The sequence below is a fragment of the Ranitomeya variabilis genome, chromosome 5 (assembly GCF_051348905.1).
Source record: "Ranitomeya variabilis isolate aRanVar5 chromosome 5, aRanVar5.hap1, whole genome shotgun sequence".
Taxonomy (NCBI): domain Eukaryota; kingdom Metazoa; phylum Chordata; class Amphibia; order Anura; family Dendrobatidae; genus Ranitomeya; species Ranitomeya variabilis.
Genome location: NC_135236.1, coordinates 384,810,158 through 385,098,515, shown reverse-complemented (window position 1 = coordinate 385,098,515; position 288,358 = coordinate 384,810,158). Strand labels below are relative to the sequence as shown.

At 45.2% G+C, this 288,358-nt stretch overlaps 2 protein-coding genes across 5 annotated transcripts; both read left to right on the top strand.

The window, feature by feature from the left end:
- The first annotated feature begins 140,726 nt into the window (after positions 1–140,726).
- Positions 140,727–154,308, top strand: CAV2 (caveolin 2). Its single transcript, XM_077265021.1, has 3 exons — positions 140,727–141,082; positions 146,298–146,485; positions 152,980–154,308. The coding sequence occupies exons 1-3, from the start codon at positions 140,939–140,941 to the stop codon at positions 153,131–153,133; spliced, it is 486 nt and encodes a 161-aa protein (XP_077121136.1). The 5' UTR covers positions 140,727–140,938; the 3' UTR covers positions 153,134–154,308.
- Positions 154,309–160,154: 5,846 nt separating this feature from the next.
- Positions 160,155–260,651, top strand: CAV1 (caveolin 1). 4 transcript variants are annotated; one of them, XM_077265018.1, is made up of 4 exons: positions 162,128–162,178; positions 194,806–194,886; positions 213,457–213,618; positions 258,795–260,651. In XM_077265018.1, the coding sequence occupies exons 3-4, from the start codon at positions 213,523–213,525 to the stop codon at positions 259,134–259,136; spliced, it is 438 nt and encodes a 145-aa protein (XP_077121133.1). In that variant the 5' UTR covers positions 162,128–162,178; positions 194,806–194,886; positions 213,457–213,522; the 3' UTR covers positions 259,137–260,651. The 4 variants fall into 4 exon arrangements, with proteins under 4 accessions (XP_077121135.1, XP_077121132.1, XP_077121133.1 ...); XM_077265020.1 differs by lacking the exons at positions 162,128–162,178; positions 194,806–194,886 and adding an exon at positions 160,155–160,221; XM_077265017.1 differs by lacking the exon at positions 194,806–194,886 and having other exon boundaries at positions 162,033–162,178.
- Positions 260,652–288,358: the final 27,707 nt, after the last annotated feature.

Sequence of the window (288,358 nt, the reverse complement as noted above, 5' to 3'; positions counted from 1 at the left end):
AAGCAGAGTTATCTATACACCCTTCAAGGCACCAACTGTAGTACCTCATTCAAATATTAATTGTAGTTGCGGTACTCCTAAACTCATCAAAGCTCTGCACACAGTGCAATTCCTGCCAAAAATTAAAAGCAGGGTCATCCATACACCCTTCAAGGCACCAACTATAGTACCTCATTCAAATATTGTGAGCAAATTGTAACCGTGGTACTGATACACTCATGAAAGCTCTCCACACAGTACAAAGCCTGCCAAAAATTACTAGAAGGGTCATCCATACACCCTCGAAGGCACCAACTGGAGTGCCTCATTCAAATATTAAGAAAGTGTAGTTGTGGCACTTCTACACTCATAAAGGCTCTGCACAATGTAAAGCCAATAAAAAATTATCCATACACCCTTGAAGGAAACAAATGGAAGTCCTCATTGAAATATTGAAGATTAAAAACACCTTATGGGTTGCTGTCATCTGGTGTTGTGGAAAAGTCAGGACTGATGCACCCTTTGTTCATTATTATCAGAGTGAGCCTCTCAACATTTTATGTTGACATGTGAAAACACCTGTCTGTTATGACCTACCCCCCCAGCAGCACTAAAAACCTGCTCTGACAAAATGATAGTGGCAGGGCAGCACAACACCTCCTAGGCATAGAGACAGCTCATGCCAGGCTTCCAGCTTTGAAACCCAATAGATGAAGGTCACAGAGGAATTAGGGAGTATACTGTTTGTCAGCCAAGCATTGCTTGAGCACCTTTAAAAATGTTTCCCTCCTTGTCAAAAAAAGCTGGTCATCAGGGACTGGATGCTGGAGGGGTGTCATAAAATTGGCACAGGCCTTTGACAGTGTACCTCTGCCTCTGCTGTACTTTGTCTCCCTTGCCTCTCCTCCTTGGTTGGGCAAGGAAGCTTGCCGCTTGCTGCAAGCGTTGTCTGATGGGAATTTTTTCAACATATTTTCCACAATGACCTTCTGCTATAGCACCATTTTAGTAGACTTATCCGTCTCAGGAAGGAGAGATGCAAGGTTCTCCTTCTAGCGTGGGTCTAGCAGGGGTATCAATCAGTACTCTGTTTTGACCAAGATGAATATAATGCGAGGGTCACAGGAAAGGCAGCGGTACATAAAGTCAGCCAATGGCAACTCTCCATCTACTTTTCTCTTTTCTTCCTCATTCCCCTCCTCAGCCAATCCACCTAGCAGACACGGGATGAAACTTGTATGGGTACTAGCCTCTGTTGCGCCAGCAACTATCTCCTGTTCCTCCTCCTCATACTCCACTTCCTCATTGTTACCCAATCCATGCTGAGCAGATGAGATGAGGCTGGACTGGGTAACATCTCCCTGTCTCATGTCTTCTTCCATCTTCACCTGGTCCACATGCAAAGCTTCATTTTTAATTGTAAGCAGCAAGTGTTTAAGGAGGCACAGAAGCAGGGTCATTGTCCATTATGGCATTATCGCCGCTCACCATCTTTGTGGAGTCCTCAAGATTTTGGAGAACCAAACAAATGTCAGACATCCATGTCCAGTCTTTAGTTGTTATGTACAGAGGCTGCCTAGAATACTGATGGGCGTCTTGAAGCTGGTATTCAACAACAGTTCACTGATGCTCACAAAGCCTTGTCAGCATGTGCAATGTGGAGTTCCAGTGTGTGGTGATGTCGCAAACCAGTCAGTGTGCTGGCACTTGCAGGTGCTACTGCAGCATTGTCATAGCAGTGGCAGCTGTAGCTGATTTGCAGATATATGGGTGCTGACATGGCATACCTTGACCAGAAGCGCTGGCAAATCTGGGTAGGATTTCAGAAACCGCTGAACTACCAAATTGAGCACGTGGTCCAAGCATGGTACATGTTTGAGCTTGCCAAGCATTACAGTCACCAACAAGTTGCGGCCATTATCACACACGCCCATGCCTGGTTATAGGTTCTGTGGTGAGAGATATGTCTGGTCTGTTATTCCTTCAAATAACTTCCGTGGTATGCGGTTTGTCTCCTGGACAAATTAGCTTCAACAGAGCCTGTTGCTGCCTTGCTGAGGCAGTGCTGCAGCGCTTCCAGCTTCTAGCTGATTTGGATGACGTGCTCTGAGACAACACATCGGAGATGGAGGATGAGGAGGAGCAGTAGGGGGTGCAGTAACTGGTGTGAGAGGTGGAGGAAACCCTAATAGAAATAGGGCCAGCAATTCTTGACGTCGGTAGCACATATGCCGTGCCAGGGTGGGACTCGGTCCCGGCTTCCACAATGTTCACCCATTATGCCATCAGTGAAATTTAGCGTCACAGGCCAAACACGCTTGTCTACGTGTTTGTCATTAAGTGGTGTCATCCCCTGGCACCAACTGTGGACCAAGGCATTTGGCCCACTGAGTCCGGTGCTTAGTTGACATGTGTCTGATCATGCTGGTGGTGGTTAGGCTCTTAGTTGTCAGGCCCATGCTAGTCTTGGCATTGCACAGATTGCAAACCACCATTTTTTTATTCAAACCCTCTTTACAAAAGTCCCTTACTGGGGAACACCGTTTTGACAGATAAATTTATGAGTGTTGGTGCTCTGCAGAACAGTTGCTTGACTTCTCTCTCTGGTTACCCCACTGCCTCTTCCTGCCTGTTTCAGTGATGCTGATCCCTACCCCTCAGCACTGCTGGCTCCACTCTGCTTGACAGCTTCCCAGTTTGGGTCAATGACTTTGTCATCCACCACCTCATCTCCCACTGCCACATCCTGGTCCTCCTGACATAACAATAATGTGACTTATTGGCAAATGTGTCTCATCATAATTTACCTCCTTAGACAAAATTTACTGTTCCCCACCTTCATCTTCTTGAGACTGTGGCTGCTCTAAGTTTTGTGCATCACTAAACAGCATGTCCTCTTGTCCCTCTTGGAACATGCAGGGTGTGAGCTAGAATCAAGAAATGATGATGTAAAGAGCTCTGCGGAGTCTCCTAGTGTGGGATTACTGATTTCCTGTGACTCAAACATAGTGGGAGGAAGGAGTATCAGGGTGAGGATTAAGTGATTCAGATGCTTCGGTGGTGAGATTGGACTGTGTGGAAGACTGGGTGCTGCTGGCAAGAATGCTGCAAGCATTATCTGCTATCCAGCCAACCACCTGTTTCACACTGGTGTGTAGTGTTGAGCGATACCGTCCGATACTTGAAAGTATCGGTATCGGAAAGTATCGGCCGATACCGGCAAAGTATCGGATCCAATCCGATACCGATACCCGATACCAATACAAGTCAATGGGACTCAAGTATCGGACGGTATCCCTGATGGTTCCCAGGGTCTGAAGGAGAGGAAACTCTCCTTCAGGCCCTGGGATCCATATTAATGTGTAAAAGAAAGAATTAAAATAAAAAATATTGCTATACTCACCTCTCCGACGCAGCCTGCACCTCACCGAGGGAACCGGGAGCGTTCTTTGCTTAAAATTTGCGCGTTTACTTCCTTACGTGAAGTCCCGGCTTGTGATTGGTCGCGTGCCGCCCATGTGGTCGCGACGCGACCAATCACAAGCCAGAACGTAATTTTAAAATCCTGAAGGACCTGAAATTACGTCACGGCTTGCTGTGATTGGTCGCGTCGCGGCCACATGGGCGACGCGACCAATCACAAGCCGTGACGTCACGGGAGGCTGGACACGCGCGCATTTTAAAATGCGCGCATGTCCAGCCTCCCGTGACGTCACGGCTTGTGATTGGTCGCGTCGCCCATGTGGCCGCGACGCGACCAATCACAAGCCAGAACGTAATTTTAAAATCCTGAAGGACCTGAAATTACGTCACGGCTTGCTGTGATTGGTCGCGTCACGGCCACATGGGCGGCACGCGACCAATCACAAGCCGGGACTTCACGTAAGGAAGTAAACGCGCGAATTTTAAGCAAAGAACGCTGCCGGTTCCCTCGGTGAGGTCCAGGCTGCGTCAGAGAGGTGAGTATAGCAATATTTTTTATTTTAATTCTCTCTTTTACACATTATATTACATTAATGTTGTTTCGATACCGATACCCGATACCACAAAAGTATCGGATCTCGGTATCGGAATTCCGATACCCGCAAGTATCGGCCGATACCCGATACTTGCGGTATCGGAATGCTCAACACTACTGGTGTGTCTTCAGAAGGGGTGTCCCATGGCTCTGTGCAAAGTGGGAAAGGAAGCTATGTGTCATAGATGGCGTGTTGCTTGTGCTCCAGCAAGAGGCATAGTTGCATGGCCCCACGTCCTTGCCGTCTGCATACACCATCAGCAGCACTTCCACTTCACCATTCCTAACAGCACGCCAAATGCATTTTATATTTGCTAGGTGATTAACAAACTACATTTTTTAAATGTGTTCACCTGTAGCAGGCCAAGCAGTTTTTAAACATTTCAAACCACTTTAATTTCACACAAAGGACATTAAACTATATGGATGACTATAGTAATTTTTTGGAACACAAAAAATTGGTCAACTGTAGCAGGCCAAGTAGTTTTTAAAAATGTCAAACCACCAGAATTTTACACAAAGCAGGTTAAACTGTTTGGATGACAATACAGTCATTTTTTTCACCTCCCCTCCTCCCTCCAAAAAAAATGTGGTCACCTGCAGCAGCTATATGTTAGCCTAGAGGCTGTATTGAATCATTCTCCTTGCTCCAGCTGTCCCTAGGTTAAATTCAGAATGTGTAGCATAGAAACAACAAAGCACAAGATTAGCCCTAAGAAGGACTTCTATTATGATGGTTCAGCAAAGTATTACCACCAGAGGACTCTGATTCCTAAAACAGTGCACACAGGCCAGGACAACTACTCTCTCCCTCCGATAAGAGCTGTCCCTAAGCTGTGCAATGGCATCAGTATGGAGAGTGTGGCGGTGCCAGTCCTTTATAACCTCTGATGAGGTAATGCAGCCAGCCAATCACAGTAATGCCAGTATCAAGATGGCTACCACATTACAGTGATTGGCAGGCAATCCCTGCATGATTATTGTTTGTGTAACAGGTGCCAAACATGCATCACAGGAATTTGAGCATTCAATTTGAGCACCAGCCAATGCTTGACAAGTTCCAAGCATATTCGAGCAACCAAATACGCAAATGACATCTGAGTGTCTGCCAGCACGTTCGCTCACCGCTATTTCTTTATTATTGACTGAGTGAAAATGAAAAATTACATTGGATACAATGATAACTTGATTTAGCTCAAAATGTTTAATTATTACCAATGCGGTGTTTAATGGAGGTGATCAGCCTGTGGCACTGCTGAGGTGTTATGGAAGCCCAGATTGCTTTGATAGCAGCCTTCAGCTCGTCTGCATTGTTGGGTCTCGTGTATCTCATCTTCCTCTTGACAATACCCTATAGAATCTCTTTGGGGTTAAGGTCAGGCGAGTTTGAGGGCCAATCAAGCAGAGTGATACTGCTGTTTTTAAACCAGGTATTGGTACTTTTGGCAGAGTGGACAGGTGCCATGTCCTGCTGGAGAATGAAATTTCCATCTCCAAAAAGCTTGTTGGCAGAGAGAAGCATGAAGTGCTCTAAAATTTCCTGGTAGATGGCTGCGCTGACTTTGGTCTCAATAAAACACAGTGGACCTACACCAGCAGATGACATGGCTCCCCAAACCATCACTGATTGTGGAAACTTCAAACTAGACCTCAAGCAGCTTGGATTGTGTGCCACTCCACTCTTCATCCAGACTATTCCCCAGTTTGCAGCACCACACCGGTCATCTTTGGGTCATGTGATGGCTATTCCAACTTGCGGCTCACACTGGGCTCTATTGCCCATTTTCAACAATGCGAATGCTACAGGATTCTGACTTAAACCACATTGTAAAGTTGCAAAATTTTTGCTCAACATGGATTTTAGCAAAAACGTAGCAACGTTTGTCTTGTTCACATCAGTTTCGCCTATGTCCACCAAAGTGGGCAGAGCTGGAGCAGAAAAGGAGCATAACACCACAGCTTGTCTAATTCATGACGAGTTGTGGCACACCTCATGCCAGAAATCATTAACACAAAAACATTAAAACTCTATTACTCTATGAGGCATAAAGGTAAGGCTATGTGCAAACGTTGCGGATTTTGATGCGCATCTGCAGCATTGTTGGATGCGCAGAAATGCATCAAATCCACAGTGTAGTGCACAAGCAATGTTAGTCAATGTGAAATTGACATTTAGTATGCACATGCTGCGGAAAAAAACACGCGGAATTGCAGCTTTTTTTTTCCGCAGCATGTCAATTCTTTTTGCGGATCTGCAGTGTTTCTGCACCCATTGACTTCCATTGTGTCAGGCCAATCCGAAGCAAAACCGCAGGTTTAAAAAAGATCTGCGGATTTGTTGCGGATGTGCCTGCGAGAAACGCTGCAGATTGGGAGGGGGAAGAGTGTGTGGGAGGAGTGTGGGCGGATACTGTGTATGTGGGCGGAGACTGTGTGTGTGCGCAGAAGATGTGCGGGGCTGCGTGTGGGTGTTTGTAAGTATCTGTGTGTGTGTGTGCGGGGCTGTATGTGTGTGTGTGTGGGGCTGTGTGTGTGCGTGCGGGTCTGTGTGTAGGTAGGCATCATCTGAAGGGACTACTAGTTCCATCCGGCTATGCCTGTGTGGCACTCCAGGAGTTTGGGTACCACAGTGGTATTGCCTTCCTCTAGGGGATGGTGATACCATGCCTGGAAGCGACAAGGATTCCTTTAACAGGTAACATACATGCAACATGTTCTATCTCCAGGCCAGAAGGGGGAGCTCTAGACCCGGATTCATGGGAGCTTCCCTATATATGTTCTGGCTTGGAGGAGGAATTAGTCCAGTCTGTAGGAAAGTGTGAAGGAAAAAGGAGTACAGGAGAAGAGAAGAGCTGGATGGGAGCTGCGACTGAGCTCCCTCCATGCTGAAGCACAGGAACCAGACACTGGGAGTCCGAGGCTGTGTGGGACTGTATGCCCCACAGCAGAAACGGTTGGGCAGGAGATTTCAAGTCGCCTGTCCACAACTACACCTGAAGGCACAGCAGCATATAGAGCCCGGAGTCAACGTAAGTAGGGACACCTGTAAAAAGGCTCGCGTTGCCTGCCATGCGGCTACTGTCCTAGGACAGAGAGAGAGGACCTTGTGAGAAGCCTCAGGTAGCAAGGGACGCACATTACAGCGCAGTAAGGAAGGCTTCCAACCCCACCTGGCTAAGGGGATTCCAAATCACTTCCAGGCTGCCCGGATTCCAAAGACCACCAGTAACCTGTATACTGGAACTTCGTCAGTAAAAGGTAAAGAGACTGCAATCTTGTGTCCTTCAATTCTTTTTGGCACTACACCATCATCTTTGCCAATACACCGGGAGCCCTGGGGACTAAGCTTCACCTGTGGGAATCCATACCATCCCTGCTGCAATAACATCATCCCCAGTGGACCCCTTTAAGCAGCATTGGTCATCCCTGACCGAATACCACAGGTGGCATCATGAACATTCTTTATTTTCTTTCAAAACAACCCCTTTAATTACCTTCTCTTTAACTTGGACATCCAGGGCCATGGCCGGGTTACTACCACCGTGACTACCCCTGTAATGACCACAGGACCCGGGCCGAGTACCCCACAGCCCTAGCAGGCGCTCCACCTGCTACAGTGACAGGTAGCCGAATGATGGGACAGTAGTCCCATCATCCGGCTACTGTGTTCAAGTGTAAAAAATACTAAACACATACACACATATACACATACAGTACAGTACATACATATGACACACAAACCAGGGAATTGGGGTACTCGGAACTGGGTCAAACAGTTCTTTGGGGAAGGCATGGGGCCGTGACCCGACTCCGTGGCCCTGGCTGTGCCGTAAAATGGGAAAATGTGTATGGGATTTAACGTGACGCCACCTGTGGTGTTTGGCAACGGATGGCCGCCACTGCTAAAGGAGACCACTGGGACTGATGGTGGCACAGTTGGGATGGTTCTGCTCCCCACAGGTGGAGCAGGGCCCCAGGGCTACCGGTCCCATTTATGTCAGGATTCGTGTACCTTGTGGTGCAGGAGATCACTGAATGACACAAGGGCTGTAGTTTTCTTTTCCTTTACTTGTTGGTTGATAGTACAGACCGGGGTACTGGTAACAGATCGTAATGGAGACCCGGGCAGCCTGGAAGCAATTTTTGGATACACCCGGCCAGGTAGGTACGGAGGCCTTCGTTTTGTGCTGTCCTCCCTTTTTCCTTGCTGCCTAACAGCTTACCCTCCTGCTGCTAACTATCTCTCTGTTATAAAAACTAACCGTTGCCCGCATGGCAGGCAGCTTGAGCCTATCACAGGTGCCACTCCTTTGTGTCGGCTCCAGGCTCTGGTATGCTATTGTGCAAGCTCGTATTAGATCGGGCCAGGAGACCTGCAGTCCCCTGCCTTTCGGATTTAGCTGCCGGGTGTTGTGAATTCCGTTCTCGGGCTCCCTCCTGTGGTCGTGAATGGTACTTTGGTGAGTTCTGTCCTTGGACACCCTCTGGTGGCTTTGAGTGGAACTGCTGATCTTTGAGGTTGGCTTTCTCAGCTGCCCTCTCTTATTGCTTCTGCTGGCTTCCCTATTTAACTCTGCCCAGGTCGTTAGTTCATGCCAGCTGTCAATGTCTCAGTACTGGTTCAGATCTCTCTTGGATTTCTCAGATGACCTGTCTACTCCAGCAGAAGCTAAGTCCCTGCTAGTTCATTTACTGTTCATTGGTTTTTTGAATTATTTCTCAGTACATGCTATGTTTCTAGTCCAGCTTGCTATTATGATATTTCCTTGCTAGCTGGAAGCTCTGAGGGTGCAGAGCTGCACCTCCACACCGTGAGTCGGTGTGGAGGTCTTTTTGCATACTCTGAATGGTTTTTGTAGTTTTTAATACTGACCGCACAGTTCCCTTTCCTATCCTCTGTCTATCTAGAGAAGATTCGGCCTCCTTTGCTAAAATCTGTTTCATTCCTGTGTTTGTTACTTCCCTCTTAATTCACAGTCAATATTTGTGGGGGGCTACCTTTACTTTGGGGAATTTCTCTGAGGCAAGGTAGGCGGCTATTTCTATCTTTAGGGGTAGTTAGCTCTTAGGCTGTGAAGAGGCGTCTAGGGAGAGTTAGGCACGCTCCACGGCTATTTCTAGTGTGTGTTATAGGATTAGGGATTGCGGTCAGTAGAGTTACCACCTCCTCAGAGCTTGTCCCAGGTTTTCTGTTTTAACCATCAGGTCATTTCGGGTGCTCCTAACCACCAGGGCCATAACAGTACAGCTGGCCCACAAAGTGTTAATGCATCTCAAAAGAGGGATAAGAGAAGTTCTGAGTCAATTTTTTTTCTTTGCAGCTTGTTTTGTCTTTCTTTTCCCCTTAACCTCTGGGTGGTTCAGGACTCAGGTGTAGATATGGATATTCAAGGTTTGTCCTCTTGTGTGTGTCAACTCATTGCAAGGGTACAAAGTATTCAAGATTATGTAGTTCAGAATCCGATGTTAGAGCCTAGAATTCCAATTCTTGATTTGTTTTCTGGGGATAGATCTAAATTTTTGAATTTCAAAAATAATTGCAGACTGTTTCTTGCTCTGAAACCCCGCTCCTCTGGTGACCCCATTCAGCAAGTAAAGATTATTATTTCTTTGTTGCGTGGCGACCCGCAAGACTGGGCATTCTCCCTTGAGCCAGGAAATCCTGCATTGCTTAATGTAGATGCATTTTTTCTAGCGCTTGGATTGCTTTATGACGAACCAAATTCTGTGGATCAGGCAGAAAAGATCTTGCTGACTCTATGTCAGGGTCAGGATGAAGCAGAAGTATATTGCCAGAAGTTTAGAAAGTGGTCTGTGCTTACACAATGGAATGAGTGTGCCCTGGCAGCAATTTTCAGAAAGGGTCTTTCTGAAGCCCTTAAAGATGTTATGGTGGGGTTCCCCACGCCTGCTGGTCTGAATGAATCAATGTCTTTGGCCATTCAGATTGATCGGCGTTTGCGCGAGCGCAAAGTTGTGCACCATTTGGCGGTGTCCTCTGAGCGGAGGCCTGAGCCTATGCAATGTGATAGGACTTTGACCAGAGCTGAACGGCAAGAACACAGATGTCAGAATGGGCTGTGTTTTTACTGTGGTGACTCCTCTCATGCTATCTCTGATTGTCCTAAGCGCACTAAGAGGTTCGCTAGGTCTGTCACCATTAGTACTGTGCAGCCTAAATTTCTCTTGTCTGTTACTCTGATTTGCTCATTGTCGTCCTACTCTGTTATGGCATTTGTGGATTCGGGCGCTGCCCTGAACTTGATGGACTTGGAGTTTGCCAGGCGCTGTGGTTTTTCCTTGGAGCCTTTGCAGAGTCCTATTCCCTTAACCCCTTCACCCCCAAGGGTGGTTTGCACGTTAATGACCGGGCCAATTTTTACAATTCTGACCACTGTCCCTTTATGAGGTTATAACTCTGGAACGCTTTGACGTATCTTGGCGATTCTGACATTGTTTTCTCGTGACATATTGTACTTCATGTTAGTGGTAAAATTTCTTTGATATAACTTGCGTTTATTTGTGAAAAAAACGAATATTTGGCGAAAATTTTGAAAATTTCGCAATTTTCCAACTTTGAATTTTTATGCCCTTAAATCACAGACATATGTCACACAAAATACTTAATAAATAACATTTCCCACATGTCTACTTTACATCAGCACAATTTTGGAACCAAAATTTTTTTTTGTGACGGAGTTATAAGGGTTAAAATTTGACCAGCAATTTCTCATTTTTACAACACCATTTTTTTTTAGGGACCACATCTCATTTGAAGTCATTTTGACGGGTCTATATGATAGAAAATACCCAAGTGTGACACCATTCTAAAAACTGCACCCCTCAAGGTACTCAAAACCACTTTCAAGAAGTTTATTAACCCTTCAGGTGTTTCACAGGAATTTTTGGAATGTTTAAATAAAAATGAACATTTAACTTTTTTTCACACAAAATTTATTTCAGCTCCAATTTGTTTTATTTTATCAAGGGTAACAGGAGAAAATAGACCCCAAAAGTTGTTGTACAATTTGTCCTGAGTACGCTGATACCCCATATGTGGGGGTAAACCACAGTTTGGGCGCATGGCAGAGCTTGGAAGCAAAGGAGCGCCATTTGACTTTTCAATGCAAAATTGACTGGAATTGAGATGGGACGCCATGTTGCATTTGGAGAGCCCCTGATGTGCCTAAACATTGAAACCCCTAACAAGTGACACCATTTTGGAAAGTAGACCCCCTAAGGAACTTATCTAGATGTGTGGTGAGCACTTTGACCCAACAAGTGCTTTACAGAAGTTTATAATGCAGAGCCGTAAAAATGAAAAATCATATTTTTTCACAAAAATGATCTTTTCACCCCCAATTTTTTAATTTTCCCAAGGGTGAGAGAAGAAATTGGACCCCAAAAATTGTTGTGCAATTTGTCCTGAGTACGCTGATACCCCATATGTGGGTGTAAACCATTGTTTGGGCGCAGGGCAGAGCTCGGAAGGGAAGGAGCGCCATTTGACTTTTCAATGCAAAATTGACTGGAATTGAGATGGGACGCCATGTTGCATTTAGAGAGCCCTTGATGTGCCTAAACATTGAAACCCCTAACAAGTGACACCATTTTGGAAAGTAGACCCCCTAAGGAACTTATCTAGATGTGTGGTGAGCACTTTGACCCACCAAGTGCTTCACAGAAGTTTATAATGCAGAGCCGTAAAAATAAAAAATCATATTTTTTCACAAAAATGATCTTTTCACCCCCAATTTTTTATTTTCCCAAGGGTAAGAGAAGAAATTGGACCCCAAAAATTGTTGTGCAATTTGTCCTGAGTACACTGATACCCCATATGTGGGTGTAAACCATTGTTTGGGCGCAGGGCAGAGCTCAGAAGGGAAGGAGCGCCATTTGACTTTTCAATGCAAAATTGACTGGAATTGAGATGGGACGCCATGTTGCGTTTGGAGAGCCCCTAATGTGCCTAAACATTGAAACCCCCCACGAGTGACACCATTTTGGAAAGTAGACCCCTTAAGGAACTTATCTAGATGTGTGTTGAGCACTTTGACCCAACAAGTGCTTCACAGAAGTTTATAATGCAGAGCCGTAAAAATAAAAAATCATATTTTTTCACAAAAATGATCTTTTAACCCCCATTTTTTTATTTCCCCAAGGGTAAGAGAAGAAATTAGACCACAAAAGTTGTTGTGCAATTTGTCCTGAGTACGACGATACCCCATATGTGGGTGTAAACCATTGTTTGGGCGCATAGCAGAGCTCAGAAGGGAAGAAGCGCTATTTTACTTTTCAATGCAAAATTGACTGGAATTAAGATGGGATGCCATGTTGCGTTTGGAGAGCCCCTGATGTGCCTAAACATTAAACCCCCCCACAAGTGACACCATTTTGGAAAGTAGACCCCCTAAGGAACTTATCTAGATGTGTTTTGAGAGCTTTGAACCCCCAAGTGTTTCACTACAGTTTATAACGCAGAGCCGTGAAAATAAAAATTATTTTTTTTTCACAAAAATGATTTTTTAGCCCCCAGTTTTGTATTTTTACAAGGGTATCAGGATAAATTGGACCTCAAAAGTTGTTGTCCAATTTGTCTGGAGTACGCTGATACCCCATTTGTGGGGGGGGACCACTGTTTGGGCACATGACAGAGCTCGGAAGGGAAGGAGCGCCATTTGGAATGCAGACTTAAATGGATTGGTCTGCAGGCATCACGTTGCATTTGCAGAGCCCCTGATGTACCCAAACAGTACAAACCCCCCACAAGTGACCCCATATTGGAAACTAGACCCCCCAAGGAACTTATCTAGATGTGTTGTGAGAACTTTGAACCACCAAGTGTTTCACTACAGTTTATAACGCAGAGCCGTGAAAATAATTTTTTTTTTTTTCACAAAAATGAAATTTAGCCCCCAGTTTTGTATTTTCACAAGGGTATCAGGATAAATTGGACCCTAAAAGTTGTTGTCCAATTTGTCCTGAGTACGCTGATACCCCCTATGTGGGGGGGAACCACTGTTTGGGCGCATGACAGAGCTCGGAAGGGAAGGAGCGCCATTTGGAATGCAGACTTAAATGGATTGGTCTGCAGGCGTCACGTTGCATTTGCAGAGCCCCTGATGTACCCAAACAGTACAAACCCCCCACAAGTGACCCCATATTGGAAACTAGACCCCCCAAGGAACTTATCTAGATGTGTTGTGAGAACTTTGAACCCCCAAGTGTTTCACTACAGTTTATAACGCAGAGCCGTGAAAATAAAAATTATTATTTTTTTTTCACAAAAATGATTTTTTAGCCCCCAGTTTTGTATTTTCACAAGGGTATCAGGATAAATTGGACCCTAAACGTTGTTGTCCAATTTGTCCTGAGTACGCTGATACCCCCTATGTGGGGGGGAACCACTGTTTGGGCGCATGACAGAGCTCGGAAGGGAAGGAGCGCCATTTGGAATGCAGACTTAAATGGATTGGTCTGCAGGCGTCACGTTGCATTTGCAGAGCCCCTGATGTACCCAAATAGTACAAACCCCCCACAAGTGACCCCATATTGGAAACTAGACCTCCCAAGGAACTTATCTAGATGTGTTGTGAGAACTTTGAACCCCCAAGTGTTTCACTACAGTTTACAACGCAGAGCCGTGAAAATAAAACATATTTTTTTTCCCACAAAAATGATTTTTAGCCCCCCAAATTTTTATTTTCCCAAGGATAACAAGAGAACTTGGACCCCAGAAGTTGTTGTTCAATTTGTCCCTAGTACGCTGATACCCCATATGTTGGGGTAAACCCCTTTTTGGACGCACGGGAGAGCTCGGAAGGGAAGGAGCACTGTTTTACTTTTTCAACGCAGAATTGGCTGGAATTGAGATTGGACGCCATGTCGCGTTTGGAGAGCCCCTGATGTGCCTGAACAGTGGAATCTCCCCAATTCTACCTGAAACCCTACCCCTAACCTCACCCCTAACCGTTTACTGAACATTTTCTGACAGTCATAAGTGCCACGTATATAAGTGCCACGTATATAAGTGCCACGTATTTAAGAGCCACGTATTTAAGTGCCACGTATTTCAGTGCCACGATATTTCAGTGCCACGTATTTCAGTGCCACGTATTTCAGGCACTGAAAAATACGTGGCACGTAAATACTTCAGTGCCACGATATTTCAGTGCCACGATATTTCAGTGCCACGTATTTCAGTGCCACGTATTTCAGGCACTGAAAAATACGTGGCACGTAAATACGTGGCACGTAAATACGTGGCACGTAAATACGTGGCACTTAAATACGTGGCACTTAAATACGTGGCCACTGAAATATCGTGGCACTTATATACGTATATACGTATATAAACGTATTTCAGTGCCACGTATTTCAGTGCCACGTATTTCAGGTTAGGGGTAGGGTTAGGGGTAGGGTTAGGGTTTTTTGTTTTTTTCTTGTTTTCTTGTGTTTTTCTATAAAAACGCATGCGTTTTACCGCGTTTACATGCATTTTTTCACACATGTGGGTTTTTTTAAAAACGCATGCAGATAAAAACGCAAGTGTGAAACCAGACTAAAAGACGCTTTTTATAGCAAAAAAGTTTTTGCGTCTCCACATTTTGAGACCTATAATTTTTCCACATTTTGGTCCACAGAGTCATGTGAGGTTTTTTTTTTTTTGCGGGACGAGTTGACGTTTTTATTGGTAACATTTTCAGACACGTGACCATTTTTTATCACTTTTTATTCCGATTTTTGTGAGGCAGAATAACCAAAAACCAGCTATTCATGAATTTCTTTTGGGAGAGGCGTTTATACCGTTCTGCGCTTGGTAAAATTGATAAAGCAGTTTTATTCGTCGGGTCAGTACGATTACAGCGATATCTCATTTATATCATTTTTTTATGTTTTGACGCTTTTATACGATAAAAACTATTTTATAGAAAAAATAATTATTTTGGCATCGCTTTATTCTGAGGACTATAACTTTTTTATTTTTTTGCTGATGATGCTGTATGGCGGCTCGTTTTTTGCGGGACAAGATGACGTTTTCAGCGGTAACATGGTTATTTATATCCGTCTTTTTGATCACGTGTTATTCCACTTTTTGTTCGGCGGTATGGTAATAAAGCGTTGTTTTTTGCCTCGTTTTTTTTTTTTTTTTCTTACGGTGTTTACTGAAGGGGTTAACTAGTGGGCCAGTTTTATAGGTTGGGTCGTTACGGACGCGGCGATACTAAATATGTGTACTTTTATTGTTTTTGTTTGTTTTTTTTAGATAAAGAAATGTATTTATGGGAATAATATTTTTTTTTATTATTATTATTTATTTAGGAATTTTTTTTTTTTTTTTTACACATGTGGAAATTTTTTTTTTTACTTTTTTACTTTGTCCCAGGGGGGGACATCACAGATCGCAGATCTGATAGTGTGCACAGCACTCTATCAGATCCGCGATCATACTTTCATCGGAGCAGGCTGCAGCTTTCATCTGCAGCCTGCTCCGACCCGGAAGTGCTCCCTGCAGGACCCGGATACAGCCCCTCGGCCATTTTGGATCCGGGGCCTGCAGGGAGAAGACGTTCAGTACGAGGTGAGTACATCACCTTGTACCGATCGTCTCAGGGAAGCACGCAGGGAGCCCCCTCCCTGCGCGATGCTTCCCTGTACCGCCGGTACACCGCGATCATGTTTGATCGCGGTGTGCCGGGGGTTAATGTGCCGGGGGCGGTCCGTGACTGCTCCTGGCACATAGTGCCGGATGTCAGCTGCGATATGCAGCCGACACCCGGCCGCGATCGGCCGCGCTCCCCCCGTGAGCGCGGCCGATCGCGTATGACGTACTATCCCGTCGGCGGTCATGGGGGCCCACCCCACCTCGACGGGATAGTACGTCAAATGTCGGGAAGGGGTTAAGGGGAATTGATGCTATGCCATTGGCCAAGAATAAACCTCAGTACTGGACTCAGCTGACCATGTACATGGCTCACGCACATCAGGAAAATATTCGCTTTTTGGTGTTGCATAATTTGCATGATGTTGTCGTGTTGGGTTTGCCATGGTTACAGGTTCATAATCCAGTACTGGATTGGAAATCAATGTCTGTGTCTAGTTGGGGTTGTCAAGGGATACATAGTGATGTTCCTTTGATGTCAATTTCTTCTTCCACTCCTTCTGAAGTCCCTGAGTTTTTGTCGGATTACCAGGATGTATTTGATGAGCCCAAGTCCAGTGCCCTACCTCCTCATAGGGACTATGATTGCGCTATTGATTTGATTCCTGGTAGTAAGTTCCCTAAGGGCCGACTGTTCAATTTATCTGTGCCAGAACATGCCGCTATGCGGAGTTATGTAAAGGAGTCCTTGGAGAAAGGGCATATTCGCCCGTCTTCGTCACCATTGGGAGCAGGCTTCTTTTTTGTGGTCAAGAAGGATGGCTCTCTGAGACCCTGTATAGATTACCGCCTTCTCAATAAAATCACAGTCAAATTTCAGTACCCTTTGCCTCTGTTGTCTGATTTGTTTGCTCGGATTAAGGGGGCTAGTTGGTTTACCAAGATTGACCTTCGAGGGGCGTATAATCTTGTGCGTATTAAACAGGGCGATGAATGGAAAACAGCATTTAATACGCCCGAGGGCCATTTTGAGTACCTGGTGATGCCATTCGGGCTTTCTAATGCTCCATCTGTGTTTCAGTCCTTTATGCATGACATCTTCCGGAAGTATCTGGATAGGTTCATGATTGTATATTTGGATGATATTTTGGTCTTTTTGGATGATTGGGAGTCTCATGTGAGGCAGGTCAGGATGGTGTTCCAGGTCCTTCATGCTAATGCGTTGTTTGTGAAGGGGTCTAAATGCCTCTTTGGAGTTCAGAAGGTTTCCTTTTTGGGCTTCATTGTTTCCCCTTCTACTATCGAGATGGACCCTGTTAAAGTTCAGGCCATTTATGATTGGACTCAACCTACATCTGTGAAGAGTCTTCAGAAGTTCCTGGGCTTTGCTAATTTTTACCATCGCTTCATCGCTAATTTTTCTAGTGTGGCTAGGCCTTTGACTGATTTGACGAAGAAAGGCGCTGATGTGGTGAATTGGTCCCCTGCGGCCGTTGAGGCTTTTCAGGAGCTTAAAAGTCGTTTTACTTCGGCCCCTGTGTTGCGTCAGCCAGATGTTTTGCTCCCTTTTCAGGTTGAGGTTGATGCTTCTGAGATTGGGGCAGGGGCTGTTTTGTCTCAGAGAAGTTCTGATGGCTCTTTGATGAAGCCATGTGCTTTCTTTTCTAGAAAGTTTTCGCCTGCTGAGCGTAATTATGATGTCGGCAATCGGGAGTTGTTGGCTATGAAGTGGGCATTCGAGGAGTGGCGACATTGGCTTGAGGGAGCCAAACATCGCGTGGTGGTCCTGACTGATCACAAGAATCTGACTTACCTCAAGTCCGCCAAGCGGTTGAATCCTAGACAGGCTCGATGGTCACTGTTTTTCTCCTGTTTCGATTTTGTGGTCTCGTACCTTCCGGGATCTAAGAATGTGAAGGCTGATGCCCTTTCTAGGAGTTTTTTGCCTGATTCTCCGGGAGTCCCTGAGCCGGCTGGTATTCTCAAAGAGGGGGTGATTCTGTCTGCCATCTCCCCTGATTTGCGGCGGGTGCTGCAGGAGTTTCAGGCTGATAGACCTGACCGCTGTCCAGTGGAGAAACTGTTTGTCCCTGATAGATGGACTAGTAGGGTTATTTGTGAGGTTCATTGTTCAGTATTGGCTGGTCATCCTGGGATTTTTGGTACCAGAGATTTGGTTGCTAGGTCCTTTTGGTGGCCTTCCTTGTCACGGGATGTGCGTTCTTTTGTGCAGTCCTGTGGGACTTGTGCTCGGGCCAAACCTTGCTGTTCTCGTGCCAGTGGGTTGCTTTTGCCTTTACCTGTCCCGAAGAGGCCCTGGACGCATATTTCCATGGATCTTATTTCTGATCTTCTTGTCTCTCAAAGGATGTCTGTCATCTGGGTGGTTTGTGATCGGTTTTCTAAGATGGTCCATTTGGTACCCTTGCCTAAATTGCCTTCCTCCTCTGATTTGGTTCCATTATTTTTTCAGCATGTGGTTCGTTTGCATGGCATTCCGGAGAACATTGAATCGGACAGAGGTTCCCAGTTTGTTTCTAGGTTTTGGCGGTCCTTTTGTGCTAAGATGGGCATTGATTTGTCTTTTTCTTCAGCGTTCCATCCTCAGACAAATGGCCAAACCGAACGAACCAATCAGACCTTGGAAACCTATCTGAGATGCTTTGTTTCTGCTGATCAGGATGATTGGGTGACCTTCTTGCCATTGGCCGAGTTCGCCCTTAATAATCGGGCTAGTTCTGCTACTTTGGTTTCGCCTTTTTTTTGTAATTCTGGTTTTCATCCTCGTTTTTCTTCAGGGCAGGTTGAGCCTTCTGACTGTCCTGGCATGGATTCTGTGGTGGACAGGTTGCAGCAAATTTGGACTCATGTGGTGGACAATTTGACGTTGTCTCAGGAGAAGGCGCAACGTTTTGCTAACCACCGTCGCTGTGTTGGTCCCCGACTTCGTGTTGGGGATTTGGTTTGGTTGTCTTCTCATTATGTTCCTATGAAGGTTTATTCTCCTAAGTTCAAGCCTCGTTTCACTGGTCCTTATAAGATTTCTGAAATTATCAATCCTGTGTCGTTTCGTTTGGCCCTTCCAGCTTCTTTTGCCATCCATAATGTGTTCCATAGGTCGTTGTTGCGGAGATATGTGGTGCCTATGGTTCCTTCCGTTGATCCTCCTGCTCCGGTGTTGGTTGAGGGGGAGTTGGAGTATGTGGTGGAGAAGATTTTGGATTCTCGTATTTCGAGACGGAAACTTCAGTACCTGGTTAAATGGAAGGGCTATGGTCAGGAGGATAATTCCTGGGTTGTTGCCTCTGATGTCCATGCTGCCGATTTGGTTCGTGCCTTTCATTTGGCTCGTCCTGATCGGCCTGGGGGCTCTGGTGAGGGTTCGGTGACCCCTCCTCAAGGGGGGGGTACTGTTGTGAATTCCATTCTCGGGCTCCCTCCTGTGGTCGTGAATGGTACTTTGGTGAGTTCCGTCCTTGGACACCCTCTGGTGGCTTTGAGTGGAACTTCTGATCTTTGAGGTTGGCTTTCTCAGCTGCCCTCGCTTATTGCTTCTGCTGGCTTCCCTATTTAACTCTGCCCAGGTCGTTAGTTCATGCCAGCTGTCAATGTCTCAGTACTGGTTCAGATCTCTCTTGGATTTCTCAGATGACCTGTCTACTCCAGCAGAAGCTAAGTCCCTGCTAGTTCATTTACTGTTCATTGGTTTTTTGAATTATTTCTCAGTACATGCTATGTTTCTAGTCCAGCTTGCTATTATGATATTTCCTTGCTAGCTGGAAGCTCTGAGGGTGCAGAGCTGCACCTACACACCGTGAGTCGGTGTGGAGGTCTTTTTGCATACTCTGCGTGGTTTTTGTAGTTTTTAATACTGACCGCACAGTTCCCTTTCCTATCCTCTGTCTATCTAGAGAAGATTCGGCCTCCTTTGCTAAAATCTGTTTCATTCCTGTGTTTGTTACTTCCCTCTTAATTTAGAGTCAATATTTGTGGAGGGCTACCTTTACTTTGGGGAATTTCTCTGAGGCAAGGTAGGCGGCTATTTCTATCTTTAGGGGTAGTTAGCTCTTAGGCTGTGAAGAGGCGTCTAGGGAGAGTTAGGCATGCTCCACGGCTATTTCTAGTGTGTGTTATAGGATTAGGGATTGCGGTCAGTAGAGTTACCACCTCCTCAGAGCTTGTCCCAGGTTTTCTGTTTTAACCATCAGGTCATTTCGGGTGCTCCTAACCACCAGGTCCATAACACCGGAACTTCAGTACCCATGCAACCACGGACTCCGTTATCCAGTTCCTAGGGCTCAGCTCTGGGGTGAGTTTAATCACAGCTCCACTCCCCAGGTTCTGCTCTACTTCTCTCCTACTGAAACCTGGTAAGGGGACCCCTCCTTGCTTCCAGGCATGACATTACTCCCTGTGAGGGAGGCAATGCCACTGTGGCAACCGGACTCCTGGGGTGCCACACATATACACATACAGTACATACAGCACATACAACATACAGTACATACTCAGCATACAGCTAATCCTGGAAGCCCTCGATCACCTGTAAAAAATGTAAACATAATAAACCAACACTGTACTCCCTGATCTGATGTAAACAATTTAATAACGACTGTCCCATGACGATCTTCCATGGAGAGCTGTCACATCGGCAGATGCGACCACTTCCCAGGGGCCCCGGAATACAATGCATAAGGTATCCTTCAGCACTGTATCCCTCCATCACTGTGAGTACAGTAGAGTTCATACTGTCACTTGCGGCACCGCTGCATGGAAAAATTCTCATGCAGCAGTGCCGTAAAGTGAGAGGCCATTGAACCCTCTGTGATATCACTGCAGGAGCCATTATCTTGTGTGAGTGTATCACTGGAGGCTTATAGAGCTGTCACATCTCCTGATGTGACAGCTCTATAGGGGAGATCATTGTGGGACTCTCATTATTAAATGGACTGTGTCGGACCAGGGAGTATTTGTGTTGGTTTATTATTTTTTCTTTTTTTCCAGGAGATCGAGGGCTTTCCTTGTTTTGGCAGAAAAATAAAGATGGCAAAACTGTATGGTGTTTTATTTCAATAAAATACTTTATTCTTCATGTGTGTGTGTTTATTTAACCCATTAACAACTATAGAATTAGTAATGGATAGGTGTCTTATTGACGCCTCTCCATTACTAAGCCGGCTTGATGTCACCTTACAATTCAAAGGTGACATTAACCCCCTATTACCCCATATGCCAACGCTACAGGGCAGTGGGAAGAGAGAGGCTAAGTTCCAGAATTGGTGCATCTTACAGATGCACCATTTCTGGGGCAGCTGAGTGCTGGTGTTTGTAGCCGGGGTGGGCCAATATCCACGGTCCCTTCCTAGGCTATGAATATCAGCCTGCAGCTGTCTGCATAGCCTTTTCTGGCTATTAATTATAGGGGGACCCCACGTTGTTTTTTTGGGGGGTCCCCCTATTTTAATAGTCAGTAAAGGCTAAATATACAGCTACGGGCTAATATTCATAGCCTGGGAAGATCCATTGGTATTAACCCCTTCCCAGGCTATAAACATTGCCCCCTAGTCACTGGCTTTCCCTCTCTGGAACAGAAAATTGCTCAGGAGCCTACCCCATTTTTTAATAAATTAAACAGATATTGCGTTTAACGCCGGGGTCACACTTGTGAGAAACTCGCACGAGTCTCTCCCATCAATACCTGGCACTGCCGCCGGCACTCAGGACCGGAGCGTGCGGCTGCATGTATTTCTATGCAGCTGAACACTACGGTCCCGAGTGCCTGCGGCAGTGCCAGGTACTGAGGTGCGAGACTCGTGCGAGTTTCTCGCAAGTGTGACCCTGGCCTAATGCAGATTTTGTGTTTGTCTTTATTTAACTCTTTGTGTACCATGTTATTATGTTTATTACTAAACATCGCGCTTGGGATTATCTATCTATGTATAGATATATCTATAGCTAGATGGATAGATATATCTATAGATAGATAGATAATAAATAGATCTATAGATAGATTTATCTATAGATCTATCTATCTATAGATCTATCTATAGATAGATCTATCTATAGATCTATCTATCTATTATCTATCTATTTTCTATCTATATATCTATCTGTTATCTATCTTTCTGTGTGTGTAAACATTATTCTTCAATGGAGTATGTAAATGAAGAGGTTGGACAACCAATGACATCACAATTCTTTTTTTTTGCCAATAATAATAGATCTTTATTTAGCTTTCAAAAACGCATACAAATCCGCATGAAAATCTGCATCAAACACGCATCAAATCCGTGCAGATTTTTACCTGTGTTTTCTCCCAAGAGATGCAGAATCTGCGCAGAAAATTTCACAGGCAAACCTGCAAGGTGTGCACATACCCTAAGACTGGTTTAACCATTGCATGCCCAAAGTAACAGCTTGAAAGCGTCCTGGGGTTAAAAGATTCCCTTTATCACTGGTGGTGAGCAAATGATGAAACAAATATTTGTCTACAATATTACAGCACTTTAGTGTAAAACAAAGTTTAATGAAGATAGGACACCTATTACCTAAGTTTATATGATTATTGTGAAATTATTTTAAAGTGTAGCTATTAGAGAAGATCGGATCTGACAAGATTTGAGTCTCATGGATTTTTCTAGGAAATTTAATATAAAGCAAGTTTATTCTCCGAAAATTGCATGCCCCTTAGTATAAAAGATTCCAGAACATAGTAGAAATAAAATGTATGATAAAAAAAACACTCACTTCACTCATTGGCCCCCATACGGTCCTTGGCACCTTTTCTTACTGCTACTGCATGCCAAAACCTCGGCATTTTCACACTAGGCCAAAATGTCCCTGTGAGTCCATTGTTCACCACATATGAATGGTTGAAACCTGCACACCTTTTCCAGGCCATGAGAACTACCTTGTTCAAGCAGTTAAATATGCTTAAAATATTTTGCATGATCAAATTCATGACATATGCCACAAGGAACGTGTGTTTCTTTGCCCAAACACAGTGCAAACACGATGCTCTGGCACTGTCGCTTTCTAACACGCTCAGTTTGTCGACGGAGAGCTAGCCAATGTGGCATTTGAAGTCCAATGCAGAGAAGAAGCTATACATCTGTATGACTATAAATTTATGGTGTAAAAATTAATGGGGGTGCTGATGGAAGGAAAAGGTAAGTATAAAACGGACTAAATATGCATAAATTATTTTAAAAAATGGGCACGTGCAGTAAAAATCGAAGCAGTGGATGTGTAATAAAGTGTAGGATGAAAAGAAGAGCTGAATAAAAAATTGAATGTAAAATACATAGAAGAGATATATCCAAAAAATTATGTTAAAAGAAAAATTTTAAACGCAATATAAAAAATATTGGTTCAATAAACAGACTAGCCTGTGAGAATGAGTAAGGATGTAAATGAAAGGCCATATATACCGCCAAAGAATAAGGGATGTATAAAAATATGTACAGCCAAGTTGTATATATGCAACAGTCCTTCTGAAGTTGAAAAAAACATCTTTCAATAGTGATGAAATAAACCCTGCATGACGAAGAAAACAGAAAAGGAGAATTAATAGCAAATGCATAAAAACAGAACGAGAGCACAAAAAAGCACAACTAGAATACCGTATATACTCGAGTATAAGCCGACCTGAGTATAAGCCGACCCCCCTAATTTTGCAACAAAAAACTGGGAAATCTTAATGACTCGAGTATAAGCCTAGGGTGGAAAATGCAGCAGCTAAAGGTAAATTTCAAAAATAAAAATAGATACCAATAAGAGTAAAATTAATTGAGACATCAGTAGTTTAAGTGTTTTTGAATATCCATATTGAATCAGGAGCCCCATATAATGCTCCATAAAGTTCATGATGGCCCCATAAGATGCTCCATACAGAAAATCAGTGTTTCGATGTCCTATACGTAAGTTTAATTTTCATGTTGTTCTGATTCAATGATTTCATGAAGATGTCCAGGTTTACCATATTACCCTGCCATACAAAGATGATATCACGTATATGCAGCGCCCCAGAGTCCTGGTCGTTGCAGTACTGTTGCTCCGCCGCTAAGGGGGGCTATGGTATGTCTGATGGCACTGAAGGAGTTCATCTGACCAGGTATCACAGACACCAATACACTTCACAGTCTGGCCTCCAGGGGGAGCTAAGGGTTCTATGTATTAGGCCACTCCTCACAATCTGGTAAAACTGGGGGTTAGGCAGGAAGTTAGATGAGAAAGCTGACTGGGAATCGAACAGGCAACACCCTGTGGCAGGGGGTGTTGCGGGGAGAGACTCAGAGGGGTCCCTGTCAGGGGCGGGATCCTGACAGAGGCCTAGCAACCAGAGAGAACGTTACGGGACAGCGCCTGCACGATATAGCGGCGGTACCCCAAGAAAGGACAAGAAGCGAGGTTTATTGTGCTGAGTGAGAAACGAGATCAACGCAACAAGGAGAATACCAGTAGGAGTCGTGCTGTAAGACGAGGCAACATCCTACTGAGGCGCATAACCGGTGGCCGGAACGCCGAGGAAGTATAGAGCTCCAGGCCAAACTTCAAACCTACGGCAGGACAGTCAGTTATAGGCGGGCTGTCTCACCCAATTGACCTAGGAAGACACAAGGGGGGTAACAACAGGAGTGGGGCGACGCTAGAGTCCCGGAAGAGCTCCGAGCCTCCCCGTCATACGGGTGCGTCCTAACCATAAGATCTGGGGGACGTGGAAGAACATCAGAATCGAGTTGTGAGTAGTGTTGAGCGATACCGTCCGATACTTGAAAGTATCGGTATCGGAAAGTATCGGCCGATACTGGCAAAGTATCGGATCTAATCCGATACCGATACCTGATACCAATACAAGTCAATGGGACTCAAGTATCGGACGGTACCAATCACAGCAAGCCGTGACGTAATTTCAGGTCCTGAATGCAGAAATAGGCATTCAGGACCTGAAATAACATCATGGCTTGCTGTGATTGGTCGCGTCGCGGCCACATGGGCGGCACGCAACCAATCACAAGCCGTGACGTAATTTTAAAATGTGCACGTGTCCTGCCTCCCGTGACGTCACGGCTTGTGATTGGTCGCGTCGCCCATGTGACCGCGACGCGACCAATCACAAGCCGGAACGTAATTTTAAAATCCTGAATGCCTAGAATTAAGCTTCCAGGACCTCAAAATTACGTCACGGCTTGCTGTGATTGGTCGCGTCGCGGCCACATGGGCGGCACGCGACCAATCAGAAGCCGTGACGTTGCGGGTGGCAGGAAACGCGCGCATTTTAAGCAAACAACGCTGCCGGTTCCCTCGGTGAGGTCCAGGCTGCGTCGGAGAGGTGAGTATAGCAATATTTTTTATTTTAATTCTTTATTTTACACATTAATGTTGTATTTTACATATTAATGTTGTTTCGATACCGATACCCGATACCACAAAAGTATCGGATCTCGGTATCGGAATTCCGATACCCGCAAGTATCGGCCGATACCCGATACTTGCGGTATCGGAATGCTCAACACTAGTTGTGAGGGAACACGAGAAACAGACACAACAGTTGTGAGGACTATCCCGTGGTGCTTAGCAGGGAAGGACTACAACACACAAGCGCTAGAAGGTAGGCACAGATTTCCACCTACAAAGGGAACTCTGGAGGTGCCATCGGACCGGCCGGACTTGCGCAGCCCGGTTAACCGTATTCCGGATTGAGGATCCTGAAGCCTTCAGTAAAGAGGTAAAGAGACTGCAACCTGGTGTCCTCGTTATTTACCGTGACCGGCACTTCACCACACCATAACGACACCACCATCCACACCCTATCATTGTACGCCCCTCAGCAGGGTCACGGACCGGGTCTAGCCACCGTGACAACCCCAGAACAGAGTCTCAGAGGCCCGGTACCGGGTACCCCTTGGCCCTGCGGCAGTGGGGGCGCTACATATACACACTTCACCCAAAAATGGACTTTGTCAACCATGTTTGTCTAGTCAAATAGGAAGACTCCCACAGCCCCAGTAAAAGATTGACGTATGTGTAAGCCGTGTACTGGGACGTGTTCCACAGGATACAGCAAAGTGACAGGTGAGAAAAACTACTCCTACACAGTTCACTCACCATAATTATTTTACTTAGTTATATGGGAGCCTCAACCATAAAATAGAAAACATTCAAAACATTATACAGTCATTCAGCTAGGAGGTTGAGACTCTTGTGCTATACAGCGTGGCACCCAAACAATCTGTACCTACTATACTTTCTATAAATATACCTTTTGGTGTGTACTGTATGTCTAAACCGGTTGCCTGTTACCTGCTAACACTCTGGGAACTGTGACAATTATATGACTGTAATGTATGGGCTCGCCTGCTGTACAGCACAACAGTATACAATCTTACAATCAATTACCCCTATCTGCCAACCAGCTATCCCTATCCCATCCCAATGTGACTTCAATGAATTCAGAGAATTAGTCTGTCCTCAACTATACCCAAAATGCCCGAACAGTTAACCAACTGTGATGGCTATTTAGTCGTTAACAAAGTCTATCAAAGTTGAACCAGTTCTTCCTCAGAAAATCTCTCCTGAAACAAAAAGAAGTTCAAGTTTGGTCTGAAGTCCATTGTGTGCCATGTCGGCACCTAGGCTTGGATTAGGATTCTTAATTACTGATCAAACAGGAAATGTGCAGCAAATAAAGAAGTATAGGACTGATTTTGGTAATAAACGTGGCCTGAAACAGTCAATATGCTTATCTATCTAACTATAGGCTCTATCTCAGTCTTGAGTATTTTGGCACCAGAATATAGTGAGATGCGTATACGGTTATCCAAAGTGGCGGCGGCACAGTGGGCCTTAGTTTTCTTATTGACCCGGGTCTGCCCCGGACAAACAATTGGTGTATATGGATGGATACGGGGTCCCCCCAGCAGGTGAACGGTACAACTGATAACTATGACTAAACTCCTAAGCATCATCCAAAACCTCACAGTAGGTCCCGGCCTTTTCCATCTCTAAGCAGCATTGTCTGGTCACAGACACAATCAGCTCCACTCTGCTGCTGCTCTGGTCTCGATTGGATGCCTCCACGAGAGAATGTCATTGGATTCCCCTCAGGCAAGTCCTCTTCCTTTTCTCAATAACTGCAGACTGCCCTTGAGATGGCCGCACTTCCTCTTCCTGTATTTCATATCACCTCAGATTGTAGCTCCACCTCTGATATTCAATATGTATGTTACAGACTTTCAGTAATGCTTAGGCAGCAGCGCGATATTGTGACAACATTACTGCAGATGATGAAACCTATTTACAACTGGTACAGTATTATACTGATGCAGGTACAGGTATACAGTTATGCCACAGTCTCCTTAAAGAAGAAAAAATTGTGAGTCAGTAGAAATTCCAAAAGATGTGAAACAAATTTCACCAATTTTTTTCTCCAAGCAGTGAATAGCCAGGCTTATTAGGAGCAGTGCCTAGTAAAAGGCTGTAAAGGCACAGATGATTGGCCTCGGGGAGACCAAAACATCCAACAGGCCTGGCTATTCACTGCTTGCGTTGAGAAACACGTGATGGTGTCTCCGCAGCTATCCTCCATGCATTTGCATATTTCCCATAAGGGATGGGGGCAGTGTTCTGGATCACTGCGTTGAGAAACACGTGATCGTGTCTCCGCGGTGTTGGATGTTTTGGTCTCCCCGAGGCCAATCATCTGTGCCTTTACAGCCTTTTACTAGGCACTGCTCCTAATAGCCAGATTCCTACTCCACACTGATGATGGGCAAACACCCCGAAACAGCTGTCTGTGGATGGATACCATGCTTGGCATAGGTGGTTTTCCTATATTGGATGTTTTACTTTATTGGATGCTGCCCTTCCCATGGTTGTTCCTTCCTGAGGAAAGGCCTGGCTATTCACTGCTTGCGTTGAGAAACACGTGATGGTGTCTCCGCAGCTATCCTCCATGCATTTGCATATTTCCCATAAGGGATGGGGGCAGTGTTCTGGATCACTGCGTTGAGAAACACGTGATGGTGTCTCCGCGATGTTGGATGTTTTGGTCTCCCCGAGGCCAATCATCTGTGCCTTTACAGCCTTTTACTAGGCACCAGGGTGGATAAAAATCAATGTTTTTTTAAAAAAATCAAAAAAATCGGATTTTTTTGATTTAAATCGGATTTTTTTGATTTAAATCGGATTTTTTTCAATAAACTGCTTTTTGAGGAAAATATTTTACCATCCAAAGGTTCTTCCATCATGAGATAAAGCTGAGTTGTTTAACTCAGTAGAATAAAGGCTGTATATGTGTAACATTCACAATGCCATGCTCTTCCAGAGGTTTCTGTAGGATGCTGACTATCCAACAAGTTTGGGCATGTCAACTGAATGGAAAAAGAAACTAAACCAAAAGTGAAACCAAGCTAGAAGTGTGGAATTAAAGGGGCAGTATGAACAAAATGTGGAGGCTATTAATAGTTTATACAATTAAGACATGCTGCTTTTAAACACCTACCTATTGCCATATAGTAAAACAAAAAAGATTTTTACTTACTTTGGGGTCCCCCCCTCACCCTGGCGTTAGATCGTTGCCCCTAGTTTCGTCCGTGTAACTATGGGCGCACATGCGCACTGCTCTCACTTCTCATTTTAATCGTGATTTATATTAAAAAAAACCTTTTGATTTAAATCAGTGATTTAAATCATGATTAAAATCATGATTTAAATCGATCCGATTTAAATAGAAAAAAATCTTTTGATTTAAATCGTGATTTAAATCATGATTTAAATCGGCGTGATTTAAATCAATCCACCCTGCTAGGCACTGCTCCTAATAGCCAGATTCCTACTCCACACTGATGAGGGGCAAACACCCTGAAACAGCTGTCTGTGGATGGATACCATGCTTGGCATAGGTGGTTTTCCTGTATTGGATGTTTTCCTTTATTGGATGCTGCCCTTCCCGTGGTTGTTCCTTCCCGGGGACAGGCCTGGCTATTCACTGCTTGCATTGAGAAACACGTGATGGTGTCTCTGCAGCTATCCTCCATGCATTTGCATATTTCCCATAAGGGATGGGGGCAGTGTTCTGGATCACTGCGTTGAGAAACACGTGATGGTGTCTCCGCTGTGTTGGATGTTTTGGTCTCCCCGAGGCCAATCATCTGTGCCTTTACAGCCTTTTACTAGGCACTGCTCCTAATATCCAGATTCCTACTCCACACAGATGAGGGGCAAACACCCCGAAACAGCTGTCTGTGGATGGATACCATGCTTGGCATAGGTGGTTTTCCTGTATTGGATGTTTTCCTTTATTGGATGCTGCCCTTCCCGTGGTTGTTCCTTCCTGGGGAAAGGCCTGGCTATTCACTGCTTGCGTTGAGAAACACGTGATGGTGTCTCCACAGCTATCCTCCATGCATTTGCATGTTTCCCATAAGGGATGGGGGCAGTGTTCTGGATCACTGCGTTGAGAAACACGTGATGGTGTCTCCGCGGTGTTGGATGTTTTGGTCTCCCCGAGGCCAATCATCTGTGCCTTTACAGCCTTTTACTAGGCACTTCTCCTAATAGCCAGATTCCTACTCCACACTGATGAGGAGCAAACACCCCGAAACAGCTGTCTGTGGATGGATACCATGCTTGGCATAGATGGTTTTCCTGTATTGGATGTTTTCCTTTGTTGGATGCTGCCCTTCCCGTGGTTGTTCCTTCCCGGGGAAAGGCCTGGCTATTCACTACTTGCGTTGAGAAACACGTGATGGTGTCTCCGCAGCTATCCTCCATGCATTTGCATATTTCCCAAAAGGGATGTGGGCAGTGTTCTGGATCACTGCATTGAGAAACACGTGATGGTGTCTCCGCGGTGTTGGATGTTTTGGTCCCCCCGAGGCCAATCATCTGTGCCTTTACAGCCTTTTACTAGGCACTGCTCCTAATAGCCAGATTTCTACTCCACACTGATGAGGGGCAAACACCCCGAAACAGCTGTCTGTGGATGGATACCATGCTTGGTATAGGTGGTTTTCCTTTATTGGATGCTGCCCTTCCCGTGGTTGTTCCTTCCCAGGGAAAGGCCTGTCTATTCACTGCTTGCGTTGAGAAACACGTGATGGTATCTCCGCAGCTATCCTCCATGCATTTGCATATTTCCCATAAGGGATGGGGGCAGTGTTCTGGATCACTGCATTGAGAAACACGTGATGGTGTCTCCGCGGTGTTGGATGTTTTGGTCTCCCCGAGGCCAATCATCTGTGCCTTTACATGGACTATTTTGTGGCTACATATCATGCACATTGCAATAGATTGGTCTTCTAGCAACATAGGAAAAAATATTTTCACACCTGAAATGTCAGCCCACATTCACACCACACAACCAGAGCTTTCAGGAGTTTTTGAGCCTACTACTCCAACATAAGTAGTAGCTTTATCTGCTCCTGGGCAGACTTCAGTAGAAGCAAATACGCCCCTGGAATATTTAGATCTTTTGGATGAACATTGGCTCTGCACTTTATTGCCACCACCTTATGCCTCTAATGACATCAACTCAACATCTTTCTGATCTGGATCACAGGTCCTGTCTACTACACAATCATCATCATAGTCATCATAATCACCACCAATGACCCCGCTGACTGTTGCATCTGTGTGGGAAATAGGTAAAGCTAAAATGATTAAGAGTAAAAAAATAATAGGCAAATACTTTTCAAGAAGTCTAAAGACCAATGCGTTTATTACTAGAATGCATAAGCAAACGTGAATCTGAATTAGGAAGAGTCCACATACCAATATAATTGACTAACCCTAGTATATTATTGTGATTATGATTATGGTGTATAAATGTAAGATATCAGTTTTCCTTTGTTTGTGGATAGGTCAGTGAAATAACTTTGTTAATGTGACTTGTACACATTGGAATGGTTGTGGTTCTGCCCTTCCTTTTCCTTAGAAACATGAGTGACATGTAGAACATACAGAGACTCCAGGAAAAAATGAATTGTCTTGTAGTATAATGTAAATTTCCTAAGCCTTCATCGTAACATATGGGAAAACAATAAAAAATATACTTTCTTTATAAGTATCCCTATTTGAACTATCATGATATTGATGGAATTGTGATGGGAATGGGATTATTTAGTGAACTATCTTTATCTGACATTTCTTTTTCAGAAATACTATATAGCATTGTAGCATCTAATATTTTTTAGTTTGAATTACAGCTTTCAGTAGTATAGCTTTTCCTGTTCTCACGCCATGACTTATAATGACAAACATAACACACATCTACTGTATGATAAAAATTAATGTTTATAGCAAAAAGTATACTTAAAATGTCATCTTTATTACAGTTATCCACAAATGATTAATACATGGATTAAAAATGAACAAAATAATATCATATTATATCCATGTAAAAATCAATGAGTGTAAGTGAACACTGAACAGCAAAATGTCCAATTCATGATAGAAAAGTACCAACGTGCAATAAAAAATAAATATCACCAACATATTTAGTTAAAATCATAAACCCATAGTATAGGAAACACCAACCATGACATTTGTTTCTGCTGTGTCTTTTATTATTTTTTGGACAAAACATTCACAGATATACCATTTGTATGTGTAGAAAAAGTACACAATGTACACTTTTATCAAAGAATAAAGTCACATGAAGTACCCTCAGAGCTCGCTAACATGAGCAGAATATAATCTGCTTAGAATTATTAATAGAGCAATTATCTTAAAATCAAACAATTCGATCATAACTCACAACGAGAAAACAATGTCAGACGTGATTACACAGGACAAGAATCGTGCATAAAATGGTTTTGTTACATTGAATAATTGAACGTCCTGTGCTGCGATCAGAATGACAGATAATCTGGAGTATTTTGTGCTCAACTTTCGATGTGAATACTTTTCTGCCCAATGATGACAAAAATATTCACAGGGTGGTACCATTATTGGCTAACCAGAAAATAATGTTTGTAAGCTTTCAGAGCCCAGGGCTCCTTCTTCAGGCAAGATTACAAATAGATTAATAAGAAAAAGGCACAACATCTAAATGAGGTGGGAGGTGTGATGCCTCCTAAAGATAAGCCAAGGAAATCAAATTAGGCATGTTGTTACAAATGGAGAGGTGGTGGGAATTCAAACTGATAAAGATGTTCAAATCTTTGACACTAGGACTCATTTTAAAGGTACCGTCACATTAAGCGACGCTGCAGCGATATCAACAACGATGCTGATCGCTGCAGCGTCGCTGTGTGGTCGCTGGAGAGCTGTCACACAGACAGCTCTCCAGCGACCAACGATGCCGAAGTCCCCGGGTAACCAGGGTAAACATCGGGTTACTAAGCGCAGGGCCGCGCTTAGTAACCCGATGTTTACCCTGGTTACCATTGTAAATGTAAAAAAAAAACAGTTCATACTCACCTTCTGATGTCCGTCAGGTCCCTGGCCGTCTGCTTCCCGCGCTGACTGTGAGCGCCGGCCAGCCGTAAAGTAAAAGCAGAGCACAGAGGTGACGTCACCGCTGTGCTGTGCTTTACGGCCGGCCGGCGCTCACAGTCAGTGCGGGAAGCAGACGGCCAGGGACCTGACGGACATCAGAAGGTGAGTATGTACTGTTTTTTTTTTACATTTACAATGGTAACCAGGGTAAATATCGGGTTACTAATCGCGGCCCTGCGCTTAGTAACCCGATATTTACCCTGGTTACCATTGTAAAACATTGCTGGCATCGTTGCTTTTGCTGTCAAACACGACGATACACGCCGGTCTGATGACCAAATAAAGTTCTGGACTTTCAGCAACGACCAGCGATATCACAGCGGGATCCAGATCGCTGCTGCGTGTCAAACACAACGATATCGCTATCCAGGACGCTGCAACGTCACGGATCGCTATCGTTATCGTTGCAAAGTCATTTAGTGTGAAGGTACCTTAACACCTGGATTTATACATGGATACAATTTACACCTCCACCAGATGGACTCCAGATAACTAAGAACTAATAACTAAGAAGTACATTCCCACCACCTCTCCATTTGTAAGAAAATGCCTAATTTGATTTCCTTGGCTTATCTTTAGGAGGCATCACACCTCCCACCTCATGAACAAATGTCCTACTTTTCTTATTACGGTAATCTATTTGTAATCTTGCCTGAAGAAGGAGCCCTGGGCTCTGAAAGCTTGCAAGCATTATTTTCTGGTTAGCCAATAAAGGTATCACTCTGAGAATACTTTTGTCATCATTGGGCAGAAAAGTATTCACATCGATTTTTCTGGCTAACACGGAACCACAATATCATTTGTTATTGTACATCATGCTCAACGTTCAAATCCCATAAGTGATACAAATTATTTGGCGTACATGAATTTGCAAAGTTTTGTACAAACATTTCTGTTGATACCGTAAAAAGAATATTTAATCAAATTAACAAAGCAAATTCTTTTTAGCTAATTACGAATATGTCTTGGCTCTAGCCGCCATTATGTACTTGTTCTAATGCTCTGACTGTTACTGAACTATTTATTGACTTGGAACATAGTCAAGCATATCTAGGAGTTGATTTTCCGCTCTTTTTTGTTGGTCAAATCGCTGAATGAGCGAAAAATCTCCATTTACATTGCACAATTTGTGAAAATTGAATGAGAATTTATTGGCTCACCTAAATGTTTTCAGGCACGATGAACGAGTGTTAATGTACACATCGATCAGTTGCTCAACACATTTACATTGCACAATTATTGTGAATGATAGGTTATTGTTACCGTTAGAATCTGATGGGATATCAGCCAGTGTAAACAGGCATTTAGTCAGTTTAAAGTGTGTGGGTTTGGACAACTTTTCTCTAATAGACTTTAGCATGGCCTTTAGATTAGTATTCCCATTATGCCCCATACACATTAGAAAAAGTTGATAAACATACTGATTTTGGGTGATTGTAGCTGACCATCTCATGTGTAGGGGGCCTTGCAAATCTTCCATAAATAATGATGTGCAAAGAGATAAGGATTGGTCTTGCTAAATTTCAATGTTCGATCCTTTAATTCTCCAGAAGATAAGCGATCACCAGAAGAGTTTGGCAGTGTTTAGCCCTAACAAGGCACATGGATTTGGGTTGTCTTTGTCATGACTCAGCTGTTGGGTGACCCGGGACCAGGGTCCCTATTCCACGGGATACTTCTGACGGTGAACATGCTGTGGCCTCCACCTTTGCCTTATTTCCTGAATCAGCCCTCTGTCTGTTCCCTTCTCCCACCCAGGGAAGAGGGGAGCTGCCGTGCACCGCAGTACACCAACCCAACGAACAAGGCAACATGAACACCTCTCCTCCAAGCCATGCAGCATAAGCTAGCTGTCACGGGGTTACCGCAACGAAGTGGAGCCAGAAGACCGCAGTGTCTGGTTGCTCCTATTCTGCCGTTGAGAAGAAGCATCTCTCTGGTTTATTAAATGTGTTTATTTCTTGCAGCAGAACAGAGGTTAATCGTCCATGTTGGAAATTCCTCTGTTCAGCTGTGCTTGGTTAGCCACTCCTTTTCCCTATAAAATCTGGGCTCTATTACCTAGTCCTTGTCAGAATTAGAACTTGCTTCATGCTTGGTAATGCCTTATCCTTCCCTGTTTTGCTTTCTTCGCTTTTCTGCACACCCTGGTGGATTACTCTGTTATATGTGAGTGAATATATTGTGTGTGTGGAGTTTTCAGTTTACGCTAGTCTTTGTTGCCCTGTTTGTCAAGTTGGTCTACTGCGGTACACAGTAGCGCCCCTGCTTCCCTGGGTTGGGGAAGGGGACAGATGAAGGGCTAACTTAGGAGTCAAGGCAAGGGCGGAGGCCCCGGCATCTTCATCATCTGAAGTATCCTGAGGAACAGGGAGAGCTAGGGTGCCCCCTAATGTTAGGGCCAGGAAAGGAGACCCTGGTCCCAGGTAACTCGACAGCTGTGTCGTGACACTAGATCTGACAATGTTTCAATCAGGACCCAGATTATATAGGGGATAGGAGTGGCTAACCAAGCTCAGCTGAGAGCTCAGAGTCCCAGAGTGCCCAACATGCCCGATTAACCCCTGCTCTGCCAAAATAAATTAACAACATTTAAAATAAGTGCATCTTTTCAGTTCAGGAGTAAGAGCAATTAAGATGCTGTGGTCTCCTGGCTCCTTTCTGTTGCGGTAACCCCATGATAATCTTTATAACATAACCACCTAAACTTTAATACATATTACAAAGAAGGTGGCAAAAGAAAAAAGGATTGGGTGGCACCAAGAAGTAGACACATATGTAAGCGGAGCCGTTTAAACCCCAATCTGATTTCTGTTAATGGGCAACCCAAACTTGGTAAATCATTCTTAATCGGTCATTTCTGTAGTGAATACGGACATTGCATAGCTTTTAGAACTTGCCATGAACTAAGAAAACATAATAACTAGTGAACTGTGAGATGGCTGTGAGATGTTTTTCCATTCCATTTTTTGTAAACAAAAAAAAACTTTGAAAAAGTCAAGAGCATTCAGATTATAGTTCTCTCTATAATTATAGAATACTTGGATATGATCAGATGACTGGATGAAAACAATGTATATCACTTGAATGTACCTGGGATAAAATAGTATAAAACATTAGGAAACCGAATTAAAGAACCATATCCTGAGCTGATTTTGTAGAGTTTTTGGTTAAGGTGTATGGTGTTCCTAGTCATGATGGAAAGTGTAAGGTCACTAATGTTATTAGCAGTACAGTATATAAGAAGAATTGTTGAAGTCCCTATTTTTATCTGAAGTACCTCCACACTGAAGGTTCACATTTGTGAAGGTATAGCTTTTGGATATCACATGCAGAAGTTTGACGTACTCCCTAAAAGCTCTCTTACTATTATTAATGATATGTTTATTGATTAAGTATCTGCACTGCATTAAGTTCTTATGTGCTGCAGAGGAATGTTCCACTCTGGGCTTTATCTTACATCATCCTAACACAGATTGATATTGTATGTAGCTTCATCTCCAGTGCACACATTTCCATGCAATTTACAAAATATAGCTGTAGCCACATGGCGAATTCGGCCACAACAAGGGTCATGCAGTCAAAAATTGCTCTATGACATTGCTCGATAGCAAGGTACTGCAGGTGAATGGGGTTACATTGTGACCCACAAGGTACTGCAAAATCTACAATAAAAACCATCTCACTAAGCAATCTATTGAATAGGATTCTATACTTTCACTACAGAGTGTGTCTCAACATGATTAGCATATTTTAAAGTAGCCTGAGATATACAAAAAACTGAGAACCACAGGTCTAAGGCCACATACACATTGCCATGGACCTGTGTTGTACATCTATAATATGTGTGCATCTAATTCTATAAGAGATACAAGATGTTAAAGAGAGCCAGATAGGTCCCTAAAGGCTCAAAAACTAGCCCCAGTACAATTTAGAACATGGATCCATCTTCACAATAATGTCTGTGATACCATAGACCAGAGGTGTCAAAATCAAGGCCCGTGGACCGAATCCGGGCATATATGCCATTCTCTGTGGCCTGTGAGGTCAAGACGCAGAAGGACCGCCCCTCCACTTTTGCCAGGACAGAAAACAGGTTGGAGTACTTTTGAAGGCTGAAGGAACTCAACACGTGCCCCCTGTGCAGAGTCCGCCCCCTCTACTAAGAAATAGTTGCCTTCAACATTGACACAGCCAGTGCTTAGCTGAGGGTTCGGAGCCAACACAGGAAGCTGATGCGATCTTTGAATTTGACATGATGCAGCTAACACTTAAAAGAGGGGGCAGTGCCAGCACAAGAAATGGGTGCTATCTTTGTTGGTGAACAATGCATGTAGTGATAGAAGTCAGCCTGCACAAATGATAAAATCAGTGATGGCAGTCAGCCTGCACAATCAGTGAACACAATAACAGCAGTCAGCCTGCACAATTAGTGAACAGAATGATAGCAGTCAGTCTGCACAATAGGTAAATGCAATGATAGCAATCAGCCTGCACAAATGGTGAAAGCAGTCAGCCAGCACATAAGGTGTATGCTGTGAAGGGAGTCAGCCAGCATAAACAGTGAACGCAGTCAGCCAGCACAAAAAGTGAATGTAGTCAGCTTGCAGAAAAGGTGAAATCAGTGAAAACAATCAGCTTGAACAATCGGTGATAGCAATCACCCTGCACAAATGATGAAAGCAGAGAGAGCAGTCAGCCTGCGCAAGCAGTGAACGCAGTGATAGCAGTCAGCCTGCGCAAACAGTGAAAGCAATGCTAGCAGTCAGCCTGTGCAAACAGTCGAGCGCAGTCAGCCAGCACGTAAGGTGAATGCCGTGAATGCAGTCAGCCAGCATAAAACAGTTAATGCACTCAGAGAGCACAAAAAGCAACGATGTGAATGCAGTAAGCCAGCACAACCAGTGAATGCAGGCAGTCAGCAGAAACAGTGGGCACAGTCAACCAGCACATTGAATGCAGCGAACACGTTCAGCCAGGATGTTTGTGTGGTTCCAGCTTTGATTCAGACCAGATGCAGCCAGTACTTAGGGAGCAGTCCATATTGGACTTTATTGTCTGGCACAGCTCTCTTAGCCCCAATACACAGAAACAACCCTCTTAACCCTACCACCTAGGGACAGCTCTCAGCCTTAGTACCAAGGGACAGCTCTCTTAGCCCTACTACGCAGGGTCAGTGCTCTCAGTAATACTACCCAGGAACAAATCTCTTAGCCCTACTACCCAGGAACAGATCTCTTAGCCCTACTCCCCAGGTACAGCTCTCTAAGCCCTACTACCCAGGGTAAGCGCTTAGTTCTAATACAGAGGGACAGCTTTCCTAGCCACTAATCAGGAACACCATTCTTAGAACTACTACCCAAACACAGTTCTCTTAGCCTTACTACCCAAGGACAGCTCTATTATAGCCTTACTACCCAGGGACAGCTCGCTTGTAGCCCTACTGCCCAGGGGCAATTCTTGTAGCTATACTATGTAGTACATCTCTTATAGTCTTACTACCCAGGGACAGCTCTCTTATAGCCCCTGGCCAGTCTGTGCATTGCAGTCTGTGCGCATCGCGTTGCACGGGCATTTGCATGAGGCCTTACAATTACAAGCGGCTCTTTGAAGGCAGCAATAATGTGTTTGACACCTCTGCGTTAGACTATAGCTGTTATTATAGATAAAATACATTTTCGATGCCATCCTTGACATATGCAAATACACTGACAAGCAAAAGGGTAACAATGTTTTGAACTTTTGAATTTCAGGCTGTATATCTCACCATCCACTACTGCTTTGAATGTGAGACTATCATCATTTTATAAACAACTAGATGGTGGCCCGATTCTAACTCATCGGGTATTCTAGAATATGTATGTATGTATGTATGTACGTTGCGCTGTGAGTGGGGATTAAATTCCACGCCAATATCGCTGATTGGTCACGCCTGGCTGGCCAATCTGCGAAGCGTGGTTCAAATCTGGCGCCAATTCGCAGCCGGACTGCGCCTGTCGCTGATTGGTCGTGGCCGGCCAGGCACGACCAATGACCGAAGCAGTGTTTAAATACTGCGCCAATATCGCTGATTGGTTGCGGCCGGCCGGGCACGGCCAATCAGCGAAGCGTGATTTAAATCACGCGTCAATTCACGGCTGGACTGCATCTGTCGCTGATTGGTCGCAAGATGTCGGGGGTCTTGGGCGCTGGATGTCGGGGGTTCGGGGTGCAGGATATAGTACAGCCACATAGTATATAGCACAGCCATGTAGTATGTAGTATATAGCACAGCCACGTAGTATATAGCACAGCCTGTAGTATATAGCACATTCATGTATTATATAACACAGCCACGTAATATATAACACAGCGACGTAGTTTATAGCACACCCCACATACTATAAAACACAGACAGCCACGTAGTATATAGCAGAGCCACGTAGTATGTAGCAGTCATGTAGTATATAGCACAGCCACTTAGTATATAGCACAGCCACGTAGTATATAGCACAGCCACGTAGTATATAGCAGCCACATAGTATGTAGCAGCCACATAGTATATAGCACAGCCACGTGGTATATAGCAGCCACATAGTATATAGCAGCCACGTAGTATATAACACAGCCCACGCAGCAAATAACACAGCCCACACAGTATATAACACTGCCCACGTAGTATATATCAGTCGTGCAGTATATAACATAGCCCACATAGTATACAGCAGTGTGGGCACCATATCGCTGTTAAAAAAAAGAATTAAAATAAAAAATAGTTATATACTCACCCTCCGACGTCCACCAATGCACGCGAGTGGCGAGGCTGCTGCCAGCTTCCATTCCCAGTGATGCATTGCGAAATTACCCAGATGACTTAACGGTCTCGCGAGATGGCTAAGTCATCTGGATAATTTCACAATGCATCTCTGGGAACAGAAGCTGGCAGCAGCCTCGCCACTCGCGCGCATCGGTGGACGGCGGAAGGTGAAAATAGCACAATTATTTATTTTTTTTCATTATTTTTAACATTATATCTTTTTACTATTGATGCTGCATAGGCAGCATCAATAGTAAAAAGTTAATCACACAGGGTTAATAGCAGCATTAACAGACTGCGTTACACCGCGGTGTAACGCAATCGGTTTAACGGACTGCTAAAATGCTATGTGGGCGACGGGCACTGACTGGGGGGGAGGATGGAGGGGGGCACTGACTGCCGGGGAGAAGGGAGCGGCTATTTAGCGGCCGGACTGTGCCCGTCGCTAATTGGTCGCGGCCGCTGGCCGTGACCAATCAGCAACTTGCGATTTCCATGACAGACAGACAAACAGACAGACAGACAGACAAACAGATGGAAGTGCCCCTTAGACAATTATATATATTTGGATAATCTTGAATATTTCATGCATAGCTTTGACTTGCAGCTATTTTGCATATGAATAGTTAAGCAGATTATTTTCATGTCACTGCATTTTCAATGTTTTGCTCCTAAAAATCTAAATTTAAATTTTTGTTAGTATTTTGCAATTTGACCTATGGCTTCCAACACTGCCTGAATTCTTCTAGGTATGCTCTCGATAACATTCAGTCATGTCTCTTTTGGAATCTGATCCCAAGTCTCTTTTAAACGTTCCTAAAGTTGGTGCATACTGGTCCACTCACTTGAGTATTTATACAGCCATTTCTTCAACTCTACCCACAAGTGTTTGATTGTGTTGAGATCTGGAGACTGTGGGGATGAATCCAGCACTTCTACTTCATTATCACTGAACTACAGGGTGGGCCATATATATGGATACACCTAAATAAAATGGGAATGGTTGGTGATATCAACTTCCTGTTTATGGCACATTAGTATATGGGAGAGGGAAAATTTTCAAGATGGGTGGTGACCATGGCGGCCATTTTGAAGTCGGACATTTTGGATCCAACTTTATTTTTTCCAATGGGAAGAGGGTCATGTGACACATCAAACGTCTTGAGAATTTCAAAAGAAAAACAATAGTGTGCTTTGTTGTAACATAACTTTTTTCTCTCATGAGTTATTTACAAGTTTCTTTTTGCTTACAGCCATTGACATGTCGCAGAGGTTAACACGTGAGGAGTGGATAGAAACTGTGCTGATGTCTGGTGAACGCAGTACCCAGGTCATTGCAGATTTCAATGCAAGACACCCTACGCAAGAAAACTGTCACCATTCCCATGTTATTTAGGTGTATCCACATAAATAGGCCACCCAAAAAAGTTTGCCTCATCACTGAACATAATGTTCTGTTTAAACTGAGGGTTCTGTTCCAATTTTTGTTTTGCCCATTCTGCAAATTCAAATTTCTCTTTTCTTGGGAAATCTTCATAGCTGCTCCTCATTTCGAACCAGTGACCTTTCACTTGGGAATCAACCTAATAATACACTGAGCTATTAGGGAATGGGATAACAGGTTGTATTTTGTAGTATAGAGGAAGAAAAATATTTTTCCACCACAAGGAGCAAAACAGTAATAATGCGGTGACATGACAAGAATCTGCATAACTAATTATATGCTAAATAGTTGCAAGTCAAATTTTTGTATGAGATAGCCAAGATAATTGTCTATAAAATGATGGTAGTCTCACATACAAAACAGTAGTGAATGGTGAGATATGGAGCCTGAGAGCCAAAAGCTCAAAACATTGTTACCATTTTGCTTGCCATTGTATACCTGACTAGTCCCTAGGTGTGGGTAGAGCTTTCTTTACTAGGAGCAATTTGGTTTTGCAAGCTGTAATCATGTCCCCTGTGTATCACTTTGATCCACTTTGTTGTCTCTTCGATGTCTAGGAAGCAAACATACAATAAGCATAGGCAAGACTTCAAACACAGAAGAGATGATGCAGTGAGTCAAGAGGATATCGATCATGCCAAGATGGGAGTGATCACAATGTGTGAAACAAGAGTGCTCTATGTAAAGTAACCCTGAACTATCCAGGTACACTTGGATATGACAAAGGTGGCACTAAAAGGAAACTGTCCACAGATTATTGCTACCTAATCAGAGAGCAGCATTATGTAGAGACAGAGACTCTGATTCCAGCAATGTGATTTTATTAAAATGACATGATACATGCAGGGCCAGTTTTAGGCAAAATGGAGCCCAAGGCAAAGTTTAAAATGGGGCCCCAAATGCTTAATGGGAACCTGTCACCCCGTTTTTTCAATATGAGGTAAAAATAGTGTTCAATAGGGCCTGAGCTGTGCTGTACAATAGTGCCTTTATTATCCCCTGATTCCCCACCTTTGCTGCCAAAATACCTTAGTAAAGTCGCCGTTTTCGGCTGTCAATCCATACTGTGCATGCGCAACAGCCGAATGCACTGCGCAACGGCAAAAAAAGAGCGCAATCTGTGCTATTCACAGATCGCGCTCTTTTTTTGCCGTTGCGCAGTGCATTCGGCTGTTGCGCATGCGCAGTATTTATTGCACAGAGGTTACAGTGAAGAGACTGTAATGCGCAGGCGCGAAACACTACGCCAACGCCGGGAAGAAAAGCAAGAGGTGGGGGAGAAACAGCGATTTCACAACGCCCATTTGACCAGACCTGCGTGATTGACAGCCGAAAACGGCGACATTACTAAGGTATTTTGGCAGCAAAGGTGGGGAATCAGGGGATAATAAAGGCACTATTGTACAGCACAGCTCAGGCCCTATTGAACACTATTTTTACCTCATATTGAAAAAACGGGGTGACAGGTTCCCTTTAAATATTGCACATCACACAGAAGCATTTCAGATGTATTTACATGTGCTGATCTCAGGCCGCTAAATGAGTGTGATCGACAATATTGAAATCGCTCAACTCTTGTTTCCTGGCCTCTTTCCACCGTCTGAGAAAGAATGATGGGGACAGACTGATCACTAATAGATCACTAACAGATCACCATATAGTATCATGTTATCAGCAGCATATCTACAGCTTACACCGGCGATGTGCTGCTGAGAACAATGATTTTTGTTCCGGCATAAACAATCCAATCACTCAATGAATATGCAGCATTTTGCTTGTTTTACATAATACACCCCATAGTCCTCCACATAGTATAATGTGCACCACAGTCCTCCATATTGTAAAATGCACACCTCATAGTCCTCCATATAACATAATATGCCCCATAGTCCTCTATATAGTATAATACACTCCTCAATCCTCCATATAGCATTATACACTTCCCATAGTCTTCCATATAGTATAATACACTCCTCATAGTCCTCCATATATTAAAATACACTGCTCGTCCTCCACATAGTATAAAACACTTCTCATTGTGCTCCATATAGTATAATGCACCACCATAGTCATCCATGTAGTACAATTCACTTCCCATAGTATAATGCACCCCATAGTTCTTCATACAGTATAATGTATTCCTTATAGATCTCAATACAATATAATGTTGCCCACATATAGTATAATGCAGCCACCCAATAGAGCATAATGCAGCCACCCCACAGAGTATAATGCAACAACCCCACAGAGTATAATGTAACCCCCCATAGAATATAATGCAGCCCCCTTATCTAATATATAATTGCCTAGAATACTACTTCCTGCAATTTGTGCCAACTTCCGTGGCTTTGTCCGGAGCTATTGTCCGGAGCTATTGTCCAGAGCTATTGTCCGGAGCTAATGTCCGTAGCTAATGTCCGGAGCTAATGTCCGGAGATAAGTGACGTCACCAGTGTCCTACACCCAGGCAGAGCACAGTGGCCCCAGGCAGAGCACAGGGGCCCCAGGCAGAACATGGGGCCCCAGGCAGAGCACAGGGGCCCCAGGCAGAGCACAGGGGCCCCAGGCAGAGCACAGGGGCCCCAGGCAGAGCACAGGGGCCCCAGGCAGCATATGGGGCCCCAGGCAGAGCACAGTGGCCCCAGGCAGAGCACACACCAAATCGGAGGCCGAGGGGCCCCGCCAACCAAATCGGAGGCCGAGGAGCCCTGCCCACCAAATAGAAGGCCGAGCGGCCCCGCCCACCAAAGCGGAGGCCGAGGGGCCCGGCCCCGCCCACCAAAGCGGAGGCCGAGGGGCCCCGACCACCACATCGGAGGCCGAGGGTCCCCACACACCAAATTGGAGGCCGAGGGTCCCCGCCCACCAAATCGGAGGCCGAGGGTCCCCGCCCACCAAATCGGAGGCCGAGGGGCCCCACCAACCAAATCGGAGGCCGAGGGGCCCCGCCCACCAAATCGGAGGCCGAGGGTCCCTGCCCACCAAATCGGAGGCCGAGGGGCCCCGCCAACCAAATCAGAGGCCGAGGGGCCCCGCCCACCAAATCGGAGGCCGAGGGGCCCCGCCCACCAAATCGGAGGCCGAGGGTCCCCGCCCACCAAATCGGAGGCCGAGGGGCCCCGCCAACCAAATCGGAGGCCGAGGGGCCACGCCTACCAAATCGGAGGCCGAGGGTCCCCGCCCACCAAATCGGAGGCCGAGAGTCCCCGCCCACCAAATCGGAGGATAAGGGGCCCCGCCAACCAAATCGGAGGCTGAGGGTCCCCGCCCACCAAATCGGAGGCCGAGGGTCCCCGCCCACCAAATCGGAGGCCGAGGGGCCCCGCCCACCAAATCGGAGGCCAGGGGTCCCCGCCCACCAAATCGGAGGCCGAGGGGCCCCGCCCACCACATCGGAGGCCGATGGGCCCCACCCACCAAATCAGAGGCTGAGGGTCCCCGCCCACCAAATCGGAGGCCGAGGGTCCCCGCCCACCAAATCGGAGGCCGAGGGTCCCCGCCCACCAAATCGGAGGCCGAGGGTCCACACCAACCAAATCGGAGGCCGAGGGGCCCCGCCCACCAAATCGAAGACCGAGGGGCCCCGCCCACCAAAGCGGAGGCCGAGGGTCCCCGCACACCAAATCGGAGGCAGAGGGACCCCGCCCACCAAATCGGAGGCCGAGGGGCCCCGCCCACCTAAGCGGAGGCCGAGGGTCCCCGACCACCAAATCGGAGGCCGAGGGTCCCTGCCCACCAAATCGGAGGCCGAGGGTCCCCGCCCACCAAATCGGAGGCCGAGGGTCCCCGCCCACCAAATCGGAGGCCGAGAGTCCCCGCCCACCAAATTGGAGGCCGAGGGGCCCCACCAACCAAATCGGAGGCCGAGGGGCCCCGCCAACCAAATCGGAGGCCGAGGAGCCCCGCCGACCAAATCGAAGGCCGAGCGGCCCCGCCCACCAAAGCGGAGGCCAAGGGGCCCGGCCCCGCCCACCAAAGCGGAGGCCGAGGGGCCCCGCCCACCACATCGGAGGCCGAGGGGCCCCGCCCACTAAATCGGAGGCCGAGGGTCCCCACCCACCAAATCGGAGGCCGAGGGTCCCCGCCCACCAAATCGAGGGCCGAGGGTCCCCGCCCACCAAATCGGAGGATAAGGGGCCCCGCCCACCAAATCGAAGGCCGAGCGGCCCCGCCCACCAGAGCGGAGGCAGAGGGACCCCGCCCACCAAATCGGAGGCCGTGGAGCCTCGCCAACCAAAGCGGAGGCCGAGGGTCCCCGCCCACCAAATCGGAGGCAGAGGGACCCCGCCCACCAAATCGGAGGCCGAGGGGCCCCGCCCACCAAAGCGGAGGCCGAGGGTCCCCGCCCACCAAATCGGAGGTCGAGGGTCCCCGCCCACCAAATCGGAGGCTGAGGGTCCCCGCCCACCAAATGGGAGGCCGGTCCCCGCCCACCAAATCGGAGGCCGAGGGTCCCCCACCCACCAAATCGGAGGACGAGGGGCCCCACCAACCAAATCGGAGGCCGAGGAGCCCCGCCCACCAAAAGTAAGTGCGGCCCCAAAAGTAAGTGCGCCCCCGGGTGCAAAAGTAAGTGCGCCCCCCGGTGCAAAAGTAAGTGCGCCCCCGGGTGCAAAAGTAAGTGCGCCCCCGGGTGCAAAAGTAAGTGCGCCCCCGGGTGCAAAAGTAAGTGCGCCCCCGGGTGCAAAAGTAAGTGCGCCTCCGGGTGCAAAAGTAAGTGCGCCCCCGGGTGCAAAAGTAAGCGCGCCCCCGGCCCCGGGTGCAAAAGTAAGCGCGCCCCCCAGTCCCGTGTGTGAAAAGTGCTGCTGTAAAGCTGGTAGCGCTGTTCAAGCACCATGTATTTCCTTCAGGAAATGCCCATCTAATATATAATTGCCTAGAATACTACTTCCTGCAATTTGTGCCAACTTCCGTGGCTTTGTCCGGAGCTAATGTCCGGAGATAATGTCCGGAGCTAATGTCCGGAGCTAATGTCCGGAGCTAATGTCCGGAGATAAGTGACGTCACCAGTGTCCTACACCCAGGCAGAGCACAGGGGCCCCAGGCAGCATATGGGGCCCCAGGCAGAGCACAGTGGCCCCAGGCAGAGCACAGGGGCCGCAGGCAGCATATGGGGCCCCAGGCAGAGCACAGTGGTCCCAGGCAGAGCACAGGGGCCCCAGGCAGCCTATGGGGCCCCAGGCAGAGCACAGTGGCCCCAGGCAGAGCACAGGGGCCCCAGGCAGCATATGGGGCCCCAGGCAGAGCACAGGGGCCCCAGGCAGCATATGGGGCCCCAGGCAGAGCACAGTGGCCCCAGGCAGAGCACAGGGGCCCCAGGCAGAACATGGGGCCCCAGGCAGAGCACAGGGGCCCCAGGCAGAGCACAGGGGCCCCAGGCAGCATATGGGGCCCCAGGCAGAGCACAGGGGCCCCAGGCAGAGCACAGGGGCCCCAGGCAGCATATGGGGCCCCAGGCAGAGCACAGGGGCCCCAGGCAGCATATGGGGCCCCAGGCAGAGCACAGTGGCCCCAGGCAGAGCACAGGGGCCCCAGGCAGAACATGGGGCCCCAGGCAGAGCACAGGGGCCCCAGGCAGCATATGGGGCCCCAGGCAGAGCACAGCGGCCCCAGGCAGCATATGGGGCCCCAGGCAGAGCACAGTGGCCCCAGGCAGCATATGGGGCCCCAGGCAGGGCACAGGGGCCCCAGGCAGCATATGGGACCCCAGGCAGAGCACAGTGGTCCCAGGCAGAGCACAGGGGCCCCAGGCAGCTTATGGGGCCCCAGGCAGAGCACAGTGGCCCCAGGCAGAACATGGGGCCCCAGGCAGAGCACAGTGGCCCCAGGCAGAGAACAGGGGCCCCAGGCAGAACATGGGGCCCCAGGCAGAGCACAGGGGCCCCAGGCAGAGCACAGGGGCCCCAGGCAGCATATGGGGCCCCAGGCAGAGCACAGGGGCCCCAGGCAGCATATGGGGCCCCAGGCAGAGCACAGTGGTCCCAGGCAGAGCACAGGGGCCCCAGGCAGCCTATGGGGCCCCAGGCAGAACATGGGGCCCCAGGCAGAGCACAGTGGTCCCAGGTAGAGCACAGGGGCCCCAGGCAGCCTATGGGGCCCCAGGCAGAGCACAGGGGCCCCAGGCAGCATATGGGGCCCCAGGCAGAGCACAGGGGCCCCAGGCAGCATATGGGGCCCCAGGCAGAGCACAGTGGCCCCAGGCAGAGCACAGGGGCCCCAGGCAGAACATGGGGCCCCAGGCAGAGCACAGGGGCCCCAGGCAGCATATGGGGCCCCAGGCAGAGCACAGGGGCCCCAGGCAGAACATGGGGCCCCAGGCAGAGCACAGGGGCCCCAGGCAGCATATGGGGCCCCAGGCAGAGCACAGGGGCCCCAGGCAGCATATGGGGCCCCAGGCAGAGCACAGCAATATTTTGGACCACTGTGCGGTGTTTCAGACCCCCTGTGTGATGTCTGGGGCCCTGTTCTTAAGTATATTAAAGATTAAAGTAACGTATATTAAAGTATATTATAGATCAAATTTGACACGTTTATGAGCACCATTGAGTGATATACTCAAGAATGACATAATTTTTCAACATTTTATGGTTTCAAACTGTAAACACTCAGAGTTTTTTTTACTTCAACCAGAAAACCTTAACGGTTCATAAAAAACTTGACTGTTCAGGATATGATAAAAGTCATAGTATTCTGAATCTTTAACTTATAAAGATACCTTTACATGGGGTGATTATTGGTTCCAGAGAGGCTTTCGGCCGATAATCGTACACATGGCTGGTGACAGGACAATACAATATAAACGTTCAAAGGTAAACACTGATAACATTAAAATCTAATATATAATTGCCTAGAATACTACTTCCGGCAATTTGTGCCAACTTCCGTGGCTTTGTCCGGAGATAATGTCCGGAGATAAGTGACGTCACCAGCGTCCTACACCCGCTCAGGGTGGACAAAGATATATGCCTTCGTGGTGCGCGGCACTTTTCTGATTGGTTGCCGCCTGCCGCGAGCGACCAATCAGAAATGTGCCGTACTGTCAAGAATAGTCAAGAGCTGGTGAGTGCAGCCATTTTTTGTTCTTTCTTACTATTATTTATTAATTGTATTATTCTTACATTTGAATAAATAAAGTATATATGGATTCTAGACTCCCGATTCTTTAGAATCGGGCTGCCATCTAGTATAGTATAATAGAATATAAATATAATACAGCCCCCATAGAATATAATATAGCCATGAATAGAATGTATTACAGCCCACCTCCCCATAGAATATATTGTTGCTCCAAGGAGTATGATGCAATCCTCCCTCATAAAATTTAATACAACCCCCCACAGAATATAATGTAGCCCCCCATAGAATATAATACAGCCCACCTCCCCATAGTATATAATGTAGCCCCCCATAGAATATAATGCAGCCCCCCATAGTATATAACAAAGCCTCCACCATAGAATATAATGTACCCCCCATAGTATATAACACAGCCACATAGTATACAACACAGTCTCCCCCGTAGAATATAATATATCCCCCGTAGAATATAATATATCCCCCATAGAATATAACATTGCCTCCCCAATAGAATATAATGTTCCCCCAATAGTATATAACACAGCCACATAGTATATAACACAGCCTCCCCCATGGAATATAATATACCCCCATAGTATATAACACAGCCCGCATAGTATGTAACACAGCCCGCATAGTATATAGCACAGTCCGCATGGTATATAGCACAACCCACATAGTATATAACACAGCACGCATAGTATATAGCACAGCCCGCATAGCATATAACACAGCCCGCATAGTATATAACACAGCCCGCATAGTATATAGCACAGCCCGCATAGTATATAACACAGCCCGCATAGTATATAACACAGCCCGCATAGTATATAACACAGCCCACATAGTATATAACACAGCCCACATAGTATATAACACAGCCAACATAGTATATAACACAGCCCATAGTATATAATACAGCCCACATAGTATATAACACAGCCAGCATAGTATATAGCACAGCCCGCATAGTATATAACACAGCTGCACATTATATAGCAAAGCCCACATAGTATATAGCACAGTCCCCATAGCATATAACACATAGTATATAGCAGAGCCCACATAGTATATAGCACAGCCCGCATAGTATATAACACAGCCCGCATAGTATATAGCACAGCCCGCATAGTATATAGCACAGCCCACATAGTATATAACACAGCCCGCATAGAAATAACACAGCCCATATCTCCCCCCCGAGAATGGCCCCACAGTTCAGTACTCACTGTTATAGTAAAAAAAAAAACAATCCTCACCTCTCCTCGTGCCCACGCTGCTCCCTGCTCCTGTGTCAGCTGCTGCACTGCCTGGCACACAGTGATTGCGCGATGACGTTATCACGCACCCGCAGTGTCAGAGGCAGAGCGGAGAATGATGGGAGAGGGAGCGTCAGCTGACGCTCTCCTCCATCATTGCTTTGAACTGTACCGGCAGACGGCAGTATAGTTCAATGTGGCGGCGGAGGGGGAGTCGGCGCCGGCGACAGGCAGGCCCCCCTGCCTCACAGGGGCCCCATAGTGGCTGCGTGAAGTGCCGCTAGCTGGGGGCACCTGGGGGAGCAGGGGCCCTAGGCAGCTGCCTGGTTTGCCTGCCCCTAACACCAGCCCTGGATACATGATCTGAATTCGGGTCTCTACCCTTATATCATGCTGCTCTCAGATGCTCTCAGAAAAGCCCGGGGACAGATTACCTTTAAAGGTTTATATTTCTGATAATAACAGCTATAGTCTCAAGTATCAAATATAATTGAGAAGCTGGATTCACAATCTACATTGTACTAGGGCAGGTTCTGAGACTTTAGAAACCTTACAGGTCCCTTTAATCTGCAGGGGAAAAAATGCATTTTCCTTGGTGTGTCATGTTATAATTGGCATTCTGCCCTGGAAGCATTTCCACTGGAGTTAGAGGTTTCCTTTTTTAGTAGAATATCTCCATGGAGTTGCAGTGACAAATAAATCAACACACCTATTACAACCCTGTGGCTGCTATTTTTGTGACATTTAAAGGGGTGTTTTAAGCTCTTAAATAGGTAAGTCTGATCCGCCTCAATCCTCAGGCACTTTTCCCATGCATTTCTTGTGTAGCGCCCCCACTGCCGCAGGGCCGAGGGGTACCCGGTACCGGGCCTCTGAGTCTCTGCTCTGGGGTTGTCACGGTGGCTAGACCCGGTCCGTGACCCTGCTGAGGGGCGCCCAATAATAGGTGTGGAAAGTGGTGGTAGTGCGGTGGAGTGCCGGTCGCAGTAAATAACGAGGACACCAGGCTGCAGTCTCTTTACCTCTTTACTGAAGGCTTCAGGATCCTCAGTCCGGAATACGGTTAACCGGGCTGCGCAAGTCCGGCCGGTCTGATGGCACCTCCAGAGTTCCCTTTGCAGGTGGAAATCTGTGCCTACCTTCTAGCGCTTGTGTGTTGTGGTCCTCCCCTGCTGTGCTTACGGGATAGTCCCCACAACTGTTGTGTCTGTTTCTGAAGTTCCCTCACAACTCGATTATGGTGTTCTTCTTCGTCCCCCAGATGATATGGCTAGGACGCACCCGTATGACGGGTAGGCTCGGAGCTCTTCCTGGACCCTAGTGTCGCCACGCTCCTGTTGTTACCCCCTATGTCTTCTTAGGTGATTTGGGTGAGACAGCCCGCCTATAACTGACTGTCCTGACGTAGGTTTGAAGTTAGGCCTGGAGCTCTATACTTCCTCGGCGTTCCGGCCACCGGCTGCGCGCCTCAGTAGGATGTTGCCTCGTCTTACAGCACGACTCCTATTGGTGTTTCTCCTTGTTGCGTTGATCTCGTTTCTCACTCAGCACAATAAACCTCGCTTCTTGTCCTTTCTTAGGGCACCGCCGCGATCAAGTGCAGGCGCGGTCCCGTAACGTTCTCTCTGTTCGCTAGGTCTCTGTCAGGATCCCACCCCTGACAAGGACCCCCCTGAGTCTCTCCCCGCAACACCCTCTGCCACAGGATGTTGCCTGTTCGATTCCCAGTGAGCTTCTTCCTAACTTCCTGTCTAACCCCCAGTTTTACCAGACTGTGAGGAGTGGCCTAATACATAGCACCCTTAGCTGCCCCTGGAGGCCAGACTGTGAAGTGTATTGGTGTCTGTGATACCTGGTCAGGTGAACTCCTTCAGTGCCATCAGATGTACCATAGCCCCCCCCTTAGCGGCGGAGCATCGGTACTGCAACGACCAGGACTCTGGGGCGCTGCACTCCCCCCCGGTTAAATCCAGTACTCCTGGACTGGGAAGAAAAAACAATACATGTCAGCAAAAAGACATACAATTTTGAAATGCAATAACAATAAGTAAATTTGAACAGAGCTTCCCTTTATGGGAGGTGAGGACACTTGAACGTTACAAACATGGTCAAATACTTTAAATAACGTACTATAAATAACTTTTTCTTACCCAACCGGGTATTCTACTAAGTGCAAATTTTGAACAATAATTTAACGTTGCCTTTAAGGACGTACACACTGAATCCACTAAAGACCTTCTTATAAAACACTATAAGGCTAATCAACTTTTCCTTCATTTTCCATCTTTACATCTGCAGGACCGCCTGTCTATCTGCCCAGGCCTACTGCCTCTCGTTCTGTTGCTGGACCGCCCCTTTCCACCCGGGCCTACTGCCTTTCTGCTACTATACACAGTATAGAACCTATCATCCCTCTCTCAGTTCAGGATCACTGAGCCATCTCTGTATGGCTCCTAAGAGGACTCACCGACTAACCCCATACAGGTTCACTTCCTGTCCTCATTCTCTAACACATTATTAAGCATTTCTTACAATTAACTAGCTTTCTACATACAACTTTACATATAAGCATTATCACTATTTCTCTTAAGGCATCATTATACTTTAAGTGCTATGGGTGAACGTTCCCTTTAAGAGTGGACCAAGTCTTTATGAGGTAGTGCAACTTCTCAAGCTGCAAGTCCAGTTGCAGTAAGGACTCCGGTGCTGTTTCCAGGAACAGTTTCTTCGCAAAGAGTCCTTTCTTTTGTAAAACCAGTAGAGGGCACCTTTAAGAAGGTGCAAACTATTTACAGTGAGTTTGTAATCATGCAGTGTTCATGATCCAGCAGTTCTTTCAACAATGATAAAACAGAAAACAAAAACAAAAGCAGAGGAAGGGATCCCGGGTAAACAAAGGGATCCCTTTAAGAGTTACCCTGATCGGGTTGCAGCAGCAGAACAAAAAGATAAACAATCAACTATATACATTCCCGTGGTATCGAGGTTTATCCCTCTAAGTCTGGGGGTGGCTTCTGTGGGTACTGCCCACCTCCGGCTACCACATAAAGTGCATCCGCACCCTTAATGGGGGTCTGTGTACTCACGGTTCTCCTCGGGGTGATGGTCTGCAGGAATTTGGCACACAAGGAGATTGGAGCAATGACCGCCGGTCCCGGGGAATCATAGGAAGGTGGCACAGTCACTTCTGGCTTGTACTTGCGCACGTGCAAAGCATACCACCCTTTGTCTCCCCAGTGGCGGGTGTACCAAACGCGGTCCCCCGGGTAAAGATCCCGGCCTGGGTGTCCCTCGATGAGGTGCGCCTCCACATCCTGCCGGTTCACGAACACCTCCAAAGCGAGGCCGGGCTCTTTGATGAAGCCCCAACTTCCCTGCATCCGGAAAGTGCTGATGACCCCATAGCGCTGCGGGCCTCAGTCCTCCTCAGCCGCCCGCCTAACCTGGATTTTGGCCTGGAGGTCCTTTTCTCGCTCGGCTCGTCGGCGGAGTTCCTTCTTATGGGCCCACTCCTCCTCTTGTCGGCGTAGCTGCTGGCGATATTCCCGTTGGTGGATAACCTCGATGCTCTCCCCCTCCGGCTGAGCCTCTCCAGGGAACCCGATCAAGTTGGTTGTAGCGCGGGTCCACCTGAAAGTCACCCACTCATCTTGGAGGTTCACGGGCTGTGCAGTGGGCCGTAAGGGGACGTCGGCGGTCTTTAGTGTCTCCCACGGCCTCTCGCATTCAAGGCGGCTACACACCCGTCCGGGTGGTCTGGGTGGAGGGGAGTCTATGTCCACAAGCAGGAGCTCTTCGGCCGCCCTGGCCGGGTTAATGGCGCCATCCGCCTCCGCGGTATCCTCGGCGTCAGCCCCCTTCTCCTCAGATTGCGGTACCAGTGCATGGGGGTGGCGCGGCTCCTCGCTGATAGCGGCTTTTCGCCGACACAGACTCCGAAGCTGACGGCATAGCTCCTCCACTTCCACCCCGAGGATTTCCCGGTCCTCGCAGCCTGGTGAGAGTTTGCTCAGCTCCCATTGGCTGGGAATGGTGCGGGCCTTCTCCCCCTCTTCTGGGCGACCCTCGCTCGTCATCTTGCCAATCTGGCCCTGCCTCGCGTCGTCCAGGGCTCCTGGCCTTCCCCCATCCGGAGGGCGGTTCCTCTTCCCGCCGCCGTCCCAGACAAGGAGGCGGACCTCCCTCGTTGAGGGGCATATCTCCCGAACATAGTAGTACTTGTGGGGGGCTGGCTCAACCTTCGCGCCACTCTTCCAAGCTACTCCCACGACGACACGCCCCGCTCTTCCGGCACGCCACATGATGCCGCGATGGCGGCGGTTTTGGCGGGAACTTTTGGCGGCAGCGGCAATGCACAGTCTTTGCACTAAGTCACAGTCCAAACACAATAAATCACAGTTCCAAGGCACACATGACCTGATTCTTCAGGCTTAAGTAGATCCTGTTCGTGACGCCAAGTTGTAGCTCCCCCACTGCCGCAGGGCCGAGGGGTACCCGGTATCGGGCCTCTGAGTCTCTGCTCTGGGGTTGTCACGGTGGCTAGACCCGGTCCGTGACCCTGCTGAGGGGCGCCCAATAATAGGTGTGGAAAGTGGTGGTAGTGCGGTGGAGTGCCGGTCGCAGTAAATAACGAGGACACCAGGTTGCAGTCTCTTTACCTCTTTACTGAAGGCTTCAGGATCCTCAGTCCGGAATACGGTTAACCGGGCTGCGCAAGTCCGGCCGGTCTGATGGCACCTCCAGAGTTCCCTTTGCAGGCGGAAATCTGTGCCTACCTTCTAGCGCTTGTGTGTTGTGGTCCTCCCCTGCTGTGCTTACGGGATAGTCCCCACAACTGTTGTGTCTGTTTCTGAAGTTCCCTCACAACTCGATTATGATGTTCTTCTTCGTCCCCCAGATGATATGGCTAGGACGCACCCGTATGACAGGTAGGCTCGGAGCTCTTCCTGGACCCTAGTGTCGCCCCTCTCCTGTTGTTGCCCCCTATGTCTTCTTAGGTGATTTGGGTGAGACAGCCCGCCTATAACTGACTGTCCTGCCGTAGGTTTGAAGTTAGGCCTGGAGCTCTATACTTCCTCGGCGTTCCGGCCACCGGCTGCGCGCCTCAGTAGGATGTTGCCTCGTCTTACAGCACGACTCCTACTGGTGTTTCTCCTTGTTGCGTTGATCTCGTTTCTCACTCAGCACAATAAACCTCGCTTCTTGTCCTTTCTTAGGGCACCGCCGCGATCAAGTGCAGGCGCGGTCCCGTAACGTTCTCTCTGTTCGCTAGGTCTCTGTCAGGATCCCACCCCTGACAAGGACCCCCCTGAGTCTCTCCCCGCAACACCCTCTGCCACAGGATGTTGCCTGTTCGATTCCCAGTCAGCTTCTTCGTAACTTCCTGTCTAACTCCCAGTTTTACCAGACTGTGAGGAGTGGCCTAATACATAGCACCCTTAGCTCCCCCTGGAGGCCAGACTGTGAAGTGTATTGGTGTCTGTGATACCTGGTCAGGTGAACTCCTTCAGTGCCATCAGACGTACCATAGCCCCCCCTTAGCGGCGGAGCATCGGTACTGCAACGACCAGGACTCTGGGGCGCTGCACTTGCACCCAGTTAGTACCAGCGACACTACCATGCCACTGGACTGATCTGTCAATCTTCAGCAGGAAACTGGGTGCCATAAATGTTTCACTTCTGAAAATAAAATATTAGAAAAGTCCTTTAAGAATTTACTACTTTGTCTTAAAACGTTTATTAATGCATCCTGCAATGTTTGTGTCACACACGTGGATCGCGGACCCTCTGTGCCATGGGCCGGGCTTACCTAGGAGGGATGTAGCTAAGCGGCTACCTATTTTTCATTAGAGTTCCTGAGTGTGAAGACTTGAGCTACAGGTAGACACTAGGTCCCACTGCTCTGCAGTGCCCGATACTGCAGCTTCTGACCCCAGGGGTCAGGATTGCAGACATGGACATGAGCTCGGAGTCACTGGCAGGACAGGATTTGGACACTGTTCAGACAACACAAGTTCTGGGTCACTGGGCAGAACGGACAGAGACTCACAGTGACTATCAGGACAAGATTGGACACTGTTCAGACAGCATGGGTTCTGGATCACCGAGCAGAACAGAAACAGACTCAGACACTGGCAGGACAAAATTTGGATACTGGAACAGGTTCCAACAGTGCAAACTCTGGAACGCTAACCATGACAGGACACTGGTGATGGCTCAAATACGACCAGAACAGTTACAGGTCCAAGTACCACTGGAGCGCCTTCCGATTCAGGTACCACTGGAGTGGTGTCAGATTCAGATACAGCGGGTGCGCCTACAGGGTTCAGGCACCACAGGAGCGGTGTCAGGCTCAGATACTGCCTGAGCGGCTTCAAGGTTCAGGTACCACCAGAGCGGTGTCAGGCTCAGGCACTACCAGAGCGGCTTCAGGTATCACAGAAGCGTTGTCAAGCTCAGGTACCACAGGAGCAGGTTCAGGTACCGCCGAAGCGGTGTCAGGGTTCAGGTACTGCAGGTGCAGCTTCAAGACTCAGGTACTGACGAAGCAGCTTCTGGGTTCTGGACTACACAACACGGGATATAGAAAAAAGGTTCAGACTCATGCAACACGGGATACATGTGTCAGGCACCTCCCTACTCCCTTATATACTTGATGACTCCCAGTTATTGGCTGGGTGCATTTTCAAAGTGTGCGCGATGCCCCTTTAAGAATCAGGGAGCACGTACTGCTGGGAGACCTGCACAGTGTGAGCAGGCCCAGGGGAACCACGGCAAGGAACAAGGACAGCACTGCATGGACAGGGTGCTGTGTATATCAGCGTCCCTACCGGGTGGAGGAGGAGGGACCACGCAGGGACGCCAGCATTAGTGTTGCAGTTTGTCATGGACTTTAGAAGGAATCTCTCACTCAATTCATTCTGCCCAAGCCATGAGCAGCTTGAACCAGAGTCTGGTTGCATGATTTTAGCCATGTATTTTTTTCTCTGACAGGCATGTGGAGAGAACTGTCAATCACCTAGAGCAGAGAGGAGAAAAGCCAGCCTGGAGTGATGCTAAGCTCATCTTTCTGTGGTCGCTAGCCACTTCTTCATACTAAAAAACATACCGTAATCATACACTCAGGCTCTGACTCATGCCGCCCATGGCTTGGGCAGCATGAATCAAGTGACAGGTTCTCTTGAAAAATAAGAACTGCTCAGTATTAACAACATACATGGTTCTGTGATATTTAGCAAGCCTTTCAATACTTGATTACAGATTATGGCTCCACACCCAGAGATGTTTCCACCCGTACTTACAAATGTGGTCTGGATTCTTCACGCAGGTACAAGAAAAAGGCCTCAATAATTGGAAGCACTGAATTTGGATTATTTACTATAAATACAAAATGGAAATAGATATAAACACTGATATAACTCAATATCCAATTGCTAATCCTAGGCGGCCTCCATAATTACCTGGCAATTTGTCTTCCATGAGAGCATCTGTAATTAGTAACATAACAGAGAGATTGTGTTACAAAATGTGCGAGTGAATAATGCCTTTGTGAAGAAGGTGTATGTGGAGCTCACTCTGGTCTCTTTTATCCACTTATAAGGTGCACCAATTCTTAATAACCTGCCCTATGGTGTGTTCAAGCTTTCACAATTCTTATCACAATTTCAACAGTTTTGAAAATTCTCAAGCACATCAGAAAATATTTAAAAAACATGTTCCTTTAATATTGAGCTACATTTAATCTGTTTAAGTAAGCTACAGTTTCTTTCTGGTTGAGTACGCCACAGTAGTATATATATATATGTATATATATATATACTAGCTGAAGAGCCCGGCGTTGCCTGGGCATAGTAAATATCTGTGGTTAGTTATAGCACCTCACTTCTCTTATTTTCCCATCACGCCTCTCATTTTCCCCATCACATCTCTCATTTTCTCCCTCACACCTCTCATTTTCCACCTCACTCCTCTTATTTTCCCCCTCACTCCTCTCATTCCCCCCTAACACTTGTCATTTCGACCTCACATCTGTCATTTTCCGATCACTCCACTATTTTCCCTCACTCCTCTCATTTTGCACTCACACCTTTTCATTTTCCCCTCACACCTCTCATTTTCACCTCAGTATATACATGTTTGTCATATCCCTTATACATAGTATACACCTGTATGTCATCTCCTGTATATAGTATATACCTGTATGTCATCTCCCCTGTATATAGTATATACCTGCTGTGTGTCATCTCCCCTGTATATAGTATATACCTGTATGTCATCTCCTCCTATATATAGTATATACCTGTATGTAATCTCCTCCTGTATATAGTATATACATGTGTGTCATCTCACCTATATATAGTATATATCTGTGTGTCATCTCCTCCTGTATATAGTATATACCTGTATGTCATCTCCTATACATAGCATATACCTGTATGTCATCTCCTCCTGTATATACTATATACCTGTAGGTAATCTCCTGTATATAGTATATACCTGTGTGTCATCTCCTTCTGTATATAGTAAATACCTGTATGTCATCTCCTGCTGTATGTAGTATGTACCTGTATGTCATCTCCTCCTCTATATAGTATATACCTGTGTGTCATCTCTTCTGTATATAGTATATATTTGTGTGTCATCTCCTCCTGCATATAGTATATACCTGTGTGTCATCTCCCCTGTAAATAGTATATACCTGTGTGTCATCTCCTCCTGTATATAGTATATATCTGTATGTCATCTCCTCCTGTATTAGACCTCGTTCACACGTTATTTGGTCCGTATTTTTACCTCAGTATTTGTAAGCTAAATTGGCAGCCTGATAAATCCCCAGCCAACAGTAAGCCCACCCCCTGGCAGTATATATTAGCTCACACATACACATAATAGACTGGTCATGTGACTGACAGCTGCCGGATTCCTATATGGTACATTTGTTGCTCTTGTAGTTTGTCAGCTTATTAATCAGATTTTTATTTTTGAAGGATAATACCAGACTTGTGTGTGTTTTAGGGCGAGTTTCGTGTGTCAAGTTGTGTGTGTTGAGTTGCGTGTGGTGACATGCACGTAGCGACTTTTGTGAGATGAGTTTTGTGTGGCGACATGCGTGCAGCAACTTTTTGTGTGTCGAGTTGCATGTGACAGGTTAGTGTAGCAAGTTGTGTGCAGCAAGTTTTGCGCATGACGAGTTTTGCGCGTGGCGAGTTTTATGTGTGGTGCCTTTTGAGTATGTGCAAGTTTTGTGTGAGGCAACCTTTGCATGTGTTGCAACTTTTGTGCATGTGGCAATTTTTCCACGTGTGCAAGTTTTGCGTGTGGCGAGTTTTCCATGAGGTGAGTTTTGCACGTGTGGCGAGTTTTGCATGTGGAGAGTTTTGCGCGTGGTGAGTTTTGAGCGGTGACTTTTGTGTTTCAACTTTTATGTGGCGAGGTTGGTGTATGTGTGGTGAAATGTGTGCTGAGGGTGGTATATGTGTTCGAGCACGTGGTAGTGTGTGGTGCATTTTGTGTGTGTGTTTATATCACCGTGGTGGTGTGGTGATTATCCCATGTCGGGGCCCCACCTTAGCAACTGTACAGTATATACTCTTTGGCGCCATCGCTGTCATTCTTTAAGTCCCCCTTGTTCACATCTGGCAGCTGTTAATTTGCCTCCAACACTTTTCCTTTCATTTTTTCCCATTATGTAGATAGGGGCAAAATTGTTTGGTGAATTGGAAAGCGCGGGGTTAAAATTTCACCTCACAACATAGCCTATGACGCTCTCAGGGTCCAGACGTGTGACTGTAGAAAATTTTGTGCCTGTAGCTGCGACGCCTCCAACACTTTTCCTTTCACTTTTTCCCCATTATGTAGATAGGGGCAAAATTGTTTGGTGAATTGGAAAGCGCGGGGTTAAAATTTCACCTCACAACATAGCTTTGACGCTCTTGGGGTCCAGACGTGTGACTGTGCAAAATTTTGTGCCTGTAGCTGCGACACCTCCAACACTTTTCCTTTCAATTTTTCCCCATTATGTAGATAGGGGCAAAATTGTTTGGTGAATTGGAAAGCGCGGGGTTAAAATTTCACCTCACAATATAGCCTATGACGCTCTCGGGGTCCAGACGTGTGACTGTGCAAAATTTTGTGGCTGTAGCTGCGACGGTTCAGATGCCAATCACGGACATACACACACACATACACACATACATACACACATTCAGCTTTATATATTAGATATATATATATATGTATATATATATATATATATATATATATATATATATATATACCGTATTTTCTGGTGTATAAGACAACTGGGCGAATAAGACGACCCACAACTTTTCCATATAAAATATGGAGTTTGGGATATACTCGCCGTATAAGATGGGGGTCATCTTACACGCCCAGTCATCTTATACGGCGTGTGCGGTCCGGATGGTTCCCAGGGTCTGGAGGAGAGGAGACTCTCCTTCAGGCCCTGGGATCCATATTCATGTAAAAAAAAGAATAAAAATAAAAAATATGGATATACTTACCCTACGACGGCCCCCGTCTCTCAGCGGTGCAAGCGGTAGCCTCCGTTCCTAAGGATGCATTGAGTGAAGGACCTGAGATGACATCCATTGAAACAGTTATAGGTGTTTCAGTGGATGCATTCTATGTTCTCTGTTCCTGTCATGTTCCTGTGGAGTATTTGTAAAAATAATAAAGCATAACCTTTTTATACGGACATATTGCATCGCATTTTTGTGTGTGGTTTCCACATTTCCCCCCTTGGTTCGATTGTAAGCTGTCAGTGTGATTTTACTGTACACCGCACCTGAATTGCCGGCTTTTCAATGAACACGGTGTGTATTTCTCGCAAGTCACACTGATGGTCCGTGTGGTGTGCGAGTTTCTCGCACCCATAGACTTGTATTGGCGGTGATGGGAGCTGACCCTTATATTAACATTGGTCCAAGTGCTAGGCAATTTTTTCTCGCATAGCACTCGTCTGTATTCCTCTCTAGTGTGACTCCAGCCTAAAGGAGACTTCTGGTTCAAGCATAAACCGCAGTGTAATCGGAATAGGTTCACATCGAGTTAGTGCTATCCGTTTAACAGATCCGTTAAATGCATGCGCTAATCCTGATGCACAAAATCTCTTTTTTACTACAATCGCACTAATGCATGTGCTAACGCATGGTACCATTGCATTGGCATGCGTTAGTAATAGAGGTCTATGCACAGCGAATGCGTCCGTTCGCTGTTCCTTAGACCTAATGTACCCGAATACGCGGTAAACCACGTTCGAGGGTGCGTCACAAAGTAACGCATCATCGCTAACGCATGCCGATTTTGACATGCGTTAGGATGCGTTACGATAATGGAAGTCTATGGGCGCGTTAATGGATCCGTTACATTGTGATAATGTCGCTAAGTAACGGGTCCGTTAAACGGATTGCTCAAACACAATGTGAACCTAGCCTAAGGGTACCGTCACACATTGAAATTTCCATCGCTACGACGTTACGATTCGTGACGTTCTAGCGATATCGTTACGATATTGCAGTGTCTGACACGCAGCAGCGATCAGGGATCCTGCTGAGAATCGTACGTCGTAGCAGATCGTATGGAACTTTCTTTCGTCGCTTGATCACCCGCTGACATCGCTGGATCGTTGTGTGTGACAGCGATCCAGCGATGTCTTCGCTTGTAACCAGGGTAAACATCGGGTAACTAAGCGCAGGGCCGCGCTTAGTAACCCGATGTTTACCCTGGTTACAAGCGTAAACGTAAAAAAACAAACCGTACATGCTCACCCGTCGGTGTCCTTCAGGTCCCTTGCCGTCTGCTTCCTGCTCTGAGTGCCGGCCGGAAAGTGAGAGCAGATCACAGCGGTGCTGCGATGAACTGAAAATGTATCTTGTGCGTTTATTATGTTGCCAAGCGAGGGACTGCAAATGGATTTGAGAGAACAATAAATTATTACAACAACCGCTGTGTTTATTTCATTAAAATACTTTTCAATCATGTGTGTGTGTGTTTTTTAACCCTTTCCTACAATTGGATTAATAATGGATAGGTGTCATAATTGACGCCTCTCCATCATTAATCTGGCTTAATGTCACCTTCCAATAGCAAGGTGGCATTAACCCTTCATTACCCCATATCCCACCGCTACAGGGAGTGGGAAGAGAGTGGCCAAGTGCCAGAATAGGCGCATCTTCCAGATGTGCCTTTTCTGGGGTGGCTGGGGGCAGATGTTTTTAGCCACGGGGGGGCCAATAACCATGGACCCTCTCCTGGCTATTAATATCTGCCCTCAGTCACTGGCTTTACCATTCTGGCGGAGAAAATTGCGCGGGAGCCCACGCCAATTTTTTCCGCCATTTAACCCTTTATTTTAGCAGCTACAGCGCTGAAATTTTGCACATACACACTACTAACATTAGTAGTGTGGAATATGCAAAAAAAAGGGGGATATGAGATGGTTTACTATATGTAAACCATGTCTCATATCCTGTCGGGTTTGTGCAGGAGAAATGAAAAGCCGGCAATTGAATTACCGACTTTTCACTAACAGCGCTGCGTATTTCTCGCAAGTCACACTGCTGGTCCGTGTGGAATCCGTATTTTTCTCGCCCCCATAGACTTTCATTGGCGATTTTTTTTGCGCAGTACGCTGACAAACGCAGCATGCTGCGATTTTGTACGGCCGTAGAAAGCCGTATAATACTGAACCGTAATATACGGCTAATAGGAGCAGCCCCATTGAGAATAATTGTGCCGTATGTTATGCGAGTTTTACGGACGTAGTTTCTGCGCTCTTACGTCCGTAAAACTCGCCAGTGTGACGCCGGCCTAAGTGGTTTAAAAAAAAACAATACAAATTATTGAAAACCAAATTTATCATGCCATAGGGTCATTTTTCATATATTTTGAGGTCCTTTGAATGCTTGCATCCTAAGGCACTATTGATTTTCCTTATTCTATCTGTATATACGGTAATCTGTATTCCAAGTAATTCAGATGGAAAAAACTGGTGGTTTATTTGGCAATGTGCATGGTGGCAACGTTTTGGCTCATTTATAATTGAGCCCTTGTCAAGCTCTTGAGATTGAGAAGTTGAAGCATTTAAGGGGCACAGCAACTCAGCCATGAAGTGGAGACCATACAAAGTTACATAGCAGGGTGCTGAGGACTCCATTACTAAGACTCCATTACTCTGCTGATCATATATTTGCACAGTTCAAAACCTTCTCTAGCACCAACTTTAGAACAAAAAAAGCCCTCCGGGAGTTTAATGGCATAGGTTTCCATGGCCAAACGGCTGCATGCAAGCTTTGCATCACCAAGCACAATGTCATATGTTGGATGGAGTAGTGTAAAGTGCTCCACAAATAGACTCTGGAGCAGTGAGTACTTGCTCTGTGGAATAATAAATCACGCTTGTCTATTTGGCAGTCTGATGGACAAGTCTGTTATTCAGAGAATTCCAGGATAACGTTCCATACCTGACTACATTGTGCCAACTATAACATTTAGTCTATAAGGGATAATGTTATAGGATTGGTTTCAGAGGTTGTCCTAAGTACCTTAGTTCCAGCAAAGGAAAATCTTACATTGAATACTCCTCAAATTTTACAAAAATTATATTCTTCAGGATAAAGATCTTTTGTAATTCGCTCTAGGCAATCCAACTGCTGCCACCATTTTGATGAACCATACAAGGCCATGGAAACAGTGAAAACAAAATAATCCTCACCTCACTGCTCACCTGTCCCACCATCCCCACATATCCTCCGTGTCTCTTTTTTCCCCCTCCTCTGTCGTGTGCACCCTCTTCAATCCAGGCCGTGGTTTCAAGCTAGATAAGGCCCATGACATCACGGGGCACATTATGGCGTCATGCTATAACAAGGTACATCGCCCAAGCAGAGGTGTATCTAGCCTTTCCTGCACCCGGGGCAAAGGATCAGTTTGGCGCCCACCCCCAACCCCCCCCAAAACCTCCCCCATTTGAACCTTAACTCTATTGAAACTGTATGACCAAGCCAAGGTACATTCCTGAATCCCCATAATGTTAAAATAGATACCAATAAAAGTAAAATTAATTGAGACATCAGTAGGTTAAGTGTTTTTGAATATCCATATTGAATCAGAAGCCCCATATAATCCTGCATAAAGGTTAATAATGGCCCCATAAGATGCTCCATAGACACATTGCCCCATATAATGCTGCAGAAACGTTGATTATGGCCCCATAAGATGCTCCATAAAGATATTTGTGCCATATAGTGCTGCAGAAACGTTGATTATGGCCCCATAAGATGCTCCATTGAGACATTTGCCCTGTATAGTGCTGCAGAAACATTGATTATGGCCCCATAAGATGCTCCATAAGGATATTTGCCCCATATAATGCTGCACAAACCTTATGGCCCCATAAGATGCTCCATACAGACACTTGCCCCATATAGTGCTGCACAAACGTTATGGCCCCATAAGATGCTCCATACAGACACTTGCCCCATATAGTGCTGCACAAACGTTATGGCCCCATAAGATGCTCTATACAGACACTTGCCCCATATAGTGCTGCACAAACGTTATGGCCCCATAAGATGCTCTATACAGACACTTGCCTCATATAGTGCTGCACAAACGTTATGGCCCCATAAGATGCTCCATACAGACACTTGCCCCATATAATGCTGCACAAACGTTATGGCCCCATTAGATGCTCTATACAGACACTTGCCCCATATAGTGCTGCACAAACATTATGGCCCCATAAGATGCTCCATACAGACACTTGCCCCATATAGTGCTGCACAAACGTTATGGCCCCATAAGATGCTCTATACAGGCACTTGCCCCATATAGTGCTGCACAAACGTTATGGCCCCATAAGATGCTCTATACAGACACTTGCCCCATATAGTGCTGCACAAACGTTATGGCCCCATAAGATGCTCTATACAGACACTTGCCCCATTATAGTGCTGCACAAACGTTATGGCCCCATAAGATGCTCTATACAGACACTTGCCCCATTATAGTGCTGCACAAACGTTATGGCCCCATTAGATGCTCTATACAGACACTTGCCCCATTATAGTGCTGCACAAACGTTATGGCCCCATAAGATGCTCTATACAGACACTTGCCCCATATAATGCTGCACAAATGTTATGGCTCCATAAGATGCTCTATACAGACACTTGCCCCATTATAGTGCTGCACAAATGTTATGGCCCCATAAGATGCTCCATACAGACACTTGCCCCATATGGTGCTGCACAAACGTTATGACCCCATAAGATGCTCTATACAGACACTTGCCCCATATAGTGCTGCACAAATGTTATGGCCCCATAAGATGCCCCATATAGACACTTGCGCCACATAGTGCTGCACAAACATTATGGCCCCATAAGATGCTCTATACAGACACTTGCCCCATTATAGTGCTGCACAAATGTTATGGCCCTATAAGATGCCCCATATAGACACTTGCGCCACATAGTGCTGCACAAACATTATGGCCCCATAAGATGCTCTATACAGACACTTGCCCCATTATAGTGCTGCACAAATGTTATGGCCCTATAAGATGCCCCATACAGACACTTGCCCCATTTGCTGTTGCTGCGATAAAAAAAAAAATCACATACTCACCTCTCCGTCGCTCAGGCCCCCGGCACTTTCAATATTCACCTGCTCCTCGATCCAGCCGCCGCTCCATCTTCAGCACTGACGTTCAGGCAGAGGGCGCGCACTAACTATGTCACCGTGCCCTCTGACCTCAGCGTCACTGCTGAAGACGGAGCAGCGCCGGAACGGGGAGCAGGTGAATATCACACAGCGCCGCGCTCCCCTCCTTGTTATACTCACCTGCTCCTGGCGTGGTGCAGTCCCTGCTTCCCCGGCGCCAGCAGCTTCTTCCTGTACTGAGCAGTCACCGTTACCGCTCATTACAGTAATGAATATGCGGCTCCACCCCTATGGGAGGTGGAGCCGCATATTCATTACTGTAATGAGCGGTACCATGTGACCGCTCAGTACAGGACGAGGAGCCTCCTTGAACCGCCGCATCATCAGGCGGCACGCTGGCGCCCCCCTGTCGGCTGCGCCCGGGGCACATGCCCCGGCTGCCCCCCCTGTATACGCCACTGCGCCCAAGTGACAGCATTGCATTCAGGGACATGAGAGGCCTAGTCAAGCTGGAAGCCACGGTCTGGATTGAAAAGACAGATGAGGATGGGGAAAAAAAAAGTTGTGGAGTTATAGATGGTGGGATTTGAGGACGACAGAACAGGTGAGTAGTGAGGTGGACATTTTTTTCTACATGCTACATACGTATATTGTGCTCTGGGGTCTCTATAATAAGGAACATTCAATTCATAGAGAAAAACTTTACAGCAAATCAATTTTCTCTGTATATCTTGTCAGAGTCAAAGATCTCTATTACTAACACATTTTAGAAAAATTTCATGAAGTGAATACTCAATCTGCAATGTAACTTGCTATTATAAGGTACTACTACAAAAAACCTTTTAATCTGATGAAACCTCACATTATTTCATGAAGTGAATGAGCGGCATGTAGGGTACACTGAGTAAAAGCTGTGCTTTACAATAGTGTATTTTGTGTACCCTGATTCCCCACCTATGCTGCCGAAATACCTTACAAAAGTCGCAGTTTTCGCCTGTCAATCACGCTGGTCTGGTCAAAAGGGCGTGGTGAAATGGCTGTTTCTCCCCCACCTCTTGCTTATCTTCCCGGCGTTGGCGTAGTGGTTCTCGCATGCGCAACAGCCGAAAAAGAGCGCAATCTGTGCCATTCCCCTGGTTATCGGTGGCGGCGGCCATCTTCCTGAGGCCGCGCGTGTGCAGATGGAGTGCTCTGCTTCCCGGGGCTTCAGGAAAATGGCCGCGCAGGCGTGTACTCCGGAGGACAGAGAATGAACTTCAATCCAATATTGCGGCCAGCATGCAGCCAGCGGGTAAGGAAAGGGTGAATCAAACACGCGAAAACCCCGCCCATATGACCCAAAACTGGTCCCCCCAAATTCAGGTGACAGGTTCCCTTTAAATAAAAAAATTTACATGCTTGGTATTTACGAACTTACAGTGACCTGGAGAATCATAATGGCAGGTCAGTTTTAGCATTTAGTGAACATGGTAAAAAAGAAACCTAAAAAACAATTGTGGATTTGCACATTTTTTGCAATTTGACCACACTTAGAATTTTTTCCTGTTTTCCAGTACACGATATGGTAAAATCAATGTTGCCGTTCAAAAGAACAAATCGTCCCGCAAAAAAAAATTTATAAAATATATATACTCACCAGCGGGGTGGTCCGGTCCGTGGGATGTCGCTCTTTTGTCCGGCGCCTCCGAACTTCTTGCGATGCTGTCCTCCTGCTTGCTTTGTGTGGATGATGAGTTGCTACATCATCCACAGTCTCCTCGGCACCGCGCTCCTGCGCAGGCGCACTTCTCCGTCCTGTTGAGGGCAGAGCAAAGTACTGCAGTGCGCAGGCTCCGGGGTGCTGTGACCTTATCTGGCTCCTGTGCACTGCAGTACTTTGCGCTGCCCTCAACAGGACAGAGAAGTGCGCCTGCGCAGGAGCGCAGTGCCGAGGAGACTTTGTGGATGATACAGGGATGCGTCATGCACATGAAACAAGCAGGAGATGGGAGGCGCCGGAGCAAGACCAGCAACGCCCATCGGACCAGTCCGTCCCGCAGGTGAGTATTATAAAACTTATTTTTCTTCTCTAAAGGTACCTTCACACGAAGCGACGCTGCAGCGATAGCGACAACGATGCCGATCGCTGCAGCGTCGCTGTTTGGTCGCTGGAGAGCTGTCACACAGACCGCTCTCCAGCGACCAACGATGCCGAGGTCCCCGGGTAACCAGGGTAAACATCGGGTTGCTAAGCGCAGGGCCGCGCTTAGTAACCCGATGTTTACCCTGGTTACCAGCGTAAAAGTAAAAATAACAAACAGTACATGCTCACCTGCGCGTCCCCCGGCGTCCGCTTCCTGTACTGTGTGAGCACCGGTTACCCTGGTTACCAGCGTAAAACATCGCTGGTATCGTTGCTTTTGGTGTCAAACCTGACGATACACGCCGATCTGACGACCAAATAAAGTTCTGAACTTTATTCAACGACCAGCGATATCACAGCAGGATCCAGATCGCTGCTGCGTGTCAAACACAACGATATCGCTAGCCAGGACGCTGCAACGTCACGGATCGTTCTCGTTCTCGTTGTAAAGTCGTTTCGTGTGAAGGTACCTTTACAGGTCGGGCTGGGGGCATATATACAGCATTATAGAATGCTCTATATCAGCCCTGAAAGGTGATGGCTGTGCTGTATCTTATATGGGCCAAACCTGGTAACTGGTTCCCTTTAAGCCTTTTAGAGATCATTTCATCTTCAACTTGCTTAACTGTTCACAATAACAGTAATTTTGACCAGAGCTGCCCAAACTTTTACATGCCACTGTAACTCTGCCTCTCCTGGCTTTCCTTCTTCCTATAGTGGGTTCTGGAGCCATCTCTACCCATGTAAATGATACACACTAGTCAACGACATGATGTAAGACAAATAAACAGGATTCATCAGACCAGTCCATCTTCCTCCACAGCGTCATGGTCCACTTCTGATGCTTATGTGCCAATAATAGACACTTTTGACAGTGGGCTGGGGTCAGCATGGACACTGACCAGTCTGAGCACATTCAGCCCCATTCACAGAAAGATGCACTGTGCTGTGTTTCCTGACATCTTTCTGTTTAACCCCTTAATGACCTCCAATACGTCTTTTTACTGACCTGAGATATAAGAGACTAGCATCCCCATACAGGTGACAATCCAGCAGCTGTCAGCTGTCCACTATAGCTGACAACTTGCTGCATCAGCCACAATTAGTGTTGTCACCGTCCATATCTGCTTAACCCCTTAGATGCTGCTGTCAATAGTGACTAGATCATATAAATGGTTAATAGAGTGTGGGGGCTTCCTCTTTATCCCTATCGGCAACCTTAGATCCTGATAGTGTATTCCTGATGTTTGTCATGGCAATTCACGGCCAAATAACGGTCTTAAAGTCTGCCAGCAATAGCGGCCTGTTCAGGAGTTATTGACATTTTGGTGGTAAAAATACACTTTTTCATTCCTGTTATGCCACTTTGTATTAATTTCTGAAAATCACCAGAAGGGTAAATAATCTACCCGATAGCAGTTTTCAGAATGTCAGGGGGTGCTTTTTTTTTAAACGGTATCACTTTTGGGGTGTCCAATATATAGGACCCCTAAAGTCACTTCAAACCTGGATAGGTCCCTAAACAAATACACTTTGTAAATTTCATTGAAAAAATTAAAAGTTACTTTTACATTTTTAAACCTCCTAAAATGCTAACTAAATTAAATAACATTTTAAAATGGTGAGGATGTAATGCAGACATGAGGGAAATGTTATTTATTATTGTTTTCTATGGTATAACTACACTGTGTTCCAAATTATTATGCAAATTGGATTTAAGTGTCATAAAGTGTCATTGCTTTGTTTTTCAAATAAACTTGTGGATGGTATTGTGTCTCAGGGCTCAATGAATCACTGAAATCAATCTTAAACACATGTGATAATTAGTTTTCCAGGTGATTCTAATTAAAGGAAAACTACTCAAAAATGATGTTCCACATTATTATGCAGGTCACAGGTTTCAAGCAATATGGGAAATAAAAAGGATCTCTCTGCTGCTGAAAAGCGTTAAATAGTGCAATGCCTTGGACAAGGTATGAAAAAATTAGATATTTCACAAAAACTTAAGAGTGATCATCATACTCTGATGAGATTTGTGACTGAAACAGAGCACAGACAGAGTTTATGCAAATAAAGGCATAATGAGGAAGTTTTCTGCCAGACAAATTCATTGGATTAAGAGAGCAGCTGCCAAAATACCATTACAAAGCAGCAAACAGTTATTTGAAGCTGCTGGTGCTTCTGGAGTCCCTCGAACCTCAAGGTGTAGGATCCTTCAAAGGCTTGCTGTGGTGCATAAACCTACTATTCGGCCACTCCTAAACAGTGTTCACAAGCAGAAACGGTTGCAGTGGGCCCAGACATACATGAAGACTAATTTTCAAACAGTCTTGTTTACTGATGAGTGTCGAGCAACCCTGGACGGTCCAGATGGATGGAGTAGTGGATGGTTGGTGGATGGCCACCATGTCCCAACAAGGCTGCGACGTCAGCAAGGAGGAGGAGGAGTCATGTTTTGGGCTGGAATCATTGGGAACTAGCTGGTAGGGCCCTTTAAGGTTCCTGAAGGTGTGAAAATGACCTCAGCAAAGTAAATAGAGTTTCTGACTGACAACTTTCTTCCATGGTCTAAAAAGCAGAAACGTGCCTTCAGGAACAAAATCATCTTCATGCATGACAATGAATACCTCTGAGTAATTGGCTGCTATGGGCATAAAAGGAGATAAACTCATGGTGTGGCCACCATCTTCCCCTGACCACAACCCTATAGAGAACCTTTGGAGTATCATCAAACAAAAGATCTATGAGGGTGGGAGGCAGTTCACATCAAAACAGCAGCTCTGGGAGGCTATTCTGACTTCATGCAAAGAAATACAAGCAGAAACTCCATAAACTCACAAGATCAATGGATGCAAGAATTGTGAAGGTGATATCAAAGAAAAGTTCCTATGTTAACATGTATCTTGGCTTGTTAGGATATTTTGGAGTTAAATAGCTTTTTTGTTCAGTGAATGTGACCTCCTAATGCTGCAAATTCCACAAATGAGCATTTTCAGTTCATTAAAACATATCAAATGTTTAGAAATACTACTGTGCCTAATAATTTGGAACAGTGCATTTTGAGTTTTTATTCATTTTGGAGATTATACTGTTATCATTGGGAGGTTTCTTCAATAAAATTCGATGTATAATCTAGCGGCACCCCCTTACATCTCCTCCCTCATTTCTGTCTATCGGCCTAGCCGACCACTACGCTCTGCAAACGACTTTCGACCAACCTCTGCACTAATCCGTACCTCCCACTCCCAACTCCAAGACTTCTCCCATGCTGCGCCAATCCTCTGGAATGCTCTACCACAAGATATTAGGACCATCCACAACTTGCATAGTTTTAGGCGCTCGCTCAAAACTCATTTGTTCAGAGCGGCCTATCACGTTCCCTAATCAGTCGTTTTATGTTTGTGTGTGTGTAGCCCATTCACTATCTCCATCTACCCCCCACCCCCTGATGATGGCTGGACCATCATTGTAAATACATCATTGTAAATACACACCTGTACTTTGTATCTCCCTCACCTCATTGTAGATTGTAAGCTCTCACCAGCAGGGTCGTCTTATTTTGTCTTATTTTGCTTTATTACTGTATTGTTAACATTGTTACCTATGACTGTTGTGTTTGAAACTGTTAAACTGTAAAGCGCTGCGGAATATGTTGGCGCTATATAAATAAAGATTATTATTATTATTATTATTATTATTATCTAAAGGGTGATGACTTTTATTAGACTGACTGTCATTTGCACTGACCATTTAGGTAAATCCGAGAAAAATGTAATTTGCATAATAATTTGGAACACAGTGTATGTGGATTAAAGGGATAATCATTCAAAGTTTGAAAATTGCCAATTTTTTTACATTTTTGTCAAATTTCTGATATTTTTTATAAATAAACGCAAAACATATCGACCTAAATTTACCATTATCACAAATTATACTGTACCACGAAAAAACAGTCTCAGAGTCACTGGAATTTGTTGAAGAGTTCCAGAGTTATTACCACATAAAGTGACACTGGTCAGATTTAAAAAGGGGTTGTTAAGCAATATTTGCCACATATGCACTCTTGTGGGAAGCTTCCTGTTTTTCCAAAAGCTTCAATGATCCTTGAGTGCCCACGAGCCATTACCAGTTCACGGTTATACTTCATTAGACCACTTTTGGCAGGTAATAACCAATGTCTGTTAGGATCACCCCACAAGACCTGCTATTTTGGGGATACATGGACTATTCATTAGTTATTGCACTGTGGCCCTTTTCATGTTATGGCTGAACCAAATGTACCTTCCAAGTTATTTCCAAAGTACCCTCAATTGTCTTCCCTTCTTTTGAGGTCCATGCTGTCAGACTCTACATCCCCTTCTCCATGCGAGTGGTGGTGGTGTATCTGCAGCGCCCCAGAGTGCTGGTCGTTGCAGTACTGACGCTTCGCCACTAAGGGGAGTGATGGTACGTCTGATGGCACTAAAGGAGTTCACCTGACCAGGTATCACAGTCACACATTACACTTCACACTCTGACCACCAGGGGGAGCAAAGGGTTCTATGTATTAGGCCACTCCTCACAATCTGGTAAAACTGGGGGTTGGATAGGAAGTTAGGGAGAAGCTGACTGGGTTTTGCCCAGGCAACATCCTGTGGCAGAGGGTGTTGCGGGGAAGATTCAGGGGGATCTCTGTCAGGGGTGGGATCCTGACAGCGGCCTAGCGAAAAGGACAGAACGTTACGTAGCCGCGCCTGCACCCGTTGCGGTGGCATCCTAAGAAAGGACACGAAGCGAGGTTTATTGTGGAGAAGTGAGAAACGAGATCCCCGCACAAAGGAGAATAGAACCAGTAGGAGTCGTGCCTTAAGATCGTGGCAACATCCTACTGAGGCGCGTAGCCGGTGGCCGGAACGCCGAGGAAGTATTGGGCTACAAGCATTACTTCAAACAGCGGCAGGACAGTTAATTATAGGTTGGCTGTCTCACCTAAATCACCTCTGCAGACATAGGAGGCAATTGTGGGAGAGGGGCGTCTCTAGGGTCCCAGAATAACTCCAGGCCTACCCATCATATTTGTGCGTCCTAGCCATATCATCTGGGGGACGGAGAAGAACATCAGAACAGATACGAGAGTTGTGAGAAAGAACATCAGAAACAGACACAACAGTTGTGAGGACTATCCCGTGGTGCTCAGCAGGGAGGTACTACAACACACAGGCGCTAGAAGGTAGGCACTGATTTCCACCTGCAAAGGGAGCTCTGGATGTGCCTTCGGACCGGCCGGTCTCAGCCAGCCCTGTTAGCAGTGCTCTGGATTGCGGATCCCGAAGCCTTCAGTAAAGAGGTAAAGAGACTGCAACCCTGTGTCCTCGTTATTCATCGCACCTTGCACCACGCACCATCATCACACCTTTCATTGGACGCCCCTTAGCAGGGTCACGGACCGGGTCTAGCCACCGTGACAACCCCAGGACCGAGACAGAGAGGCCCGGTACCGAGTACCCCGCGGCCCTGCGTCTGGGGGTGCTCCATATCGTTCTCCCGGCCCCTCACATCAGTTCCTGGATCACTTTGCCACCTGGCTTCCACACTTTCTCTCCTGACATCCCCGCCCTCATCATGGGTGATCAACATCCCCATTGCTTTTCCCCTCTCCCCATCTGCTTCTCACCTTTTATCTCTAACCTCCTCTTTCGGCCTCTCGCAGCTTACTAACTCTCCAACGCATGAAGACGGAAACTCCCTCGACTTGGCATTCTCCCGGCTTTGCTCAGTGGACGATTTCACAAACTCCCCTCTCCTGCTCTCTGACCACAAACTTCTTTCATTCTCTATCAAGAACTGCCATCCCGCTCAGGTCACCCCCACTTTCCACACTTATAGAAACATACAGGCCATTAACACCCAGAAACTTATGAAGAACTTGCAGTCCTCATTGGCTCCTATCTCCTCCATCTCATGTCCTGATTCTGCACTGAAGCATTACAATGAAACCCTGCAAAGTGCCCTGAATGAAATTGCACCTCCTATACATAGAACAACTTGGCAAAGATGGCGACAACCGTGGCACACGCTGCAAACACGTTTCCTGCAGCGGTGCTCCAGGTGTGCCGAAGGTCTGTGGAGAAAATCTAACCTACCCGAAGATTTCATCCATTATAAATTCATGCTTAAAACATACAACTCTGCCCTTCACCTCTCCAAACAAACATATTTTAATACCCTCATCACCTCACTGTCCAATTACCCTAAACGTCTCTTTGACACTTTTCATTCCCTACTCAACACAAGAGTGCAGGCCCCAACCACGGATCTCTGTGCTGACGATCTGGCCAATTACTTAAAAGAAAAAATTGACCACATCCAACAGGAAATTATCTCCCAATCCCTTCATACCATGCACTGTCCTCCCTCCCCCATTGCATCTAGTTCACTCTCTGATTTTGAATCAGTTACAAAAGAAGAAGTAATCAGGCTCCTTCCATCTTCACGCTCGACCACTTGCGCCAGTGACCCCATTCCATCACATCTCCTCCAGTCCCTTTCCCCTGCTGTCACCTCTCACCTAACAAAAATATTCAACCTTTCTCTCTCTTCCGGTATCTTTCCCTCCTCATTTAAGCATGCCATCATACATCCATTACTTTAAAAAAATAATTCAACCAAAACTGTGCCGCTAATTATAGACCTGTCTCTAATCTTCCCTTCATCTCTAAACTCCTCGAACGCCTGGTCCACTCCCGTCTTATCCACTATCTCTCAGATAACTCTCTTCTCGACCCTCTTCAATCTGGTTTCCGTTCTTCACACTCTACTGAAACTGCCCTCACTAAAGTCTCTAATGATCTACTAACAGCTAAATCTAATGGTCACTACTCCATGCTAATTCTCTTGGATCTCTCCGCAGCATTAGATACTGTGGATAATCAGTTTCTCCTCACTATGCTACACTCCATCGGCCTCAAGGACACCATTCTCTCCCGTTCTCCTCCTATCTCTCTGACCGCTCTATCACTGTATCTTTTGCTGGTTCCTCTTCCTCTCATCTTCCCCTTACTGTTGGGGTTCCTCAAGGATCAGTCATAGGCCCCCTCCTCTTCTCTTTGTATACTGCCCCTATTGGACAATCAGTAGATTTGGGTTCCAGTACCATCTCTTTGCTGATGACACCCAATTATACACTTCTTCTCCTGATATCACGCCTGCCTTTTTAGAAAACACCAGTGATTGTCTTACCGCTGTCTCTAACATCATGTCCTCCCTCTACCTGAAACTGAACCTGTCAAAAACTGAACTCCTTGTGTTCTCTCCCTCTACTAACCTACCTTTGCCTGACATTGGCATCTCCGTATGTGGTTCCACCATTACTCTCAAGCAACATGCCTGCTGCCTTGGGGTCATACTTGATTCCGAGCTTTCATTCACCCCCCACATCCGATCACTAGATCGCTCTTCTTATCTGCATCTCAAAAACATTTCTAGAATTCACCCTTTTCTTACTTTCGACTCTGGAAAAACTCTTACTGTTTCACTTATTCATTCTCGTCTGGACTATTATAACTCTATACTAATTGGTCTCCCTCTTACCAAACTCTCCCCACTCCAATCTGCCCTAAATGCGGCAGCCAGGATCATATTCCTCACCAATCGTTATACCGATTCCTCTACCTTGTGCCAGTCATTATAGTGCTTTGGAACAAAGCACTATACTGTTATTCCACCGTGGTAAACTTCTTATTATAGTGCTTTGGAACAAAGCACTATACTGTTATTCCACCGTGGATAACTTCTTCTTATTATTATTATAGTGCTTTGGAACAAAGCACTATACTGTTATTCCACCGTGGTAAACTTCTTCTTATTCTTATTATTCAGTCCGCACGTAATGCGGCCCGAACCGCTTCACTCACAGACTCCAGTGAGGTGTCATTTCGAAGCCAGCGTTCCTGAGAGGTGTGCTAAGTATTTTTCGTGTCGATCGGATTTGTAGTTTTGGCGCAATTTGCGTTTGAAAAAAGTGTTTCAATGCATTTCAATACGGAAATTTTACCATACGTTTATAATGGGCCTGATTTCTGAGGCAATTTCTAAAAATAACTGCCAACTGCCACCTGGCTGATTGGCTCATTGATATGCGCAGTCAGACTCAGTTACTATGCCAACGCCTACGAACTCTACCATGACAGTTTTGCCAGATAATATCAACTCTTAAAGTGACCCACCCACCAATCGGATCCCGAGGTGCGCAGCCCACCAAATTGGACCCCGAGTGGCCTCGCCCAACAAATCGGACCCAGAGTGGCCTCGCCCACCAAATCGGACCCGGAGTGGCGCCGCCCGCCAAATCGGACCCGGAGTGACTCCGCCCGCCAAATCAGACCCGGAGTGACTCCGCCCGCCAAATCGGACCCGGAGTGGCGCCGCCCGCCAAATCGGACCCGGAGTGGCGCCGCCCGCCAAATCGGACCCGGAGTGGCGCCGCCCGCCAAATCGGACCCGGAGTGGCGCCGCCCGCCAAATCGGACCCGGAGTGGCGCCGCCCGCCAAATCGGACCCGGAGTGGCGCCGCTCGCCAAATCGGACCCGGAGTGGCGCCGCCCGCCAAATCGGACCCGGAGTGGCGCCGCCCGCCAAATCGGACCCGGAGTGGCCCGCCCACCAAATCGGACCCGGAGTGGCGCCGCCCGCCAAATCGGACCCGGAGTAACTCCACCCGCCAAATCGGACCCGGAGTGGCGCCGCCCGCCAAATCGGACCCGGAGTGACGCCGCCCGCCAAATCGGATCCGGGGTGGCGCCGCCCGCCAAATCGGACCCGGGGTGGCGCCGCCCGCCAAATCGGACCCGGGGTGGCGCCGCCCGCCAAATCGGACCCGGGGTGGCGCCGCCCGCCAAATCGGACCCGGGGTGGCGCCGCCCGCCAAATCGGACCCGGAGTGGCGCCGCCCGCCAAATCGGACCCGGAGTGGCGCCGCCCGCCAAATCGGACCCGGAGTGGCGCCGCTCGCCAAATCGGACCCGGAGTGGCGCCGCCCGCCAAATCGGACCCGGAGTGGCGCCGCCCGCCAAATCGGACCCGGAGTGGCGCCGCCCGCCAAATCGGACCCGGAGTGGCGCCACCCGCCAAATCGGACCCAGAGTAACTCCGCCCGCCAAATCGGACCCGGAGTGGCGCCGCCCGCCAAATCGGACCCGGAATGACGCCGCCCACCAAATCGGACCCGGGGTGGCGCCGCCCGCCAAATCGGACCCGGGGTGGCGCCGCCCGCCAAATCGGACCCGGGATGGCGCCGCCCGCCAAATCGGACCCGGAATGGCGCCGCCCACCAAATCGGACCCGGAGTGGCACCGCCCGCCAAATCGGACCCGGAGTGGCGCCGCCCGCCAAATCGGACCCGGAGTGGCGCCGCCCGCCAAATCGCACTTGGAGTGGCGCCGCCCGCCAAATCGGACCCGGAGTGGCGCCGCCCGCTAAATCGGACCCGGAGTGGCGCCGCCCGCCAAATCGGACCCGGAGTGGCGCCGCCCGCCAAATCGGACCCGGAGTGGCGCCGCCCGCCAAATCGGACCCGGAGTGGCGCCGCCCGCCAAATCGGACCCGGAGTGGCGCCGCCCGCCAAATCGGACCCGGAGTGGCGCCGCCCGCCAAATCGGACCCAGAGTGGCCCCACCCACCAAATCGGTTCCAGAGTGGCCCCACCCACCAAATCGGACCCAGAGTGGCCCCACCCACCAAATCGGTTCCAGAGTGGCCCCACCCACCAAATCGGACCCAGAGTGGCCCCACCCACCAAATCGGTTCCAGAGTGGCCCCACCCACCAAATCGGTTCCAGAGTGGCCCCACCCACCAAATCAGCACCTGAGTAATGCAAACACCTCAGAATATCTCAAAACCTGAGGTAAAATACTGAGTGATGCGAACACTTCAGAATATCTCACGCCCTGAGTTGTCTACTTGTCCATAGGATTTTTGAGAATCGTGAAGTAAACCTCTGGGAGAGGTGAGCACCTCATAACTGGTTATGTTATGTTATGTACAGTAGATCTTTGGATGAGGCAAATGCCTCAGAGTGGGCCATATTGTGAGGTAACGCTCTGGGAGAGGAAAACGCCTCAGAGCTGCTAGTACCGTGAGGTAATTGTCTAGTTATTATAGTGCTTTGAAAAGCACTATCTTGTAATCTGAACGCTGCTAATTTATTATAGTGCTTTGAAAAAAACACTATTTTGATAATTCCTTGCTCTCAGTTCTACTGTATCTAATTGAGGGGGAAAAGCCTATTGTGTATGTTTTGGCTTTCTAATAGTTATGGATTCGAGCTGAAGGCACATCTTCAAACAGAAAACTTAAATTACACAAAAAATTGATAATATGCTTATTTTTTTGTCAATCAGCTGTGTGGTCAGCTGAAGTTGATTGCTGTGATGCAACCTAGGATTTTTACTTTCACTTTACCTCAGCCTGTGTGAGAGAGCACTTCAACATCTATTCAATTGTCATATTACACTGAACAGGTTAGAAAAATTATATGTAATTAATATATTAGTGATCATACATTTACTTATTGGCTCTTGTTATTGTCTGGTGCATTTTTTTTAACATTTGTTGGTAACTTATGGGACAGACACATTTTGGAGTCGCCAGTTGTTTTATGACAGGATTTTTCCATTACTCTGTTATTTGGTAGGATTGTTCTGAGAGGATTTTTCTATTTTGCTATATTCCCACTACTGTTATAGGTTTCCTATCACAGAAAAAGCTGAACGGGAGCATTTTTACCTTCAACTTTGCTACAGCCTGTGTAACCGAACACATCATCATCAATTCAATTAGCATATTACAGTGAACAGGTTAGAGACATTTTATGTAATTAATATATTGGAGATGATACATTTACTTACTGGCTTTTGTTATTGTCTGGTGCATTCTTTTTGGGGTTTTTTCTGTTAACCTATGGTGACAGATCCATTTCTGACCCACCATCTGTTTTATAGAATTTTTAGATTAGGTCTTATTCACACAGGAAATTAGTGCTAGCAAAATTGCTTTGAACAGAGGTGATTTTTTTTCTATGGGCTCCTATGGTAGAATAATTGCTAGCAATTTAAAATTTAAAAATTTAGGGCAGTGCTTTCCTGTCATAGGACACCATAGTAAAAATATAGTCTCTGTTCAAAGTGATTGTTCACTAGAAAAATCGCTAGCAATAATTGCTAGGGAAAATCGCCTGAGTGAATAAGGTCTTAGGCTTCATGCACATGGCCACTTTTGCCCAGTGCTGCTGGTAATTATCATTTTGATTTTCTCCACCATTACCATTATAGGTCAGTGACCTACTGTATAATCAGCAATTACCACTGGTCTTTTTGCTGGCCCCATTGAAATAATTAGGGCGCAGTCCTACTATGAATTTTCGGTGGTGATAATCGCAGCCAGAAAAAGCACTTGTGTGAATAGGCTCTTAAGGCCCCATCACACAGTACGAGATTTGTCATAACGATTTGACAATCTGTGATGTAGCAGGCTTGTAACTCTGACTTCATACTGTGTGAAATACTGTACATGGTTGGGCCCCTGCTCTTCTTTGTATAAGGTGAAAGTTCAGCCCTTTCTTTGCTCCTAGGAATCCTGCTGTGACCGCGCTATCGCTACATGTGACAGCGGGATATGACATTGTATACATATGTCGCAGAATCACAATTGCAGAGGTTATCTGCCAGTGTGACAGGGCCCTTACTCTGTTATTTTAGAGGATTTTTCTATTAAGCTACATTTTCAGTATTGTTTAAACAAAAATGTCCAAAAACATAATAATAACGCTCAGAGGGTCCCTTCTCAAGATAGAAAATCCCACATAGAGCATATATAGGGGGTGGAAAACTAGCATTCACCAAAAGGATACCAAAGTATCAAGACACACCACTCAGAACAAGTATATAAAAAATTAACAAATTTTATTGAACATGTAAACATTTTTTAAAAAATACAATAATAATGAACAAGGAATTAGTAATATGAGGAAGGATAGTATCCGAGTAAGTTGCACAAAGAAACAGAGAGCCAGAGAAAGAAAGTAACGCGGACTATGGGGGTGAGATAAAAAGTCACCAGTCTCCGTGGTAGTCAATATACATAATCAACCTGTTGCTCACCACCATCTAAAGTGCAAATGCATAGAAAAAATATATAATAATCATCACATACCCATAGAGTCCGCTACCCCTGCTCTCCGAAGAAGTCCCGACGCGCGTTTCGCGTTCCCGCTTTATCAAGAGAAAGAAAATGTGCATGCTGTGTCCATGGTAAGCCCCCAACTTATAAGGGGCATCACTTCCCGCCACCGCCAATGCAGCATCGCGCACGGCACCGCCGCCCCCGGGTCTCAGCTGCAATCGTTTCCGGCACTCATGATCGGTGTGCGGGGAGGAAATCCTCCGTGACGTCATATCCGCATCACCGATAATATAGAGGCCTTCAACAAAATGGTGATTCCCGGGCGCAGTGCGCATGCGCGTCGCCATGTTATTGGAGTCAGATTCCACAATCCCTTACACACCGCTAGACCAATCGGTAAGTGGTACTAACAGAAATAACTTAAGTTCCATGCAGTGAAGACCTAAGAAGAATGGAAATATAGAGAATGCCGCCACCGTGTATCAGGGCATATAAATATTAAAGGTACAGTTACATATATATAACACATCATTTAAATATAAGAGATCACGAAGCAAAGTACCAGAGGAGTGCCATCTTAACCATATGCCTTCGAAGTTAGTATATATAAAAAGTTTCAAAAGAAGCTCTCCATATCTCAGCTCATGATCACTGTGCAGCATTCCCAATTAGTTCATAAGGAGGGAGATGTTCTTGGGATATTTTCAGTATATAGAAATAGGTCAGTAAGGGCATCAGATCTTGCAGAACAGCGGAGGTTCAGAACCAAGGTGTATATTTCTGGGAAGATTTGTCCAGATATTACTATGACAAAAAAGTATACAGAGTGTAAATAAAAACAAACATGAACACAAATTTAAAAAGCAGAGATTTATAAAAATGGAGCGAAACTAAGTTTCTCGTTAAGTCCCACAGGGGACATATTACCAAGTTCTACAGTCCATCTAGTTTCAGTTTGTGCCAATAGTTGTTTTAAATTTCCCCCTCTTATCCCCCCATGAATCCTGTCAATGCCCCTAACTTTGAGGCCGCGAGGGTCAGAATTATGATATTGTAAGAAATGTTTAGGTAGTGTTTTTAATAAGCTAACATCTTCTACCTCCTTTGCAGCTGAAATATCCCTTGCATGCTCTCTCACCCTTATGCGCAGCTCCCTGGTTGTCAAACCAACATACATTTTGGAACAGGGACACTGCGCAAGATATATAACGTAAGAAGTAGTGCACGAAATATAATGTACAATATTGTACTCATGGGTCCCAGTAGCATTTGTAAAGGTCTTAGCTCTGACAATATTGGAGAGATTACACGCCATACAGTTTCCACATGGGAAACAACCCCACCTTTGTTTGGAATTACCAAAAAAACTTTTATGTGGGGCCACATAGTGACTTCTCACCAATTGATCTTTTAAATTTTTACTCCTCCGTGCAGTAATAAGAGGTCTTATAGAAATTTCTTTGTTCAGTATGGGGTCCGTTTGGAGAACAGGCCAGTGCCTAGTTAAAATTTGGCGCATAACATCCCACTGACAATTATATGTAGATATAAATCTGGTGTGGGACTCACCTTTGTCAACCTTAGTGCCAGAATTACAAAGTAATTTCTGACGTGGAGTATATTTGGCACGATGGTAGCCATATTTGATGTTTCTCTGGCTATATCCCCTTTCCAGGAAACGTTTTCTAAGATCTTTGGCCTGCTCCTCAAACCTATCCACAGTAGAACAGGTACGTTTTGCACGGAGGAATTGACCGGTAGGGATGGCTTTAATCGTTGAGTAAGCATGTCCTGAGGAGGCATGAAGAAAGGAATTTACGGAGGTCTCTTTCCTGAAGATGTCAGTCTGGACGGACCCCGAATCGTCAACCGACAATGCAATGTCCAGAAAGTCAATCTTACGCTCGTGCCATTTATATGTCAGTCGAATATTGTACGGATTAATGTTTAAAGTTGACATAAATCTCTCCAGATCAGGGACCGGTCCCTGCCAGATAATTAAAAGATCATCAATATATCGAAGCCAGCACTGCACATGGTCAGCGGCGCATGCGCCATCCCCACGGAAAACCTCCCTCTCCCAGTATCCAAGGAAGAGGTTAGCGTAGGCGGGCGCACACGCCGCCCCCATGGCAGTGCCGCGTTTCTGCAGGTAAAACCGGTCCCTAAAAGTAAAGAAATTATGGTACAATACATACTGTAATAATTCCAAAAGGAGATCGATAAAGGGTCTGCCCAGACTGCTCATCTCCAAAAAATATCGTACAGCCTCAATACCCTGTTGGTGGTCAATACAGGTGTATAGGGACTCGACGTCCGCGGTGACAAAGAGCATGTCAGAGTCCAAACAAAGGCCGTCAACCCTGACCAGGACGTCCAAAGAGTCCCTGACATAGGAGGGCAGCGTTTCGACCAGAGGTTTGAGATAGTAATCAATGAACTTACATACCGGGTCGCACAGCCCTCCAATGCCAGAGACTATGGGACGCCCAGGTGGGTCAACTGGATCCTTGTGGACCTTGGGAAGGAGGTAGAAGGTGGGGACTTTGGGACATTTTGTCATTAACCCATCCAGGATTTTCTTGGGAATAAGTCCTTTTTCCCATGCCTGGATAAGAATAAAATCAAGCAGTTGTGAAAATGCAGTCAATGGACTCTGAGGAAGTAACTCGTAATATTTTTTATCTTTAAGTTGTTTAAATGCTTCTTTCTCATATTTGTCTGTTGGCCAGATCACAACATTTCCCCCCTTGTCCGCCGGTTTAATGACTACATCATCCAAAGATTTAAGTTGTTTTAAAGCGCGTCTATGACCAGGACTAAGATTATCCCGTCTTATTTTGGTTGGAATTTTTTTAAAATCTTCCGTAACTAGACGTGCAAAAATATCAATCTGTGGACAAGTGGACAAGGGGGGAAAGGTCCTAGATCTGGGCACAACAGTACCTGGAAATCCAACCGCATTATCAGAGTCCTGCTCGCGTAGTAGACCCTCCAATACCTCCAAAGCCTCCAACTCAGGGTCACCGCGGACGTCAGAATCCCCACTGGGCTGATGATGTAGCCTCCTCAGGACAAGCTTACGGCAAAAAAGGTTGAGATCTTTCACTGCTGTGAAATAATGAAAATTATTAGTGGGGGAAAAAGATAGACCATAGCCAAGAACCTCCTGTTGTGCTACAGATAGTATATGTGAGGAAAGATTAATTACCTCCAGATTATTGTGGGCGCTACGAGTTTTCTTATAATATTGTTGTGGAGGGGTAATTCTCCCTTTATTAAACTTATTATTCCTTCTGGAGTTTCTGGTACTTGATGGACCCGATAGAGTTTCAACAGATGAGGCACTAGCACCTGATCTTGATTCATCTACAGACGCGACAGATGACATCGACCCAGATCTTGACCTAAAACGTACCTGTTCTACTGTGGATAGGTTTGAGGAGCAGGCCAAAGATCTTAGAAAACGTTTCCTGGAAAGGGGATATAGCCAGAGAAACATCAAATATGGCTACCATCGTGCCAAATATACTCCACGTCAGAAATTACTTTGTAATTCTGGCACTAAGGTTGACAAAGGTGAGTCCCACACCAGATTTATATCTACATATAACTGTCAGTGGGATGTTATGCGCCAAATTTTAACTAGGCACTGGCCTGTTCTCCAAACGGACCCCATACTGAACAAAGAAATTTCTATAAGACCTCTTATTACTGCACGGAGGAGTAAAAATTTAAAAGATCAATTGGTGAGAAGTCACTATGTGGCCCCACATAAAAGTTTTTTTGGTAATTCCAAACAAAGGTGGGGTTGTTTCCCATGTGGAAACTGTATGGCGTGTAATCTCTCCAATATTGTCAGAGCTAAGACCTTTACAAATGCTACTGGGACCCATGAGTACAATATTGTACATTATATTTCGTGCACTACTTCTTACGTTATATATCTTGCGCAGTGTCCCTGTTCCAAAATGTATGTTGGTTTGACAACCAGGGAGCTGCGCATAAGGGTGAGAGAGCATGCAAGGGATATTTCAGCTGCAAAGGAGGTAGAAGATGTTAGCTTATTAAAAACACTACCTAAACATTTCTTACAATATCATAATTCTGACCCTCGCGGCCTCAAAGTTAGGGGCATTGACAGGATTCATGGGGGGATAAGAGGGGGAAATTTAAAACAACTATTGGCACAAACTGAAACTAGATGGACTGTAGAACTTGGTACTATGTCCCCTGTGGGACTTAACGAGAAACTTAGTTTCGCTCCATTTTTATAAATCTCTGCTTTTTAAATTTGTGTTCATGTTTGTTTTTATTTACACTCTGTATACTTTTTTGTCATAGTAATATCTGGACAAATCTTCCCAGAAATATACACCTTGGTTCTGAACCTCCGCTGTTCTGCAAGATCTGATGCCCTTACTGACCTATTTCTATATACTGAAAATATCCCAAGAACATCTCCCTCCTTATGAACTAATTGGGAATGCTGCACAGTGATCATGAGCTGAGATATGGAGAGCTTCTTTTGAAACTTTTTATATATACTAACTTCGAAGGCATATGGTTAAGATGGCACTCCTCTGGTACTTTGCTTCGTGATCTCTTATATTTAAATGATGTGTTATATATATGTAACTGTACCTTTAATATTTATATGCCCTGATACACGGTGGCGGCATTCTCTATATTTCCATTCTTCTTAGGTCTTCACTGCATGGAACTTAAGTTATTTCTGTTAGTACCACTTACCGATTGGTCTAGCGGTGTGTAAGGGATTGTGGAATCTGACTCCAATAACATGGCGACGCGCATGCGCACTGCGCCCGGGAATCACCATTTTGTTGAAGGCCTCTATATTATCGGTGATGCGGATATGACGTCACGGAGGATTTCCTCCCCGCACACCGATCATGAGTGCCGGAAACGATTGCAGCTGAGACCCGGGGGCGGCGGTGCCGTGCGCGATGCTGCATTGGCGGTGGCGGGAAGTGATGCCCCTTATAAGTTGGGGGCTTACTATGGACACAGCATGCACATTTTCTTTCTCTTGATAAAGCGGGAACGCGAAACGCGCGTCGGGACTTCTTCGGAGAGCAGGGGTAGCGGACTCTATGGGTATGTGATGATTATTATATATTTTTTCTATGCATTTGCACTTTAGATGGTGGTGAGCAACAGGTTGATTATGTATATTGACTACCACGGAGACTGGTGACTTTTTATCTCACCCCCATAGTCCGCGTTACATTCTTTCTCTGGCTCTCTGTTTCTTTGTGCAACTTACTCGGATACTATCCTTCCTCATATTACTAATTCCTTGTTCATTATTATTGTATTTTTTAAAAAATGTTTACATGTTCAATAAAATTTGTTAATTTTTTATATACTTGTTCTGAGTGGTGTGTCTTGATACTTTGGTATCCTTTTGGTGAATTTTCAGTATTGTTACAGGTTTTTGGTCACCTGCTCTGTCATAGAAACAACTGAACGAAAGGCAAGAGGAGAAAAATGTATTAATTTTTGTTCTTTTTGATAGTGGGAATGGAATGGATTCATTTGGCCTCTGTGGTATGCTTTCCGTTTTTAAAAATACAAAAGCAAAGGTTGCAACCCTTTTGTTTCTGTTTAAAAAAACTGAAAAGAATACAAATGAATATAAAATGAATCATATAATTTCCCATTGCCTTCAATGAGAACAAAAACGAATCAATTTTTCTCCATTTTCTTCAATTCATGGATGGAGTAACTTGTAGAGAAAGGGAGTCAGAACAGTAGAAGTCAGCATTTAGGGCTAAAACACACGGCCAAAAAAAGCATCTGAATTCAGATGCTTTTTTTGGGCGTGTGTGAAGCTCTGGCCGCGAGTAAGCAGTGCAGAACTCTGAGGCTCAGGTGAGCCTCCGAGTACAGGCCAGACCGACCATGGCACTCAGAGACTGAACTCTGAGCACTGAGCAATTGTCGGGTGCTCAGAGTTCAGTCCCTGAGTGCCGTGTTCAGGCCGGGCTGTGCTCTGGGGCTCACCTGAGCTGCAGAGTTCAGTTCTGCAGACCAGGCATCCAGGGTGGATATCCCTGTCCAAATTTAGATGGGAATATTCACCCGTGTGTCTTTGCCCTTACTTTGACAGGATTTTTCAGACAGAATTTATCTATTAGGTTGTGTTCACACATTCATTTTTTTCAGTTATGCTGATCAGTTTTTTTTTCATTTGGCTGCACCAAAAAAAAAAAACATCTGTTTGCTTCAGATCCATTTTTATTTCAGTTTTTGAGTAACACAACAGCACAGGCTGCAGCAGAGATGTTTAAGTGTATAAAGCTAAAACAAAATGGATCTAAAGCAAACTGAAGCCATTCCGTTTTTTCAAGCTTCATTGAAATCAATAGCAGAAAAATGATTTTGTTACATGCTAAAACATATGTACGAGCACAATTATTGCGTGACTATATAGTGTGGCATCACACAACCCTGTTGCACAAAAATGCTATTTATATTTGCTATTCTGAGGTGATTCTTACTGTTGAAAACAATGCGTTCAGACTTTTGCCATGATTCTCTGGTGCAAGATTTCTGGCAAACACTTGCCCGTGTTTTTTAGCCGCTATACATCTGTCTTTTAGTTTAGTTGCTCCAAAAAACAGATCAGTATGAGAACCCCTTTACACTCTTCAATCATTGTTCATCAATTGTTCGGCAGATCTGTGGTTGCAGTGAAATTGTGGACAATCAAGGCCAGATTTGTGGCCATGTGCAAATGGAATATGTCCCCAATTTAACAGCAAGCACTGATGTGATGAACCATCAATAAACAATCATTGAAGTGTATAAATGGGTCCTCAGGGTTCATTGACATCTACATTTTGACAGATCCACCCTACTCTGCTTTTCAGCAGCAAGATGAATTGGTAACACACATAGAAACTATTACTAAAGGGGGTCTAATACTGTGATGTTGCTATAAGCGATTGTTGACAAGCATCGCTCATGGCTATATGCTGGTATGTTGGTCGCTTTGGTTAGACCCAGTGATACTCACTAGTAATCATAGCAACTTATTGAACAATTAGCCATGGTTGCAATTCTTCTAAAATATGGCAATATAAATACATTGCTGTGGTTTTAGCAGTATTGCTAGAATTGCATTTAAATGCAGTATTTGCCTGTCGCTAGTGACAGGTGAATGACTTGCCATCTCCCAGGCATAAGCAGTTAAGTATGATTTATTGCTCAGTACCCAGTTTGTGGCTGCATTCAAAGCTAGTAATATTGCTTGTTAGATGGCTGATGCCAGCCAATATCATTGATACTGATGTTCATTGTGTAAACCTCCCCTAACACTGACTAGAGGAGACCATGTACTAAAATTGCGTTAATTTGCTTGTGCTTTTTATAAGTGGAAAGACAACTCATGTATGCAGTATTTTTATCCTTGTTTATAAAAAGTGCTAGCAGATTAACATTATTTTAGTCTATGGTTCCTCTTTTTAGTGTTATGGGGGGTCACATGCACAGATATCTCTAGAAATATTGTTTGTTAGAGGCTGGCACCAGCGATCTAACGAACAATATCACTATATTAGAAGTGGGCTGCAATTCTGGCATCCAGTTATGAATTAATTGCTTGATGTGTAGCAGATTGTGGTCCATTCTGATGTTCACTATAGCTAATTGATAGTGCCATTTGAAAGCAGCTCTAGTAATATCACTAGACCTGAGCAATGTATTTTTATTGCCGTGGGTGTAGTGGAATCACAAACTATGATTTCTCTCTCTGATTAGCAGCCTTGACTGTTTGTGGCTGCCAGGGATCATTCACAGTGATATTCTCATGTGTAAACCTCCACTTAGTGCATGATGTTACAATGCGTTTTACTGAACTATGCAATAATGTAGATGTAAATGTAGCCATAGGACTAAAACACACGGGCAAGACTTTCGCATAACTGTTGTGTGATAAAATCTTCCTAGCAGTTGCAGCTCATAGTTTTTAATGGGCTTAAACAGATGGATGTTTTTCTTGCCACAATGGCGGCAAGTAAAAAAAGTGCTAATGTGTTATTCTGCTGTGGGTATCGCAGCACAGTAGAACAATGTAATATAATAGTCAAGCGACAAGGTCGTGTGATGTTACAACAGTGCCGCATGACTATCACACAAGCCCATGGGGGTTCACTCTTAGGGGAGCTTTACACACTATAATATATTTGGTAGTGATTGCTAGTAATTGTCGCTAGTGTGATTGCATGACCCAACATTTGTTGCATTCAATCTTAGAGATGATCACTAGCGTTAAAAACAGCTTGTCTGGTTGGTCGTTTCAACTGCTGCAATGCAAAATCAATTCTATTACATTCCAATACAATTCACTCCATTTGAGATAATGAAAGTTACTGCGATCTAAAATCTGCTGAGCATCTGCAATCAATTAGTGATGGATTGCTCTGTCAGGTTTGTGGCTGCATTCAAATGGAAAAATATCGGCCACATACAGCTGGCACTAGCGATCACCTGCACAATATCATGAGCAATACATTGTGTAAAGCTCTCCTTTGGGTGTGTTTACACGATACAATCATTGTATGTCTGGTTGTTGACGGAAGCAAATTTGTGCAGATACAATATAATATCTTTCCTTTTGTACACAGCCACATATCTGGCAGTGCGCAATTAATTGCTCAAAAGTCATAGGTCATTTGCAGTCTGCTTTTCAGTGATATTTGCACAACTGTTGCAATGAATTTGTAGTGTAGCCAATGAGGCAAATTTTCACTGACGCAAATGTTTTAGTGAACGACTATTAGAAGTAGGATACACTGTCCTATTTGAGATTGGACATCCAATGTCAGATCCTATTGAGCTCTATGGGTCCATTGCTTACTAAGGCCAGTTTCACACGTCAGTGGCTCTGGTACGTGAGGTGACAGTTTCCTCACGTACCGGAGACACTGACACACGTAGACTCATAAAAATCAATGCATCTGTTCAGATGTCATTGATTTTTTGCGGACCGTGTCTCCGTGTGCCAAACACGGAGACATGTCAGTGTTCGTGGGAGCGCACGTATTACACGGACCCATTAAAGTCAATGGGTCCGTGTAAAACACGGACCTCATACGGACATTCTCCGTCTGGGGTCCGTGTGCGTGCAGGAGACAGTGCTACAGTAAGCGCTGTCCCCCCACATGGTGCTGAAGCCGCGATTCATATGTTCCCTGCAGCAGCGTTTGCTGCAGAGAAAATATGAATAATAGTGTTCAAAATAAAGATCTATGTGTCCGCCGCCCTCCCACCCCCTGTGCGCCCCCCCCGCTGTTCAGAAAATACTCACCCGCTCCCACGTTGGCTGTCACTCCTTCCTCTCTGCCCCGCGCCTTCTACTGTATGCGGTCACGTGGGGCCACTCATTTACAATCATGAATAGTCGGCTCCGCCCCTATGGGAGGTGGAGCCACATATTCATGACTGTAAATGATCAGCCCCACGTGACCGCATACAGGAGAAGATGGGGCCAGACCAGGAAGGAGCGACAGCCAACGAGGGAGTGGGTGAGTATTTTCTGAACAGCGGGGGGGGGGGCGCACAGGGGGTGGGGGGGCGGCAGACACATAGATCTTTATTTTAAACACTATTATTCATATTTTCTCTGCAGCAAACGCTGCTGCAGGGAACATATGAATCGCGGCTTCAGCACGATGCAGGGTACCACACGCGTGGGTACCACACATTCCGTGTGGTACCCACTCGCCATACGGGCAGCACACGTGTGCCGCACGTATGGCCTACGTGAGTTCCCAGGCACACGGACACGGATAACTCCGGTAACGATTTATTCCGGTACCGGAATTATCTGGACGTGTGGGACAGCCCTAAATTAGCATCCAATTCAACTATCTGACAGTCTGATCTGATTTTTAAAGATCAGACCTGTCGGACTTTAATGTGAGATTGAATGTTGATCCATAGGAATCAATGGCTCCAACATCAAAATTGGATAGGGTACAATTAGATGCCATCAGTAGCATCTGACATTGGATCTGACTTTGGATGTTGGATCTCATGTCAGACAGTGTGTGCTAGGTCTTATTTGGCTGCTAGTGATTGTCGCAGCGCTAAAACTGAACTATTGGTTGTGTAGTCACAACAGCCACTATAGCTAGTGATGGATTTGTCTAAGGTCATGTTCACACTTGTCGGATTACAGACTGATTCTTCTGTCAGAATTTTCAGTAGGATTTTTCAGTTCCGTAGGCTTAATCTGAATTAACCCATAGGCAGCAATGTAAAACAGTCAAATCCTTGTGCACACTTGCTAGGGGAATTTTCTGACCGGATTCGTCCGGATTTTTCACTCCGCTGCATGTTGTTGTTCTCGTCGGATCCATGTCGGAGCTCCGATGGGGGCAATGCATTGTAAAAAAACCCGCTCCTAAATTCCGCCGGTAAATCCGATGCCAAAAGCAGTGGATCGGATTTATCGGCAGAATTTCAGCGCCCAATCCGACGGAAGAATCAGTCTGTAATCCGACAAGTGTGAACATAGCCTAATATCATAGTGTCTAAACCCATCTAATCTGTAGGCTGGGCTTACATGCCTAAATAATTGTGCTATCATTATAATGATTAAATAATTATTAATTCAGAGCTATGATTGCAGTGAAATCTTGTACATATTGTTCAATTTGTACATGGCCACAAACCTGGCACTGAACAATTTTTCACTGAAAATCGTGTGTTGTCCTGCAGTCTATGCATGACTAACAACTTTTGGAGATAAATCGTTCAATGCCAGGTTTGTGGCCATGTACAAATGGAACAATATGTCCCCGATCTAATGAACAATGATTGCACAATCATTGAAGAGTGTAAACCTTATGTCTGTTATTTGACAGCATTTTGTTTCTGAAAACATGTTGCTAAAGGGATGCATTATCATTATTACTGTACAGAATGCCACGCAAAGGGAAACGATCTGAAGCTCAAAAAAAACGCTTGCAAAGAATCAATATTTCTGCTTGTGAAAAGTCTGGTAAGCTGCCACTTGGTCATAGCATAGAAGAGAAGAAGCAGTTAGAAATTGTGTGTGATGCTGCTGAATTACAAAAAGAACAGGTCAAAAGCGTTACTTCTGTACAAGCGTCTCATAGTCAGGGCGATTACAGGTATACAGAATTTTCCAGAAACAAACAGTGCACATGTAATTCCCTAATTTTTCTCATTGCCCTTAATGAGAACTCAAAGTTATCAAGTAATGATCTTGATTATATTTTGAAAGAGGGTGACTTGTTGTATACAAGCACAAAGCAAAAGCTAATTACTGAAGGCAAGTTTGTGCATGACTTTTTAGCTCATGATGAGCTTCCAGACACTGTTGTGTACAATATGCATACATACAGTGTTATTAAATTTCCCTCACAGTATGGATATTTAAGGAAGCGGGGACCTGATGGTGCGCCAGACTTTTTGGAACTTTCTGAAAGATTACAGTGTCTGTCTTCAGATATAAAATATGCACTACTCACAATGAGCAGTCTGACTATTGCTGTGTTCTGCAATAGTTTAGGCCACTTTGGTTTTTTCGATCCTCACTGTAGGTCTCCTGAAGGATTGTTCTCTGACACAGGTACTGCTGTAATGGTGACTTTTGAATATCTGAATGACATGATTGAAAGACTGCTTTTATTTCATGCATTGCTACCAACACCTGATGACTGCATTTATGAGTTTATGCCAGTTATGTTTATCTGTACAATGGACAGTCAGCAGGCAAACAGTTCTTCTAATATACAATCTGCAGTGAGCGAAAAGAATGCACCAGTCGACGAATGTGGTACTTCAAATTTAAACACATTAAACATGCTAAAGCGTAACAAAAATAGAAGACGCAGAATAGTAATAGCAAATAAACAAAAGAAAATGTACCATAAAGAGGTCATCAAATTGAGAAATCATATTTATTATGAAAAAATAAGACAAACATGTTAAAGAACCAAAAAGACAAGTATTTAAATTATTCTCATTTTAGAATGAAACAAAAAGCATTTATTACAGATCGATATTCCCGTGATGCGCACTACAGGATGAAGCAACAATTATATGTCAAGTTGCATTATTCTAGGGATGCAGATTACAGACTGAGGAAAAAATCATGTGCAAATGTACGTTATGCTCATGATCCAGAGTACAGACTGAGGCAAAAATCATATGTAAATGTACGTTATGCCCATGATCCAGATTACAGACTGAGGAAAAAATCATATGTAAATGTACGTTATGCCTGTGATGCAGACTACAGATTTAAACGGATAGCATACATGAAGAAACGTTATCTCAATTACCCTGAATTTCAAAGAAAACGGAAAAACTACATGCGACAGTATGCATCAGACCTTCAAAACAAACAGAATAGGAAGCAACGTTTTGTAGAAAAATACAAAAATGAAACTTATTTCAGAATGTTTCATAAAATGTTATGTGCTTTCAGGATACAACAAAAATATAAGCAGTCTAAACTTCAACTAATTCGACAAAAAATGAAAGCAGTTAAATCAAATTCTGATGACAGGGTTAGTGCTATAATGCAACAAGCCATTGACGCCTTTCATATGGAAATACAGAGTGGACCAACTCACATCTGCACAAGCTGTCACAGAGCCCTGTTCCCCAAACAGGTGAAAGTGTGTAAACGTGAGAAATATAAAAAAAACACAGCCATGGTATCACATTGTCTTACAGGGAAATATGTTCATGTTTGTAGTGATGGCTGTCAACATGTAGAACTATGTGCAGTACCTGAAAGGATGACAGAGTGGATTTGCCACAGCTGCCACGAAAACCTAATGACAGGAAATGTTCCTCCAATTGCAGTTTTTAATAAGTTAGAACTGGCGCCAATTCCAGCTGAACTTGCTGACTTAAACATACTCGAAAGACACATAATAGCACTATATATACCATTTGCAAAAATAATCACTCTCCCTAAAGGGCAACAGAGAGCGATCCATGGTTCTGTTGTGTGTGTTCCATCAGAAGTGGAGACAACAGTCAATGCTTTACCGAGACCCATTAGTCAGTCTCAGTTGTTAAAAGTAAAACTAAAAAGACGACTTAATTACAAAGGACACTACCAATTCCAAACGTTAAATATGTGCAAAATACTAACTGCACTGCTTAAACTGAAAGAAGTACATTCAGAATACAAAAATATAGATATCATTCATGATAGCTGTCACTTTGATCAGCTATGTCATGACTTAACAAATGAAGATGATATAATAGAAAACATATCTGAAATTAGAGATGATATTCAACAAGCAATTGATTTAATGGAAACAGACAATTGGGATAACATTACAGTAAACGAAGAAGCAAGACCCAATAGCCAACTCCCAGAACCCTCAGAAGAAAACATTGATCAGGAGGACTTGCATGCTTCGGATCAAGAAACTAATGAACAGAATGGCGCTTGCTACTTTGATAGTTGTTTACAGCCATCTGATATTGCCCAAGAGCTTATAGCATTTGGTGAGGGTATCTTTTGTGTTGCACCATCAGAAGGAAAAAAGCCAGTGAGTTTTTTTAGAGTACCAAAACTAGAGGCTATGGCTTTTCCAGTTCAGTTCCCGACTGGTATTAACACCTTAGATCAAATGAACAGAATTAGGAATTTGACTCCGAGCAGGTACTTTAATGTACGTCTCCTTTCTGTCGACAATCGTTTTGCTATTGATTCAAATTATATTTTCTTTGCACAGTTTGTCACTGAAATGCATTTAGCAACATCCAGTATGTCCATTCAGCTCCGGAAAGGAAAACCTGTGACCAGAGATGGACGTAAAATCACAGTTCAAATGCTGAAAGATAAGAATGAAGTTGAAAGACTAGTAAGGAATAAAGATGCAACTAGATTTATGCAGCCATTGAGAGGCACTCCAGCTTATTGGGAGAAAACCTTGAGAGATCTTTTTGCTATGCTTCGTCAGTTGGGAACTCCAACTTTCTTCTGCACATTTAGTGCTGCAGAAATGAGATGGCCAGAAGTCATTCAAATAATAAAGGCGCAGCAAAATGAGCAAGTTAATTTTTCTGAGATGGACTGGGCCTCAAAATGTGAAGTTTTACATAGTAACCCTGTAACAACTATGCGTATTTTTGAAAAAAGAGTAGAAGCACTACTAAGACATCTACTCTTGTCACCTGCACAGCCTATTGGAGAGGTCATTGACTACTTTTATCGAGTGGAATACCAAGCTAGAGGATCTCCACATATACATCTTTTGGCTTGGTGTAAAGATGCACCTGAATTTGAGAAAGATCCCGATAAAAAAGTGTGTGAGTTCGTGGATAGATATATAACATGTCAGCTACCGGATCCTAATGCAGACCCAGATCTTTACAAAATTGTAACTGAAGTACAAACTCACAGCAAAACACATTCAAAGTCATGTAAGAAAGGAAAAAAACATTGTAGATTCGGATTTCCAAAGCCACCAGTAGAACATACTTATATAACGAGACCTGTTCCAGCACAGACCAGTGAAGAACAAGCAGCTGATTCAGACAGTGATCCATCTGTCATGTCCCTTGAAAAAGCAAAAAGGAGACTTAAACCCCTTTGGGATTTACTGCATAAACCTGAGGCTTCATCTGCAAGCATATCCCAACTACTTGCACAATGCAAATTAAGTCATGAGGAATACAAGTGTTGTATAAGTTTCCTAAACAGTTCTAGTGCGCTAATGATGAAACGACAGCCAAAGGATGCCTGGGTAAATAATTATAACAAGCATTTGTTAAGAGCATGGAATGCAAATATCGATATTCAGTATATATTAAATCCACACTCTTGTATAATGTATATTTTATCATACATTTCAAAAGGTGAACATGAGATGAGTCATTACCTTAAAAGAATTGTTGCCGACACAAGACAAGCTAACATATCTGATCGTGATGAAATGAAACAGATTATGCAGGCCTATTCTAAAAATCGAGAGGTCAGTATTCAAGAAGCCGTTGCCCGTGTATGCAGTCTGAAACTTAAATCCTGTTCTCGTCTTGTTGTATTCATACCCACTGATGACAATGCCTTAAAAATGAGTTTGCCTTTGAGGTCCTTAAATGATAAAAGTCCAGAATCAGAAAATGTTTGGATGTCAGGAATAACAGAAAAATATCAAAACAGGCCAGACACACCAGAGTTTGAAAACATGTGCATGGCAGAATTCGCTTCCACTTATAGAGTAGTCTATGGTAGGCAGAGAAAAAGCAGAAATGTCCTGTCCCTTCTAAATGGTATTGGATCCATTCAAAAACGAACACAAGGAAAACCTGCTGTCATTAGATATGCTCGATTTTCCCAGAAAAATTCTCCTGAGAAATTCTATGCCACAGTACTAAAACTATACCTACCCTACCGCTCACCTACACAGCTCAAACCAAAAGATTTCCCATCATACGAATCTTTCTTAGCTTGTGGAACTGTACAGCTTCCTGGAAGTAACTGTGTTCAGACCGTGTTTTCAATTGTCAAAAAAAATAGGGCACCGTACGAAAAATACAGTAAAACAGTCGAAAAGGCCATTGAAGAGCTTGAAAAAAATGGACCGATGGAGGATGCATGGGCGACACTTGCTCCAGAGTCTGAGCTTATTAGACTGGAGTGTATTTCAGAGCGTGAGGAGATAAACCCTGAGGAACTGAACGAATTAGATGATGTTCCTGAATACAGTAAAAGTCCCAAAAAGAAATGTACCACAGCAGCAACATTTGAAGGACCTGTTGCAAACCCTGCTGTGATGAAACAGATGTATCAGAATCTGAATCAAAGTCAGGCATCCATTTTCTATACAATACGTAAATGGTGCGTAAGACGTGTGTGCGGAGAAAATCCAGAACAGTTTTTTCTATTTGTGACTGGTGGAGCTGGTACTGGTAAATCACACCTCATTAAATGTATCTATTTAGAGGCATCAAAGATACTTCAGAGGCTTCCCAGGATTTCTGAGGAAACTGATATTTCCATGCCTACTGTCCTACTCTCAGCCTTCACTGGCACAGCAGCCTTTAACATTTCAGGCAAAACTTTACATTCCATTTTGAAATTACCAAGAAGTCTTAAACCACCATACCAGGGGTTGGGAAATTGTCTTGATGAACTGAGAGTAGCGCTGTCAAATGCTGAAATTATTATTATTGATGAGGTGTCCATGGTCTCCAAACCACTGTTTGCTTACATCAATTGGAGGCTACAAGACATTAAAGGTATCAAAAAACCTTTTGGAGGCATGTCTGTTCTAGCAGTGGGAGACTTCTACCAGTTGCCACCTCCAGGTAAAGCGAAACCTCTCTGTGTTTTTGAAGACCACATGCTTGATTTCTGGCAGGACCTCTTTCAGGTAGTTACCCTCACGGAAATAATGCGCCAAAAAGAGGATGTAGCGTTTGCCGAACTATTAAACAGAATTAGATTAAAAGGCAAGGAAGAGGCAATATCTGAAGTAGATAGAGCCTTACTTTCTCAGCAGTTTGTGACTCAAATTGAAGATTGTCCAAAGGACGTCCTTCATGTGTTTGCCAGAAATAAAGATGTAGATGAGCATAACGCAGCCATTATATCTGCTTTGCATTCTGTAGTGATAAACATCGATGCACATGACTATAAAAAAGATCTTAAAACAGGGCGGATGGAAAAGCAGAAAATACCTTTTGCAAGTCAAAAAGGGGATCTGCCAGACAGGCTACAAGTTGCTGAGGGTGCACGTGTGATGCTGATTAGAAACATAGATGTGGAGGATGGACTAGTAAATGGTTCATTTGGAAAAATTGCTGCTATTGTTTCCCAATTAGAAGATGATAAAATAGTTGTAATGAAGCTTGGTGTTGAATTAGATAATCCAAATGCCGGACAGAAGAATCACAACAGGACATGCACACCAACAGGTAACTTGGTGTATATAGAGAGAATAGAAGAGCCCCTGAGCAAAAAAGGAGTTGTTCGTCACCAGTTTCCTATTAAACTTGCTTTTGCCTGCACAGTACATAAGGTGCAAGGCATGACTACAACTTCTGCAGTAGTTTCATTAAAGCATATTTTTGAACCAGGCATGGCATATGTTGCTCTCAGTAGAACAACTTCCCTTTCTGGACTACACATTTTTGACTTCAATGAAAATCAAATCTATGCTGATCCACAAATCACAAGATCTTTGGAAAACATGAAAATAGCAACAGTCAATAATGCTATGCCTTTACTCAATAGTCTTCAATGGCCAAGTTCTCCTTTTCTAACATTTATTCACCACAACGTGGAAGGACTGTCAGTCCACATTGATGATGTGAGAAGTCATCATGAAATGTGTCGTGCAGACATTTTATGTTTCACCGAAACTCATCTTTCAGGCCAATTTGTCAGTAATGACATAGAATTACAAAACTATCAAATGTTTAAAAGAAACAGGCAGGTTTCATATTCAACCTATTCTAATCTGTCTAATAAGAATGGCGGTGGAGTAGCCATCTATGTGAAAAATGACATTCAAGCAAGTCCAATGCAATATATGCAGAGCGTGACTGACCTTGAGTTCCTGGTTTTGAGAGTTGAGGCACCAATTCCATCTCTAATTTCAGTAATTTACAGGCCTCCAGATTACAGCACTAATCTGTTTTTGCCACAACTCTCTAACTTGTTGAATTCTTTAGAAATTATTCAACATGGTCCACTAATTATTTGTGGTGACTTCAATGAGGATCTATTGTCAGATAGAAAGAAGCCCATATTTGAAATGCTGCAGTCCAGAGGCTACAAACAGCTAATTACAGCAGCTACTACAGAGAAGAATACACTTCTAGATCATTTGTATATTTTCAGCCAGGAGTATTGTGCCGAATCTGGTGTACTCCAGACATATTACAGTTATCATAATCCTGTTTATTGTATTTTAACCTAATTTGCACTCCTGTAATCAATTGATCTCCTGCAGTACTGCTAGACATGTGGTTCTCCTCCCATTCCTTTCCCTGTGGAGGGTTAAATGGCAGGAGCTAAACTCAGGACAGGATGCAGGCAAGCACCTGATGTGTTGTGGATCTTTTCTCTTTTATGAGGGAAGCGCAGAGACTGGGAGTAAAAGTATGATTACAGTTTACTAACTAGTTGGCTGGGTTTTGACTTAATCTCCTCTCTATTCCACATGCACTCTAGCAATGTTATCTTTACTGAACTCAGGGCCAGGATGCAGACAAACACCTGTGCTGTGGATCTTTTCTCTTTTATGAGGGAATAGCAGAGACTGGGAGTGCAAGTATGATTACAGTTTACTAACTAGTTGGCTGGGTTTTGCCTTAAGGTACCGTCACACTAGGCGATATCACCAGCGATCTGTGACGTTGCAGCGTCCTGTATAGCGATATCGCTATGTTTGGCACGCAGCAGCGATCTGGATCCTGCTGGGATATCGCTGGTTGCAGGGAGAGTGGACGAACTTTCTTTCGTCGCAACTCTCCCGCTGACACCGCTGGATCGCCGTGTGTGACGCCGATCCAGCGATGTCTTCACTGGTATCCATGGTAAACATCGGGTTACTAAGCGCAGGGCCGCGCTTAGAAACCCGATATTTACCATGGATACCATGGTAAAAGTAAAAAAAAAAAACACTACATACTCACCGTCTGTTGTCCGTCACGTCCCCTGGAGCTTGCCGTACTGACTGTCTCAGCGCCGTCTGGCCGTAAAGCAGAGCCCAGCGGTGAACCTGCAGTAACAGCGGTTCACCGCTGGGCACCGCTGTTACGGCCGGCGCTGAGACACAGTCAGTGCGGCAAGCGCCGAGGGACATGAAGGACGACAGAAGGTGCGTATGTAGTGTTTTTTTTTTTTTTACATGGGGACTTCGGCATCGCTGAAGACAGTTTCAGCGATGCCGAAGTCGCTTGGTCGCTGGAGAGAGCTGTCTGTGTGACAGCTCCCCAGCGACCACACAGCAACTTACCAGCGATCACGTCGCTGGTCGCGATCGCTGGTAAGTTGCTCAGTGTAACGGCACCTTTAATCTCCTCTCTATTCCACATGCCCTCTAGCAATCTTATCTGTACTGAACTCAGGGCCAGGATGCAGACAAACACCTGTGCTGTGGATCTTTTCTTTTATGAGGGAAGAGCAGAGACTGGGAGTACAAGTATGATTACAGCTTACTAACTAGTTGACTGGGTTTTGGCTTAATCTCCTCTCTATTCCACATGCCCTCTAGCAATCTTATCTTTACTGAACTCAGGGCCAGGATGCAGACAAACACCTGTTCTGTGGATCTTTTCTCTTTTATGAGGGAAGAGCAGAGACTGGGAGTACAAGTATGATTACAGTTTACTAACTAGTTGGCTGGATTTTGGCTTAATCTCCTCTCTATTCCACATGCCCTCTAGCAATCTTATCTGTACTGAACTCAGGGCCAGGATGCAGACAAACACCTGTGTTGTGGATCTTTTCTCTTTTATGAGGGAAGCACAGAGACTGGGAGTAAAGCCCCCATTACACATAATGAGATCGTTAGCAAGATCGCTGCTAAGTCACCAGTTTTGTGATGCTACAGCGACCTCGGCAGCGATCTTGCTGTGTTTGACACCTAGTAGCGACCAGACCCCCGCTGTGAGATCGCTGATCGTGACGTAACGGCCTGGACCATTTTCTGATCATTCCTCTCCCGCAGGGCGGCATGCATCAGCGTGTTTGACGCCTAAGCAACGACCTCCACAGCGATTTCCTGGTGCGTGGCTCGTCTAACAGGTCGGCGTATGGGTCGTTACAACGACCCATATCGTTGCTGTGTCGCTGTGGACGTAGTTGTTTTTGACATCTCACCAGTGATCGTTGTTGGGATCGCTGGAGAGTCGCTTAGTGTGATGGGACCTTTTAAAGTATGATTACAGCTTACTAACTAGTTGGCTGGGTTTTGGCTTAATCTCCTCTCTATTCCACATGCCCTCTAGCAATCTTATCTTTGCTGAACTCAGGGCCAGGATGTAGACAAACACCTGATGTGTTGTGATCCATGTCATGTCAAATCCATCACGGATCACCTTCTGATGGAGAGGGGCGCAAGTGGAAACGAAGCCTAACCCTGTACTGCTGAGTGGGGTATCTTGCCTCAGCAGTCCTTTTACGTTTACTTATACTGTTGTAGTTTATTTTGTCTTTACTAGTTCTGTATTTACCTGAGACTATATCAGGTATACAGCAGTCCTTTTAAGTTTATTTATACTGCTGTAGTTTATTTTGTCTTTAATAGTTCTCTATTTACCTGAGACTATATCAGGTATACAGAAGTCCTTTTAAGTTTACTTATACTGCTGTAGTTTATTTTGTCTTTACTAGTTCTCTATTTACCTGAGACTATATCAGGTATACAGCAGTCCTTTTAAGTTTACTTATACTGCTGTAGTTTATTTTGTCTTTACTAGTTCTCTATTTACCTGAGACTATATCAGGTATACAGCAGTCCTTTTTTCGTGTATTTGACTCAGGACCCAGTGGAATATGGGTTTTATTATTATTTTTTTTAGTTTTACAAGTAAGGTATGGATTCTTTTCTGTGAGTAACAATATTATGTTATAAATAACTACATTTTACAGAATAGTTGTTGATCCAGGGATTTAATCTGACTGCCATATTTGGAGTCGGGAAGGAATTTTTTCCCTATGTGGAAAATTGGCTGCTACCTCATGGGGTTTTTTGCCTTCCTTTGGATCAACACTGCAGGATAGGTACACTAAAATAGGCTGAACTGGATGGACACAGGGCGTTCTTCAGCATAAGGGGTCAAAATAAGAGTGTGTGCAAATTTGTAGGTAAAAATCGAATGCGGGGAGGCAATCTGTGGGGACCTAGCCAAGATTGGGAGAAGATTTATCCCCGGTATGTGACATCTAGGGAGACGCGGTATCCCTGGTATGGAACATATAATATACATATGTATGAAGCTGAGTTATGGCTCCTACACACGTGTTTTATTAGTGCGAATTTGCACTAAAAAAATGCACCCCATTGATTTCAATGGGTTTACACACACTAGAGATGGGGGGGGGGGCTAGAGAGGAAACAGAGCAGACATATTTTGGTCAGTCAAGTGGGGAACATGTTAACAATCTTTCACCCATCTCTATTACACGTCTATCACCCAAATTTATTATACATGTCATTGCCCACCTGTCACACATATCTCTCAAGTCTTCTCGTGTCAATTGTTTGCATGCCTGAAGAAATGCTTCACACTTCTATCAGACACATATCGCAAGCACGCATCGCAGGCGTGCATCACAAGCATGCACACGATATATGCAGCGCAAGCATGCTCAGGATATATGCAGAGCAAACATGTACTGAAGGCATGGGGTGCAAGTGTTTGGACAGAAGGCAGGAAAGTCCGAGCACCCTCACATTAAGTGTATACCGCGACATGCACAGAATCTCCCCTGTATAGCCATTATTATTCCCTTCCTTGCACTTGGTTTTATTGTTATCAATAAAGTATATATTTTTGTATCATACTTTGTTAGACCATGTATCATCCTTTGTTCGGCGTTAGTGACATGCACAGAAGGCAGGAAAGTGCAAGTTGCGTGCACCCCATACACCTTATGTGTGAAGCACAAACATGCACTTGCATGCAAGCACAAGCATGTATCTAATGCATGTAATCGTGGCACCTATATCGTGCATATATCACACTGTACTTCTATGATGTAGTGGCATTTACTGAAGGCATGCATGCCACTTGCATGAGATAGTTTTATTGCAAGCGGACGGCTTGCATCTCCACTAGTTGGGTTCTCTGGCTAGCATGGGGAACTGACTCTTCTTTCAAAGAACCTGCACCTATCATCACCACACTTGGGGAAGGGGTTATAACTGATTTGCTTTGCAGGATCACGTGTGGCATATGTGGGCATGCATCACCACTAGTCGTGTTCTCTGGCTAGCATGGGCTACTACTGACGCTTCTTTCATAAAGTTTTCGATTCTGTCGGCTCCATTTCGGGGTCCGTCTCTTTGCAGTTTTCTGTATAGAAGACGGACACCCAAGAGGACAACCGAGATGGCGCCTACACATGGCGGAAGACAAAACGTGTAAGAACCTGAACTGATCATCACTTTAGATTGTAAGCTTTTAGGAGCGGGGTTAGCGCTAGGTAGGAGGATAGATATGATGCAGGGTGATGAAGGCTCCATTATGCTTCGTTTTTCTGTTAGCTTCGTCTCAATATTCGCCTCTTTGTAGTTTCCTGTAGCTGGACACCCACAGGGCAGAAAAACGAAACATGACAGACCCTGAACCGACCGCCATATTTGGGGTCAGGAAGGAATTTTCTTTCCCCCCTGAGACTCGGATCTCCGGGGGTTTTCTTCGCCTTTCTCTGTATCATCGAGTTGTGTCTCTTCTGTCTTACAATAGGAGGACGATTTGTCTCCCGGAGCTCAGGCTCCACAGGGGTCCTGATACTAGAGACGCAGCTCCTGTCCTATAATACACGCCATTATTAATGGCTCCTCTGCTAAATGCAAATAAAAGGAGTAAAATGTAAAAAAAAAAAAAAAAAAGAATTTTTTGCAATCAAACTTTTTTTTTTATTCGCAAAGCCAAATGTACATTGGCTACTCTAAATTTTGACCACCCTAGCTTAGATAGTCTCCCCTTTTATTTTTTTTAGTTAGTTAGGACTCGCAAGAAGATGAGGAGCCTTGACGTGGCTTGCGAGCTTACGTATTGCTGCACAAATTTTCAGCTACTTTTTTTTTTTTAAGAGTTGCATTTTGCATAAATTACGTTTTTAAAAACTGAAATTTGGGCAGAATACTAACCAAGACCTCATATACAATCATTGTGGTACAAAAAAGTAGACAAACAAATGAATGTGAGAATTTTGCATGGTGGGCTTTACACAATACAATATTGGTTGCAATATCATCTGCTAGCAGATAGAGATGAGCAAATGATTGCTTGGTGCCCGGTTCTCGACCAAGTTTAAGCTTAGAGAAATCTGATTGCTAGATCTTTGGTAGCCGCTTTTGGCAGACGATATTGCTAGTGATCTTGACTAGGGATGAGCCGAAACCGTCTTTTTGCCGTTAGTTGGAACCATTTCCAAATACTAACTTTTTTTTGTACGAATCTGAATACTAATACACACGAATACAAACATACGCAATAGGGGAAAAAGTGCGTATATACTGTACGTATGCATATTCGCTAATATGCGTACATATATTCGCTAATATGCGTACACATATTCTCTCATATACGTACGCATATTGTCTTATGTGTACGCATATGCATATGCATAGCGGCATAGGCGGTGGAGTCAATGGGTTACGAGCAGGGACTCCAGAGCTCCGGAAGAGTCCCTGCTCTTAACCCATTGACTCCACTGATGCCGGGACCTGCTCTTTCGCTGTCATCTCACATGCTGCTGATGCCGGGACCTGCTACTCCGATGCTGTGGGACCTGCCGATGATGATGATGCTGTGACCTGCCGATGGTGATGATGCTGTGACCTGCCGATGGTGCTGATGCCGGGACCTGCCGATGGTGCTGATGCCGAGACCTTCCCGATGGTGCTGATGTTGGGACATGCCGATGATGCTGGGACCTGCCGATGGTGATGAGGCCAGGACCTGCCGATGGTGATGATGCCGGGAGCTGCTGATGGTGCTGATGCCGGGACCTGTGAATGGTGCTGATCCTGGAAACCTGCTCTGCTGACCCCACGCCGCCGACAGGTAAGATGACAGAAAAAAAAAAAATTTGGGGGAACGAACTTTCAGCGTGTGTTCGTATGCACCAAAAGTGAATACAAACACACAAGATTCGCTACTAATAACGAACCTCAGGGAACGGTTCAGCTCAACCCTAATCTTGACACATTTAAACTTCACCTTATATGTTCTGGGGATCTTCCACATGTTGGCCGATGTCAGATCTGCAATTTCCATTTTTAATTTGCTCTTACATTTTCTGAAGATCAAAAAATGGGCCCTAGGAGGCGCAAGTGGCCTCAGCAGGTCCCCAGGGGTTAAGCTCAACCCTGAGGGGCTACAACTACCAAACCAGCGCCTGAGGGGCACCCAAGTGTGAAAGTCTTGCAGGGGCAGCCCGGGCACCATTCCAAAGCACTATCTGTAGTTCCTTCAGGAAATACCCATCTAGTTATAGTGCTTTGGAACAAAGCACTATACTGTTATTCCACCGTGGTAAACTTCTTCTTATTCTTATTATTCAGTCCGCACGTAATGCGGCCCGAACCGCTAAACTCACAGACTCCAGTGAGGTGTCATTTCGAAGCCAGCGTTCCTGAGAGGTGTGCTAAGTATTTTTCGTGTCGATCGGATTTGTAGTTTTTGCGCAATTTGTGTTTGAAAAAAGTCTTTCAATGCGTTTCAATGGAGAAATTTTCCTATACGTTTATAATGGGCTGGTTTCTGAGGCAATTTCTAAAAATAACTGCCACCTGGCTGATTAGCTCATTGATATGCGCAGTCAGACACAGTTACTATGCCAACTCCTATGAAATCTACATCAGCTCACCAGGTCACAAGTTTTGTCAGATAATATCAGCTCTTAAAGTGACAGTACAGCACAATTCCAAACCACTATCCGTAGTCTTATGATTATTAGACTGTGGCCCGATTCTAACTCATCGGGTATTCTAGAATATGCATGTCCACGTAGTATATTGCACAGCCACGCAGTATACAGTGCAGAGCCGTGCAGTACACAGCGCAGAGCCGCGCAGTACACAGCGCAGAGCCGCGCAGTACACAGCGCAGAGCCGCGCAGTATAAAGCGCAGAGCCGCGCAGTACACAGCGCAGAGCCGCGCAGTACACAGCGCAGAGCCGTGCAGTACACAGCGCAGAGCCGCGCAGTATAAAGCGCAGAGCCGTGCAGTACACAGCGCAGAGCCGCGCAGTACACAGCGCAGAGCCGTGCAGTACACAGCGCAGAGCCGCGCAGTATAAAGCGCAGAGCCGTGCAGTACACAGCGCAGAGCCGCGCAGTACACAGCGCAGAGCCGCGCAGTACACAGCGCAGAGCCGCGCAGTATAAAGCGCAGAGCCGCGCAGTACACAGCGCAGAGCCGCGCAGTACACAGCGCAGAGCCGTGCAGTACACAGCGCAGAGCCGCGCAGTTTAAAGCGCAGAGCCGTGCAGTACACAGCGCAGAGCCGCGCAGTACACAGCGCAGAGCCGTGCAGTACACAGCGCAGAGCCGCGCAGTATAAAGCGCAGAGCCGTGCAGTACACAGCGCAGAGCCGCGCAGTACACAGCGCAGAGCCGCGCAGTACACAGCGCAGAGCCGCGCAGTATAAAGCGCAGAGCCGCGCAGTATAAAGCGCAGAGCCACGCAGTACACAGCGCAGAGCCGCGCAGTACACAGCGCAGAGCCGTGCAGTACACAGCGCAGAGCCGCGCAGTATAAAGCGCAGAGCCGTGCAGTACACAGCGCAGAGCCGCGCAGTACACAGCGCAGAGCCGTGCAGTACACAGCGCAGAGCCGCGCAGTATAGAGCGCAAAGCCGTGCAGTACACAGCGCAGAGCCGTGCAGTACACAGCGCAGAGCCGCGCAGTACACAGCGCAGAGCCATGCAGTACACAGCGCAAAGCCGCGCAGTATAAAGCGCAGAGCCGCGCAGTATAAAGCGGAGAGCCGCGCAGTACACAGCGCAGAGCCGAGCAGTACACAGCGCAGAGCCGCGCAGTAGACAGCGCAGAGCCGTGCAGTACAGAGCGCAGAGCCGCACAGTATAAAGCGCAGAGCCGCGCAGTATACCGCGCAGAGCCGTGCAGTACACAGCGCAGAGCCGCGCAGTACACAGCGCAGAGCCGCGCAGTACACAGCGCAGAGCCGCGCAGTACACAGCGCAGAGCCGCGCAGTACACAGCGCAGAGCCGTGCAGTACACAGCGCAGAGCCGCGCAGTACACAGCGCAGAGCCGCGCAGTATACAGCGCAGAGCTGCGCAGTACACAGCGCAGAGCCGCGCAGTACAGAGCGCAGAGCCGCACAGTATAAAGCGCAGAGCCGCGCAGTACACAGCGCAGAGCCGCGCAGTACACAGCGCAGAGCCGCGCAGTACACAGTGCAGAGCCGCACAGTACACAGCACAGAGCCGCGCAGTACACAGCGCAGAGCCACCCAGTATACAGCGCAGAGCCGCGCAGTACGCAGCGTAGAGCCACGCAGTATGCAGCGCAGAGCCGCGCAGTATACAGCGCTGAGCCGCGTAGTATACAGCGCAGAGCCCCGCAGTATACAGTGCAGAGCCCCGCAGTATACAGCGCAGACACGCGCAGTACACAGCACGGACACGCGCAGTACACAGTGCAGAGCCGCGCAGTACACAGCGCAGAGCCGCGTAGTATACAGCGAAGAGCCACGCAGTATATAGCGCAGAGCCGCGCAGTACAAAGCGCAGAGCTGCGCAGAGCTGCGCAGTATACAGCGCAGAGCCGCGCAGTATACAGCGCAGAACGCGCAGTACACAGTGCAGAGCCGCGCAGTACACAGCGCAGAGCCGTGCAGTACACAGCGCAGAGCCGCGCAGTACACAGCGCAGAGCCACGCAGTATACAGCGCAGAGCCGCGTAGTATACAGCGCAGAGCCGCGTAGTATACAGCGCAGAGCCACGCAGTATACAGCACAGAGCCACGCAGTATACAGCGCAGAGCCACGTAGTTATACTGCCCAGTCACGTAGTATATTGTCCAGTCACATAGTATACTGCATATCCCTGTTAAAAAAAAAAAGAATTAAAATAAAAAAGTTACATACTCACCTCCTGGAGCGGCCGGTATCTGATGGTTGTTGCACCTCCTAGAGCGGCCGGTACACGATGCTTGTTGCACCTGGAGTGGCCGGTACCCGATGCTTGTTGCGCGCTCCGGTCCCAAGAGTGCATTGCGGTCTCACGAGATGATGACGTAGCGGTGTTGTGAGACAGAAAGACGGAAGTGCCCTTAGATAATTAGATAGTAGATTACCCCGCTCACCAATTCGGAACCCGAGAGGCCCGGCCCACCAAATCGGACCCTGAGGGGCCCGGCCCACCAAATCGGACCCAGAGTGACCCCGCCCCCTAAATCAGACCCAGAGTGACCCCGCCCACCAAATCGGACCCAGAGTGGCTCCGCCCACCAAATCGGACCCAGAGTGACCCCTTCCACCAAATCAGACCCAGAGTGACCCCTTCCACCAAATCGGACCCAGAGTGACCCCTTCCACCAAATCGGGCCCAGAGTGACCCCGCCCACCAAATCGGACCCAGAGTGACCCCACCCACCAAATCGGACCCTGAGGTGCCCAGCCCACCAAATCAGACCCTGAGGTGCCCAGCCCACCAAATCGGACCGAGTGACCCCACCCACCAAATTGGTCCCTAAGGTGCCCCGCCCACCAAATCGGACCCAGAGTGGCTCCGCCCACCGAATCGGACCCAGAGTGGCCGCGCCCACAGAATCGGACCAAAAGTGACCCCGCCCACCGAATCGGACCTAGATTTACCCCGCCCACAAAATCAGACCCAGATTGACCCAACCCACCAAATCGGACCGCCTGAGGGGCACCCAAGTGTGAAAGTCTTGCAGGGGCAGCCCGGGCACCATTCCAAAGCACTATCTGTAGTTCCTTCAGGAAATACCCATCTAGTTATAGTGCTTTGGAACAAAGCACTATACTGTTATTCCACCGTGGTAAACTTCTTCTTATTCTTATTATTCAGTCCGCACGTAATGCGGCCCGAACCGCTAAACTCACAGACTCCAGTGAGGTGTCATTTCGAAGCCAGCGTCCCCAAGAGGTGTGCTAAGTATTTTTCGTGCCGATCGGATTTGTAGTTTTTGCGCAATTTGTGTTTGAAAAAAGTCTTTCAATGCGTTTCAATAGGGAAATTGTCCCATACGTTTATAATGGGCTGGTTTCTGAGGCAATTTCTAAAAATAACTGCCACCTGGCTGATTAGCTCATTGATATGCGCAGTCAGACACAGTTACTATGCCAACGCCTATGAAGTCTACATCAGCTCACCAGGTCACAAGTTTTGTCAGATAATATCAGCTCTTAAAGTGACAGTACAACACAATTCCAAACCACTATCCTTAGTCTTATGATTATTAGACTGTGGCCCGATTTTAACTCATCGGGTATTCTAGAATATGCATGTCCACGTAGTATATTGCACAGCCACGCAGTATACAGTGCAGAGCCGCGCAGTACACAGCGCAGAGCCGCGCAGTACACAGCGCAGAGCCGCGCAGTACACAGCGCAGAGCCGCGCAGTACAAAAGCGCAGAGTCGCGCAGTATAAAGCGCAGAGCCGCGCAGTACACAGCGCAGAGCCGCGCAGTACACAGCGCAGAGCCACGCAGTACACAGCGCAGAGCCACGCAGTATAAAGCGCAGAGCCGCGCAGTACAAAGCGCAGAGTCGCGCAGTATAAAGCGCAGAGCCGCGCAGTACACAGCGCAGAGCCGCGCAGTACACAGCGCAGAGCCGCGCAGTACACAGCGCAGAGCCGCGCAGTACAAAGCGCAGAGTCGCGCAGTATAAAGCGCAGAGCCACGCAGTACACAGCGCAGAGCCGCGCAGTACACAGCGCAGAGCCACGCAGTATACAGTGCAGAGCCGCGCAGTACACAGCGCAGAGCCGCGCAGTACAAAGCGCAGAGTCGCGCAGTATAAAGCGCAGAGCCGCGCAGTACACAGCGCAGAGCCGCGCAGTACACAGCGCAGAGCCACGCAGTATACAGTGCAGAGCCGCGCAGTACACAGCGCAGAGCCGCGCAGTACAAAGCGCAGAGTCGCGCAGTATAAAGCGCAGAGCCACGCAGTACACAGCGCAGAGCCGCGCAGTACACAGCGCAGAGCCACGCAGTATACAGTGCAGAGCCGCGCAGTACAAAGCGCAGAGTCGCGCAGTATAAAGCGCAGAGCCGCGCAGTACACAGCGCAGAGCCGCGCAGTACACAGCGCAGAGCCGCGCAGTACACAGCGCAGAGCCGCGCAGTACACAGCGCAGAGCCGCGCAGTACACAGCGCAGAGCCGCGCAGTACAAAGCGCAGAGTCGCGCAGTATAAAGCGCAGAGCCCCGCAGTACACAGCGCAGAGCCACGCAGTATACAGTGCAGAGCCGCGCAGTACACAGCGCAGAGCCGCGCAGTACACAGTGCAGAGCCGCGCAGTACACAGCGCAGAGCCGCGCAGTACAAAGCGCAGAGTCGCGCAGTATAAAGCGCAGAGCCGCGCAGTACACAGCGCAGAGCCGCGCAGTACACAGCGCAGAGCCGCGCAGTACACAGCGCAGAGCCGCGCAGTACAAAGCGCAGAGTCGCGCAGTATAAAGCGCAGAGCCACGCAGTACACAGCGCAGAGCCGCGCAGTACCCAGCGCAGAGCCACGCAGTATACAGTGCAGAGCCGCGCAGTACACAGCGCAGAGCCGCGCAGTACACAGCGCAGAGCCGCGCAGTACACAGCGCAGAGCCGCGCAGTACACAGCGCAGAGCCGCGCAGTACACAGCGCAGAGCCACGCAGTACACAGTGCAGAGCCGCGCAGTACACAGCGCAGAGCCGCGCAGTACACAGCGCAGAGCCGCGCAGTACACAGCGCAGAGCCGCACAGTACACAGCGCAGAGCCGCGCAGTACAAAGCGTAGAGTCGCGCAGTATAAAGCGCAGAGCCGCGCAGTACACAGCGCAGAGCCGCGCAGTACACAGCGCAGAGCCGCGCAGTACACAGCGCAGAGCCGCGCAGTACACAGCGCAGAGTCGCGCAGTATAAAGCGCAGAGCCACGCAGTACACAGCGCAGAGCCGCGCAGTACACAGCGCAGAGCCACGCAGTATACAGCGCAGAGCCGCGCAGTACACAGCGCAGAGCCACGCAGTACACAGCGCAGAGCCGCGCAGTACAAAGCGCAGAGCCACGCAGTATACAGCGCAGAGCCGCGCAGTACACAGCGCAGAGCCGCGCAGTATAAAGCGCAGAGCCGCGCAGTATACCGCGCAGAGCCGCGCAGTGCACAGCGCAGAGCCGCGCAGTACACAGCGCAGAGCCGCGCAGTATAAAGCGCAGAGCCGCGCAGTACACAGCGCAGAGCCGCGCAGTACACAGCGCAGAGCCGCGCAGTACACAGCGCAGAGCCGCGCAGTACACAGCGCAGAGCCGCGCAGTACACAGCGCAGAGCCGTGCAGTATACAGCGCAGAGCCGCGCAGTATACAGCGCAGAGCCGCGCAGTACACAGCGCAGAGCCGCCCAGTATACAGCGCAGAGCCGCGCAGTATACAGCGCAGAGCCGCGCAGTACACAGCGTAGAGCCACGCAGTATACAGCGCAGAGCCGCGCAGTATACAGCGCAGAGCCGCGTAGTATACAGCGCAGAGCCCCGCAGTATACAGTGCAGAGCCCCACAGTATACAGCGCAGAGCCGTGCAGTACACAGTGCAGAGCCGCGCAGTACACAGCGCAGAGCCGCGCAGTATACAGCGCAGACACACGCAGTACACAGCACGGACACGCGCAGTACATAGCGCAGAGCCGCGCAGTACACAGCGCAGAGCCGCGTAGTATACAGCGAAGAGCCACGCAGTATACAGTGCAGAGCCCCGCAGTATACAGCGCAGAGCCGTGCAGTACACAGCGCAGAGCCGCGTAGTATACAGCGCAGAGCCCCGCAGTATACAGTGCAGAGCCCCGCAGTATACAGCGCAGAGCCGTGCAGTACACAGTGCAGAGCCGCGCAGTACACAGCGCAGAGCCGCGCAGTATACAGCGCAGACACACGCAGTACACAGCACGGACACGCGCAGTACACAGCGCAGAGCCGCGCAGTACACAGCGCAGAGCCGCGTAGTATACAGCGAAGAGCCACGCAGTATATAGCGCAGAGCCGCGCAGTACAAAGCGCAGAGCCGCGCAGTATACAGCGCAGAGCCGCGTAGTATACAGCGCAGAGCCGCGTAGTATACAGCGCAGAGCCACGCAGTATACAGCGCAGAGCCACGCAGTATACAGCGCAGAGCCACGTAGTTATACTGCCCAGTCACGTAGTATATTGTCCAGTCACATAGTATACTGCATATCCCTGTTAAAAAAAAAAAAAAGAATTAAAATAAAAAAGTTACATACTCACCTCCTGGAGCGGCCGGTATCTGATGGTTGTTGCACCTCCTAGAGCGGCCGGTACACGATGCTTGTTGCACCTGGAGTGGCCGGTACCCGATGCTTGTTGCGCGCTCCGGTCCCAAGAGTGCATTGCGGTCTCATGAGATGATGACGTAGCGGTGTTGTGAGACAGAAAGACGGAAGTGCCCTTAGACAATTATATAGTAGATTACCCCGCTCACCAAATCGGACCCCGAGGGGCCCGGCTCACCAAATCGGACCCAGAGTGACCCCGCCCACCAAATCGGACCCAGAGTGACCCCGCCCACCAAATCGGACCCAGAGTGGCTCCGCCCACCAAATCGAACCCAGAGTGACCCCTTCCACCAAATCAAACCCAGAGTGACCCCTTCCACCAAATCGGACCCAGAGTGACCCCACCCACCAAATCGGACCCTGAGGTGCCCAGCCCACCAAATGAGACCCTGAGGTGCCCAGCCCACCAAATCGGACCGAGTGACCCCACCCACCAAATTGGTCCCTAAGGTGCCCCGCCCACCAAATCGGACCCAGAGTGGCTCCGCCCACCGAATCGGACCCAGAGTGGCCGCGCCCACAGAATCGGACCAAAAGTGACCCCGCCCACCGAATCGGACCTAGATTTACCCCGCCCACAAAATCAGACCCAGATTGACCCAACCCACCAAATCGGACCGCCTGAGGGGCACCCAAGTGTGAAAGTCTTGCAGGGGCAGCCCGGGCACCATTCCAAAGCACTATCTGTAGTTCCTTCAGGAAATACCCATCTAGTTCTTATTATAGTGCTTTGGAACAAATTCTTATTATTATTCAGTCCGCACGTAATGCGGCCCGAACCGCTTCACTCACAGACTCCAGTGAGGTGTCATTTCGAAGCCAGCGTCCCCAAGAGGTGTGCTAAGTATTTTTCGTGTCGATCGGATTTGTAGTTTTGGCGCAATTTGCGTTTGAAAATGTTTTTTCCCCTCATTGTAATGCTTTTCAATAGGGAAATTTTCACATAGGTTATAATGGCCGGGTTTCTGAGGCAATTTGAAATGTACCTGCCACCTGGCTGATTAGCTCATTGATATGCTCAGTCAGGCCCAGTTACTATGCCAACGCCTGCGAACTGTACATGACCCTAGCAGGACAGTTTTGGCAGATAATATCAGCTCTTAAAGTGATAGCACAGCACAATTTCAAAGCACTATCTATAGTCTTATTATAATTATTGCCCCGCTCACCAAATCGGACCCAGCCCGCCAAATCGGACCCAGAGTGGCGCCGCCCGCCAAATCGGACCCAGAGTGGCGCCGCCGGCCAAATCGGACCCAGAGTGGCGCCGCCGGCCAAATCGGACCCAGAGTGGCGCCGCCCGCCAAATCGGACCCAGAGTGGCGCCGCCCGCCAAATCGGACCCAGAGTGGCGCCGCCCGCCAAATCGGACCCAGAGTGGCGCCGCCCGCCAAATCGGACCCAGAGTGGCGCCGCCCGCCAAATCGGACCCAGAGTGGCGCCGCCCGCCAAATCGGACCCAGAGTGGCGCCGCCCGCCAAATCGGACCCAGAGTGGCGCCGCCCGCCAAATCGGACCCAGAGTGGCGCCGCCCGCCAAATCGGACCCAGAGTGGCGCCGCCCGCCAAATCGGACCCAGAGTGGCGCCGCCCGCCAAATCGGACCCAGAGTGGCGCCGCCCGCCAAATCGGACCCAGAGTGGCGCCGCCCGCCAAATCGGACCCAGAGTGGCGCCGCCCGCCAAATCAGACCCAGAGTGGCGCCGCCCGCCAAATCGGACCCAGAGTGGCGCCGCCCGCCAAATCGGACCCAGAGTGGCGCCGCCCGCCAAATCGGACCCAGAGTGGCGCCGCCCGCCAAATCGGACCCAGAGTGGCGCCGCCCTCCAAATCGGACCCAGAGTGGCGCCGCCCTCCAAATCGGACCCAGAGTGGCGCCGCCCGCCAAATCGGACCCAGAGTGGCGCCGCCCGCCAAATCGGACCCGGAGTGGCGCCGCCCGCCAAATCGGACCCGGAGTGGCGCCGCTCGCCAAATCGGACCCGGAGTGACCCAGGCCACCAACTCGGACCCAGAGTGACGCCGCCCGCCAAATCGGACCCAGAGTGACCCGGGCCACCAACTCGGACCCAGAGTGACCCGGGCCACCAAATCGGACCCAGAGTGACCCGGGCCACCAAATCGGACCCAGAGTGACCCGGGCCACCAAATCGGACCCAGAGTGACCCGGGCCACCAAATCGGACCCAGAGTGACCCGGGCCACCAAATCGGACCCAGAGTGACCCGGGCCACCAAATCGGACCCAGAGTGACCCGGGCCACCAAATCGGACCCAGAGTGACCCGGGCCACCAAATCGGACCCAGAGTGACCCGGGCCACCAAATCGGACCCAGAGTGACCCGGGCCACCAAATCGGACCCAGAGTGACCCGGGCCACCAAATCGGACCCAGAGTGACCCGGCCCACCAAATCGGACCCAGAGTGACCCGGCCCACCAAATTGGACCCAGAGTGGCCTCAACCCTGAGGGGCTACAACTACCAAACCAGCGCCTGAGGGGCACCCAAGTGTGAAAGTCTTGCAGGGGCAGCCCGGGCACCATTCCAAAGCACTATCTGTAGTTCCTTCAGGAAATACCCATCTAGTTCTTATTATTATTATTCAGTCCGCACGTAATGCGGCCCGAACCGCTAAACTCACAGACTCCAGTGAGGTGTCATTTCGAAGCCAGCGCTCCTGAGAGGTGTGCTAAGTATTTTTCGTGTCGATCGGATTTGTAGTTTTGGCGCAATTTGCGTTTGAAAAAAGTGTCTCAATGCATTTCAATAGGGAAATTTTCCAATACGTTTATAATGGGCCTGATTTCTGAGGCAATTTCTAAAAATAACTGCCACCTGGCTGATTACCTCATTGATATGCGCAGTGAGACCCAGTTACTATGCCAACGCCTATAAACTCTACCAGCCCACCAGGTCACAAGTTTTGTCAGATAATATCAGCTCTTAAAGTGACAGTACAGCACAATTACAAAGCACTATCTGTAGTCTTATCATTATTGCCCCGCTCACCAAATCGGACCCAGCCCACCAAATCGGACGAGAGTGCCCCCGCTTGCCAAATCGGACCCAGAGTGCACCCGCCCGCCAAATCGGACCCAGAGTGGCGCCGCCCGTCAAGTCGGACCCAGAGTGGCGCCGCCCGCCAAATCGGACCCAGAGTGGCGCCGCCCGCCAAATCGGACCCAGAGTGGCGCCGCCCGCCAAATCGGACCCAGAGTGGCGCCGCCCGCCAAATCGGACCCAGAGTGGCGCCGCCCGCCAAATCGGACCCAGAGTGGCGCCGCCCGCCAAATCGGACCCAGAGTGGCGCCGCCCGCCAAATCGGACCCAGAGTGACCCGGGCCACCAAATCGGACCCAGAGTGACCCGGGCCATCAAATCGGACCCAGAGTGACCCGGGCCACCAAATCGGACACAGAGTGACCCGGGCCACCAAATCGGACACAGAGTGACCCGGGCCACCAAATCGGACCCAGAGTGACCCGGGCCACCAAATCGGACCCAGAGTGACCCGGGCCACCAAATCGGACCCAGAGTGACCCGGGCCACCAAATCGGACCCAGAGTGACCCGGGCCACCAAATCGGACCCAGGGTGACCCGGGCCACCAAATCGGACCCAGAGTGACCCGGGCCACCAAATCGGACCCAGAATGACCCGGGCCACCAAATCGGACCCAGAGTGACCCGGGCCACCAAATCGGACCCAGAGTGACCCGGGCCACCAAATCGGGCCCAGAGTGACCCGGGTTGACCAAATCGGGCCCAGAGTGACCCGGGCCACCAAATCGGGCCCAGAGTGACCCGGGCCACCAAATCGGACCAAGAGTGACCCTGGCCACCAAATGGTACCCAGAGTGACCCGGGCCACCAAATCGGACCCAGAGTGACCCGGGCCACCAAATCGGCCCCAGAGTGACCCGGGCCACCAAATCGGGCCCAGAGTGACCCGGGCCACCAAATCGGGCCCAGAGTGACCCGGGTTGACCAAATCGGGCCCAGAGTGACCCGGGCCACCAAATCGGGCCCAGAGTGACCCGGGCCACCAAATCGGACCAAGAGTGACCCGGGCCACCAAATGGGACCCAGAGTGACCCGGGCCACCAAATGGGACCCAGAGTGACCCGGGCCACCAAATGGGACCCAGAGTGACCCGGGCCACCAAATGGGACCCAGAGTGACCCGGGCCACCAAATGGGACCCAGAGTGACCCGGCCCACCAAATGGGACCCAGAGTGACCCGGCCCACCAAATGGGACCCAGAGTGACCCGGCCCACCAAATGGGACCCAGAGTGACCCGGCCCACCAAATCGGACCCAGAGTGACCCGGCCCACCAAATCGGACCCAGAGTGACCCGGGCCACCAAATCGGACCCAGAGTGACCCGGGCCACCAAATCGGACCCAGAGTGACCCGGGCCACCAAATCGGACCCAGAGTGACCCGGGCCACCAAATCGGACCCAGAGTGACCCGGGCCACCAAATCGGACCCAGAGTGACCCGGGCCACCAAATCGGACCCAGAGTGACCCGGGCCACCAAATCGGACCCAGAGTGACCCGGGCCATCAAATCGGACCCAGAGTGACCCGGGCCACCAAATCGGACACAGAGTGACCCGGGCCACCAAATCGGACACAGAGTGACCCGGGCCACCAAATCGGACCCAGAGTGACCCGGGCCACCAAATCGGACCCAGAGTGACCCGGGCCACCAAATCGGACCCAGAGTGACCCGGGCCACCAAATCGGACCCAGAGTGACCCGGGCCACCAAATCGGACCCAGAGTGACCCGGGCCACCAAATCGGACCCAGAGTGACCCGGGCCACCAAATCGGACCCAGAGTGACCCGGGCCACCAAATCGGACCCAGAGTGACCCGGGCCACCAAATCGGACCCAGAGTGACCCGGGCCACCAAATCGGACCCAGAGTGACCCGGGCCACCAAATCGGACCCAGAGTGACCCGGGCCACCAAATCGGGCCCAGAGTGACCCGGGTTGACCAAATCGGGCCCAGAGTGACCCGGGCCACCAAATCGGGCCCAGAGTGACCCGGGCCACCAAATCGGACCAAGAGTGACCCTGGCCACCAAATGGTACCCAGAGTGACCCGGGCCACCAAATCGGCCCCAGAGTGACCCGGGCCACCAAATCGGCCCCAGAGTGACCCGGGCCACCAAATCGGGCCCAGAGTGACCCGGGCCACCAAATCGGGCCCAGAGTGACCCGGGTTGACCAAATCGGGCCCAGAGTGACCCGGGCCACCAAATCGGGCCCAGAGTGACCCGGGCCACCAAATCGGACCAAGAGTGACCCGGGCCACCAAATGGGACCCAGAGTGACCCGGGCCACCAAATGGGACCCAGAGTGACCCGGGCCACCAAATGGGACCCAGAGTGACCCGGCCCACCAAATGGGACCCAGAGTGACCCGGCCCACCAAATGGGACCCAGAGTGACCCGGCCCACCAAATGGGACCCAGAGTGACCCGGCCCACCAAATCGGACCCAGAGTGACCCGGCCCACCAAATCGGACCCAGAGTGACCCGGCCCACCAAATCGGACCCAGAGTGACCCGGCCCACCAAATCGGACCCAGAGTGACCCGGCCCACCAAGCCTCAACCCTGAGGGGCTACAACTACCAAACCAGCGCCTGAGGGGCACCCAAATGTGAAAGTCTTGCAGGGGCAGCCCGGGCACCATTCCAAAGCACTATCTGTAGTTCCTTCAGGAAATACCCATCTAGTTCTTATTATTATTCAGTCCGCACGTAATGCGGCCCGAACCACTAAACTCAGACTCCAGTGAGGTGTCATTTCGAAGCCAGCGTTCCTGAGAGGTGTGCTAAGTATTTTTCGTGTCGATCGGATTTGTAGTTTTGGCGCAATTTGCGTTTGAAAAAAGTGTCTCAATGCGTTTCAATAGGGAAATTTTCCAATACGTTTATAATGGGCCTGATTTCTGAGGCAATTTCTAAAAATAACTGCCACCTGGCTGATTAGCTCATTGATATGCGCAGTGAGACCCAGTTACTATGCCAACGCCTATAAACTCTACCAGCCCACCAGGTCACAAGTTTTGTCAGATAATGTCCGCTCTTAAAGTGACAGTAGAGCACAATTCCAAAACACTATCTGTAGTCTTATAATTATTGCCCCACTCACCAAATCGGACCCAGCCCACCAAATCGGACCAGAGTGCCCCCTCTTGCCAAATCGGACCCAGAGTGGCGCCGCCCGCCAAATCGGACCCAGAGTGGCGGCGCCCGCCAAATCGGACCCAGAGTGGCGCCGCCCGCCAAATCGGACCTAGAGTGGCGCCGCCCGCCAAATCGGACCCAGAGTGGCGGCGCCCGCCAAATCGGACCCAGAGTGGCGCCGCCCGCCAAATCGGACCTAGAGTGGCGCCGCCCGCCAAATCGGACCCAGAGTGGCGCCGCCCTCCAAATCGGACCCAGAGTGGCGCCGCCCGCCAAATCGGACCCAGAGTGGCGCCGCCTGCCAAATCGAACCCAGAGTGGCACCGCCCGCCAAATCGGACCCAGAGTGGCGCCGCCCGCCAAATCGGACCCAGAGTGGCGCCGAACGCCAAATCGGACCCAGAGTGGCGCCGCCCGCCAAATCGGACCCAGAGTGGCGCCGCCCGCCAAATCGGACCCAGAGTGGCGCCGCCCGCCAAATCGGACCCAGAGTGGCGCCGCCCGCCAAATCGGACCCAGAGTGGCGCCGCCCGCCAAATCGGACCCAGAGTGGCACCGCCCGCCAAATCGGACCCAGAGTGGCGCCGCCCGCCAAATCGGACCCAGAGTGGCGCCGCCCGCCAAATCGGACCCAGAGTGGCGCCGCCCGCCAAATCGGACCCAGAGTGGCGCCGCCCACCAAATCCTCAACCCTGAGGGGCTACAACTACCAAACCAGCATCTGAGGGGCACCCAAGTGTGAAAGTCTTGCAGGGGCAGCCCGGGCACCATTCCAAAGCACTATCTGTAGTTCCTTCAGGAAATACACATCTAGTTACACTTGTTACCCATCCACTCCAGAATCCAGTACAAAACTATTACCCTCATCCACAAAGCACTCCATAGCTCAGCACTACCCTACATCTCCTCCCTGGTCTCAGCCTACCACCCTACCCGTGCTCTCCGTTCTGCTAATGACCTGAAGTTAACATCCTCAATAATCAGAACCTCCCACTCCCGTCTCCAAGACTTTTCATGTGCTGCGCCAATTCTTTGGAATGCACTACCCAGGTTAATACGATTATTCCCCAATCACCACAGATTTAAGCGTGCCCTAAAAACGCATCTGTTCAGACTGGTCTAATGCCTCGACGCATTAACCTAGCTATCCCTGGGTGGCCCATTCAAAAAACTTAAACCATAATCAGGTTCCTCGCATCATGTTCTCATACGCTTTATGCATTTAATAGCCCTCTGTGTCTGTACTGTTACATATTTAGGCTGTTAACTGGTTCATGCAGCTTTACATGAACACCCGATCCTTACACTATGGCTGGTCTGAATAACGAAAGCAATTGTTGTTACCATCCACCTCTCGTGTATCCCCTTTTTCCTCATAGTTTGTAAGCTTGCGAGCAGGGCCCTCATTCCTCTTGGCATCTGTTTTGAACTGTGATTATTGTTATGCTGTAATGTCTATTGTCTGTACAAATCCCCTCTATAAGTGTAAAGCACTGCGGAATGTTGGCGCTATATAAATAAAATTATTATTATTATCACTAGTTAGCGGTGTCTGCTGTTGTTCATCATAAAATACATTATTATGTCTGCCCCATAGTAGTCTGTATACAGTGGTTTGCAAAAATATTCACCACCCTTGGCATTTTTTTATGTTATGCTACCTTACAGCCTGGAATTTCAGATTTCATGTAAAGAGCATGTCTTGAACATTTAGGTTTTTTTTTATTATAAAGCAAACAACAAATAGGACAAAATAACTGAAAACTTCAGTGTGCATAACTATTCACCCCCCAAAGTCAGTACTTTGTGGAGCTTCCTTTTACGTCAATTACAGCTGCAAGTCGCTTTGGATAAATCTCTATGAGCTTTCTATACCTTGCCTCTGGAATTTTTGCCCATTACTCAAGGCAAAACTGCTCCAGTTTCTTCAAGTTAGATGGTTTCCTCCGGTGAACAACAATCTTCAAGTCTGACCACAGATGACTAGGCCATGCTTTGGGTCATTGTCTTGTTGGAAGGTGAACATCCGTCCCAGTCTCAAATCAGACATACTGAAACAGATTTTTCTCAAGAATATACCTTCATTTCACATGCACCATTCATCTTCCCTTTAACTCGGACCATTTTCCCTGTCTCTGTTGCTGAAAAACATCCCCAAATGATGCTGCCTCTACCATGTTTCACTGTGGGGGAGGTGTTCTTGAGGTGATGAGCTGTGTTGGTTTTGTATCAGACAATGTGTTTACCTTGGTAGCCAAAAGGTTACATTTTGATGTCATCTGAACACAACACAGCATGGTGCTGCCTCCACCATGTTTCACTGTGGGAGAAGTGTTCTTGAGGTGTTGAGCTGTGTTGGTTTGGTGTCAGACAAAGCATTTACCTTTGTGGCCAAAAAGTTAAATTTTGATCTCATTTGACCACAGCATTTGGGGAATCTCTGAGATGTCTTTTGGCAAACTAAAAACAAGCCTTACAATTTTTGTTTGTAAGTAAAGGCTTTTTTTTTACCACTCTAAAGGTACCTTCACACTGAACAACTTTCCAACGAGAACGACAACGATCCGTGACGTTGCAGTGTCCTGGATAGCGATATCGTTGTGTTTGACACGCAGCAGCGATCTGGATCCCGCTGTGATATCGTTGGTCGGAGCTAGAAGGCCAGCACCTTATTTCGTCGCTGCTCACCCGCTGTCATCGCTGGATCAGTGTGTGCGACACCGATCCAGCGATGTGTTCATGTGTAACCAGGGTAAACATCGGGTTACTAAGCGCAGGGCCGTGCTTAGTAACCCGATATTTACCCTGGTTATGTCCCCCGACGTCCACGCGCAGCTGCAGGGAGCTTTCCCTGCACTGACTGTGTGAGCGCCGGCCGGCCGTAAAGCAGAGCACAGCGGTGACGTCACCGCTGTTACTGCCGGCGCCGCTGACACATTCAGTGCAGGGAAAGCTCTCTGCAGCAGCGCGTGGACGCCGGGGGACGTGACAGACTTCAGAAGGTGAGTATGTAGTGTTTTTTTTTTACTTTTACAATGGTAACCAGGGTAAATATCGGCCCTGCACTTAGTAACCCGATGTTTACCCTGGTTACCCGGGTGCTGCAGGGGGACTTCGGCATCGTTAAAGACAGTTTCAACGATGCCGAAGTCTTTCCCCTGATCGTTGGTCGCTGGAGAGAGCTGTCTGTGTGACAGCTCCCCAGCGACCACACAATGACTTACCAACGATCACGATCGCTGGTCGTGATCGTTGGTAAGTCGCTTAGTGTAACGGTACCTTTAGAGAAAAACCACCTCTATGGAGTGAACGGCTTATTGTAGTTGTATGGACAGATACTCCAGTCTCTGCTTGGGAACTCTGCAGTCCCTTCAGTGTTATCTTTGGTCTCAGTGCTGATTAATGATTAATGCCCTCCTTGCCCAGGCTGAGAATTTTGGTGGGAGGCCATCTCTTGGCGGGTTTGTTGTGGTACTATGTTCCTTCTATTTGATTAAAATGGATTTTACAGTGCTCCGGGGCATCGAGAGATTGGGATATTTTATTATAACCCACCCCTGACGTACTTCCCAACAACTTTGTCCCTGACTTATTTGGATATCTCCTTGGACTTCATGGTGTTGTTTGGTTAGTGGTGCCTCTTGATTAAATGGTATTGCAGCCTCTGTGGCCTTTCAATGTATATACTGACAGACCATGTGACACTTAAATTATTATTTATTATTATAGCGCCATTTATTCCATAGCGCTTTACATGTGAGAAGGGGTATACAGAATAAAAAACAATACAGTAATCTTACACAATTCAAGTCACGACTGGTACATGAGGAGAGAGGACCCTGCCCGCTAAGGCTCACATTCTACATTACACACTTGTGGACTTCCTTTCACTAAGCATGTGACTTATAAAGGTAGTTGCTTGCACCAGAAATTGTTTAGGGGCTTCATAGCAAAAGGGGTAAATACATACGCACATGACAATTGTTAGTTATTTGCATAAATTTAATTTATGCCTATATTTTTCTCACTTCACCAACAGACTATTTAGTGCTGATGCATCACACACAATTCGGATTACAAAAATATTTAAATGCAGGTTGTAATGTAACAAAATATGTAAAACGCCAAAGGGGAGGAATACACTGCCACATTTTTTACACAATACGGAAATGTACTGAATACCCAAATCATATAAAACTAAAGGAACATTACCTCAATATAAAATTGTATCTGAACAAAAAACAGGAGGGTTTCATAGAGACCAGTATGGATATACAGTGATGTAAGTGAGCCTAAGGGTATGTGTCCACGTTCAGGCTTGCTTCAGGCTTTGGTCAGTATTTTATGCAGGTAAAATCCTGACCAAAAATGCACCTGAGGTCACTGGCAGGTCACCTGCGGTGTTCCTGCGTGTTTTGCTCATTGTAGCAACATGCTGCGTTCTGTAAAAACGCAACGCATGTGCGTTTTTGCAGGAAAAACGCATGCGTTTTTTAATGCACAGTGGAGACGGGATTTCATTAAATCCCCTCCACTATGCTGTAACATCTGGACGCTGCGTTTTTGACGCTGCGGCTCAGCGCTGCGTCAAAAACGCAGCGTTTCCTGAACGTGGACACATACCCTTATGGTGCATTTACACCAGCAAATTATCTGTAAACTTTTGTGTGTAGGAAATCTCCTTCCCGATTATCCAACGTTGCAAACATGCCGACAATCACCTGACAAATGGAACAAAATGCTTGCTTGTCAGACTGGCGAAAAAAATGAATCATCAGCACATTACTGTTTGTGAACATAGGATGTGCTGCCGACTACATGATACTGCATGGGGACAGGACTAACATATTAAGCATCGTTCTGTCCCGATCATTGGCCAACGGCCTTGGTAATGAAATATGCGGTACCCCCAGTGCAGTCACTCCATTGACCTCTGTTAACACCTGAAGCGATGACCCCTTATCTATTCAGAAACATGACCCCCCTCTAAGGTCAATAACTGGCTGCAGGGTCTGCAGACTATATGGACAGGGCATCATCATTTCCATTTCTGGTGGAGTCGAGACCCTCCCTGGAGCTAACACTGGAGGGCATTCAGGTGGAAAGTACCACTTGTTTTTATAACGATCCAATACCTTTTACAAATTTCAAAAAATAGTCCTGGCAATTGCTTTCAATTTCAAATTTTGCATTTTCATTTTTTTCCTCCTCTTTTCAAATAGCCAAAAAAAGTCTTCGTTTTCCTCCCACATAGCAATTTGCGAACTTGTTCTTTGACGAGTTCTTGTTTTGAATGCCACCCTTGATTTCACCATATAGTGTGGCAGCAAATGAAAAACAGCAATTGTGATTTTTCCCTCTTCACAGCATTTACCGATTTGGGTTCATTTTTATATTTTGACTAGCTGTACTACCCGGCTTCGCCCGGGTTAATGACTGCTGTTAGCAAAATAGAATGTGTTAACCCCTTAGTGACAGAGCCAATTTGGTACTTAATGACCGAACCAATTTTTACAATTCTGACCAGTGTCACTTTAAGGCTGGGGTCACACATGCGTGTTTTACGTACGTAAGAGCGCAAAAACTACGTACGTAAAACTCGCATTACATACGGCACAATGCTTCTCAATGGGGCTGCTCCTATTAGCCGTATATTACGGTTCAGTATTATACGGCGTTCTACGGCCGTACAAAATCGCAGCATGCTGCGTTTGTCAGCGTATTGCGCAAATAATACGCCAATGAAAGTCTATGGGGGCGAGAAAAATACGGATTCCACACGGACCAGCAGTGTGACTTGCGAGAAATACGCAGCGCTGTTAGTGAAAAGTCGGTAATTCAATTGCCGGCTTTTCATTTCTCCTGCACAAACCCGACAGGATATGAGACGTGGTTTACATACAGTAAACCATCTCATATCCCCTTTTTTTTTGCATATTCCACACTACTAATGTTAGTAGTGTGTATGTGCAAAATTTCAGCGCTGTAGCTGCTGAAATAAAGGGTTAAATGGCGGAAAAAATTGGCGTGGGCTCCCGCGCAATTTTCTCCGCCAGAGCGGTAAAGCCAGTGACTGAGGGCAGATATTAATAGCCAGGAGAGGGTCCATGGTTATTGGCCCCCCCGTGGCTACAAACATCTGCCCCCAGCCACCCCAGAAAAGGCACATCTGGAAGATGCGCCTATTCTGGCACTTGGCCACTCTCTTCCCACTCCCTGTAGCGGTGGGATATGGGGTAATGAAGGGTTAATGCCACCTTGCTATTGGAAGGTGACATTAAGCCAGATTAATAATGGAGAGGCGTCAATTATGACACCTATCCATTATTAATCCAATTGTAGGAAAGGGTTAAAAAACACACACACACATGATTGAAAAGTATTTTAATGAAATAAACACAGCGGTTGTTGTAATAATTTATTGTTCTCTCAAATCCATTTGCAGTCCCTCGCTTGGCAACATAATAAACGCACAAGATACATACCTTCTGATGTACTGTCAGGTCCAACGATGTAATCCATCTGAAGGGGTTAACTAATATTACAGGCAGGAGCCCTGCTAAATGCAGCGGTGCTCCGTGCCTGTAATCCCCGGCGAATGAATGAAATGTAGGTCATTGACCTACATTTCATTCATTCGCGGTGATGCGCCCCCTGGTGGATGTCCTCATATGACCTGGAGCGTGGGAAAAAGTTCCCAGGCTGCAGTTCATGAGAACATCCACCAGAGGGCGCCTCACCGCGAATGAATGAAATGTAGGTCAATGACCTACATTTCATTCATTCGCCGGGGATTACAGGCACGGAGCACCGCTGCATTTAGCAGGGCTCCTGCCTGTAATATTAGTTAACCCCTTCAGATGGATTACATCGTTGGACCTGACAGTACATCAGAAGGTATGTATCTTGTGCGTTTATTATGTTGCCAAGCGAGGGACTGCAAATGGATTTGAGAGAACAATAAATTATTACAACAACCGCTGTGTTTATTTCATTAAAATACTTTTCAATCATGTGTGTGTGTGTGTTTTTTAACCCTTTCCTACAATTGGATTAATAATGGATAGGTGTCATAATTGACGCCTCTCCATTATTAATCTGGCTTAATGTCACCTTCCAATAGCAAGGTGGCATTAACCCTTCATTACCCCATATCCCACCGCTACAGGGAGTGGGAAGAGAGTGGCCAAGTGCCAGAATAGGCGCATCTTCCAGATGTGCCTTTTCTGGGGTGGCTGGGGGCAGATGTTTGTAGCCACGGGGGGGCCAATAACCATGGACCCTCTCCTGGCTATTAATATCTGCCCTCAGTCACTGGCTTTACCGCTCTGGCGGAGAAAATTGCGCGGGAGCCCACGCCAATTTTTTCCGCCATTTAACCCTTTATTTTAGCAGCTACAGCGCTGAAATTTTGCACATACACACTACTAACATTAGTAGTGTGGAATATGCAAAAAAAAGGGGGATATGAGATGGTTTACTGTATGTAATCATGTCTCATATCCTGTCGGGTTTGTGCAGGAGAAATGAAAAGCCGGCAATTGAATTACCGGCTGTTCACAGATATCGCGCTGATTGAAATCTAAATACAGAATATATATATATGTGTCACAATGACATATATATATATATATATACTGTATATATGTTTTCCCGAACATTTGAGCACATAAATCCATTAGATGTCGGTTTTGCAAGCCTGCGCGAAAATCTCGCAGTACGGATGCCATACGGATTACATACGGAGGATGCCATGCGCAAAATACGCTGACACACCCTGACTACGGATCACTATTTTGGGAACATTTCTCCGTATTACGGCCGTAGTACGGACGTATAATACGTGGCGTATTGTCTTACGCCATGTGTGACCCCAGCCTAAGAGGTTATAACTCTGGAACGCTTTATCGGATCCCATTGATTCTGAGATTGTTTTTTCGTGACATATTGTACTTCAAGTTAGTGGTAACATTTCTTCGATATTACTTGCGATTATTTATGAAAAAAATGGAAATATGGCGAAAATTTTTAAAATGTTGCAATTTTTAAACTTTGTATTTTTATGCCCTTAAATCAGAGAGATATGTCACAAAAAATAGTTAATAAATAACATTTCCCACATGTCTACTTTACATCAGCACAATTTTGGAAACAATTTTTTTTTTTTGTTAGGGAGTTATAAGGGTTAAAAGTTGACCAGCAATTTCTCATTTTAACAACACCATGTTTTTTTTAGGGACCACATCACCTTTGAAGTCATTTTGAGGGGTATATATGATAGAAAATAACCAAGTGTGACACCATTCTAAAAACTGCACCCCTCAAGCTGCTCAAAACCACATTCAAAAAGTTTATTAACCCTTTACGTACTTCACAGGAACTGAAACAATGTGGAAGAAAAAAATGAACATTTAACTTTTTTTTGCAAACATTTTACTTCAGAACCATTTTTTTAATTTTCACAAGTGTAAAAACAGAAATTTAACCACAAATTTTGTTGTGCAATTTTTCCTGAGTACGCCGATACCCCATATGTGGAGGTAAACCACTGGTTGGGCGCACCGCAGAGCTTGGAAGTGAAGGAGCACCGTTTGACTGTTTCAATGCAGAATTGGCTGGAATTGAGATCAGACGCCATGTCGTGTTTGGAGAGCCCCTAATGTGCCTAAACAGTGGAAACCCCCCACAAGTGATACCATTTTGGAAACTAGACCCCTTAAGGAACTTATCTAGATGTGTGGTGAGCACTTTGAACCCCCAAGTGCTTCACAGAAGTTTATATCGTAGAGCCGTGAAAATAAAAAATCGCATGTTTTCACAAAAATGATTTTTTCGCCCACAAATTCTTATTTTCACAAGGGTAACAGGAGAAATTAGACCACAAAAGTTGTTGTGCAATTTCTCCTGAGTACGTCGATACCCCATATGTGGAGGTAAACCACTGTTTGGGCGCACCGCAGAGCTTGGAAGTGTAGGAGCACCGTTTGACTTTTTCAATGCAGAATTGGCTGGAATTGAGATCGGATGCCATGTCGCGTTTGGAGAGCCCCTGATGTGCCTAAACAGTGGAAACCCCCCACAAGTGATACCATTTTGGAAACTAGACCCCTTAAGGAACTTATCTAGATGTGTGGTGAGCACTTTGAACCCCCAAGTGCTTCACAGAAGTTTATAACGTAGAGCCATGAAAATAAAAAATCGCATTTTTTCTACAAAAATGATCTTTTTGCCCCAAAATTTTTATTTTTACAAGGGTAACAGGAGAAAATGGACCCCAGAAGTTGTTGTACAATTTGTCTTGAGTACGCCGACACCCCATATGTGGGGGTAAACCACTGTTTGGGCGCATGGCTGAGATCGGAAGCAAAGGAGCGCCATTTGACTTTTCAATGCAAAATTGACTGGAATTGAGATCGGACGCCATGTCGCGTTTGGAGAGCCCCTGATGTGCCTAAACAGTAGAAACCCCCCCAAAAGTGACCCCATTTTGGAAACTAGACCCCCCCAAGGAACTTATCTAGATGTGTAGTGAGAACTTTGAATGCCCAAGTGCATCACAGAAGTTTATAATGCAGAGTCGTGAAAATAAAAAATATTTTTTTTTAACAATAAAGATTTTTTAGCCCCCAAGTTTTTATTTTCACAAGGGTAACAAGAGAAATTGGACCCCAAAAGTTGTTGTCCAATTTGTCCTGAGTATGCTGGTACCCCATATGTGGGGGTAAACCACTGTTTGGGTGCACGGCAGAGCTCGGAAGGGAAGGAGCGCCATTTTGGAATGCAGACTTTGATAGAATTGTCTGCGGGCGTTATGTTGCGTTTGCAGACCCCTATTGTACCTAAACAGTAGAAACCCCCAACAAGTGACCCCATTTTGGAAAATAGACCCCCCCAAGGAACTTATCTAGATATGTGGTGAGAACTTTGAATGCCCAAGTGCTTCACAGAAGTTTATAATGCAGAGTAGTGAAAATAAAAAATATTTTTTTTTCCCACAAAAAAGATTATTTTAGCCCCCAAATTTTTATTTTCACAAGGGTAACAAGAGAAATTGGACCCAAAAAGTTGTTGTCCAATTTGTCCTGAGTATGCTGGTACCCAATATGTGGGGGTAAACCACTGTTTAGGCGCACGGCAGAGCTCGGAAGGGAAGGAGCGCCATTTTGAAATGCAGGCTTTGATAGAATGGTCTGCGGGCGTTATGTTGCGTTTGCAGAGCCACTGATGTACCTGAACAGTAGAAACCCCCCACAAGTGACCCCATTTTGAAAACTAGACCCCCCAAGGAACTTATCTAGATATGTGGTGAGAACTTTGAATGCCCAAGTGCTTCACAGAAGTTTATAATGCAGAGTAGTGAAAATAGAAAATATTTTTTTTTCCACAAAAAAGATTTTTTAGCCCCCAAGTTTTTATTTTCACAAGGGTAACAAGAGAAATTGGATACCAATATTTGTTCTCCAATTTGTCCTGAGTATGCTGGTACCCAATATGTGGGGGTAAACCACTGTTTTGGCACACGGCAGAGCTCGGAAGAGAAGGAGCGCCATTTTGGAATTCAGACTTTGATAGAATTGTCTGTGGGTGTTATCTTGCGTTTGCAGAGCCCCTGATGTACCTAAACAGTAGAAACCCCCCACAAGTGACCCCATTTTGAAAACTAGACCCCCCAAGGAACTTATCTAGATATGTGGTGAGAACTTTGAATGCTCAAGTGCTTCACAGAAGTTTATAATGCAGAGTAGTGAAAATAAAAAAATATTTTTTTTCCCACAAAAAAGATTTTTAGCCCCCAAGTTTTTATTTTCACAAGGGTAACAAGAGAAATTGGACCCCAAAAGTTGTTGTCCAATTTATCCCGAGTACGCTGATGCCCCATATGTGGGGGTAAACCACTGTTTGGGCGCACGGCAGAGCTCAGAAGGGAGGGAGCACCATTTGACTTTTTTAGCGCAAAATTGGCTGTCGTGTTTGGAGACCCCCTGATGTATCTAAACAGTGGAAACCCCCAAATTATAACTCCAACCCTAACTCCAACACACCCCTAACCCTAATCTTAACCCGATCCATAATCCTAATCACAACCCTAACGATAATCACAACCCTAACCCCAAAACAGCCCTAATCTCAACCCTAACCATAACCCTAATCAAAACCCTAAATCCAACACACCCCTAACCCTAATCCCAAACGTAACCCTAATCCCAACCCTAATCCCAAACGTAACCCTAATCCCAACCCTAATCCAAACCCTAATCCCAACTCTAAACCTAACTTTAGCCCCAACCCTAACCCTAACTTTAGCCCCAACCCTAACCATAACTTTAGCCCCGTCGTCAGAAAAAAAGTTCAATGTAACCTTTTTTTTGTACGTCGCGTCCGCCATTTCCGCGCATGCGTGGCCGTAACTCTGCCCCCTCCTCCCCAGGACATAGACTGGGCAGCGGATGCGTTGAAAAACTGCATCCGCTGCCCACGTTGTGCACAATTTTCACAACGTGCGTCGGTACGTCGGGCCGACGCATTGCGACCGCCCCGTACCGACGCAAGTGTGAAAGAAGCCTAAGGCTACTTTCACACTAGCATCGTACTCGGCCCATCGCAGTGTGTCGGGCCGACCTACCGACGCTAGCGTTGTAAGCGCCACACAACGGGTGCAGCGGATGCTGTTTTTTCAACGCATCCGCTGCCCCATTGTGAGGTGCGGGGAGGCAGGGGCGGAGTTCCGGCCGCGCATGCGCAGTCGGAAATGGTGGACACGTCGCACAAAAAAGTTACATGTAGCTTTTTTTGTGCCGACGGTCCGCCAAAGCACGACGCATCCGTCGCACGATGGATGCGACATGTGGCAATCCGTCGCAATGCGTCGCTAATGCAAGCCAATGGAGAAAAAACGCATCCTGCAAGCACTTTTGCAGGATGCGTTTTTTCTCCAACGACGCATTGCGACGGAAGCCAAAAAACGCTAGTGTGAAAGTAGCCTAACCCTAACCCTAGCCCTAACCCTAAATTTAGCCCCAACCCTAACCCTAACTCTAGCCCTAACCCTAACTCTAACCCTAACCCTAACTCTAACCCTAACTCTAACCCTAACCCTAACTCTAACCCTAACCCTAACCCTAACCCTAACTCTAACCCTAACCCTAGCCCTAACCCTAACTCTAACCCTAACCCTAACCATAATTTTAGCCCCAACTCGTCTCTCCTGCCGGCCGGCAGATGGCAGCAGATGGCGGGCGCACTGCGCATGCGCCCGCCATTTTCTTTCCCGACGAAGAAGCCGGCCGGCAAGAGGAGACACAGGAGGACCCAGGGACACCGGGTGAGTATTATAGGGTCCCCGAATCCCCCTATTTCTCTGTCCTCTGATGTGCGATCACATCAGAGGACAGAGAATTACAGATCGCTTTTTTTTTTTTTTTTTTTTGCGGTCGCCGGTAAACTGTTAATTACCGGCGATCGCAAAACAGGGGCCGGTGCAAACCGACCCCGATCATGTTCTTTGGGGTCTCGGCTACCCCCGGCAGCCGAGACCCCAAAGATCTTCCGGGTGCCGGGCGGCGGGCGCACTGCGCCCGCCATTTTTTCCCGGAAAAAAGATGGCGGCGCCCATCGGGAGCCACGAGGAGCACCGGGGGAGATAGGTGAGTATTGGGGGGCTATCGGGGGCCATCGGGGACCCTATTTCTCTGTCCTCCGATGTGCGATCACATCGGAGGACAGAGAAATTAAAAGGCAAATCGCGTTTGTTTTTTTTTGTTGCGACCGCCGGTAAACGGTTAATTACCGGCGATCGCAACTCGGGGGTCGGTAAAAAACCCCCGAATCATGTTCTCTGGGGTCTCGGCTACCCTCGGCAACCGAGACCCCAGAGAAAATCCGACTCTGGGGGGCGCTATTCACTTTTTCCACAGCGCCGTTAATTAACGGCGCTGTGGTTTAAGTACCCTTAGCGGCCGCCGTTAAAAGGCGTATCGGCGGTCGTTAAGGGGTTAACAAAAATTTATTCTGCACGCAAAAACCACAAAACAAATACATAGAAATGTAATTATTAAAAGGCAAAAACTAAGCTAATAGAAGCATTTCACAACATATATTAGCTTTGTTATACTGAGAATGTCTTTGTTGCCTATATTAACCAATCAGAGCTCAGATTAATTAACTGTAGCAAAATAGAAGCTGAGCTGTGATTGGTTGCTATTGGCAGCCTGATAAATCCCCAGCCAACAGGAAGCCCACCCCCTGGCAGTATATATTAGCTCACACATACACATAATAGACAGGTCATGTGACTGACAGCTGCCGTATTTCCTATATGATACATTTGTTGCTCTTGTAGTTTGTCAGCTTATTAAATCAGATTTTTATTTTTGAAGGATAATACCAGACTTGTGTGTGTTTTAGGGCGAGTTTCATGTGTCAAGTTGTGTGTGTTGAGTTGCGTGTGGCGACACGCATGTAGCGACTTTTGTGAGATGAGTTTTGTGTGGTGACATGCGTGTAGCAACATTTTGTTTGTCGAGTTGCATGTGACAGGTTAGTGTAGCAAGTTGTGTGCAGCAAGATTTGTGCATGGCGAGTTTTGCGCGTGGCGAGTTTTATGTGTGGTGCGTTTTGAGTATGTGCAAGTTTTGTGTGAGGCAACTTTAGCATGTGTTGCAACTTTGGTACATGTGGCAATTTTTCTGTGTGTGCAAGTTTTGCATGAGGTGAGTTTTCCATGAGGTGAGTTTTGCACGTGTGGCGAGTTTTGCGTGAGCCTAGTTTTGCATATGGCGAGTTTTGCATGTAGCGAGTTTTGCGCGTGGCGAGTTTTGAGTGGTGACTTTTGTGTTTCGACTTTTATGTGGCGAGGTTGGTGTGTGTGTGGTGAAATGTGTGCTGAGGGTCGTATATGTGTTCAAGCACGTGGTAGTGTGTGGCGCATTTTGTGTTTGTGTTCATATCCCCGTGTGTGGTGAGTATCCCATGTCGGGGCCCCACCTTAGCAACTGTACGGTATATACTCTTTGGCGCCATCGCTCTCATTCTTTAAGTCCCCATTGTTCACATCTGGCAGCTGTCAATTTTCCTCCAACACTTTTCCCTTCACTTTTTCCCCATTATGTAGATAGGGGCAAAATTGTTTGGTGAATTGGAACGCGCGGGGTTAAAATTTCACCTCACAACATAGCCTATGACGCTCTCGGGGTCCAGACGTGTGACTGTGCCAAATTTTGTGGCTGTAGCTGCGACGGTGCAGATGCCAATCCCGGACATACACACATACATACATACACACATTCAGCTTTATATATTAGATATACCTGTATGTAATCTCCTGTATATAGTATATACCTGTGTGTCATCTCACCTATATATAGTATATATCTGTGTGTCATCTCCTCCTGTATATAGTATATACCTGTATGTCATCTCCTCCTATACATAGCATATACCTGTATGTCATCTCCTCCTGTATATACTATATACCTGTAGGTAATCTGCTCCTGTATATAGTATATACCTGTGTGTCATCTCCTCCTGTATATAGTATATACCTGTATGTCATCTCCTCCTGTATGTAGTATGTACCTGTATGTCATCTCCTCCTCTATATAGTATATACTTGTGTGTCATCTCTCCTGTATATAGTATATATCTGTGTGTCATCTCCTCCTGTATATAGTATATACCTGTAGGTAATCTGCTCCTGTATATAGTATATACCTGTGTGTCATCTCCTCCTGTATATAGTATATACCTGTATGTCATCTCCTCCTGTATGTAGTATGTACCTGTATGTCATCTCCTCCTCTATATAGTATATACTTGTGTGTCATCTCTCCTGTATATAGTATATATCTGTGTGTCATCTCTGTTGTGAATTTGGATTCTGGGCTCCCCCGGTGGCTACTGGTGGAATTGAACTGGTGTCTTCATCTTCTCTGTTCACCTGTTCCCATCAAGATGTGGGAGTCGCTATATAACCTTGCTGCTCTGTTAGTTGCTTGCCGGTCAACAATGTTATCAGAAGCCTCTCTGTGCTTGTTCCTGCTCCTAGACAACTACTAGATAAGTTGGACTTTTGTCCATGTTTGTTTTTGCATTTTGGTTCCAGTTCACAGCTGTAGTTTCGTTACTGTGTCTGGAAAGCTCTTGTGAACAGGAATTGCCACTCTGGTGTTATGAGTTAATGACAGAGTTTTAAAGTAATTTCTGGATGGTGTTTTTGATTAGGGTTTTCAGCTGACCATGAAAGTGTCCTTTCTGTCTTCTGCTATGTAGTAAGTGGACCTCAAATTTGCTAAACCTATTTTCATCCTACGTTTGTTATTTCATCTTAATTCACCGCCAATACATGTGGGGGGCCTCTGTCTCCTTTTGGGGTATTTCTCTAGAGGTGAGCTAGGACTAATATTTTCCTCTGCTAGCATTATTTAGTCCTCCGGCTGGTGCTGGGCATCTAGAATCAACGTAGGCATGCTACCCGGCCACTGCTAGTTGTGTGTTAGGTTTAGTTCATGGTCAGCTCAGTTCCCATCTTCCAAGAGCTAGTTCCTATATATGCTTATGCTATGATCTCTTGCCATTGAGATCATGACAGTTTGACCGGCCCACTAAAGGGTTAAAATCCTTGGCTGAGAAAGGAGAGAAATAAGTAGTCTGCTGATATTTTTTTTTTATTTTTTTTCTCTCCTTTGAATGGCTCTGTGTCCACCTGTTTGTAATGGATCTTCAGAGTGTAACTGCAGGTTTGAATAATCTCGCCACGAAGGTACAAAATTTGCAAGATTTTGTTTGTCATGCACCTGTATCTGAGCCGAGAATTCCTTTGCCGGAATTTTTCTCGGGGAATAGATCTGGGTTTCAGAATTTTCGAAATAATTGCAAATTATTTTTGTCCCTGAAATCTCGCTCTGCCGGAGACCCTGCACAGCAGGTCAGGATTGTGATTTCCTTGCTCCGGGGCGACCCTCAAGACTGGGCTTTTTCATTGACACCAGGGGATCCTGCGTTGCTCAATGTGGATGCGTTTTTTCTGGCCTTGGGGTTGCTTTATGACGAACCTCATTTGGAGCTTCAGGCAGAAAAAACTTTGATGTCCCTATCTCAGGGGCAAGATGAAGCGGAAATTTACTGCCAAAGATTCCGTAAATGGTCTGTGCTTACTCAGTGGAATGAGTGCGCCCTGGCGGCGACTTTCAGAGAGGGTCTCTCTGATGCCATTAAGGATGTTATGGTGGGGTTCCCTGTGCCTGCGGGTCTGAATGAGTCCATGACAATGGCTATTCAGATCGATAGGCGTTTGCGGGAGCGCAAACCAGTGCACCATCTGGCGGTGTCCACTGAGAAATCGCCAGAGAGTATGCAGTGTGATAGAATTCTGTCCCGAAGCGAGCGGCAGAATTTTAGACGGAAAAATGGGTTGTGTTTCTATTGTGGTGATTCTACTCATGTTATATCAGCATGCTCTAAGCGCACTAAAAAACTTGGTAAATCTGTTTCCATTTGCACCTTACCGTCTAAGTTTATTCTATCTGTGACCCTGATTTGCTCTTTGTCATCTATTACCACGGACGCCTATGTCGACTCTGGCGCCGCTTTGAGTCTTATGGATTGGTCCTTTGCCAATCGCTGTGGGTATGATTTAGAGCCTTTGGAGACTCCTATTCCTCTGAAGGGGATTGACTCCACCCCATTGGCTAATAATAAACCACAATACTGGACACAAGTAACTATGCGTATTAATCCGGGTCACCAGGAGATTATTCGCTTTCTGGTGCTGTATAATCTACATGATGATTTGGTGCTAGGATTGCCTTGGCTGCAATCTCACAACCCAGTCCTCGACTGGAGAGCTATGTCTGTGTTGAGCTGGGGATGTAAGGGGGCTCATGGGGATGTACCTGTGGTTTCCATTTCATCATCTATTCCCTCTGAAATTCCTGAGTTCCTGTCTGACTATCGTGACGTCTTTGAAGAATCCAAGCTTGGTTCGTTACCTCCGCACCGAGAGTGCGATTGTGCCATAGATTTAATCCCGGGTAGTAAATACCCAAAGGGTCGTTTATTTAATCTGTCTGTGCCTGAACATGCTGCTATGCGAGAATATATAAAGGAGTCCTTGGAAAAGGGACATATTCGTCCATCGTCATCTCCCTTAGGAGCCGGTTTTTTCTTTGTGTCAAAAAAAGACGGCTCTTTGAGACCATGTATTGATTATCGGCTTTTGAATAAAATCACTGTTAAATATCAATACCCATTGCCGTTGCTGACTGATTTGTTTGCTCGCATAAAGGGGGCCAAGTGGTTCTCTAAGATTGACCTTCGTGGGGCGTATAATTTGGTGCGAATCAGGCAGGGGGATGAGTGGAAAACCGCATTTAATACGCCCGAGGGCCACTTTGAGTATTTAGTGATGCCTTTTGGTCTTTCTAATGCTCCGTCAGTTTTCCAGTCCTTTATGCATGATATTTTTCGCGATTATTTGGATAAATTTATGATTGTGTATCTGGATGATATTCTGATTTTTTCGGATGACTGGGACTCTCATGTCCAGCAAGTCAGGAGGGTTTTTCAGGTTTTGCGGTCTAATTCTTTGTGTGTGAAGGGTTCTAAGTGTGTTTTTGGGGTACAGAGGATTTCCTTTTTGGGATATATTTTTTCCCCCTCTTCCATTGAAATGGATCCTGTCAAGCTTCAAGCTATTTGTGATTGGACGCAGCCCTCTTCTCTTAAGAGTCTTCAGAAATTTTTGGGCTTTGCTAACTTTTATCGTCGATTTATTGCTGGTTTTTCGGATATTGCTAAACCATTGACCGATTTGACTAGGAAGGGTGCTGATGTTGCTGATTGGTCCCCTGATGCTGTGGAGGCCTTTCGGGAGCTTAAGCGCCGTTTTTCCTCTGCCCCTGTGTTGCGTCAGCCTGATGTTGCTCTACCTTTTCAGGTTGAGGTCGACGCTTCTGAGATCGGAGCTGGGGCAGTGTTGTCGCAGAAAAGTTCTGACTGCTCCGTGATGAGGCCTTGTGCCTTCTTTTCCCGTAAATTTTCGCCCGCTGAGCGGAATTATGATGTTGGGAATCGGGAGCTTTTGGCCATGAAGTGGGCTTTTGAGGAGTGGCGCCATTGGCTTGAGGGGGCCAGACATCAGGTGGTGGTATTGACTGACCACAAAAATTTGATTTATCTTGAGACCGCCAGGCGCCTGAATCCTAGACAGGCGCGCTGGTCATTATTTTTCTCTCGGTTTAATTTTGTGGTGTCATACCTACCGGGTTCTAAGAATGTTAAGGCGGATGCCCTTTCTAGGAGTTTTGAGCCTGACTCACCTGGTAACTCTGAGCCCACAGGTATCCTTAAGGATGGAGTGGTATTGTCAGCCGTTTCTCCAGACCTGCGGCGGGCCTTGCAGGAGTTTCAGGCGGATAGACCTGATCGTTGCCCACCTGATAAACTGTTTGTTCCTGATGATTGGACCAGTAGAGTCATCTCTGAGGTTCATTCTTCTGCGTTGGCAGGTCATCCTGGCATTTTTGGTACCAGGGATTTGGTGGCAAGGTCCTTCTGGTGGCCTTCCCTGTCACGAGATGTGCGAGGCTTTGTGCAGTCTTGTGACGTTTGTGCTCGGGCCAAGCCTTGTTGTTCTCGGGCTAGTGGATTGTTGTTGCCCTTGCCTATTCCTAAGAGGCCTTGGACGCACATCTCGATGGATTTTATTTCAGATCTGCCTGTTTCTCAGAAGATGTCTGTCATCTGGGTGGTGTGTGACCGTTTCTCTAAGATGGTCCATTTGGTTCCTCTGCCCAAGTTGCCTTCTTCTTCCGAGTTGGTTCCTCTGTTTTTTCAAAATGTTGTTCGTTTGCATGGTATTCCTGAGAATATCGTTTCTGACAGAGGGACCCAATTCGTGTCTAGATTTTGGCGGGCATTCTGTGCTAGGATGGGCATAGATTTATCTTTTTCGTCCGCTTTCCATCCTCAGACGAATGGCCAGACCGAGCGGATTAATCAGACCCTGGAGACATATCTGAGGTGTTTTGTGTCTGCTGACCAGGATGATTGGGTTGCTTTTTTGCCATTGGCGGAGTTCGCTCTCAATAATCGGGCCAGCTCTGCCACTTTGGTGTCCCCGTTTTTCTGTAATTCGGGGTTTCATCCTCGATTTTCCTCTGGTCAGGTGGAATCTTCGGATTGTCCTGGAGTGGATGCTGTGGTGGAGAGATTGCATCAGATCTGGGGGCAGGTGGTGGACAATTTGAGGTTGTCCCAGGAGAAGACTCAGCTTTTTGCCAACCGCCACCGTCGTGTTGGTCCTCGGCTTTGTGTTGGGGATTTGGTGTGGTTGTCTTCTCGTTTTGTCCCTATGAGGGTCTCTTCTCCTAAGTTTAAGCCTCGGTTCATTGGCCCGTATAAGATATTGGAGATTCTTAACCCTGTTTCCTTCCGTTTGGACCTCCCTGCATCCTTTTCTATTCATAACGTTTTTCATCGGTCATTGTTGCGCAGGTATGAGGTACCGGTTGTGCCTTCCGTTGAGCCTCCTGCTCCAGTGTTGGTTGAGGGTGAGTTGGAGTACGTTGTGGAGAAAATCTTAGACTCTCGTGTTTCCAGACGGAGACTCCAGTATCTGGTCAAGTGGAAGGGATACGGCCAGGAGGATAATTCTTGGGTGAATGCATCTGATGTTCATGCCTCTGATCTGGTTCGTGCCTTTCATAGGGCCCATCCTGATCGCCCTGGTGGTTCTGGTGAGGGTTCGGTGCCCCCTCCTTGAGGGGGGGGTACTGTTGTGAATTTGGATTCTGGGCTCCCCCGGTGGCTACTGGTGGAATTGAACTGGTGTCTTCATCTTCTCTGTTCACCTGTTCCCATCAAGATGTGGGAGTCGCTATATAACCTTGCTGCTCTGTTAGTTGCTTTCCGGTCAACAATGTTATCAGAAGCCTCTCTGTGCTTGTTCCTGCTCCTAGACAACTACTAGATAAGTTGGACTTTTGTCCATGTTTGTTTTTGCATTTTGGTTCCAGTTCACAGCTGTAGTTTCGTTACTGTGTCTGGAAAGCTCTTGTGAACAGGAATTGCCACTCTGGTGTTATGAGTTAATGACAGAGTTTTAAAGTAATTTCTGGATGGTGTTTTTGATTAGGGTTTTCAGCTGACCATGAAAGTGTCCTTTCTGTCTTCTGCTATGTAGTAAGTGGACCTCAAATTTGCTAAACCTATTTTCATCCTACGTTTGTTATTTCATCTTAATTCACCGCCAATACATGTGGGGGGCCTCTGTCTCCTTTTGGGGTATTTCTCTAGAGGTGAGCTAGGACTAATATTTTCCTCTGCTAGCATTATTTAGTCCTCCGGCTGGTGCTGGGCATCTAGAATCAACGTAGGCATGCTACCCGGCCACTGCTAGTTGTGTGTTAGGTTTAGTTCATGGTCAGCTCAGTTCCCATCTTCCAAGAGCTAGTTCCTATATATGCTTATGCTATGATCTCTTGCCATTGAGATCATGACACATCTCCTCCTGTATATAGTATATACCTGTGTGTCATCTTCTCCTGTATATAGTATATACCTGTGTGTCATCTCCCCTGTATATAGTATGTACCTGTATGTCATCTCCTGTATTAGACCTCGTTCACACGTTATTTGGTCAGTATTTTTACCACAGTATTTGTAAGCTAAATTGGCAGCCTGATAAATCCCCAGCCAACAGTAAGCCCACCCCCTGGCAGTATATATTAGCTCACACATACACATAATAGACTGGTCATGTGACTGACAGCTGCCGGATTCCTATATGGTACATTTGTTGCTCTTGTAGTTTGTCAGCTTATTAATCAGATTTTTATTTTTGAAGGATAATACCAGACTTGTGTGTGTTTTAGGGCGAGTTTCGTGTGTCAAGTTGTGTGTTGAGTTGCGTGTGGCGACATGCATGTAGCGACTTTTGTGAGATGAGTTTTGTGTGGCGACATGCATGTAGCAACTTTTTGTGTGTCGAGTTGCATGTGACAGGTTAGTGTAGCAAGTTGTGTGCAGCAAGTTTTGCGCATGGCGAGTTTTGCGCGTGGCGAGTTTTATGTGTGGTGCCTTTTGAGTATGTGCAAGTTTTGTGTGAGGCAACTTTTGCATGTGTTGCAACTTTTGTGCATGTGGCAATTTTTCTGCGTGTGCAAGTTTTGCGTGTGGCGAGTTTTCCATGAAGTGAGTTTTGCACGTGTGGCGAGTTTTGCATGTGGAGAGTTTTGCGCGTGGCGAGTTTTGAGCGGCGACTTTTGTGTTTCGACTTTTATGTGGCGAGGTTGGTGTATGTGTGGTGAAATGTGTGCTGAGGGTGATATATGTGTTCGAGCACGTGGTAGTGTGTGGCGCATTTTGTGTGTGTGTTCATATCCCCGTGGTGGTGTGATTATCCCATGTTGGGGCCCCACCTTAGCAACTGTACAGTATATACTCTTTGGCGCCATCGCTTTCATTCTTTAAGTCCCCCTTGTTCACATCTGGCAGCTGTTAATTTGCCTCCAACACTTTTCCTTTCATTTTTTCCCCATTATGTAGATAGGGGCAAAATTGTTTGGTGAATTGGAACGCGCGGGGTTAAAATTTCGCCTCACAACATAGCCTATGACGCTCTCGGGGTCCAGACGTGTGACTGTGCAAAATTTTGTGGCTGTAGCTGCGACGGTTCAGATGCCAATCCCGGACATACACACACACATACATACACACATTCAGCTTTACATATTAGATAGATGGGGCATTTATGAATGCAGCAATACCAAATCTGTGCATTTTTTATTTTTAACTAGGATAAAGAGAGTGATTCCAGTTTTTATTGCTTTTATACTTTTCACCCTATATTTTAGTCCCCTTAGGGAACTTGATCCTGCAATCGTTCGCTGGCTCTTACTATAGATTGTAGCACAGTATCGCTGCTTATAGCAGAAATCACAGTCTCCTATGGAGCCCAGCCACAGGACATCTCAGGAACATTAACATGACAGGCATGGAAGACTTCAGCCTAGCCCAAGCAGTCATAAGAAAGACTGACACCGAAGAGGTTATCAGCAGTGATTGGTGGCAGCGCGGATCACTGCAATTAGAGGCAATATAATATGGCTAGCATCTGCTCCAAACACCCTAAACGTACGTCATGGAGCATTAAGGGGGCTTTCCTCTTTTGGAAAATCCCGTCACCTGACTGCAGTTTGTTTAACTCCTTCACGACTTTTTGATTTTCCATTTTTTACGATTTCGTTTTTTGCTCAGTCTTCCCAGAGGCATAACTTTATTTTTCCGTCAATAACGCCATGTGAGGGCTTGTTTTTTGCGGGACAAGTTGTACTTTTGAGCTACACCATTGGTAACATATCGTGTACTAGAAAATTGGATAAAAATTCCAAGTGTGGTAAAATTGCAAAAATAGAGTGAAATTTCACACATTTTTTTTTACCATGTTCACTAAATGCTAAAACTGACCTAGTAATATGATTCTCCAGGTCAGCATGAATACACAGATACCAAACGTGTATGTCCTTTTTTATGTAAGTGGCTACAAAAATCCAAAGTAAAAAAAGGCACCATTTTACAAGACTTGTAGCGTTTCCATTTTTCGATATCTGGAGCCGGGTGAGGGCTTATTTTTGCGCGTCGAACTGACTTTTTAGTGATACAATTTTGGGATAGATATGATGTTTTGATCGATTGTTATTGCATTTTATTGCAATGTTGTGGTGACCAAAAACAGTAAGTCTGTTGTTTCGATTTTTTCTCTCGTTACACCGTTTATCGTCAGAATTAATTAACTTTATATATTGATAGACCAGGCGATTCTGAACACGGCGACACCAAATATATGCACTTTTTATTGTTTTATTTTGAATGGCGCAAAGGGGGGTGATTTGAATCTTTATATTTTTTTAAAACTTTTTTTTTTTTTACTTTTTACCTGCTTCAACAGTGTCCTTAGGAGATTTGAAGCTGCGATTATACGATTGTTGTGCTACAATGCAATGTGTATCATGAACACTGGCAATGGGGTGATGCTCTTAGCAGATCAGCGATGACAAGCGCAGGGGTTTTCTGCAGACCCTCGGTTGTCATGCCAATTCATCTGCACCCCATGATGATGTGAAGGGCACCAAAGAGGCACAGACCCTGATTACAGGCACGAGCACTGGTGGTATCAATTAGGACACCGCACATACAGCCCCACTGGTTCCTGCAGGAACCATAAGCACAGGCGCTAGCAATGGTGGTACCCACTAGGACACCGCACATACAGCCCCACTCTGTGGTCCCTGCAGGAACCCTAAGTACAGGCGCTAGCAATGGTGGCACCCACTAGGACACCGCACATACAGCCCCACTCTGTGGTCCATGCATGGACCCTAAGTACAGGCGCTAGCTCTGGTGGTACCCACCAGGACACCGCACATACAACCCCACTCTGTGGTCCCTGCATGGACCCTAAGTACAGGCGCTAGCTCTGGTGGTACCCACCAGGACACCGCACATACAGCCCCACTCTGTGGTCCCTGCATGGACCCTAAGTACAGGCGCTAGCTCTGGTGGTACCTACCAGGACACCGCACATACAGCCCCACTCTGTGGTCCCTGCATGGACCCTAAGTACAGGCAATAGCTATGGTGGTACCCACTAGGACACCGCACATACAGCCCCACTCTGTGATCCCTGCATGGACCCTAAGTACAGGCGCTAGCTCTGGTGGTACCCACCAGGACACCGCACATACAGCCCCACTCTGTGGTCCCTGCATGGACCCTAAGTACAGGCGCTAGCTCTGGTGGTACCTACCAGGACACCGCACATACAGCCCCACTCTGTGGTCCCTGCATGGACCCTAAGTACAGGCGCTAGCTCTGGTGGTACCTACCAGGACACCGCACATACAGCCCCACTCTGTGGTCCCTGCATGGACCCTAAGTACAGGCAATAGCTATGGTGGTACCCACTAGGACACCGCACATACAGCCCCACTCTGTGGTCCCTGCATGGACCCTAAGTACAGGCAATAGCTATGGTGGTACCCACCAGGACACCGCACATACAGCCCCACTCTGTGGTCCCTGCATGGACCCTAAGTACAGGCAATAGCTATGGTGGTACCCACCAGGACACTGCACATACAGCCCCACTCTGTGGTCCCTGCATGAACCCTAAGTACAGGCAATAGCTATGGTGGTACCCACCAGGACACCGCACATACAGCCCCACTCTGGGTCCCTGCATGAACCCTAAGTACAGGCAATAGCTATGGTGGTACCTACCAGGACACCGCACATACAGCCCCACTCTGTGGTCCCTGCATGGACCCTAAGTACCGGCAATAGCTATGGTGGTACCCACCAGGACACTGCACATACAGCCCCACTCTGTGGTCCCTGCATGGACCCTAAAAACAGGCGATAGCTATGGTGGTACCCACTAGGACACCGCACATACAGCCCCACTCTGTGGTCCCTGCATGGACCCTAAGTAATGGCACTAGCAATGGTGGCACCCACTAGGACACCGCACATACAGCCCCACTCTGTGGTCCCTGCATGGACCCTAAGTACAGGCACTAGCAATGGTGGCACCCACTAGGACACCGCACATACAGCCCAACTCTGGGAACACAGGCGCTCACAGCCCGGACTCCCCTCTCCGCGGTCGTCTCTCCCGGCTGCTGAGGGTGTGGAGAGCGGGGCGTGCCCTGCATCCAGCGCCCGAATATTGAGTCCGCACCAACTCACACCGGGTAGGAGGGGGGCGCGGAGAGCAGCTGCACCATCCAGGAAGTGTCTTCTCGCACCGCAGCCCGGAGCAGTCGCGGGGTCTCCCCCTACGGAGGAAGCATGGGGCTAGAGAAGGAGAAAGCCGACGCTCGCATCTTCATGGACGAGGACGAGTTCAACCGCTCCTCTGCCCCGATGCTGACGGAGAAATCGTATGACAGTCAGCCGGACCGGGACCCGCACGACCTGAACGGGCACCTGAAGGTGAGTGCTGCGCAGATATAGCAGAGCCGAGCGGGTTACTGGCAAACTCCCTGCACGCCCTCCAAGTCCTGCTCTGCCACCCCTGTGTATGCCAGGGCACGGTATATACCTGGTCCTGTCTTTGTGGGCATAACACATGGGTCTGAACTACAAGCAACAGCAAGTCCACATATAATAATCTTTAATAATAATAATCTTTATTTTTGTATAGCGCTAACATATTCCGCAGTGCACATTATCATCACTGTCCCCGATGTGGCTCACAATGTAAATTTCCTATCAGTATGTCTTTGGGATGTGGGAGGAAACCGGACGAAACCCACGCAAACACGGGGAGAACATGCAAACTCCTTGCAGATGTCCTTGGTGGGATTAGAGCCCAGGACTCCAGTGCTGCAAGGCTGCAGTGCTAACCACTGAGCCACCATGCTGCCCACATACACGTCTTATCTGTTTTTCCATTTATGTAGAGTAATTAAAAAATCTAAAAAAGCCCCTAAGGCTGCGTGTCCACGTTCAGGATGGCCGGCGGTATCGCTCGGCGCTAAGCCCCGCCCCCTTCTGGGACGCGATGATGCCGGATGTGTTAGTCTACGTTCACATTAGCGGCGGGCGCCGCAGCGGCGCCGCATGCGTCATGTGCCCCTATATTTAACATGGGGGCGCATGGACATGCGTCGCACTTGCGTTTTGCGCCGCATGCGTCGCTGCGGCGCCCGCGTCCGGGCGCAGAGGACGCAGCAAGTTGCATTTTTGCTGCGTCCAAAATCAATTTAAAAAAGGACGCATGCGGCGCAAAACGCAGCGTTGTGCATGCGTTTTGCTGCGTTTTTGTTTGCGTTGTGCGCTGCGGCGCACAACGCAAATGTGAACGTAGCCTTAACTGTACACATCCGGGATGATCGCTCGCTCCCATAGGGCCCTGTGTTATGCCTTGCGGGGACGCTGCGTCCCCGCAAGGTGTACGGGCATGCTGCGATCTGAAAAGACGCGCAGCATGTCCAGAGTCGCAGGGCCGCCGCGTGCGGGTTTCCACGCATAGTGGACACGGGATTTCAAAAAATCCCCTCCACTATGCTGGAACATCTGGACGCTGCGTGTTTGACGCTGCAGCTCTGCGCAGCGTCAAACAAGCAGCGTTTACTGACCGTGGACACACACCCTAATTGTGACCCGACTAGCAGCTCAGTGTCACTCACCCTGCAGGGACTGGGCATAGCCTGGGTGATACGGTGCGTCCGTGTACCATCAGACCTGCTGTCCATGACTGCCATGTTCAGGCGGTCAAACTGGGGACATGGCTGACACCGTGTGCCCACTATAGCGGTGGTGCAGAGCGTAAATTGGATCAAACTAGAGTATGGTGGGATTTCAGTTTGTCCCCTCAGATCTGGAGTAGCCAGTGTGAACGAGCACCTAGACTAACATTGCACCCTGACACTTATGACGAGGCCTCGGAGAGGGTGCGCAGCCCCTGTAATAGAGGGGAGTAGCCAGTGTGAACGAGCACCTAGACTAACATTGCACCCTGACACTGATGAGCGAGGCCTCGGGGAGGGTGCGCGGCCCCTGTAATAGAGAGGAGTAGCCAGTGTGAACGAGCACCTAGACTAACATTGCACCCTGACACTTATGACGAGGCCTCGGAGAGGGTGCGCAGCCCCTGTAATAGAGGGGAGTAGCCAGTGTGAACGAGCACCTAGACTAACATTGCACCCTGACACTGATGAGCGAGGCCTCGGGGAGGGTGCGCAGCCCCTGTAATAGAGGGGAGTAGCCAGTGTGAATGAGCACCTAGACTAACATTGCACCCTGACACTGATGAGCGAGGCCTCGGGGAGGGTGCGCAGCCCCTGTAATAGAGGGGAGTAGCCAGTGTGAACGAGCACCTAGACTAACATTGCACCCTGACACTGATGAGCGAGGCCTCGGGGAGGGTGCGCGACCCTGTAATAGAGAGGAGTAGCCAGTGTGAACGAGCACCTAGACTAGCATTGCACCCTGACACTGATGAGCGAGGCCTCGGGGAGGGTGCGCGGCCCTGTAATAGAGAGGAGTAGCCAGTGTGAACGAGCACCTAGACTAACATTGCACCCTGACACTGATGAGCGAGGCCTCGGGGAGGGTGCGCGGCCCCTGTAATAGAGAGGAGTAGCCAGTGTGAACGAGCACCTAGACTAACATTGCACCCTGACACTGATGAGCGAGGCCTCGGGGAGGGTGCGCGGCCCTGTAATAGAGAGGAGTAGCCAGTGTGAACGAGCACCTAGACTAACATTGCACCGTGACACTGATGAGCGAGGCCTTGGGGAGGGTGCGCGGCCCCTGTAATAGAGAGGAGTAGCCAGTGTGAACGAGCACCTAGACTAACATTGCACCCTGACACTGATGAGCGAGGCCTCGGGGAGGGTGCGCGGCCCCTGTAATAGAGAGGAGTAGCCAGTGTGAACGAGCACCTAGACTAACATTGCACCCTGACACTGATGAGCGAGGCCTCGGGGAGGGTGCGCGGCCCCTGTAATAGAGAGGAGTAGCCAGTGTGAACGAGCACCTAGACTAACATTGCACCCTGACACTGATGAGCGAGGCCTCGGGGAGGGTGCGCGGCCCTGTAATAGAGAGGAGTAGCCAGTGTGAACGAGCACCTAGACTAGCATTGCACCCTGACACTGATGAGCGAGGCCTTGGGGAGGGTGCGCGGCCCTGTAATAGAGAGGAGTAGCCAGTGTGAACGAGCACCTAGACTAACATTGCACCCTGACACTGATGAGCGAGGCCTCGGGGAGGGTGCGCAGCCCCTGTAATAGAGGGGAGTAGCCAGTGTGAATGAGCACCTAGACTAACATTGCACCCTGACACTGATGAGCGAGGCCTCGGGGAGGGTGCGCAGCCCCTGTAATAGAGGGGAGTAGCCAGTGTGAACGAGCACCTAGACTAACATTGCACCCTGACACTGATGAGCGAGGCCTCGGGGAGGGTGCGCGACCCTGTAATAGAGAGGAGTAGCCAGTGTGAACGAGCACCTAGACTAGCATTGCACCCTGACACTGATGAGCGAGGCCTCGGGGAGGGTGCGCGGCCCTGTAATAGAGAGGAGTAGCCAGTGTGAACGAGCACCTAGACTAACATTGCACCCTGACACTGATGAGCGAGGCCTCGGGGAGGGTGCGCGGCCCCTGTAATAGAGAGGAGTAGCCAGTGTGAACGAGCACCTGGACTAACATTGCACCCTGACACTGATGAGCGAGGCCTCGGGGAGGGTGCGCGGCCCTGTAATAGAGAGGAGTAGCCAGTGTGAACGAGCACCTAGACTAACATTGCACCGTGACACTGATGAGCGAGGCCTTGGGGAGGGTGCGCGGCCCCTGTAATAGAGAGGAGTAGCCAGTGTGAACGAGCACCTAGACTAACATTGCACCCTGACACTGATGAGCGAGGCCTCGGGGAGGGTGCGCGGCCCCTGTAATAGAGAGGAGTAGCCAGTGTGAACGAGCACCTAGACTAACATTGCACCCTGACACTGATGAGCGAGGCCTCGGGGAGGGTGCGCGGCCCCTGTAATAGAGAGGAGTAGCCAGTGTGAACGAGCACCTAGACTAACATTGCACCCTGACACTGATGAGCGAGGCCTCGGGGAGGGTGCGCGGCCCTGTAATAGAGAGGAGTAGCCAGTGTGAACGAGCACCTAGACTAGCATTGCACCCTGACACTGATGAGCGAGGCCTTGGGGAGGGTGCGCGGCCCTGTAATAGAGAGGAGTAGCCAGTGTGAACGAGCACCTAGACTAACATTGCACCCTGACACTGATGAGCGAGGCCTCGGGGAGGGTGCGCGGCCCCTGTAATAGAGAGGAGTAGCCAGTGTGAACGAGCACCTAGACTAACATTGCACCCTGACACTGATGAGCGAGGCCTTGGGGAGGGTGCGCTGCCCCTGTAATAGAGAGGAGTAGCCAGTGTGAACGAGCACCTAGACTAGCATTGCACCCTGACACTGATGAGCGAGGCCTCGGGGAGGGTGCGCGGCCCTGTAATAGAGAGGAGTAGCCAGTGTAAACGAGCACCTAGACTAACATTGCACCCTGACACTGATGAGCGAGGCCTCGGGGAGGGTGCGCGGCCCCTGTAATAGAGAGGAGTAGCCAGTGTGAACGAGCACCTAGACTAACATTGCACCCTGACACTGATGAGCGAGGCCTCGGGGAGGGTGCGCGGCCCCTGTAATAGAGAGGAGTAGCCAGTGTGAACGAGCACCTAGACTAACATTGCACCCTGACACTGATGAGCGAGGCCTTGGGGAGGGTGCGCTGCCCCTGTAATAGAGAGGAGTAGCCAGTGTGAACGAGCACCTAGACTAGCATTGCACCCTGACACTGATGAGCGAGGCCTCGGGGAGGGTGCGCGGCCCCTGTAATAGAGAGGAGTAGCCAGTGTAAACGAGCACCTAGACTAACATTGCACCCTGACACTGATGAGCGAGGCCTCGGGGAGGGTGCGCGGCCCCTGTAATAGAGAGGAGTAGCCAGTGTGAACGAGCACCTAGACTAACATTGCACCCTGACACTGATGAGCGAGGCCTCGGGGAGGGTGCGCGGCCCCTGTAATAGAGAGGAGTAGCCAGTGTGAACGAGCACCTAGACTAACATTGCACCCTGACACTGATGAGCGAGGCCTCGGGGAGGGTGCGCGGCCCCTGTAATAGAGAGGAGTAGCCAGTGTGAACGAGCACCTAGACTAGCATTGCACCCTGACACTGATGAGCGAGGCCTCGGGGAGGGTGCGCAGCCCCTATAATAGAGGGGAGTAGCCAGTGTGAACGAGCACCTAGACTAACATTGCACCCTGACACTGATGAGCGAGGCCTCGGGGAGGGTGCGCGGCCCTGTAATAGAGAGGAGTAGCCAGTGTGAACGAGCACCTAGACTAACATTGCACCCTGACACTGATGAGCGAGGCCTCGGGGAGGGTGCGCGGCCCCTGTAATAGAGGGGAGTAGCCAGTGTGAACGAGCACCTAGACTAACATTGCACCCTGACACTGATGAGCGAGGCCTCGGGGAGGGTGCGCAGCCCCTGTAATAGAGGGGAGTAGCCAGTGTGAACGAGCACCTAGACTAACATTGCACCCTGACACTGATGAGCGAGGCCTCGGGGAGGGTGCGCGGCCCCTGTAATAGAGCTGCTGTCAGCCTGTTGTGTTCCCCATTTCTGTTGCAGCTCTCCTTCGAGGATGTGATAGCCGAGCCGGACTCCACGCACAGCTTTGATAAAGTGTGGATCTGCAGCACCGCCCTGTTTGAGATCAGTAAATACCTCATCTACAAGGTGCTGACCGTGCTCCTCGCCATCCCGCTGGCCTTCGTCCTAGGACTACTCTTCGCCATCCTCAGCTGCCTGCACATCTGGTAAACTATTTACTATGGAAATGGAAATTCCACATAGAGATAAGAAATTCCAGCGGCCGTATAGAAAGCCTGTGGCCATGGTGTGTGATGGCGGACAGCGGGTCTGTATTCTCACTGCCTGTTATGTCTGGAATGGAACATCTCGCCATCATGGCACTTAAAGGGGTTTTCCTGTTTCAGAAAAACTCTGTTCCTCTCATGCAGTTAGCCTTAAAACAAAGCGAGCTTTACTCTCCCCCAGTCCAGCACTGAGTCCCTATGTCTGTTATCGTCTGCAGTGCTGCTATCTCGTCATCAACACTGCAGACAATCAGTGAGGTCTGCGGCTCATAACGTCAAATCAGGCAAAATCACGGCACTCAGTGTTCTAACAACGGGAGTAGCGGCAAAGACTCATCTCTGGACCTGGGGAGGTTGAGAATAGCCGTCTGTTTTTTACCACAAACTGTTTCAGAGGGCGAGGGCTTTTCTAAAACCAGAAAACCCCTTTAAGACAGGTTACATTACAGTAATGTGAACATTACCCCCCAACTAATGCTAGGCCCAGAGTGCCACTTGTAGCAGGTCTGCTATACAATCCGGATTGGCACAATGAGTAACATTAGGAGCAATCTTTGCCTGTGATCCCAGGAATGTAACAGCTCAGTGAGGAGCCGTCACCACCAGTGACTTGTCTCTGATAGCACGTGTCGTCCATTTTCTCTAGCATAGCCATCCTGTACCGTGTCTTTTTACGCAGTGTGCCCACGTTGCGTTTTTTATGCGTTGCTGCCGCGTTTTTTGCCGCAGCGAAAATGTTTAAAAACGCATTCCCATGAAATCCTACGGGATTTCGCAGTTGTTGTGCCCATGCTGCGGATTTTCCCTCTGCGGTAATATCTGCAGCATGTTCATTATTTCTGCGGAATCACAGCAATTCCGTCGCCATAAGATTGTATTGGAACGCTCACTTTACGTATGCGGCTATGCCCACCATGCGTAAAGTGAGCGCTTCATGTGCAGATGGCACCCGGGTCTGGAAGAGAGGAGACTCTCCTCCAGGCCCTTGGGAACCATACCCCTGTAAAAAAAAAAAAAAAAAAAAAAATACTGATATACTTACCTTCTGATGGCCCCCGGAGTCCTCCTGGCCCTCAGCGGTGCACGCCGCGGCTTCCGTTCCCAGAGATGCATTGCACGAAGGACCTGGGATGACGTCGTGGTCACGTGACCGTGACGTCACAAAGGTCCTTCGCTGAAAGCATCCCTGGGAACGGAACGTACCGGGAGCACCGCTGAGGAGATCGGGGGCCGTCCGAAGGTGAGAATAACCATATTTTATTTTTAACATTCTATCTTTTACTATTGATGCTGCATAGGCAGCATCAATAGTAAAAAGCTGGTCACACTTGTCAAGCACTATGCTAAGTGTGACCAACCTGTCAATCAAGCGCAAGCATTTTGCAAGCTAAAAACGTTTGTGTTTTGCAGAAAACGCATTCGGAATTCGTTTTACCCGCAGCAGGGAGTTGCGGAAATGCTGCGGACATTTCTGCAACGTGGGCACATAGCCTTACAGTTGTCCATTGTGCTGTTCCTGTTACTCCCCTAGACAATGTAGAGGTAAATTACAAGCTGGGTGTCACCAGTCCGCCTGTCAGTGGTGTGTCTGTACACTGTCACTGGCATCGTGTATGTGCTGATGTAGGAATACAGCCAATTAATAAAGGAGATCAGTAACTCCCATTTTTTAATTTATTTATAAAATTGCACGAGGAATAACAGACGAAGGGAAAAAAAACACTAAAAATAATTATTCAGAATTATTATTTCATGAGGAATATAAGGATTTAGATGTCAGGAGTAGTGATTGGTCCTATTTAAAGGGAATGTGTCAGCATGTTTTTGCAATGTAATCTGAGAGCAGCATGTTGTAGGGGCAGAGACCCTGTTTCCAGCCATGTATCACGTACTAGGCTGTAGTACTTTGCAGTTTCAATATAATAAGTGTTTTCCCCGCATAAGATTACTAGAGGACTAGGTGCCTTGTGTCTACTAGTCAACTGCTCTATGTAACCAGACTCCTTTCCTGGTCTAGCTGCTTTCTGTCAATGCGCAGTGTACAGGGAAAGCTGCCAATCGGGTGTGGGCTGGGATATACAGAGCTCAGCATTCTGAGCACCGCTACATCTACAGCAGAGAAAACAGGGATTGTATCAAATGACAGCAAGCAGATCAGCAAGTGACACATTGCTGGAATTGGGGTCTCAGCCTCTACATTATGCTGCAAAAACCTGGTGCCAGATTCCATTTAAGAAAGGCAGGTAAGTCATCCATTAGAGACAACTGTGTCCGGTGCCAGTTATGTTCCAGGTTCTATTGTGACCAGAGTTTGGAGGGTGTCAGCTGCCATGCTGCTTCACCAGAGGGATTAAAGACCCTGGTCACTGGCCTGTCCCAAAATGTTAGAAAGGAATGGATGTCATTAACTTCTCATGGGTCCACTGGGTTTTCATTTCTTGCAGAAGAGGATATAGCAGCAGACGCAAAAGGGAAAAATGGAGCCTCGTAGTAGTGTGACACATATGTAGTCTCAGCTCACACAGCGCTTGTCAGCTGCATACATTGGGAGGATTTCCAGACATGCCCTCAAGTTAAGGCCCTGACGTAACTGTGTGTACAGTGGTATATGGCACCAATAGACATTTTCTGTAGGTAAAAATAAAGGCATTCTGGAGTATACCAACCCAACAGACCGGATGTTAAAGGGACAGTCTGTGCGCCTGTGTCTGGTTACCGGGCCCATGGAGAGCTTATATGTGTGCACTGCAGGAGCAAATACAAATTGTGCAAAGGGGATTTATCAATATATTACACAGAAGGGAATTCATTACTGTGTCTGAAAGGGTTACTCCAGAATCAAAAATTACAATGATGGCAAAATGCTCTAAAAGATGTCTTTTGAGCTTTATCAGTAACTGGTACTGTAAAATATAGAGCGTCTTCCAAAACACATTACTTTTTTTAACCTCTTGGGGGTTTCAGTTCTTCAAGCTGTTCAAAAGGCATTCATTAATTGTATCATTTTCTGGTGGGTGAACATGCCCAATGGCTAAAGGGAGTCAGTCTGTTCAAACCAAGTACAGGCACCCAGTGCAGCATGGTGGAGCCACCTTCCCACATGCTTCATTTCCATTTCTCTCCACCGTTCTCTGTCTCTATGAAGCCAGAGCTGTCAATCTAAGCAGAGGGGCTGGAGAATAAGCAGGTGGGAAGGTGCACAGAACTGTGTGGCCACGCCATGATGCACCGAGCGCCTGTACTTGGCTTAGACAGTCATTCTGTGCTGACAGTCCTATTCCTCGGCAAACAATATGCAGAGGCACTTTGAACTATATTTGAACCTAAAAGAGATCACATTCCAGTTAAGAAGCAATTGATTTATACAGTTTGCTTTTTGGCATACAGCAGCAGTCGTTTTATTGTCAGCCCTCATTACAAGAAGCAGGTAACTGAATAGGCCGTTCTGTATTTAGTAGGGACACTTACTTAATCCAGAGGGTGAAAGTCTACACGTCATGCTATCACTCTCAGAGAACTATCCAAAAAATAACTACTTCAGCTTCAGTTCATGATATTAGGCTACGTTCACATTTGCGGTCAGCGCCGCAGCGTCGGGCGCCGCAGCGGCGCCGCATGCGTCATGCGCCCCTATATTTAACATGGGGGCGCATGGACATGCGTTGTGCTGCGTTTTGCGCCGCATGGCCGCAAGCGTTGGACGCAAGAAACGCTTCAAGTTGCATTTTTTTTGCGTCCAACTTTCGGCCAAAAAGGACGCATGCGGCGCAAAACGCAGCGTTTTAGCGTGCGTTTTGCCGCGTTTTTGTTTGCGTTGTGCGCTGCGGCGCCGACGCTGCGGCGCACAACGCAAATGTGAACGTAGCCTTAAGGCTACTTTCACACTAGCGTTAACTGCATTACGTCTCAAAACGTCTTTTTTCAGAAAAAACGCATCCAGCAAAAGTTTTTGCTGGATGCGTTTTTTCCCCATAGACTTGTATTGGCGACGGATTGCGACGGATTGGCATACGTCGTGTCCGTTTTACGACGGATGCGTCGAAATTTGGCCACACGTCGTCGGCAAAAAACGTTGCTTGTAACGTTTTTTGTCTCCGTCTAAAAAACGTGTCGCGACGCATCCTGCGGCATACGTCGTTGGCTACAATGGAAGCCTATGAGCGACGGATGCGTCGGGACACGTCGTACGACGCAATGCAGCGCTGCAATACGTTTTTTTACACTGAGCATGCTCAGAAGCTGGATTTTGTTGCCAATTGGCCAGACACCCCCAAATCTATATAAACCTGGCCTGGGCCTTCAACCCCACATATGCCAGCAAGACCCAGAGAGAAGACTGCCAGCCACAAGACCCCAGCCAGCCACGTATTTAAGTGCCACGTATTTAAGTGCCACGTATTTAAGTGCCACGTATTTAAGTGCCACGTATTTAAGTGCCACGTACTATAAATACTATAACTACGTGGTTATACGTGGCACTTAAATACGTGGCACTTAAATACGTGGCACTTAAATACGTGGCACTGAAATACGTGGCACTGAAATACGTGGCACTGAAATACGTGGCACTGAAATACGTGGCACTATGACTGTCAGAAAATGTTCATTAAACGGTTAGGGGTGAGGTTAGGGGTAGGGTTAGGGTTTGGATCCCTTTATCATCATCCGTAGTTCATTAATCGGATGTATCCAGAGTCGCCTCCGTCTCCGTTGCTGCAGAAGCATCCTCCGTTTTTCCGCTGCCGCCTCCTTCTCCCGCACTATGATATCCAGGCGATTTGTCTCAAAGATAATGTCGGTAACCAAACTAGCAATGCTCACAAGAACACCTTCCATCGCTGCCACAAAACTAAAACCCTCAAAGATGGGCTGTAAAAACAGTAACTATATAGTTTTCCATATTTTCCAGTAGCCAATCAAATTTGGGAGCCTCCCATTTTAAAAACGGATCAGTCGTAAAAACGGATGCAACGGATGGTAAAAACGTATGCAACGTATGCAACGCATCCAGTATTTTCGACGGAAACGTTTAACGGATTTGCGACGGATCCGTCGAAATGCTGTATGCGTTGCATACGTTTTTCACTTTTTTGACGCATCCGTTTTTTCGGCAAAAAAACGGATTTGCGACGTAATGCAGGTAACGCTAGTGTGAAAGTAGCCTAAGAGGCTCCAATGTTACGTAACTTTGTTTAGCCGTAGAAACTTTATCTATTACACTGCAGGACTTTTTTTCTTAATTCGTCCTGTCACTAGTCCCCCAACATATATGATTCAACCAGTATCACCTTAGGCCATATGATCACGTAGTGGCCATGTTGTGATTCCGTTCCACATCTTTATGATTTCCAAAGGGCCTCTCGGTCAATAGAAGTTTTTGTATGATGAAGATGCATTTACTACATCATTGGGTGAGTGGTTTAACAGAAGCTTATATCAAGTATAATGATGATGACTGCACAGTGCCTGTCAGGCAGTTATCGTGTAGAAGGTCACACTTCAGGCTCCTGACTGTATACTGATAATCTATTAGCTAATATAGAAGAATTTAGAGGGAAGGATACTCACATTGTTGCCACAGCATGCAGACATGTTACTGGCTCCAGCTGGTCATGTGATTCTGTGCAGATGTAACATGGGATTTATAGCAGAGCACAGAAGAATAGCACATGTAAGATGAAAGTTAGGAATCAAGATGGAGGCTGAAGGGATAAAAACAGGAGGTTGATGGACCTGCATGGCAGTAAGTATGCTGTATTTAAGAGATGTGCAGAGTGTGATAGACAATTAGTTAGAGGTGTGGTCATAGAAGAAAGAAAACCTAGGAGTGATTAAGGCTGGTTTCACACTTGCGTAGCGGAGGGCTGCATCGTTCCTCCATTAAGCCCCGTCCACTGCCGTGCCTCTTCCATTAAGCTCCGCCTATGTCTGCATGCGTCCTGCGTACTTACCTTTAACAATGGGTACGCAGGCCATGCGGATGCCTCTGCATGCGTCATTTTAACGCTGCATCAAACGTAACATGTTGCATTTTGTTGCGGTCGGCGCAGCGTCAATTAGACGCATGCAGAGGCATCCGCATACATCCGCATGGCCTGCGTACCCAATGTTAAAGATAGGTACGCAGGACGCATGCTGACGTAGGCGGAGCTGAATGGAAGAGGTGCGGCAGTGGGCGGGGCTTAACGGAGGAAATACGCAGCCCTCCACAGCTCTACCCTACACAAATGTGATCCTAGCCTAAGAGAAGTGCAGCGTGTGATAGACAATTAGTTAGAGGTGTGGTTATAGAAGGAAAAAACCTAGGAGTGGAAAGTGAAACTCCTATTTAATTTACCTGGACAATTCTGTATTACTCATATCTGCTCTATATCTGATTTATTTCATAAAATAATTTGTTTTCCATGTGTAATTTGTTAATTTTTGGTTTTCAGGGTCGTGATGCCTTTTGTGAGAACCAGTCTAATGTTGCTGCCATCTGTACAAGCGGTATGGAGGGGACTGACAGACAGCTTTGTGGCCCCGCTGTTTGCAAGTATGGGACGCTGCTTTTCAACAGTCAGCGTTCGAGTGGATCAGCCTTTTTAACCCAGTGATGATATGCAAGAATATATGAAAGCCCGTAGTGATAAATGTAGTTTAATAGACTCAGTTCACAGAAATTGCCTTTACCATCTACATGTGGACATTCCAGATGTTCTCCAACTGCAGTGTAACGCGTATCTGTCTATCTACTGTATAAGTGCTGGACACCGGCAGCACCCTACTAAAACGACGGCAGATCATTGCCATGTCAAAAAGGATAGTACTAATCACACAGGCTGGGGCTTTTTTGTATAGAAAATGGGGCTAAAAAAACCAATGGGGTGCCTCCTAGAGAATGAAACCCTCATCCATCAGCTTCTTAATCCCAATGTTCTCTTAATTAATGGCATACCCATAAACATCCAGTCTTGTCCCTACTTTGGCTTTATGTAATTAAGGTTCCTTAGCAGGGGAGCTTTCTAAAAGATTGCTTTTCTCCCCCAAACTATAGAACTTCTAAGTAATTTACAAGTCTCTGGTTAATAGTTATCACCTGGAATTGGTTTGAAGTTTTCCTGATTACTAAGCCCATCGTCACTGGTTATTCCATAAAAAAAGTTGTTGGATATACATTTTTTCTTTCTGTATTAGTAGACTTATCGAGTTAGATACTCTGAATACTTTCTGCATTATGGAAAGATTAGATAAGGATTCCAGCCAAAAATATTTCATACTTCTTGCGATGGTTCAACAGTCACCATTCTAAGGATTGCTTGGCACCTTGTGGTCAGATCCCACAAATCTTGCATTTATCACATATCCAGTGCTTAAAATGCATAAAATATTATGATAAATAAATGTTTTTGCCCTGACTACCCACTATAGTTTTTTTATATATATAGATATCTTGGAAGGGGAGTGTTGACACAAGGACAATCCTTAACAATAGAGAACTTGTAAATTGTCTCTGGATTCTCATAAATAATCATTTTACTTTTATGTTGCATTTTTGTATAAAGAAGCAGCAGATTTATATGACGTATTTTATGGCCATTTTGTCAGCACAGCTTTACATGACAGAATCACTTATTCCTGTATGCTTTACTTATTGATTCTCCAAGATCACAATGTTTCCATGTACATTAATAAGGACATCATATTTTCATGTATATTAACTGAACGCACTGAAATATTTGCTTGTATATTTGAAATAAATATAATGGAAGATTGTCCTAGTATAGAGTGTGTTATTTGTTTGCTTTTTATGTCAGGCGGTGTACTATCAGTCTAAATTTCCCAGTGTTTGTTCTATAACCCCCACACTGTGCCTAAAGGACACTATTTTGCTGACATAACCCAGATATAATGGCAATAAGTGCCAGCTTACGTGTATAGAAGACGCATTACTTTATGTCCTCCCCATTCTTGCATTCATCTTCGGTTAACTATGTACCTCAATGTAAGTGGATGCTGCTATGTGTGTGTTAGGTTTCCAGTTCTGAAGAGCATCTTGGTCTCTCCCCAATTATCCCATTGTACTCAGTGTTAGAACATGTGCATACCAACACATCGAGTGACATGCAAGAGCATGCTATTATAATAAATCTGCCGTAATTACACGTAAACATTTGAATCTCTTCTCTGAGGGCAAAAAAACATACATTCATCTAAAACCCTACATCTAGAAGAGTACGTAGCCGTAATTTAGCGTACAGTTGAAATCAAAATTATTCAACCTCCATAGCGCATAAGGCTTATTAACAAAATTGTCACTTTTTTTTGCTGTTTGAAGTAAACCAATCAAGAACAATTTATATTGCTCAACATGATTAGTAAAACGTTTCTCATTTCTCCAAATTCAACACAAAATGCCACTTATTGGATGTGTTCGGACATTATGTTTTTTTCTGCCTTGTTTAAAGCCACTGTGTTTTTGCAGCGGCTTTTGGATTTTGATTGCAGCAAAAAAACGTATGTGAACACAGCTTTAATGGTTACCGTAGTCTCAGACTAAGGGCTCATACTCACATGCTAGAAACTCGGATGAGTCTCGTACGTCAATACCCGGCACTCAGGAGCGGAGCGTGCAGCTGCATGTATTGCTATGCGGCAGCATGATCCGATCTGAGTGTCCGGTGCAGTGCCGGGTATTGACGTGCGAGACTCATCCGAGTTTCTCGCATGTGAGTATGAGCCCTTAGTCTGTGTTCACACTTTTGACTGATTGTGGGATTATTAACTCAAACTTGACAGCCTCGTTTATGAGGCTGTTGAGTTCGACTTGAGACACCTGTTCCCAGTCCGTGAAGCGTAGACCATGACACCCACAATGCGGCCTTATTAGTCCTCCTGAATAGAATCCCTCATAAGAGTATACACTTGAAAATCAGGTGTTGTTTTCAGCATTCATTAGTTGTATCAGGTGTGCTTGAGATAAAACACATCAAATACCTGGATGGGCTTGGGGCTTGGTGATTGTGACGTTTGATTTCATGTTGGAAATATGGGAATGTCAAGAGTGGTCCAAAAAGTTAGGTGTAAGTCTGACCTGTAGAAACAAGGAAAAGGATTTAAAAATTAGCACATTTATTGAATTTTCCTAAAGATAAAGATGGAAACAAAGTTCACATGTTCAAGGATAAAGGAACTTTGGCTACACAACCTGGACGTGGCAAAAAAAGGAAGCAGTCACCATCTTCCACCAGATCCTGAGGATGTAGATGGTGAAAAACCTGCCTTCTGTGAGAAAGCTGAAGCTTGGGCATCATTGGTGGGGATGTTCAGGAAGGAAATGGAGGCGGCGCCCGCCACACGGAGGCCCTGAGTGACGGCTGGGAGGTGTTTGTGTCAGGGGGAAAAAGACATGCCCCCCTGACAAACTGCAGGTATGAGTGGCACATTCTAAAAAATATTATTTCAGCGTTGGCAAGGACCCGAACTAAAAGAGCCACCTTGGCAGAATGCTGAATTAGTGCTGCACAAGTGGCTCTTTTAGTTAAAAACGCCTGGGGGGGTGACAGGTTCCCTTTAAAGAATTTTCCCACTAGAAGATGTTGATCACTAGGGTCACAGAGCTAGGACCTAAACTGATCCAATTAACTAAACAGATGTGATCTATTTCAGAGAGACTAAATCCAGCCCACTCTTGATACCTTTTGGGATTCTCAAAGGTAGACCTTCAAGGAGCAATGTCTTATGACTTGTCAATTACAAACTCCCTGGTTTCCTGACGAATAATTGCTATAGGAAATTGTAAAATTATACAAATAATTTAAGTAAATATGTTTCAACTTAATTTGTTTTTCCAGTTTTAGTACTCCAAACAGTTTCCCTCACTATATTACAAAACTATACTTAAAGTCAACAGAATTATGAGCCAAAAAGGTAAAACCTTAACTGATTCACAGATGCAAAAATCATTTTCCAACTTATCTAGGTCATTGCCGCACCTAAGCATTTTTATAATAAGAAAACGGAGAAGGCAAATAAAGTAAAATGCTAAGAGATCCGAGGTGTGGAAAATCCATGGAAATATAGTTTTATGATATACTTTCTCCTTATGGGCTTGAACACAGTTCACATTAAAATATACATTTATCCAATGTATCTATATTAAAAATGGCAACTACTAGTGTTCCAGAAGTCCTGGAGTCCAGTTATACAAGGAGAAAACGGCTAAGGGGATTTGGGTGATGAGACCAGAACAAGAACATTTGGAAAGATGAGATCATGGAAAACCCTAACACCCTGGACACCTAAGATGGAAATACTATTTTAACCTCTTAAAAGGAACCTGTTAGTGGTATGAGTGCATAAACCCCAATAAAAATATCTTTTTGAGAGAGATCCCCAACCCAACCCAATTATCTTGCGACTTGAACAGTAGATCTCTCATAAGTGGTTGAATAGAACTTTTTTTTTAAAGCTATTTTTATGGGGGGGGGGGGGGGGACATTTGCCAATACATCCATACCACTACTTCCCTTTGTAAAACCAGGTTTACTTAAAGGAAATCTGTCAACCCCCTAAGACGTCTATATGGGCATGCAGGTCATAGGAATCTGAATAAAGTTATAACTTCAAATCTGTAATATGACAACTTATTCTAAAGAAATCTATGCTTTTCTTAACATGTAAATGAGCTGTTAAGATATGTGGGCCGTAAACAGATCTTCCTGAGAATCTGCCTCCAGAGCTTATTTTAAATAAAAGGGGGCATTACCCGTGTGAGACATGTAATGACTGACAGTCTGCTCTTCTGATCTCACTGCAGAGCTGTGTGTGATAGCTAGCACAGTACAGCAGAACTGAGTTTGTCTCATTACAAACAGCTGCAGCTGTAGCTCTTCTTGCAGTGCTGTCAGATCAGATGTGCTCCCCTTCTCCAACACTGACTGCCAGTGACGTGGAAGCTGATGGAGTGTTAAGGTACCTTCACACGAAGCGACGCAGCGATAGCGACAACGATGCTGATCGCTGCAGCGTCGCTGTTTGATCGCTGGGGAGCTGTCACACAGACAGCTCTCCAGCGACCAACGATGCCGAGGTCCCCGGGTAACCAGGGTAAACATCGGGTTGCTAAGCGCAGGGCCGCGCTTAGTAACCCGATGTTTACCCTGGTTACCAGCGTAAAAGTAAAAAAAAACAAACAGTACATGCTCACCTGCGCGTCCCCCGGCGTCTGCTTCCTGACACTGACTGAGCTCCGGCCCTAACAGCAGAGCGGTGACGTCACCGCTGTGCTTTCACTTTCACTTTAGGGCCGGCGCTCAGTAAGTGTCAGGAAGCAGACGCTGGGGGACGCGCAGGTGAGTATGTACTGTTTGTTTTTTTTACTTTTACGCTGGTAACCAGGGTAAACATCGGGTTACTAAGCACGGCCCTGCGCTTGGTAACCCGATGTTTACCCTGGTTACCAGTGTAAAACATCGCTGGTATCGTTGCTTTTGCTTTCAAACACAACGATACACGGCGATCGGACGACCAAATAAAGTTCTGGACTTTATTCAGCGACCAGCGACATCACAGCAGGATCCTGATCGCTGTTGTGTGTCAAACTAAACGATATCGCTAGCGAGGACGCTGCAACGTCACGGATCGCTAGCGATATCGTTACAAAGTCGTTTCGTGTGAAGGTACCTTTAGTTGCAACCAGGCACAGTTCTGCAGCAGAGCTGACAGCACTATGAGAGCAGAGCTGAAACTGCAGCTTTTCCCATAATGTGGAGGCAAAGCTGCCGTTGCTTGCAACCTGGGACAGGTCTCCGTTCAGACCAGTGGTGTGAACTTTCAATATTCAGGAGTGCACCGCTTCCCGGCAAACAGGAGGAGGAGACTGAGAGGCAAGGAAGCAGTGCGCTCCTTATAGTTACCATTAGAACAGCCCTGTAACCACATCATCCTATTCGCTTACCAAAAACTTGAATTAGATTGAATGCTTTGCAGCCATTTTGACTTGGAAATATAAAGAGTTAATTACAATGTTATATTTTATGCTTTAGTTCAAAGAGAACCAGATTTTTTATATTGTGGTATATATAGACTATATTAGCATCCAATAATGTGTTCCTGTTGTGTTTTACATTTTGTAATGATGCCATGGCAACAAACATAAGTAAATCATTCAAAGCATGTGGGTGAATACTTTAGTGAAACATATGGAAGACAGATAATGTGGCTCATTATATAGCCAACAACCATTATAGCTGAGATGCCTCATGTTTTACAGAACGGAATAGTTGTAGCAAATTCTACGGAAAAGAAAACAGACTGCTCTCAAAACATGTCCTATCATGGTCATTGCTGAAAAAGAAAAATGAGTAGAATCTAACAAAAGTCACAAATAATGTCTCAGTCCACTCAAAGTTCACAAAAAAATTCACATTTGCCAGAATCTATTTTTTTTTTTCACAAATCCATTGGACAGTCGCTTGGTTATAAAGGACCAGGAAGGGGATTGGAAAAAATGTAAAAAAAATATATATTTTACCTAGCCTTCATGTGATGGCGTGATGTGGTATGTGTCACGTGACATCATGATATCATGGCCTAGTCAGAGCAGTAGATGCTGAAGTTGCTAGGTTTTGGTAGATGCCAAATTGGTCCAGTGAACACTGCAGTGGGGCTGCACGACGGGACAGGTGAGGGCCGGGTGAGTGTAACTTTTTTATATTATTTATGTATGTTACGATTTGAGATCTATAGAGGCATGAGATCATAATAACGTACATTCAATCTGTATCAAATAGATCCAATAAAAATCAAATTTTCTGCTAAATCGATTGAACTGCTGATTTGAACCTCAAATAGTGGAAAAAAAAGTTAATGATATGCACTGCTGGTTCTTTATCCACAATAAACAGCAGATGCGGCATCAGAGTGTCTTTGCGGTTTTATTCTCAACGTGTTTCCAAGTTAGGAAACTTCTTCAGGAGAACCACCAGTCCCTTTAGGAGAAACACCAGTGTTTCCTGGCCTGGAGAACCATCAGCCCCTTCAGGAGATCCACCAGTGTTACCTGGAGAATCACCAGTCTCTTCAGGAGAACCACCAGTCTTTCCTGGAGAATCACCAGTCTCCTCAGGAGAACCACCAGTCTCTACTGGAGAACCACTAGTTTCTCCAGGAGAACAACCAGTCTCTACCGGAGAACCACTAGTCTTTCCAGGAGAGCCACCATTCTCTCCAGAACTTGAACCTCAGCAGATTTGCTCATCATCTATTCACAAGTTTTTTTCCCAACGCAAAAATATGCCACAAGTAGGCCCTAATGGTTCCATTAAATAACAGGTGAATAAATTCCCTGTAACGCCAATGTTCCCTACTTCATCTCTATCCGCAGTCAGCTAGCAGTACAGAAATATTAAGCTTTACAGGCCACAATCATAATAAATCTCTTTCTGTTTTACAATCTTTTTATCCCTCTGCCTTTTTTGGTAAGAATCAATTCAACATCTGTACTTAGTGAAAAGTGACTATTTTTAGTGCACATTATCAAACTGTTCTAAAAAAAAAAAGGCCAAATATTGAAGGGCTGCCAAGATTTCTCTGGATCCATCCTTTCCCTTGTAATATAGGCAGTGTGTTATTATTTCACATGGTCGGTTAAACCACAGTAATATTCTAAGAAGCCACTTCATTCACATATTCTGGTAAGTAGCATCAAGCCTTTTGTACAGAGCAATGCTTTTATATCTCATGCTACTTTCATAGATCTATGTGCAAGGAAGGTAAAGGGTTCCTAGCCAGCGCCGCACCGTGTAATTTACACTCCGGGACAATCCTTGAAAAAGAATGGAATACTGGAAAATGTTTTCATGGAAACTTTTTCTGTTTATAGGAATGCTTAGCAGTAGTTGCCATGATTTCAAGAATTTTCCATATGTGGATTTAAAATGATATTAGAATTGCTATGAATGCATGTTATAGAATAAGCTAACCCTTACTTTTCCACAGTGGTTATAAGAGTTATAAGTTGTTCTCTACGCTTTCGGTCACTTTGCTTGCCAAGGATAATTTTATCTGATAAGTTCTACATGCCTCTGCAACTCTCACACACAAGCCTGTGCAAAGTTATTGCTGCATTGTATGAATATAATTATTCTAGGGGAGTGCTCTGTCCAAAATACAGTGCATTGCTGTTCTTCTGCATCCGTTTACCACAATGTCATGTTTAGTCTCATTAAACTGCAGTGATATCGTATTAGGGATCAGTCAGATATGGATCCCAAGTAGGCTTGGAACCATGCAGCCTGATAAGGAATGTCCTGTATTCGACTGGCTTCACAAACGTGGGTTTTGGTTCTTTTTGCTTTAAAATAATTGATGAAAAAATGGCAATGGTTTACTTAAGCTTGAGCAAGTATGGCATGTTTTCTGTGGCACGATAGCTGTACGGCAGTGTATTGATGGGTACAGTGATTATACTATGGAGCCACATGAGCATTGCGCGACAGTATTCCATGGCCACTGGGCAGGAGCCCTGAAAACTGCTCCTCACCTTACAGCATCCCCGGCCTTCTATTGATTAGGTGGCTTGGCGTGTCATCAGTGTGTGCCTTGACAAATATGTTGCTGCCAGGTCAGCTAACTTAAAGAAAGGTAAGGAACAGTTTTTAGGACGCACATCCAGTGACCACATACATCTAATTCGATTTGCACATACTCTACCCCTTATGTTCAGAGGCAATGCTTTCAAAAGGCAACACCCTGATAAATACAACTTCCTGCAATGCCACCCTTTTTTCTGATGAAATGACCTCCATGCAAAATTGGAGGTGTACAAAGGAGCAGTCGAGGCCTCATGCACTACTATGATGGTGCAATTATAGCCTTGTACAACACAAAGATCGCATGAGCTCTTATTGTAAGATAACCAGCCACTTACCCTGTGATCGTTTGCCCAGTTCTAAGATAGAAAGCCTCTAAATTGGATGCAGAAAGGCAAAAGGAAAATTAGGCAGTGTTAATGCAAAATATTAGAATAAAATTAAGATTTATGAGATAGTTGGTTCAGGTCAGAAGACCCTCCGGTTAGGCAATGTATTGCAATTTGTGCATAGGCCTCACATCACGGACGGGTGTACCCGGCCTTAGTTGTGAGTTGTTGTTTTTCCCCACTTATTTCCATTGTAACTCTTTCCTTCCATATGATAATAGTTATGTTTTTACCTCCTCTTTATAAAACACATTTCTACATATTCAGCACTCCCCAAAATTCATCATTCACAAGAACTATTCTGTTGAGGTGACAAAGCATGTAATATGTCAGCCAGATGAGCCAATGAGTGCATGCATATCACTGTTTTGTTGAGGATAAAAAATTGAGTGGCTCACGGCACCTTATTTCTTTTTCCTGGTGTTTCATGAGCCCTAGGGATGTGTCTGAGTTCAACACGGCTGTCATCTAAGCCAAAACCAAGCAGAACAAACATTGGAAGCGGGCCAGCAATAATCATGCTCTCAGCCACCTCCTTCCCCTCCTTTCGTAGCTGTGCCTTTACACAATGCAGGATCTTCCTCCCTTAAATCATACCTCACTGAAATCTCAATCAGAGCTCCTGGCAACTGACGGACAGCATGTCTGGTGGCAAATACATAGATGAAGAGGTAGGACTACTCCGTGCATGTGCAAATACTGTGGCTTGGGAATTTTGAGGAGTTACTCTGATAGACACCTTCTGTGTAAATCTCTGGGAATCTTTACGTTTACATATACCTGTCAAATAATAAAATCAAAATGATCTACGAGCCAGATGGCATGAAAGCATGCAGATTATCAGGGCTTCGTGGTGAAAGTTGGAGGCTTTCTAGGTGGTACTGCCCTGGGATGGATCATTTTTAGCTGATATGCCTGACACTGGGTTATTTCCTCCTCAAAAATATATTTAAGCAATAATAACCTTTGCTTGGGGGAGTAGAGAATGGAATGCAACGTTGGCTCTCTATGATGAGTATGCTGCTCTGCATGAATCCTTGGCATTCTTGTACCGATTGGTGTATTGAAAAGGCGTCTGGGAAAAATACGCACAGGTGTACTGATATCCTCATAGTGAAATCAGATACATTTCACCGAGTATGTACAGAGAGTAGCTGCTAACTGTGTGAGCGCAAAAACCAAACGGAATTGTCTAAGAAAACCAAATTATAGGGTTTCGCTGGCAATACTGCAAGCCATCAAAGTCCATTTTATAGAAGGAACATAGTAGTTTGCCTCTCCCTTTTCACTCAGGATTGAGGTGGTTCAAGTTCATTGGTATTAGTAGGTTCAGTCTGGAAATGTTAATTAAAGACTCTTCGGTGTAACGGCGTAAATAGTATTGGTTTAGTTTTTGCTCTTGAACAGTGACAGTAGCTGGAATGCTCTCATGCCATAGGAATTAATCCCTCACCTACTATTTATGGGCGAGGTTTGCCTCCGGTTAGTCTTTTTTTTTTTTTTTTGCTTAACTTAGAGAGGACCTTTCAGTGGATTTTTTGTATTAAACTGAGTACCTCCTCTAATTACCACTGCTCCCCTGATTCTGTAATATTTTTTCTTTTTTTTCTGTATCCCTCTGTTGCAAAGTTTTACCCCCCCACCCTAGAAAAAAGAAGCAAATTTTCTTTTCAACCAACTGGGTGTATACCAGAGAACATCTCTGTCGGTATTTGCTTTTTCACCTCTATGACAGAAGTTCTATGATACAGCCCAGTGGATGGAAAGGAAAATTTGCTTTTTTATTCCTGGAACAGAGGGGCAGAGAAAAAAAATAAGAAAAACTGTTCCAGAATCAGGGTGCAGCATTATGTGGAGGAGGTGAGCAGTTTAAATAAAAAAAATTCCAGATCATCTTTAAAGAGGCATGGTTACACTTGTACACCATTGGGTCATATAAAAGCATATGACATACACATTTATTGAACAAAGGAAATGCTAAGCTAAAAAAAACTTTAACCCCTTTCTGCCAGCTGACGGAATAGTACATCAGCTGGCAGATCCCCCGCTTTGAGGTGGGATCCGGCGGTGAGCCCACCTTAAAGCCGCGACATGTCAGCTGTTTTGTACTAGTTAAATGCCGCCGTCAAGCGCTGACAGCGGCATTTAACTAGCGCTCCCGGCCACGCGGCCGGAAGTGCTCGCACTGCTGACCCCCGTCACATGATCGGGGGTCAGCAGTGCATCGCCATAACAACCAGAGGTCTCCTTGAGACCTCTATGGTTGTTGATGGCCGATTGCTTTGAGCGCCACCCAGTGGTCGGCGCTCAAAGTACACCTGCCTTTCTGCTACATAGAGGTGATCTGTACTTCACCTCTATGTAGCAGAGCCGATCAAGTTGTGCATGCTTCTAGCCTCCTATGGAGGCTATTGAAGCATGCCAAAATTAAAAAAAAGTAGTTAAAAATATAAAAAAAATATATAAAAGTTCATATTACCCCCCTTTCGCCCCAATCAAAATAAAACTATAAAAAAAAAATCAAACCTACACATATTTGGTATCGCCGCGTTCAGAATCGCTTGATCTATCAATAAAAACAAAGGATTAACCTGACCGCTAAATGGTGTAGCGAGAAAAAAAATCAAAACGCCAAAATTACTTTTTTTTGGTCGCCGCGACATTGCATTAAAATGCAATAACGGGCGATTAAAAGAACGTATCTACACCAAAATGGTATCATTAAAAACGCCAGCTTGGCACACAAAAAATAAGCCCTCACCCAACCCCAGATCATGAAAATTGGAGACGCTACGGGTATCGGAAAATCGCGCAATTTTTTTTTTTTTTTTTTTTTAGCAAACTTTGGAATTTTTTTTCACCACTTAGATAAAAAATAACCTAGACATGTTAGATGTCTAAGAACTCGTAATGACCTGGAGAATCATAATGGCAGGTCAGTTTTAGCATTTGGTGAACCTAGCAAAAAAGCCAAACAAAAAACAAGTGTGAGATTGCACTTTTTTTGCAATTTCATCACACGTGGAATTTTTTTCCTATTTTCTGTTACACGGCATGGTAAAACCAATGGTATCGTTCAAAAGTACATCTCGTCCCGCAAAAAATAAGCCCTCACATGGCCATATGGACAGAAAAATAGAAAAGTTATGGCTCTGGGAAGGAGGGGAGCGAAAAACAAAAATGAAAAAACGGAAAAAGCTCCGGGGGGTGAAGGGGTTTGGAAAAATCCATTAAAGATAAGACAATAGTTTACTAAAAAGCATTGTCTGGTATGTTTTAAATAAAGTTTTATGAAAAAAACATCATGTGTATAGTGGTCTCCAAGAACTGATTTGAGGCCTACATTTCAGTCAAGGACTACAAATTTTGACACTTCCTGTTTTCAGTAAAAAAAACTTTTAATGTTCTGCTTTCTTCAGCGTAACCTTGTGATCATAATAGTCTTTAAGAGACGCAAGAACATCTTATCTTATAAGTTATCTTATATTAATGCTCACTTTCATGGTGCGTGTAAGTTACGAGACTTGTTCTCAGGACTGATGAGAGTCTTGTTAGTCTGACTACCATCAATCAAACATTTAAAGGCTATAGACACCTTTGATATACAAAATAATGAGTTTTATATATGTTCATTTTGTAAATTTAATTCTTTCATTCAAGTTCTGAGCTCCTGACACGCAGTTTGCAACATGACCTAACTGTCAGATTCTTGTCTCATGGGAGTGCCTTTCCCTGTAATATAGGCTGCAGTCCCTGTAATATAGGTTGGATTTGAGGTTTATGTATCCAGGGTTCCACTGTTTTCACTACTAATATGTCATCGCTGCCCTAGTATTGTACTTATTTCCTCTACGTGACATTTCTGCTTTATCTGTATCTTGTTTTCTGTACCCCCTAGGATACTCTCTCCCCTGTCCACTTCAGATTTATGTAGAACCTCCCCCCTCCTGCTATCACTAAACACTGAGAGAAGGGAGATGGAGAGCAGAGAGAAAAGAGCTTTTTGAAGCAGCACTGATGGATTTGTAACATTTCTGCAAAGGACTCAGCTATATAAAGGGCTAACAGACACTATGTCACCATTTTGAGAGTTGCTAGGAAGCAAAGAAACAATAAAAAAACAATCTGTGTGAAAGTATACATAGCCTTTAAGTCAGAAAACGAATGCATATTCCATAAAATTAAAGTCAAGTCAGAACTTGAAAATGAAAATGTGGAATTCTGGGATGTGAAGATGATATAGTATAATATAATGTCTTCTCACATCTCAATAAGGATTGTCTGATACCTTGTCTCACTATGCACTGTACAGATGAATGGGAGGTAAAATGTAACAATGATAGTAAAGTAGTAGGTACAGCATGTATATGATATACTTATTCATCTTTTATACATGGAAAAGGTATACCAACAAAATAACAAAGAAAAAGACATGCAAAACATGGTCACACCTCCAATATAAATCTTTATTATAGCATTACGAAAAACAACACAATTAAAAGCACTTAAAATGAGCAAACAGAGCCAGAATCCGGACCGTAACCAGCAATATGATTGAGGATCATCCCACAGGACTGATAAAGTATCCACATGAGCCATGGAAATAATAAATCAAATACAATGCACCAAATAAATGAACGCTACCCCTAATTTAGAATAAGGCAATAATGTGTGAAAGAGAATAGGTGCAATATGCAGTGACATTTGTAAGTTTGTGAACTCTTCAGAATTGTCCATATTTTTGCATAAGTTTGAACTAAAATTACATCAAATTTTCACACAAGTCTTAAAAGTAGATTAAGAAAAGCATACCAAAGAAATGAGTCAAATATATTAGATTTCGTCATTTTTTATCAAGGAAAGTGACCCAATATCACATGCTGGTGAGTGGCAAAAGTATGTGAACCTTTGGTTTAAAGGGAATCTGTCATCCCAAAATTTGCCTATAAGCTGCGGCCAATGGCATCAGGGGCTTATCTACAGCATTCTGTAATGCTGTAGATAAGCCCCCCGATGTCACCTGAAAGATAAGATAAACAGGTTATATTATACTCACCCAGGGGCGGTCCTGACGCGGTCCAGTCCGATGGGGGTCGCGGTCCGGTTCCAGCGCCTCTCATCTTCATACAGTCCTCCTCTTTTCTTCCTGCTGTGGCTCCTGCGCAGGTGTACTTTGTCTGCCCTGTTGAGGGCAGAGCACAGTACTGCAGTGCGCAGGCGCCGGGCCTCTCTGACCTTTCCCGATGCCCGCGCACTGCAGTACTTTTCGGGTGACAGATCCCCTTTAAGTTTCTGGTCTGACTTCTCTTGTGCAACAAGAAACAAACAAAGGCCTGGAAGCTTTTTACACAAGGAATATCATTGTGGTTTTAAATAATCTAGCGGTAGGTAATGTAGAGAAAGATCGGACTTGATGGACCTGAGTCTTTTTGCAACCTAAATACAGTGCCTTGCGAAAGTATTCAGGTCCCTGGAACTTTTCAACCTTTTCCCACATATCATGCTTCAAACATAAAGATACCAAATGTAAATTTTTGGTGAAGAATCAACAACAAGTGGAACACAATTATTTTAAATTTTTGTGGAAATTCAAAAACTGAAAAGTGGGGTGAGTAATATTATTCGGCCCCTTTACTTTCAGTGCAGCAAACTCACTCCAGAAGTTCATTGTGGATCTCGGAATGATCCAATGTTGTCCTAAATGCCTAATGAAGATAAATATAATCCACCTGTGTGTAATCAAGTCTCCGTATAAATGCACCTGCTCTGTGGTAGTCTCAAGGTTCTGTTTAAAGCACAGAAAGCATCATGAAGTCCAAGGAACACAACAGGCAGGTCCGTGATACTGTTGTGGAGAAGTTTAAAGCCGGATTTGGATACAAAATGATTTCCAAAACTTTAAACATCCCAAGGAGCACTGTGCAAGCGATCATATTGAAATGGAAGAAGTATCACACCACTGCAAATCTACCAAGACCCAGATGTCCCTCTAATTTTCATCTCAAGCAAGAAGAATACTGATCAGAGATGCAGCCAAGAGGCCCATGATCACTCTGGATGAACTGCAGAGATCTACAGCTGAGCTGTCAAACTGCATTCCTCGAGGGCCGCCAACAGGTCATGTTTTCAGGATTTCCTTAGCATTCCACAAGGTGCTGGAATCTTTCTGTGCAGGTGATTAAATTATCACCTGTGCAATACAAGGAAATCCTGAAAACATGACCTGTTGGCGGCCCTCGACGAATGCAGTTTGACACCTCTGATCTACAGCTGAGGTGGGACAGTCTATCCATAAGACAAGAATCAGTCGTACACTGCACAAATCTGGCCTTTATGGAACAGTGGCAAGAAGAAAGCCATTTCTCAAAGATATCCATAAAAAGTGTCGTTTAAAGTTTGCATCAAGCCACCTGGGAGACACACCAAACATGTGGAAGAAGGTGCTCTGGTCAGATGAAACCAAAATCTAACTTTTTGGGAACAATGCCAAACGATATGTTTGTCGTAAAGGCAACACAGCTCATCACCCTGAACTCACCATCCTCACTGTCAAACATGGTGGTGGCAGCATCATGGTTGGGCCTGCTTTTCTTCAGCAGGGACAGGAAAGATGGTTAAAATTGATGGGAAGATGGATGGAGCCAAATACAGGACCATTCTTGAAGAAAACCTGTTGGAGTCTGCAAAAGACCTGAGACTGGGATGGAGGTTTGTCTTCCAACAAGACAATGATCCCAAATATAAAGCAAAATCTACAATGGAATGGTTCACAAATAAATGTATGCAGGTGTTAGAATGGCCCAGTCAAAGTCCAAAGCTCAATCCAATCGAGAATCTGTGGAAAGAGCTGAAAACTGCTGTTCACAAATGATCTGAGCTCGAGCTGCTGTTTGCCACGGAAGAATGGGCAAGAAATTCAGTCTCTCGATGTACAAAACTGATAGAGACATACCCCAAGAGACTTGCAGCTGTAATCACAGCAAAAGGTGGCGCAACAAAGTATTAAGTTAAAGGGGCCGAATAATATTGCACGCCCCACTTTTCAGTTTTTGAATTTTCATAAAAATTTTAAATTACCAATACATTTCGTTCAACTTCACAATTGTGTTACACGTGTTGTTGATTCTTCACCCAAAATTTGCATTTGGTATCTTTATGTTTGAAGCATGATATGTGGGAAAAGGTTGAAAAGTTCCAGGGAGCCGAATACTTTCACAAGGCAATGTAACTATGTAATACCAACACCTGATCACACAAAAGGCAAGCCCGAGCAAGGCCTGTCAACTTGACTACATCAACTCACACTTTTTCTACAAGCAGGTTCACCAAACAGACCAGGGTGATGCTTGACCCTCACCATCTGTAGGGCAGGTCCATGATAACATAAAAAATATGTCTCAATTTGCTTTTCCTATGTCTCCTAAATTCTATATAACAATAGAATAAATACTAAATAAGAGTAAAGTAAGTTTCTAAATAAGAAGTTGCAACTATCACTGTTGTGAAAATTGACTTCTAAATGCATCTCATCAAAAACTAGGGAGAACCAAGGTCACTGTTAGACTTGTGCCTACTGGAGAAAATGTTTCTTAGTGTGAAATGTCTAACTGTACAATAAGTATGGTATAATAATTTCTGAATCGGTGTGCAATTGTAGATATAGCTCACTTCATCTATAAAAGCTTGAATGTTAGATGAAATGAATATAAGTCGAATCCTCTGTCCCTCTCCGCAGTTAAAGCTAGGATTTGTCTCTGAGCTACTTAATGGACCTTATGGTCACTTTTCTTATTTCTTTTATTCGTACGTGCTCCCATTGGAGATTTCTAGTCCCCTGAATGATATGGCTGACCTTGATACTGGTACAGGTTCTCTTCCTTAGTAGTAAAAAATAAAAGCTTTTTTCCACACATGACAAGTTATTGTAAATCATTTTCTTAATTCTTTTAACATAAAAATAAGGAGTTAACATAAAAATGACTGACATCTCGCTGTTGTGGAAACTCACTTCTGCAACTATTGTTTCTTGTATTTCCTTTCTCACTTTACCAATGGGACTAGTTTTCCTGTGGGCGAGGATATGGGTATTATGACTTTTTTTTCTCATCTTTATGATGAATTTTTGTGTTCCTGTGTAAAGGCTGGAATTCTAATTTTCCAGTTTGGCCAAGTGTTACCTTAAAAGCGACACTGTAGGTTATAGAAAGAATGTGTTGATTTTTTTTTTTCAGTGGTGTAAGTCAGCCATATGTAGCATGTAAAATGGCTGCACTGTTTCAAGTAAACTGTCAAGACCTTTGCACTTTAATGCCAATTTTTCCACTGGACAAATGGAATTATTGTACAAAGCTTAGCTTTGTTACTTTAGAGAAAACACAGCTGTCAGTGGAATTTACATAATTTTTTTTACGAAAATCAGTGCAAGTATCACGCAACACTACAGAAAGAATAGTTTAACAGGGAAATGTAGCTAAAATGAGTTTGTGAGCTTTCATAAATACTATATATGTGAAAAGATCATATTTGTGGAGTAGGTTAGAAAATCACTAATTTCCAGCCCAAAAGGTCTCTAAAGGCCTGGAAATTAGCCCATGAATTTCCAGAAAAAGCTTACAAGATTTTCTTGTTCCTGGCCTGTCCCTGTTTACAGGACATGGCGTGTACACATGTGACTGCTGCAACCACTAGATGTAATAGTGTAACATCACCGTCGCAGCCAGTGATTGTCAACAGTGGTCATAAGTTGCTTTGACACAACAGCACTGCAGCTGTGTGAACAGTGACCTACGAGAGACCAGGAGCAACAGGGAATAGTAAGGGGAGTATTATTCCTTTTTTTATTTGTAAAACTAATAAATAAAAAGAAACATGTAAGGACCAAAGTATTTTCCAAAAAGGTTAAAAAAAAGTTAAAAGTTTACATCTGTATATAAATCTGTTACTACATAAAGTTAAACAGTTTATAAGATAAGATATATACGTATATACGTATGTATATTGTAGGGGTTGTACTCACTTGGGTGCGTCAGGAGGAAGACAGGAGGCTTGTTCCATAAAATGTTCATGTAGGTTTATTACTTCATAAACACAGAAACAAAAGAGAAAACAAACAGCCCTCAGATCAGGCAAACAAAATACACATGTCTATAGCAGGGCTTTGCTCCCCCAGGCCTGTGGGCACACGGGCTGGGGTAGCGTCCAGTATTCCGGCTCGGTCTGGAGCCAAACACACACAGGAGGCCTTCTCCATCCAAACACACAGACCATGTGCCAAACAACAGCCTCCATTATATAGCCTGTTAACTACACCCAGAGGTGAGGTATGTGGGTAGCCAGATCTGCCCATCTCTCACAGCTACCCGCAACCCGCTCCCAGCTGCAACAAACAAACCTCTTAGTGCTTTCATGCACTAGAGAAAATACTCCGGATTACATCACAGAGGCAAGCCATCTCTGCGACACAAACCTCCCATCGACTATGCGACCCTTAGCCACGCTACAATGTATATAAGTATATACAGAGGGTACGGAAAGTATTCAGACCCCTTTAAATTTTTCACTCTTTGTTTTATTGCAGCCATTTGGTAAATTAAAAAAAGTTCTTTTTTTCTCATTAATATACACTCTGCACCCCATCTTGACTGGAAAAAAAAAACAGAAATGTAGAAGTTTTTGCAAATTTATTAAAAAAGAAAAACTGAAATATCACATGGTCATAAGTATTCAGACCCTTTGCTCAGACACTTATATTTACGTCACATGCTGTCCATTTCCTTGTAATCTTCCTTGAGATGATTCTACTCCTTCATTGGAGTCCAGCTGTGTTTAATTAAACTAATAGGACTTGATTTGGAAAGGCACACACCTGTCTATATAAGACCTCACAGCTCACAGTGCATGTCAGACCAAATGAGAATCATGAGGTCAAAGGAACTGGCCAAGGAGCTCAGAGACAGAATTGTGGCAAGGCACAGATCTGGCCAAGGTTACAATAGAATTTCTCCAGTACTCAAGGTTCCTAAAAGCACAGTGGCCTCCATAATCCTTAACCCCTTCCCGACCTTTGACGCCACGTAGGCGTCATGAAAGTTGGTGCCAATCCAACCTGTGACGCCTATGTGGCGTCATGGAATGATCGCTGTCATGATTCTCAATGGCGAGAGAACATAGCCCAGCATATATGAGAACTAGCTCTTGGAAGATGGAAACTATACTGACCATGAACTAAACCTGCCGCACAACTAGAAGTGGCCGGGTAGCATGCCTACGTTTTTTATCCCTAGATGCCCAGCACCAGCCGGAGAACTACCTAATCCTAGCAGAGGAAAAGACAGTCCTGGCTCACCTCTAGAGAAATTTCCCCAAAAGGCAGACAGAGGCCCCCACATATATTGGCGGTGATTTTAGATGAAATGACAAACGTAGTATGAAAATAGGTTTAGCAAAATCGAGGTCCGCTTACTAGATAGCAGGAAGACAGAAAGGGCACTTTCATGGTCAGCAGAAAACCCTATCAAAACACCATCCAGAAATTACTTTAAGACTCTAGCATTAACTCATAACACCAGAGTGGCAATTTCCGATCACAAGAGCTTTCCAGACACAGTAACGAAACAGCAGCTGTGAACAGGAACAAAATGCAAAAACACACAAGGACAAAAGTCCAACTTAGCTGGGAGTTGTCTGGTAGCAGGAACATGCACAGAAAGGCTTCTGATTACATTGTTGACCGGCATGAAACTGACAGAGGAGCAAGGTTATATAGCGACTCCCACATCCTGATAGGAGCAGGTGAACAGAGGGGATGATGCACACAAGTTCAATTCCACAAGTGGCCACCGGGGGAGCCCAGAATCCAATTTCACAACAGTACCCCCCCCTCAAGGAGGGGGCACCGAACCCTCACCAGAACCACCAGGGCGATCAGGATGAGCCCTATGAAAGGCACGGACAAGATCGGAGGCATGAACATCAGAGGCAGTGACCCAAGAATTATCCTCCTGACCGTATCCCTTCCATTTGACCAGATACTGGAGTTTCCGTCTGGAAACACGAGAGTCTAAGATCTTTTCCACAACGTACTCCAACTCACCCTCAACCAACACCGGAGCAGGAGGCTCAATGGAAGGCACAACCGGTACCTCATACCTGCGCAACAATGACCGATGAAAAACATTATGAATCGAAAAGGATGCAGGGAGGTCCAAACGGAAGGACACAGGGTTAAGAATCTCCAATATCTTGTACGGGCCGATGAACCGAGGCTTAAACTTAGGAGAAGAAACCCTCATAGGGACAAAACGAGAAGACAACCACACCAAGTCCCCAACACAAAGCCGAGGACCAACACGACGACGGCGGTTGGCAAAAAGCTGAGTCTTCTCCTGGGACAACTTCAAATTGTCCACCACCTGCCCCCAAATCTGATGCAACCTCTCCACCACAGCATCCACTCCAGGACAATCCGAAGATTCCACTTGACCGGAGGAAAATCGAGGATGAAACCCCGAATTACAGAAAAACGGGGACACCAAGGTGGCAGAGCTGGCCCGATTATTGAGGGCGAACTCCGCCAAAGGCAAAAAAGCAACCCAATCATCCTGATCCGCAGACACAAAACACCTCAAATATGTCTCCAAGGTCTGATTAGTCCGCTCGGTCTGGCCATTAGTCTGAGGATGGAAAGCAGACGAAAAAGACAAATCTATGCCCATCCTAGCACAGAATGCCCGCCAAAATCTAGACACGAATTGGGTCCCTCTGTCAGAAACGATATTCTCCGGAATACCATGCAAGCGAACAACATTTTGAAAAAACAGAGGAACCAACTCGGAAGAAGAAGGCAACTTAGGCAAGGGAACCAGATGGACCATCTTAGAGAAACGGTCACACACCACCCAGATGACAGACATCTTCTGAGAAACAGGCAGATCCGAAATAAAATCCATCGAGATGTGCGTCCAAGGCCTCTTCGGGATAGGCAAGGGTAACAACAATCCACTAGCCCGAGAACAACAAGGCTTGGCCCGAGCACAAACGTCACAAGACTGCACAAAGCCTCGCACATCTCGTGACAGGGAAGGCCACCAGAAGGACCTTGCCACCAAATCCCTGGTACCAAAGATTCCAGGATGACCTGCCAACGCAGAAGAATGAACCTCAGAGATGACTCTACTGGTCCAATCATCAGGAACAAACAGTCTACCAGGTGGGCAACGATCAGGTCTATCCGCCTGAAACTCCTGCAAGGCCCGCCGCAGGTCTGGAGAAACGGCAGACAATATCACTCCATCTTTAAGGATACCTGTGGGCTCAGAATTACCAGGGGAGTCAGGCTCAAAACTCCTAGAAAGGGCATCCGCCTTAACATTCTTAGAACCCGGTAGGTACGACACCACAAAATTAAACCGAGAGAAAAACAACGACCAGTGCGCCTGTCTAGGATTCAGGCGCCTGGCAGACTCAAGGTAAATTAAATTTTTGTGGTCAGTCAATACCACCACCTGATGTCTGGCCCCCTCAAGCCAGTGACGCCACTCCTCAAAAGCCCACTTCATGGCCAAAAGCTCCCGATTCCCAATATCATAATTCCGCTCGGCGGGCGAAAATTTACGGGAAAAAAAAGCACAAGGTCTCATCACGGAGCAGTCGGAACTTCTCTGCGACAACACCGCCCCAGCTCCGATTTCAGAAGCGTCGACCTCAACCTGAAAAGGAAGAGCAACATCAGGCTGACGCAACACTGGGGCGGAAGAAAAGCGGCGCTTGAGCTCCCGAAAGGCCTCCACAGCATCAGGGGACCAATCAGCAACATCAGCACCCTTCTTAGTCAAATCAGTCAATGGTTTTACAACATCAGAAAAACCAGCAATAAATCGACGATAAAAGTTAGCAAAGACCAAAAATTTCTGAAGACTCTTAAGAGAAGAGGGTTGCGTCCAATCACCAATAGCCTGAACCTTGACAGGATCCATCTCGATGGAAGAGGGGGAAAAAATGTATCCCAAGAAGGAAATCTTTTGAACCCCAAAAACACACTTAGAACCCTTCACACACAAGGAATTAGACCGCAAAACCTGAAAAACCCTCCTGACCTGCTGGACATGAGAGTCCCAGTCATCCGAAAAAATCAGAATATCATCCAGATACACAATCATAAATTTATCCAAATAATCGCGGAAAATGTCATGCATAAAGGACTGGAAGACTGAAGGGGCATTTGAAAGACCAAAAGGCATCACCAAATACTCAAAATGGCCCTCGGGCGTATTAAATGCGGTTTTCCACTCATCCCCCTGCTTGATTCGCACCAAATTATACGCCCCACGGAGTTCAATCTTAGAGAACCACTTGGCCCCCTTTATACGAGCAAACAAATCAGTAAGCAGTGGTAACGGATATTGATATTTAACCGTGATTTTATTCAAAAGTCGATAATCAATACACGGCCTCAAAGAGCCGTCTTTCTTAGACACAAAGAAAAAACCGGCTCCTAAGGGAGATGACGAAGGACGAATATGTCCCTTTTCCAAGGACTCCTTTATATATTCTCGCATAGCAGCGTGTTCAGGCACAGACAGATTAAATAAACGACCCTTAGGGTATTTACTACCCGGGATCAAGTCTATGGCACAATCGCACTCCCGGTGCGGAGGTAGTGAACCAACCTTGGGTTCTTCAAAAACGTCACGAAAGTCAGACAAGAATTCAGGAATCTCAGAGGGAATAGATGATGAAATGGAAACCAAAGGTACGTCCCCATGAGTTCCTTTACATCCCCAGCTTAACACAGACATAGCTCTCCAGTCGAGGACTGGGTTATGAGATTGCAGCCATGGCAATCCCAGCACCAAAACATCATGTAGATTATACAGCACCAGAAAGCGAATAACCTCCTGGTGATCCGGATTAACACGCATAGTCACTTGTGTCCAGTATTGTGGTTTATTACTAGCCAATGGGGTGGAGTCAATCCCTTTCAGAGGTATCGGAGCCTCCAATGGCTCCAAATCATACCCACAGCGTTTGGCAAAGGACCAATCCATAAGACTCAAAGCAGCGCCAGAGTCGACATAGGCGTCCGCGGTAATAGATGACAAAGAACAAATCAGGGTCACAGATAGAATAAACTTAGACTGTAAAGTGCTAATTGAAACAGACTTGTCAGGCTTCTTAGTACGCTTAAAGCATGCTGATATAACATGAGTTGAATCACCACAATAGAAGCACAACCCATTTTTTCGTCTAAAATTCTGCCTCTCGCTTCTGGACAGAATTCTATCACATTGCATGTTTTCTGGCGTTTTCTCAGTAGACACCGCCAAATGGTGCACAGGTTTGCGCTCCCGCAGACGCCTATCGATCTGAATAGCCATCGTCATGGACTCATTCAGACTCGCAGGCACAGGGAACCCCACCATAACATCCTTAATGGCATCAGAGAGACCTTCTCTGAAAATCGCCGCCAGGGCGCACTCATTCCACTGAGTAAGCACAGACCATTTGCGGAATTTTTGGCAGTATATTTCAGCTTCATCTTGCCCCTGAGACAAGGACATCAAGGCCTTTTCCGCCTGAAGCTCTAAATGAGGTTCCTCATAAAGCAACCCCAAGGCCAGAAAAAACGCATCCACATTGAGCAACGCAGGATCCCCTGGTGCCAATGCAAAAGCCCAGTCTTGAGGGTCGCCCCGGAGCAAGGAAATTACAATCCTGACCTGCTGTGCAGGGTCTCCGGCAGAGCGAGACTTCAGGGACAAAAACAATTTGCAATTATTTTTAAAATTTTGAAAGTGAGATCTATTCCCCGAGAAGAATTCAGGCAAAGGAATTCTAGGCTCAGACATAGGTGCATGAACAACAAAATCTTGCAAATTTTGTACCTTTGTGGCGAGATTATTCAAACCTGTAGCTACACTCTGAAGATCCATTTGAAACAGGTGAACACAGAGCCATTCAAGGATTAGAAGGAGAGAAATAGAGGAAGGCTGCAGCATAGGCAAACTAGCAAGTGATTCAATTAAGAGCACACTCAGAACTAGAGGAAAAAAAAAAAAAAAAAATTGTAGCAGACTTCTTTTTTCTCTCCTTTCTCAGCCAGAAATTTAACCCTTTTTTGGGCCGGTCAAACTATCATGATTCTCAATGGCGAGAGAACATAGCCCAGCATATATGAGAACTAGCTCTTGGAAGATGGAAACTATACTGACCATGAACTAAACCTGCCGCACAACTAGAAGTGGCCGGGTAGCATGCCTACGTTTTTTTATCCCTAGATGCCCAGCGCCAGCCGGAGAACTACCTAATCCTAGCAGAGGAAAAGACAGTCCTGGCTCACCTCTAGAGAAATTTCCCCAAAAGGCAGACAGAGGCCCCCACATATATTGGCGGTGATTTTAGATGAAATGACAAACGTAGTATGAAAATAGGTTTAGCAAAATCGAGGTCCGCTTACTAGATAGCAGGAAGACAGAAAGGGCACTTTCATGGTCAGCAGAAAACCCTATCAAAACACCATCCAGAAATTACTTTAAGACTCTAGCATTAACTCATAACACCAGAGTGGCAATTTCCGATCACAAGAGCTTTCCAGACACAGTAACGAAACAGCAGCTGTGAACAGGAACAAAATGCAAAAACACACAAGGACAAAAGTCCAACTTAGCTGGGAGTTGTCTGGTAGCAGGAACATGCACAGAAAGGCTTCTGATTACATTGTTGACCGGCATGAAACTGACAGAGGAGCAAGGTTATATAGCGACTCCCACATCCTGATAGGAGCAGGTGAACAGAGGGGATGATGCACACAAGTTCAATTCCACAAGTGGCCACCGGGGGAGCCCAGAATCCAATTTCACAACAGATCGCGTCCCTGCAGATCGGGTGAAAGGATTAACTCCAATTTCACCCGTTCTGCAGGGACAGAGGGAGTGGTACTTCAGCCCAGGGGGGGTGGCTTCACCCCCTCGTGGCTACGATCGCTCTGATTGGCTGTTGAAAGTGCAACAGCCAATCAGAGCAATTCGTAATATTTCACCTATAAAAAGTGGTGAAATATTACAATCCAGCCATGGCCGATGCTGCAATATCATCGGCCATGGCTGGAAACCCTGATGTGCCCCCCCCCACAGCCACCGATCGCCTCCCCAGTCCTCCGATCTGTCCCGTAGTCCCATCCGTCCGACTGTCTGCTCCCCCGTCCTCCTGCCCGCTCCCCCCGTGCTGCGATCAACCCCCGTGCTCCGATCCCCCCTCATACTTACCGAGCCTCCCGGAGTCCGTCCGTCTTCTCCATGGGTGCCACCATCTTCGAAAATGGTGGGCGCATGCGCAGTGCGCCGGCCGAATCTGCCGGCTGGCAGATTCGTTCCAGGTATATTTTGATCACTGTGATAAACTTATCACAGTGATCAAAATAAAAAAAATAGTAAATGAACCCCCCCCCTTTATCACCCCCATAGGTAGGGACAATAATAAAATAAAGAAAATATATTTTTTTTTCTGCACTAGGGTTAGGGTTAGGGCTAGGGTTAGCATTAGGGTTAGGGTTAGGGCTAGGGTTAGGGTTAGGGCTAGGGTTAGGGCTAGGGTTAGGGTTAGGGCTAGGGTTAGAACTAGGGTTAGGGTTAGAATTAGGCTATGTGCACATGGTGCGGAGTTGGCTGCGGATCCGCAGCGGATTGGCCGCTGTGGATTCGTAGCAGTTTTTCATCAGGTTTTCAGTACCATGTAAACCTATGGATAACCAAATCCGCTGTGCCCATGGTGCGGAAAATACTGCGCGGAAACACTGTGTTGTATTTTCCGCAGCATGTCAATTCTTTGTGCGGATTCCGTAGCGTTTTACACCTGTTCTTCAATAGGAATCCGCAGCTGAAATCTGCACAAAAAACACTGGAAATCCGCGGTAAATCCGCAGGTAAAACGCAGTGCCTTTTACCTGCGGATTTTTCAAAAATGGTGCAGAAAAATCTCACACGAATCCGCAACGTGGGCACATAGCCTTAGGGTTAACGTTGGAATTAGAGTTAGGGTTGGAATTAGGGCTAGGATTGGAAATAGGGTTAAGATTAGGCCTGTGGTTAGGGTTATGGTTAGGGTTAGGGGTGTGTTGGGGTTAGGGTTGTGGTTAGGGTTGGGATTAGGGTTAGGGTTGGGATTAGGGTTAGGGTTGGGATTAGGGTTAGGGTTGGGATTAGGGTTATGGGTGTGTCGGGGTTAGGGTTGTGGTTAGGGGTGTGTTGGGGTTAGGGTTGTGATTAGGGTCATGGCTAGAGTTGGGATTAGGGTTAGGGGTGTGTTGGGGTGAGTGTTAGAGTTAGAATTGAGGGGCTTCCACTTTTTAGGCACATCAGGGGTCTCCAAACGCAACATGGCGCCACCATTGATTCCAGCCAATCTTGCGTTCAAAAAGTCAAATGGTGCTCCCTCCCTTCCGAGCCCCGACATGCGCCCAATCAGTGGTTTACCCCCACATATGGGGTAACAGCATACTCAGGACAAACTGGGCAACAATTATTTGGGTCCAATTTCTCCTGTTACCCTTGCAAAAATAAAAAATTGCTTGCTAAAACATAATTTTAGAGGAATGAAAAATTATTTTTTATTTTCACGGCTCTGCGTCATAAACTTCTGTGAAGCACTTGGGGGTTCAAAGTGCTCACCACACATCTAGATAAGCTCCTTGGGGGGGTCTAGTTTCCAAAATGGGGTCACTTGTGGGGAGTTTCTACTGTTTAGGCACATCAGGGGCTCTGCAAATGCAACGTGACGCCCGCAGACTGTCATGGTTCCCAATGGCAGGGGAACGTCAGGACACATAAATAACGGACTAGCTCTTGGGTGATGGAATCTCGAGCTGACCGTGAGCTAAACCTACCACACAACTAATAGTGGCCGGGGGGCGTGCCTACGTTTTATCCCTAGACGTCTCTCGCCAGCCGGAGAACTAACTTACCCTAGTAGAGGAAAAAACAGACCTGGCTTACCTCTAGGGAAATTCCCCCAAAAAGGAGACAGAAGCCCCCCACATATATTGACGGTGAGTTCAGAGGAAAAGACATACGCAGTATGAAGGTAGGTTCAGCAAAGCGAGGTCCGCTTACTAGATAGTAGAAAGATACAAAAGGGAACTGCACGGTCAGCTGAAAACCCTTTTAAAATACCATCCTGAAATTACTTTAAAACTCATGTGTCAACTCATGACACCGGAGTGGTAATTTCAGCCCACAAGAGCTTCCAGCTACAGAGAAAGACTTAACTGTAAACTGGAACAAAAATGCAAACAAACTTAGGACTAAGAGTCCAACTTAGCTGATCAGTAGTCTAGGAGCAGGAACATGCAACAGAAAGGCTCTGGTTACATTGATGGCCGGCAAGGCAATGACTGAAGAGCAGGAATAAATAGAAACTCCCCACTACTGATGAAAACAGGTGAACTGAGAAAGAAAACACACCCGAGTCACCAGTACCACTAGCCACCACCAGAAGGAGCCCAAAAGCAGATTCACAACAGTACCCCCTCCTCAAGGAGGGGGCACCGAACCCTCACAAGAACCACCAGGGTGATTCGGATGAGCCCTATGAAAGGCACGAACCAAATCAGAGGCGTGAACATCAGAAGCAGTTACCCAAGAATTATCTTCTTGACCATAACCCTTCCACTTAACCAGATATTGTAGTCTCCGTCTGGAAATACGGGAGTCCAAAATTTTCTCCACAACATACTCCAATTCACCCTCAACCAGCACAGGAGCAGGAGGCTCGGTAGAAGGAACAACCGGCACCTCATACCTCCGCAACAACGACCGATGGAAGACATTATGGATAGCGAAAGATGCCGGAAGGTCTAAACGAAAGGATACAGGGTTAAGAATCTCCAAAATCCTATAAGGACTGATGAACCGAGGCTTAAAAACAAAACAGGAAGACAACCACACCAAGTCCCCAACACGAAGACGAGGCCCAACACGACGACGGCGGTTGGCAAAATGCTGAGTCTTCTCCTGGGACAACTTCAAATTGTCCACCACCTGTCCCCAAATCCGATGCAACCTATCCACCATAGTATCCACTCCAGGACAATCCGAAGACTCCAACTGACCGGAAGAAAAACGAGGGTGAAACCCCGAATTGCAAAAGAAAGGAGAAACCAAAGTGGCAGAACTAGCCCGATTATTGAGGGCAAACTCTGCCAACGGCAAAAAGGCAACCCAGTCATCCTGATCCGCAGACACAAAACACCTCAAATAAGTCTCCAAGGTCTGATTAGTTCGCTCCGTCTGGCCATTAGTCTGAGGATGGAATGCAGACGAAAAAGACAAATCAATGCCCATCCTAGCACAGAATGCCCGCCAAAATCTAGACACGAACTGGGTCCCCCTGTCAGAAACGATATTTTCCGGAATACCATGCAAGCGAACCACATTTTGAAAAAACAGAGGAACCAATTCGGATGAGGAAGGCAACTTAGGCAAAGGTACCAAATGAACCATCTTTGAAAAACGGTCACACACCACCCAGATGACAGACATTTTCTGAGAAGCAGGGAGATCAGAAATAAAATCCATAGAGATGTGAGTCCAAGGCCTCTTCGGAATAGGCAAAGATAACAACAATCCGCTAGCCCGAGAACAACAAGGCTTGGCCCGAGCACAAACATCACAAGACTGCACAAAAACTCGTACGTCTCGAGACAGGGAAGGCCACCAGAAGGACCTAGCCACCAAATCCCTAGTACCAAAGATTCCAGGATGACCTGCCAACGCAGAAGAATGAACCTCCGAGATGACTCTACTGGTCCAATCATCAGGAACAAACAGTCTACCAGGCGGGCAACGATCAGGTCTATCCGCCTGAAACTCCTGCAAAGCCCGTCGCAGGTCTGGGGAAACAGCAGATAATATCACCCCATCCTTAAGGATACCTGTAGGTTCAGAATCACCAGGGGAATCAGGCTCAAAACTCCTAGAAAGGGCATCTGCCTTCACATTTTTAGAACCTGGTAGGTATGAGACCACAAAATTAAACCGAGAGAAAAACAACGACCAGCGCGCCTGTCTAGGATTCAGGCGCTTGGCAGACTCAAGATAAATCAGATTCTTGTGATCGGTCAATACCACCACCTGATGTCTAGCCCCCTCAAGCCAATGACGCCACTCCTCAAAAGCCCACTTCATAGCCAAAAGCTCCCGATTACCAATATCATAGTTTCGCTCGGCGGGCGAAAATTTTCGAGAAAAGAACGCACAAGGTCTCATCACGGAGCAGTCGGAACTTTTCTGCGACAAAACCGCCCCAGCTCCGATCTCGGAAGCGTCGACCTCAACCTGAAAAGGAAGAGCAACATCAGGCTGACGCAACACAGGGGCAGAAGAAAAGAGGCGCTTAAGCTCCCGAAAGGCCTCCACAGCAGCAGGGGACCAATCAGCAACATCAGCACCCTTTTTAGTCAAATCAGTCAAAGGTTTAGCAACATCCGAAAAACCAGTTATAAATCGACAATAAAAATTAGCAAAGCCCAAGAATTTCTGAAGGCTCTTAAGAGAAGTAGGTTGCGTCCAATCACAAATAGCCCGAACCTTGACAGGATCCATCTCAATGGAAGAAGGGGAAAAAATGTACCCCAAAAAAGAAATCTTTTGAACCCCAAAAATACACTTAGAACCCTTCACACACAAGGAATTAGCCCGCAAAACCTGAAAAACCCTCCTGACTTGTTGGACATGAGAGTTCCAGTCATCCGAAAAAATCAAAATATCATCAAGATACACAATCATAAATTTATCCAAATATTCACGGAAAATGTTATGCATAAAGGACTGAAAGACTGAAGGGGCATTTGAAAGACCAAAAGGCATTACTAAATACTCAAAATGGCCCTCGGGCGTATTAAATGCGGTTTTCCACTCATCCCCCTGCTTAATTCGCACCAAATTATACGCCCCACGAAGATCAATCTTAGAGAACCACTTAGCCCCCTCTATTCAAGCAAACAAATCAGTCAGCAGTGGCAAAGGATACTGATATTTGACTGTAATTTTACTCAAGAGTCGATAATCAATACACGGCCTCAAAGAGCCATCTTTTTTAGACACAAAGAAAAAACCGGCTCCTAAGGGAGATGAAGAAGGACGAATATGTCCCTTTTCCAGGGACTCCTTAATATACTCTCGCATAGCAACATGTTCAGGTACGGATAAATTAAACAAACGACCCTTTGGAAATTTACTGCCTGGAATCAGATCTATGGTACAATCGCAATCTCTGTGAGGAGGGAGTGAACCAAGCTTAGGCTCCTCAAAAACATCACGATAATCAGACAAAAATGCCGGAATCTCAGAGGGAATAGATGATGAAATGGAAACCAAAGGTACGTCCCCATGAGCCCCCTGATATCCCCAGCTTAACACAGACATTGCTTTCCAGTCAAGGACTGGATTATGAGATTGTAACCATGGCAATCCGAGCACCAAAACATCATGTAGATTGTACAACACAAGGAAGCGAATCACCTCCTGATGGTCTGGAGTCATACGCATAGTCACTTGTGTCCAGTATTGTGGTTTATTACTAGCCAATGGCGTAGAATCAATACCCTTCAGAGGTGTAGGGACTTCCAGAGGCTCTAGATTAAACCCACTGCGCCTGGCAAAGGACCAATCCATAAGACTCAAAGCGGCGCCAGAGTCGACATAGGCGTCCGCGGTAATTGACGATAATGAACAAATCAAGGTCACAGATAGAATAAACTTAGACTGTAAAGTGCCAATTGAAACAGACTTATCAACCTTCTTTGTGCGTCTAGAGCATGCTGATATAACATGAGTTGAATCACCACAATAGAAGCACAACCCATTTTTTCGCCTAAAATTCTGCCGTTCGCTTCTGGACAGAATTCTATCACATTGCATATTCTCTGGCGCCTTCTCAGAAGACACCGCCAAATGGTGCACAGGTTTACGCTCCCGCAAACGCCGATCAATCTGAATAGCCATTGTCATGGACTCATTCAGACCTGTAGGCGCAGGGAACCCCACCATAACATCCTTAATGGCATCAGAGAGACCCTCTCTGAAATTCGCCGCCAAAGCGCACTCATTCCACTGAGTAAGCACAGACCATTTACAAAATTTTTGGCAGTATATTTCAGCTTCATCTTGCCCTTGAGACAGGGCCATCAAGGCTTTTTCAGCCTGAATCTCTAAATTAGGTTCCTCATAAAGCAACCCCAAAGCCAGAAAAAACGCATCCACATTGAGCAACGCAGGATCCCCTGGTGCCAATGCAAATGCCCAATCTTGAGGGTCACCTCGCAGCAAGGAAATTACAATCTTAACCTGCTGCGCGGGATCTCCAGCGGAGCGAGGTCTCAGAGAAAAAAATAATTTACAATTATATTTGAAATTCAAAAAACGAGATCTATCTCCGGAGAAAAATTCTGGTATAGGAATTCTAGGTTCAGATATAGGAGCATGTATAACAAAATCCTGTAAATTTTGAACTTTAGTGGCAAGATTATTCAAACCTGTAGCCAAACTCTGAGGATCCATTTTAAGCAGGTGAGATCAGAGCCATTCAAGGGTTAGAAGGAGAGGGAGACAAAGACTGCAATTAGAGCTGAAATGCAACTGATTCAACTATAGAGCAAGCACCAAGGAAAAAAAAAAATTTGCAGACTTCTTTTTCTCTCCTTTCTTCTGCCAACAGTTTTAACATTTGGCCGGCCATACTGTCATGGTTCCCAATGGCAGGGGAACGTCAGGACACATAAATAACGGACTAGCTCTTGGGTGATGGAATCTCGAGCTGACCGTGAGCTAAACCTACCACACAACTAATAGTGGCCGGGGGGCGTGCCTACGTTTTATCCCTAGACGTCTCTCGCCAGCCGGAGAACTAACTTACCCTAGTAGAGGAAAAAACAGACCTGGCTTACCTCTAGGGAAATTCCCCCAAAAAGGAGACAGAAGCCCCCCACATATATTGACGGTGAGTTCAGAGGAAAAGACATACGCAGTATGAAGGTAGGTTCAGCAAAGCGAGGTCCGCTTACTAGATAGTAGAAAGATACAAAAGGGAACTGCACGGTCAGCTGAAAACCCTTTTAAAATACCATCCTGAAATTACTTTAAAACTCATGTGTCAACTCATGACACCGGAGTGGTAATTTCAGCCCACAAGAGCTTCCAGCTACAGAGAAAGACTTAACTGTAAACTGGAACAAAAATGCAAACAAACTTAGGACTAAGAGTCCAACTTAGCTGATCAGTAGTCTAGGAGCAGGAACATGCAACAGAAAGGCTCTGGTTACATTGATGGCCGGCGAGGCAATGACTGAAGAGCAGGAATAAATAGAAACTCCCCACTACTGATGAAAACAGGTGAACTGAGAAAGAAAACACACCCGAGTCACCAGTACCACTAGCCACCACCAGAAGGAGCCCAAAAGCAGATTCACAACAGCAGACCATTCCATCAAAGTCTGCATTTCAAAAGTCACTACTTCCCTTCCGAGCCCCAACGTGTGCCCAAACAGTGGTTTACCCCCACATATTGGGAATCAGCGTACTCAGGACAAGCTGGGCAACAACTATTGGGGTCCAATTTCTCCTGTAACACTTGTGAAAATAAAAAATTGCTTGCTAAAACATCATTTTTGAGGAAAGAAAAATAATTTTTTATTTTCACGGCTCTGCGTTGTAAACTTCAGTGAAGCACTTGGGGGTTCAAAGTGCTCACCACATATCTAGATAAGTTCCGCGGAGGGTCTAGTTTCCAAAATGGCATCCCTTGTGGGGAGTTTCTACTGTTTAGGCACATCAGGGGCTCTGCAAACGCAACGTGACGCCCGCAGACCATTCCATCAAAGTCTGCATTTCAAAAGTCACTACTTCCCTTCCGAGCCCCAACGTGTGCCCAAACAGTGGTTTACCCCCACATATGGGGTATCAGTGTACTCAGGACAAACTGGGCAACAACTTTTGGGGTCCAATTTCTCCTGTTACCCTTGAGAAAAAAAAATTGCTTGCTAAACATCATTTTTGAGGAAAGAAAAATTATTTTTTATTTTGACGGCTCTGCGTTGTAAACTTCTGTGAAGCACTTGGGGGTTCAAAGTGCTCACCACATATCTAGATAAGTTCCTTGGGGGGTCTAGTTTCCAAAAGATGGTCAATTGTGGGGGGTTTCTACTGTTTAGGCACATCAGGGGCTCTGCAAACGCAATGTGACGCCCGCAGACCATTCCATCAAAGTCTGCATTCCAAAACGTCACTACTTCCGAGCCCCGACGTGTGCCCAAACAGTGGTTCCCCCCCACATATGGGGTATCAGTGTACTCACGACAAACTGTACAACAACTTTTGGGGTCCAATTTCTCCTGCTACCCTTGTGAAACTAAAAAAATGCTTGCTAAAACATAATTTTAGAGGAAAGAAAAATGATTTTTTATTTTCACGGCTCTGCGTTGTAAACTTTTGCGAAGCACTTTGGGGGTCAAAGTGCTCACCACATATCTAGATAAGTTTCTTGGGGGATCTAGTTTGCAAAATGGGGTCACTTGTGGGGGGGGTTTCTACTGTTTAGGCACATCAGGGGCTCTGCAAACGCAACGTGACGCAGCCGGCCCATTCCATCAAAGTCTGCATTTCAAAAGTCACTACTTCTCTTCCGAGCCTCGACGTGTGCCCAAGCAGTGGTTTACCCCCACATATGGGGTATTAGTGTACTCAGGACAAACTGGACAACAACTTTTGGGGTCCAATTTCTCCTGTTACTCTTGTGAAGATAAAAAATTGCGGGGTAAAAAATAATATTTGAGGAAAGAAAAATTATTTTTTATTTTCACAGCTCTGCGTTATAAACTTCTGTGAAGCACTTGGGGTTTAAACTGGTCACCGCACATCTAGATTAGTTCCATGGGAGGTAAACGCCAATAGTCACCCTAAGGAGTAACCACCATGAAGAGATCCAGAGTAACAATAATTAAGGCTTTTATTGGAAAAACTTCATATAAAATGCATAAAATGCCCAAGCACCCTAACATAAGGTGGAGGCTAGGTGCAGTAGATCATTGGATAATACCAGTTGCAAGGTAGTAATGTCATAATGATATAAAGATTTCAGTACATATTAGCTGCCCAAGCATGCCGACAATATACAAACAGTGCCAATGTACATGATCAATTATCACAGTAGTACCTACCTGCAGGCAGCACCGCGCTCCACCTCACCCCAACGCGCGTTTCGCACCGAGCTTCTTCCGGGGTAGATACTACTGTGATAATTGATTCCAAGAAGTTCCAAGAAGATATATTACCTGTAAGACAAGTCAAATAAAGTACAAGTGATAGATCAAATAATGTTATCAAAGGAGAAACACCAACCAAATGCCCAAAGCAAGTTTCACAAATGCTTTATAAGACGAGGTTTTTTTTTGTTAATTTAGACCATTGTACACTCAACTACAAGTTTTTTTGGGTTTGGACAACGCAACTAAATATCTCCAAGCAAAGTGCACAATCGGCCTGAGGCCCTTTGTTTAGGATATTGCTGGAAATGTAGGACCAATACCGCGCGGCTTGTCAGGTTCCAAAGAAAACATATTGAAATGAAAATGGGGGCTGTAGGTAAATATGTTCTAGCAGGAGCATTACTATATACAGTGAGGAAAATAAGTATTTGATTTTGCAAGTTTCCCACCTACAAAGAACTGAGAGGTCTATAACATTTATCATAGGTACACTTCAACCGTGAGAGACAGAATCTTAAAAAAAAATCCAGAAAATCACATTGTAGGATTTTGACATAATTAATTTGCATTTTATTGCATGAAATAAGTATTTGATACAATAAAAAAACAGAACTTAATAATTGGTACAGAAACCTTTGTTTGTAATTACAGAGGTCAGACATTTCCTGTAGTTCTTGACCAAGTTTGCACACACTCCAGCAGGGATTTTGGCCCACTCCTCCATACAGATCTTCTCCAGATCTTTCAGGTTTCAGTCTGTCGCTGGGCAACATTGAGTTTTAACTCTCTCCAAAGTTTTTCTATTGGGTTCAGGTCTGGAGACTGGCTAGGTCACTCCAGGACCCTTAAATTCTTCTTATGGAGCCACTTCTTAGTTGCCTTGGCTGTGTGTTGTTTCGGGTCATTGTCATGCTGGAAGACCATGCCACGACCCATCTTCAATGCTCTTACTGAGGGATGAAGGTTTCCAACATTATAAAATAAATAAATTTAACACAAAAACTTAGGTAACTTTCTGATGATAGCTTCCCTTTAAAATATAAAGCTAAGCACACAATGGGACCTAGTATCATGGCTATGGGGGCTTGTTGGCACCCTTCGGGACACAGCACCTGGGTATCATGCATTGACTACTAAAACTCACACGTTCATACTAAATGTGTCCAGTTGTGAACCATGTAAACTCTGATGACATTATTGCGTTAGTTAATAAGAGGCCCCTTGTATTTTCTATAATGCCCTCTTTGTGATATTTCAATTTTTTGCCTATAGCTATGTTAGAAATTACTGACAAGGGTGGCTGCCAATGGTGGATAGTTTAATCTGCCAAGAATTTCTTACTTGTGAAAACATGAAAAGAGGATCTAAGGCCTGCAAAATAATAAAACATTTACAGAGAAATGACATATCCTGTAAACACTGTGTTATTAGGAAACATAAAAGAGATAGGTATTAAATCACACACATTTTAAAATAGTGAAGAAAGTAATTTAAAATATCCACAACACAGTTGTCTCTGATCCTTTGTATATTAAAGGGGCTGTCTGGGATGTAACTATTAAAAACCTGTCCGGAAGATAGGTCAGCAATATGAGATCAGTGGGGTCCCGGAACCCGGTATCCTCACTGATTGGCTAAAATCTGCTCTGGCAGCATCCAGATATAAATGATGTATGGGGTCGAGCGCACCAGCCCCTTGCTTTGCAGCAAGTTATAAACTTGAACGGGAGAGTCACTTGAGGGCGAGATACATAACCGTTCTTGGCAGCAATAAGCAATGCACGAGACTGTTGGGCTTCACTAAGTCACTTATGTCCTGCTACAGCCAAAACACTACACTATTTTTCTCTGGTGAGATGACTGACACCATGATGGCAACCTTACTGAGTCTAAAAAGTGAGGTTGGCATCTGTCATGTTAGGGATCCAGCCGTTCTGTTATTTTTTTTTTGTTCTGTTCCTATGATGAAGCAGAACAATGGAAACAACTAACACACATGAACACGGCACTACCTTGTGTATCTGTCAGCACAAAGCAAAAAGCTGTTACTGGCAGACTGCCATAATAGACGGACTGCACATAATATGTCCTGTGTCTACAGACATCACTTTATATCACATATATCAATCCCATATAACAATTCCCCATTCATTACAAATCTGATACATGCAGAACGCCACCCAAAATGTGGGTCATTGCAGTTTTATTGTACTGTGGAAACTCAGGAATTGCACAATTGACAGAAGAACGTGATGACCTGAGTAGGCATGTGTCATTTCAAATGCTTATGGTGGAGTTCTACAAGAATGTTGGGTCCCAATGTTGGAGCCATTGAGATTTTAGTAACTGGAATTAAATTGGCTTATTACACCAAATAAAATAACCACAACTACAAATCTATATTTATGACCTTAGCAGTCTGTTAACATGGATTTTTTTGAGGCAGACAAATTGGATGTGGTTTTCAAGAGAAACCCATGTCAGGAATCCATGTGGTTTTTGATGAGGTTTTCAGATACTTCATGTTTTTTTAAGAGTTTTTTTTACTCAGTTTCAAAATTATTTTGAAGAGGTTTTTGAAGTGTTTATTACACATTCTTTTTGCACTCTTTTGACTTGACATTGTGAAGCATAGAGCAGATTCAATGAGGAATCTGCATCAAAGAAGTGACATGACTTCTGTTTCTGTTGCAAAGTTTCAAAACTTTGTAGGGAAAAAACCTCAGAAAAACGCTGGCAGTATGAACAATACTTTGGAATTCCCTTTGAAATCAATAGGTAGAGCATTCAAAGAATAGTTGAAGTGGTTTTAGATGTGCATTTTGAAGAAAGTCCTCTTCAAGATCCACATAAAGAAAATTAAGTGTGACCATACCCAAATGATGAAATATCCACTTTGTCAAGTTCACTAACATTTTGAACAATCATTTGGCTCCAAATTACCCCATGACACTCTGAATTATTATTTCTTCAGCTGCTATGTAATATTGAAAAACATATCAAAAATAATAAATGACTTTTTTGTATTAAAAGACTAAAGTAATTTTTGGTTTCTAATACTATATAGTACTTTGTTGAGACTACTCTTTAGAATAAGAATAAGAAACATTCAAGCCATTGAATGCCTTTGCAAGTGATTAGAACTAGATCTAATTTGTGGTTATAGGCTTTACTGCAGCTAAACTTTGAGAATGTTGGATGGTAAGCATGTGTCATCTACCAACTATGTTCGGCATGCTGGATGATTAATTTGCCACCGAATCCCTTCAATGTTAGTCCTTTGCACCTCAAGAACCTACTTCTCCACGATAAAGGCTATGGATACCTTTGTAAAATATTGTTGATTTTTTTTGTTTCCGAAATCCAAACTGCAAACTTAACCAACTAAATAGTCTTCAACTCTACAATACAAATAGATAGATGTTGGCCGAACGATCGTTCATCTGGCAGCCATCTCTCGCGACTCCTATGAGTTCTCAATGTGTTTTCTATGAGAGAATCATTGCCAGATGGGGAGCCATAACTTGCAATGGATAAAAGGATTGTTGGTCCAAAATAGGACATGCTTGATCCTTCTCTCCCCTGATATTATGTGCTGGGGGGAAGTCAGGAGGCCCTCATAAGCATTAAACTGATGGCTAAACCCACCAATATCGAGAACAGAACAACGAGTTAACTGAAAATCTGTAAGTCACCCTGTCATGACAGTCTGACAGGGAGTTTGCAAGTCTTTAATCTGTCTTTGGCTGATCTCCTCTCATTTGATGCACAGAGGCTTGAACAAGACTTCACCCACCTTGGCATTTTAGGTGTTTTGCTACCTCAGAACCTGGCATTTCACTGTGTTTTTGAGGGTTTCCGTTAGTTCATGTAAAGAAAATGCCTACAATTGTGAACATTTGGTTTTCTTTTTTATTGTGAAGCAAACAACATATAGGACAATATAATTCAAAACTTCAGTGTGCATAACTATTCACTCAGGTAAAGTCAGTACTTTGTAGGACCTCCTTTTGTGGCAATAACAGCTGCAAGTCGCTTTGGATAAGTCTCTATGAGCTTTCCACATCTTACAAATAGGACTTTTTCCCACTCCTCAAAGCAAAACTGCTACGGTTGCTTCAAGTTAGATGGTTGTTTCCTCTGGTGAACTGCAATCTTCAAGTCTGACCACAGATTCTCAATTTAATTAAGGTCTGGGCTTTGACTAGGCCATTCCAAAAAAATTACACGTTTCCCCTTAAACCACTTGAGTGTTACTTTAGCAATATGCTTTGGGTCATTGTTTTGTTGTGTAAGTTTTGTACCGGGGGTGTGTTCCTCAGAATACAGCGAAGTCCCGGGCAAGAAAACTGACTCCTAAACAGTTCACTCTCTGTAATTAGCCTACTTAGTTTTGTGGGTGACTAAACCATAAAATAAAAAACATTCAAAACATTATACAGACATTCAACTGGGAGGCTTAGAGCCTTGTGCTGTAGAGCATTGCACGCAAGCAATCTGTACCTACTATACTATCTATAACTATACCTATTGGTGAGCCTGTCTAAATCGATCACCTGTTACCTGTTAACACTCTGAGAACTGGAACAATTATATGAGTGTAATGTATGGGCTCACCTGTGGCACAGCACAACAGTTTACAATCTTACAATCAATTACCTCTATCTCCCAACCAAATATCCCCCTCTCATACCGATGTGACTTCAATGATCTCAGAGGAATAGTCCATCCTCTGTTGCTCTCTTTCTCTTTCCCTGCAGAGTGTAAGCGCTTAAAGTCATGTCCTCTCTGTCTGTCTCTCCTGTTAAGTGTAAGGAATTATGGTCAGCGAGATACTCCCTATTTCCTCTTCCCAGCGTGTATTTTCTGAGCAGCTACAAGCTTTCCAGTATTTAAAATCACAAAAATGTATTTGCTACCAATCAAATATATGGGAAAAAGTTGTTGAAGTCCATAAATTAAAATTTGAAAAAATAAGCTCACCTCAACTGGCAATAAAACAAAAGGATTTTGGTTATCTCCTATTAGCACCTTGAAACAATAGACATTGAAAAGCAAGAGTTAAAGCACCACTTTTTTGCTTTTTTTCACCACTGGAGTGGTACTTTAAATGTAAGGCCCCCCTGTTTTTATACTCACCTTCTGGCGACTTCACATTTTACCGATGTCGCTCCCCCATCCAAGGAGCCATCTTGTGCTGGTAACTTCTGACTGGCTGGAAGAAGCTACATCACAAGCTCGCAATGCCAGACTATAAGATCCAGAAAGAGGCTCTCAAAGAGATGTATTGAAAAGTGACCTCTAGAGCGCTCCATGAAACACGGCACGTCACTTTTCGCTGGAAACCGATGTTAGCAACACTGGAAAAGGATGAAGGCAGTGGCAGAGGAGTATGAGGCAGGGGGCAGGGGAACTAAATTTCAACCACCACTCCCCAAAAAAAAGAAGAGTGGTGCTTTAAGTTGCATCTACAGCAGTGGTCCCCAACCTTTCTGACCTTGAGAGTCGTATTCAACTATGAGAAAGGATCACAAGCCACATCCAGCTCCCACCCCCTTCACCATAGGGGCAACCAAAGCCCCCATTATGGGTATAATGATAACCAAAGCTTTTCCTCATAAATCACCCCGAAAGCAGTTTACCAAGATTCAGATGCAATACCCTCATTCTGTATTCTCCTGTCAAGCACTCCCAACACACTGTCGCATCCAGCTTCAATCACCTCTTCTGACAGGTTGTATCATAATTATCTCATCTAGATCTGCTCTTCTGTGCAATTCACTATTTCGAGATGTGCTCTTCATACCTCTTTGCTAGTCCTAGGGGTAATTCACCAAGCTTGCGGACAGCCACAAGTCACACTTCAAGGGACTACAAGCCACATGTGGCTCCCGAGCTACAGATTGGGAATAGACTTAGTGGATTCGGACTTTCTAATGTGAATGGAAATAGGACACAGAACCCAAAAGAGATCCCCTACATACTGGAAAAAAAGTTTTTTGTTGTTTTTTTTTTTATAATAAAAACAGTTTCATGCCGAATAAAGTCCCCGTTCTCTTTAAATGTTGAATATATTTTTACCTTTTGTGGTCACAATGTTTGTTTTTATATCTCCAAAAAGGCAGAAAATTGCCGTACAAGGAGACGATTACTGCAGTTTTTTTCACTCTACCATTCGAAGTATCTCAATAAAAATTGTATGTTTTTGTACTCTTCTGAGCCCTTCAGGCAAATGAACTGTGCACTTTTGTACAGTCTTTTGAGCAATTGGTGGGGTTCTCAAAATATACTGTAGTTATGTACCCAAAGTAAGCAGTAATCTTCACCAGAACGCTGCCTTCTTACAGTGGGAATAGTGTCTCCTAATGAGAATACCAGAGGCACTGTTTCCTTCCTCAGCCTGTTGTATTGCACCTTTGTTACATTTCTGGCTTGAAGTGGTCTTTCCATATTCTGCATTTCTACATCATTTAGTGTAGTTTGTCTCAGAATGGGAATAATTACGGTATGTTGGCTTTCCATACTCTGTTTAATTGACATTTCAAGAATATGTTGGTGGGAGGTGATATTGTTTTCAGATAATAAACTGGTCGTAATCCTGACATCAAACTGTCAAGATATATTGATGATCTGTTCATTTCACAATTGGGGTGCAGTTGGACATTTCTCACTTTGTGGAAGTTTTTCCAATCAAGTGCAGATCATGGTTTACATTTCTATATGTACAATTGCAAAACAAGAAGAAGGGTAACTTTAATGAGTTCGCTCTCCCACAAACTTTTAATATTGTTGTAATCAGGCTGTCATCCTCCTATCAGAATACAAATATAACCCTTTAGGCACATTACTTAAAGCACTAAAGTATCTATTTAGGCATGCAGGTGGAGTGCTTATTGTTTAAAGAAGTGATGGTCACCCTAAATAAAATTTATCAAGCCTGGAGCAGGTGTCTACATAGTACCTGTCATGGATAAGAGTAAGAACTCTGATTGTTTTTGCTAGTGTTGAGTTCTGCAGCTGTCATTGTTGGGGTGACCACGTGGCTGGCAATGGCTGGTGGAGGGCATTTTATTGGTACATTTTTACAGTCTCTTCCATAAAATTGCGCCGGAAATCACAGTATGTGCACGCACTGACTCCTGCGACATTTTATTGAAGTAATGTACAACAACGTCAACATAGCAGGGAGCACGTGCCAGCCATAAGGATAATGTTGATGGCCGGCGTATGCGCACTGCGTTGTTGACGTTGTAGAATTGTTCAGTAAAATGGCGCCGGAGTCAGCGCATGTGAATATCGTGCTATCCGGCACCATTTTTTTAAGACACTGTGTCGGCAAACTGGCACATAGAGTGTCTTCAATAAAATGGCGCCAGAGATCACGGTATGCTAACGCACTGACTCTGACACCATTTTATTGAAGTAATGTACTACAACATCAACATAGCAGTGCGTATGCACCAGCCATAAGCATAATGGTGCACTGCTATGTTGACGTTGTGGAATAAAATGGAGCCGGAGTCAGTGCGTGTGCATAGCGCGGTATCCGATGCCATTTTTGTGAAGACACTGTGTCTGTGAATTTGCATATAAAGTGTCTTCAAGAAGATGGCCTCAAGGTCGCGGTATGCACACATGTTGACTCCTGCTCCATGTTATTGTAGACACTCTATATACGAATTTGCAGAGATAGTCTTCAACAAAATGGCGGCATATCGAGGAATACGCATGCACTGACTCCGGCACCATTTTATTCAAGATTGCTTCAATGTCATGTCGACATAGCAGTGCGCACGTGCCGACCATCATTTTTTTTAGGGACTACATCACATTTGAAGTGACTTGAGAGGGGGTGCAATATGACAGAAAATTCCCAAAAGTGACACCATTCTAAAAACTGCACCCCTCAATGTCCTCAAACCACATTCAAGAAGCTTTACCCTTAAGGTGCTTCACAGGAATTAGTGCAATCTGAAAGGAAAAAATTAACATTTTATTTTTTTTTGCAAAAATTTTAATTTAGCCCCAATTTTTTTATTTTCACAGGGGTAACAGAAGTTGAACCTCACAATTTGATGTGCAATTTCTCCTGAGTACACCGATACTCCATATGAAACCCCCCAAAAGGTACTCCATTTTGGAAACTAGACCACTCAAGGAATGTGTGGTGAGCACCTTGAATCCCATGAAAGAGCCATGAAAATAAAAAATCACATTTTTCCCACAAAAGTGTTCTTTTAGGTCCAAATTTTTTATTTTCTCAATGATAGCAGGAGAAAAGGGACCCCAAAATTTGTTGTGCACTTTCTCCTGAGTTCGGCGATACCCCATATGTGGGGTGAAACTACTGTTCGGGCACACGGCAGGGCTCAGAAGGGAAGGAGCACCGTTTAACTTTTTGAACACAAAAATGTCTGGAATCGAGAGTGGATGCCATGCTGCATTTGGAGAGCCCCTGATGTGCCTAAACAGTGGAAATGCCCTACAAATGACCCCATTTTGGAAACTAGAGCTCTCAAGCAGAGAGAGATAGGGTTTTGGTTCAGGGGAGGCAAAACTTCTGAGGGGGCCCCTAACCTGGCAACCCTGATTACAACTATGGTATCGCATCCTAATAGTGGATGTAGGAGAACCTCAGCAGATGACTGCACTGTTACAGACAAAAATCTCTATACAAAGGCACAGATTGATATTATTGCCATAGAGTAACCATAGAGCAGTAGATCCTGCAGAACATTTAAGAGATTGCAGTACAGTTATATATGGTAACTTTGAGCTGATGTTCTTTCTGATGGAGTCATTCAATTCTCCCACCATTTCCAACTGTCCCAGACTGACATAACAACTTCTTCTAGCTAGGACTCGGCTGCAGAGATTACAGCAAAGACACATTTGTCTTCACATTTCACATCTCCTGCATAAACCTCTATAGTATAATGTACCTCCATAGGCCTCTATAGTATAATGCACTCCCCATAGGCTTCTATAGTATAAATCACTCCCCATAACCAGACTCTATGTAGTATAATGCACCCCCATGGGACTCTATAGTATAAAGCACTCCCCATAACCAGACTCTATATAGTATAATGCACCCCCATAGGCGTCTATAGTATAATCCCCTCCCCATAGGCTCATTATACAGTACAGACCAAAAGTTTGGATACATCTTCTCATTTAAAGATTTTTCTGCATTTTCATGACTATGAAAATTGTACATTCACACTGAAGGCATCAAAACTATGAATTAACACATGTGGAATTATATACTTAACAAAAAAGTGTGAAACAACTGAAATTATGTCTTATATTCTAGGTTCTTCAAAGTAGCCACCTTTTGCTTTGATGACTGCTTTGCACACTATTGGCATTCTCTTGATGAGCTTCAAGAGGTAGTCACCGGGAATGGTCTTCCAACAATCTTGAAGGAGTTCCCAGAGATGCTTAGCACTTGTTGGCCCTTTTGCCTTCACTCTGCGGTCCAGCTCACCCCAAACCATCTCGATTGGGTTCAGGTCTGGTGACTGTGGAGGCCAGGTCATCTGGCGTAGCACCCCAGCACCCCATCACTCTCCTTCTTGGTCAAATAGCCCTTACACAGCCTGGAGGTGTGTTTGGGGTCATTGTCCTGTTGAAAAATAAATGATGGTCCAACTAAACGCAAACCTGATGGAAGAGCATGCCGCTGCAAGATGCTGGGGTAGTGATGCTGGTTCAGTATGCCTTCAATTTTGAATAAATCCCCAACAGTGTCACCAGCAAAGCACCCCCACACCATCACACCTCCTCCTCCATGCTTCATGGTGGGAGCCAGGCATGTAGAGTCCATCCGTTCACCTTTTCTGCGTCGCACAAAGACACGGTGGTTGGAACCAAAGATCTCAAATTTGGACTCATCAGACCAAAGCACAGATTTCCACTGGTCTAATGTCCATTCCTTGTGTTCTTTAGCCCAAACAAGTCTCTTCTGCTTGTTGCCTGTCCTTAGCAGTGGTTTCCTAGCAGCTATTTTGCCATGAAGTCCTGCTGCACTAAGTCTCCTCTTAACAGTTGTTATAGAGATGTGTCTGTTGCTAGAACTCTGTGTGGCATTGGCCTGGTCTCTAATCTGAGCTGCTGTTAACCTGCGATTTCTGAGGCTGGTGACTCGGATAAACTTGTCCTCAGAAGCAGAGGTGACTCTTGGCCTTCCTTTCCTGGACCGGTCCTCATGCAAGCCAGTTTCTTTATAGCACGTGATGATTTTTGCCACTGCACTTGGGGACACTTTCAAAGTTTTCCCAATTTTTCAGACTGACTGACCTTCATTTCTTAAAGTAATGATGGCCACTCGTTTTTCTTTACATAGCTGCTTTTTTCTTGCCATAATACAAATTCTTACAGTCTATTCAGTAGGACTATCAGCTGTGTATCCACCAGACTTCAAGGATACCTTAGCGGCTGGGTGGCAGTGGAGGGAGTTTGAGTCTCCCTGTATTACTGTATGTGTGCACTGAGCAAGCCCATACACTTAACAGTAGCATAGCTTCAGGTGTACTCCTCAGAGTGCGGTGCCCATCTGTTCCCCGGGAAGCTATGCTACTGCCATCAAGGAATGTATCTAGATGTGTAGTGAGCACCTTGAAACCCCAGGTGCTTCACCAAAGTTTATAATGTAGAGCCATGAAAATGAAAAATCCCATATTTCCCACAAAATGTTTTTTTTTTTAGCCCCAATTGTTTTATTTTCACAAGGGTAACAGGAGAAAATGGACCTGAAAATTTGTTTTGCAATTTCTTATGAGTACGTTGATACCCCATATGAGAGGCATGGCAGGGCTCGGAAGGGAAGGAGCACCGTTTGACTTTTTCAACACAAAAATGGCTGGAATCCAGAGTGAATGCTATGTCGTGTTTGGAAAGCACCCGATGTGCCTAAAAAGTGGAAACTCCCCACAAGTGACACCATTTTGGAAACTAAACCCTTCAAGGAATGTATCTAGATGTGTGGTGAGCAGCTTGAACCCCCAGGTGCTTAACAGAAGCACAATGAGGCAGCAAAGTTACTTTGGACTCCATCTGGCCTCTGCTCAGCTATGTCCTTCTTTTCAGAAGTGCACAAAACTGTGGCGGACCGTGCTTTTATGCACACCTAAAAAGTCAGACACCGCCGGATCAAAGGCCAGACGTTTTCCACAGCACCTTTATCTGCCTCATTGTAGGGAATCTTCCGTCGGGGGTTCAGCCTGAATCACATATTTCAGTGATTTGTGTAAGCACTCAGTGCAGAGTGCTGTACAAATGTGAACTGAGCCTTACTGCGATCTTTGGGAGGCAGAATGAACAAATCAACATGAGGTGAAGAATTGGTTGTATTTATTTTTTATGCCATTCCTTGTGCAGTGTAAGTGAATAGATGACTTTATTCTTTGGGTCGGTGTGATTACAGTGATACCAGATTTATATCTGTTTTTTCTGTTTGGCTGTTATTACACACTTAAAGACACTTAAAAAAATGTTTTCATATTTCAGCCAACAGAGTCATGTGAGGGCTTGATTTTTGTGGGACGAGTTGACGTTTTTATTGGTACCATTTTCGGGCGCACAGCATTTTTTGATTGCTTTATATTTTGATTTTTGGGAGGCAGAATCAACAAAAATCAGCAGTTCAGGAATTGTTTTTTTTTAATCCCATTTCGCATGCTGTAAAATTGATAAGGCAAGTTTATTTTTCGGGTCAGTACGATTACAGCAATACCCCATTTATGTCATTTTTTATGTTTTGCCGCTTTTACACAATAAAAACTTTTATTGAAAAAAAGAATTATTTTTGTACTGCTATATTCTCAGAGCTATAACTTTTTAAATTTTCCACTGATGGGGCTCTATGGTGGCTTGTTTTTTTGTGGGATGAAATGTTCGCTCTGTCTTTTTGATCGTGTTTTATTTCACTTTTTTCCAGCGGTATAATGAAAAGGCATAGTTTGCCACATTTTTTTTACTGCTTTCCACTGAAAGGGTTAACTAGTGTGACTCTTAGGCTACTTTCACACTTCTGTTTTTTTGAATTCGTCACAATGCGTTGGCGCGACATATCGACGGATGCGTCAAAAATAGTGAAAAACGGATGCAACGCATCCAATATTTTGACGGATCCGCTAGACGGTTCCATCCAAAAGCTGGATCCGTTGCATCCGTTTTGTCCGTTTTTACCATCTGTTTCATCCGTTTTTTTGACGGATCCGTTTTCCATGCATAAAAATAGGAGTCTCCCAAATGTGATTGGCTACTGGAAAATAGGGAAACCAATATATTGACTGGCTGGCTGTCTTCAGGCTGGCAGGAGTCTTGCTGGCACATTTAGGGGTGACGCCCCAAGCCAGGTTTATATAGATTTGGAGCCTGTCTGGCCAATTGGCTACAAATTTCTGATTCTGAGCATGCTCAGTGTAAAAAAACAGATTCCACCGCTGGATTCCGTCACATGACGTGTCACGACGGATTCTGCGCCCATAGGCTTCCATTCTAGTCAACGACGTATGCCGCAGGATCCGTTGCGATGCGTTTTCCCGACGCAGACAAAAAAACGTTACATTGAACATTTTTTCCAGACGACAGTCCGCCAAAACACGACGGATCCGTCGCACGACAGATGCGACGTGTGGCCATCCGTCGCGATCTGTCGCTAATACAAGTCTATGGGAAAAAACGAATCCTGCGGGCACATTTGCAGGATCCGTTTTTTTCCCAAAACGACGCATTGCAACGGATCTGAAAAGACGGAAGTGTGAAAGAGGCCTTAGGCCATGTTCACACTTTGTGGGTTTTACCACGGATCCGCGGCGATTTTGATGCTGCGGGTCCGCAGCAGTTTCCATAGCGTTTACATTTACATGTAAACCCTATGGAAACAGCAATCCGCTGTGCACATGCTGCGGGAAAAACCGCGCAGAAACGCAGCGGTTTACATTTCGCAGCATGTCACTTCTTTGTGCAGAATCGCTGCGATTCTGCACCCATAGGAATGCATTGATCCGCTAACTTCCCACATGGGGATGTGCCCACGATGCGGGAAGTAAGCAGATAATGTGCAGATGGTACCCGGGGTGGAGGAGAGGAGACTCTCCTCCGGGTCCTGGGAACCATATTTGTGTAAAAAAAAAAGAATTAAAATAAAAAATAATGATATACTCACCTCTTAGCGCTGCACGCGGCCGTCCGGTATCAGGGTTGGTGTGCGAGCAGGGCCTGCGGTGACGTCGCGGTCACATGACCGTGACGTCGCGGTCACATGACCGTGACGTCACGAAGGTCCTTCTCGCACAGCATCTTTGGAACCGGACCGCCGCGTGCAGCGCCGAGGAGATCGGGACATCAGAGGGTGAGTATATAGCCATGTTTTATTATTTTTAACATTACTATTGATGCTGCATATTGCTGCATATGCAGCATCAATAGTATAGGAGTAAACCCGCAGTGGAAACCGCAAAACAAACCGCGATAAATCTGCAGGGATAACTGCAGCGGTTTTGCCCTGCAGATTTATCAAATCCGCTGCGGGAGAACCCGCAGAGGACGCCGCAAAGTGTGCACATAGCCTTAGGCTGCGGTCACACTAGCAGTATTTGGTCAGTATTTTACATCAGTATTTGTAAGCCAAAACCAGGAGCCGGTGATAAATGCAGGTGGTTCATATGTTTCTATTATACTTTTCCTCTAATTGTTCCATTCCTGGTTTTGGCTTACAAATACTGATGTAAAATACTGACCAAATACTGCTAGTGTGACTGCAGCCTAATATAGATCGGGTTGTTCCAGATGCAGCGATATCAAATATATGTTTTTTTACATAAAAATGTGTATTTATTAGTTTAATATTTTTCATTTTTGAATTATTGTGTAATTTTTTAAAAATATATATTTGCAATTTTATTACTTTTTTAAAACTCTGTATGGGACTTTCACTTTTTTACTTTGATCTCGAGTATAATGCATTGCAATGCATCAGTATTGCAATGCATTATACCTATACAAAAGCTTCTTAGACCATAGTTTGAGCATGGTCTACAAAGCTTTCCCTAGCTTGTTGACACGAGGGCAATGATCGGGCCCCAATGATGACATCGCGAGGTCGCCGATCTGAAGGAAGAGGGAGCTCCCTCCCTCTGCTTTTTCTTCTAAATGTTGTGAACGCTCTCCATTGTAGCACTTAGGGTGTTAACAGGGGGGCAGTGCTGGCATTGTCTCTGGCTGTTAGTGCTGGAGCTTGGCCACTGATATCATTAGAAATATTGGTCTTGTAGAAAATCTTGCTTTCCTCTATCCAGGGTAATATTAGTAATATATTCCATCTGGTGCTTGCTGATGGGGACAGCATGGGCCTATGTGATTTCAAATGCCAGGGCTGAATTTCAGCCCCAGTCTGTACCTGGGGAAGTGACACCCGCTCATAACGTGCTATGTCCATCATTGGTCGTAAAGGGATTAATAGGACCTGACCTGCAGTACCTACGTGCTTGAAATGCGTAAGAATCCCTTCCATGTTCCATGCCCTGGATTTTTTTATATTTTTCTTGGAAAATAAAGAAATTATTTTCTTCATCAAGTGAATATGCATGACTGGTGGATTTCTCCTGAATTTTCTGTACCCTGTAGTGATTGTACAAAATATGTATGGAGCTTTGGTGTTCTGCTCTATTCACTGTTGATATCTGGCCATTGCCAAATGCGATAACATTTGATCGGTGGGAGTGAATGGGCTCGGATCCCGACCAATGTAATATCACCTTAATGATCTTCATGTAAGTCACTCTGACTATGCTCTGAACCCTTGCAAGGAAACATCTTCTAATTTAGATTGATTAGAAAATCAATAGTAGCCCACCACTTCACTTGTTAAAGGAAATCTGTCACGTTAAAAAATACTAGTAACTTGCAAATATGGGGTTAATCTGCAGGTCAATACTGTTCTAAACCAGCCCAGAGCCCGCGCTTGGAGTCACGCTGCTGGGAGGAAATTAACTTTATTCCCCCTGGGAGCATTCGGCGTTAAGTCACAGGGGTGGTGCCAGCACTGAGTATGTAGAGCGGTCGCTGTAACTGCACTCCTGGCACTAACTGACAGCAACCCATCATTAGAACTGGCTGTCATTCGGTGCAGGCTGCATGGTTACAGCCGCCACTCTACAGTGGGTACGGAAAGTATTCAGACCCAGAGGCGTAGCTAGGGATTTGGATCAGGGGGGGCCAAACTTCTGAGTGGGCCCCTAACCAGGTAACCTTGATTACAACTCGGTGACGCGCCCTAATACTGGAAGAGAACCTCAGCAGATGACCGCGCTGTTACTGAAGATAATCTCTACATAAAGACCAATATGGATATTACCGCCATATGGTCAGTGGTATATACCAGCCCTACAGAACATATAACAGATCACTGCACAGTTACAAATAATGTCTTACCGCTGACGTTCTTTCTGATAGAATCGTTCATTTTTCCCGTCTTTTCCATCTGGCCCAGACCGACATGACAACTTCTTCCAGCAATGACTCGTCTGCAGAGAATACAACAGACACGTTTCACTTCTCACATTCCAGCCCCATCACCATCTATTCCCAACCTGCACAAACTCCTCATCCTGCTGATACCCCAATACTGAGCCGCTGCTGCCGTATGTGTCCCTACTACTGCCCCTGATACCCCAATACTGAGCCGCCGCTGCCATATGTGTCCATATTACTGCCCCTGATACCCCAATACTGAGCCGCTGCTGCCGTATATGTCCCTATTACTGCCCCTGATACCTCAATACTGAGCCGCTGCTGCCGTATGTGTCCATATTACTGCCCCTGATACCCCAATACTGAGCCGCTGCTGCCGTATGTGTCCCTATTTCTGCCCCTGATACCCCAATACTGAGCCGCTGCTGCCGTATGTGTCCATATTACTCCCCCTGATACCCCAATACTGAGCCGCTGCTGCCGTATGTGTCCTTATTACTGCTGTTGTGAATTAGACTTTTTTGGCTCCCTCTAGTGGTTACTAGTGATATTACTCTGGGATTTCCTTCCCTCTGTCTGCACCCAGCTGGGTCGTTACTTCAGGGGTGTTGCTATTTAAACCTCCTGGAACCTTAGTCCAGTGCCTGGCATCGGTGTTATCAGACACATTCTGTTTGCTCCTGTTTGCTGGTCCTGGTTCGTGTTAAATTAAGCTAAGTCTTGCTTCTTTGTTTTTTGGGTTATTTGTTTGCTATCATTTTTGTCCAGCTTGTACTAAATGTGATTCCTGACCTTGCTGGAAGCTCTAGGGGGCTGGTGTTCTCCCCCCGGGCCGTTAGATGGTTCGGGGGTTCTTGAATTTCCAGTGTGGATATTTTTGATAGGAATTTTTGCTGACCATATAAGTTATCTTTCTATATTCTGCTATTAGCTAGTGGGCCTCTCTTTGCTAAATTCCTAGCTCATTCTTATGTTTGTCTTTTCCTCTTACCTCACCGTTATTATTTGTGGGGGGCTTCTATCCAACTTTTTGGGGTATTTCCTCTGGAGGCAAGAAAGGTCTTTCTTTTCCCTTCTAGGGGTAGTTAGCTCTCCGGCTGGCGCGAGACGTCTAGGATCAACGTAGGAACGTTCCCCGGCTGCTGGTATTTGTGGTGCTAGGATTAGTTATATGGTTAGCCCAGTTACCACTGCCCTATGAGCTGGTTTTCTGTATTTACTGACTTAGCATTATTCCTGAGACCCTCTGCCATTGGGGTCATAACAGTATGCCAGGCCAATATTGAATATTTAAAGCATTGCAGAAGTGGGATAAATAGAAAGAAAATTCTGAGTTTTTTTTTTTTTCCTTCCTTCTCTTCCTCCCCTTTACCTTTGAGTGGCGTGTGCTTGCTGCAGACATGAATGTGCAGACCTTGATTACAAGTGTTGACCAGCTGGCAGCTCGTGTGCAGGGTATACAAGATTTTGTTACCAGTAGTCCTATGTCTGAACCTAAAATACCTATTCCGGAATTGTTTTCTGGAGATCGATTTAGGTTTAGGAATTTCAAGAATAATTGTAAATTGTTTCTTTCTCTGAGACCCCGTTCATCTGGAGATTCTGTTCAGCAAGTTAAAATTGTTATTTCTTTTTTACGGGGCGACCCTCAGGATTGGGCTTTCTCGCTAGCGCCAGGAGATCCGGCATTGGCGAATATTGATGCGTTTTTTCTGGCGCTCGGATTGCTTTATGAGGAACCCAATCTTGAAATTCAGGCAGAAAAAGCCTTGCTGGCTATTTCTCAGGGTCAGGATGAAGCTGAAGTGTATTGCCAAAAATTTCGGAAATGGTCCGTGCTTACTCAGTGGAATGAGTGTGCTCTGGCCGCAAATTTCAGAAATGGCCTTTCTGAAGCCATTAAGAATGTGATGGTGGGTTTCCCCATTCCTACAAGTCTGAATGATTCTATGGCGCTTGCTATTCAAATTGACCGGCGTTTGCGGGAGCGCAAAACCGCTAATCCTCTGGTGGTGTTGTCTGAACAAACACCTGATTTAATGCAATGTGATAGAATTCAGACTAGAAATGAACGGAAAAATCATAGACGTCAGAATGGGTTGTGTTTTTACTGTGGTGATTCTACACATGTTATATCAGCATGCTCTAAACGCCTAACAAGGGTTGTTAGTCCTGTCGCCATTGGTAATTTGCAACCTAAATTTATTTTGTCTGTGACTTTAATTTGCTCTTTGTCTTCTTACCCTGTTATGGCGTTTGTGGATTCAGGTGCCGCCCTGAGTCTTATGGATCTGTCATTTGCCAAGCGCTGTGGTTTTGTTCTTGAACCGTTAGTAAATCCTATTCCTCTTAGAGGTATTGATGCTACACCATTGGCGGAAAATAAACCGCAGTTTTGGACGCAGGTGACCATGTGCATGACTCCTGAACATCGGGAGGTGATTCGTTTTCTTGTTCTGCATAAAATGCATGATTTGGTCGTTTTGGGTCTGCCATGGTTACAGACCCACAATCCAGTCCTGGATTGGAAGGCAATGTCTGTGTCAAGTTGGGGCTGTCAGGGAATTCATGCTGATTCCCCGCCGGTGTCTATTGCTTCCTCTACTCCTTCGGAAGTTCCTGAGTATTTGTCTGATTATCAGGATGTATTCAGTGAGTCCAGATCCAGTGCTCTGCCTCCTCATAGGGACTGTGACTGCGCCATAGATTTGATTCCAGGTAGTAAATTTCCTAAGGGAAGATTATTTAATCTGTCAGTACCTGAGCATGCCGCAATGCGTTCATATATCAAGGAGTCTCTGGAGAAGGGGCATATCCGTCCATCCTCTTCCCCTCTTGGTGCGGGATTCTTTTTTGTGGCTAAGAAGGACGGATCTTTGAGACCTTGTATTGACTATCGGCTACTGAATAAAATCACTGTAAAATTTCAGTATCCTTTGCCTCTCTTGTCGGACTTGTTTGCCCGGATTAAGGGTGCCAAGTGGTTCACCAAGATAGATCTTCGTGGTGCATACAACCTTGTGCGCATTAAGCAAGGTGATGAATGGAAGACTGCATTTAATACGCCCGAAGGTCATTTTGAGTACTTGGTGATGCCTTTTGGGCTTTCTAATGCTCCCTCAGTATTTCAGTCCTTTATGCATGATATTTTCCGGAAGTATCTGGATAAATTTATGATTGTTTATCTGGACGATATTCTGGTTTTCTCTGAAGATTGGGACTCACATGTGGAGCAGGTCAGGATGGTGTTTCAGGTTTTGCGTGAGAATGCCTTGTTTGTTAAAGGCTCAAAGTGTCTCTTTGGAGTACAGAAAGTTCCCTTTTTGGGGTTTATTTTTTCCCCTTCTGCTGTGGAGATGGACCCAGTAAAGGTCCGAGCTATTCATGAGTGGACTCAACCCACGTCAGTTAAGAGTCTTCAGAAGTTCTTGGGTTTTGCTAACTTCTACCGTCGTTTTATCGCTAATTTTTCTAGCGTTGTTAAACCTTTGACGGATATGACCAAGAAAGGTTCTGATGTTGCTAACTGGGCTCCTGCAGCCGTGGAGGCGTTCCAGGAGTTGAAGCGCCGGTTTACTTCGGCGCCTGTTTTGTGCCAGCCTGATGTCTCACTTCCCTTTCAGGTCGAGGTGGATGCTTCTGAGATTGGGGCAGGGGCCGTTTTGTCACAGAGAGGCCCTGGTTGCTCGGTAATGAGACCATGTGCTTTCTTCTCTAGGAAGTTTTTGCCTGCTGAGCGGAATTATGATGTGGGCAATCGGGAATTACTGGCCATGAAGTGGGCATTTGAGGAGTGGCGTCATTGGCTCGAGGGTGCTAAGCATCGTGTGGTGGTCTTGACTGATCACAAAAATTTGATGTATCTCGAGTCTGCTAAACGCTTGAATCCTAGACAGGCCCGCTGGTCATTGTTTTTCTCCCGTTTTGACTTTGTGGTCTCGTATTTACCAGGTTCAAAGAATGTGAAAGCTGATGCTCTTTTAAGGAGCTTTGTGCCTGACTCTCCTGGAGTCACAGAACCTGTTGGTATTCTTAAAGAAGGAGTTATTTTGTCAGCCATTTCTCCTGATTTGCGACGTGTGTTGCAGAGATTTCAAGCTGGTAGACCTGACTCTTGTCCACCTGACAGACTGTTTGTTCCTGATAAGTGGACCAGCAGAGTCATTTCCGAGGTTCATTCCTCGGTGTTGGCAGGTCATCCGGGAATTTTTGGCACCAGAGATCTGGTGGCTAGGTCATTTTGGTGGCCTTCCTTGTCACGGGATGTACGGTCATTTGTGCAGTCCTGTGGGACTTGTGCTCGAGCTAAGCCTTGCTGTTCCCGTGCCCGCGGGTTGCTCTTGCCCTTGCCTGTCCCGAAGAGGCCTTGGACACATATTTCCATGGATTTCATTTCTGATCTCCCGGTGTCTCGGGGTATGTCTGTCATCTGGGTGGTATGTGATCGCTTTTCAAAAATGGTCCATTTGGTGCCTTTGCCTAAGCTGCCTTCCTCTTCCGATCTGGTTCCTGTGTTCCTTCAGAATGTGGTTCGTTTACACGGCATTCCTGAGAATATTGTGTCTGACAGAGGATCCCAGTTTGTTTCCAGGTTCTGGCGATCCTTTTGTGCTAGGATGGGCATTGATTTATAGTTCTCGTCTGCCTTTCATCCTCAGACTAATGGACAAACTGAGCAAACTAATCAGACTCTGGAAGCTTACTTGAGGTGTTTTGTTTCGGCAGATCAGGATGATTGGGTGACCTTCTTGCCGTTGGCTGAGTTTGCCCTAAATAATCAGGCTAGTTCCGCTACTTTGGTTTCGCCATTTTTCTGCAACTCTGGTTTCCATCCTCGTTTTTCCTCGGGACATGTGGAGCCTTCTGACTGTCCTGGAGTAGATTCTGTGGTGGATAGGTTGCAGCAGATCTGGAATCATGTGGTGGACAACTTGAAGTTGTCACAGGAGAAGGCTCAGCGTTTTGCCAACCGCCGCCGCGGTGTGGGTCCCCGACTTCGTGTTGGGGATTTGGTGTGGCTGTCTTCTCGATTTGTTCCTATGAAGGTCTCCTCTCCTAAATTTAAGCCTCGCTTCATCGGTCCTTACAAGATATTGGAAATCCTTAATTCTGTGTCCTTTCGCTTGGATCTTCCGGTTTCGTTTGCCATTCACAACGTGTTCCATAGGTCTTTGTTACGACGCTACGTTGTGCCTGTGGTTCCTTCTGCTGAGCCTCCTGCTCCGGTGTTGGTTGAGGGCGAGTTGGAGTACGTGGTGGAGAAGATCTTGGATTCTCGTCTCTCCAGGCGGAGGCTTCAGTATTTGGTCAAGTGGAAGGGTTATGGTCAGGAGGATAATTCCTGGGTGGTTGCCTCTGATGTGCATGCGGCCGATTTGGTTCGTGCCTTTCACGCTGCTCATCCTGATCGCCCTGGTGATCTTGGTGAGGGTTCGGTGACCCCTCCTTAAGGGGGGGGTACTGTTGTGAATTAGACGTTTTTGGCTCCCTCTAGTGGTTACTAGTGATATTACTCTGGGATTTCCTTCCCTCTGTCTGCACCCAGCTGGGTCGTTACTTCAGGGGTGTTGCTATTTAAACCTCCTGGAACCTTAGTCCAGTGCCTGGCATCGGTGTTATCAGACACATTCTGTTTGCTCCTGTTTGCTGGTCCTGGTTCGTGTTAAATTAAGCTAAGTCTTGCTTCTTTGTTTTTTGGGTTATTTGTTTGCTATCATTTTTGTCCAGCTTGTACTAAATGTGATTCCTGACCTTGCTGGAAGCTCTAGGGGGCTGGTGTTCTCCCCCCGGGCCGTTAGACGGTTCGGGGGTTCTTGAATTTCCAGTGTGGATATTTTTGATAGGATTTTTTGCTGACCATATAAGTTATCTTTCTATATTCTGCTATTAGCTAGTGGGCCTCTCTTTGCTAAATTCCTAGCTCATTCTTATGTTTGTCTTTTCCTCTTACCTCACCGTTATTATTTGTGGGGGGCTTCTATCCAACTTTTTGGGGTATTTCCTCTGGAGGCAAGAAAGGTCTTTCTTTTACCTTCTAGGGGTAGTTAGCTCTCCGGCTCTCCGGCAGGATCAACGTAGGAACGTTCCCCGGCTGCTGGTATTTGTGGTGCTAGGATTAGTTATATGGTCAGCCCAGTTACCACTGCCCTATGAGCTGGTTTTCTGTATTTACTGACTTAGCATTATTCCTGAGACCCTCTACCATTGGGGTCGTAACATACTGCCCCTGGTACCCCAAATACTGAGCCGCTGCTGCCTTATGTGTCCCTATTACTGCCCCTGATACCCCAATACTGAGCCGCTGCTGCCGTATGTATCCCTATTACTGCCGCTGATACCCCAATACTGATCCGCTGCTGCCGTATGTGTCCATATTACTGCCCCTGATACCCCAATACTGAGCTGCTGCTGCCGTATGTGTCCCTATTACTGCCCCTGATACCCCAATACTGAGCCGCTGCTGTCGTATGTGTCCATATCACTGCACCTGATACCCCAATACTGAGCCGCTGCTGCCGTGTGTGACCCTATTACTGCACCTGATACTCCAATACTGAGCCGCTGCTGCAGTATGTGTCCCTATTACTGCACCTGCTGTGTGGTTCTCTGTGCCCGCTAAATTCTAAAGCACCCCTCTAGAATATAATAATGTCTGGTGCAAGTGTCCTAGAAAACAGTGCCCATATTTTGCCCCCTAGAAAGTAATATTGCCCTGTGTGCCCCTTTGATAGTCACAGTAACCTGAGTTCCCCTATAACAATAAGTGCCCACTTTACATTTAATAATGTCCCGAGTCTGCCCCCTGTACAGCTCCCCTAAACAATATAATGCCCCCTCACTATATAGTACCATCCACACAGTATACTGACCCCTTAGTAGCCTCCAAACTGTTTGATGGCTGCAACAAAGTATAATGACCCCACATTGTAATCTCCATACTGTATGATGGCCCCCTAGATAGCCTCCATATGCAGTATCATAATGCACCAAATAGTCCACAATATAGTATAATGCACTCCCCATAGGCAGACTCTATAGCATAAGGCAGCCCTATAGGCAGACACTGTAATAAGGCAGCACCCCCATGTAGGCAGACCCTGTAATAAGGCAGTACCCCCATAGGCAGACTCTGTAGTGTAAGGCAGCACCCCCATAGGCAGACCCTGTAATAAGGCGGCACCCCCATAGTCAGACCCTGTAATAAGGCAGCCCCCATAGTCAGACCCTGTAATAAAGCAGCACCCCCATAGTCAGACCCTGTAATAAGCAGCCCCATAGTCAGACCCTGTAATAAGGCAGCACCCCCATAGTCAGACCCGGTAATAAGGCAGCACCCCCTTAGTCAGACCCTGTAATAAGGCAGCACCCCTATAGGCAGACCCTGTAATAAGGCGGCACCCCTATAGTCAGACCCTATAATAAGGCAGCACCCCTATAGGCAGACCCTGTAATAAGGCGGCACCCCTATAGGCAGACCCTGTAATAAGGCAGCACCCCTATAGTCAGACCCTGTAATAAGGCAGCCCCCATAGTCAGACCCTGTAATAAAGGTGGCAGATTCCCTTAGGCCGGTTTCACACGTCCAGATAATTCCGGTACCGGAGAAATCGGTACCGGAGTTATCCGTGTCCGTGTGTCCGTGTGCTCACGTGGCACATCTGTGTGGCACACGTGCGGCAGCCGTGTGCCACCCGTGTGCCGCCTGAGGACCACACAGACCATGCAGGAGAGACAGTGTTACAGTAAGCGCTGTCCCCCCCGCGTGTGGTGCTGAAGGCGGCATTCATCTCTTCTCCCCTGCAGGAGAGAAGAGATGAAAGATCAAGTTTTTGTTCTTTTTTGTTAAAAATAAAGTTTTCAGGTGACTTCTCGCCTCCCATCCCCAGTGCGCCGCCCGGCCCCTTGCAGAGAAATACTCACCCAGGTCCCGCGATGTCTCCTCTCAGCGCTGGCAGCTTGTCCTGTTTGAGTGGTCACGTGGGACCGCTCATTACAGTGGTGAATATGCGCATATTCACCACTGTAATGAGCAGCACAACGTGACCGCTCACACAGGACAAGCTGCCAGCGCTGAGAGGAGAGTGTAGACATTGCAGGAGCTGGGTGAGTATTTCTCTGCAAAGGGCCGGGCGGCGCACTGGGGATGGGAGGCGGGAGGTCACCTGCAAACTTTATTTTTAACAAAAAAGAACAAAAACTTGATCTTTCATCTCTTCTCTCCTGCAGGGGAGAAGAGATGAATGCCGCCTTCAGCACCACACGCGGGGGGACATCGCTTACTGTAGCGCAGTCTCTCCTGCGGGCGGTACGTGCACACGGAGGAGAGTGCACACTGTTCTCCGTGTGCACATGTGCAGGACATATTGCTGTACGTGCTGCTGGAGAAAAATGGACATGTCTCCGTGTTTTCAACACGGACACACGGTCTGTGAAAACACAGAGACATGTGCATAGACCCATTCATTTGAATGGGTCTACGTGTGTCAGTGTTTCCGGTACGTGAGAAAACTGTCACTACACGTACCGGAGACACTGACGTGTGAAAGAGGCCTTAGGCAGACCCTATAATAAGGCAGCAGCACCCATAAAAAATAAAATAAACACTCACCTCTCTTCTTCCTGCTTCCTGCGCTGTTCCCGCTGATCTCCTGACAGCGGGCGCCGGGCAGTGACGTCATTGCGCCCGCTGTCAGTGTCGGCGATGTCAGACGCCGACACTGACAGGGGGATGATGGGAGAAGGAGCGCAGCGCTCCTTCTCCCATCATTGCGGTCAGCTGTATCAGCTAAATGATGGCGGGGGGCCCACTGCTGGCACCGAGCCCCCCCGCCTGCTCATAGGCCCCATAGCGGCAGAGCAGGGAGATCGATTCTCCCTGCTCTGCCGCAGAATGTAACGGTATTGGCGCGCTGCTCGCGCCGATACAGTTACAGTAGCGTAGCTCCGGGTGGGCCCCCTCAGAGCACCGGGCCTGGGGCGCTCACACCCTCTGCCCCCCCGGTAGCTACACTACTGTTCAAACCCCTTTAAATTTTTCATTGCAGCCATTTGGTAAATTCAAAAAAGTTCATTTTTTCTCATTAATGTACACTCTGCACCCCATCTTGACTGAAAAAAACCCCAGAAATATAGTAATTTTTGCAAATTTATTAAAAAAGAAAAACGGAAATATCACATGGTCATAAGTATTCAGACCCTTTGCTCAGCACTGAGTAGAAGCACCCCTTTTGAGCTAGTACAGCCATGAGTCTTCTTGGGAATGATGCAACAAGTTTTTCACACCAGGATTTGGGGATCCTCTGCCATTCTTCCTTGCAGATCCTCTCCACTTCCGTCAGGTTGGATGGTGAACGTTGGTGGACAGTCATTTTCAGGTCTCTCCAGAGGTTTAAGTCAGGGCTCTGGCTGGGCCTGTCAAGAATGGTCACAGAGTTGTTCTGAAGCCACTCCTTTGTTATTTTAGCTGTGTGCTTAGTGTCATTGTCTTGTTGGAAGGTGAACCTTCGGCCAAGTCTGAGGTCCAGGGCACTCTGGAAGAGGTTTTCATCCAGGATATCTCTGTACTTGTCCAAATCCATGTTTCGTTCAATGGCAACCAGTCATCCTGTCCCTGCAGCTGAAAACACCCCTCTAGCATGATGCTGCCACCACCATGTTTCACTGTTGGGATTGTATTGGGCAGGTGATGAGCAGTGCTTGGTTTTCTCCACACATACCGCTTAGAATCATCACCAAAAAGGTCTATCTTCATCTCAACAGACCAGAGAAACTTATTTCTCATAGTCTGGGAGTCCTTCATGCGGTGTTTAGCAAACTCTAAGTTGGCTTTCACATGTCTTGCACTGAGGAGAGGCTTCCGTCGGGCCACTCTGCCATAAAAGCCCGACTAGTGGAGGGCTGCAGTGATAGTTGACTTTGTGGAACTTTCTCCCATCTCCCTACTGCATCTCTGGAGCTCAGCCACAGTGATCTTGGGGTTCTTCTTTACCTCTCTCACTAAGGCTCTTCTCCCATGATTGCTCGGATCATACGGGTCTCTGCACTGCAATACACTTTAGCTGAATATGTGTCTGAGGACGCACATCCAGTTGAAGTTTGCGTTGGCATCAACGCGTCCCTCACCCGCACGGGCCCAGTCGCAACAACTGCGACCGTTATGCCCTTCATGGATAATAAAGACAAATGGTGGACCCCACTGATTTACAATGGGGCTCCTGGCATGAAGTACTGGTGTCCATCATTTTTATGGCAGAGAAGCCTGGGGCAGACATTTCATTGGTGCAGCTGCACAGGGGCCAAGAGGCAAGGGGGACATTTAGGGTATGTGCACACGTCAGGATTTCTTGCAGAAAATTCCTGAAGAAAACCGGACATTTTCTGCAAGAAATCCGCATGCGTTTTTCACACCTCTGGTGTGCATTTTTTGTGCGTTTTTTTTGCTTTTTTTTCCGGAGCTTCCCAATGCATTAAATAGCGGGAAAAACGCGAAAAACCCGCAAAATTAATGAACATGATGTGTTTTTTACCGCGATGCGTTTTTTTTGGCGGAAAAAAACGCATCATGTGCACAAAAATTGCAGAATGCATTCTAAATGATAGCATGCATATGTATGCGTTTTTTATGCGTTTTTATAGCAAAAAACGCGAACAAACCGCAACGTGTGCACATAGCCTTATACTTCCAAATCAGCAGGAATTGTGCATTATGATGATCTATTGGACTCCAAAGGGCCCCCATACTGTTCTTACACAGGGGCCCTCCCCTGTCTGTGAGGAAAGCGAGGCATGCCTGGGGTCTGAGCTATCAGAAGTGAATGGCTCATAACTATGGGAAACCTTTCCGTGGTAATGTCTTAGTAACTCACAAGCTGCACACTGGGGGGACACAAGGGTTAATAGCTGGAGAACTGTGAATTCCTACTTCACATGGAAACTGTGAGGGTGTGACAGCAGGGATTGCCTCTCTGGGAGGGGTGAGGGGGCTCGGAATCCCCGAGGAATGAGGAGGACTATTCCCGGTGTGACGACCCCTGCTGGAGAGTCGCGCGGCGGTGCGGAGGGTGTGGTGAGCCGGGCTCTTATAGACCCGCAGCCCTGCCGGTGGGGACAGTGCGGAGAAGCTCCCCAGCTCTGCTGCTGCTGCTGCTGCTGCTCCTCATTGGCTAAAAGTCTCTCCTTGTCCCCTTCTTGTCTCCCATCACTGCTGCGACCCACCAGGGTGTGCTGTACACGACCCCCATCATCCGAGACCAAGGCAACATCTACAAGCCCAACAACAAGGTCATGGCAGATGACAGCGTCAACGAGAAGGATGTCCACACCAAGGAGATCAACCTGGTCAACAGGGACCCCAAGCACCTGAACGACGAGGTGGTCAAGGTGGGTGGAGACCGCTTATGTCCTCTGTGCTGCTGGCTGTACCTAGGGTTAGGGTGGGCTAATGTGGAGATGCTTAGATACTCACATATACATAGACCGATACTGTACTGGCAGTGTATCTCAGCAGTCTGCTTAGATACTCACATATACATAGACTGATACAGTACTAGCAGTGTGCATCTCAGCAGTCTGCTTAGATACTCATGTATACATAGACTGATACAGTACTAGCAGTGTGCATCTCAGCAGTCTGCTTAGATACTCATGTATACATAGACTGATACAGTACTAGCAGTGTGCATCTCAGCAGTCTGCTTAGATACTCATGTATACATAGACTGATACAGTACTAGCAGTGTGCATCTCAGCAGTCTGCTTAGATACTCATGTATACATAGACTGATACAGTACTAGCAGTGTGCATCTCAGCAGTCTGCTTAGATACTCATGTATACATAGACTGATACAGTACTAGCAGTGTGCATCTCAGCAGTCTGCTTAGATACTCATGTATACATAGACTGATACAGTACTAGCAGTGTGCATCTCAGCAGTCTGCGTAGATACTCATGTATACATACACTGATACTGTACTAGCAGTGGGCATCTCAGCAGTCTGCTTAGATACTCATGTATACATAGACTGATACAGTACTAGCAGTGTGCATCTCAGCAGTCTGCTTAGATACTCATGTATACATAGACTGATACAGTACTAGCAGTGTGCATCTCAGCAGTCTGCTTAGATACTCATGTATACATAGACTGATACAGTACTAGCAGTGTGCATCTCAGCAGTCTGCGTAGATACTCATGTATACATACACTGATACAGTACTAGCAGTGTGCATCTCAGCAGTCTGCTTAGATACTCATATATACATAGACTGATACTGTACTAGCAGTGTGCATCTCAGCAGTCTGCTTAGATACTCATATATACATAGACTTATACTGTACTGGCAGTGTGTATCTCAGCAGTCTGCTTAGATACTCATATATACATAGACTTATACTGTACTGGCAGTGTGTATCTCAGCAGTCTGCTTAGATACTCGTACCTACATAGACTTGTACTAGTAGTGTGTACCTCAGCAGTCTGCTTGGATACTCATATATACATAGAATTATACTGTACTAGCAGTGTGCATCTCAGCAGTGTACTTGGATACTCATATACATAGACATTTACAGTTCTAGCAGTGTGTATGTCAGCAGTCTGCTTAGATACTCATACCTACATAGACTTATATTGAACTAGCAGTGTGTATCTCAGCAGTCTGCTTATATACTCATGTATACATGGACTTGTATTGTACTAGCAGTGTGTATCTCAGCAGTCTGCTTAGATACTCATGTATACATAGACTTATACTGTACTAGCAGTGTGTATCTCAGCAGTCTGCTCAGATACTCATATATACATAGACTTATATTGCACTAGCAGTGTGCAACTCAGCAGTCTGCTTAGATACTCATGTATACATAGACTTATATTCTACTAGCAGTGTGTATCTCAGCAGTCTTGCTTAGATACTCATATATACATAGACTTATACTGTACTGGCAGTGTGTATCTCAGCAGCCTGCTTAGATACTCATATATACATAGACTTATATTGCACTAGGAGTGTGTATCTCAGCAGTCTGCTTAGGTACTCATGTATACATAGACTTATGTTGTACTAGCAGTGTGCATCTCAGCAGTCTTGCTTAGATACTCATATATACATAGACTTATACTGTACTGGCAGTGTGTATCTCAGCAGTCTGCTTAGATACTCATGTATACATAGACGTATATTGTACTAGCAGTGTGCATCTCAGCAGTCTGCTTAGATACTCATGTATACATAGACTTATACTGTACTAGCAGTGTGCATCTCAGCAGTCTGCTTAGATACTCATATATACATAGACTTACACTGTACTAGCAGTGTGCATCTCAGCAGTCTGCTTAGATACTCATATATACATAGAAAAATATTTAGAATTGAGAGTCCTCAGTGGTTGATACCTTGCAATTTGTTACCATCTTTTCAGTTAGCCATTAAAAGGTATCAACCACTGAGGACTCTCAATTCTAAATATTTTTCTATCTACTGGCTAACACGGTACCAAGATATATATCTTTCCTGTATCATATATACATAGACTTATATTGTATTAGCAGTGTGCAACTCAGCAGTGTGCTTAGATACTCATACCTTACATAGACTTATACTGTACTAGCAGTGTGTATCTCAGCAGTGTGCTTAGATACTCCTAATACGCACTGCTAGAACAGTAAGTCTGTATATCTCAGTAGTCTGCTTATATACTCATATATATAGACTTGTAATGTCCTAGCAGTGTGTATCACAGCAGTGTGCTTAGATACTCGTACATATATAGACTTATACTGTACTGCAGTGTGTATCTCAGCGATGAGCTTAGATACTCATATATACATAGACTTATACTGTACTAGCCGTGTGTATCTCAGCAGTCTGCTTAGATACTCAAATATATACAGTATATAGACTTGTAATGTACTAGCAGTGTGCTTAGATATTCATATTTACATAGAGTACTAGCAGTGTGTATCACAGCAGTGTGCTTAGATACTTGTACATATATAGACTTATGCTGTACTGCAGTGTGTATCTCAGCAGTGAGGTTAGATACTCATATATACAGACTTATACTGTACTAGCAGTGTGTATCTCAGCAGTCTGCTTAGATTCTCAAATATATACATTGACTTATTCTGTACTAGCAGTGTGTATGTCAGCAGTCTGCTTAGATACTCATATATACATAGACTTGTACATAGTAGTGTTGAGCTGAGGACATGTGTGACTTGTTTCTCTGTGTCCCATTCTCCTTATTGCTGGGGATGGGACACTCAGGTCTGTGCACTCGCCCCATCACAGCTGGACTCGGCCTACTTCCACAGAGATGCCTATGGTTCATCTCTGGGCTCGGCCTACTTCCACAGAGATGCCTATGGTTCATCTCTGAGCTCGGCCTACTTACCACAGAGATGACTGGTTCATCTCTGGGCTCGGCCTACTTGCCACAGAGAGGCCTATGGTTCACCTCTGGGCGCAGCCTATTTACCACAGAGATGCCTATGGTTCATCTCTGGGCTCAGCCTACTTACCACAGAGATGACTATGGTTCATCTCTGGGCTCGGCCTACTTACCACAGAGAGGCCTATGGTTCACCTCTGGGCGCAGCCTACTTACCACAGAGATGCCTATGGTTCATCTCTGAGCTCAGCCTACGTACCACAGAGATGCCTATGGTTCATCTCTGGGCCCAGCCTACTTACCACAGAGATGACTATGGTTCATCTCTGGGCTCAGCCTACTTACCACAGAGATGACTATGGTTCATCTCTGGGCTCGGCCTACTTACCACAGAGAGGCCTATGGTTCACCTCTGGGCGCAGCCTATTTACCACAGAGATGACTATGGTTCATCTCTGGGCTCAGCCTACTTACCACAGAGATGACTATGGTTCATCTCTGGGCTCGGCCTACTTACCACAGAGAGGCCTATGGTTCACCTCTGGGCGCAGCCTACTTACCACAGAGATGACTATGGTTCATCTCTGAGCACAGCCTACTTACCACAGAGATGCCTATGGTTCATCTCTGGGCTCAGCCTACTTACCACAGAGATGCCTATGGTTCATCTCTGGGCTCAGCCTACTTACCACAGAGATGACTATGGTTCATCTCTGGGCTCAGCCTACTTACCACAGAGATGCCTATGGTTCATCTCTGGGCTCGGCCTACTTACCACAGAGATGCCTATGGTTCATCTCTGAGCTCAGCCTACTTACCACAGAGATGACTATGGTTCATCTCTGAGCACAGCCTACTTACCACAGAGATGCCTATTGTTCATCTCTGGGCTCGGCCTACTTACCACAGAGATGCCTATGGTTCATCTCTGGGCTCAGCCTACTTACCACAGAGATGCCTATGGTTCATCTCTGGGCTCGGCCTACTTACCACAGAGATGCCTATGGTTCATCTCTGGGCTCAGCCTACTTACCACAGAGATGCCTATGGTTCATCTCTGGGCTCAGCCTACTTACCACAGAGATGCCTATGGTTCATCTCTGGGCTCGGCCTACTTACCACAGAGATGCCTATGGTTCATCTCTGAGCTCAGCCTACTTACCACAGAGATGACTATGGTTCATCTCTAAGCACAGCCTACTTACCACAGAGATGCCTATTGTTCATCTCTGGGCTCGGCCTACTTACCACAGAGATGCCTATTGTTCATCTCTGGGCTCGGCCTACTTACCACAGAGATGCCTATTGTTCATCTCTGGGCTCGGCCTACTTACCACAGAGATGCCTATTGTTCATCTCTGGGCTCGGCCTACTTACAAAGAGATGCCTATTGTTCATCTCTGGGCTCGGCCCCCTTGGGTCAGTGTGATTGGATGCACAAGTTTAGTCTCAATATTTCTCTTGAAGTTTGCCAATATCCAAGAGTTCAGTGTGACGGTGAAATATAAAGGAAGGCGATGCTGTTTTGGCTCCACGTTAGGGGAGGAATGTGCTAATAATGCCTTTCCCTTTTTTTCCTATTTTTGGTGATTTCCTCACATTTTTGGGAAGCCTGCCATTCTAGAGATTGGCCACCAGGGGCATTTTAGGCAAATATAAACTCTGCTGTTAATAGCAGCGCCACATGAAGAACCCATGTCACTTGTAGTACATCCCATGTTGTGAATTGGATTGTTTCAGTATGTCAGGATACGAAATATTACATTTATCTCAAGAAGTGTAAACAGAAGGCACTCAGGCTATTAGTCCTATCCATTTGGAGCCATTTTTTTATTTGTACACTCTACTTTTTTTCTTCCTTTATTCCAAGAGCTACAACTTTTTTAGTTGTTTTTTTTGCCATTGTTCTTTGAGTTTTAATTTTAGGGAGTTTATTGTTAAAAAAAATATATATTTTTATTTTTTTTTCTACTTTATACTGTGTTTATTAATCCCCCTTGGGGACTTAAACCTGCGATCACTTATATACTGTATACTACAATACTTAGTTATTGTCACATATAGTTAAAATCATGGTCTCCTACGAAGACCAGAGATTGACAGCAGCATTTAAGTGTTTATACAGCAGTGATCGGAGCTAGCTCCAGTTGCTGCTATTAGAGCCAGGTGCAAGCAGAATAACACAGCTGACACCTGCCCTGTAAGGAAGTGCTCTTGAGACTTCTCCATACATACATGATACATGACATAACAATACGTCTTGAGGTGAGAAGGGGTTAATATGGAGGATGGCTGCATCTCTAGTCCATCATAGGACAATGCACATTTTTCTTATATCAATCCTTGTTGAACAGTGAGATGGACACAAAAGTACATGAACTTTAAAAGGGTGGTCCATGAGCATGGTGGTACAAGTCTGCAGTCACTCTGTGTGACAGCAGACCTGTGAATCCTCACAACATGCACAGTGCACACTGTGAGGATTCTCTGGTGTGTTGGAGCCAGGAGCAGCGAGCATGTGGCCGCAAGTATATGATTTGCACATACAGGTGCTTCTCACAAAATTAGAATATCATCAAAAAGTTAATTTATTTCAGTTCTTCAATACAAAAAGTGAAACTCATATTATATAGTCATTACAACCAGAGTGATCTGTTTCAAGTGTTTATTTTTGTTAATGTTGATGATTATGGCTTACAGCCAATGAAAACCCAAAAGTCATTATCTCAGTAAATTAGAATACTTTATAACACCAGCTTGAAAAATTATTTTAAAATCCGAAATGTTGGCCTACTGAAATGTTTGTTCAGTAAATGCTCAGTAACTGCACTCAATACTTGGTCGGGGCTCCTTTTGCATCAATTACTGCATCAATGCGGCGTGGCATGGAGATGATCAGCCTGGCGCACTGCTGAGATATTATGGAAGCTCAGGTTGCTTTGATAGCAGCCTTCAGCTTGTCTACATTGTTGGGTCTGGGGTCTCTCATCTTCCTCTTGACACTACCCCATAGATTCTCTATTGGGTTAAGATCAGGCGAGTTTGCTGGCCAATCAAGCACAGTGATACTGTTGTTTTTAAACCAGGTATTGGTACTTTTGGCAGTGTGGACAGGTGCCAAGTCCTGCTGGAGAATTAAATTTCCATCTCCAAAAAGCTTGTCAGCAGAGGGAAGCATGAAGTGCTCTAAAATTTCCTGGGAGACGGCTGCGCTGACTTTGGTCTTGATAAAACAGAGTGGACCTACACCAGCAGATGACATGGCTCCCCAAACCATCACTGATTGTGGAAACTTCACACTAGACCTCAAGCAGCTTGGATTGTGTGCCTCTCCCCTCTTCCTCCAGACTCTGGGACCTTGATTTCCAAATGAAATGCAAAATTTACTTTCATCTGAAAATAACACCTTGGACCACTGAACAAAAGTCCAGTTTTATTTCTCCTTGGCCCAGGTAAGACTCTTCTGGCGCTATCTATTGGTCATGAATGGCTTGACACAAGGAATGCGAAACTTGTAGCCCATATCTTGGATACGTCTGTGTGGTGGCTATTGAAACAATGACTACAGCAGCAGTCCACTCCCTGCAAATCTCCCCCCAAAAATTTTAACCCCTTCCCAACCTTTGACGCAGCGTATGCGTCATGAAAACCTGTGCCAATCCGACCTATGACGCAGCATATGCGTCATGGTCGGATCGCACTCCTGCAGGCCGGGTGAAAGGGTTAACTGTAATTTGACCCGACCTGCAGGGACAGAGGGAGTGGTACTTGAGCCCGGGGAAGTGGCTTCACCCCCCCGTGGCTACGATCGCTCTGATTGGCTGTTGAAAGTGACATTTCACTTTCAATCGGAGCGATAATAATATTTCACCAATGAAAATAGGTGAAATATTACAATCCAGCCATGGCCGATGCTGCAATAGCATCAGCCATGGCTGGAGATCGCGATCTGCCCCCCGCCACCACCACCGATCTCCTCCCCACTGTCCTCCGTCCTGTCATCTGCTGTGCTCCGCTCCCCCCGCAGTCCAATCTCCCCCCCCCCCCCGCTGTCCGATCCACCCCCCTCATACTTACCGACCTCCGGTGTCTCTCCCGGTGTCCGTCCGTCTGCTCCATGGGTGCCGCCATCTTCCAAAATGGCGGGCGCATGCGCAGTGCGCCCGCAGAATCGGCCGGCAGATTCGTTCCAGGTACATTTTGATCGCTGTGATAGGTTCTATCACAGCGATCAAAATAGAAAAAAATAGTAAATACCCCCCCCCCCTTTATCACCCCCATAGTTAGGGACAATAATAAAATAAAGAAAAAATATTTACTTTTATTTTTCCACTAGGGTTAGGGTTAGAACTAGGGCTAGGGTTAGAGTTAGGGTTAGGGCTAGGGTTAGGGTTAGAATTAGGGTTAGAATTAGGCTATGTGCACACGGTGCGGATTTTGCTGCGGATCCGCAGCGGATTGGCCGCTGCGGATTCGTAGCAGTTTTCCATCAGGTTTACAGTACCATTTTAACCTATGGAAAACCAAATCCGCTGTGCCCATGGTGCAGAAAATACAGCGCGGAAACGCTGCATTGTATTTTCCGCAGCATGTCAATTCTTTGGGCGGATTCCGCAGCGTTTTACACCTGTTCCTCAATAGGAATCCGCAGGTGAAATCCACACAAAAAACACTGGAAATCCGCGGTAAATCCGCAGGTAAAACGCAGTGCATTTTACCTGTGGATTTTTCAAAAATGGTGCGGAAAAATCTCACACGAATCCGCAACGTGGGCACATAGACTTAGGGTTAGGGTTGGAATTAGAGTTAGGGTTGGAATTAGGGCTAGGGTTGGAAATAGGGTTAAGATGAGGCTTGTGGTTAGGTTAGGGGTGTGTTGGGGTTAGGGTTGTGGTTAGGGTTGGGATCAGGGTTAGGGTTGGTATTAGGGTTAGGGGTGTGTCGGGGTTAGGGTTGTTGTTAGGGGTGTGTTGGGGTTAGGGTTGTGATTAGGGTTATGGCTAGAGTTGGGATTAGGGTTAGGGGTGTGTTGGGGTTAGTGTTGGAGTTAGAATTGAGGGGTTTCCACTGTTTAGGCACCATTGATTTTCAGCCAATCTTGCGTTCAAAAAGTCAAATGGTGCTCCCTCCCTTCCGAGCCCCAACGTGCGCCCAAACAGTGGTTTACCCAAACATATGGGTTATCACCGGAAAAATTGCACAACAACTTTGGGCGTCTAATTTCTCCTGTTACCCTTGGGAAAATAAAAAAATTGGGGGCTAAAAACTTATTTTTGTGGAAAAAAAAAAGATTTTTTTATTTTCACGGCTCTGCGTTATAAATTTCTGTGAAGCACTTGGGGGATCAAAGTGCTCACCACACATCTAGATAAGTTCCTTGGGGGGTCTAGTTTCCAAAATGGGGTCACTTGTGGGGGTTTCTACTGTTTAGGCACATCAGGGGCTCTGCAAACGTAACATGATGCCCGCAGACCATTTTATCAAAGTTTGCATTCCAAAATGTCACTACTTCCCTTCTGAGCCCCGACGTGTGCCCAAACAGTGGTTCCCCCCCACATATGGGGTATCAGCGTACTCAGGACAAACTGGACAATAACTTTTGGGGTCCAAATTCTCCTGTTCCTCTTGTGAAAATAAAAAATTGCTTGCTAAAAAAATAATTTGAGGAAAGAAAAATGATTTTTTATTTTCACAGCTCTGCGTTATAAACGTCTGTGAAGCACTTGGGGGTTCAACGTGCTCACCACACATCTAGATTAGTTCCATGGGAGGTCTAGTTTCAAAAATGGGGTCACTTGTGGGAGAGCTCAAATGTTTAGGCACACAGGGGCTCTCCAAACGCGACATGGTGTCCGCTAACGATTAGAGCTAATTTTTCATTCAAAAAGTCAAATGGCGCTCCCTCCCTTCCGAGCCCTGCCGTGTGCCCAAACAGTGGTTTACCCCCACATGTGAGGTATCATTGTACTCAGGAGAAATTGCCCAATACATTTCAGGATCCCTTTTATCCTGTTGCCCATGTGGAAATGAACAAATTGAGGCTAAAAGAAATTTTTTGTGAAAAAAAGAAATAATTTTTCATTTTTACGGATCAATTTGTGAAGCACCTGGGGGTTCAAAGTGCTCACTATGCATCTAGATAAGTTCCTTGGGGAGTCTAGTTTCTAAAATGGGGTCACTTGTGAGGGATCTCCATTGTTTAGGCACACAGGGGCTCTCCAAACGCGACATGGTGTCCGCTCACGATTGGAGCTAATTTTTCATTCAAAAGTCAAATAGCGCTCCTTCCCTTCCGAGCCTTGCCGTGAGCACAAACAGTGGTTTGTTACCACATATGAGGTATCGGTGTACTCAGGAGAAGTTGCCCAACACATTTTAGGATCCATTTTATCCTGTTGCCCATGTGAAAATGAAAAAATTGAGGCTAAAAGAATTTTTTTGTGAAAAAAAAGTACTTTTTCATTTTTATGGATCAATTTGGGAAGCACCTGGGGGTTCAAAGTGCTCACTATGCATCTAGATAAGCTCCTTGAGGGGTTTAGTTTCCAAAATGGGGTCACTTGTGGGGGAGCTCCAATGTTTAGGCACACAGGGGCTCTCCAAACGCGACATGGTATCCACTAAAGATTGGAGCCAATTTTTCATTGAAAAATTCAAATGGCGCTCCTTCCCTTCTGAGCCCTGTCGTGCACCCAAACAGTGGTTTCCCCCCACATATGGGGTATCGGCGTACTCAGGACAAATTGTACAATAACTTTTGGGGTCCAGTTTCTCCTTTTACCCTTGGGAAAATAAAAAAATTGTTGCTAAAAGATCATTTTTGTGAAGTTAAATGTTCATTTTTTTCCTTCCATGTTGCTTCTGCTGCTGTGAAGCACCTGAAGGGTTAATAAACTTCTTGAATGTGGTTTTGAGCACATTGAGGGGTGCAGTGTTTAGAATGGTGTCACTTTTTGGTATTTTCAGCCATATAGACCCCTCAAACTGAATTCAAATGTGAGGTGGTCCCTAAAAAAAATGGTTTTGTAAATTTCGATGTAAAAATGAGAAATCGCTGGTCAACTTTTAACCCTTATAACTTCCTAGCAAAAAAAAATTTTGTTTACAAAATTGTGCTGATGTAAAGTAAACATGTGGGAAATGTTATTTATTAACTATTTTGTGTCACATATCTGTCGTTTAACAGAATAAAAATTCAAAATTTGAAAATTGTGAAATTTTCATGAAGGGGTTAATGGCCTTTTCTTAACAATCCTTTTAGGGCTGCGGTTATCCCGGTTGCTTGTGCACCTTTTCCTTCAACAGTTTTTCATTCCGCTCAACTTTTCATTAATATGCTTGGATACAGCATTCTGTAAACAGCCAGCTTCTTTAGTTACAACCTTTTATGGCTTACCCTCCTTGTGGAGTGTGTCAATGACTGCCTTCTGGACATCTGTCAACTCAGCAGTCTTCCCCATGATTGTGGAATCTACTGAAGCAGACTAAGGGACCCTTTTAAACGCTTGGGAGGCCTTTACATGTGTTTTTTTTTAATTATTCTAATTTACTGAGATAATGACTTTTGGGTTTTCATTGGCTTTAAGCCATAATCATCAATATTAACAGAAATAAACACTTGAAATAGATCACTCTATTTCTAAGGCTAGGTTCACATTAGCGTTTCTGTGCGCAACATATCATCTGCATGTGCAAGCGCATGCCAAAACGCTTGCAAACGCATGGTTACACTGCGTTTCTTATCCGCATGATCTTACGAATGATGGCAAAAAAACGCGGCGTGTGCATGCATTTGTATGCGTTTTCGCATGCGTTTGCGTTTATGCGCATGCGTTCAATAGGACAATGCTTTTACAGGAGAATTTCCTTGACACAAGACACTCACAATGGGCGTGTCTCATGGGTTTTCTATACTGTATATAGACCCTGCACAGATGAAATCCTCATCTTTTGATGCTGTATTCAGCTGTAGGATGGATATTAGCATGGAGAGCTTCAATATGAATTTGGATTTGTCATTGAAATTGGTTTTTGCTGTGGCTTGTGAGGATGAAAGGAGAAGAGAAAGACGGAGAAGATGTCATCGTCAACACCTAGCTTCGTGAAAACCCGCAAAAGTTTTTTAAGTACACGACACCCAGACTTTCAAAAATGGTATTGATTTTAATTTTCACCACCACAACCTCTTCCGAACACTGAAGGACCGCCAATGCCATTTGTTGTGGTTGTGGATGAGGCATTTCATATGTGTGCCAACCTCATAAAACTCTACTCGAGTAGGGACTTGAGTCACACAAAAAGGATTTTCAACTACCGACTGACAAAGGCACAAAGAACTGTGGAGTGTGCCTTTGGTTTGCTGGCATCTAAATGGCACATTTTGGGTACAGCTATCAATCTTAAAATTGAGACAATTGATCAGGTTGTGAAAGCATGTGTTGTTCTCCATAATTACATCCTGGCAAAAGAGCAACCCCACTTAGAACTTGAGGAACCTGTTACTACCACATTGCCGGTTTATCATGCTCACCCTCTGAGGACTACAGTGGAAGTAGCCCAAATGAGGCATAAATTGGCTGCCTACTTTGTTTTCGGATATTGAACGCGTGGCATGGCAAGACGAAATGTTTTAAGCCGCTAAGTAAAATGTACCTGTAATGTTATGTACCTGTACTGTTTCCTGACTGTAATACTAACACCTTGACTGTAACTTTAATAATAAACACCTTGACCTTAACACCCGTTAATACTTCACTCAACAATACACACATGTTTAAATAAAGGGATAAAGAAAACACAGGGAGACAGGTATTGTGAAGCAAAATAATTTTTACTAAAAAAAATAAAAACAATTGGAAGTTTAACAAACAAATAAATAAAAAAGGAAAATAACGTTACTTACTTTTGGGGCTGCGGCAGGGAGTTACATTATGGACCTGGGGGGTGTCGGGCTGTGAAGGTAGGCTAAGAGTTGTTGGGGAAGTTGTTACAGAGGAAGGGGCAGTTAATTGGAGGATTGTGTCAGACACATTGGGGGGAAGAGGACACATTAGGAGTGGAAAACAAGTAGGAAGGGATTGACACGTTACAAGGGAGAGAACTAAGGAAAGGTGTGGACAAACTTGAAAATAAAGACACATTTAGAGGTGAGGGTATGAGGGTGGGTAACATCTCTTTCCTTTTCGTTTCCTGGCCTTTGTTTTGCTGCTTCCTCAGGACTAAGGTTTTCCGTCACGCCCCATTCTATAGCGGAAAAATAATGCTACACTGGTCTATTAAGGTTGGCTTCCAGGCGGTCAAGGCATCTATGGACTTCCTGGAAAAGTGTGTTCACCTGAGTGAACCCACTATCCAGACTTTCTACAACCGTCTTCATCCCAGCCTGGAAGACCGAGCTTAAGTGAATAAACTCGGGCATGACGACCTCTCCCAGGCCCTCTGCCGCTGGCGAGCAGACCCAAGTAAAGTAGTCACAGAGGCTAGGAGTGGGGAAAACCAGATGGACCGGCTTCCTGTTCCCCAGCCTGTGAAACCTGCCTGGTTGCTCCATTGCTGGTGGATGATAGGGATTGGGCCTGGTCGTTGGCTGGTTGATGAGGGGCGTCTCCAACAGAGCACGATACAGGTTCTACAGTGCTGCTCCAGGTTCTTTGTGGAAAATAAATGAAAAACATTAGTAAAAAAAAAAAGTTGAAATAATAGTAAGACAACACAAAAGATCGCTGAGCAACTGCAGGCTTCAGAAAAGAAAGCCGATGATGGTACTTATATTTTCAGATTTTTCAAGCATCTCCACTTCGAACGCAAGGACATGTGCAAGGATCTATATACAGAAATCTCATGAGCCACACCCATTGGGCGTGGCTTGTGTCAAGGAAATTCTCCTTGAAAATTTTTTTCATAACAAATGCATGCACATGAACAACTCGAATGCATGCAAAAACGCATGCAAATGTTGTGTTTTTTATCCATTATGCGTAAGCTGATGCGGATAAAAAAACGCAGAGTTATCATGCGTTTGCATGCGTTTACGAAACCGCAAATGTGAACCTAGCCTTAGTGAAGCGATCCTTCATCGAACTCCAACAGACTTTAATTCTCTTCACTGTGAAGGGGGGAAAAAAAGGAAAAATTTAATTATAAAACAATGCACCTACATTAACAGGTTCACTGCCGTGTCAGACCACATTGCAATACTTACGAAAATCCTTTGTGGCATGTGGCCTTGCATGGTCCCAATCAGCCAGCAGTGATGTTGCCACTTCTTCCCTGAGTCGTCGGATCAAGGCTGAGTCGGAATGATTCCGATCACGGGGTCCCAGAACACTGCTCGCTCTTGCACAGCTTGAATAAGGACGTCATTATCGATATCACGTCCTTCCTCACGTTGTGGAACCTATAGATGAAATACAAAAAAAGAATTTGTAAGTAAAAAGTGAAAACAAATTCAACTAGATGGGCATTTCCTGAAGGAAATACATGGTGCTTGAACAGCGCTGCCAGCTTTACAGCAGCACTTTTCACACACGGGACCAGGGGGGCCACTTACTTTTCCACACCCGGGACCAGGGGAGCACTTACTTTTCCACACCTGGGACCGGGGCGCACTTACTTTTCCACACCCGGGACCGGGGCGCACTTACTTTTGCACACGGGGCCGGGGGCGCACTTTTGCACACGGGGCTGGGGCGCACTTACTTTTGCACACGGGACCGGGGCGCACTTACTATTGCGCACGGGGCCGGGGGCGCACTTACTTTTGCGCACGGGGCCGGGGGCGCATTTACTTTTGCACACGGGGCCGGGGGCGCACTTACTTTTGCACACGGGCGCACTTACTTTTGCACACGGGGCCGGGGGCGCACTTACCTTTGCACACGGGGCCGGGGGCGCACTTACTTTTGCACACGGGGCCGGGGGCGCATTTACTTTTGCACACGGGGCCGGGGGCGCACTTACTTTTGCACACGGGGCGCACTTACTTTTGCACACGGGACCGGGGGCGCACTTACTTTTGCACACGGGGCCGGGGGCGCACTTACTTTTGCACACGGGGCGCACTTACTTTTGCACACGGGGCCGGGGGCGCATTTACTTTTGCACACGGGGCCGGGGGCGCACTTACTTTTGCACACGGGGCGCACTTACTATTGCGCACGGGGCCGGGGGCGCACTTTTGCGCACGGGGCCGGGGGCACACTTACTTTTGCACACGGGGCCGGGGGCGCATTTACTTTTGCACACGGGGCCGGGGGCGCACTTACTTTTGCACACGGGGCGCACTTACTTTTGCACACGGGGCCGGGGGCGCACTTACTTTTGCACACGGGGCCAGGGGCGCACTTACTTTTGCACACGGAGCCGGGGGCGCACTTACTTTTGCACACGGGGCCGGGGGCGCACTTACTTTTGCACACGGGGCCGGGGGCGCACTTACTTTTGCACACGGGGCCGGGGGCGCACTTACTTTTGCACACGGGGCCGGGGGCGCACTTACTTTTGCACACGGGGCCGGGGGCGCACTTACTTTTGCACATGGGGCCGGGGGCGCACTTACTTTTGCACACGGGGCCGGGGGCGCACTTACTTTTGCACACGGGACCGGGGGCGCACTTACTTTTGCACACGGGGCCGGGGGCGCACTTACTTTTGCACACGGGGCCGGGGGCGCACTTACTTTTGCACACGGGGCCGGGGGCGCACTTATGCACACGGGGCCGGGGGCGCACTTACTTATGCACACGGGGCCGGGGGGGCAGTTACTTTTCACACACGGGGCCGGGGGGCACTTACTTTTCACACACGGGGCCGGGGGGGCACTTACTTTTCACACACGGGGTCGGGGGGGGCACTTACTTTTCACACACGGGGCCGGGGGGGCACTTACTTTTCACACACGGGACGAGAGGGTGTCATAGTCACTTTATTCTGATGTTTGACTTTGATAAATGATCATGTCCTAAAATGGACACCGTACATTTGCATAGCTGCCATCTTTGGAAGGTCAAGTTGGGGGTAATGGAAAGTTCGCCATTATTTCCTATGGGAAATTTTTTTTTTTAAATGCGATTTTAAAAAAAACTACATATCGGATCGACTATAAAAGTCATAGCACACCTGTCCCCACCGAGGGCTTCGAAACGCCACCTGAATGGGGTCTCTGCGCCGAGCGGTTCGGGCCGCATTAATTGCGGAAAACGCGGAGAAGAATAATAAGACTAGATGGGTATTTCCTGAAGGAACTACAGATAGTGCTTTGGAATGGTGCCCGGGTTGCCCCAGCAAGACTTTCACACTTGGGTGCCCCTCAGGCGCTGTTTTGGTAGTTGTAGCCACTCTGGGTCCGATTTGGCGGGCGGCGCCACTCTGGGTCCGATTTGGCAGGCGGCGCCACTCCGGGTCCGATTTGGCGGGCGGTGCCACTCTGGGTCCGATTTGGCAGGCGGCGCCACTCCGGGTCCGATTTGGTGAGCGGCGCCACTCCCGGTCCGATTTGGCGGGCGGCGCCACTCCAGGTCCGATTTGGCGGGCGGCGCCACTCCAGGTCCGATTTGGGGGCAGCGCCACTCTGGCGGGCGGCGCCACTCCGGGTCCGATTTGGCGGGCGGCGCCACTCCGGGTCTGATTTGGCGGGCGGAGCCACTCCGGGTCCGATTTGGCGGGCGGCGCCACTCCGGGTCCGATTTGGCGTGCGGCGCCACTCTGGGTCCGATTTGGCAGGCGGCGCCACTCTGGGTCCGATTTGGCGGGCGGTGCCACTCCGGGTCCGATTTGGCGGGCGGCGCCACTCTGGCGGGCGGCGCCACTCCGGGTCCGATTTGGCGGGTGGCGCCACTTCGGGTCTGATTTGGCGGGCGGCGCCACTCTGGGTCCGATTTGGCGGGCGGCGCCACTCTGGGTCCGATTTGGCGGGCGGCGCCACTCTGGGTCCGATTTGGCGGGCGGCGCCACTCTGGGTCCGATTTGGCGGGCGGCGCCACTCTGGGTCTGATTTGGCGGGCGGCGCCACTCTGGGTCCGATTTGGCGGGCCGGGTCACTCTGGGTCCCATTTGGTGGCCCGGGTCACTCTTGGTCCGATTTGGTGGCCCGGGTCACTCTGGGCCCGATTTGGTGGCCCGGGTCACTCTGGGCCCGATTTGGTCAACCCGGGTCACTCTGGGCCCGATTTGGTGGCCCGGGTCACTCTGGGCCCGATTTGGTGGCCCGGGTCACTCTGGGGCCGATTTGGTGGCCCGGGTCACTCTGGGGCCGATTTGGTGGCCCGGGTCACTCTGGGGCCGATTTGGTGGCCCGGGTCACTCTGGGGCCGATTTGGCGGCCCGGGTCACTCTGGGGCCGATTTGGCGGCCCGGGTCACTCTGGGTCCGATTTGGCGGCCCGGGTCACTCTGGGTCCGATTTGGCGGCCCGGGTCACTCTGGGTCCGATTTGGCGGGCGGCGCCACTCTGGGTCCGATTTGGCGGGCGGCGCCACTCTGGGTCCGATTTGGCGGGCGGCGCCACTCTGGGTCCGATTTGGCGGGCGGCGCCACTCTGGGTCCGATTTGGCGGGCGGCGCCACTCTGGGTCTGACTTGACGGGCGGCGCCACTCTGGGTCCGATTTGGCGGGCGGGGGCACTCTGGGTCCGATTTGGCAAGCGGGGGCACTCTCGTCCGATTTGGTGGGCTGGGTCCGATTTGGTGAGCGGGGCAATAATGATAAGACTACAGATAGTGCTTTGTAATTGTGCTGTACTGTCACTTTAAGAGCTGATATTATCTGACAAAACTTGTGACCTGGTGGGCTGGTAGAGTTTATAGGCGTTGGCATAGTAACTGGGTCTCACTGCGCATATCAATGAGGTAATCAGCCAGGTGGCAGTTATTTTTAGAAATTGCGTGCGGACTGAATAATAATAAGAAGAATAAGAAGTTTACCACGGTGGAATAACAGTATAGTGCTTTGTTCCAAAGCACTATAATAATAAGAATAAGAAGAAGTTATCCACGATGGAATAACAGTATAGTGCTTTGTTCCAAAGCACTATAAAAATATAAGAAATCGGATTACAATATGTTGCTTGAGGGTTCAAGCACCATAATTACAACTCTGATAAAGGCTACTTACACCCCGTCTTTCCTCCTCAGCAACTTGAGGCCAACCACCCTGGGAAGAATCATTTCCACTCGACTGCTCCTGCTCTTCCGCACTGGAAGGTATCTGTTAAGAAAATACATGATTTAACACATGTATAGTATTGACAGTCAATACATACCAATCAGTAAATCAAATGTGATTACATAATCAGTGTCATGTCTACTTTTGGAAGCTTCAGTGGAGGACATGTTGGAATAGCAGGCAGCAGTCAAGTGAAACACTAGAGAAAAGAACAGATAAGAAAAATTTAACTTGTTAAGAGCCAAACACAATGTAGCACAAAAAAAAGAACAATGGACACTAATACTTACATTACAGGCAGTGGTCCAACAGTACAGCAGTCAGGCAGCACCAGGACGGCAGCAGCAACAGGACCGGAGCAGCAAACACTCTACAAGGAACAAAAAAATTACAGTACAGACTGCAAAGAGAAACAGACATTTTCAACGCTTCTATACTTACATCCAAAGTCTTGTGCTTGCATCCAGAGTCTTGAGAGTAATGAAATTGCTGTATTCTCACCCCCTTTTATACCCCTTTGTTTTAGGAGTGTCTGAAACCAGTTCGTGGACATGTTCAGTCTGTAGTACGCATGCTTATCGAACGCATGCATACACATGTCCTTGCTTACCAATGCGTTCCCATAGACAGTAATGCGGTTTTTTGACACACTCATCCACAATCATCTGCATGCGCATGATTGCGCAATATTTGACCCCTCAAAAAATGCAACATGTTGCATTCGCCGGACACCGCCGCGCACCGCCGAAATGACGCATGCGTACGCATCCGCATGCGAATGCATGTCCCTGCATACACCATGTTAAAGATATGTACGCATGACGTATGTGGATCATACGCTGCGCACAGAAACGCTATTGTGATCCCGGCCTAAAGACTCTATATAATATAACAGTTTCACTTTTTGTATTGAAGAACTGAAATAAATTACGGTATTTTTCCGACCATAAGACACACTTTTTTTCCTCAAAATTTGGGAGGGAAGTGTGGGTGCGTCTTATGGTCGGAATGTAGCATGTGGGGAGGGGGCAGCAGCGAGTGGGATCCACTGTGATCCCACTTGCAGGAGGCAGAAAAATGTCCCAGCTGCCTGGAATCCAGCTGGGGAAACCACTGGTCCCCATGATTAAAGTGCAGTGAATATTCATTAGCCACTTCCCCGCCCACCTGTCAGCTGAGCTGTGAGTGGAGAGCAGCACATGAATACTCCTTCACTGAAACAGGGACACACATGGTTTCCCCAGCGCTGGATTCCTGTGTGTCTGGTGGAGGAGGGGGCAGCAGCAGGGGGCAGAGGGGACAAGATCGCCGTGCTGGATGCTGAGGCATAAGGACCTGTGTGATGTCATGAAGAGGGTGGGCTGGAGCATCACATGGCAGCACAGAGCCTTCCCTCTTCTGATGTCATCACAGGTCCTTCAGACTCCCCACTAGAATCTGCATTGCAAGCTTCCTCCTATGACCTTTGCTGTCAAAAGGCAACAAGAGGGAGGGCTCTGTGGTGTCTTGGGATACTCCAGCTTTTCACCTCACCCCAGTGGCTGGCTGGCTGCCACAATTAAAAGGTTAGTCTTTACAACACACAATAAAGCACTCTGCCACTCCTGTGGTGAACTATAACTCCCAGCATGCCATAGGATCTGCAGGACATGCTGGAAGTTATAGTTCTCCCAATGGAATCTTAAAGCAGCCCTCCAGTGTTATTTTCAGTGCTGGAGTGATGCTTTCAATATAAGCCCTGTGCCCCCATTCTTATACTCACCCTCCAGCATCTTCATATAGTACTTCACAGACACCACACTGTTCCCGCAGCTTCCAACATAATAACATACTATTATATATAATAACACCACATATAATAGAATGTTATTAAATTTTACCAAATTTTTTTTTTTTTTGCTTCAAATATTTTTTTCCCTATTTTCCACCTTTAAAACCTGGGTGCGTCTTATAGTCTTGTGTGTCTTATAGTCCGAAAAATACGGTAACTTTTTGATGATATTCAACTGGGGGAGTTGCAGCAGTCGTGTAGCAGCGGAACCAACGGCGGCAGATGTGTGGTGATGCTGCAGCGGTGGGCGGTGCGGAGTGCACCTGAGCGGGGCCCCTTCCTTAGGATGCCGGTGGCAGAAATGTGGCGATGACACAGCCGTGTCTTTGGTGAAACGCGCGTAAGGGCATCAGGCTAGGATCTACTCCTCCATTAATATGTGAGTTACAGCTGGGCACAGGCACTTTTTGTTTACTGCTTATTTTGCACAGTATGCACTGCAGCACTTTGTAGAATAAGATTACTGCATTAAGGTTCCAACTCATTTGAGCATGATACCTACACAGGGCTATTGGATTACTTATGCATATGTGACCTCTCTACTTATTATTCATAATCTTGCAAAGTGCTATATGTATATATGCTTTATGCCATGATAAACTTTACCATTAGCTCCTTTTCTGCATAACAGCTATTTGGATTTAATACTACACCCCAGCCTAAGGCTAGGTTCCCATTGCGTTAATGGGTGAGCGCTAACGGACAGCGTTGCACGGCGAAATTAACGCCGTGCAACGCGTCCGTTAGCGCTCCCATTGCCAGCAATGTTAAAGCGCATTGCTAGCGTGTGTCATTTTCGGCACGCGCCAGCGATGTGCCGTTCTTTTGTAGCGCGCCTCGGACGCTGCTTGCAGCGTCCGCGGCGCGCCCGAGGTCCGTTCCCCGCTCTCGCAGATTGGGAATCTGCGCTAGCGGAGACGTTCAACGCGACCCCTTAAAAGACATTGCATTAGCACAATCTGCTAGCGCTTAGCGCTAAACGGATTGCCCTAACGCAATGGGAACCTAGCCTTACTCTGGTTCATTATTTCCCATTGTTCCTTCATTGGTAGTGCTACTCTGAATTGATACAGGTTTTTATGTGATAAATTAATAAACTTTATATGGTTGTTTTAAAATACTCTTCGACCTCTTCTGTGTTTTTACACTCAGTGAGGTATTTTGCGCTATGGGATATATACCGTATGGCACTAGGATGCGTGATGTATACTTCTTGTGAAGGCTGCAGTGTATCCCACCGTATATCCACACTGTGTCCCTCCTCTATGGGTCTACAGCGATTAGTAATGCTTAGTCATGGCCTCCATAGTACTGTGGCCCTTGGCTCTCCATGCGTAATGATAGAGGGACGAGCTGGCATCCCCAGCATAGCATAGCCGCTAAAGCCATATGAAGTTGGTTGCCGTTCACTGCTGGCATTCGTTAGCAGGAAGCCAATACTGGTGCCACGTGTGGATCATGGCTGAATGTCAGTCTGTGTATTGCAGTTGTCTATGTGTGGACAGTTATGTCGCTGGAGTTTCGTATAGGCGCCTCAGGGACGTAATGGTCCATACACGGATAGTCATGCCACTCGGGTGTCACTAGATGAGCTCCAGGCCTGCTGCGATACATGGAGGTTTGGACCGGGTTTTTGCTTCCTCTTCTTGCTTGTTACCCCTCTTGCCTAGAAACACCACAGAGCCTTTCTCCCCAATTTCCGATGTCTAGCCTCAAGAGTAAACGTTAAAGAGTAAGCACTTGTATAATTTTTATATCATAAATCAATACCATACGTGAAAATAAGGAACTTTATAATATTCCTAATCAGAGAAATTTGCTTCTTTCTCTGTCAGGACTGATCAGTCATTCTCAAAATTCTCAATTCTGAGGTAAAATCTGCATTTGGTGAAGACAGGAGATGGCAGTCACTACTGATAAGCCTATATGTAAAAAGAGGGATAGGAGGAAGGAGGTCTCTGCCTGTAGCTCCTCTCTTCTACTTCTCCTCCCTATACATAGAATCTTATCAGTAGGAACCGCCATCTCTGATCTCAGTAATGAAACAATCTGTCTTCACTGAATACAGATTTTTGCACATAAATTGAGAATTTTTTAAATGAATGATCAGTCCTGGAGGAGAAAGAAGCAGATTTCTCTGATCAAATATATTACAAAGTGTCTTACTTTCATGTCTACTATTAATTTATGAAATAAAATTAGAACAACAGTTACTCTTAAAGGATCGAATGGGGTAAGAATAGTCAAATAATAGATGACATTCCAGCAATTTGTTCACTGTCCGTAGTGCAGTATGGTAACTGCAGGGTAACACTACGTCGCTTGGTGAGAGAAGAGGCGCTGTAGGGATGGGGGCCTGCCGCTACCTTCGCCTTTTTGTGTCATCCTGTCCTTAGGCTCCAGAGCGGTGGCCAGTATGGTATTGGAAGATGGCTGTCTGCTAGTTGGCCTGGTAGAAACTTCCGCTATAATTATCAGAAAATAGCATCATGGTGGCTCAGTGGTTAACACTGTAGACTTGCAGCACTGGGGTCCTGGGTTCAAATCCCACCAAAGACAACATCTGCAAGGAGCTCGTATGTTCTCCCCGTGTTCATGTGGGTTTCCTCCAGTTTCTCCCACACTGCAGAGTCAAACTGATCGGGAGGTTAGATTGTGAGCCCCAATGGGGACAGGAACGATAATGTCTGTAAAGTGCTGTGGAATTAATGGCACAAGTGAATAAAATAAATAAGCTGCTGTGTGTGCATTGGTCTTACAGACCACCAGTATCTGAGAGAGAACTCCTCGAGTCATTAACAAGTATTGCACCTCCATGCAGACAGCAGTGGAGGTAAAGTCACTTAGCACACTGGTATCTAGCAGGGAACTGATACATCTGTTCTAATTTACAGGCAAATAGTAGCAGCTATACAGATTGTCTTGTTCATTAGCTGCATTCTTTCCAAGTGAGCTGTTACACAAGTGTGACATTGAGGGGAAATATTTGCCAAATAAGTAAACATGCCTGTGCCCCGGACAATGGGCCCGGATTCTGTATTGTCAGCTTCCCACTCGGCCGTTCTCTTGTCAAATTCCACATCTGCCAACTGCCCCAAGCTGAAATTCATTGGCACAAAAAACAAGTGTAATCAATGGTCTGTATCAAAAAAAATATATATAAATGCATTAGAGCTGGCTGTCAGTCAGTGCCAGAGGCACGGTTACTGCCACCGCTTGCTGACAGCCTGAGGTTACCGGGAGGAATAAAGTTCATTCCTCTCGGCAGCGGGGCTCTCAGTGCCGACGCCGGGCAGCTTCAGAATGGTATTAGCCTGCAGATTAACTCCGTACCTGCAGGTTTATAGCGTTTAGTTTTGCATGACAGGTTCCTTTAAAGAGTGGGATAAGTGCAATGTAACAAGTGTCATTTGGTCACTATTTCTCTCCGGTAAATTGTATCATTATTAGCATTTATCTCATTGTTCCTTCCCCTTAGAATATCCAAGCATCCAGTGTCCAAAGACATACTGATAGGGAATTTAGGTTGTGGGCCCATTGCAATGGGGACAGGGATGATGGTGTCTGTAAAGCGTTACGGAATTAATGGCAACATATAAGCAAATGTATTGTCGGATTGCACTCGGACAGCAAATATGCACCTGCCCTGATAGTCACATATGAGGGTTCTTAGGAACTCTCCTTCCCTTAACATCAGCCTAATTAAGACATATATATATATATATATATATATATATATATATATATATATATATATATATATATATATATACATACATACACTCACCGGCCACTTTATTAGGTACACCATGCTAGTAACGGGTTGGACCCCCTTTTGCCTTCAGAACTGCCTCAATTAGGTACACCTGTCCAACTTCTTGTTAACACTTAATTTCTAATCAGCCAATCACATGGCGGCAACTCAGTGCATTTAGGCATGTAGACATGGTCAAGACAATCTCCTGCAGTTCAAACCGAGCATCAGTATGGGGAAGAAAGGTGATTTGAGTGCCTTTGAACGTGGCATGGTTGTTGGTGCCAGAAGGGCTGGTCTGAGTATTTCAGAAACTGCTGATCTACTGGGATTTTCACGCACAACCATCTCTAGGGTTTACAGAGAATGGTCCGAAAAAGAAAAAAAATCCAGTGAGCGGCAGTTCTGTGGGCGGAAATGCCTTGTTGATGCCAGAGGTCAGAGGAGAATGGGCAGACTGGTTCGAGCTGATAGAAAGGCAACAGTGACTCAAATCGCCACCCGTTACAACCAAGGTAGGCCTAAGAGCATCTCTGAACGCACAGTGCGTCGAACTTTGAGGCAGATGGGCTACAGCAGCAGAAGACCACACCGGGTACCACTCCTTTCAGCTAAGAACATGAAACTGAGGCTACAATTTGTACAAGCTCATCGAAATTGGACAGTAGAAGATTGGAAAAACGTTGCTTGGTCTGATGAGTCTCGATTTCTGCTGCGACATTCGGATGGTAGGGTCAGAATTTGGCGTAAACAACATGAAAGCATGGATCCATCCTGCCTTGTATGGAGCATCTTTGGGATGTGCAGCCGACAAATCTGCGGCAACTGTGTGATGCCATCATGTCAATATGGACCAAAATCTCTGAGGAATGCTTCCAGCACCTTGTTGAATCTATGCCACGAAGAATTGAGGCAGTTCTGAAGGCAAAAGGGGGTCCAACCCGTTACTAGCATGGTGTACCTAATAAAGTGGCCGGTGAGTGTATATGTATATATATATAAAGCCTGTTGAATGCTGATCAATGTTTAACTTGTATAACTTTAACTGCCTATTTGGAAATGTTGCAGAAGATGCTCTTGGAGATGTGTGCGCGAATGGAGCCATCAACCAATCCCATTGATTCTATCCAGTGGCAGAATGCTTATTGCTTTCTTTCTATGCTTAGCTTAACAACATGCCTGCATGATGATATCACAGAGGGGATAACATAGGAAATAAATGCATTTAGAAAGCTCCCAATTAAACAACTCATGCCATGAATCAGGTTTTCCACAATACTGAAGAAAGCTTTCCCAAAAGTTTCAAATTGCTCACAGCTACGTGGCACTGAGATCCTCAGCGTGAGAAATGATTATGCTTCCAGACAATTCTATAGATCTTTCTTTGTTTTTTTATGATCTGATACATATCATTACTTTTGAAATAAGTATGCGTAATATAAAGAAAGTATCATGAGCTAATGCAATCATTCTGCAGAATATTGACATATTTCTAACAACATATTTCTTTATCTGTACTTAGCATTTGATTTATGCTCCCTATACCCTCTGTTATTGTAGGATTTCTACATTGGCAGGCTGTGTCAGTTTCCACAACATTTAGCCACACATCTTAAGCTCCCCATACACATTGGATATCTGCCATCTTGGCCAACTTTCCCTTACACAAGAGCACTGGCTCAGTCATGAGTGCCTGTGATACCTATGATAAAGCTGCTGTCAGACTTCTCTGGCGGTGTCTTATGTCAGGAAAAACATGGATTGGCAGCCACGAAATCATACAGAATCCTTCACTCCCCCAACAATCAGTTGCCCAGTGCGAAAATACACATTAGATGGTTAGCTGATCCCGCCATTATCGACATAACATATATGGAGGGCTTTAAATAACTATCTGTTAAACTATTTTTTCCATGGCCATGTACTCCTCCTGCTCCCATACACATTCTGGCTCAGCTTTTCAGAGCAATCTTGTGTTCTCAATAGGGAGAGAGAAATAAGCTGCTGTCAATTCCTTGTAATCGCAGCTTATCTTCCAGAACAAAAGGATCTGTCATGTTGAAGTGCTATCATTTTTTACCTTTCTTTCCCCCAATATATGTATATAGGAAAGAGTTGGGATAATCATATACACCTAAACTAATAATTCATGTAACTGGGGGCTAATATGCATTATAATTAGCAGAAACCCCAAGAAAAGAAACAATGCAAGCCATATAAAATCATTCTACAATTTTTATGACCCCTGAACAAAGCATTGCCTGCGAAACGCGTGTGGACCCTGCTAACACTTCGCCATAACAACTGGAATTTTTCTGGGTATTGTTTATATGAATTGTTTATTATATTTTACTAATGCGTGATTTATTATATATATATATACTAACTGAAGAGCCCGGCGATGCCTGGGCATAGTAAATATCTGTGGTTAGTTATAGCTCCTCACTTCTCTTATTTTCCCCTCACGCCTCTCATTTTCCCCCTCACATCTTTCATTTTCCCCCTCACATCTCTCATTTTCTCCCTCACACCTCTCATTTTCCCCCTCACTCCTCTTATTTTCCCCCTCACTCCTTTTATTTTCCCCCTCACTCCTCTCATTCCCCCCTAACACTTGTCATTTCGATCTCACATTTGTCATTTTCTGATCACTCCACTATTTTCCCTCACTCCTCTCATTTTGCACTCACAGCTTTTCATTTTCACCTCACACCTCTCATTTTCCCCTCAGTATATACATGTTTGTCATCTCCCTTATATATAGTATACACCTGTATGTCATCTCCTGTATATAGTATATACCTGTATGTCATCTCCCCTGTATATAGTATATACCTGTATGTCATCTCCCCTGTAAATAGTATATACCTGCTGTATGTCATCTCCTACTGTATATTGTATAAACCTATGTGTCATCTCCTGTATATAGTATATACCTGTATGTCATCTCTTCTGTATATAGTTATATACCTGTATGTCATCTCTTCTGTATATAGTATATACCTGTATATCATCTCCTGCTATATATAGTATATACCTGTATGTCATCTCCTGTATATAGTATATACTTGTATGTCATCTCCCCTGTATATAATATATACCTGCTGTATGTCATCTCCTCCTCTATATACCTATGTGTCATCTCCTCTTTTATATAGTATATACCTGTATGTCATCTCCTCCTGTATATATTATATACCTGTATGTCATCTCCTCCTATACATAGCATATACCTGTATGTCATCTCCTCCTGTATATACTATATACCTGTGTGTCATCTGCTCCTGTATATAGTATATACCTGTGTGTCATCTCCCCTGTATATAGTATGTTTCTGTATGTCATCTCCCCTGTGTTAGACCTTGTTCACACGTTATTTGGACAGTATTTTTACCTCAGTATTTGTAAGCTAAATTGCCAGCCTGATAAATCCCCAGCCAACAGGAAGCCCTCCCCCCTGGCAGTATATATTAGCTCACACATACACATAATAGACAGGTCATGTGACTGACAGCTGCCATATTTCTTATATGGTACATTTGTTGCTCTTGTAGTTTGTCTGCTTATTAATCAGACTAGATGGTGGCCCGATTCTAACGCATTGGGTATTCTAGAATATGTATGTCCACGTAGTATATTGCCCAGTCACGTAGTGTATTGCCCAGCCACGTAGTATATTGCCCAGTGACGTAGTATATTGCCCAGCGACGTATATTGCCCAGCCACGTAGTATATTCCCCAGCCACGTAGTATATTGCCCAGTCACGTAGTATATTGCACAGCCCACGTAGTATATTGCCCAGTCACGTAGTATATTGCACAGCCACGTAGTATATTGGCGTTTTGCCACGACCAATCAGCGACTTGTATTTCCATGACAGACAGAGGCCGCGACCAATGAATATCCGTGACAGACAGACAGACAGACGGAAGTGACCCTTAGACAATTATATAGTAGATTTTTATTTTTGAAGGATAATACCAGACTTGTGTGTGTTTTAGGGCGAGTTTCATGTGTCAAGTTGTGTGTGTTGAGTTGCGTGTGGTGACATGCATGTAGCGACTTTTGTGAGATGAGTTTTGTGTGGCGATATGCGTGTAGCAACTTTTTGTGTGTCGAGTTGGTGTCAGCAAGTTTTGCGCATGGCGAGTTTTGCGCGTGGCGAGTTTTGTGTGTGGTGCGTTTTGAGTAGGTGCAAGTTTTGTGTGTGGCAACTTTTGCATGTGTTGCAACTTTTGTGCATGTGGCAATTTTTCTGCGTGTGCAAGCTTTGCGTGTGGCGAGTTTTCCATGACGTGAGTTTTGCACGTGTGGCGAGTTTTGCGTGAGCCTAGTTTTGCATGTGGCGAGTTTTGCATGTGGCGAGTTTTGCGCGTGGCGAGTTTTGAGCGGTGACTTTTGTGTTTTGACTTTTATGTGGCGAGGTTGCTGTATGTGTGGTGAAATGTGTGCTGAGGGTGATATATGTGTTCAAGCACGTGGTAGTGTGTGGCGCATTTTGTGTGTGTGTTCATATCCCTGTGTGTGGTGAGTATCCCATGTCGGGGCCCCACCTTAGCAACTGTACGGTATATACTCTTTGGCGCCATCCCTTTCATTCTTTAAAGGGACTCTGTCACCTGAATTTGGAGGGAACAATAAGATTGCCTTGTGCAGGCATGTACTACGGAGGACAGAGAATGAACTTCAATCCAATATTGCAGCCAGCAAGTAAGGAAAGGGTGAATCAAACACCCGAAAACCCCGCCCCTATGGCTGAAAATTGTTCCCTCCAAATTCAGGTGACAGAGTCCCTTTAAGTCCCCCTTGTTCACATCTGGCAGCTGTCAATTCGCCTCCAACACTTTTCCTTTCACTTTTTTCCCATTATGTAGATAGGGGCAAAATTGTTTGGTGAATTGGAACGCGCGGGGTTAAAATTTCGCCTCACAACATAGCCTATGACACTCTCGGGGTCCAGACGTGTGACTGTGCAAAATTTTGTGGCTGTAGCAGATGCCAATCCCGGACATACACATACACACACACACACACACATTCAGCTTTATATATATATATATATATATATATATATATATATATATATATATATATATATATATATATATATATATATATATATCACTACAGAGCACTTTATCTGTTACCACGATTATATTTCACTTGTTTGTTACTCAGTATACCTACTCTTAGATTAATCTTTATGTTTTCCTTACTATTCTGAAAAACCACTGGTTTCAGTTACCCATATCCTGTCTAGTACACAAAGACTATTTCATAATTGGCAAGATACTTATTATGATTTTTGGCAGTTATCCCCTATTTTTCTCATTACCTGTGGTGTTTCCTTCTTTTATATGGTCTTAAATTGTGTTGCCTGTATGTACTAAATAAAAATTATAGAATAAATTTATATGGCTTGCATCATAATCGTACACATAGTAGATTGGTTGCCCGGTCTTGACGGACGAAATCATTGTGTTCGGCCACAATTCATTTAATTCTTATGGCCGCCTTAAGACTTAAACCTTCCCAGTCAGAACAATTAAATGAAATAAGTGAAGTGTTTTGTTAGCTAAAGACCATCTTTGTATAAGGGTATTATAACTAGAAGGTAAAAGATAATCTGCTGATCGCTATGAGTCTCCCTAATGGAAACCCCACCAATCCTGAGAACGATGCTATGAAGTCCACCATTGAGCAATTCACACCACTCCTTTTATTGATTATGGGATTGCCCAGATAGCTGAGTACAGTATCAAAGCTATATCTTGCAATCCCATAGTCAATGAATGGGGAGGATCAAATAATAGAAGAAAATAAGATGGAAATAACCCTTAAATTCTTGCATAATGTAATCGCACCACTTTCAAGCATGGATATGGCTAGTGTTACACGTTCTATTCATACAATCTTGCTTAGACTGCTTTGAAGGAATTTTTCTTGTGTGCTTGTAGAAGTTCTTTCATATATGTCAAGCTATATTTCAGCCATAGTTTTCTTTTAAAATGACTCAGTTTCCATTTTTTTGCTGTGATCACTTACACCTACTTGTTCCAACTCTCGGCAGAGCTTCATCTATATGAGTCGAGTTTTCCCAAACAGTTGTTAGGCAGCTGCAGGCAAGTGTACTGGAGTTTTCAGTTGGAACTTGAATCAATAGGAAAGAAACTATGCGAAAAAAATGAAAGTAGCATAATGTGTTTATGGAAATTTAGTAATGAAAAACAGTTCGGTGGAAAAAGTTTTACATGAAACAGAGCTAACATTGCAGCTTTTAACTTCATGCAAAAATATGAAACCCTTTAAGGCATAGTGAAACTTATCAAAAAAAATAATCAGATAGTAAGTTAACATGTTTGGGTATGTAAAGGGAGTTATGTATTGTAGTAAAAAGTATCAAATACTAAAGATCATCCCCTGCTACAACTTACTAAAGAAAGATCAGTGTAAGGCTGCCGTCACACTAGCAGTATTTGGTCAGTATTTTACATCAGTATTTGTAAGCCAAAACCAGGAGTGGAACAATTAGAGGAAAAGTATAATAGAAACATGTGCACCACTTCTGCATTTATCACCCACTCCTGGTTTTGGCTTACAGATACTGATGTAAAATACTGACCAAATACTGCTAGTGTGCCGGCAGCCTTAGACATACTTCATGTGCTGAGATACTTCTTATACGTGAATTTATCCATAAAGTTGTATGGGCCCATCATATTGTTTGCCTAGGGAGGACCTTTTAGCATACATTTAGGTAATATACCCCATCGTTGACTACACTGAAATGCATAGATCCACTTCCTATGAAGTGTGACCCATTTTAATTAATCCATTACTGAAATTAATCTATGGTTTAATAAAGGTATTAAAAACAAAATTGTGAAACAAGGGGCTAGAGAAGGGATAGTTTGTATATTAGGTGAACCAGTAACACAGTTTGTATATTGTATAAAGGGAACCTGTCAGCAGGATTGTGCACAGTAACCTACTGACATTGTGAGGTCGGCGCTGTTATACTGATTACAATGATACCCTGGTTGATGAAATCCGTCTTGTAGTTGTTGTGTAATCTTTATTTTCAGTTTTGAGTTAATGATATGCTCGTGCTATGGCTTCTGATAGGTCACTGATCCCTTAGTGACCTGCCCCCTAGTTTGCATAATGAATATTGTACATATAAATTTTCAAAAAAAATCCCCTTCTGCAGACAGATGCCAGCGGTGGCACCTTAACTGTAGCATGATCGCAGATATAAAGTATATGTAATCCTTTTCTTTCATGTTATCCATAAATTTAAAAACAATCAGTTCGAAAATTGCGCTGTCCACGCCTGCGCAGTAGCAGCTATCGGCGATCCCACACCTGCTACTGCGCAGGCGGCGCCATCTTGCTAGAGAAAAAAGAGTCTTCCTCAGTGCAGTAGCAGGTGTCGGCGATAGTTGCTACTGTGTAAGCACCACTAGTGCCATCTTGGAGGAGGCAATTATTTTTTCTCTAGCAGGATGGCACTGCTGGCGCCTGCGCAGTAGCAGCTGTGGGATCGCCGATAGCAGCTACTGCGCAGACGCCGGCAGCACCATCTTAGTGGAGAAAAGATGGCACCACCGGCGCCTGTGTAGTATCAGCTATCAGACTTTTTTTTTGAAGATTCATTATGTAAACTAGGGGGCAGATTACCAAGGTATCAGTGATCTGTCAGAAGCCATGCAGATGAATACCTACTCAGAGCACCACATGAAGCCCCCCCACAGGCCGCCTCGGAGCATGAGCATATCATTAACTCAAAACTGAAAATAAAGATTAAGCAACAACAACAAGACGGATTTCATCAACCATTTTAATTATCATTATCATATGATCATTCAGTATCATTTTAATTATAACGGCGCCGACCTGACATTGACTGTGGTTACTGTGCACAATCCTGCTGACGGGTTCCCTTTAAAAGGTTTTACAGTAGGGAAACATTTTTTAACAATAGGCTCAATGTGGTTTAAAAAGTAAAAAAACAACATTCACTTCATTAAAGGGGTTATCCAGGACTATATAATTTTTTTTACGAACAGCCAGGTACTTGCTAACTCTGCCTGTTGTGACTGGCGCTAATCTATGCTGGCTCAGAGCAGTTATGGACCAGAAGGATTCAGCGGCTTTTGCAGTTGTCAACAGAACAGTGGCTTGTCTTCCGCTCTGCTTTGTTGCCAGGACGTGACTGCCGACATCGTGCTCATTGACAGCTGGCTCCCTGCAGTTAGGCAGCGGGGAGCCGTCTGTGAATCAAAATTACATTGGCAGTCACGCTCCATTGACCGAGAAGTCCAGAAGAAGAGCTGGTCTCTTGACATGGAGAGGCTGACTCGCCTGCATTAGAGGTTGGTGACCGCCGGGTAGGACAGGCAGGTAGTTGCCTCTCTTAGCAGCTGCCTGCCTGTTAGTTTTTAGGCTCATAGTAGAAAAAATATAATAGCCCTGGATAACTCCTTTGCCCCCTCATGACTCCTGTTCTAATTCTTACCGGAGTCTTATATCTCCCATTTTGACAGACAGCAAATCACAGAAAATCTCTCAGCCAATCACTGACAGAGGTCGTTCACCAATGTGGCTAGTAATTGGCTGGGTGGATGTTTCCGGACACTTCCTGTTAGTAAACATGGAGCTAAAAAGTAACCAGTAAGCACTGGAACAGGAGGGATAGGATCGGTGAGGTAAGTATAGCTTCTTTTCACCACTTTTAGACCCTTGCCGCTAGACAGTTAACTATTTTAAGAGTACAGAGGCTAAAATGGGCATCCATGTTTGAGGTCCCCATTGGTCTAAATAGTGAACATATGGTTCTGTTACATACGTTTGGAAATCTGCGAATCATCAAACTGACATATTTACAGAATTTTCCTATTCTTTTATTTCTGTGGCTCATTTTGAAGGCCATACTTGTGACCCAGAAATCTCTTGTACTGGTTATTTCCAGACGGCTTACCTGTTAAACTCGGCTCTGCTATTTTACGGATCCATCTCAGTAAACCTTCTTCATTATGAAATAGTTTATATCGTTTCACATTGTTGCTAAGAAAAATATTATTTATGAAAACATTGAAAGAATTTTTCTTCTGCGCTTGTCTACTGATAAACTTCTAATCTACAACAGAAAGGAGGAACATTCCAATCACAGCTTAAGGTGAAAGTGTTTCATTCTGTATGGAAGATGATAAGGAGTGAATTTGGCACTTACAGGTCATGGGCAATGTTTCAACAGCAGAAGGTAACCTGACAGTAAATTGTTTAATCTGGAAGAACAGTAAATACCCAATTATGTAAACTCTCAATTGCTTGGAAAAATGCAGCCCTATTTAGATTGCTAGATTATGTTACCTGTATGTTAAAAATGTATCAACAACTTTACAGATACATACACCGTGTTCCAAATTATTATGCACAAAGAGTTTAGGAGTGATAAGGTTAGAATTTTTTTGTTTGTCATTTAAACTCATTGATGGTGATGTGTGTCAGGGCTCTTTGTATCACTGAAAGCAATTGCAGATACCTGTGCAAATTAGTTTGGCAGGTGTGTCCAAATAAAGGCAAGACTTCCACATTATTAAGCAGCCTACATTTTTTGCCAAAATGGGAAAGAAAAAGGATGTGTCGGCTGCTGAGAAGCAACAAATTGTGGAGTATTTAGGTCAAGGCATGACTACAATCATCATTGCCAAGACACTTCATCGTGATCATCGCACAATTAAGAAGTATGTAGCTGATTCCCAGCACACACGTGTGCGTGCTAATAAGGAAAAATTGAGGACTCTTTCCAACAGGCAATTGTGTAAGGTTAAAAGAGCAGCTGCAAAAATGCCTTGTCATAGCAGCAGACAAGTTTTTGAAGCTGCTGGTGCCTCCAATGTCCCCAGAACAACAAGATGCAGGGTCCTTCAGAGGTTTGCAGCTGTGCGTAAGCCATCCTGTCGACCACCTCTATCCACTGCACACAAGCAGAAACAGCTCCAGTGGGACAAACGATAAATGAAGACTGACTTCCAAACTGTTTTGTTCACTGATGAGTGCCGGGCAATGCTCGATGGCTGGTTGATGGACACCCCATGAAAACACGGCTAAGGCGCCAACAAGGAGGAGGTGGAGTAATGTTTTGGGCTGGAATCATGGGGAGAGAGATTGACGGCCCCTTTATGATCCCTGAAGGGGTAAAGATGAACTCCATAATCTATGTGGAGTTTCTAAAACAACACTTCCTGCCATGGTTCAAGAGGAAGAACCGTGCTTTCTGCAGCAAGATCATTTTCATGCATGATAATGCACCGTCTCATGCTGCAAAAAACACATCTGCATCTCTGGCTGCTATGGGCATAAAAGGACAAACTTATGGTGTGGCCACCATCTTCCCCTGACCTCAACCCCATTGAGAACCTCTGGAGCATCATCAAAAGGAGTGTCTATGATGGCGGGAGGCAGTTCACATCTATGCAACAGCTCTGGGAGGGTATTCTGTCCACATGCAAAACAATTGAAGCAGAAACCATCCAAAAACTGACAAATTCAATGGACGAGAGAGTTCAGAAGCTTCTTTCGAACAAGGGGTCCTATGTGCAAATGTAACATCACCTAGAATAAAGTTTTCACTTGAAAACTGTTTGATTTCATTTTGTAATAAGCTGATAATGCTTATAACTTCACAATGGACCATTTTTTTGTTCAAAAAAGAAAAGGTTGAAAACTCTGCTGTGCATAATAATTTGGAACATGCATTTTGAGTGTTTATTTTTTTTAAAAAGATACTGCTTTCATAGGCAGTTTGTTCCAAAACATTGCAATTATACTAGAATAGTAGATGACTGGAAAATAACAATGACTGCAATTCAGATAGGTAATTTAGAGAAAATATGAGGAAATATTATTTGCATAATAATTTGGAACACAGTGTATTTAATATTTGGTTGATACTGGAAAATTGTACTTCACCTCCCATCAATTGTTACAAATAGGAACAATGGGTAACCATCTACTCAAAAGTGACTGCTGTTCTAATTTTTATTCCAGAAATCAGGAGTGCATATGAAAATAAGCATCTTTGTAATATATCATCTGTTCATTTCTCCTCCCACTCTCAATTCAAAGTTAATATGTGGAATCCATATTCAGTGAAGACAGATTTCCCCATTTTTCAGACAGGAGATGGCAGTTGGTGCCCATAAGATTTTATGGAAAGGGATAAGGAGGGAGGAGCTGAAGACAGATGTGGACATTATGCTTCAAGTTCTCCTGAAATTACAGTTATAGTTCTCCGTAGAATTTTATGACCACCGATTGTCATCTCCGATCTCAGTAATGGGAAAATCTGTATTCACTGAATACCTATGAATTGAGAATTTTAAGAATAAAAGATCAGTTCTGGAGGAGAAAGAAGCAGATTTAATATATGTTACAAAGTTGCTTATTTTCATGTGTATTATTGATTTATACATCAATCTTTAAGTGCTACTTCCAAGTAAAACCTTTGCTTTTGACCGGTATTCATAAAATCCATGAGTTGATTTTTATGTAATGAGAAAAAGATCATTTATAATCAGCTATTGCCTAATTGAGGATAATTTTTAAAAAGTCAAGAAATAAAATGTAATCACCACTGCAGGCAGAACAACTGTGATTCCGGAACATTTTAGGCACTGCCTAGCAAATCTCGAACTCTAATGGATAACTTTCTTTTCTTTTTCTCAGTAGACCTTGCTGTCTTTTTTTTCTCCTAAATCCACAGCCAAGCTTAAATGTATTTGATGGGAGAGGGTTCTCTCAGATGTCCGTACTCCAAGGAAAATGGATTGTTCATGGTGGATTTTTCCGTTAATTCTTTTTCCCCTTCCTAAATCAGCCAAGACGAAAATCACCAGAAATAACAGCTTGGAATATTTCCAATTTCACACATTTTTTACATAAATGTCTCCCTCCATTCAAAATGGCATGAGGTAGGCCCCCAGAGGTGGGACCCCGTTCATCATACAGTCATGGAATATTCTGTAGATGGGCGTCATGTTGGCTCAGTGATTAGCACTGGTGCCTTGCTGGAGTCCTTGGTTCAAGTCCCACCAAGGTCCACATCTGCAAGGAGTTTTTATGTTCTCCACATGTTTGTGTCGATTTCCTCCAGTTTCCTTCCAAATTCCAAGGACATAAGTGTAGATTGTGAGCCCCAATGGGGACAGTCTGTTTTAGCCAAAATATAAAAAATGAATACAAGAACACTGGCTGCAGTATAATGGCTGATTTTCATTACCACGTACAGTTGGGGGCATGCCTACATAACATCAGCCATGTAGATTATGTTTATGATTATCGTTATTTTCATTATTTCCTGAGACTTGTATGACAGTAATGAATTGCGGAGGACAAACGCACGCGAGTTGAGGGACTTGACGTACAATAAACTAGTGGCCATCTACATCCTAATATTTAGTTGTCATAAGCAAGAGCTCTGCTTTATGTACACCGGATGGCAGCGCTGTGGATGGATGGCATAAACTTTGTCCTAGTTTGGAGTGAAAGATTTTGTTCCATATTAATTCTGATCCAGTTCCTATTTGAATGTTTGTGTAATATGACATCTACATCAAACCTTGAAATCTACGAGAAGACTTCAGATGGCTTTTAATCTGCCACGTACTGAGCTGTAAGACTAAACTAAGATAGAACAGATGAGAAATAATATAAACATGCATATATCATTTCATCTGCTCTTGTAAAACAATATTTATGATGTACGGGACTGAATACATTTGAACGTGATGCTAAGGTGTTTTGACAGTTTTCCCAGGCCCCGGCATTTATTTTAAGCATTCAGGCCAGATCTGTGAGTGGGAAGTAATATTGGATGGAAGAGTCCTTTCTGAGCTGTGACTATGGGAAGGGTAGAGCTATACTGGTGTTCTGTGCTGCTTACACACCAGATGGAGTCACATTAAGACAAAGAGATAATCTGTCACTTGTCATTAGCTCCTGTGAAGGAATGCACATGAAAGGATGTGGCACTGACTGTAACGCATGTTTGGAAACAGATCCACGGCCAGATGAAAAAGTATAAAACACACACAAGAAATATTTCACTAGAGCACAGCTTCAGGATTTCATCACTAGAAGTCTTCACTTATTATTAATATTTCCATAATATGCAATATTGTTGAATCAAATACAGAATACATTGTCAGAATTTTGCCATGAATACCCTTTATAAGGAATCCTGTCAGTAGAATCAGCCCTCCTGAACCATCTAAATGGGGATGTAGGTCATAGGATGCTGATTAAAATTATACTTTGACATCTGCAATCCGATGTCTTATTTCAGAGAAATCCACTTTTTTATATGTACTGTATGAGTTGTAAATATGTCCCTGAGAATCTGCCTCCAGAGCTTATTTTAAGGTGATAGTGTGAGACATGTAATGACTGACAGTCTGCTCTCCTGATCTACATGTCTCACATTTATATTGAAAGTTGAGCAGCTGTTCACTTTTGTGTGTCTGAGCAATTGTCCAGTTGGCCATAATGTGCTACCAGAAAAATGGTGGCTACCTCTCAGTTTGTTCCAGATGAAAAGATGTTTTTTATCTTCACATAAATAATAATAAACAATAATAATCCAAATAAAGTTAGTAATTGAAAGTCTATTAAAAGGTAAAGAAAAATTGAATTTAGCAAAAAAAAAAATCATGTATAAAGGGCTGTTGCCCTTTTCTGCACTTAAGCATCTTTTTTAACTCAACCTGCGACTTATTTAATAAATGTTCTCATTACAGTAAACAATGGCAAAAGTCATTTTCTGTAGCTTGGGTTATAGTCCCCATCATGTGCCATGCTGGGAAATACTTTCCACACTCTGAAACCAGTGTAGCACCATAAACTGTACAAAATAATGAAAAATATAAATATTGATGCGTTGCTATGCCCATTAATAGTATCTCTATATCTCTCCCCACCACCACGCACACATACAAACACTTTTGATGCTGTGTACACCATGTATTTCAAATGAGAAAATGCCATGAAAACAGCATTCAAGAACTGTGTCTTATGCATGCACTGCGGCAGTCACAATTTTTCACAGAATCATGTCCAACAAATACTTGTGTAAAAAAAGACAAGGCTAATGATCTCACCAAACCAACATGTATCAGCATGTTGCATTTTTGGGTCATTGTAGTTCTTCTCCAAATGTAAATATAACCTTAGTTCAACATATTTCTACTCATATTTACTCAGAGGAAAGCAGAGCAGAACCATCATCAAATGAGGGTAACCGTTGTACAGTGAATAGTAAAAAGGGTAACAATGTTTTGAACTTTTGACTTCCAGACTCCATATCTCACCATCCACTATTGCTTTGATCGTGAGACTACCATCATTTTTAATAGACAGTCATCTTGGCTATCTCATACATAAATTTGACTTGCAGTTATTTAGCATATGATTAGTTATGCAGATTCTTGTCATGTCGCTGCATTGTTTATTGTTTTGCTCCTGGTGGTGGAAAAATATTTTTCTTCCTCTATACTACAAAATACAACCTGTTCTCACATTCCCTAATAGCTCATTGTATTATTAGGTTGATTTCCAAGTGAAAGGTCATTGGTGTGAATCGAGGCCATGAAGAACATTTCCCAAGAAAAGAGAAACAGCATCATCCAGCTCATCAATAGAGGTCTATTGGCCCAAAAAATTGCCAAACTGCATTATGTGATCGCCATGAGATTTGGAAGAATATGAAATGAAGTCTGTCCTTCCATTCAGAAGCCAAAAGGTGGACATTCAGGCAAAATATCGGAGTCAACAAGTCGGCTCATCCCAAGGTCTATCAGTTCTTTCATGACAAATATGGCCATGGAGGTGGTTCATATGCTTCATAATAGTGAGATCATAGAGGACTATGCAAGCACTGTGCGGTGCATGTTACACAAGTGTGGCATGGTGGCCGAAAAAAGGAAGCCTGAACTTCAATATTGTCATAAGAAGCATTGATTTAAGTTTGCAAACAAGTATGAAAAGTTGACATTTAAAGATTTGAAGAGGGTGATTTGGAGCGATGACACAAAAGACAAAAGATTAGGCTGTCATAGGTGAAAATGGGTCTAAAAAAACAAGGGAATAAGGGGCTAGAGGATTGAGAAATTGAAGGAAATGTCAAGTTTGGTGGAGGAAGTCTGATGATATGGGGTTGTTTCACAGCCAAAGGTTTTGGATGAAAAGGGCGATATAGTGTTCCAACAGCAGAACAACATGAAGCATGCATTGATACTGGCAAAGAAATGGGTCAATGACAATGAATTAGAGGTGCTGGAATAGCCCCCACAGTCCCTAGACCTAAACCCAATCAAACACTTGTGAGGGAAATTGAAGAAAAAACTGTATACATACCCAAGTGCGTCAACCAGTATGCACCAACTTTGGTAAGGTGTAGAAGAGACCCGAGATCAAATTTTGGTTGACACATGTTTGAATCTGATTGAGAACATACACAGACGGATACAGGCAGTGTTGAAAGCCAAAGGTGGCTTTACTAACAAAATAATACAATTAAAAATGTAGATCTTTAGGAGCAAAACAGTAACAATGCAGCGACATAATAAGAATCTGCATAACTAATCATATGCTAAATAGTTGCAAGTCAAATTTATGTATGAGATAGCCAAGATAATTGTTTATAAAATGATGGCTGTCTCAAGTTCAAAGCAGAAGTGGATGGTGAGATATGGAGCCTGGAAGTGAAAAGTTCAAATCATTGTTACCCTTTTGCTCTTCGCTGTAAGCTCTTGAAGACTAGAAATTGATAAAATCTTAAAACACTTAAAAAGGATTGTATATCACATTGTATGCATGTGATAGCCGATACATATACATATATGTGTGTGTATATATATGTATATACACTGCTCAAAAAAATAAAGGGAACACTAAAATCTCACATCCTAGATATCACTGAATGAAATATTCCAGTTGTAAATCTTTATTCATTACATAGAGGAATGTGTTGAGAACAATATAACCTAAAAATGATCAACGTAAATCACAACTAATATCCCACAGAGGTCTGTAGTTGGAATGATGCTCAAAATCAAAGTGGAAAATGAAGTTACAGGTTGATCCAACTTCAGTGGAAATGCCTCAAGACAAGGAAATTATGCTCAGAAGTGTGTGTGGCCTCCACGTGCCTGTATGACCTCCCTAAAACGCCTGGACATGCTCCTGATGAGGCGGCGGATGGTCTGCTGAGGGATCTCCTCCCAGATCTGAACTAAAGCATCTGCCAACTCCTGGACAGTCTGTAGTGCAGTGTGACAGTGAATGGTGCGAGACATGATGTCCCAGATTGTTCAATCGGATTCAGGTCTGGGGAACGGGCGGGCCAGTCCATAGCTTCAATGCCTTCATTTTGCAGGAACTGCTGACACACTCCAGCACATGTGACAGACGTGACAAGAGTCTGGGGACGCCGTGGAGAGCGATCTGCTGCCTGCAAGATCCTTCAACATGACCGCTTTGGCAGTGGGTCAGTAATGGTGTGGGGTGACATTTTTTGGAGAGTAGCACAGCCCTCCATGTGCTCGCCAGAGGTAGCCTGACTGACCATTAGTTGCTGAGAGGAGATCCTTAGACCTTGTGAGACCATAGGCTGGTGCGGTTGGCCCTGGGTTCCTCCTAATGCAGGACAATGCCAGACCTCAGGTAGCTGGAGTGTGTCAGCAGTTCCTGCAAGATGAAGGCATTGAAGCTATAGACTGGCCTGCCCGTTCCCCAGACCTGAATCCGATTGAACACATCTGGGACATCATGTCTCGCACCAGCCACCAACGTCACGTTGCGCCACAGATTGTCCAGCAGTTGGCGGATGGTTTAGTCCAGGTCTGGTTGGAGATCCCTCAGGAGACCATCTGCCGCCTCATCAGGAGCATGCCCAGGCATTGTAGGGAGGTCTTACAGGCACATGGAGGCAACACACACACACCTGAACATCATTTCCTTGTCTTGAGGCATTTCCACTGAAGTTGGATTAGCATATAATTTGATTTACTACTTTGATTTGCAGTGTCATTCCAAATCCAGACCTCCATGGGATATTCATTTTGATTTACATTGATCATTTTTATGTTTTATTGTTCTCAACACATTCCACTACGTAATGAATAAAGATTTGCAACTGAAATATTTCATTCAGTGATATCTAGGATGTGGTATTTTAGTGTTCCCTGTATGTTTTTGAGCAGTGTACTTATGGAGAATTATTGCTGTCAATGGCTTATATGAGGAGAAACATCTCTGAGAAGTTACTTGGTATTTTCTAATAAACTATGCTTCCAGCTGAGTGATTTATGTGAAGGAAGGATGGTCATTGCCAATTCTTTTTAATGTCTGCTTACAATAAAATGAAAATGAGATATGGAGGAAACAACAAAGCTCTCATTTGCGCACATCTAAACAAAAAACCTAGGAAGTCATTGGTTACAGGGGCCATAGCTTTACAGTTTCTTTCATCATCAGCCAACAATTGTTTAAAAAAGACAAACAAACAGCTCCCGTTATGACTTTGTCTAAGTCTTCTACTGTTTGCTGCACAGATTCAGACAATTCCTGGGTATGGGTCGTCATGTTCGGTAATATGTATAATCACAGGGACAGAAATGTTTAGTTTACACAGTTGTGTAACGTATCAGGACTGTAACAAAAAATTCCTGGGGTCTATGGTTTGTTATCCCAGTCCTTAAAGGAACCTCTCACAGCATGTTATAGGATAGGAGTAGCTGGGTACATTAATGTATAGTTTTGAGGGAAAGGATTTAATATTTGTAATTTGTAATATGTAATTTGTACATTTATATCCATACTTTCTATGGTTAGGGGTCCAGTGTGTGCTATAACTTAGCGATTGACTTCTGTCTGTATGGACAGTTATAAATAAGAGGCTATTAGGCACAGACTAGGACCTCCCGTTGGACTCCTAAACATAGAAATAGCATGGATTTGAATTAATAATTTACAGGTGATATTAAATCTTTTTTTTACAAAACTATATGTCAATCTGGTAAGATCCTCCTGCTCTATACAGTGTATTAAGTCTGTGTTAGTTCTTTGTAAAAGTCTTTATTCTAGAAAACAGTGGTGGTCTGAGATCATAGACTTCACAAATCTCATCTTCATAGCAATCTATGACATCTGAAGAATATTTTGACTAGATTTCCCCTGTAATGACAGATCAGCGTTCCCAGTGTCCCAGTGATAATGGATGTGAACATATATAGACAGGCACACCCCAGCACTATTGTGCACTGCTAGTTATTGGCTAGAAATGGAGTAAGCTTTGGGATGTGTATCTGCTGAAGGTAAATGTCAGTGTCCCATGTGTATGCATGTAGTACCATAGCTATTATCTCAGTCATGTGTGTACTAAGGAACATTGAATTGAGCTATAACAGCAGAATGTCAATGAAAAATAAACATCTTATGTATTAATTTTCTGTTAAGCAGACATATTTCTTGTCACTCTTTCCAGAAGGGATTTAAGGCAAAACATAAGTTCTAGAGTGCTGTACAACACTTCAAAGGGTATTCCAAAATCATAAATTAGTTTGGCTAAATGCAAAAGAACCAATACTTGCCTACTTATCCCCTCTATACCAGTGCCACCACTCTGCTTCTCCTCTCCAATAATCCTTTTTTACTTGGTTGCGGTGCTGGTGTTCTGTAACAACTACAACAATTTCCTCCCCTAAATGCTTTATGCCACTAGCCAGCTGAGGCCGGTGATTGGCGACAGTCGTTACATGTTTAAATGGTACATCTTCACTGCAACCAAATAAAGAAAAACCAGGGGGGAATCACTGGGTGTCAGATATAATGACTGAAAACAGGTTCTTACCTTGTCACATTGCCTTCTTTTGGCCTATTAAGGTCTTTAAAACCTCTTTATATATAGCCTTGAAAATATTAAGTTTTACCTTTCTAGTTAAAGTTCAATAGGAATCCAGAGAAGAGAAATCTAAATCAAATCAATATTTGGTGTGATGGCCCTATTCTTTCAAAAGAGCATCAAAAGTATCACCTTTTCCAGTTACATTTGTACACAGTTTTTGAAGGAACTCGGCAGGGAGGTTGCTCCCAACATCTTGGAGAACTGACCACAGATCTTTTGTGGATGTAGGCTAGCGCCTTCTGTCTCCTCATGTAATCCCACACAGACTTATTAATGTTGAGGTCATGGCCCTGTGGAGTCCATTTCATCACTTCCGGGACTCATTGTTCTTTACCCTGAATATAGTTCTCAGTTATGTTGGCTGTATGCATGTGGTTGTTGTTCTTCTGCAGAATAAATTTGGAGCTAATCCAATGCTACCCTGAAGGTATTGCATAATGGAAAAGTATCTGCCTGGCTGTTTAGCACTACCTCCATGCCAAGTTCCTTCAAATCCTATGTGCAAGTGTATTTAGAAGAATTGATGCTACTTTGAAGGTAGAGTGCAGACACACCAAATATTTATGTGTTTTAGGTTTCTGAATTGTTCTTTCAATTTGCATTTTGTTGATTGGTAAAGATAACTATTGGAAATTCTACTTTTGACAGCATTCTTGCTTAACACATCTGCATAAATTTTTGCACAGTGCTGTATATCTAAAAATCGAATATTTAAACTAAGCTTTCAGCATAGGGTGTCTTTACAGAGAATCCCCAATGTCATCTCAAATGCGATCAGTGTAGGCATCATTCATTAAAGGTGTTAACAACTACTTTTATATTGACTTATTTTTAGGGTAGGACATCAATATAAGGTCAATTGGGGTCCAACACTTAGCACCCCCATTGATTGAGTGGAATAGCACTGCTTAGTACACTGCTAAGTAACTATTACTGGGTACTGCAGACTAGCTCTTATTCTTTTCTATGAATATAGTAAATAATCACTCATAAGATGAGGTTTCAAGTGGTCTTTTGAGTAACTGTATTTGATTGCCAACCTGACATAATCCCCCAAAAATTGCCTTACCTTCAACCTTAACTCATTTTTACAACTGGCATATAGTGATTAAATATTCAGCACAGATGGGCTGACTGAATAATTTGTAAATTACTACTAAAGTAAATATAAATTTTTAATTTATTTATTTTTGGAATTGACTTACTCCACTCCACTAAGTGGATATTAAAATGCAGATGACATTTTCGGATGGCCCGACATGTCTGAATGTTATTAGGATTTTTTTTTTAATAAATTGAAAAATGTAAAACTTTCATACTAATAAAACATCAGTAGCAATTCTGAGAAATAATTCATCTAAGATTCCCTTTGATGTCATTCCGAGGAAACGACAGCTTCCTTAACCATTATAGCAGCTTGTTTTATACTGTTCCATTTCTCCATCAAACTTAAATAATTTTACTAAGATCCCTTGCATTGCTGATGGGCAAAATGTGTCGTCTTATTCTGATTACATATGACTTACTACCTCCGCTGATTGAGGTGAGGCCCTTAGACCATCTTCGTTAACTAACTGAGGGATACTCATTTCTGTAATTCATCATGAAAAATATTATCAAACTAAGGATTTGATGGGAGGAAAATATATATGTAAATTCTGGAGCGGTCCATCAGAGATGTAGCTAAAAAATTGGATGGAAAGTCATTTGCTGGAAAAAGTAGTTCCCATGTGTAGCAGCGGCTTATTTGCAATTTTATTTGCGATATAGATTTACTTATTTAATATCAGATGAAGCTAACTTTGCAGATTATTATGGCAATACGAATTTAATGATTTTTCTAGCTGTATAATTTGATAGGCAATTCTGTAACCTTTGAAATAGTTCTCACTAGAGAAAAAATGTGAACTCAGTCTGACCAGTTTGTATGTGTTAACTTTATCAACGGATATAGTATTTACTCATCTGTCAAGATAAAAGAAAATGTTACTTTGTGTTTCTGGTGCTGGGACCAAACTTTCACATTAACATATTTTCTAGAGAAATTAAAATTACATAACTATAAGACATTATAGCTGATGTTGAAGACTAAATATATTTGCTCCTTCATTACCACTCTCATCGGAACAAAATAAGTTATTTTTGCAGGATGGCCCCAAATCCTTTCATCAGATATTGACTATCATGGAAGAATTGAGGCTCTTACTTCTATAAGTCTATGTCATCTAAGCCAGTGTCATTGTAATCTTACCTTAGAATCAAGTTGGATAGCAGAAAAGGTGAAGTTAGGAGACATGATAACATAAATATTGGAAGCTTATTTCGGTATGTCCACACCTTGTACTAAGAGTTCTGATGGAAAATGGAAATTTTCTGATTACTATAGGGTAGTTTATAAATCAACCGGGAATATTTTTTTTATAAATTTGTGGACTTAAAGCAAAGTAATAACGATGTGCAACAGCTGTTTAACTCAATAGGGATATTGTTGTTTAGATTTTTTCCATCATGTTGGTTACACTGGTCCTGGACAGGTCTTTGTGACTCTGCAATAAAGACTAAAGACAAATTGTGTAGTCCGATCCTACAGTCATGCGTTACTTCCTTCCATCTGCCCTCTATTCTACTATATATTGGAAAGAGGCAGACGAAGCTCGGTAAAATGGAGCCATCAAGACACATGGGGCCAAACTCATTATTGCATAGGCACATTTTTTTCATCAGGCTTTTGGTGTTTTGTACCTTTCTTTGTTTTTACCATTTGCGCCTTTTTTTTTTTTTTTTTTTCCATTTGTGTCTTTTTGGACTTTATATCTGTTTGCCTGGTTTGTTTGTTTTTAGTCCAACATTGTAGGTGGGCTTAGGGTTTCCAGATGTTTTTGCCTGATTGATCATTTATGAGTTTTTGAAAAGTTGCAACATTTGTCAAAAATGTACTCCTGTCTTCTCCTGGAGTGATTTTATGTAAAGCTGGAATTTTTCAATCATTTTACAAAGTATGCAAATGTTTGCTCAAATGGTTAAAGACAGCTGAAAGAACATTTTATGACATTTCACAAAAATTTTTAAATTGTGCCATTTTTATAAAGCTGGAGCCCAAAATATGAGAGAATAGCACAGGATAAAATAAAGTAAAGCAATAGCAAAAAAGGCAACAAATGTAAATAGCTATATTTTGTTATTGATGTCATTATACTCTATTTTTTATGACTTCTGTGACTTGCAAATGATAATTTGGGCCTTAGCCCTTTATGAGAGCTGTAGACACAAAATGGTGGCAAACGTTTGGGTAATGCTATTTGCAAAGTTGCTTTATTTTTGGAATGCATGGAAAGCATTGGAGAAATCCAACGTGCAGAACACATAAATTAAAGTATTATTTGTTGGAAAGCCATAATACTGTGATTATTTATTGTATTCAGTATTTAACACTTTATTTTTTCATTATTTAGATTGATTTTGAAGATGTGATTGCTGAACCTGAGGGAACACACAGCTTTGATGGCATCTGGAAGGCAAGCTTCACCACCTTCACTGTGACGAAATACTGGTTTTACCGCTTGCTGTCTGCAATCTTGGGCATTCCATTGGCGCTAATCTGGGGCATTTACTTTGCAATTCTGTCATTCCTGCATATCTGGGCTGTTGTGCCATGCATAAAAAGTTACATGATCGAAATTCAATGCATCAGCCGAATCTACTCCATCTGCATCCACACGTTCTTTGACCCACTGTTTGAAGCCATAGGCAAGATGTTCAGCTTTATTCAAATTTCTCTACGCAAAGAAATATAAGTGACACTCAACAAAGTGCAGATAGTCAGAATTTATGTGTAAGTTTTAAAATCAATATTTTATGAGCACTGTCATAAAATCAAAAAGTCACTAAAATGTGTCCTCTTGGGCAAGTTTCTACCCATATAGAAGAATTTTGTCTAAAGAAGGTGTTATCGTCCATGAGTTTTTTTGTTTTCTTTTATACACATATTATATGATATGCTTACATGTTAAATCATGATAATGTTACAAAAGAGTTTGTCTGATGGTAAAAGTATTATTTGGTAACAATATTCTGCAGCGTTGATGAGTAACACTAGTAGATTTTTCATTGAGGCGATTTTGGAAAAAGTAAAGCAAACTAAGCCAACACATGTAAATAACTATATTTTGTTATTGATTTCAGTATACTCAATTTTTATGATTTCTGTGCTTAGTTTAGAGTTGCAATTTTGTAAAGAAGATCTGGCTCAAAGCCATTTTTACTAAATGAAATATTCTTCCATGGTTTTATGTGACCGATCTATCAGTGCCACCGAAAAAATGGATAACTGACATGTTAATAAGAATGATTAACAGCACTCCTGTGATGCCTATGTGAAACAAAGCTAACAAACACTATTCTTGCTTCATAATAAAAATTCTATATGAGATATCTAACATATTGTAAAACATACGTGTGCTATGTAGTGAATGACAATGATTTTGGTCGTCTATGACATCACCTGATAATATGTAGTATATGCTTTAAAAACAAAATATATGAAAAAGTTTTCCTTCTTCAATCCATGCACTGCCCGACCGGTCTTTTCCTGGGATATCTACTTATTATGTACTTTGTATTGTGAGATTCTATGCCACTTCTAATAATGTATATTTTGCTATGACCATCATACACTGTAAAATCTAACCTGAAAAATGATTTCATGGTGCAGAATATTTATGCAATAACTGCTGCAAATTAAAGCCTCCATCTGCCTTATATATAGTAGTACTAACCATAATATGCCATCTACTGGGTTTGATTTATCAACCCAAGGGTGGACCCTCCTGACGTGTCATTTGTGTTAATTCATTGATACATTCAATACAGTAACATGTCCTACTAATTTAACACATATTTGGAATTATAAAGTGAAATTAACATTAAATAATATAATATACGTAAAACAAATGTATTCACATAACTGGGTAAAATACATCTGTAAGTGTAGATATATGTAAAAAAGAGCAAGTCCAAGCGCTTCCTTTATTAATACACCGAAAGTGGAATATTGCGCCTTATCTGTCTACTGAAGACTTACTACTAGGAACAGTTATGTGTGTGTTGTACTGCTCTTATACTATATATATTACAGATAAAGTGAATTAAAGTGAATTAAAGTGCCTTTTCCATGGTGTATGCTGCTTCTATTTCAGCTGACTCTAAAGACTATGTGAACTTTACACATTAAAAGAAATTCTTGTTATCTTTTCATTTTGTTGGCTATCAGTTTCTACAAAATCAAACTTATAAACAACATTTCAAGGACAGCCCCGTTGACCCCGATTCAAGATTTTCAGTTTCTTTTTTAGTCATGTTTCTTTTTTTATCTTGTGGAATTCGTTCCAATGATTTTGCCCCAAATTCTTGAAAATAGCTGTTCATCAATCTTGCGCAAAGTAAAAACTCATCTTCACTTTTGTCTTTACCCTTCTTTGTACCTCTTTGGCTTAAAAAGTTAAACATTTTGCAAAATTTAGCAAAAATTATGTAATCATTTTCTGGGGAAAGAGAGGATAGAGGGGAAGGGGAGGATAGAAGAGAGAGTACATTTGTGCCTAATTTTATCACTTTTCGAAAAGTTGCAAATGCAGTAAAAAAAATGCGAAAACATTTTGAAACCCATCTGTGAACATAGAAGAAAATAGGCGTAAAATAGACTTTAAAAAGGCATACATTGAAAGAAAAATTAGGTGTAAATGAAAAACGTAAGAAAAAAGTTGAGGATGCAATAATAAAACAGAATGAATATAAAAAATATGGAATTGCCAATTACAAAAACATTTTTAAACATCATGTGTATGATTGTGAATAGTATAGGTACTTTAGTAATCCATTGTGCTTAGATAATGGATGGCTGCAAAGCCCAATTGATTATATCACCAAGACTGTCTACGATGAGGGTAGACATTAACTGCAGGAGTAGTGTTTGGAAATGTGAACTGCCTTCAATATTTGCTTCTCACACAAACATCATCAATACAGAATACAAGGAGCACCAGTTCTAGATGACCTATGTGGCAGTGAATGCCAGGTTTGTACCTTTGTGGAGCTAGCAAAGACAAGTAATAATCAGAATTCACAAAATCTGATGCACATAAGAGGCAGGAGCGTTTTCCACATCAACCAATCAGATTAAGACGAGCATAATATGATAACAGCAAAATCAAGGCCCAACATGGGTCTGATCAACCAAACACCAGCATCATAGGGTTTTATGTTCTCTTTATGAGTCATCTGACCAAAGTCAAGGGGACTTTGGTCATTATACAGTATAAGCACAGAAATATGCATGCACTACTTTAGTATGAAATTAGCGTTAGGTTGCTTTTACACGTTTTTAGTATTAAGATGGTGAATCCTGAGTGAATTGTGAGTCAAATGAACTGAACTAGCAGAATCATAGAGATTTATACGGATCATTTTATACTCAGGTAGATTAGGGTAGAATAGCTTAGAATACAGACATCTGATTGGCCGCTAAGAGCTGTAGTTTACCTGCGCTAGTTATCATAAGCGTAGACAGTACTTATGTACTATATATTTACACCATTAGTTGGCATGTTCACACTAGAAAGAATGAATTTATTTAGGCTTGGACAGTCTTGCAAAGAATTGTCACATCATTTTTAATCTTATAAAATGCTTCTCGTTGCCTGATTATAGGGGCATAGCTTAACCCCCAAATAAAAAATATGTAGAAGTGCACCCACCTTATTCCTTCTATAATGTTTGTGCGTTCTTAGGTTTTAGATGGCCCTTCAGGTCCCGGTTAGGCATCAAGGCACAGATGGATGTGCTATATATATAGCTTTGATAACTATGTGTCTGGCTTCTTAACAGCTGACAAAAGGTTATCTTTATAAGTAACAGTGAAAAATGAAAAAGGACGCTTTGTGTTCTGTTAGGATGGAACAACTTTTGGAATTTTTAAATAGCATAAAACGAATCTCAGCAAGAATTAATGTAGTTTTTAAAGGGAACCGATCACCTCCAAAAACGCAGTTTACCCTCAGACATAGTAGTCATCTGCCGGTAAGTAATGTGTAAACCCAGTCCAGTGGAAATAAAAAAAAAACCTCCTCTCGATCCTAAGGATTCTTCATTACATCAGTGCAGCCTGATATCGTGTTATCGTCCAAATTGATCAATTATCCTGGAGATCACCCCCATCCACGAGGCAGCAGCAGCTGATATCTTCAGGTGTTCCTAGGAGTTGTGCCTGCACAGAACCAGCTCAGGTAAGCACCTTCCATTTACTTTCCTTACACCCAAAAGGGTATTACCCGATGGTCTTGTGAGCTTTTGTTCCCCTACAGCTTTCCTATCTAAACATCCAGTCTGGCAGATTTACTGGAGCAATGACCACAGGGAGAAAAGGAAGCTATAGCCTTCCATCAGCCATTCACTTCCAGCCATCGGTAAGGTGCATGGAGCGATTACCGTTACTGCTCACTGCACAGTAATCACTCCCCTAGCACTTTGATTGACAGCTTGCTCTGCAGTATGTGTGTATGCAGAGCTCACTGTCAATCAGTTTTCCAGGGAGTGATCACCGTATAGTAAGCAGTGACTTGTCAATCAGTTTTCCAGAGAGTGATCACCGTATAGTAAGCAGTGACTATTACAGCCCCCTGCACTGCCCTGATGACTGGAAACAATGGCTGATGGAAGAGTATAATTTCATTTTCTGCCTGCAGCCACTGTTCCAGTAAGGTAGACACCCATTATCTGCAAATTACCACTATATCTGAGTTAAATAGCTTTTTTTTCTTTTTAGGCAGCAGGATCTCCTTTTAAGTATAATATTTAATGCATTTTGTAGATCTTTGGTTTTCTTGTATAAGCCAGCTAATTAAAACTAGTAATGTTAAAAATATCTGAATAATATTATGTATCTTCCACCAAAACAGCTCTAACCAATTGAGGCATAGGCTCTACAAGACCTTTAAGGTGTCCAGCATTAACTCTTATTTTTAGCAACTTGTGCTACTGACAGTGGCCTTTCTATCGGACTGGCCCAGACATGCTAGCCTTCGCTCCGCACTCTCATCATTGCTAATTCACTAGTTGCTCTTCTTTGGACTACTTTTTGTAGGCACTAGCTACTGTTAACACCCTACAAGGCCTACCATTTTGGTAATGCTCTGACGCAGTCTTGCCTTCACTATTTGGCCCAGGTAAAAGTTGGTCTCTTTGTGTGCCTATTCTTCCTGCCTCCAACGAATCAGCTTCAGGAACTGAGTATCCGATGACAGCTTGTATGGTCACAAAATAACGTTATTCGTTACACCTGTGAATGGTTATATAGCTAAAGCTGATATGTGTTTACTGTAAGAATCAAATCATATATTTTGATTACAATAAAGGCTCATTTTTTTTGGTTTGAAAAGTAATAAAACTTCTTTTGTGCACTATTTGTTGCCTTTTTGTCTTCAAGTCAAGATCAGACAAGTTGTATGGATTTGTGTGTTTTTATACGAATATCCATACCACTAATTTGTGCCATGTAGACTTCAGAAAGGGCAGCATTACCATATATATAAATTGTGGACTACAGGCAGTATCATAGCTCTGGGGAACCCATTAAGATGTTGCGTGATTTCCTGCATCTGGTTTCCACTACATGCTGTATGTGATGTCATCTTTTATGCTCTTCTATTTATATAATTGCCTTGTAATGTTTTCATTTCCTGTTCTGTCCAGATGTCACCGTATCCCAGAATTCCAAGCGGAGGAAGTTCACCGACCGCCATATTGGGACACCCAAGTAATGGGTGTCTCAATATGGAAACTGCTGCTGGTACCAACCTATTGCTCGGTACCACCAGCGGAACATTGTCACACCAAACACACACACACCCACACACACTATATGCCGTACGCACCGCATACACACACATTCACACACACACTAACACGCAGCCTCTTGCGTGGTACCACCAGCGGAACACCATCACAAACACACCGCCAACAGGATCAGCCGAATTATTCACTTTGTACAGGAGGAGCGCATGCTCAGTTTTAATGTGACCGCCGCTATCTGTTTGCACAAAGATTGCGGCGGTCTGATTTACTGCGCCTGCGCTGGTGCAGTGAATCATTCGGCTGATCCAGGTGGCAGATGTGCGATGTGTCTACAGGCAGGGGAAGTCGGTCACATTAAATGGGTTTTCCCACGAACGAAAGTTCATTTTAAAAATTCACTGTGTCTGACCGTGTACAGAGCATACCACATCTCCTGGGCAGGGGAGGAAGTAGGGGATCACAGAGGATTTATTTTGTGAGGTAAAATATTTCACTGACTTTTTAAAAAATATTTTACCTCACTAAATGTATCCTCTGCGATCTCCTGCTGTAATATCAGTATTGTCTTTTGCTTCCTCCCCTGCCCAGGAGCTGTGGTATGCTCTGTACACGGTCAGACACAGGGGTGAGTGTGTCTGACCTTGTATGGAGCATACCACATCTCCTGGGCAGGGGAGGAAGCAAAAGACAATACTGACATTACAGCAGGGGATCACAGTGGATTCATTTTGTGAGGTAAAATATTTCACTGACTTTTTAAAAAATATTTTACCTCACAAAGTCTATCCTCTGCGATCTCCTGCTGTAATGTCAGTATTGTCTTTTGCTTCCACCCCTGCCCAGGAGCTGTGGTATGTTCTGTATATGGTCAGACACAGACAATTTTTAAAATTAACTTTCGTTCATGGGAAAACCTCTTTAAAAAGCAAATATCAACACCAACATGGCTCCTTCTAAAAAGTACACCAATGACAATGAAAGGAAAGCAGCAAAGGCACAACGTCAAAGACAACAAAGGGCAAATGAGACTCTTGAGGAGCAACAGCATCACTGGGACAAAAACAATGCATATAAGTGTAGCCGTCAAGCACATGAGTCCCCTGATGCAAAAGTCATTAGATTATGACAGGATGCCATTAGGCAACAACAGCGCCGCATGCCTGCCCCCATTGTGACATTACCTCCCTCCTGATGCGATAGCATTGGGCCTCCATCTAATTTTAGACATAATAGGTATAAAGCATCAGTACAAATGTAGACAATAAGGGATTTGTGGAAGACTATTTGCACAGTACTCTAATGTCATATAGGCTTGATACTTTCAGTGTAAAACCATTTCTGATTGAAACATGGTGATATTTACAATGTAATACATACGGCATGTATTCGGTGTACGGGAGAGATGCACAATACAAGGTTTAACATGGTTAGCGTAAGTTATTTGACAAATGTATGGAAAAATGCTGTCATGAAAAATGTCAGTACCATTTGTTCCATGGGACGTGAGCTGCTCTTCAATAATTCACAGAGTACACAGAGGGCTACCTGATGGTCATGTTGGGATTGGTTGATGAATTATGTTAACAAAAGCTTTAGTTTTAATAACCTTCCAAGTGTTAAGCACAGGAGAAAATGCTGCGCTAAACCTACATATATGGCAATGTTGTACAGGACTTTCCTTCACTTTGTGAAAGGAACATTTTTTTTTAATGCTCCTTTTAAATAGGCTTTTAAATCTATAAATATCTATTATAACACTTAGAGATTTATGCGTAATTTCATCCTAAATCAAATATCCTAAATCCAGTACCAAAAAACTCCTAAAACCATAAATCACATTACTGGTATAATATGTTGCTGCACATAAACATACAGTACAGACGAAAAGTTTGGACAAACCTTATTTAAAGATTTTTCTGTATTTTCATGACTATGAAAATTGTACATTCACACTGAAGGCATCAAAACTATGAATTAACACGTGGAATTATATACTTAACAAAAAAGTGTGAAACAACTGAATATTCTAGGTTCTTCAAAGTAGCCACCTTCTGCTTTGATGACTGCTTTGCACACTCTTGGCATTCTCTTGATGAGCTTCAAGAGGTAGTAACCGGGAATGGTTTTCACTTTACAGGTGTGCCCTGTCAGGTTTAATAAGTGGGATTTCTTGCCTTATAAATGGGGTTGGGACCATCAGTTGTGTTACTTTGTTCAGAAGTCTGGTGGATACACAGCTGATAGTCCTACTAAATAGACTGTTAGCTGCTTTTTTCTTGCCATAATATAAATTCTATGTAAAGAAAAACGAGTGTCCATCATTACTTTAAGAAATGAAGGTCAGCCAGTCTGAAAAATTGGGAAAACTTTGAAAGTGTCCCCAAGTGCAGTTGCAAAAACCATCAAGCGCTACAAAGAAACTGTCTCACATGAGGACTGCCCCCGGAAAGGAAGACCAAGAGTCACCTCTGCTTCTGAGGATAAGTTTATCCGAGTCACCTGCCTCAGAAATCGCAGGTTAACAGCAGCTCAGATTAGAGACCAGGTCAATGCCACACAGTTCTAGCAGCAGACACATCTCTACAACAACTGTTAAGAGGAGACTTTGTGCAGCAGGCCTTCATGGTAAAACAGCTGCTAGGAAACCACTGCCAAGGACAGGCAACAAGCAGAAGAGACTTGTTTGGGGCTAAAGAACACAAGGAATGGACATTATACCAGTGGAAATCTGTGCTTTGGTCTGATGAGTCCAAATTCTTAGATCTTTGGTTCCAACACCGTGTCTTTGTGCGATGCAGAAAAGGTGAACGGATGGACTCTACATGCCTGGTTCCCACCGTGAAGCATGAAGGAGGAGGTGTAATGGTGTGGGGGTGCTTTGCTGGTGACACTGTTGGGGATTTATTCAAAATTGAAGGCATACTGAACCAGCATGGCTACCACAGCATCTTGCAGCGGCATGCTATTCCATACGGTTTGCGTTTAGTTGGACCATCATTTATTTTTCAACAGGACAATGACCCCAAACACACCTCCAGGCTGTGTAAGGGCTATTTGACCAAGAAGGAGAGTGATGGGGTGCTACGCCAGATGACCTGACCTCCACAGTCACCAGACCTGAACCCAATCAAGATGGTTTGGGGTGAGCTGAACCGCAGAGTGAAGGCAAAAGGGCCAACAAGTGCTAAGCATCTCTGAGAACTCCTTCAAGATTGTTGGAAGGCCATTCCCGGCGACTACCTCTTGAAGCTCATCAAGAGAATGCCAAGAGTGTGCAAAGCAGTCATCAAATCAAAAGGTGGTTACTTTGAAGAACCTAGAATAAAATAAATAATTTCAGTTGTTTCACACTTTTTTGTTAAGTATATAATTCCACATGTGTTAATTCATAGTTTTGATGCCTTCAGTGTGAATGCACAATTTTCATAGTCATGAAAATATAGAAAAATCTTTAAATGAGAAGGTGTCCAAACTTTTGGTCTGTACTGTATATTGAAGTTTTATGAGCATATCTGTATCGTGGATATCATATAATATAAGGCTCCATCAATTTACATTTAGTCTTCTTTTGACTGTATCGTAAATGATCCCAAAAGGTATACCTACGCAAATTGTGCTCAAAGCAGGATTGACTAAACCATCTCAGTGATGAACCAAGAAGCAGCTTTAGAGGTAGAACAAAAAAAAGTGCACACAATAGGATGACCCTATTAGAGAAGAAAAAATATATTAAAAAATGGATTGCTGACCTAGCAAGATATGGGATACCATCTTAAAATAACAGTTGCTGCTGCCTTGTGGCTGGATGATAACGCCCAGGTAAAATTCACCAGTAGGAACAAAATACTTTAAAGATAGACTGCATGACAGCATAAACAGTTCCTGCTGCTATAGTAGTAGAAAATAACTATTTTTATTTAACAACGCGTTTCAACGCTGAATTGGAGACGTTTTTAAAAAAAATTACTGAACTTGAAAAAGACACCAGTTCGGCATTGAAACACATTGTTAAGTAAAAAACCTGTTTTCTACTACTACAGCACTAGGAACTGTTTATCCATCTGTGCAGTCTATCTTCAAAGAGTTTTTTTCCTACTGGTGAAAAGGCAAATCTTGACTTTGTGTTAGTCATAGAGGTAGAGTCGCAAAATAAATCTTTGCCTCAGTTAAAGAGGTTTTTCCAGATTTGGAAGTTATCTCTTCTCAGTGGGACAAGGGGTAATGTCTAATTGCTAGGGGGCCCAACCGCTGGGACCCCACTGATCATGAGGATTCTGATTCTGAAGAGACTTGTGTGAATGGAATGGTGATGATCAATAATGAGCACCTCCACTCCATTTGTTTTTTTATAGATAACCAAGCGCAATGTTCAGTGGTGTTTAAGAGTAAATGGAGTGAGGTGTGCATGATCGATCACTGCTCCCCTCACACTGGGATTTTCAGAATCACAGTTCTCAGGATGGTTGGGGTCCCATGGATAGGGGTAATGGCTAAGGTTCTGATAAAAGCAACTACAAAAATATTCTGACTACCAGAATGATACTGTATATTATGGGGACAAAATATTATTATGGGGGGCCCAAACATCCATTGTTTGCCACGCTGTCATGTGTATGACAGTGTGAGAAACACCGGCAGCTTTGATCGACGATAAGATTATTATCGCCAGTCACTGAGCTGTGGTTCCCACACTGTCACCAGCGGAAAAAAGGTTACTTCCATTCACCGGCGTCGGTTGATGAGATGCCGTCACTGAGAACATCGAGAGTAGGTGCCGTTGATGGGAATAATCATCAGCCGGCACATGTGCTCTATAAATAAATTTTAAAAAAAATGATGTGGGGTTTCTTCGCAGGGAAAAATGACAGCTGAGGGCTGCAACTCTCAGCTGTCAGTGTTATCTTGGCTGGTTATCAAGAATAGAGGGGTTACATACCCTTTTTTAAATTATTAAAAAAAAGGCATGGAATCCCCTACATTTTTGACATCCAGCCAAGCTAAAGCAAAACAGCGGGGGGCTGGTATTCCCAGACTGGTAAGAGGCCATGGATATTGCCCCCAGCCTAAAAATAGCCCACAGCCACCCCAGAAAAGGCGCATTTATAAGATGTGCCAATTCTGACACTTTGCCCGGATCTTCCCACTTGCCCTGGGGCAGTGTCAAGTAGGGTAATACTTGTGGGGTTGATGTCAGTTGTTTTATGGCCGCTGACATCAAGCCCACAGATCAGTAATGAAGAGGCATCTATAAAATGCCCCTATTACTAACCCCATAGTTAGATTGTAAAAATCCCAGCATGAATGAAGTCCTTTAATTGAAATAATGACTCCTTTATCTATCTATCTGAGTGTGTGTGTGTGTGTGTGGGTGGGTGTGTGTGTGTGTATCGGCAACCAATCAATAAGCATCTTTCAAGAAGCTGAGCTGTAATTGGTTGCTATGAGCAACAGTTTTCCTTGTAGACAGTTGTGATAACTGAGGCCTATTATTCTTATCTTTTCTATGGTGTTATTGTCCTTCTGTAAAGTTGGAAATAACATATTTTATTACCGTGCCGACACAGACCACCCTCTGCCACAGACTGCAGGGGTAGCCCAGGGGGAGCACAGTATCACACAAGATAGGATTGGATACATTGCTCAGCAGACTGTATCGCACAAGATAGGATTAGATACACAGCCCAGTATCACACAGGATAGGATTAGATACACGGCTCAGCAGACAGTATCACACAGGATAGGATTTGATACTTAGGTCAGCAGACTATCACACAGGACAGGATTAGATACATGGCTTAGCTCACAGTATCACACAGGAGAGGATTAGATACACAGCTTAGCAGACAGTATCACACAGAATAAGATTATATACACTGCTCAGCAGTCAGTATCACACGAGATAGGATTAGATACACAGCCCTGTATCACACAGGATAGGATTAGATACATGGCTCAGTAGACAATAACACAGGAGAGGATTAGATACATGGCTCAGCAGACAGTATCACACAGGAGAGGATTAGATACACGGTTCAGCAGTCAGTATCACACAGGATAGGATTAGATACATGGCTCAGCAGTCAGTATCACAGGATAAGATTAGATACAAGGCTCAGCAGACAGTAACACACAGGATTGGATTAGCTACCCGGCTCAGCAGACAGTATCGCACAGGATAGGATTAGATACACGGCTCAGCAGACTGTATCGCTCAGGATAGGATTATATACATGGCTCAGCAGTCAGTATCACACATGATAAGATTAGATACATGGCTCAGCAGACTGTATCACACAGGATAGGATTAGATACACGGCTCAGCAGACAGTATCACACAGGATAGGATTAGATACATGGCTCAGCAGACAGTGTCACACAGGATAGGATTAGATACACAGCTCAGCAGACTATCACACAGGAGAGGATTAGATACACGGCTCAGCATACAGTATCACGTAGGATAGGATTAGATACATGGCTCAGCAGACTGTATCACACAGGATAGGATTAGATACACGGCTCAGCAAACAGTATCACACAGGATAGGATTAGATACACAGCTCAGCAGACTATCACACAGGAGAGGATTAGATGCACGGCTCAGCATACAGTATCACGTAGGATAGGATTAGATACATGGCTCAGCAGACTATCACACAGGATAGGATTAGATACACGGCTCAGCAAACAGTATCACACAGGATAGGATTAGATACACAGCTCAGCACATAGTATCACACAGGATATGATTAGAGACAGCTCAGCAGACAGTATCACACAGGATAGGACTTGATACACAGCTCAGGAGACAGTATCACACAGGATAGGATTAGATACACAGCTCAGCACACAGTATCACACAGGATATGATTAGAGACACAGCTCAGCAGACAGTATCACACAGGATAGGATTTGATACACAGCTCAGGAGACAGTATCACACAGGATAGGATTAGATACACAGCTCAGCACACAGTATCACACAGGATATGATTAGAGACACAGCTCAGCAGACAGTATCACACAGGATAGGATTTGATACACAGCTCAGGAGACAGTATCACACAGGATAGGATTAGGTACACAGCTCAGCAGACAGCATCACACAGGATATGATTAGAGACACAGCTCAGCAGACAGTATCACACAGGATAGGATTTGATACACAGCTCATCAGACAGTAACACACAGGATAGGATTAAATACACAGCTCAGGAGACAGTATCACACAGGATAGGATTAGGTACACAGCTCAGCAGACAGCATCACACAGGACAGAATTAGATACACAGCTCAGCAGATGGTATCACACAGGATAGGATTAGGGATTAGATACACAGCTCAGCAACAGGATGTGCCAAAGGAGAGGACCTTTTCATTCCAAGAATTCCACTCATTCCATCTGATTTGCCTTTTGATTTAAAATGCCTCCAGTTTCCACTTTGACTGGCATTTGCAATGTCCATTAACGAGGCTCAGGGACAGTCCTTAAATGTAGTAGGGATCGATTTGCAATATCCATGTTTTTCTCATGGTCAACTTTACGTGGCCTGTTCAAGAGTTGGAACTGCCAAAAATCTGTTCATCTTTGGAAGGAAAAACCAAAAATGTTGTTTATCAAATGAATCTTGAATGAGTTGAAAATAAAATACTTTCAATACTTTGGTAATCGATTAGTTAATATGTGATGCAAATCTGTAGTGTTGAGTATATGATGTGAAATGTTTTTATGTGCAATATAATCATTATAATTTGTTATAACTAACCACAGTTAGTTACTATGCCCGGGCAACGCTGGGCTCTTCAGCTAGTTTGAAATAAAAATTAAAAAACACAGTTATATCCTCCTTTACGCCTAATCCACAAATATTACCCAACATGCCACTGCACTGGAGCAAGTGGTAAGAGTCGGGCAAAGTGCCAGAATTGGTTCATCTAATATATACTCCTTTTCTGGGGTCACTGTGGGTTGCTATTTTTAGACTGGGGAAGGGCAATATCCATGGCTTATTACCAGTGTGAGGATACCAGCCCCCAGCTGTTTGCTTTAGCTTGGCTGGTTGTCAAAAATGGGGGGCCCCACATCGTTTTTCAAATTATTTATTTAAATAATTTAAAAAAACCACATGGGACCCCTCTATTCTATTCTCTATAACCAGCCATGATACAGCTGACAGCTGTGGATTGCAGCACTCAGCTGTCAGTTTTGCCTGTGCTGGTTATCAAAAATAAAAGAGACCCCAAGTCATTTAAAAAAAAATACTCCCATCAGCGGCATCTGCTCTCATTGTTATCAGCGAAAGCAGGCGTAGGCTGATGAGAGAAGTACTCTTTCATCAGCTGACGTCTGTGACCAGAGGTAACCTTTTTACCACCCTTCACAGCTGCTGGCTCAGGCTGTTATCTGACAGTGTGGGAATCGCAGCTCTCTGACCGGCGGTAATGATCTTATTGTCAATCAGCAATGGACGTTTCTCGCACTGTCATACACATGACAGCGTGGAAACCACCTGATGTTTGGGGTGCCGAACCCAAACAGTAATAAGGACTTCTTGGGAAGTCTGTTCAGGGTCCATGCACAAACATTATGTGTTCGGTACGGACCCCGAATTTTACTGTTCGGGTTTGCCAATCTCTAATCATTAGTTTACTGTGGGACTACTAAATCCTAGAAGAAAAGATAACATGAAGAAGTAAGTAGAACTGGCATGCAGAAAATGAAGAAATTGCAATATGTATAGAAATACCAGGAGAAGAAACAAGGTATATAGGAAAGCTGAATAGAAATATGTTTGGAGGAGTCCAACCTTTAATGGGTGGCAGAAAGCTTTGTAGTGCTGGGGAGATCGGCGAGGAGTAGAAGCGAATGGTGGGAGAGGCTCTGCAGTTATCTTCTGCCTACTATGGCCCAGATACTTCAAGCTTTGCCTTCAGTAATGTTCTGCATATTGTTGTTATAACATAGAATGTTTTACGTTACGGTCGGCTTTATCCAGGCTGGCACATTTCCTCTAACCACTCTAATTAACTAGACATTTTTGATCCAGCATTTGGGTCGATGGATTTTTTTTCTGTTATGTTTTTTTTTTTTTTAAACCCACAGATTGTTGTAGATGAAAATTATGAGTGAAAGGGAATTTCTGGAATACTCAAACAAACCTGTCTGGTACCAACAATTATTCCATGGCTACAGTCACAGAATTCACATCTGCTTCTTATTCTAGTTTTTTATTTGAGCAACAACTAAGTCTCCTGGTAATGCCTGTGTGTTTTTATACACGGATTTGTTGCCACATGAGTGGCTGATTATGAAGGCATCACTTGAAACCCCTGGGCCTCAATCAAAAATTTGTAGCAGGGCTCCCACCTTCAAAATGTGATGTAAGATATGATGGTCTTTTTCTAATGAAAAGTGTCTATGGGTCCCTCTTTAGGAACAAGGACCAGGTGTGACTGCTACCTGTGCACCCCAACTGAAAACTACGCTAATTAGACATTTTCATTAATGGGTTTGTGCAGAGTTATAAAACATGGCTGTTTCTTTCATGAACATCACCATATTTGTCCATAGGCTGATTCTGGTATTGCTGCTCATCTCTATGGAAGTGAATGGGGCTGAAGCTGAGCTGTACACAACCTGTGGACAAGTATGGCATTGGTGTTAGAAGACAGCAGTGTTGTTTATCCTATGTAACCATACTGATGTTTGGCTGTAATAAAGTAGTGAGTAGTAAAGTATGAACCGATGAAACAGTTATTTTAGTTTAATTGTAACTTTTTAAATAATTTTACCTAACAAATTGCCATTCATTACTTAGGTCCCACCCCAAGGAGTAGAGAAACTCCATTCTATTTAATAGGAATTGCTATTATTTCCTCTATAATTCAAAGGGAACCTGTCATGTTGAAAATTATATCTGATCTGTAGGCAGGATGGTATGGAGCTGGTCAGATTGATAGACATTTTTGTGTGAAAAGTTTCAGTAAAACTTGCATTTTATTTATTAAAATGCCTGGTATTTGCATGTATGAGTCCAGTGGGTGGTCCTACTAGTGATTGCAGTTGTCCCTGTATGACTGTACATGCAGAGATTGCTGTCAATCACTAGTTGGACCGCCCACTGAACTCATCCCTACAAACACCAGGGATTTCAATAAACATAATACAAGTTATACTGAATCTTTTCCCACAAACCTATATATCATTCTGCTCATCTTCTCCTTCTCTATATCATGTTCATATATTAATATGTATATAATTAAATTATAGCATGTGCTTTAAATAGTCTGTGTCTACAAATCATAAAAACTGGAGAAAGTAAGACTCAGGCATTTGATGGGTTGGGGATGGAGTAGATTAGATCAGTGACACACAGTATGTCACTGTCATGAACCAACACTAGACCTCACATATGGGACAGCCCCACACCATATCCTAGCTGGGCATGTTCTAACACCTCGGTGCACCACTGTAACAGCTCACCGATACAGAGTGCGTTGCTGCAGCAGAGAGGAAGCTTACAGGAGCAGTAGCTGGAACTAAGGCTGGCTGGAGATTTTGTAGTCAGAAGGAAAGCCAGAAGTTGGTACTGTGGTGCCCCTGAGGTCCGGTCGCCACAGAGATACTGCACCTCAGCCAGAGGTGTGGTATCCCACTTTCAGGTAAGGAGGGGGCACTACCCAGGACTCTAACACCAGCATCCAACACCTCACCACTCCAGTCAGGGCACCTGGGCGTACCCTGTGGGAGGATGGCCTCATCCCAGTCTGGAGTGGGTTACTAGGTAGATGGTGTGGGTGGAGAGAGTAGAGATGTCATGGAAATAGTAGGAGGAGTCAGGAAAGGTCTAGAAAGTTAGTCAGTCTGTGGGGAAGAGAAGAGCAGAGCAGACGTGAGAGACAGTTGGAGCTGGAGACTTGAGCAGTGAGGAGCTCATCCCAGCATCAGAAGATACAGAGAGAGAGAGAAGTTGCAGAAAGTGAGAGAGGAAGAAGGGGACCTAGGGGCATGGGTAGTGAGAAATCCACCCGTGGGGCCCCTATCCATGCCGACTATAGTTGGGTGGAGGGACCAGGTCACAGTGGGGGAACCGCCCCCGCATAGACTAGTGGAGGACTACAAGACTCAGCTAGCAAGCCGGAGTCTGTGTCAGCTGTAGGTGCCACATCCATGCACATTTGCTAAAAAGTCAGCCATATAGGAGCAAGGGGACACAGAGGACGTTGCCTGACAATGTCCGAGGCTGCTGGCTTGGGAAACTGTGAAGGCGCAGGGCAAGAGCGACGGAAACCAGCGCAGTGAGATGGCCAGGAAAGGAACATAAGAGAGGAGTCCTGGAAAAGTGTACCCCAAATTGTCTGGGGGCTGGCTGGTGGATCGCCCCCCAAGGGCCGTGGGGTACTCGGTACCGGGTCCTGCAGTTCACAGGGGAATATCACGGTGGATGACCCGGTTCATGGCCCTGGGACGTCCGTGTAAAAGGGAAAGGTCTTTAAAGGGATAGAGTTTATGCTTGTGACGCCACCTGTGGTATTCGGTCAGGGTGACTGACGCTGCTTTAAGGGGTCCGCTGGGGTGATGTTATGGCAGCTAGATGGTATACCTTCCCACTGGTGAAGTATGTCCCCAGAGCTTCCCGGTGTGTATGGTGAGAGGCGCAGAGAAGAACGAGGACACAAGGTTGCAGTCTCTTTACCTTTACTGAAGACTTCAGCATCCACAGTCCAGGGCACCAGATCACAGGGCAGGCAGAGTCTGGCCGGTTTGGAGGCAAGTCCAGAGTTCCCTTATCCAGGTGGAAATCAGTAGCCTTCCCTTGCGCTGCGGTGGTGTAGTCCCTTACTGCCTATGGCTTCACATAAGGATCTCACAGATGTGGTGTTTCATTCTCTCTGTCCCCCATATAGGATAGGACAAAACCCGTATGACTGGTGACTTGAGCCTGTTTATAGGGTCTCTTAGATAACCCGGCTCTGTAGGTGTCACCGTGCCTCCAGGGTGTAGGTGCGGACAGGTAACCTGCAATTAGCTGTCCTGCCAGTCTCTGAAATAAGGCGTAGAGATCCTTACTCCCTCGGTGTTCCGGCTACCGGGATGTTGCGCCTCAGAAGGAGACAGCTTGGGCGGGGCTGGTCCCCTTCTGGTATCCTCTCCTTTGCTTCCACTTCCTTCACGCTCGCTGCAATACAATTCTGCCTTTCAATGTCTCTTTCCGGGAGCTGCAGCTCTGAGGGCATGCACAGCTCCGTTAACCTTCTATCCTCCTCAGACTCTGGTCTGGAACTGTCTGAGCTGAGCCCAGTCAGCAACTGACCAACTTTCCATACAGACTACCAGTTATATCTATATGGGGAGTGACCTAATAAATAGGAGCAGAAGCTCCCCCTGGTGGTCTGGAGTGTGAAATGTGTTGCATGTTTGTGATACCTGGATGCAGTTATCCTTCCTTGCCTCCAAATGAAGCATCACTCTCCCCGAGAGGAAAGCAATACCACTCTGACGACCAGGACCCTGGAGCGCCTCACTGGACCACAGACCTGGAGGACACAGCACCCAGCTGCAGACAGTAATCTGCAGAACTGTGAGTAAAGCATTGAAAACTGCACCCAGCTGTGTCCTCTGAATTATTCCTGCACCACTTGCCCTGCACTACAACTATCACAACCACCATCATCACAATTAACACCTATATCTGCCCTTGGGACCAGCTCTGCCTGTGGAGAGCTAAAACATCTTTGATGCATCACCAACTGCACTGCTATGATTGAACTGGTGGTTAGGAGCACTAGAAATGACCAGATGAGCAAACTAGCAATACAGGACGAGCTCTGGGAAGTGGGAGCTCTGCTGACCGCAGCCCCTAATCCTATCACAACAACTAGAAATAGCCGTGGAGCATTCCTGACTCTGCCTAGACGCCTCTTCACAGCCTAAGAGCTAACTACCCCTAAAGATAGAAAATACAGCCTACCTTGCCTCAGAGAAATTCCCCAAAGAAATAGGCAGCCCCCACATATATTGACTGTGAGTTAAGATGGAAGTCACAAACACAGGAATGAAACAAGTTTCAGCATAGGAGGCCAGACTTAACTAAACAGACTGAGGATAGAAAAGGTATCTTTGCGGTCAGCATAAAAAACTAACAAAAAACCACGCAGAGTGTGCAAAAGAAACCACCGCACCAACTCACGGCGCGGTGGTGCCACTCTGCATCCCAGAGCTTCCAGCTAACAAGATAAACTCATAATAGAAAGCTGGACAAAAACACAGTGATAACAAATAAGCTAGCAGGGACTTATCTTTTGCTGAAGTAGACAGGTCATCTGAAAGATCCAAGAGAACTGAACCAGTACTAGGACATTGACAGCTGGCATCAAGTAACGATCTGAGTGGAGTTAAATAGAGCAGCCAGCCAAAACCTAAACGAGATCAGCTGGAGAAGGAACCTCAGAACCAGCAGCTCCACTCACAGCCACCAGAGGGAGTCCATGAACAGAACTCGCCGAAGTACCATTCACAACCACAGGAGGGAGCTCGAGAACAGAATTCACAACACTGCACCACTGGATCTGAACTGCAGCGTCAGCCATATTGACTGAATACTACGGGTGGTGTCACGAACAAATCCCCTATAAACTTTATCTCCCCTTTAATTTCAATTGACTTTTATTGGATGCCCAGGGCCGCGGACCGGGTCACTGCTGCCATGACACATCCCTTTAAGAATCGGCCCGGTACCGAGTATCCCCACAGCCCTGGCGGGCACTTCAGTACACAGCTGACATCAGTATGGTATTAAACAGCAGCAGGTCAGATAACTAGACTAGAGGTTGGGAACTCAATAATCTCACAAGGAAGGAGGATAGCAGGGCAGGTTTATAAAGGGTATTTAATCTGGAGCCCACAGGATGAAGCAAATCAGGAATCACACAGGGTGGAGCCATTCAGGGCTGCCACCAGGAATTTCAGGGTGCCATACCTGCAACATTTTTGGGTCTCCTTAAGACTCCACCCAGGCAACACCCCAGCTCCGCTTCCAACCCGTGAACCTTCCACAGTCCCACTGCCCTACTCAAAGAAAAACTTCACATGTGCACCACGTTCTCAGCAATCATACATTATCAGTTCCCATCTAACACCAGATCACATACATAGCCAGCAGCTTTGTTTTGGCTAAAAGATTTTTTTAAGCTGCCACCATGACAAGGTAGACTCTTCTGGCTTGGCCCTACTCTAGCCTTTTAAATATTTGTTAAAATATCCAAAGCTCTTTTTAGGTTTATTTTTATTTATGTTTCTTTAAGGGAATGTGTAACATATATTTTTTAAAATTAACAATACTACCACATACAAGGGACAAATATGGCCGGACCTCATATTATCACATAATGACCGAATAATACCACAAGCAAGGGACAAAAACTGCACACCATGACCAGTCCACATAATACAACCACATAGTGAATGAATACTACAATACTGATCATTAATAAAAAAAAACACAATATTAATTTTACCATAAGTGCCATTACACACAGGAGCTTTGTATATAGTACAAAGTGTATAGTGTCAGGAGTGTCAGTGTACAGGTAAAACAGTGATCAGTGACATTATATACAGTAGCTCTGTATATAGTGTCGGTGTACAGATAATACAGTGATCACCAGTAATGTCACTGGTGCTCACAGGAGCTCTGTTTATAGTGTCAGTGTACAGATAATAAAGTGAACACCAGTGACATTACACACAGGAGCTCTGTATATAGTGTCAGTGTACAGATAATACAGTGGTCATCAGTGACATTATACACAGGAGCTCTGTATATAGTGTACAGTGTACTGGTTATACAGTGATCACCAATGACATTATACACAGGAGCTCTGTATATAGTGTCACTGCATAGATAATACAGTGACTACCAGTGACAGTATACACAGGACACCTGTATATACTGTCGGTGTACAGGTAAAACAGTGATCACCAGTGACATTATACACAGGAGCTCTGTATACAGTGTCAGTGTACAGGTAATACAGTTATAACCGGTGACAATATACACAGGAGCTCTGTGTATATAGTATAGAGTATACAGGTAATACAGTCATCACCAGTGACATTATACACAGGAGCTCTATATATAGTGTCACTGCACAGATAATACAGTGATCACTAGTGACATTAGACACAGGAGCACTGTATATAGTGTCACTGCACAGATAATGCAGTGATCACCAGTGAGAGTATACACAGGAGATCTGTATATACTGTCAGTGTACAGGTAAAACAGTGATCACCAGTGACATTATACACAGGAGCTCTGTATACAGTGTCAGTGTACAGGTAACACAGTTATAACCGGTGACATAATACACAGGAGCTCTGTGTATATAGTATAGAGTGTACAGGTAATACAGTGATCACCAGTGACATTTTACACAGGAGATTGGTATATAGTGTCACAGCACAGATAATACAGTGATCACCAATGACATTATACACAGGAAATCTGTATAAAGTGTCAGTGTACAAGTAATACAGTGATCACCAGTGACATTATACACAGGAGCTCTGTATACAGTGCCAGTGCACAGGTAATACAGTGATCACCGGTGACATTATACACAGGAGCTCTACATTATGCCAGATGATAAAGAAAAAGCAACTGTGTCCCCCTGCACAGTAACAGTGCCTGTCCTCCCCAACACTGAAAACAGTATCCTCAAAAATAATATCCTTTAATTAGCCCCTACAGTATTAATATCCCACATTTTGGACCCCACGTGTCCTCCCATTCTGGACCCCACATGTTCTCCCATTCTGCCTCATGTCTCTCCATACTTCCCCCATATCTCTCCATATTGCCTCCCTTGTCCCTCCATATTGCCCCCATAGTCATCCATAGTAGTATAATGCACCCCATAGTCATCCATAATAGTATAATGCATTCCATAGTCATATATAGTAATATAATGCACCCTCAAAGCAGTAAAATGCAACCCTATAGTAGGATAATGCACCCCCATAGTAGCATAATGCACCACTATAGTGGTATAATGCATCCCCATAGCAATATAATGCACCCCATAGCAGTATAATGCACCCCCATAGCAGTATAATGCACTCCCATAGCAGTATAAGGAACCCCCATAGTAGTATAATGCACCCCCATAATAGTATAATCCACCCCCACTGTAGTATAATGCACCCTCATAGCAGTATAATGCACCCTAATAGTAGTATAATGTCCCCCCATGGCAGTATAATGCACCCAATGGTGAGGTTTTAAAAAAAAAAAAAAAGTTTCTCCTAACCTGGCTGAAGTCCAGCTGTGTTCTCTGCTAGATAGATCTGAGGCACGGACTGTCGTTCCGGAATATGGCCGTGACGTCATATGAACGCTGACGTCAGCTATAGGCCAGCGATTGGCTGGTGGCTGTTAACTGTTGCCCTCCGGGAGGAACCTCCTGCACGGCAATAGATTTTACCTGAACATGTGTTTGAAATCTACCAAGACCCGGTCGTCCCTCTAAACTTTCATCTCAAACAAGGAGAAAACTTATCAGAGATGCAGCCAAGAGGCCCATGATCACTCTGGATGAACTGCAGAGATCTACAGCTGAGGTGGGACAGTCTGTCCATAGGACAACAATCAGTCGTACCCTGCACAAATCTGGCCTTTATGGAAGAGTGGCAAGAAAAAAAGCCATTTCTCAAAGATATCCATAAAAAGTGTTGTTTAAAGTTTGCAACAAGCCACCTTGGAGACACACCAAACATGTGAAAGAAGGTGCTCTGGTCAGATGAAACCAAAATTAAACATTTTGGCAACAATGCCAAATGATATGCTTGGAGTAAAGGCAACACAGCTCATCACCCTGAACACACCATCCCCACTGTCAAACATGGTGGTGGCAGCATCATGGTTTGGGCCTGCTTTTCTTCAGCAGGAACAGGGAAGATGGTTAAAATTGATGGGAAGATGGATGGAGCCAAATACAGGACCATTCTTGAAGAAAACCTGTTGGAGTCTGCAAAAGACCTGAGACTGAGACTGGGACGGAGATTTGTCTTCCAACAAGACAATGATCCCAAACATAAAGCACAATCTACAATGGAATGGTTCACAAATAAACGTATCCAGGTGTTAGAATGGCCAAGTCAAAGTCCAGACCTCAATCCAATCGAGAATCTGTGGAAAGAGCTGAAAACTGCTGTTCACAAACGATCTCAGGGCAAGAATTTCAGTCTCTCGATGTAGAAAACTGATAGAGACATACCCCAAGCGACTTGCAGCTGTAATCGCAGCAAAAGATGGCGTAAAAAAGTATTAAGTTAAAGGGGCCGAATAATATTGCACGCCCCACTTTTCAGTTTTTGAATTTCCACAAAAATTTAAAATAACCAATAAATTTCGTTCAACTTCACAATTGTGTTCCACTTGTTGTTGATTCTTCACCAAAAATTTACATTTGGTATCTTTATGTTTGAAGCATGATTTGTGGGAAAAGGTTGAAAAGTTCCAGGGGGCCGAATACTTTCGCAAGGCACTGTATGCATAGCAGTGCTGATGCATTGTTACGTATAGCTCAAGCGATCATATGATCAATACTTCAAGCACTATTAAATGCAGTAAAAAGCTTATAAAAAAAGTTAAAGTCACCCCCTTGAAAATAAAACAATAAAAAAAGTAAAAACTTCAAATATTTGGAATTTCAGAAATATATTTCAGAAATGTCCAATCTATCAAAATATTAAATACATTAATCTGATTGGTAAACGGCGTCATGAAAAATAAATAAAAATCCAGAATTGCATTTTTTTGTCTGCCTGAACAATGCAATAAAATACAACGAGGCAATCAAAACATTGTATCTGCCCCAAAATGATTTCAATAACAACGTCTGCTCAGGGTGCAAAAGATAAACTGTCACACAGTCTCATATCCTGGAAAATGAAAACATTATGGGTCTCGGAAAATGGCAAAAAAAATTTTTATTACAAATTTATGAATTTATTTTTCCACTTCAATTATAAAAAAAAAACTATACTAGTTTGGTGTGTGTACTCGTACTGACAGGGAGAATCATATTGTCAGTTTTACTGCATAGTGAACATGGTACACAAAAAAAAACCAATTGTGCAGTTGCAATTTTTTAACAATTTAAGGCTAAGTTCACATTAGTGTTTGAGTCTGCATGTTGCATTCCTGTGCGGTCGCCTGGCACGTCAAAACGATGCATGCGGACGCATCCGCATACAACACATGTCCCTGCATACCCAATGTTAAAGATAGGTACGCAGGACGCATGCAGCAGTAGGTGGAGCTTAAGGGAAGAGGTGCGGAAGTAGGCAGAGCTTAACGGAGGAAGTACGCAGCCCTACACACTCTACCCAAACGCAAGTGTGAACCCGGCCTAACTGCACTTGATTTTTTTTTTACCGCTTTCTAGCGCATCGCAAGATAAAATTAATACTATCATTCAATAGTACAACTCACCAGAAGCCCTCATATGGCTATATGAAATGGAAAAATGAAAAAAGTTACGCCTGTTGGAAGAAAGAAAAAACAGAAATAAAAAAACGGTAAATCTCAAGGTCGTGACTCGTGAAGAGTTTAAAATAAGAAGCTTGTAAAATATCATATATTCTACTTCTTTCTCTGCCAGGACTGATCAGTCATTCTTAAAATTCTCAATTCTGAGGTAAAATCTGTCTTCACTGAACACAGATTTGACAGATTTTACTCAATGACTGATATTAAAAGATCAGTACAGAAGGAGAAAGAAGCAGATTTGTCTGATAAGATCTATTACTAAGATTTTTATGTTCATGTGCACTATTGATTTATAAAACAAAAATGAAAACAACGGTACCTCTTTAAGGACTGTCCAGATTAGGGTTAGGTGTCTAAAGGTCCATTCACATGATCATGGCCCATAGACAGGGAGCAAGCATTCATAAGAGGTCTTGCTACAGATTGTGAGGGTATGTAAACATGTCGCCAGTCAGCCAATGAACAAGTAAAAAAGAAAACTGCTCCTTTGATGGCTGCTTTTAATTGTTTCTGCAGGCATAAAAAGCAACATTGTCAGCAGCATTTTGCCCTGTGTGAGTAGGGGATGCACAGCCAACAACAGGCATGCTGTAAGGGAACAGAACGATTGTATGAACAGTTGATCTTACCCAAGAAAATCAGAATAACATGTATTTCCAAAAGATATGCTAAACTTCCAAAATGTTTTTATATTTGCAGCCAGTGTGCGCCAATCCTCTCTCCTAAGCTCAGCTACCAGCGTCACGCATAGTAATTACTGTATGTTTGGTTCACTACCTAAATATTGCAATTTTTCTGTTCAGTTGTGGCACTTTCTGAAAAGTGACAATGAGAAGTGCCAACATATTGGTTGTCATTTTAGAATGACCTTTTCAGAGACTGACAACCCACAGTCGTGCTGTCAGCATGTTTTACCAAAAAGACAATGACAGTTTACTTGCTGAGATGCTAGTTTGGGAGTCACAATGCGGTGAAACTTTACATCTTTTCATCAGTTTTGTAAAACTAGACACCACAGTAAAAGCTAATGTATCAGGTTCTCGGTAATATAGTAAAACGTAATTTTTTAAATTACTGTTTTAAATTTGGATTAATTTGGTATGTTGCCATCTTTATTTTGTGGAGTTAAATTGCTAAAAATTGCAACAATTTCATTAAAAATATCTACTGTATTTAAATACTCTGCACTTACCCTTTATTAACCCCTTAAGGAAGCAGCTAGTTTTGGCCTTAAAGGGAATCTGTCTGGTGATATTTTATAGCATACGTACTTATAGTTTTCTGAATTAGGGCATTTTCTTGCTGTAATCTCTAGATAATTCAGAGTCAACTGTATGAAAATCAAAAGTAAATATGCACCCCTAGCCACGGCCATAATCCCCACTGCAGCAGTGACAGTAAAAATCTTGCATATGAGAGATGCCTCCCTAAGTCTGCCCAAGTGGGCTTTCACTTATTCCTACAGTGAAATTTACTAAGACTGACACCGACACAGAGGTGTGGATGGGATTATGGGCAGGGTAGAGATGCATATGCACTTTTGACTTACGTACGCTTGACTTGCCGGTGCATGACTCTGAATTGTCCGAAGCTTACAACACCAAGACAGGAGAAGGTACAACAGTAAGCATTACATATTCTTTAAGAGGACCCCAAGTCCTTTTCAAGATACTATTAGTTTGCTATGAAAAAAATCACTTGAAAGATTCCCTTTTAAGGTGCAGCAATTTCTTTTCTTAACATTTTCATCTCCATATCTCAAAAGCCACATTGGGCCATCAACATGGTCATATGGGGGCTTGTCAACTCCAGAAAAAGTGCCATGAGCAACGTAGCAGCCTTTTCAAGCTCTTTGTCGACCTGACCAAGGCTTTTCACATAGTCAGCAGAGGCAGACTGTGGAAAATCATGGAAAAGTTTGGCTGCCCGAGCAAGTTCATCACAATCATCCAACAGCTCCATGATAGTATGATGGTGAAGGTCCTGAATTATGAAGATAAATTCTATTTTCTGCCATGTTGAGAGATTCCTTTAGCAACTGTGAAGATGAAATCCATATCAGGTACAGGAATAACCACAAGCAACCCAACCCCAGATGCCTGAAGGCTGCTACAAAGGTGCATAAGACTGTTGTCCGTGACTTCTTGTTTGCTGATGACTATGCACTAAACGCCATCACAGAGCAACAGATGCAGCGTGAAATTGACTTTTTTTCACAAGCTTGCGACAACTTCGATCTCGTTATTTATAGAAAGACCAAAGTTATGTACCAACCTATTCCAGGGAAACCATACCAGCAGCAACACATTTCTTTGAAGGAGAACAACCTTAAACTAGTTGACAATTTCACCTACCTGGGCAACACACTCTCCCAAGTAGTGACCATAGACGCTGAGGTCAACAATATAACTGCCAATGCCAGCACCACCTTCAAGAGACTGCGTAAGAACATCTGGGAATAATGCTCCATACAGTTCATGATGGGCCCCATAAGATGCTCCATACAAAATATGCCTCATATGATGCTCCATAAAGTCCATGATGGGCCCCATAAGATGCTCCATATTAAAATATGCCCCATATAATGCTGCAGAAAAGGTTAATGATGGCCCCTTAAGATGCTCCATGGAATATTAGGCCCCATATAATGCTGCACAAAGGTTGAAGGCCCCATAAGATGCTCCATAGATTATGACCCATATAACACAGCACAAAGGTTGATGGCCCCATAGGATGCTCCATAGATTATGCCCCATATAATGCTGCACAAAGGTTGATGGCCCCATAAGATGTTCCATAAATTATGCCCCATATAATGCTGCACAAGGTTGATGGCCCCATAAGATGCTCCATAGATAATGCCCCATATGCAGCTGCAGAAAGGTTGATTGCCCCATTAGATGCTTCATAGATTATGCCCCATATTCTGCTGCTGCGATGAAAAAAAAAATGACGTACTCACCTCACCTCTTGTCACTCAGGACCCCGGCACTTGCGATATTCACCTGTCCCTGTTCCACTGCCATGTGCTGCTCCATCTTCCGGCTCTCTGACTGTTCAGACAGAGGGTGCGCACTAATCACGTCATCGTGCCCTCTGACCTGAACGTCACAGCCAGAGGAAGTAGAAGACGGAGCCCTGCGATGGAACGGGGACAGGTGAATATTGCAATGCTCACCCTCCCCTGTTATACTCACCCTCCCTGCGCGGTCCCTGCTTCTCCGTCGTCCCGGGCTGGCAGCTTGTTCCCGTGTCCAGCGGTCACTGGTACCGCTCATTAAAGTAATAAATATGCGCTTCACCCCTATGGGAGAGAAGTCGCGTCCATATTCATTACTTTAATGAGCGGTACCACGTGACCGCTGAACAGGAAGAGCAGCCGGCGCCCGAAGACCATCGCATCGGAGAAGCTGCCAGGGACCACGCTGGGAGCAGGTGAGTATGATGTGACAGCCGCCGCTCCCCCTCCCCCACCGACCCCCTGGGAATGACTCCAGTATAAGCCAAGAGGGGCACTTTCAGCCTAAAAATCTCGGCTTATACTCGAACATATACGGTAGTTAATAAATAATGTTTCCCACATGTCTACTTTAGATCAGCACAATTTTTTAAACAAATTTTTTTTTGTTAGGAACTTATAAGGGTTAAAAGTTGACCAGTGATTTCTCATTTTTCCAACAAAATTTACAAAACCATTTTTCTAGGGACCACATCACATTTGAAGTGATCTTGAAGGGTTTATATAATAGAAAATGTCCTAAAGTGACACTATTCTAAAAACTGCACTCCTCAAGATGCTCAAAACCATATTCCACAAGATTATTAATCCTTCACGTGTTTCACAGGAATTTTTATAATATGGAAAAAAATTAACATTTAACTTTTTTCACAAATAATTTACATCGGATCCAAATTTTACAATTTTTTTGTAATTTTTTTTGACAAGGGTAACAGAAAAATATGGACCCCACAATTTCTTGTGCAATTTCTCCTGATCATGCAAATACCCCATGTAAGGGAGAAAACCACTGTTTGGGAGCATGGCAGAGCTCGGAAGGGAAGGACAGCCATTTGATTTTTTAATGTAAATTTTGCTGAAACAATTGGTGGATGCCATATCGTGTTTGGAGAGCCTCTGATGTGTCTAAACAGTGGAAACCCCCCACAAGTGACACCATTTTGGAAACTAGACCACTCAGGGAAATGATCTAGTTGTGTGGTGAGCACCATGAACCCCCAAGTGCTTCACAGAAGTTTTTAACATTGAGCTGTGAAATTTAAAAAAATCACATTTTCCCCACAAAAATAACAGGAGAAAGCTACCCTTCTTGCCACAGCTCGTGTGGTTGTGCCATCCTGGATTAGCCACACTACCTGAGCAATTTCTGTGAGTTGTAGACACCGCCTTAAGGTACCGTCACATTAAGCGACGCTGCAGCGATATAGACAACGATGCCGATCGCTGCAGCGTCGCTGTTTCGCCGTTGTGTGATCGCTGGAGAGCTGACACACAGACAGCTCTCCAGCGACCAACGATGCCGAATTCCCCAGGTAACCAGGGTAAACATCGGGTTACTAAGCGCAGGGCCGCGCTTAGTAACCCGATGTTTACCCTGGTTACCAGTGTAAATGTAAAAAAAACAAACACTACATACTCACATTCCGGTGTCTGTCGGGTCCCCCGGCGTCCGCTTCCCTGCACTGTGTTAGGCTACGTTCACATTTGCGTTGTGCGCCACAGCGTCGGCGCCGCAACGCACAATGCAAACAAAAACGCAGCAAAACGCATGCACAACGCTGCGTTTTGAGCCGCATGCATCCTTTTTTTCATTGATTTTGGACGCAGCAAAAAAAATGCAACTTGCTGCGTCCTCTGCGCCCGGACGCGGGCGCCGCAGGGACGCATGCGGCGCAAAACGCAAGTGCGACGCATGTCCATGCGCCCCCATGTTAAATATAGGGGCGCATGACGCATACGGCGACGCTGCGGCGCCGACCGCAAATGTGAACGTAGCCTAAGCGCCGGCCCTAAAGCAGAGCGATGACATCACCACTGTGCTCTGCTTTACGGCCGGCCGGCGCTGACACAGTGCAGGGAAGCGGACCCCAGGGGACCCGACAGACACCGGAATGTAAGTATGTAGTGTTTTTTTTTTTTTACATTTACACTGGTAACCAGGGTAAACATCGGGTTACTAAGCGCAGCCCTGCACTTAGTAACCTGATGTTTACCCTGGTTAAGACATTGCTGAATCGGCGTCACACACACCTATTCAGCGATGTCAGCGGGTGATCCAGCAACGAAATAAGGTGCTGTCCTTCTAGCTCCGACCAACGATGTCACAGCAGGATCCTGATCGCTGCTGCATGTCAAACACAATGATATCGCTATCCAGGACGCTGCAACGTCACGGATCGCTATCGTAATCATTGTTAAATTGTTCAGTGTGAAGGTACCTTTATGCTACTGTACAGTACCTCTAGGGGTGAGAGCAATGACAAAATGCAAAAATGACCAAAACAACCACTCCTTTAGAGGAGTGCATATAGGGGAGAGCATTATAATATATGGAGGATTGTGGGGAGTGCATTATTCTGTGTAGAGGACTATGGGG

What these genes read in the sequence shown, in the direction of transcription:
- CAV2 (XM_077265021.1), top strand. Translation starts at nt 140,939, where the DNA reads ATGGGGCTAGAGAAGGAGAAAGCCGACGCTCGCATCTTCATGGACGAG. An exon ending in ACCTGAACGGGCACCTGAAG is followed by an intron (nt 141,083 to 146,297) that starts GTGAGTGCTGCG and finishes TTTCTGTTGCAG; the next exon opens with CTCTCCTTCGAGGATGTGAT. An exon ending in CTCAGCTGCCTGCACATCTG is followed by an intron (nt 146,486 to 152,979) that starts GTAAACTATTTA and finishes TTTGGTTTTCAG; the next exon opens with GGTCGTGATGCCTTTTGTGA.
- CAV1 (XM_077265017.1), top strand. Translation starts at nt 162,149, where the DNA reads ATGTCTGGTGGCAAATACATAGATGAAGAG. An exon ending in GCAAATACATAGATGAAGAG is followed by an intron (nt 162,179 to 213,456) that starts GTAGGACTACTC and finishes GCGACCCACCAG; the next exon opens with GGTGTGCTGTACACGACCCC. An exon ending in TGAACGACGAGGTGGTCAAG is followed by an intron (nt 213,619 to 258,794) that starts GTGGGTGGAGAC and finishes TTCATTATTTAG; the next exon opens with ATTGATTTTGAAGATGTGAT.